At 43.3% G+C, this 274,129-nt stretch overlaps 7 protein-coding genes across 11 annotated transcripts; 5 read left to right on the forward strand and 2 right to left on the reverse strand.

Moving 5' to 3' along the window:
• Positions 1-1,241: 1,241 nt before the first annotated feature.
• Positions 1,242-41,115, forward strand: LOC106598932 (gelsolin). Of its 2 annotated transcripts, none has more exons than XM_014189959.3 (17): positions 1,242-1,413; positions 14,024-14,270; positions 24,245-24,399; positions 26,317-26,478; positions 26,851-27,000; positions 31,048-31,137; positions 31,450-31,582; positions 31,842-31,930; positions 32,245-32,460; positions 33,683-33,816; positions 34,681-34,771; positions 35,292-35,462; positions 35,616-35,790; positions 36,175-36,290; positions 36,490-36,567; positions 36,690-36,750; positions 40,489-41,115. In XM_014189959.3, the coding sequence occupies exons 2-17, from the start codon at positions 14,090-14,092 to the stop codon at positions 40,647-40,649; spliced, it is 2,163 nt and encodes a 720-aa protein (XP_014045434.1). In that variant the 5' UTR covers positions 1,242-1,413; positions 14,024-14,089; the 3' UTR covers positions 40,650-41,115. The 2 variants fall into 2 exon arrangements, with proteins under 2 accessions (XP_014045434.1, XP_014045433.1); XM_014189958.3 differs by having other exon boundaries at positions 1,247-1,413; positions 14,083-14,270.
• Positions 41,116-47,523: 6,408 nt separating this feature from the next.
• On the forward strand, positions 47,524-71,847 carry gp177 (Integral membrane protein GPR177). Of its 2 annotated transcripts, XM_014189701.3 has the most exons (13): positions 47,524-47,819; positions 50,454-50,726; positions 58,485-58,609; positions 58,818-58,979; positions 59,222-59,358; positions 62,107-62,275; positions 65,081-65,178; positions 65,286-65,349; positions 66,255-66,398; positions 67,399-67,482; positions 67,683-67,836; positions 69,594-69,691; positions 70,651-71,847. In XM_014189701.3, exons 1-12 carry the CDS (start codon positions 47,714-47,716, stop codon positions 69,641-69,643), a joined length of 1,566 nt encoding a protein of 521 aa, XP_014045176.1. In that variant the 5' UTR covers positions 47,524-47,713; the 3' UTR covers positions 69,644-69,691; positions 70,651-71,847.
• Positions 71,848-75,329: 3,482 nt separating this feature from the next.
• On the forward strand, positions 75,330-119,007 carry LOC106598933 (guanine nucleotide-binding protein G(I)/G(S)/G(O) subunit gamma-12). Its single transcript, XM_014189960.3, has 4 exons — positions 75,330-75,619; positions 114,914-114,940; positions 115,055-115,163; positions 116,279-119,007. Exons 3-4 carry the CDS (start codon positions 115,071-115,073, stop codon positions 116,402-116,404), a joined length of 219 nt encoding a protein of 72 aa, XP_014045435.1. The 5' UTR covers positions 75,330-75,619; positions 114,914-114,940; positions 115,055-115,070; the 3' UTR covers positions 116,405-119,007.
• A 5,374-nt stretch (positions 119,008-124,381) lies between these two features.
• On the reverse strand, positions 124,382-126,471 carry LOC106598934 (growth arrest and DNA damage-inducible protein GADD45 alpha). The gene is made up of 4 exons (XM_014189962.3): positions 126,221-126,471; positions 125,412-125,513; positions 124,915-125,131; positions 124,382-124,523 (listed from the first exon to the last, which is right to left on the reverse strand). The coding sequence occupies exons 1-4, from the start codon at positions 126,268-126,270 to the stop codon at positions 124,410-124,412; spliced, it is 483 nt and encodes a 160-aa protein (XP_014045437.1). The 5' UTR covers positions 126,271-126,471; the 3' UTR covers positions 124,382-124,409.
• An 84,334-nt stretch (positions 126,472-210,805) lies between these two features.
• On the forward strand, positions 210,806-220,622 carry LOC106598935 (diencephalon/mesencephalon homeobox protein 1-A). Its single transcript, XM_014189963.3, has 5 exons — positions 210,806-211,045; positions 216,323-216,488; positions 216,636-216,814; positions 217,103-217,481; positions 217,895-220,622. Exons 2-5 carry the CDS (start codon positions 216,335-216,337, stop codon positions 218,317-218,319), a joined length of 1,137 nt encoding a protein of 378 aa, XP_014045438.3. The 5' UTR covers positions 210,806-211,045; positions 216,323-216,334; the 3' UTR covers positions 218,320-220,622.
• Positions 220,623-239,367: 18,745 nt separating this feature from the next.
• Positions 239,368-241,488, forward strand: LOC106598937 (cytochrome b-c1 complex subunit 6, mitochondrial). Of its 2 annotated transcripts, none has more exons than XM_014189966.2 (4): positions 239,368-239,641; positions 240,581-240,640; positions 240,789-240,971; positions 241,105-241,488. In XM_014189966.2, the coding sequence occupies exons 1-4, from the start codon at positions 239,594-239,596 to the stop codon at positions 241,135-241,137; spliced, it is 324 nt and encodes a 107-aa protein (XP_014045441.1). In that variant the 5' UTR covers positions 239,368-239,593; the 3' UTR covers positions 241,138-241,488. The 2 variants fall into 2 exon arrangements, with proteins under 2 accessions (XP_014045441.1, XP_014045442.1); XM_014189967.3 differs by having other exon boundaries at positions 240,789-240,950.
• A 340-nt stretch (positions 241,489-241,828) lies between these two features.
• On the reverse strand, positions 241,829-255,510 carry pif1 (PIF1 5'-to-3' DNA helicase homolog (S. cerevisiae)). Of its 2 annotated transcripts, none has more exons than XM_082973292.1 (13): positions 255,397-255,510; positions 254,483-255,067; positions 254,111-254,240; positions 253,852-253,977; positions 253,418-253,571; positions 253,092-253,206; positions 252,700-252,806; positions 252,132-252,271; positions 248,600-248,706; positions 248,334-248,421; positions 247,807-247,952; positions 246,642-246,833; positions 241,829-244,051 (listed from the first exon to the last, which is right to left on the reverse strand). In XM_082973292.1, the coding sequence occupies exons 2-13, from the start codon at positions 255,047-255,049 to the stop codon at positions 243,773-243,775; spliced, it is 2,151 nt and encodes a 716-aa protein (XP_082829418.1). In that variant the 5' UTR covers positions 255,050-255,067; positions 255,397-255,510; the 3' UTR covers positions 241,829-243,772. The 2 variants fall into 2 exon arrangements, with proteins under 2 accessions (XP_082829418.1, XP_014045443.2); XM_014189968.3 differs by lacking the exon at positions 241,829-244,051 and adding an exon at positions 244,368-244,706.
• Between the last annotated feature and the right edge of the window lie 18,619 nt (positions 255,511-274,129).

Here is a 274,129-nt window from a genome sequence, read left to right on the forward strand (position 1 = left end):
TTGATGTACAGTTTTCTACAACCTCTCCCTCAATGTCAGCAAAACAAAGGAGCTGGTTGTGGACTACAGGAAATGGCCCTCATTCACATCGACGGGGCTGTAGTGGAACGGGTCGAGAGCTTCAAGTTCCTTGGTGTCCACATCATTAAGAATCTATCATGGTCCAAACCCCCTAAGCACAGTCGTGAAGAGAACACGACAACGCCCCTTCCCCGTCAGGAGGCTGAAAAGATTTGACATGGGCTCTCAGATCCTCAAAACGTTATACGGCTGCACCATTGAGAGCATCTTGACTGGCTGCATCACCTCTTGGTATGGCAACTAACGGCTTGTCATCTGACCACACGGCGCTACAGAGGGTAGTGCTCTACAGAGGGTAGTGCTCTACAGAGGGTAGTGCTCTACAGAGGGTAGTGCTCAACAGAGGGTAGTGCTCTACAGAGGGTAGTGCTCTACAGAGGGTAGTGCTCTACAGAGGGTAGTGCTCAACAGAGGGTAGTGCTCAACAGAGGGTAGTGCTCTACAGAGGGTAGTGCTCTACAGAGGGTAGTGCTCTACAGAGGGTAGTGCTCAACAGAGGGTAGTGCTCTACAGAGGGTAGTGCTCTACAGAGGGTAGTGCTCTACAGAGGGTAGTGTGAATTGCCCAGTACATCACTGGGGCCGAGATCCCTGCCATCCACGACCTCTATACTGTATGTGTCAGGGGAAGGCCCTAAAAATGATCAAAGACTTCAGTCACCCAAATCATTGCCTGTTCTCTCTGTTACCACACGGCAAGCGGTACCGATGCACCAAGTCTGGAACCAACAGGACCATGAACAGCTTCTACCCCCAAGCCATAATAAGACTGCTAAATAGTTAGTTCAGGTAGCTATTTGGTTAACTATTTAACTATCTGCATTGACACCGCTTTTTCGCCAACTTTTTTGACTCATCAAATATGCTGCTACTACACTTTACTATCTGTCCCTTTATTCCTACTTATATGCACGTCTACCTCATTTACCTCGTACTCCTTGTACATCGAATCGGTACTGGTACCGCGTGTATATAGCCAAGTTATGGTCACTCATTGTGTATCTATTATTACTTGTATTATTATGTTTTACTTTTCTATTATTTTCTTTCTCTCTGCATTGTTGAGAACAGCCCGTAAGTAACCGTTTCACTGTTAGGCCACACCTGTTGTTCACGAACATGACGAATTCCACTTCATTCGATTTTCTATACAGCTCTTTTTTTCATTTCTTTGATTGTCGACCAATCAATGCGTTGCTTCAATGCCAAACCCATAAGGCTGAACACCCCACAAGCAATGAACAGGCGTTTTAAGAAGCTGTATTCGCGTCCACATCTGTTTCTGCTCACTTAGCACCCATTCTCTCATTTTTCGTTACACATCTGTCAAACCGTGAGTTACTTTTTGATATTAATTAATTTTGTATTATAATTTGGTGCACTTTGATTCTTTGTTGCAATGCATTTTATTACAAAGTAGCGAGACTTGTTTGAACCTCCAATGGTCTCTATGTAAACTTTATTACGCCTAAACTTTTATCGAGCTTTGTCTAAATTATCGTGCGCAATTGTAGACACTGTTGAAGTTAGGATTTAATTATTCCAAAATTTGCGCAAAGTTACAAATTATTTAATATCCAGATGTGTGTGACCGACTGTGAATTCGGTCTATTCCTGTTTTAAATTTGAACAGAGATCGACTGAAACATTATCTCTTCAACTCTTTACGCAGTTGACTAATAGCCAAACAAATGCCTTTATTTTACCAGCTTTATCAATGAAGTGTAAATAGGCCTATCATATTGAGAGTTGTGCATGGGACAATTTATACTAATCGGCTTGATAACATTCCCCAGCACCATTTGGGGGCACAGACTAGTCTATTCTGTTATGTAACATTCCCTGCGAAGATGGAAAAATGTCACCATTGAGTTCGAAGTGCATCAGATTCATTATTATATGCATCAAATGATGTCAATTATTTATTTTATAGACCTATACTAGTACACTAGATGAGTTATTTATATATATATATATATATATATATATATATATATATACCTAGATGTCTGGTTAGACTGTAAACTCTCCTTCCAGACTCACATCAAACATCTCCAATCCAAAGTTAAATCTAGAATTGGCTTCCTATATCGCAACAAAGCATCCTTCACTCATGCTGCCAAACATACCCTCGTAAAACTGACCATCCTACCGATCCTCGACTTCGGCGATGTCATTTACAAAATAGCCTCCAATACCCTACTCAATAAACTGGATGCAGTCTATCACAGTGCCATCTGTTTTGTCACCAAAGCCTCATATACTACCCACCATTGCGACCTGTACGCTCTCGTTGGTTGGCCCTCGCTTCATACTCGTCGCCAAACCCACTGGCTACAGGTCATCTACAAGTCTCTGCTAGGTAAAGCCCCGCCTTATCTCAGCTCACTGGTCACCATAGCAGCACCCACCTGTAGTACGCGCTCCAGCAGGTATATCTCACTGGTCATCCCCAAAGCCAATTCTTCCTTTGGTCGCCTCTCCTTCCAGTTCTCTGCTGCCAATGACTGGAACGAACTACAAAAATCTCTGAAACTGGAAACACTTATCTCCCTCACTAGCTTTAAGCACCAGCTGTCAGAGCAGCTCACAGATTACTGTACCTGTACATAGCCCATCTATAATTTAGTCCAAACAACTACATTTACATTTACATTTAAGTCATTTAGCAGACGCTCTTATCCAGAGCGACTTACGAATTGGTGCATTCACCTTATAATATCCAGTGGAACAACCACTTTACAATAGTGCATCTAAATCTTTTAAGGGGGGGGTAGAAGGATTACTTTATCCTATCCCAGGTATTCCTTGAAGAGGTGGGGTTTCAGGTGTCTCCGGAAGGTGGTGATTGACTCCGCTGTCCAACTACCTCTTCTCCTACTGTATTTATTTATTTATTTTGCTCCTTTGCACCCCATTATTTCTATTTCTACTTTGCACTTTCTTCCACTGCAAATCTACCATTCCAGTGTTTTACTTGCTATATTGTATGTACTTCGCCACCATGGCCTTTTTTGCCTTTACCTCCCTTATCTCACCTCATTTGCTCACATTGTATAAAGACTTATTTTTCTACTGTATTATTGACTGTATGTTTGTTTTACTCCATGTGTAACTCTGTGTTGTTGTATGTGTCATACTGCTTTGCTTTATCTTGGCCAGGTCGCAATTGTAAATGAGAACTTGTTCTCAACTTGCCTACCTGGTTAAATAAAGGTGAAATAAAAATAAATAAATAAATAAAATATAGATGGGGCACTGTTTTAAAGCCTCCCGTCTCCATTTTGGCACTCCCCCACTGTTGTAAAAATGTACTGACTGTCACGGATGTCGTAGGAAGGAGCGGACCAAAGTGCAGCGTGTGTGTCGTTCCACATTTTATTTTCACTGTGAAACTATGCAATACATAAACTAAAGAACAAAAAACAACAAACCGTGACGCAGAGGTGAAACATACACTAACTCAGAAACAATCTCCCACAAACCCAGGTGGGAAAAACACCTACTTAAGTATGATCTCCGATTAGAGACAACGATGACCAGCTGCCTCTAATTGGAGATCATCCCAAACAAAAACCCAACATAGAAATACAAAACTAGAACATAACATAGAAAAACTAAACTAGAAAAAAAAAAAATGTCATGCCCTGACCTACTCTACCATAGAAAATAACAGCTTTCTATGGTCAGGACGTGACACTGACACCTTATTACAGACACCTTAATGCATACTTTTAAGTTATATTATGTGAGGTAAACATCAAAATAAAACATGAAAAGAAATATAAAAAACATTTTCCTTAAAGTATCATTTTTTTTCACTACAACAACAAAAATACTTAAAGATGCACTATGCAGAAATCACTCCGACATTTCCTGGTTGCTAAAAATTATAATAGTTTGCTTAAATTCAGTTTATGTGACAAAAGAAGCAAGTGTAGTGTAGAGAATCATTGTACCATCTAAACCGCTGTGAAGTATATTTTCCATAACCAAAAATATTGTCTTTGCAGTTATTGAAGCTGTGTACAAAACCTGAAAGTAAAAAATGCAAAAAACGAAATTTAAGAATGGGAAGCATAGAAATAGCACAAATAGAACAGAGCTACTGCTTCTTAGACTTGCTTTCAATGAGAATGGCAGATCTATAACATTTCTATTTCTATGTGAGTCTGGTTGGGGTTGCCCAAAAAGTTACATATTGCAGTTTTAAATACAGAATTCCATTCATTCCTATGCTCCTTCAGGGGAGTGTCAATATGACCAACTGGTGTCTGAAACATCTCTCATTGGCCAATACATATAGCATCAACAATCCAGCTTTTATACAGTGCAAAAATATCTAAAAACCTGTTTTTGCTTTGTCATTATGGGGTATTGTATGTAGATTGATGAGGGTGAAAAAACCGATTTAATCCAAGGCTGTAACGTAACAAATGTGGAAAAAGTCAAGGGAGTCTGAATACTTTCCGAATGCACCGTACATTATTATCCCCATGTGGAAATGAAAAGACAAGCGTATGTGTTTGTCTGTGTGAGAGAGAAAGGTATTTTCATATTTGGTCATAAATTTGTTTATCTTTTAATGTCACACACTGGATAGGTGCAGCGAAATGTGTTGTGTTACAGGGTCAGCCATAGTAGTACAGCACCCCTGGAGTAAATTAGGGTTAAGTGTCTTGTTGCAGGGTCAGCCATAGTACTACAGCACCCCTGGAGTAAATTAGGGTTAAGTGTCTTGTTGCAGGGTCAGCCATAGTACTACAGCACCCCTGGAGTAAATTAGGGTTAAGTGTCTTGCTGCAGGGTCAGCCATAGTAGTACAGCACCCCTGGAGTAAATTAGGGTTAAGTGTCTTGCTCAGGGCACATCAACAGGTTTTTCACCTTGTCGGCTCGGGTATTCGAAACAGCGAGCTTTCGGTTACTGGCCCAACGCGCTAACCGCTAGGCTGCCGTGTGGTGACAACCACATTTTACTTCAGTAGATATGATAACTAGCTCACCTAACACATTTACATCGTCCCAAGGGTGTGTTGTTGATTGAGTGCAAAGATAGATCCTCATCTATCTCAGTTAGAGCAGAACCAGAGAGCTAGTTAATTCACAGGCAGCACAGTTAGCTAAGGTTTGTAAGCTAATGAGTCACCCGCTGTTATCATACAATAATATCACTTTTGCTGATTTGTTATAGTAGTAGGCATCATTAGAAGCAGTGGTTTTAGAAGCAGTTGGCCAAGCTTCCTGACATCCAGGACCTATATACTAGGCGGTGTCAGAGGAAGGCCCAAAAAATTGTCAAAGACTCCAGTCACCCAGGTCATAGACTGTTCTCTCTGCTACCGCACGGTAAGCGCTACTGGATCGCCTAGGACCAAAAGGCTCCTTAACAGCTTCTACCCCCAGGCCATAAGACTGCTGAACAACTAATCAAATGGCCACCCAGACTATTTACATTGACCCCCCCGCCCTTTGTTTTTAAACTGCTGCTACTCGCTGTTTATTATCTATGTATAGTCACTTTACAAATGACCTGGACTAACCTGTACCCCTGCACATTGACTCAGTACTGGTAGACCCTGTATAAAGCCTTGTTGTTGTTATTTACATTTATTGTGTTGCTTTTTGATTGATTATATTTTTTTTACTTTAGTTTATTTAGTAAATACTTTATTAACTCTATTTCTTGAACTGCGTTGTTGGTTAAGGGCTTGTAAGTAAGCGTTTCACCTGTTGTATTTGGCTCATGTGACAAATAAAATTTGATTTGATTTGATTCAGAATTACTAGGCACATAAAATGTTATCCTTGCTTCTATTTTCAGTTTAATGTTCAATGTTAGTTTAACTATTTTTGATCTGTGCCAGTAGTCTGAAGTTATGTATAAGATATTTATTTTGTATTATCATTTGTTGCCGACCGGTTTGATCTTATGTAACAAAATTTGAATTTGGGTTTTTTACATTGGATAAAAGTGGAGACTCAGAACTAGAAAATGGTATATCATACACTACAGTTGAGGATCAATGGGAAAGTAATTCTGCTTTGACACTTGTAACCCCACTTTTGAGAAAATGGCCCTTGAATGTTTTGGTACACCTACTGGAGAGCTCCTCTTTGTCTACCCCCATTCAGGATCATTCCCACCCTCTTAAGCATTAGCCCCAATCATCTCTTTAAGGATTCACGTGATGCCATGTGCTATACAGAGTGAGTACAGTAGTGTACTAAATAACCATAGATTTCAAGACTAAAGGCTGGTTTATACTATATCTATTGACATGTCTGTAGACAGTTGTCGCAGTGACAACATCAACATTCTATTGTCGTCCGACATCAAACTTGTCGTTATGAAAAAGTATAAACACAAAAACGACAGGTTCATAAAATAGCTACCAGGTGTATTTTGACACTTAAAACCCATCCGTTTAAAAATGAATTTAGTATATGTCAATCTAGCAAACCAGGCAACTAAAAGCAACTTTCTAAACAATGTTTTGGTTTGTTTCTAGCTTGTTAGCTAGCTATCTAACGTTCAGCTCATGAAACATGGGGCCGACATGTTGTGTTTATAATTTTGTTCAGTATAGCTAGGTTAGGCTATAACTATAAATAATATTATTACACAGATCATACCTGTAATGTTAGCTAGCGAGCCAGCCAGCTAACGTTAGCTAGCTAGCTAACAGTATGCTTTAACTTGTAATGAAAATGACTTTCTGACAAAATTAGAAACATATCGGTCCTCCCGAGTGGTGCAGTGGTCTAAGGCTGTGCCACTAGAATTTCTGGGTTCGAGTCTAGGCTCTGTCGCAGCCGGCCGCGACCGGGAGACCCATGGGGTGGCACACAATTGGCCCAGCGTCGTCCGGGTTTGGGGAGGGTTTGGCCAGCAGGGATATCCTTGTCCCATCGTACACTAGCGACTCCTGTGGCGGGCCGGGCGCAGTGCACGCTGACACGGTCACCAGGTGCACAGTGTTTCCTCCAACACATTGGTGCGGCTGGCTTCCGGGTTAAGTGGGCATTGTGTCAAGAAGCAGTGCGGCTTGGTTGGGTCGTGTTTCGGAGGACGCACGGCTCTCGACCTTCGCCTCTCCCAAGTCCGTACGGGAGTTGCAGCGATGAGACAAGACTGTAACTACCAATTGGATACCACGAAAAAGGGGGTAAAAAGTAAAAAAACAAAAAACAATTAGAAATGTATAATATCTGAAAATGTAGCTAGCTAGACTCTCTTACCCGTATACATTGATGAACGCTTCTCCCTCTGTGTTGCGGATGCCATGGTTGCCCTTAGTTTGAAGATTTAATCCGGACACAGGTGTGTTATACAACAGACTTCTTCTGTATGTTCTCTTTTTGACTCCCTTCACATTATTTGCAATCAAACGGCAGATTTTTCTCCATCTCCTTAGCTATCATACTCTGCTTCCACCTGGCATTCCACTGATTTCAAAACTTGGCCCTCCAGAAAGTGGAACATTATCAACACTTATGCAGCTCTTCGTGGAATCTTTCAAAAAAGCCCAATTAGAAAGGATTACCTACACATACTGAGCAGGTCATGTTATAGACAGAAGTGTGCTACATGACAGACCTATCCAAACTCATCTATTGGCAAGTCCAGCCCATCCATTATCTCAGCCAATCATGGCTAGTGGGAAGGTTCCTCTCTTTTTCTGTGTCTAAACCAACTAGGCTCATAATTTAACAATTTTATTCATATTTACATTTGTTTGTTATTAAGGCACATGAAAGTTCACGTTCCAGAAGGTTTTTCTTCCCCCCCAAAAAACACATTTTGATAAAAAATAAATGTTTACGTTCAAATGCCTCTCCTGTGAAGTAGTGACGCACGACATACACCTAGTTTCCTGAAACGAGTCAAATTTATACACAAACAGAAGGTACAGTAGTTTTGAACCAATGTTTCATAGGCTACAGTCATAGGTTACATGACACATGGAGCTCTATTTTCGGCTGGCATTAAGGTGGCGCTAGTGTAAACGCATGTTAATTTGCAATTTCGTTATGTAAAAACAGCCGCAAAGGCATTTTCCAGCCCTAATGCTAGGTTCGGCAATTTAACTGTCTTATATCCGCTCGCTTGCGTTCAGATGGGAGGGGTGGAAATATTTTAGGTAAAAACATGATCCAAAGTGCTAATTTCAGGCAGCGCTGATAGGGATATTTAAGACCAACCAAAAGTTGGTTTTAGAGGTAACACAGTTGGTTATGGCATTCATTTCTACAGTGGAAACACAGCCTATCTAGACGAGACACACACTGCCCTAATGCGCATGGAACAAGAGAAGCCTAATGTGCTTTTGGTTCCTGTATACTTTTTATATTTAGAAACATAAAAAACAAATGTTTTTCCCATTTTGATAAATTTGGATAAAAACCAAGCATAGCCTCCCCTCCTCTCAATTAAGTCTTTTTTTGTCCTGCCCAATGCAATTGCGAAGTAGTCAAGACTGTCGATAAAGGGGTTGGCTTCTGAGACCGCCAATAAATCTTAAAATCTAGTTTCAGAGGAGTAAAACAGTGAGCTGATATTCCCTTTTTATCTATGCATCGTAGGCAAGTCCACATTATTTTAGCCATGCAGGACCCGTTTTGGACGTGCGTGAAACCCCCTCCATGATGTAGGCTACGTGTCCATGCCCATCATGAAATGAGAGATGAGAACCTTGTGTAATACCGGTGAACCTCGTATTTAGAAGTTATCTCTAACCTGTAACAATTGCTTGTTTTCAGTTTCATATGTTCAAACCCAAGACCTCCCTTAGGCCTACTATAACAAAGGCTGGTTCAACAGCAGTACTTGTCTTTTTATCCTGGTGGTTTTATGATATCATTACATTTTACATGTATTTATTGTTGTTGTTTAAAAAAAAACAGATTGCTTGTTTTTTGTTTTATTTCATTTCAACCAATCTTATTAGAATGATTCACCTTCCTGGTTTTATGGTGACAACGTCCATGGCGCGCTTGCAATGCAACTTCTGGAGATGTGTGACTGCGATCTGATCTGTAAAAGGGTTCTGATTATGCTCATTAAACAGGCCTATTGGGGAGCAGCATAACGGGGTGGACATTCTGCTTTTCTCTTTATGTTGGATCTTTGTCCAGTTTCTGTGAAAAGTTTGAATGTGCCGTAAAACCCTCCATAGTCTCCATTGTTTTAATATTATATGGCCACGGGGAGAAATTAAGTGTGACATAGTCTATTTAAAACAAGTTGTTGTTTTGTTTAGAATTTGATTAGAATTATTCGTTCTCTTTTTAGGCCATATTATAATGAATTTAGTCTTTCTTATTGACAATGTTTGGCATGTCCATTCTCAGCCATAATGTAATTTACACTAGGCCTAGCCCCTATATCAGTGGGGATGCCCCTAGAACAATGTGGACTGCAAATGGGTTCAAGTTAACCTATTTAGCAAAGATAGGTCTACATTTTGTTATTTCGTTTCTGTAAGCTATTTATCAAACTATAACGGACTAACATTGGAATTGGAGTTGATTCCAAGGCCATGCATAAATGGTTGGAAATACACAACTTGAAGCAACCACATATTTCGCCATGGAGCACATTCTGATTGGCCAGTGAGGGGCCAAGCCTCTGACAAGTGCACCGATAATTTCTGACACATCCCTGAACCCATAGCGCTATCGCCTGCGTTTATATTTATCATTGCGTTAGTTTTGTTAAAATAGAGCCCATAGGCTACATGTCACTAGCAAACCACTTTCTGATCTGAAAAAGATTATGCAATGCCCCTTGATAAGAGGTTATCTGTATTAGAGGCACAATAAACCTTATGGTGCTGAGGGTAGATTAAGGGCAGTGGGTTATCACTGCACTGTGATTTGTTTCAGGGTGTAATCAACCTCTCCCAATACTATCAATACACACCATGAAATTACTGAGAGGTTAGGTTTTTCTTTTTCTTTTGTATTTTACCCTCTTTTTCGATCTTGTCTCATCGCTGCCACTCCCCAACGCGCTCGGGAGAGGCGGAGGTGGAGTCATGCGTCCTCCAAAACATGACCTGCCTAACCGCGCTCCTTAACTCGGAAGCCAGCCTCATCAATGTGCTGGTGGAAACACCGTTCAACTGGCGACCGGTGTCAGCCTGCAGGCACCCAGCCCGCCACAAGGAGCCGCTAGAGCGTGATGAGCCAAGTAAAGCCACACTGGCCAAACCCTCCCCTAACCCAGACGACACTGGGCCAATTGTGCTCCGTCTTATGGGAATCCCGGCCACGGCCGGTTGCGGCACAGCCCGGGAAATGAACACGGGTTTGTATCAAAGCCTCTAGCACTGCATGTGATATAGTGCCTTAAACCGCTGCGCCACTCGGGAGGCCTGGTTAGGTTGTGTTTTCAAATCAAATCAAAGTTTATTTGTCACGTGCGCCGAATACAACAGGTGTAGACCTTACAGTGAAATACTTACTTACAGGCTCTAACCAATAGTGCAAAAAAGGTATTAGGTGAACAATAGGTAAGTATAGAAATAAAACAACAGGAAATAGACAGGCTATATACAGTAGCGAGGCTATAAAAGTAGCGAGGCTACATACAGACACTGGTTAGTCAGGCTGATTGAGGTAGTATGTACATGAATGTATAGTTAAAGTGACTATGCATATATGATCAACAGAGAGTAGCAGCAGCGTGAAAGAGGGGTTGGCGGGTGATGGGTGGCGGGTGGCGGGACACAATGCAGATAGCCCGGTTAGCCAATGTGCGGGAGCACTGGTTGGTTGGCCCAATTGAGGTAGTAAGTACATGAATGTATAGTTAAAGTGACTATGCATATATGATAAACAGAGAGTAGCAGCAGCGTAAAAAGAGGGGTTGGGAGGGTTGGGGGGGCACACAATACAAATCGTCCGGGTAGCCATTTGATTACCTGTTCAGGAGTCTTATGGCTTGGGGGTAAAAACTGTTGAGAAGCCTTTTTGTCCTAGACTTGGCACTCCGGTACCGCTTGCCATGCGGTAGTAGAGAGAACAGTCTATGACTGGGGTGGCTGGGGTCTTTTACAATTTTTAGGGCCTTCATCTGACACCGCCAGGTGTAGAGGTCCTGAATGGCAGGCAGCTTAGCCCCAGTGATGTACTGGGCCGTACGCACTACCCTCTCTAGTGCCTTGCGGTCAGAGGCCGAGCAATTGCCGTACCAGGCAGTGATGCAACCAGTCAGGACGCTCTCGATGTTGCAGCTGTAGAACCTTTTGAGGATCTCAGGACTCATGCCAAATCTTTTTAGTTTCCTGAGGGGGAATAGGCTTTGTCGTGCCCTCTTCATGACTGTTTTGGTGTGTTTGTACCATTCTAGTTTGTTGGTGATATGGACACCAAGGAACTTGAAGCTCTCAACCTGCTCCACTACAGCCCAGTTGATGAGAATGGGGGCGTGCTCGGTCCTCCTTTTCCTGTAGTCCAAAATCATCTCCTTAGTCTTGGTTACATTGAGGGATAGGTTGTTATTCTGGCACCACCCGGCCAGGTCTCTGACCTCCTCCCTATAGGCTGTCTTGTCATTGTCGGTGATCAGGCCTACCACTGTTGTGTTGTCTGCAAACTTAATGATGGTGTTGGAGTTGTGCCTGGCCATGCAGTCGTGGGTGAACAGGGAGTACAGGAGGGGACTGAGCACGCACCCCTGAGGAGCTCCAGTGTTGAGGATCAGCGTGGCAGATGTGTTGCTGCCTACCCTCACCACCTGGTCGTGGCCCATCAGGAAGTCCAGGATCCAGTTGCAGAGGGAGGTGTTTAGTCCCAGGATCCTTAGCTTAGTGATGAGCTTTGAGGGTACTATGGTGTTGAATGCTGAGTTGTAGTCAATGAATAGCATTCTCACTTAAGTGTTCCTATTGTCCAGGTGGGAAAGGGCAGTGTGGAGTGCAATAGAGATTGCATCATCTGTGGATCTGTTTGGGCGGTATGCAAATTAGAGTGGGTCTAGGGTTTCTGGGATAATGGTGTTGATTTGAGCCATTACTAACCTTTCAAAGCACTTCATGGCTACGGACGTGAGTGCTACGGGTCTGTAGTCATTTAGGCAGGTTGCCTTTGTGTTCTTGGGCACAGGGACTATGGTGGTCTGCTTGAAACATGTTGGTATTACAGACTCAATCAGGGACATGTGGAAAATGTCAGTGAAGACACCTGCCAGTTGGTCAGCACATGCCTGGAGCACACTTCCTGGTAATCTGTCTGGCCCTGCAGCCTTGTGTATGTTGACCTGTTTAAAGGTCTTACTCACGTCGGCTACGGAGAGCGTGATCACACAGTCGTCCGGAACAGCTGATGCTCTCATGCATGCCTCAGTGTTGCTTGCCTCGAAGCGAGCATAGAAGTGATTTAGCTCGTCTGGTAGGCTCGTGTCACTGGACAGCTCGCGGCTGTGCTTCCCTTTGTAGTCTGTAATAGTTTGCAAGCCCTGCCACATAAGATGAGCCACATTAGCTCAGTGCGAATGTTGCCTGTAATCCATGGCTTCTGGTTGGGGTATGTACGTGCAGTCACTGTTGGGACGACGTCCTCGATGCATTTATTGATAAAGCCAGTGACTTATGTGGTGTACTCCTCAATGCCATCGGAAGAATCCCGGAACATGTTCCAGTCTGTGATAGCAAAACAGTCCTGGAGTTTAGCATCTGCTTCATCTGACCACTTTTTTATAGACCGAGTCACTGGTGCTTCCTGCTTTCATTTTTGCTTGTAAGCGGGAATAAAGAGGATAGAGTTGTGGTCGGATTTACCAAATGGAGGGCGAGGGAGAGCTTTGTACGCGTCTCTGTGTGTGGAGTACAGGTGATCTAGATTTTTTTTCCCTCTGGTTGCACATTTAACATGTTGATGGAAATTTGGTAGAACTGATTTCAGTTTCCCTGCATTAAAGTCTCCGGTCACTAGGTGCGCCGCCTCTGGGTGAGTGGTTTCCTGTTTGCTTATTTCCTTATACAGCTGACTGAGTGCGGTCTTAGTGCCAGCATCTGTCTGTGGTGGTAAATAAACAGCCATGAAAAGTATAGCTGAAACCTCTCTAGGCAAGTAGTGTGGCCTGCAATTTATTACAATATACTCTACTTCAGGCAAGCAAAATCTAGAGACTTCCTTAGATTTTGTGCACTAGCTGTTGTTTACAAATATGCACAGACCCCCCCCCCCCCCCCCCCCCCCCCTCCCCAGCTGAATATCCATGTCGTCATTCAGCCACGATTCCGTGAAACATAGGATATTACAGTTTTTGATGTCCCGTTGGTAGGATATTCGTGATCGTACCTCGTCTAATTTATTGTCCAATGATTGCATGTTGGCGAGTAGTATTGATGGTAACAGCAGCTTTCCCACTCGCCTTCTCCGGTTCCTGACATGGCATCCGGCTCTTTGTCCTCTGTACCGGCGTCGCTTCCGTTTTATCATCTTGCACACAGTGTCTGAGTCAAGAGAATGGACAGGAATGAGAAAATGCTATATATTGGTTCTGCGTTTGTTTATTTAAAGCTGCAATATGGCACTTTTTGGAGTGACCAAATTCACTTAGAAATTTGGGTTATAGATCTGTCATTCTCATTGAAAGCAAGTCTAAGAAGCGTTAGATCTGTTCTATGTGCGCTATTTCTATGCTTCTCGTTCTTAAATTTAGTTTTTTGCGTCTTTTACTTTCGTTTTTTTTAAACAAGCTTCAAACAGCTGAAAATACAATATTTTGGGTTATGGAAAATATATTTCACAGCGGTTAGTACAATGATTTGCTACACTATACTTGCTTGTTATGTTACATGAACTGAAAGTAGGTGAACTATTAGAATTTTAGCAACCAAGAAATGGAGAGATTTCTGCATATTGAACCTTTAATAAGAGAAGTTGTAAAAGAAGAGAAGTTTATGACTTTTATGGTATGTCTGCCTCTTGAAGCTCCAGCTCTCTCTCTCTCTCTCTCTCTCTCTCTCTCTCTCTCTTTTTGTCTCTCTCAGAGCTGTCATGGTGTCACACAAGGAGTTTGTGACTGCAGGGAAGGAGAAAGGGCTGCAGGTGTGGCGTATAGAGAACATGGACCTGAAGCCTGTCCCCAAGGCCCTGCATGGCAACTTCTACACAGGAGATGCCTATCTGCTCCTCTACACAACTGCAGCTCCCTCCTACTACATACACATGTGGATGGGTAAGACTTGCACACACACACACACACACACACACACACACACACACACACCACACACACACACACACACACACACACACACACACACACACACACACACACACACACACACACACACACACACCCACCACACACACACACACACACACACCTACAGACAAACAGACTACACTAGACTCCTATAAGTAACCACTGATTGGACATGGACTGGATCTGAAAGATCTATGTAGTAGATTTCTTACTTTCGTCCAGTCATCTTAGATCAATGTTTACTTTGAGAAAGAGAGGGAGAGAAGAGCTACTTTTAAAGTGTTGGAACCGGTTCAGGGAACAGAACAGAAAACCGGAAAATAATAAAAATGTTCAAGCGAAAGAATCAGAACCAGGAACTAAAGTGAACTATACTGTTCCAGAACAGAACCATTATTTTAAAAGCATGGAAACCGTTTAATAACGTTATTTTACATCAGGGCAACAAAGTGCCTATGCAAAGCCCTCCCTCTGTCAATCAGAAACTTCTTCCAGCTTCTGCCTGCCAGCTGAGAATCTGTCTGCCAGCTTAACATCTGCTTGCCAGCTGAACATCTGCCTGCCGCCCCCTCCGAAGCTTAGCTGTAGCCTACTGACGTTATAAGCGTGATTCAGAAGATAGGGAGAGAGATTTTTAATTAGAGAACAATGGATAAACTTTTTACATTTACATTTTAGTCATTTAGCAGACGCTCTAATCCAGAGCAATTTACAGTAGTGAATGCATACATTTCATAAATTTTTTCTCCGTACTGGTCCCCCGTGGGAATCGAACCCACAACCCTGGCGTTGCAAACACCATGCTCTACCAGATAGATAGATAGGGATACTATAGTTATATGCTAGTTAGGGATACTATAGTTATCACATTTCACACTGGATTTATTAACTACAAAAAGGTAAGATGTGTTTTTAATTCTGGTGCTGCTCTGCACACACAAGCTTGTTTGCTAGCTAGCTTTTCTGGTCCAACGTTAAGCCAACTATGAAGTTGAAAGACGTTAAAAGTTCCTCTCTAGAAACCGCTCCTCCGTAGGTATAATTATGTAGGCCTAATTCAGATACTACATGTCATTACAAGATGCCAAGCGTTTCAAGCCAAGCCTCGTCCTCCACCCTCTCTCGCTCTCTCCCAACCTGCAAAATTTCAGTTGCATCTCACGCCTGACACTGATCTTTCCATCTCGCCTGTAAACAACTCACTGAGCTACAGCTTGCCTGCTCCATAGAAAGCTGCTCTATCCGTACTGCATGATTGGTTAAGTATTTTAACATTGAACGAAATGTAAAACAATTACGATTTCAGAGATTTTAAAAGAACAGAAAGGAACGATATAAACCGCTACTTTTTGGGGGCTTTGAACCGGCTCAGAAATGTATTTTGCTGGTTGGAACAGTGGAATAGAACAAACAAAATAATACATGCTATTTTGTTCCACGGTTTCTACCACAAAAGGCTGTGTGAATTTGCATGGTATAAATAATGTAGAAATACCTGTGGTAGCTGTGGTTAATCTACACATAGACCCTTATAGAAAACATTACTTTTGTCAGTGCGCATGTGTATAAATACCCTATACTGTAGCTATGGTCAAATATACACGTATTGTAGACACTGAATCTGCATATAACAAATATTGCTTAGCAGGAAATGTTCCTCTTTCTCAACACACATACGTGAGAAAGCATTTCCAATAATGCACATCACCCTGACACTGTATCTAAGTGTTGAGATAACAGGAGTGTTGAAACTCTTGTGTGAAATTAATTTGTGTAATTCTATTTCCCCTCTTGTTTTCCTGTCTTGTCTATTAGCTTGCTTCAATTGACAAAAAGATCTCTGGGCATGGTACATGCAAGTGCACATCTTCAAAGAAAGCCCACAAGTAATTTCTGTCTCTGTCTCTTTTTCCTTTCCTCCCTCTCTCTCTCTAGCTCTCTTTCCTTTCCTCTCTTTCTCTGTCTTTCTCTCTTCTTCCATCCAACTCTCCTATGTGCAGTTTGTCAGTTCGACTTTGGACAGACAAACCAGAGTGAACACAGTGTGCATGCTGCCGGCTCTCACACATAGCATACCAGTGCCTGTTAGTCATTACCCAGCCACATTAGAGAGGCCTGGGTCTGGACGGGTTTATGTGGTGCCTAGCTCTCCCTCTGATCGAGGCTTCAGTTCTTTGCTGTGGTGGCGGCCTTACTGATCTAACATTCTCTATCATTCCCGTTCGAGATCTGAGAGGGATCCACGCATAGTTGCAAACAACTCCACCCCGTTGTTTCAGTTTTTCAACCACATGTTGGAGCCCCCGGGCAAAACTCAAACCATATTTAGCTGTAGTAAAGAGAACTTTCCGGCTCTTGGTGGAGTTCTTGTTGAATCTGATCAAACCAGTTCTAAAATAAGCATTTATGTACATACAGTACCCAGTGAAAGTCTACACACTCCTTGAACAGTCATCACATTTTTTTATATAAAATAGGATTGTTTTTTCCTACCGTTTTACATTTTTTTTTATTATTTTTTACAAAAACATGTCTTGATTGTAAGTCTTCACACCCCAGAGTTAATACTTGGTGAAAGCACCTTTTGGTTTTTTTACAGCCATAAATCAAAGATTCTACCAACTTTGCACAACATATCCATTGTTTATGTAAACATTTCTCAGACTCAGTAAATTTGGCAAGGAATTATTGGACAGCCATATTCAAACCTTATATCTTGTTTTCAAACAGATTTAAGTCAGGACTGAGACCGTCTCATTCTGGAACACTCAACACCTATCGGAAAGCCATTCTAGTCTGTCTTTGGCATAAACATTTGTGTAATTGTTCCCCTGAAAAGCAAACTATCCCAGGGTTAGATATTCAGAAGATTGACGCATGGTTTCCTTTAACTTTTTATCTGGGCTCCTTTGTTTTTTTATTCTGACAAACTCCCCAGTCCCTGCCGGTGACAAGCATACTCATAACAGGATGCTGCGACCGCAATACTTAAAAATAGAGGATCAACATTGTATTCACTCCACATTAATGGCCTGAATGACAGAAAAAGAAAGCCTGTGTTTAAAAATCCCATCAAAATCATCCATTCTGTTTGCAACAAGGCCGTTAAGTCATACTGGAAGACAACATGGCAAAGATATATTTTAATGGCAGGCTTGGGTCAAATCCAATACAACACAACACAGAATGAAACCCTTGAAAATACAAAGTATTGTGGTGGCAGCATCATGTTATGGGTATGCTGCGATGTGTGGGGTTGGACCCAGGTGCAGAGAATGGACCAGACGCGGAATCAATGGTTTATTATATAATTAAATACTTTACTGAAAATAAGGATCACAGTAATATTGAGAAAAAAAAACTTACTCAGGCAACAGAGGCAACCGAAATCAAGCTTCTGCAAACAAGGACAGAAAACACATTTTTTTAAAGGAAAAATCATAAATGAAGTGATAAGCAACACCTGAGTAACAGAGAAAGTCTTTAGGACGGCATCTGCTGCCTGGAGGAACCATGACAGTACACCCCCAGAGCGGCTCCAGCTGCGAGCCCTGACGACCACCACGTAATCGGTTGAAGTCTCTTACCAGACCCGGATCCAGGATGTACCGGGCCGGCACCCACGCCCCCTCCTCGGGTCCGTAGCTCTCCCAGTCCACCAGGTACTGCAGGGTCCCTCAGACCCAGCGAGCCTCCAACAGACGTCAGACAGTGTAGGCCAGGTTGGCCATCCACAAGTTGAGGGGGCGGAGGAGCAGGTGAGGGGGAGAGAAGGGACTGGCTGGAGATCGGAGACATGGAAGGACAGACAGAACCTTATGGACCTGGGAAGCTGGAGATGATAGGTATCCAGGTTGATGCGACTCAGGATCTTGAAGGATCCTATGTAGCGAGGAGCGAGCTCCCACAAATTCACCTTTAAGGGAAGATCATGAGTGAACAGCCACACCCATTGACCCGGTCGGAGGAGCCAAAGTGGTCTTCGGTGCCAGTTTGCCTGATGGGCCCCAATATGAGACAATGTCCTGGGGAAGTCTGTAGTCGAAAGACATGACTAAATACTCATAGTGGCCACTAGGGGTGTTAAAGGAAGTTTTCCACTAATCTCCTTCCCTGATTCTCACCAGATTGTAAGCGTTGGTGAAGAATTGGGCCCATTGGGCCAACTCTAAGACAGCGGACATTCTTGATCATAATCCGGTTCAGCCCTCTAATCGATGCATGGACGCAGGCCTCCATCCTTACCCACAAAGAAGAAGCCTGCATCAGCTGGGGATGTAGAGAGTCTAATGAATCCTGCCTCCAGCGACTGCCGGATGTAATTGTCCAGGACTGGTGCTTCAAGGGTCAAGAGAGAGAGTACAGATGGCCCCGGGGAGGTGTGGAGCCAGGTTGGAGTTATGGCACAGTCGTATGAACGATGAGGGAGAAGGGTGGCCTGTAGCCTCTTACTGAAGGCCTCCCAGAGGTCGAAGTATTCGGGAGGGAGAGAGGAGAAGTCTTGGTCTTCAATGGATGCAGGAGGACATGGCTAGGCCCTTGGTGGGGGTCATAGACATTTAGTCTGGCAGTACTTACCCCAGTCTAGTAGGTGTCCCGTGGACCAGGAGAATCGTGGGTTATGTAGCACTAGCCAGTGGGTTCTCTGGAGCAGTGATCAAAAGAAAACTAAGAGTCTGAGTGGTTCACCCCAACCTGCAGTAGAATGGGCTTGGTCTGATATTCCACCTGGCCAGAGCCAATAGGGCGTCCATCAAGGGCTTGAATCTGCAGAGGGATGGGACATTTCACACAGGGGATCAATTAAGTTATCTGTGGACCCAGAGTCCACGAAGAGTTGAATCTGGTGTTGACGGTTTTCTCAGTGGAGGGCTGTGGGTAGTAACAGACAGTGACTGGGTAGCCGGGAGGTAACTGCACAGCTCATCAGGGTCTCCCCTTGTCCTGGCGAGCCCTGGTGTTTCCCGTCAGCTCTGGACATGTAGCACGGTGATGACCGCAACCTCCGCAGTAGAGGCAGCAGCCTTCACGCATGTGCCTGTCATGCTCCTGTGGGCTCAGACGTGTGTCCCAGCTGCATTGGCTCCTCAATGCTGGGTTCAGGTCGGGTGCTCAGATAGCCGGGATACTGGGGTGGTGTCAGCAGTTGTAAGGCCTGATTTCCAGCGTTATCAGGGACTCAAGGTCCTCTCCCAGTTCCCAGGCAGCCAGTTCATCCTTGATAGAGTTAGACGGACCCTGGTGGAAAGCGGTAACCAGTGCCTCAGTATTCCACCTACTCTCGGTGGCGAGGGTATGGAACTCAATGGTGAAGTCAGCCACTGGTCTGGCCCCCTGGCGGAGTCTGAACAGTCAGCTTGCTGCTTCCCATCTACCGACTGGGTGGTCAAAGACTCGACACAGCTCGGCAGCGAAGGCTAATATGGAGCTGCAGGATGGTGGCTGCTGGCCCACACGGCCGTTGCCCACACCAGGGCCCTGCCCGAGAGCAGAGAGATGATGTAGACGATCATGGCCTGATCGGTGTGAAACAAGGAGGACTGTAACTCGAACACCAGAGAGCACTGAGTGAGAAAACCCTTATATCCTCCTGGGTGGCCGTCATGCTGCTCAGGGGCTGGGATCTTGGGTTCCTGGAGGAACTACGGCAACGCCTGTAGCACTGGGCGATGAGACTTGGGCATTGACTCCTCCTGGGTTGGGGGTGTGCTGTGGACGGAAGGAATTGGTGATTGCCCGGAGGGTCTCGGAGATCTGGGAGAGTTGTTCATGCTGTCTTCACAACAGTGCTCCTCTGTGGGTTATGACCTCTTTCATCTGGTTGATCTCTGCTGGGTCCATGTTGGGCAGAAGCTTGCTGTGACGTGGTGGGGTTGGACCCAGGTGCAGAGACTGGACCGTACGAGGAATCAATGGTTTAGGATAACTGTAAATACTTGACTGAAAATAAGGTAACAGAAGGATAGCAGTAACACTGACAACCAACGAACACTAGACCTCTTACTCAGGCAACAAACACACAGGGCAACCAAAATCAAGCTTCTGCAAACAAGGACAGAAAATACACCTATTTTAAAAGGAAAATAATAATGAAATGATAAGCAACACCTGAGTAACAAAGATAGTCTCTAGGGCGGTCTACTGCCCTCTGGTGCCCGAAGGAACCATGACATATGCTTGTCACTGGCAGGGACTGGGGAGTTTGTTAGGATCAACATACATATGAATAGAGGAAAGCCCAAGTAAAATGGAAAACCCACCTCGGTCTTCTGAAAACCTAACCCTGGGATGGAGTTACAACTAGGCACAGACTGGTTGAATCACGTTATTTCAATGAAATTTCAACAACATTTTGTTGTGTTACAGCCTGAATTCAAAAGAGATTAAATTGATATGTTTTTGCCCCCATCTACACACAATAGCCAATAATGAAAAAGTGAAAATATGTTTTTAGAAATTTAAGCAAATTGATTGAAAATGAAATACAGAAAGATCTCATTTACATAAGTATTCACACTACTGAGTCAATAAATGTTAGAATCACCTTTGGCAGTGATTACACCTGTGAGTCTTTTTGGGTAAGTCTCTAAGAGCTTTGCACACCTGGATTGTACAATACTTGCACATTATTATTTTTTAAATTCTTCAAGTTGGTTGTTGATCATTGGTTGACAGCCATTTTCAAGTATTGCCATTACTAGGCCACTCAGGAACATTCAAGTCGTTGGTAAGCAAATTCATTGTATATGTGACCGACTACCTAGATTTGGTTTTATGTTGCAAAATAAGAAAGTGTTTTTTACATTGGATAAAAGTAGAGACTCAGAGCTACAAAATCATACACTGCAGTTGAGGAACAATGGGAAAATAATTCTGCTTTGAAAGTTTCTAAACTTGTAACCCCACTTTTGAATGTCCCCACTTTTGAATGTCTCTTGAATATACCTATTCAGCATCGTTCACACGCTCTTAAGCCTTAGCCCCACCCATCTCTTTAAGGATTCACATGTGAGAACATGTGCTAAACAGAGTAAGGTAGTGTAGTAAACAACCAAAGATTTCAAGACTAAAAGTCGTGAAAATAGTAACCTATAATAAGGAAAAAACTCCAGGTAAAAATACACTTTATCTAGTCTTTGGCCTATATCCTAATCTGACTTTGGTGCAGGTCATGTTGTTCTTCACATTACCATCTCTGGTAAACACACACTATATCAAATAAAATCAAAGTTTATTTGTCACATGCACAGGATACAGAAGGTGTAAACGGTACAGTGAAATGGTTTCTGGCATAGTAGCAGTATCAAAAATAGAAAGTGTTTAAATTATTAGATGATGCTTACCCAGACACACGTCTAAATTGATGGGTCATGTGAAAGAAATGTTATAACCACACCCCAGCCACATCTAGCTAAGTGGATGGGTCACTATTGTCTAGACATGTACACATGTTCATGAAATACAATAGAAGGCCGTAATCACCCCAGACACACCTGCCTAACTTGATGGGTCATGTAATCATCTGGCGAAGTGGAGTATCTTGTTTAGACATAAAGCTAGCTAGCTAAAATATGAACCATAATAATAATTCCAACCCATACAGTACAAACGGATTGTCATAGCTAGCCACCATGCATGAAATGCATTAATATGAATCTGCAGGTAGCTAAAGCTAACCAACTAGGTTCAATGTTATCTAGCTAACTAACATTAGGCTATAATTAGTATGGTAAATGGCTTTCTGAGATACAAATAATATTACACAGACTACACAGATCATACAAGTAACGTTAGCTAGCGAGCCAGCAAGCTAACGTTCGCTAGCTAGCTAACAATACTCTTTAACTTGCAATGAAAACGACTTTCTGACAAAATTAGATACGCATAATATCTGAAAATCTAGCTAGACTCTTACCCATATACATGGATGAACGCTTCACGGCAGACTGGAACCACAGGTTCCTGTCTTTTTCCGTGGCTAAACCAACTAGGCTTGTAATTTAACAATTGTATTCGTATTTACAGATGGCAGTTTGTTATTGGGGCACTTGAATGTTCACGTTTAAGAAGGCATTTCTGCAACAACATCAAAAAACGCAAAAGAATGAACAAAACGTTCAAATGTCTCTCCTGACCTCTGAATGCTCGGCTATGAAAAGTCAACTGACATTTACTCCTGAGGTGCTGACCTGTTGCCCCCTTTACAACCACTATGATTATTTTTTGACCCCGCTGGTCATCTGTGAAGATTTGAATATCTTGAAGAACGATCTGGCCTAAATGGCCATGTACTCTTATAATCTCCACCCGGCACAGCCAGAAGAGGACTGTTCTGGCACAGCCAGAAGAGGACCCTCAGAGCCTGCTTCCTCTTTAGGTTTCTTCCTAGGATCCTGCCTTTCTAGTGCGTTTTTCCTAGCCACTGTGCGTGCTTCTACATCTGCATTGCTTGCTGTTTGGGGTTTTAGGCTGGGTTTCTGTATAAGCACTTTGTGACATCTGCTGATGTAAAAAGGGCTTTATAAATACATTTGATTTGATTCCTGTGTAGTGACTAGCTTCCTGAAATGGGTTACATATTTGGCCTTGCGTTTTAGGTTATTTTCCTGCTGAAAGGAGAATTTGTCTCTTAGTGTCTGTTGGATAGCAGACTGAACCAGGATTTTCTCTAGAATTTTGCCTGCGCTTAGCTCTATTAGTTTATTTTTATCCTAAATAACTCCATAGTTCTTGCCGATGAAAAGCATACCCATAACATGATGCAGCCACCACCATGCTTGAAAATATGAACAGTGGTACTCAGTGATGTGTTGTATTGGATTTGGCCCAAAAAGAACTCTTTGTATTCAGGACTTTTTCAGGGCAGTTTTACTTTAGTGCCTTATTGCAAACAGAAAGCATGTTTTGGAATACTTTTATTCTGTACAGGCTTCCTTTTCACTCTGTCATTTAGGTTAGTATTGTTGATTAACTACAAGGTTGTTGATTCATCCTCAGTTTTCTCTTATCACAGCCATCAAACTCTGTAACTGTTTTAAAGTCACCATTGGCTGGTGAAATGGTGAAATCCCTGAGCGGTTTCCTTCCTCTCCGACAACTGATGCCTCTATCTTTGTAGTGACTGGGTGTATTGACACACCATTGTATGTGTGGGGTACATAGATGAGGTAGTCATTCAAAAATCATGTTCAACACTATTAATGCGCACAGAGTGTGTCCCTGCAACTTACTATGTGACTTGCTAAGCACATTTCTACTCCTGAACTTATTTAGGCTTGCCATAACAAAAGGGTTGAATACTTATTGAGTCAAGACATTTCAGCTTTTCATTTGTAATTCATTTATAAACATTTCTAAAAACATTATTCCACTTTCACATGATGCCATATTGTGTGTAGGCCAGTAACACAACATCTACATTTAATCAATTTTAAGTTCAGGCTGTAACACGTCAAAATGTGGAAAAAATCAAGGGGCGTGAATACTTTCTGAGAGTTGTGCAAAGTTGGTTGAATCTGATTCAAAATGATTCACAGCTGTAATGGCTGCCGAAGGTGCTTCCCCCAAGTTTTAACTCTGGGGTGTGAAGACATATGCAATCAAGACATGTTCGTTTTTTATTTTTTGCTTTGACTTTGAAAATGTGGAGTAGGCAGTGAAGATAAGTACGAAATAAGTCAAATTTAGTCCCTTTTTTCCCCATTTAATTTTAAGGCAGGAAAATGTGAAGACTGTGCAAGCGGCGTGTAGACTTTCACTAGTTAGCTTGGTGTACTGTAATTACAAAAGAAGTTGGCTATAACCAAAACAGGCAGTCACCTATACCATACTCAACAGTTTGAATAAAGGCTTGGAAAGGCAATACTTAACCGCTATTGGTCAAAACAAGTTTTAGCAATTTCTCTGTGGATGATTTCTAACTTTCTCTCCTCTCTTTCCTCCAGGGGATGAGTGTTCTCAGGATGAGAGAGGAGCGGCGGCCATCTTTGCCACCCAGCTGGATGACTTCCTGGGCGGAGGGCCGGTCCAGTTCAGAGAGGTCCAGAACAACGAGTCCATCACCTTCTTGGGCTACTTTAAGTCTGGCATCAAGTACAAGGTCAGCTTCTTCTGCTAACAGCTGAAAGATGTGGAGTGGGAAGTAATTCATTTTTTCTTCCAATTAAGCATCCACTAATGACACTTTGCACAAGAACAGTGGGTTAGTTCAGGGTTTCCCAAACTCGGTCCTGGGGCACCCTCTGGGTGCACATTTTGTTTTTTACCCTAGCACTACACAGCTGATTCAAATAACCAACTCATCATCAAGCTGTGATTATTTCAATCAGCTGTGTAGTGCCAGGGCAAAAATCTAAACGTGCACCTAGGGGGTAGGACCGAGTTTGGGAAACCCTGGGTTAGTTTATGGTAAGGAAGTGGTTTATTGTGCATTAGAAATGTACGGGTTTGTGTTGCATTAGAAAGGTAACAGTTAGGGCAAGAGGGGTTGGTCGTAGCGATCTGCAACATCTCTGTTACAATCGTTCCTGTTTGTGGCAATGCGTTAGGCAATAGGAAGGAATACTCTTTGGACATCCATTGACATACTCTATCAGTATAAGGTCAGAAGGATTAAGTCATTATTACTGATCCAAAAATAAGATATAGAAAATATTGAAAAACTGGATAAAACTGGATAGAAAAACTGGATACGGTTTGGACATCACTGGGATGTCACTAATGATTAAAGCACTGGTTTAATCATTAGCAACATCCCATAAACTTTGCAATGAAGTGAATGAGTCTGAAGTTCATAGACATTAGCATAGATTCCCCTTAGCCTTTGTCATGTTTACAACCAAACGTGTGACAGGCACTATAGTCACTGCAACCAGCATGTCAACGGCAGCCATTTTGAAATCCTTATAAATACAACAACTGTGGGGTTTGAGAGTTTTTCCCTTTGCTGTTTCTCTCACCATCTGTTTTATGTTTCCAGAAAAGCCTCAGACCTTGGTTTAGATGGCAGTAATTAACCCAGTTCTGTTTACATTTTGAAATGTCCGGTTTGTGGAAACTGTCTTCCTTTTATTTTAGAGTTACACACAGTGTCCTTGAGAGAGAAAAATAGAGAGAGGGAGGGAGCGAGAGGGAGAAAGAAAGAGATGTGGATTATGAGGGAGCAGAACGAAGAGGGGAAAGGGTAAGATGAGAGAGAGACTTTTGTCTTACTTTAATGAGATAACCTCAAAACACACACGCTGATAAAAAAGCATCTGGACATTGAGAGAGAGGGGAGAGGGTAAGAGAGAGGGTAAGAGAGAGAAAGAGGGAGGGTAAGAGAGAGGGTAAGAGAGAGAAAGAGGGAGGGTAAGAGAGAGGGTAAGAGGGAGAAAGAGGGAGGGGTGAGAAAAGAGGTAGAGGGGAACAGGGTACCAAGCTAGGGCTCATTATCTGAAACCTTCATTACCCTGTAGACATAAAACATTCTTTCCATGAGAATAAACATAGCTGCTTCTCTGCCATGGAAAGTTATCCTTCTTTCTCAGGAGAACTCTCTCCCTCAGAGTAGATCTGTTTCTCATTTGGGGAATTTTCATAATCACATAACGTGGGAACACACTTTGTATGCCCTTGAGAGGAAAAGCAGAACCGGGATTTGCCAACGTTTTTTCCCCAAACCAATGCACAAATTGTTTGAGTTAAATTGAAGTTTGGACAGTGATATCTATGGTTTGAAAACCGAAATCTGGTTTCGTATTCAGATCGGGCAATGTTGCCGCTATCACCATTTGTAATTTTTTTATCATGATTCAATATTTTCCTCTAACATCCATATGCATGTTTTTGTGTGGCGGCTTACCAGGAAGGGTCAGCTGACAGCACATTAAGGTAGAAATCTGTCTTGTCGAATAGGGAATAATGTAAGTTTTATGTAATACATTTCAAGCTGCAAGGTTTCAAACATTGCGCACCACCGAACAAGCGTCTGAGCTCATCTTTACTCTTTGACATTATTTGACCCCTCCTATCACAGCAAGGGGGCGTGGCTTCAGGCTTCCAGCACGTCGTGACCAATGACATGAGCGTGAAGCGTCTGTTGCACATCAAGGGGAGGCGGACCATCCGGGCCACGGAGGTGGTACTGTCCTGGGCCAGCTTCAACCAGGGAGACTGCTTCATCGTGGACCTGGGCAAGGTAAACCTCTACACTACAGTACAGGTGAAATGTAGATCTGGCCTGTGTATATGTAGGCTACAGTATTGGAAAACTGTAAGCTGGAATCAGGGCTACGAGCTAAGTAACATGAACACTTATAGGTGCAGTATCTCACATCTTAGTCATGTATTGACGCCAATGGAATATTTGAATAAAATGTCAAGCTATGCATCTTAAGTTAGGATTTTGCCCTACAAGCCTGAAGGGCTTTTGGCTAAGTAACATGAATGGAATATCAACACACGATTAGAGCCCGTAGTCACCGAACGGACAGTAATATCTGTACGTACGTGCTACCACTGGAAACATAAACCCTTTATTTCTTGTATTTCTTTTCTACCTCTTCTTCAGGATATCTACCAGTGGTGTGGCAGTGAGTGTAACCGCTTTGAGAGGCTGAAGGCCTCCCAGGTGGCCATTGACATCAGGGACAATGAGAGGAATGGCAGGGCCAAGCTCCACATGGTGGAGGATGGTGCTGAGCCACAGGAACTCACTGAGGTGAGGGATAGGGATACACACAAACATGCTTGCACACACACACGCACACACACACACACACACACACGCACACACACACACACACACACACATACACACACACACACATACACACACACACACACACACACACACACACACATACACACACACACACATACACACACACACACATACACACACACACACACACACATACACACACACACACACACACACACACACACACACACACACGCACACACACACACACACACGCACACACACACACACACACACACATACACACACACACACACACACACACACACACACACACACACACACACACACACACACACATACACACACGCGCACACGCACACACACACACACACACACACACACACGCACACACACACACACACACACACACACACACACATACACACACGCGCACACGCACACACACACACACACACACACACACACACACACACACACACACACACACACACACACACACACACACACACACACACACACACACACACACAGAGAAGCAAAATCAGAAGCACACACAGAAACTCTGTACAGACACACACCGTGGCAGCAGGTAGCCTAGTTGTTAGAGTGTTGTGCCAGTAATCGAAAGGTCGCTAGTTTGAAAATGTGAGAAATCTGTCGATGTACCCTTGAGCAAGGCACTTAACTCCAGGTTCGCCATTTATAATGTCTGACCCTGGCCGTGACCCCACTCTCCGACGGTGTCACAGGGAGCGTTAGGCAAAAAACACACTTCCAATTCACATGTGTATAATACACACTTGTGTGAAATAGGATTAATATAAGCACCCACCAAATCATTATTACACACACACACATCCACACACACACACACACACACTCACACACACACACACACACACACACACACACACACACACACACACACACACACACACACACACACACACACACACACATACACATGGTTGGTGCTGTTTAGAGCGAACTTTATTTTTTCTATGAGCATGGCCTTATTTCTATTACAGCATATTGGGTGACTTTCATTGATATTCCATTCATCCAGTTCAATGTAACGTCGATAGGTTTAGGCTACTACATGATACTGGAATTTTCCCTATACCCATCATGAGGTTGCTACAACCTAGCATACAAATGAAAGTTTATAACGTAGGTACACAGGTCGAGAGACATATTGGAGTAATCAAGGTGACAGACAGTGACACATTCACTGCACACTTTTGCTTCTAGCATTTGGCTGATCTAACGTCTAGCATCTGGCTGATCTAACGTCTAGCGTCTAGCATCTGGCTGATCTAACGTCTAGCGTCTAGCATCTGGCTGATCTAACGTCTAGCGTCTAGCATCTGGCTGATCTAACGTCTAGCGTCTAGCATCTGGCTGATCTAACGTCTAGCGTCTAGCATCTGGCTGATCTAACGTCTAGCGTCTAGCATCTGGCTGATCTAACGTCTAGCGTCTAGCATCTGGCTGATCTAACGTCTAGCGTCTAGCATCTGGCTGATCTAACGTCTAGCGTCTAGAATCTGGCTGATCTAACGTCTAGCATCTGGCTGATCTAACGTCTAGCGTCTAGCATCTGGCTGATCTAACGTCTAGCGTCTAGCATCTGGCTGATCTAACGTCTAGCGTCTAGCATCTGGCTGATCTAACGTCTAGCGTCTAGCATCTGGCTGATCTAACGTCTAGCGTCTAGCATCTGGCTGATCTAACGTCTAGCGTCTAGCATCTGGCTGATCTAACGTCTAGCGTCTAGCATCTGGCTGATCTAACGTCTAGCATCTAGCACCTGGCTGATATAACGTCTAGCATCTAGCATCTGGCTGATCTAGGGTGAAATCAGTAGTCCAAACTGTTCCATTTGAGTCAGGTTGTTGAAAGGCTAAATTAGATGCATTAGTGAAAGGTAAACTAAGAAGAATATATATATTTTTTTCCCGATACAACTCGCTCTCTCTCGCTCTCTTTCTCCCTCCCTCCCTCTCTCCCCTCTTTGTGATTTCTTTCAGCCAATGTCAATGTAAAATAGGGATATTGTAGCTGTCATAAGGGCATGACATCAGCAGAAGGCAAGGCAGGTTGACGTGCTCAGAGTGTAGATTAATTTACAGGTTTCCAATGGTGAAAGCGCCATTTCATACCAAATATACAAGTAGATTTACCAAATATACACGGCAATAGCCCAAAAGATATAGCCTCTGTATCATGCTTAACCTGTCCTATCTTAACGGACACTGGTAGAGTGCAAGACTGTTCAGCCTCCCCTTAAAAAGCCAAATGGAATCTGTCTAACAGGAGCTCAAGCAGGTAGGCCTACTACATAATATAAGCACTTGGCCCCCAGGACCAAAATTGTAATTGGCAATTACAACTAATAAACTGGTTCTACAATTATTTTTGTATTAAATGGAATATAGATTTTTCACATAGGGCCTGTGAATTTAAACGTGTGAAAGCAACAGCAAACATTTCAACAAGAGGAAAAAAAGCACTCCACTGGCAGGAGTTTGGAGAGCGTGAGTGACGAGAGTCTTTGCCATAGTAAGAATACATTTTAACAACAAATTCCAAATGCAAAGCTTCATAAGTAAATGATCAATTTCCGGAAATTGTTAGGCCTACATGCTAAAAGACCATTAGGTGTCAGGGCTTTCGGATGGATCGGACCAATACGCAGCGTGATCGTAATTCCACATCACCAAACAAGTTTTGGAGCTGCATATTTTTTTGCATTATGGCAATCCTCTCTCCCTCCAATTTGATGTTTGCGCTGCAACCGATCCTACAGAAAATCAGCAGTCTGTTCGCCAGTTCTCCCGACCTGTGTTGATTGACAGTTTGCTGGTGCAATCAGAGTGCCGAGGGTGTGTTTCACTAGCCAATCTGTTCAAATTTGGATGTTATTTTGTATTACAAGGGTGATGCCGCGGTTACTGTCTCTGGCTGCGTGAATAATCCACGGAGACTCTATGCCACAAAATGAGTGACAAAAAATTACAAAACCTGGCCAGATACTTTCAAGTCATCAGTCTCAATTCAAAATCAAGTCCCATGTCTAGGGGCTCCAAGTCCAAGTTATTTTATTTTCTATCAATTCGAGTCATCAAATTTGTAATTGATTCAGACTCAAGTCCAAGTCAAGTAACTCGAGTCCACAACTCTGCCTAATCCTAATTCTAACACTAATTCTAACCTTAACCCTAAACTCCCTAGAAATATCATTTGACCCCAGTTGTTCAAAATGTTGTTTGTTTACTATTCTTGTGGGGACTTCTGGTCCCCACAAGTATAGTTAAACACGTTCATACACACAAATCCAAATCAAATCAAATTTCTACAAGATGGCGCCGACAGAGATTGTCGCCTCACTTTGAGTCCTTAGGAAACTATGCAGTATTTCGTTTTTTTAGGTATTATTTCTTACATTGTTACCCCAGGAAATCTTAAGTCTTATTACATACAGCCGTGAAGAACTATTGGATATAAGTGTGACACACACACACATACACACACACACACACACACACACACACACACACACACACACACACACACACACACACACACACACACACACACACACACACACACACACACACACACACACACACACACAAGCAAATCACTCGTACTTACACACCTACTGTATCCAAATAACATTCAAATATTCCATCGTTGGACGTGACGATGATACCATATCATAAAATGGTGCTATACATTGATGAGGAGTTCCCTGGAAATTGAAATACCCCTCACCCACTAGCGGTTCCGTGGGAATATATATCGGCACAAAAGATTTGTGCCCTGTGTCCTTACTGTGCCAGCTCTGTGCCATAGCCTTTTGCAAAACTGGGCCCATCAAACAAGTGTGTGGCAATGGCTCTGAAAACAATGTAATGAGAGAGAGAAAGAAATAGAGTGAGAGAAAGTGAAAGAGGGTAAGAGAGAAAAATAAAAAGGAGAGACTGGTGTTGCTCAGTCTCTGAATGAAGCTAATCGTCCATTTTGGATCTGTCCTAGGCTCTGGGGCCCAAACCCAGTATCCCTCCTGGCACCCCTGATGATGAGAAGGTGGACACCTCCAACAGGAAGAAGGGGGCCCTCTATATGGTAACTGATGTTACTGCACCTTTGTTGTTCAACATCAGTATAATGATTTGTAATTGTTGTTCCTATCTCATTGTTCTCTTCTCTTGATAATGGTGTTGTCCATCTCAGTGCTCACACGTTGTTGATCTCTCAAGCTCATTCACATGCATTGGGAATCTAGGACGTTATGTGTTTAGTTGTTCATAACATTTTGCATATATTATTTAAGGATTCATTTGAGAAGAACAAATGATTTTTCAAGGGAGTACTGTCAATATATGTACAGTATAAATTGATGTATTTATTGATATCTCATCTTGGTGTATTTTGTAGATCTCCGATGCCTCTGGCTCTATGAAGTCGTCGGTGGTGGCCTCGTCCAGCCCCTTCAAACAGGCCATGCTGACCGCTGAGGAGTGCTACATCCTGGACAACGGAGTGGACAAGAACGTCTTCGTATGGAAAGGTAGACTAGTCCTCTCCACTGTTTTTAAATACTTCCCAGGATATCAAACGTTATCTATGCAACACATTTCTTACATAGAATGCAGTTCAAAGTGATTCATATATAAAAAACGTTTAAATTAAAAAAAGTATACTTCTACTGTGTAGGATTGTGCAAGATTCAGAATGAGAAGTCAAGTAAATGTTCACTAAATCCCTGTGCACAGAGTATTGTTGAGATGTGTAGATGATTAACCAACTCTATCTTACCTCCATCTTAGGACCCAAGGCCAATGCAGCCGAGCGTAAAGCAGCCATGTCAGCAGCCCAGCAGTTCATCAAAGAGAAGGGCTACTCCGATAAGACGCAGGTACGCTGATGGAATAATGTGAAGTAACATTTTTAAATGAGCATGGATGAAAACATTTCGACCGTTGCTAGGTCTTGCTCAGGCACTACTAGGCTATTTTAAAAATGTTGTTAGCTATGTCCACTTTTTTTTTAAAGTCACTTAAAATGTTGAACAATAATGAATTGAAAACAAATATTGTTAGTGAACTAGTCTCACATAAGCATACTTGTAAGTTGAAATGATCAATTGGCTATTGGAATGCATGTGAGAGGAAATCGAGGTTCATGGTAAACAACAGAACAACTGACTCTTACTTTTCTTTGGCCATGCAGATCCAGGTCCTACCAGCAGGAGGCGAGACCACTCTGTTCAAGCAGTTCTTCAGTGACTGGAAGGACAAGGATCAGACCACGGGCCCCAGTAAGGCCTACAGCATCGGCCGCATCGCCAAGGTGGAGCAAGTGCCCTTCGACGCCTCCACCCTCCACTCCAACAACAACATGGCCGCCCAGCACAACATGGTGGACGACGGCAAGGGCAAAGTCCAGGTAAAACACAACACTGGACTACAATGGAAATAACTTAGTCGGGGTTCTCATAGTCATTTTGCCCAGGGTCTGTCTGTTTATGTTTACAAAGACAACCATGTGCCACACTAAATTGGCTAGGGGACCAGATGTAGCTCACTGCCCGTATGTTTCAGACCGCTGAACTAAGTCTGTATAAAGTGACGCGGGAGGGCTAAAAAGAATCTAACGACGCAGTTTGCTGTTCTATGAGTGGTCTGAGACAGGCGTTAGATTCAGTAGCTGTTCTATGAGTGGTCTGAGACCGGCGTTAGATTCAGTAGCTGTTCTATGAGTGGTCTGAGACAGGCGTTAGATTCAGTAGCTGTTCTATGAGTGGTCTGAGACAGGCGTTAGATTCAGTAGCTGTTCTATGAGTGGTCTGAGACAGGCGTTAGATTCAGTAGCTGTTCTATGAGTGGTCTGAGGCAGGCGTTAGATTCAGTAGCTGTTCTATGAGTGGTCTGAGGCAGGCGTTAGATTCAGTAGCTGTTCTATGAGTGGTCTGAGACAGGCGTTAGATTCAGTAGCTGTTCTATGAGTGGTCTGAGACAGGCGTTAGATTCAGTAGCTGTTCTATGAGTGGTCTGAGACAGGCGTTAGATTCAGTAGCTGTTCTATGAGTGGTCTGAGGCAGGCGTTAGATTCAGTAGCTGTTCTATGAGTGGTCTGAGACAGGCGTTAGATTCAGTAGCTGTTCTATGAGTGGTCTGAGACAGGCGTTAGATTCAGTAGCTGTTCTATGAGTGGTCTGGGACAGGCGTTAGATTCAGTAGCTGTTCTATGAGTGGTCTGAGGCAGGCGTTAGATTCAGTAGCTGTTCTATGAGTGGTCTGAGGCAGGCGTTAGATTCAGTAGCTTTTATTGGCAGAGAGGTTTGGAACTCTCTTTCTTATAGGTCACCAGGCAGGCCAAAACTCCATCCCACCAAAACAGGCATACATTTCAGGCAATCTTTTGAAACAGCTTTTACACTTAAAGGGCATTATCATTATCATAAATTTCACAGTATTACTCCAACCTCATTGTGTGGAAATATATATAAAACACAGGGAAAAAAATCACGTTTTTGACTGCACTGGGCCTTTAAGATGCTTTTGGGAAAACTGGCCCTGGTAAATACAAGGTTTTGAAGCGTGCTGGGCACTTTTCAAACAAATCAGGGCAGCAACATACACGTGGAGAATTATACTATTGGTTTCAGATCTGGCGTGTTGAGGATGGTGATAAGGTGGCTGTGGATCCCTCCTCTTACGGCCAGTTCTACGGAGGAGACTGTTACCTCATCCTCTACAGCTACAGGCTGGGAGGCAGGGAGCAGCACATCATCTACACCTGGTCAGTAAAAATGACATCATCCACAACTATGCTGTAAACATGACATCATTTATTTACACCTAGACAGTTAAAATTACATCATATACTTTACACCTGGTCAGTACATATGACATCATCCACAACTATGCTATAAACATGACATCATTTATTTACACCTAGACAGTTCAAATGACATGCTCTACAAGGAAAGGGGATACCTAGTCAGTTATACACCTGAAATGTATATTCTGCATGTAATCCAACCCCTCTGAATCAGAGAGGTGCGCGGGGGGGGCTGCCATAATTGACATCCCTGTCTTCGGCATCCGGGGAACGACTGCCTTGCTCAAGGACAGAACGACAGATTTTTACCTTGTCAGCTTGGGGATTCGATCCAGCAACCTTGCGGTTACTGGCCCAATGCTCTAAACACTAGGCTACCACACCTTATCATCTACTGTGCATCTGCCACCTAGTCAGTGCAAATTACATCAAAACCAGACCATCATTAATAACAAATCACACCAACGGGGTATCTTACTTTACCCCAACCTGTTCTGGAATATTCTGAAACCCTTAGATGTGTTCTCTTAGTCTTAGTTCATAAAGAAGGATGTATCTGAAATTATCATGGCAAAACTGACTCAGTACTTGTAGTAGTGCATGTTCGATACCTGTAGAAAGGTCTCAATAAGATGGGCTTGACGTGTGTGTGTGTGTGTGTGTGTGTGTGTGTGTGTGTGTGTGTGTGTGTGTGTGTGTGTGTGTGTGTGTGTGTGTGTGTGTGTGTGTGTGTGTGTGTGTGTGTGTGTGTGTGTGTGTGTATGTGTGTGTGTGTGTGTGTGTGTGTGTGTGTATGTGTTAATCTGTATCTGTGTGTGACAGGCAGGGGCTGAAGTGCACCCAGGATGAGCTGGCAGCCTCTGCCTTCCTCACGGTGAAGCTGGATGACTCGATGGGAGGAGCCCCTGTTCAGGTGGGTCTCTATCCTCTCCATCTCCTCCCCATGTCCCCAACACTCACAGTCCGAAAGCACCTGAGCAATAGGTACGACGGTGTGAAATTTAGATTCGTAAGGTCACTGGACTAAGCACTATAAGTTAATAGGCCGAAGCCGTTGCATTTATCGTGCTTCATAAAGCCGATGGCATGATGTAGGATCTTTTGGCAAGGACAGCTGCTGCATTGGTGTCCAGTCTCTCACAAGTCATATTATTGAACCACGTGTGTATTTTGTCTTTATAGACTGAATAATTCTGTGGAAAGTTTTTTATACTGTCCAGCAGAGGGCAGTCACACTTTGTTTTACTTCCAGTGTGTGTACAATTTGAATGGTTACCATATTGACGCATAATGTTCCATCATGACAGTATATTATATTATAATAAGGAAAGCAATCTTTTACAAAAATTGTATTAAATCACAAGAATTACTTGTGACTTTAGAATGGGTTTTCTTCTACATAGTTATCATTGAGTGTCCATTTCCCCCTCCAGGTGCGTGTGACCCAGGGTCAGGAACCCCCCCACCTGATGAGCCTGTTCCAGGGCAAGCCCATGATGGTCCATAATGGAGGGACGTCCCGTAAAGGAGGACAGTCGGGTACTGGCAGCACCCGCCTCTTCCACATTCGTCAATCCTCCACCCGCGCTACACGAGCTGTAGAGGTGAGTTCTCAGTGTGTGTGTGTGTATGTGTGTCAAAGTGGGACCACACTGTGCCTGTGTGTGTGATTGCTTGAGGAAGATTAAGTGTCTAACAATTCTTAGCCTAAACCATCAAAATGACTGAAGCACCTCTCTGTCTCCTCTCTCTCTCAGGTAGAGCCCTCTGCTTCCTTCCTGAACACCAATGACGTGTTTGTGCTGAAATCTCCCACCGCCATGTTTGTGTGGAGGGGGGTGGGTGCCAGCGAGGAGGAAATGGCCGCCGCCAAGCACGTGGTGGGTTTCCTGGGTGGCAGTGGCAGTAATGTGTCCGAGGGCAAGGAGCCAGGTAAGGATTCCATCTGGTGTTACAGGTTTATTGTATAAAGTGGGGTGCATCTTAATATTATTAATTTGGCTGGATCTCAATAGTATGACGTGGGGTGCATCTCAATAGTCCAATGTGGCTTCCTCTTCTTGTCTTATCCTTCATCTACAGCCTGAAATCACAGGATATGGGAAAGCAACTTGGTGGTCGCTTCCTTTAATGTATTTGATTGCCTATCTACTTTTTTTCAGATCAGTGTTGATGAAAGAAAGGTTACATGGAGAGGAAACAACTTTAGACAATTGAAATGTGCGAAACATCACACATCCTGACATATCACAACAAAACTCTATATAGTGCCAAATAACCAACGAGACTAATCCATTCTGGTCTTTTCTGTCCTAGCTGGGTTCTGGTCTGCCCTGGGAGGGAAGAAGGAGTACCAGACTTCCAAGAGTCTGCAGAACATGGTCAAACCTCCACGCCTGTTTGGCTGCTCCAACAAGACCGGATGCCTCAGTGTAAGTGATGGATTGTTGTTGAGTGTGTCTAACGTAACTAACTCTCTTGGATAGATATATTCTCAATTCATCCCCAATGGGAAATTCAGTGTCACTCAGGAGGAGAGAAAAAGGCATAGGTAATACAAAGTACAATGCAAAAGTCAAATGTGCCCATGTTCCAAAGTGCTGTAACATATTGTAATCCTCCAATCATCAGGTGGAAGAGGTTCCTGGAGACTTCCAACAGACTGACCTGGCCACTGATGATGTCATGTTGCTGGACACCTGGGACCAAGTGAGTGAAGCTCCCCCATCCATATCATGATTCACAAGCGTGTTCATCTTCTGCTCTAAAAAAAACAATGCAGAGTGAATCTGAAAGTCTATAAGCTAACAGCATTTCTGAACTCCCGCCAGATCTTCCTCTGGATCGGCAATGACGCAAATGCGGAAGAGAGAACTGGAGCACCCAAAATAGGTAGGACAAACACGCAGGGAAACAAACTTCCACAATGGCCCCTATTCCAGGACCAAGACTGGGGCCACAACTGATTGAACATGAGCTCTAACTCTATCTATATAATCAAACGAGGACCTTTATATACAGTACCAGTCAAAAGTTTGGACACACATACTCATTCAAGGGTTTTTCTTTATTTTACTGTTTTCTACATTGTAGAATAACAGTAAATATATAAACACTATGAAATAACACATATGGAATCATGTAGTAACCAAAAAAGTGTTAAACAAATCAAAATCTATTTTAGATTTTTCAAAGTTGCCACCCTTTGCCTTGATGACAGCTTTGAACACTCTTGGCATTCTCTCAACCAGCTTCACCTGGAATGCTTTTCCAACAGTCTTGAAGGAGTTCCCACATATGGTGAGCACTTGACAGTGTCACCAGCAAAGCAGCCCCACACCATCACACCTCCTCCTCCATGCTTCACAGTGGGAACCACACATGCAGAGATCATCCGTTCACCTACTCTGTGTCTCACAAAGACACGGCGGTTGGAACCAAAAATCACAAATTTGGACTCATCCGACCAAAGGACAGATTTCCACCGGTCTAATGTCCATTGCTCATGTTTCTTGGCCCAAGCAAGTCTCTTATTATTATTGGTGTCCTTTAGTAGTGATTTCTTTGCAGCAATTCAACTGTGAAGGCCTGATTCATGGAGTCTCCTCTGAACAGTTGATGTTGAGATATGTCTGTTACTTGAACTCTGTGAAGCATTTATTTGGGCTGCAATTTCTGAGGCTGGTAACACTAATGAACTTATCATCTGCAGCAGATGTAACTCTGGGTCATGAGAGCCAGTTTCATCATAGCGCTTGATGGTTTTTGTGACTGCACTTGAAGAAACCTTCGAAGTTCTTGAAATGTTCCGTATTGACTGACCTTCATGTCTTAAAGTAATGATGGACTGTCATTTCTCTTTGCTTATTTGAGCTGCTCTTGCCATAATATGGACTTGGTCTTTTACCAAATAGGGTTATCTTCTGTATACCACCCCTACCTTGTCACAACACACCTGATTGGTTCAAACGCATTAAGAAGGAAAGTAATTCCACAAATTAACTTTTAACACGGAACATCTGTTAATTGAAATGCATTCCAGGTTACTACCTCACGAAGTTGGTTGAGAGAATGCCAAGAGTGTGCAAAGCTGTCATCAAGGCAAAGGGTGGCTACTTTGAATAATCTCAAATATAAAATATATTTTGATTTGTTTAACACTTTTTTGGTTACTGCATGATTCCATATGTGTAATTTCATAGTTTTGATGTCTTCACTATTATTCTACAATGTAGATAAGGTGGAAATTATAGGCAATTAGCAAGACACCCCCAATAAAGGAGTGGTCCTGCAGGTGGTGACCACAGACCACTTCTCAGTTCCTATGCTTCCTGGCTGATGTTTTGGTCACTTTTGAATGCTGGCGGTGCTTTCACTCTAGTGGTAGCATGAGACGGAGTCTACAACCCACACAAGTGGCTCAGGTAGTGCAGCTCATCCAGGATGGCACATCAATGCGAGCTGTGGCAAGAAGGTTTTCTGTGTCTGTCAGCGTAGTGTCCAGAGCATGGAGGCGCTACCAGGAGACAGGCCAGTACATCAGGAGACGTGGAGGAGGCCGTAGGAGGGCAACAACCCAGCTGCAGGACCGCTACCTCCGCCTTTGTGCAAGGAGGAGCAGGAGAAGCACTGCCAGAGCCCTGCAAAATGACCTCCAGCATGCCACAAATGTGCATGTGTCTGCTCAAATGGTCAGAAACAGACTCCATGAGGGTGGTATGAGGGCCCGACGTCCACAGGTGAGGGTTGTGCTTACAGCCCAACACCGTGCAGGACGTTTGGCATTTGCCAGAGAACACCAAGATTGGCAAATTCGCCACTGGCACCCTGTGCTCTTCACAGATGAAAGCAGGTTCACACTGAGCACGTGACAGACGTGACAGAGTCTGGAGACGCCGTGGAGAACATTCTGCTGCCTGCAACATCCTCCAGCATGACCGGTTTGGCGGTGGGTCAGTCATGGTGTGGGGTGGTATTTCTTTGGGGGGCCGCACAGCCCTCCATGTGCTCGCCAGAGGGAGCCTGACTGCCATTAGGTACCGAGATGAGATCCTCAGACCCCTTGTGAGACCATATGCTGGTGCGGTTGGCCCTGGGTTCCTCCTAATGCAAGACAATGCTAGACCTCATGTGGCTGGAGTGTGTCAGCAGTTCCTGCAAGAGGAAGGCATTGATGCTATGGACTGGCCCGCCCGTTCCCCAGACCTGAATCCAATTGAGCACATCTGGGACATCATGTCTTGCTCCATTCACCAACGCCACGTTGCACCACAGACTGTCCAGGAGTTGGCGGATGCTTTAGTCCAGGTCTGGGAGGAGATCCCTCAGGAGACCATCCGCCACCTCATCAGGAGCATGCCCAGGCATTGTAGGGAGGTCATAGAGGCACGTGGAGGCCACACACACTACTGAGCCTCATTTTGACTTGTTTTAAGGACATTACATCAAAGTTGGATGAGCCTGTAGTGTGGTTTTCCACTTTAATTTTGAGTGTGACTCCAAATCCAGACCTCCATGGGTTGATAAATTGGATTTCCATTGATTATTTTTGTGTGATTTTGTTGTCAGCACATTCAACTATGTAAAGAAAAAAGTATTTAATAAGATTATTTCTTTCATTCAGATCTAGGATGTGTTGTTTAAGTGTTCCCTTTATTTTTTTGAGCAGTATATATATATATATATATATATATATATATATACACACTACCATTCAAAAGTTTGGGGTCAATTAGAAATGTCCTTGTTTTTGAAAGAAAAGCACGTTTTTCATCCATTAAAATAACATCAAATTGATCAGAAATACAGTGTAGACATTGTTAATGTTGTAAATGACTATTGTAGCTGGAAACGGCTGATTTTTTATGGAATATCTATATAGGCGTACAGAGGCCCATTATCAGCAACCATCACTCCTGTGTTCCAATGGCACGTTGTATTAGCTAATCCAAGTTGATCATTTTAAAAGGCTAATTTATGATTAGAAAACCCTTTTTCTTTGCAACTAGAAGGCCAGCATCTGCCTAGAACCCACAAATGCTGACGCTCCAGATACTCAACTAGTCTAAAGAAGGCCAGTTTTATAGCTCCTTTAATCAGTACAACAGTTTTCAGCTGTACTAACATAATTGCAAAAGGGTTTTCTAATGATCAATTAGCCTTTTGGATTAGCTAACACAACGTGCCATTGGAAGACAGGAGTGATTGTTGCTGATAATGGGCCTCTGTACGCCTATGTAGATATTTCATAAAAAATCTGCTGTTTCCAGCTACAATAGTCATTTACAACATTAACAATGTCTGCACTGTATTTCTGATCGATTTGATGTTATTTTAGTGGACAAAAAATGTGCTTTTCTTTCAAAAACAAGGAAATTTCGAAGTGGCCCAAAACTTTCGAATGGTAGAATGTTGTATTCTCCCTCAGACTCACCACTATATACAGTTGAACCATTGGTTTCAGCTATGGTTTAAGCCTCACTTTCTGTGGCCTTCAGAAAAATATTTTATGGTTCAAACCATATATTGTAGGGGTGCCTTTGGTAACACAATGTAACCGTTCTCTATTTGTGATCTCTCAATATACAGCGAATAATGTAAATCTCATTCTCTCTCTCCCTCCCTCTCTAGCTAAGGACTATGTGGACTCAGACCCCTCTGGACGCAGAGGGCTGTCCATCACCACCATCAAACAGGGGGCTGAACCCCCAACCTTCACTGGCTGGTTCCAGGCGTGGGACCCAAAAATGTGGGAAACAGACCCTCTGAAGACAATCCATGCTCGCTTCTAAATGCCAAACTCCACCCCCTTACCTATCTGGCACTTACACATATGCATGTCATTCCCCCGCCCCACTCTTTGGATCAGAGTACCAGTATAACACCCTGGACTGCTATTTTACTCTAGTTTTTTTTATTCCATAATGTTGTCGCTTTTAGACTCATACGAAACATTTACCTAGCATGCCTTTTTTATCTGCTGTTGGAGCAAAGAAAAACCTTATCTTTGGGAGCCTGTTTACTCCAGTAGTCTATTGAATCCAACGGGTATTTTGTTATACTTTGTGAAGTCATGATATGTGATTACCAGTGAGACTTAGGTCTCATTTGAAGCATGCTGCATTTTAACAGGATATCTCTGCCGGAGAAATATGTCTGCTCTTTTTTTTACATTACTTTTGATGATTCTGAAATGGTATTATGGATGGCTTTTTCAATAAATTCCTAGTATTTCTATAGAAACTCTAGAAATGACAACACGTTGGTAGCCTACATTTTCTATGTTGACAGGTGGCCACATGGATAGGAACGACAGCAGACCAAGGTATCATACTTTTAACATCAGCACAACCTCTTCCATGTAACATTTATCTTTCTTCTGAAGTTAGTCAAATAGTGGAAAAAACTGAGAACAGAAAGCCGTATTACTTCAACAACGGAAGACTCCCTCAAGAGGATGTTATCTTTTTACACACCACCTGGCTAGGTTGTCTTCCTTCTTCCCACCTTTAGATCTACAGTGGCAGTCAATGATGAATATAAACCCTGGATTGCTAATGCTATGTATTGTTTTTTATTTAACCCTTATTTTACCAGGTAAGTTGACTGAGAACACATTCTCATTTACAGCAACAACCTGGGGAATAGTTACAGGGGAGAAATGAGCCAATTGTAAGCTGAGGATGGTGGATAGGTGGCCGTGATGGTATGAAGGCCAGATTGGGAATTTAGCCAGGACATCAGGGTTAACACCCCTACAATAACTGCCTTGGGATCTTTAGTGACCAAAGAGAATCAGGACACCCATTTAACATCCCATCTGAAAGATAGCACCCTACACAGGACAATGTCCCCAATCACTGCCCTGCAGCATTGGGATTTTTGGGGGGGGACCAGAAGAAAGGGTGATCCCTGCTGGCCCTCCAACACCACTTCCAACAACATCTGGTCTCCCAACCAGGACCAACCCTGCTTAGCTTCAGAAGAAAGCCAGCAGTGGGATGCAGGGTGGTATGCTGCTGGCTTTGAAGCCATCGGTCGGCCATACTGGTACTCCCCAGAAGAAGCAGGCCTCAATAGGAATGAATGGAATTCTACAGTATTTCAATTACATTTATCAAGGTAAAAATTACATGTAAACAAAAAAATATGGGGGACAGTAACAAAATTATATTTATTTTTAGCTCAGGTAATATAATTTAATGGTATGCATTAAAATGTCTATAATAGAATACATGTGGCAAAAACAAATTTAGACATTACTAAATGCATTTTTATAGCTTACAAAATATATTATTCCAAATATGGGGGAGTGCCAAGATGGAGGTGCGGTGGCTTCAAAACAGCGCCCTCTGTTGGTCATCTAGTGTATATATAAATCATTGATGGCAGTGCCGCATGGTGTGATTGACATGTGCCCTTCAACAAACTGCTCATCAGACAGTCTTGTGGGAGCTTTGATGGACAGCTCTTTCCAGCCACCAGGGGCATAGGCACGGGTGGGCACGATGGGCCTGGGTGGGCGCAGGCCCACCCACTGGGGAGCCAGGCCCACCAAAATAGTTTTTTTAATGCTCTACTTGTCAGTGTTCCAAATGGGACATTATTTGTATTTTTACCTAAGCACAGTACTTGACTTGGGCAGGAGTTCACCGGAACTGAGTATCGGCACCTCAAATGTTCTTCTGCTTGAGTTCCTGCGCCTCCTATAGATTATTACCACAAAAGTATTATTAAGGAGTTCCTGCACCTAAATATAAACGGTACCGGCACCCAAAATGAGTACCGGCACCTATTTCAGTCCAAGTCAAGCACTGGTCTAAACATGCATACACCATCAGATATAATTCATAGAAAGCAGTAGGGAGGGGGTGGGAAAATGAAAGGGATACACACAGTTTATTAGGTTCAGCCATCTTGTTCCGGATCGGACCCCTCTTTCCCTCCAGAACAATCTGAATTATTTGGGGCATGGATTTTACAAGTCGGAAAACGTTGTTGGATGTTGGTCCGTGCTGACGTAATGGCATCATGTAGTTTCTGCAGATTGGACATTGGTACACCACCAGCCTGTACCGATGAAACCAGGCAGGTTGGGGCCATGGACTAATGTAAAATCCTGACTCTGCCATCAGCAACTGGGATTCGTTGGACCAAGCGATGTTTGTCCACTCCTCAATTGTCCAGTGTTGCTGATTGCTTGCGCACTAGCGCTGATTCTTCTTAACTGATAGGAGTGTAAGTCATCTGCTGCAACAGCCCATTGATGACAAGGACAAACAAGTTGTGCTTTCCAAGATGCACACCACTCTGTTTCTTTGCCTCTGTGTAAATTACAGTACATTTTAGCAGACACTCTTATGCAGAGCAACTTACCGTAGTGAGTGCATACATTTTTCATACTGGTCCCCTTTGGGAATCGAATCCACAACTCTGGCATTGCAAGTGTCATGCTCTACCAACTGAGCCACACAGGACAATCTGCACTGTTCATTAGATTCTTCATATACAATTTCACAACTGATAATATTCTTACTAATCAGACTATTGTCAAGGTAATCTTGTCTTTAGGCTAATGTATGTGTGAAATGAGTTTTGATATAGTTTAGGTGTTGTTTAGATGGGCCATTAGCTGCACAGGCCTGACGTAGAGAAAAAAAAATAACTGCTTATAACACATTCTGTTTGTGATATTAAGATTCTAACAATGATAGTGTGTTAGATTTATTTATGAAAAGTCAAGGACGGGGGGACATAACTTTTAAAATGGCAGAGTAATTTAAAAAGTACATGTGTTTTAACTCAATATGACGCTCTTGGCTCTCCTATGGTTACATTTGTGGCTGTCTAGCCTACTATCTCCTGGTCACTGAGCCTAGCTTACTATCTCCTGGTCGTTGAGCCTAGCCTACTATCTCCTGATCACTGAGCCTAGCCTACTATCTCCTGGTCACTGAGCCTAGCCTACTATCTCCTGGTCGTTGAGCCTAGCCTACTATCTCCTGGTTACTGAGCCTAGCCTACTATCTCCTGGTCGTTGAGCCTAGCCTACTATCTCCTGGTTACTGAGCCTATCCTACTATCTCCTGGTCACTGAGCCAGTGAGAGGTTGCCAAGCCTATTGTGATTATTACTGTTATATCAGGGCATTGTATTCTAGTCTCATAGTCTATTAATTACAGGCCTATGGTTTATTATATGTAAGTCTATGTGAGTCGCATGTTAAATGTAAGAGTCATGGATTTACCTAGGCCTACAAGACAATTTGGTCTGTAATGTGAAATCATATGTTAGATGATTTGTTGTGTGCAATAAATTACAGTAGGGCATAGGGTAGGCTATGCTTATATGATAACTTTATGATGATTTGAGTGCCCAAATTTTGGCCCACTTAAATGTTTGCTGGTCCTGCCATCAGCGAATTTCTGACTGCCAATCTTCGGAGGTCAAACTGGGTGGTTTTTTCCTCTTGGCTCAAAAAAAATGTCATGACAGCTTCTCAGGCTATACATTAGCTTTCACCGATGGACAGGCCCGCAGGGACTTTAACAGAAACTGAGAAAGGTTTTTATAGAGAAACAAGAGATGAAAGCTTTCTGTATTTCTGCAGGAGATTACTAGGCCTATGTGAGTGATTGACCCATGGCAGGCCCATGTAGGCAAGACATTCAGGAGGGCCTTTAAATAGGCTGAAAGCTTCTGGTTAGGCCACCTACACCAAAGTATGTGTTATTGTAGGCTTTTAATCTTAGGTACGTCCAGTGGTTGATTTGTAAATCGGGAGGTGCCGGAACAAAAAGTGAGCCGTGAGAGGAGGTGACCTGCAGGTGACCTGGAGAGTTCTGAGGTTTTGAGGTCCAGGAACGCATGAGAGAAAAGTGGAATAGAGCCATAGAGTAGAGGCACTTACAGAAGTTGTACACATGGGGAATATTTTTAGTATCCTAAGGTCCCGGAAAAATGAAACTTTTTTCTAAATACATTTCATGCAATTCTACATAATTTTACATGATTTGAGACCGGCAGAATCTTTTTTAATACCGCACAAATAAATGATCTCAATGGCAGGCTACTTTGACACTGAGTTCAATAAAAACGACCTTGTCTTGAATCCATCAATAGCCTAGGTGTAGGTGTGTGGAGACAATTATATTGTAGGCTACAATATGAGGAGGAAATTATAGTCCTAAAAAGCTTCCAGTTCGAGACTCACCCAATGACACTCAGCTCACTCACTGGTGATGGTTGATGGGCTCATGCCAAAAGCTTATCTCAATTTTTGGAAGTTGATCAAATATTTTGGTAGCCTACAGCATAGAATCTTCTCTTTTCACCAGGAGCCATTTGCTTTCCAACCTGTGTTTTCCCTCGATTGTATTTGAAATATTGCTAAAGGCCTGTTTTGTCTGTCTGCATGCTGTTTTTTCACTGACAGATTTGCCTCGCGTTCCCAGACTGTGGGCTATTCCTTGTTATTGGGCTACAATCCCCAGCTAGCCTATTTGTAAAAATAAGCCATTTATCCTCTGTGGCTAAATTATATGCCTTATGGTGTTGTAGGCTATTCTGAATAATTTAATTTATTTCTGAACAGACAGCAGTAATTATATACATTTTGCAAATGTATTTAAATGTATCTGTGGTGCTGCAGTTCCTTCAGAACCCTTCGCACGATTCTAGAAGGAAATAAATGATGAAGTGCAACGCTGGAGAGATGAGTGTTGCAGGCTCATGTCTATTAGAGCAGAGAGGGAGAGAGATCATATAAAGGTAATTTCATTCTAGTTATGTGATAGATACTGGCACGCTTCTCACACAGCGACGGCCACATGTTGGTTTCAAACATAGGTTACAATGTTTTGTAAATCATGAACCCGGGCTGGCCCAACCCGGAATCAAAAAACCTTTGTGAAAAAGTAGATTTTCAGCATGGGCCTAAAGAGGTGATTAAGCCCGCGTTGAAAATCTACTTTTTCACGTTTTTTTGTGTAGGCAGGATAATTAACGAACGAAGAGGGAACTCAAATAAACTTTACATTTACATCATTTAGCAGACTTACAAATTGGTGCATTCACCTTGTGATATCCAGTGTAACAACCACTTTACAATAGTACATCTATATCTTTTTTTTTGGGGGGGGGGGGGGTGTTTATCCTATCCCAGGTATTCCTTAAAGAGGTGGGGTTTCAGGTGTCTACGGAAGGTGGTGATTGACCGCGTTGTCCTGGCGTCGTGAGGGAGCTTGTTCCACCATTGGGGTGCCAGAGCAGCGAACAGTTTTGACTGGGCTGAGCGGGAATTGTGCTTCCGCAGAGGTAGGGTGGCCAGCAGGCCAGAGGTGGATGAACGCAGTGCCCTTGTTTGGGTGTAGGGCCTGATCAGAGCCTGAAGGTACGGAGGTGCCGTTCCCCTCACAGCTCCGTAGGCAAGCACCATGGTCTTGTAGCAGATGCGAGCTTCAACTGGAAGCCAGTGGAGTGTGCGGAGGAGCGGGGTGACGTGAGAGAACTTGGGAAGGTTGAACACCAGACGGGCTGCGGCGTTCTGGATGAGTTGTAGGGGTTTAATGGCACAGGCTGGGAGCCCCACCAACAGGGAGTTGCAGTAATCCAGACAGGAGATGACAAGTGCCTGGATTAGGACCTGCGCCGCTTCCTGTGTAAGGCAGGGACGTACTCTGCGAATGTTGTATAGCATGAACCTACAGGATCGGGTCACCACCTTGATGTTAGTTACTTTGATCGCTTTTGTTAAAATTTTTACATAGCAAAAGGTGAAAATATTTTTTTATGCCAGGAGAGGTACCGGATCCGGCCAAATAGGTTCCGGAACAAAACAGTCCAAAATGGAGAGGTGCCAGTCCTGTTCTGGCAGGATCAAATTAAGCCCTGGGTACGTCACCATAATATATCAGAATGACATCTATCCTAGGTTTCCTACTACAGTAGCTAGGACTCCTTCTGACCTCACAAAATCCATAGCACACCAAAAAAACATTGCTATCCTTGCACCCAGGAGTATCTTGGATTTATGTACAGAATAATACGAAATGCTCTGAGACCAGGTTGTGCACCCTTGTCACTGTGAGCGGGGCTCTCACTGTAGCCTATATTTTTACTTGACTAGGCTTCTCTTTTCACCAAGTAAAGTGGCACGGGGACACAGTAAATTATTCTGCCTTACCGCCTGCGCCCGTGCCAGATACACCCACTCATAGCGCGCGCGCTGCAGCTCGTCTCCCTCCAGTACTGTATAAAAAATGCATAGACTGTCTTAGGCACATACAGAGATGGGATCACACTACAAAACTGTATAGTGTGCATAGACTTTAATATTTGCATAAAGGGCTTACTTTGCATTCAATTAAATTGCATGAAATATCTTCATCCTACAGTATGTATTAATACATTTCATTTAGGAAACATTTTATATAAGCTTAAACGTCACACATTAAGGCTATTGATATTTATGAACTAATATAGTTTTTAACATTTCCAAAGAAGGGAAGAATCAAGTTAAGATCAGAACACTTTTCAAGCTTTACTGAAAACATTCCTTTGCATAGCCCTGGCACAATGGGGGCTATAATTATTCGGGCATTTAGTGACTCGGTAACCTGTATTATGAACCTCTATTGCAATGCGGCGGCGCTCCACAGATCCTTCAGTGTAGTGTTCGGCAGCGATAGGCAGGGGTGCTGTTCCGTCATGTGATTCTGCTTTAGTCCTTCGAAGTTGAAAGGCAAGCAAGTCAGTGCGGGGCTAGCCTTCCTCAATCTTGGTTGCTGGAGTACTAGCTAGATGCGGTGACTTTCTTCTCGATTTCTCACTCGTGATTTTTCTTCAACTTTTTAAGATGGCCGGAGCAATTATTGAAAACATGAGCACCAAAAAGTTGGTGATCGTAGGAGTGATTCTGCTTTTATTCCAAGCGTTTGCTTTTATGGTCGGAGGCTTGATTGGTAAGCATGGTTTTTCCAATTGTATTCCTTTATGTTGCAACCTTTGGCTTTGTTATGCGATATACGCGGTTGAATAACCACGATTTATAGATCGAATATTTTATGTATCAAATAATGAAAACAACTTAGTTCTTTAGACAATATAATTTTACAGAACATGGTAATATTTTAAATCACTGCTATGTTTTGTTATAAAATGGAACAGAATGGCGACTGTAGGGCTTGCCTTTAAGTTTTGCCTATGTAACTTTAACAATGTAGCCTTTAACGAAGTTTTGAACTCTTCAAAGTTAAGAAAAATAGAAAGTATTGGCCTCTAACTCAATCGTTTCCTCTTTATTGACGTTGCAAGGTTTAATGTGGTCTTGAAACTTTTGCCATTAATACACACAACTTTCCTATTTCAGAAAACTCGTTACTTTATAATAAGTTAATCCACTTAATTGGCATATGAGTTTGTTTTTCCAATAAGAATAACCTCTATTCCTGTAAAACACCATAGGAATTGGTGTGTATCTTTAACTTCACTTTGATTCAGTACAGAATGTTTGCTCTCCTCCTTCCCCTCATTTAAGTCTGTCTCCGTGGCCCCAGGCAGGCACCATCTCTTTCTTTTCCCCCCTTGCATCCCTCTCAAATCCCAAACCTCTCTTAGCGTTGCATATTTCCTCCTCTCCTGCTGGTTCCATTTGCATGGCTCTACTCCCCACTGACACACACACAGCTGTCAAAACTGTGTTCTGCCTCAAGTACTACATCAGAGTTGCTGTCAGCTTTTTTCCCATGTGCCTACACACTCACACAGATACTCCTACACAAGCTCAGTGTCACACTAGTTGAGGCCTGTTACAGATTCCTATCTCTAGTTTCCCCCCAAACTAACTTTCTCCATTCAGTCAGTCTCTTCTCCAGAGCTGGATGGCTACTGATATAAAATGAGCTTGTTTGGGACGCTCCTGCCTTAGATAGTTTTAATGAAGCCTGATGCTTTTGTATTTGCTCGGTGGCCGGGGCCAGCCAGGGTAATTGAGTAGAAAGGCGTTCGTCTCTGACACGGCATGAGGTCACTGGGCAGAAAGGCGGACACACTGGGGTAGAAACTGGAGGAGTGGTGTGCCCGGAATCTTAGGGTCCCAGGATAATTGAACTCTGAGGGGTTCCGTAGAGCTGGTTTAATTCAATTTGGTGTGTGTGTGAGTAGTCCTTTGTGAGGTGACACTGGCACACCTAGTTAAGAAGACACACATACACACACACACACACACACACACATACACACACACACACACACAGAGATAGTTGATGGCCTGATTAGTTTTATGAAGTGGGTGCCAAAGGCCTAGCCTCAAGGGTGCTTTTATGCTGTGGTATGTTTTTTCAGTTACTCTATTGAGAGTAAATAAATTGGCTCGACATCAGCTGGTAATGGCACAGACCAGGGCCTCGCAATGGGACATGTTTCCTTGTTTTAGCTGTTTTCGTCTGTGGACAAATCATTAAAGGTGTATGATATTTGAGCACGTAAGTAACTAATGTGAAAGATTGGATTGTTGTAGGTGTCTCAAATGACTTCCATTTGAGCTAATCATTGATTATAGTGGCATGATGTATTCCTAGCAGGGAGTTGTTAATTATCCCTGAATTTAGGAGGATATATTGATGAAGGGAAAAGTCACTCATGCTTTTTTGGCCGTGGCTGTCGTCTTTCTCTAGCCCTGAGGGCATGGACCTTGTTCTTACATATTACCAATACATTACAGTATTGTGTGCTGGGGCATTTCCCGACAGCTAGCTTCAAAGCGATTGGGCCTTGCTACAGGGTGTTCTGTCAACATGGTTAGAAATAATTGGCACTTTGTTAAAGCAGGATTTGGCTAGGTTTGATCTAAAACGCAACTTCTTCATTTTTTGGGTGATATTCTATTTGACTGTTTTTGACAATAAACAAAAACCATAGAAAAATGTCTTCATGTATGTCTACTTTGTTGAGCTTGATAGCTGTCTGACACATCTTAAACTCCAGAACAAAGCTTTGATTATGAGTTTGGAAATTGATTGTTTTCAACTTAGCCTAACTATGAATTCACTGAAAATATACACACTTTGTGTGTCACATACACGTTATATATTTTTTAAATTTAACCTTTATTTAAATAGGCAAGCCAGTTAAGAACAAATTCTTATTTACAATGACGGACGACGCTGGGCCAGTTGTGCGCCGCCCTATGGGACTCCCGATCATGGCCGGATGTGATCGTCTGGATTCAAACCAGGGACTGTAGTGACGCCCATTGCACTGAGATGCAGTGCCTTAGACCGCTGCGCCACTCGGGAACCAATGGACGTGAAAATTCCACATGATTCAGCATAATAATATAAGGTTACACATAGAGCATTGAAATAAGAACCGCAACAAAATTGTGGAACGATGTGGTCAGCAACCAAAAATTACCATTTAAATCCCCCAAATACTATTTACTGCTAATTTCATCAAATATAGATTTTTTTTTTTTTCTACACGGAAGGTGACAGATGAATAGGACTACTTATGTACCTAGAGTATCTACCAAGGTAACTGGGCAGTAACCTAGCAAGCAGTTACCCAGGCTAAAGTCTGTTTTCCTCTCCCTGTAGCTCCCAGCCCCACCACAGCAGTCCACTACCTGGCTACCAAATGTGTGGACACGGACAAACATCACCAGAGCACCAAATGGTTCATGCCCTGGGGCCCTAACCAGTGTGACAAGATCCGGGACTTTGACGAGGCCATGGCCAAGAAGATCGAGGCCAACAACATTGTATTTGCCGTCCATATCCCCCTGCCCAACAAAGAGATGAGCCCCTGGTTCCAGTTTATGCTGGTCATCCTACAGTTTGACATTGTCTTCAAGATGTACAACCAGATAGGTGAGCAACACTTCTTGTTAGATTTCAATATGGCTGCCGTTCATTGTGTGTCGATTGTGTTATTTCAGGAGTCTGTGACATTTTTACCTTGTTGATCTTTGTCTGTCTTTTTTTGTGTGATGTCATGTCTCCATCTTGTGTGTTTTTGTTGTCCGTCTGTCTGTTGTCTATCTTTCCGTTTGGTTTGTCTGTTGTATCATGACTCATGAGGACTCACCAGTCCAAGCAGCTCTATGACCACTGAAGTATGTGTCCTTTGTCTTCTACACTCTCTGTGGATCCAATTCTAAAGTATTCATGTGTCTATAGATGCTGTTGATATTAGTGTCCCTCTACGTCACCTCGGGCTGTTGGCTGCTTTTGTCCTGCCTATTGTGTTGAACGCATGAGGCCCCTGAGGAATGTTTCTCTCCTCTTAGTGGATTGGATTTATCTCACGCTGAGAGGAAGGCCTGACAATGACTGATGTGCTGCTGGTTCTCCCTAGTGATACAAGCCTCAGGGATCCATGTCAGAGGCTTATAGTCTCTATAGAACAGGTAGTTGGGGAAACTAAAACTGTGGTGGGCTGTCTCAATTTGGAAGCTGATAGCTTTGCAATTCCCTAATATGAAGTGGAATAACACTCTGCTGGGCAAATTTGTCACATTTTCTCCTGGATATCCCCAAGACGAATTGTAACATAGTATACGGCACGTCCCTCAGTGAGGGTTGGGGAAGAGTGTCTCACTCTCCATTGTAGAGGTCAATGTAAAATTAGAAAACAAACACAAAAGCCCTGAAATATTGAGTCATTTTCAGCAGCAGGTGTTAGATTTTTTTAATTTAACCTTTATTTAACTAGGCAACAAATTCTTATTTTACAATGATGGCCTACCCCGGCCAAACCCTCCCCTACCGACGCTGGGCCAATTGTGCGCCGCCCTGATCTGATGAAGGCTAGTTTTTCCCCATCCCTTTACTCATCATAGCAGACATCCTGCTCCTTCCTGTATCCTCTTAACCTTCCTTTACGTTCAGACCAGGAATGTTTGACCACATCCTTATCCGAACATGGTATCAGTCAGATCTGTGCCCAATTCCAACTGGAACCCAATGCACTTCCTGTATGCCTATTACAATATGGTACTATACACATGGGAAAAGGTCACCATCGTTCTTACATCAATCCAGTCTGTTCTCACAGATCTACCTGAAAATCCTAGGTGTAGGGATGAGGGTTTGATTTGGAAGTGTGCATAGTTCTCACATTCAGAAAATGATTCAAACATGGCAACCCTCTTCTGGCCTGGGATTAAGGGAAAGGTAATATGGATTTGGGCTTGCTTCTCCCTTTGACTTCTTAACACTATATCTCTTAGTGTGTGGTTGGAAAGGAAGGGGCGACACTGACTGGGCAGATCGGCGCTTGGCACTGTGCCAGGTCTGGGGCTGTGAAAGAAGGGATTAGAGGGATAACAAAGAGGACTAATGAAGGGGGATCGGTGGGCCGGGCCGGCCTGGGAAAGTGATCAGAACACAGACTCTTTTAAGCTCCAGGAGGCCTTGGGATGGAGGGAGGCAGAGCCCAACTTCTTATTATGTTGTGTAACAGATTTCTATCTGGCCTAGCAGCGGTTGTACATCAACTACGTTCAGCCGCGGGCCATTTTATTTTTCTTGAGTGGGTGGTCAGGGGGCTGGAACATAATTACAAATCATTTATTGACTGCAAGAAGCCCAAACAGATATAATATTTGACTAAAACATAATAATTTCAAACCTTGCTTACATTTGTATACGATCACAAATATCTCTTATGCGTGCGAATACTTTGGAACAGATTTTCAAAATTAAAATCAAACAGAGCTGATTTGCTGGCGTTATGTCCAACAATAAAAAAAAAATATATATATTTTTTGTTCAGAGAACATGGGGATGCCAAATGAAATCACCTGCGGGCCAAATTCAGCCTGCGGGTCTTCAGTTGGGGAACCCTGTTGTACAGCAGGGCACGAGGCACTCTGTAACATCCTCCTCTCACCAAAGATATGTTGTGAAAGTACGCTTGATTTTATTTTATTTAACCGTTATTAAACTAGGCAAGTCAGTTAAGAACATTCTTATTTATAATGATGGCCTTCCAAAAGGCCTCCTGCGGGGACGGGGGCTGGGATTATATAGGACAAAACACACATCACAACAAGAGACACCACTACATAAAGAGAAACCTAAGAAAACAACATGGTAACAGCACAAAACATGGTATAAACATGATTGGGCACAGACAACAGCACAAAGGGAAAGAAGGTAGAGACAACAATTCATCACGCGAAGCAGCCACAACTCTCATTAAGAGTGTCCATGATTGAGTCTTTGAATAAAGCGATTGAGATAAAACTGTTCAGTTTGAGTGTTTGTTGCTGCTTGTTCCAGTCGCTAGCTGCAGCGACCTGAAAAGACGAGCGACCCAGGGATGTGTGTGCTTTGGGGACCTTTAACAGAATGTGACTGGCAGAACGGGTGTTTGTATGTGGAGGATGAGGGCTGCAGTAGATATCTCAGATGGGGAGATTAGTGAAGCTGCATTTTACGACAATAAAACTTAAATTCTGAGTAAGGTTTATACAGTTTTTTTCTCATATAAACTATGGTCATGTTTCAGTGTGTACTCATCAATGTGTCTTCATAATAAAAATAAGTTAATGTCCCAAGCATGAAATTATTGTTGTTGTTTACAGCTTGCGCTGCCAGATTAGTCTGATTCACCACCCCGTCCCACAATTCCACCCAACCAGATGCTGTGGAATGGGACTGTTATCCACCCCACTCTGAGACACTGGGGCTGGGTAGACTACCTCTGATCATCTGCCAGCAGTGTTAATGTGCCTGGCCCCGGGCCCTGAGGCAAGGGCCTAATGATCACCCTGATGTCAACAGCTGTCTATGACCGAGCTGCAGAGAAGAGCTAGACAACCGGCATGGAAATGTCAAGCAGCTGCATATCAATCGACGTATTCAACTTCAGTGCTGAAACGTGTAGCTGTAGTGTCACTGATCGCAAATCCAATCCAGGTTGTCTTTGCAACTCAAGATCATATTAGCTCACTGAGCTCTAGGTCTCTTTTTGGTCTAAACAGAGGTCAGATAGTCTCAGCCAGGAATACTCTTCATGCAAGGGTAGTGTTAACAGTATAGCTTCCGTCCCTCTCCTTGCCCCTACCTGGGCTCGAACCAGGGACCCTCTGCACACATAGACAACAGTCACCCTTGAAGCATCATTACACATCACTCCACAAAAGCCGTGGCCCTTGCAGAGCAAGGTAAACAACTACTTCAAGGTCTCGGAGCGAGTGACGTCACCGATTGAAACGCTATTAGTGGGTACCCCGCTAGCCATTTCACCACATCGGTTACAGTAGCTCTGCAAACAACCTATGTTACATTAATAAGGTGTGGAGTGCTAATTTGATCAAGGAAAATGAGTTTCAGCAGTCTATTGACAGCGCTCTAGGTTGAGGAGTTCCAGCAGTCTATTGACAGCGCTCTAGGTTGAGGAGTTCCAGCAGTCTATTGACAGAGCTCTAGGTTGAGGAGTTCCAGCAGTCTATTGACAGCGCTCTAGGTTGAGGAGTTCCAGCAGTCTATTGACAGAGTTCTAGGTTGAGGAGTTCCAGCAGTCTATTGACAGCGCTCTAGGTTGAAGAGTTCCAGCAGTCTATTGACAGAGTTCTAGGTTGAGGAGTTCCAGCAGTCTATTGACAGCGCTCTAGGTTGAAGAGTTCCAGCAGTCTATTGACAGAGCTCTAGGTTGAGGAGTTCCAGCAGTCTATTGACAGAGTTCTAGGTTGAGGAGTTCCAGCAGTCTATTGACAGAGCTCTAGGTTGAGGAGTTCCAGCAGTCTATTGACAGAGTTCTAGGTTGAGGAGTTCCAGCAGTCTATTGACAGAGCTCTAGGTTGAGGAGTTCCAGCAGTCTATTGACAGAGCTCTAGGTTGAGGAGTTCCAGCAGTCTATTGACAGAGCTCTAGGTTGAGGAGTTGCAGCAGTCTATTGACAGCGCTCTAGGTTGAGGAGTTGCAGCAGTCTATTGACAGCGCTCTAGGTTGAAGAGTTCCAGCAGTCTATTGACAGCGCTCTAGGTTGAGGAGTTCTAGCAGTCTATTGACAGCGCTCTAGGTTGAGGAGTTCTAGCAGTCTATTGACAGAGCTCTAGGTTGAAGAGTTCCAGCAGTCTATTGACAGCGCTCTAGGTTGAGGAGTTCCAGCAGTCTATTGACAGCGCTCTAGGTTATTACTTTCTCACGGCATCTAAATCTCTCTGGCTGACTGGGAAGCAAAGAAGCAGAGCTCTGTCTGACAAAATGGCCTCTGTCTATAACTCAACCAGAACCACTTTCTTTAGAATGTACCACGCCAAAGGGTTAGACAGTACCACGCCAAAGGTAAGGGGATTCTACTCCTCAGTCATATGACTATTGCGGAATGCGTAAAGAAGCCCCACCAACAGCACCTTGCCCACTTGGTGTTATAAAGCTGGTCCCTGAGAAGAATTGGCCCCCTTTCTTCCCACCCCACTCTACCCTGGCTACAATCACCCCTGGCAGGGGTCCAGCAATAACACAGCTGTTGAGAAGGCTTAGTCACTGGGGCAATGGCCGCTGGACTGGGGTGGAATGTTTGTGTGCGTTAAGCTGACATTCAGGATCTTTGGCAGTGTTCGCTTGAGAGGGGAGGGAAAGAGGGGTTTGGGGAGACAGAGGAGAGAGGACTGCCAATAACCCCCCCCCCTTTCCTCTCTTCTCCCGGTCAGGCCACCGGGTTACTTTCGGTGCTCTCCAGCTTGTTTCATAACCGCACAAGAATCTGTTTGGACGGAGGAAGTACAGAACACTTTGCCTTTGCAATGTGATCTAAAGCCTGTCAGTGTGATTTCATGTCCTTTTTTCAGGAGCGGAGTAGGCTACATCCAGCTATTTACATGTTTTACACAATATGCATTATCAACTTGATCGTACAAACTTTGTCAGTATTTGAAACATAAGCAGGACACAAACAGGTAATCTAGCCGATTTCATGTTATTCTTCGCTGCTGAGGTATATGCAGCTATTAACTCTCTCCACGATATCAGTATACCCTCGTAAAACTGACTATTCTACCTATCTTTGACTTCGCCGATGTAAATTACAAAATAGCCTCCAACACTCTACTCAGCAAACTAGATGTAGTCTATCACAGTGCCATCCGTTTCGTCACCAAAGCCCCGTATACTACCCACCACTGCGACCTGTACGCTCTCGTTGGTTGGCCCTCACTACATATTCGTTGCCAAACCCACTGGCTCCAGGTCATCTATAAGTCTTTGCTAGGTAAAGCCCTGCCTTATCTCAGCTCACTGGTCACCATAGCAACACCCACCTGTCTTTAAAAGCACACCCAACTACCTCATCCCCATATTATTACTTACCACCATATTTATTGCCTACCTCCCTACTCTTCTACATTTGCACACACTGTACATAGTTTTTTCTATTTTTTTCTTCTATTGTGTTATTGACTGTAGTTTGTTTGTGTAACTCTGTGGTTTTTGTCCCACTGCTTTGCTTTGTCTTGGCCAGGTCACAGTTGTAAATTAGAACTTGTTCTCAACTGGCCTACCTGGTGGAATGTTTTTAAAATAAAAATAAAAAGTCACCGGTTGACTCAAAACTAACTTGCCCATTGTCAGATTATTATTTTTTAAATCTATCTGGATACATGCCCGGCTGCCTAGAACGTTCGGCTGCAGAGTTGGAACGCAGCAAGACAATTAGCAATTGAATGTTATTTTTTTTCATCATCATTGCAAACATTGGCTAAGCTGTGCAGGACAGGCAGTCAAGTAGTGTTATTTTTCAGCAACTGCAATATACATGACAGACAGACCGAGAAGGTTGTAGGCTGAAGGCTACAACCTTCTCGGTCTGTCTGTCGTCATGTATATTGCAGTTGCTGAAAAATAATATATATATATATTTTGGAATGTTCGTTCAAATCGCCTTGGGGTTTTTATTTCAGCTGTTCAGAAATATAATGCAGAGACAGGCTACATCATGATTCAGAAGAGGTTGTATGGCCACTGCATTGTCAATCTGATGTCTGCATTTATTGTGATGCGGAATTAAGGGAATTCATACTTCTTGCGCTTCACATTGAAGAGCTGTTGTGAAGGAAGTTGTGAGTTTGTGTTTATACAGGGCCTCCCACCCCCACCAACTGTCAACCAATCATGTCAATGCGGAGCTGTACGGAGCCCTCCGCATTGTTAGAACATTTGAGGAGCACGGCAATGTGGTACAGAGCTCGCCCTTTGGTGGTGACGCAATTGCGTCACACCTTCTGTACGGAGCCTCCGGTTCACATAGCTTAGTTTAGACTGGCACTCATTGTCTTTAATGGTTGTTGATGCATACACCTTGGGAAATTATAACATTTTATTCACACTAAGTGAAAGACGTGTCAGGTGATTGGACAGCCTTAAAATTACTCAGTGTTGCTATTATCAGATCTTATGTTTAGCAGAGATATGCGTTATTTTCTTAGCTCCAGACGTTGCTCCCCCTCTGGCCTCTCCCTACCCCTTATCATGACTCCAGTTCCATTGCATTACATTGGGTCATTCCACATAGCTATATGCTGCCTGAGGCAAATGCTCGACGGTGTACGACTCTAACCAAATACTCTGTCGCAAACGCAAATATGCCTCGCAACGCTATACAGTTTTGGAAACATTTGTCATTTTTCTATAAGCGAGAAAAATCTATTCTAATACAAAATATGCACTTACTGTACCCAGTTTAGTAAAGTTGCATCCGGCTGTATTTTGAGAAACTCGTGCTATCTAGACGGAAATGTGGAATGGTTCAATGGAAATGCGAGCTTAAGGTTAGAGGATGTGTCCTACCTCGGCTGGAGGCCTTGTGTGAAAACAGCCGAACTCCGTAAAGTAAGTGTATCTTTTGTATTTTAAAAATTATTTCTCGCTGGTATGAAAGTTCAAATCCAAATAGTTTCCAAAACCGTATCGCAAGGATTATTAACTTTTCTAAACTTTAAAACAGTGTCTCGATTTGAAGTTCACATGGAGCCAGCTGCAATCCATATGTTCAGTTGATAAGCCAAGACGGGGACCACTGTAAACCCCCTTGGATAATTGAGAGCTAGCCTCTTACCAAAATTCCATGACTGTCTGTCTGTCACCAGAGACTTATTTCATCCCAGTCATCGCTGGTTTACACAGATATATTGATGTCAAATCTACAAATTTAAATTGAGCAGGTGTAAATAGAGAATTTGATTAACTAGTAGAAACAGGAGGAAGGGAAGCCTACTAAGGTACACAATAGTACATTTTGGTAGACAGAAGGTGCTCTTTGGTAAAAGGGGTGAATTGGTCATCAAAAAGAAAGGAGAACCAAGGCACTCTTCATATAATTAATTAAAATGCCTTTATTTGTATGGCATGTTCAATAGAAACAAGGTTTTACAAATCTGGCGCGTTTCGGCTGCGTCGGATTTGATTCATTGCATTAAGAGAATTTGATTAATTGCAAATTCCCCCTTCAATGCTGATCTTGCTTGTTCAGACCTGCATAGATCAAAAACAGGATAGATATGTCATTGTAATGAAGTCGCCATAACTGGTATCTATGTGAAGTTTGGTAGTTGGTATATTTGTGAACCTTTTGAACATTCAGATCACCCTAAAGTGGGATATGTTGGCGTTTTCCCCCTACAGAGGATGGAGCGCTGGCCACCATCAACGTGGGTTTGGCCTACAGAGATGACATGCTCAGTGAGTGGACAGAGATGGCCCACTCCATAGAGCAGAGGAAGCTCAGCTGCAACTTCACCACCACCAAGGTAAACAATTCCAGTCCTCAATATCTGTTGTGCAACTGGCTTTTGCTTAATTTTGCCACCTGATTGCTCACACTTGATTTTTCAGGTCTTAATCAGTCTCTCGAAGTCTCATCGTTTCAGCTCAACAGATTTATTTTTGTGTAAAAGAAAATATCCATATAAGTTGTTGTCCATTCGGATATCTCTTACCATTTATCTTGTCCTGCAGACGTATGAGAACGAGGGGCGCTACTATGAGTGTGACCTGCTGCCCTTCATGGAGCTGGGCAACGTGGCCCACAAGTACTACCTCCTCAACATCCGCCTGCCTGTCAGCGAACGCAAGAAGATCAACATGGGCATCGGCGAGATCAAGGACATCCGTCTGGCGGTGAGCATTCTCTACCGCACATCTCTTCCAGATCGCCCCGTCTCCTCTCGGTTGGGAGAGACTAATATATCCTTGATTATCAAATATTCTTTACTATGTAGTCTTCATACGGCCGAAGTGTGAAAATACTTTGGTTAGTTTTTTCGATTTTGTCCAAACTGATGGTCAAAATGGCCAAACGAGATGTTAGAATGAACTTTGTGAAAGACTGTGGCTGACGGTTTCATTTCCTATCCTATCAGGGTATCCATCAGAACGGCGGTTTCACCAAGGTGTGGTTCGCCATGAAGACCTTCCTCACACCCAGCATCCTCATCATCATGGTGTGGTACTGGAGACGCATCACCCTGATGACACGACCCCCTGTGCTGTTGGAAAAGTAAGGTGGCCATATTGTTTTTTGGACTGTAAACGGGATGTTTCTTTGTTGTTTATTCAAATTTGGCGTGAAAATAGAGTTCAGTTGTCCATTGACATTGGTTGCATTGTGTGTGAATTGTGTGTGAATTGAGAATTGCTCTCTAATCCAAAATGCATGGATATCTTTGTCCTCGCGATACACAAGTCAAACCGTCAGCCAGGGTAAAACCCAGTAACCCCAGTGGATACCAGTTAGGCCTGGTGCTTATGGTAACATTAGTACAGGAAGAGACATGTCATTAGATTAACTATGGATGAACTGTGCATCTAGGTCAGATCTCAGTGCGCAGTGTCCTGGGTCCGTATTCACAAAGCATCTCAGAGTAGGATTGCTGATCTAGGATCAGCTCCCCCTTGTGCATGCATTCGTAATAATCTAAAAGGCTAAACTGATCCTAGAGCTGCAGTTGGGCAGCTACACTGTTAAATAAAAATCAGTACCAAATGTAGCTTTTTCAAGCAAAAATGAGAACTAACACCAGATTGAAATGATTTACCAATGTAATGTTGAAGGATACCCTGTGCAGAGAGCTAAACGGTCAGTTTACCCCCTGCAGTGAGGGGAGAGTGTATCAGTATGTCGCTGCGTTCAACACCACTGGAACATTCGTCAAGGCGGAAAGCGTGTAACAGTCTTTCAGCACTCAACTAGCACTTCCACCTCAATGTTTCCTCGCTCTCTCCATCTTGTCCTTGGTCTTCGGCTCAGAGCCCTCGTTCCCAAATGACTGCAGAGTTCTCAGGAAATGGCCCTCAAACTCTATTTGTGGAGAGGACAATTTATTTCATGCTGTAAAAGCTTTGGTGAAGCCGTCATGCTATTCCTTAGATGTGTCGAGATGGAAATCTTTTTATTTCTAAAGCTAATAAGAGAGATGTAATGGGGAAATGCCTCTCATAGGTACTTAGGCTCCCTGCTGTCGCTCTGATGGTGGGATTTGTGGGAACTGGGCCAAGGTTACGTTATTGTCTATGTAAGAAAAGTCAGTTGACACAATGCGCAAGGCGGTTGACACCGGATTTGTTTAAAGCACTTGAATGTTTGTGCGGTGTCCACCATGCCTCAGGATATGGTTCTCTTTCCAAACCGAAAGTACATTAATGCCATTGTCAGTAGTTAACTGTTAATTGCTGGTGAACTACTTGGCAAGGTTTCCTGGAAGAATATAGAACACATGTATCAATGGCAGCAGTACACACTGACTAAGACTATGCCTGAAGTCTGTTTCCACTAAAGCAATTTCTGATTCTATTGGGTTAGTACTTTTATTTCCCCAGGATGTACTGTAGGTTGATGCCTCTTATCTGGCTCTCTAAACAGGATGTACTGTAGGTTGATGCCTCTTATCTGGCTCTCTAAACAGGATGTACTGTAGGTTGATGCCTCTTATCTGGCTCTCTAAACAGGATGTACTGTAGGTTGATGCCTCTTATCTGGCTCTCTAAACAGGATGTACTGTAGGTTGATGCCTCTTATCTGGCTCTCTAAACAGGATGTACTGTAGGTTGATGCCTCTTATCTGGCTCTCTAAACAGGATGTACTGTAGGTTGATGCCTCTTATCTGGCTCTCTAAACAGGATGTACTGTAGGTTGATGCCTCTTATCTGGCTCTCTAAACAGGATGTACTGTAGGTTGATGCCTCTTATCTGGCTCTCTAAACAGGATGTACTGTAGGTTGATGCCTCTTATCTGGCTCTCTAAACAGGATGTACTGTAGGTTGATGCCTCTTATCTGGCTCTCTAAACAGGATGTACTGTAGGTTGATGCCTCTTATCTGGCTCTCTAAACAGGATGTACTGTAGGTTGATGCCTCTTATCTGGCTCTCTAAACAGGATGTACTGTAGGTTGATGACTCTTATCTGGCTCTCTAAACAGGATGTACTGTAGGTTGATGCCTCTTATCTGGCTCTCTTACTAGTTATGTAACTAACTCTGCAGCTTGTTTAGTTAAAGTGCTCTTTATACACACCTCTCTCCCGACTGTATATTCGCCGAGTGCAGGACATTCCCTGCATTACCAGCCCAATGTGGTCTCACACTGTTCACTCGGTAGAACATGCCGGAACAGTTCTCGCTGCCGACTCTTCTGGAATGTGATTAATGTTTTTAGAGTCAATTGCAAACCGTCATCCACACACACACAATACTCCCACCTCTCAGCCCGCACTGCACCCTTCCTTCTCCCTGCAATATACCCACCTCTATCCCTCACTCGCACCCCTCCCTTCCTCCTGTCCTCTTTGCAATTATCCTTTCATCTTTTCCCAGCATGCAGGGACTTGCAGCCATTGAACAGAGAAGCGTTATTAGGTTGATATTTATTTCTTTATTTTACCAGCAGTGATTTATCAATGCCGGCAATGTGGTACAGTGGCTGGGGAGGTGGACTATGGAGTCTCCCCAGTGGAGTCTCCCCTATGTCTGACCCCATGTTATGATTTCTCCGGTTACATTTCCGTCCGATTTTTAGTGGCTATGTTGAGTTGAAAGAACATGTGTTAAATTATCTGAACCCAACCATTTAACAATTCTGCTGAATTATAAGAAAGTAATGTCCATAGTAATTTATATTGATTGTGAGCATTATGTTAATGCAGTATGCTATTACTGACGATTATTGATATTTCTATTTATGTTGATGATCATGATGGTGGTGATGATAATGATTTTGATAATGATCCAGTTGATGATGTGTCCTCCAGGGTGATCTTTGCCCTGGGCTTGTGCATGACCTTCATCAACATCCCGGTGGAGTGGTTCTCTGTGGGGTTCAACTGGACCTGGATGCTGCTGTTTGGGGACATCCGGCAGGGCATCTTCTACGCCATGCTGCTCTCCTTCTGGATCATCTTCTGTGGAGAGCACCTCATGGTCTGTCTCTTCACCTTCTCACTGACTTGGTATCCATTGAGCCAATGACTTGGTATCCATTGACCAAAATCCGTAGAGCGGAAGCTCTCCGTTTTAGCGTGGTTGACATTAAAAGGTCATTTCCAGTTGAGCTGACATATGTAGCATTTACCGTGAATCCGGTCTAGGCGAACGTGGTAACATTGCCTTTCAAATGAAATCAAATGTATTTATAAAACCCGTTTTTTCATCAGCAGATGTCACAAAGTGCTTATACAGAAACCCGTCCTAAAACCCCAAACATCAAGCAATGCAGATGTAGAAGCACGGTGGCTAGGAAAAACTCCCTAGAAAGGCAGGAACCTAGGAAGAAATCTAGAGATGACCAGGCTCTGAGAGGTGGCCAGTCCTCCTCTGGCTGTGCTGGTGGAGATTACAGTATAAGAGTACATGGCCATTAAGGCCAGATTGTTCTTCAAGATGTTCAAATGGTCATAGATAACCATCAGGGTCAAATAAACTGAACAAAAATATAAAGTGCTGGTTTCATGATCTGAAATCAAAGATCCCAGAAATGTTCCATATGCACAAAAAGCTTATTTCTTTCAAATGTTGTGTAGAAATTTGTTTACATTACTGTTAGTGAGCCTTTCTACTTTAAGACAATCCATTCACCTGACAGGTGTGGCATATCAAGAAGCTGATTAAACTGCATGATCATTACACAGGTGGGCCTTGTGCTGGGGGCAATAAAAGTCCACCCTAAAATGTGCAGTTTTGTCACTAAAGACAATGCCAAAGGAGTCTCTAGTTTTGAGGGAGCGTGCAATTGGCATGTTGACTGCAGGAATGTCCACCAGAGCTGTTGCCAGAGAATTGAATGTTAATTTCTCTACCATGATTAAATCAATCAAATTGATTTATAAAGCCCTTTTTACATCAGAAAGCTGCCTCCAATGTTGTTTTAGAGAATTTGGCACTATGTCCAACTGGTCTCACAACTACAGACCGTGTGTATGGCGGCGTGTGGGCGAGCGGTTTGAATTAGTATCCATGGACTTATTATGACTTTGTATCCATAGTCCTTAAACCTTTTTTATGCTGCTTAATGTCTTGCTATGTTAAATAAATGTTATAGAAGGATATTGTGCCCTTTGTGGTATACACCAAATTAGAATGGTTAGCTGTATGGCCATTGTAGATTTGTTTCATTTACATACATACAGTGTCTTCACAAAGTGTTCATACCCCTTGACTTATTCAAAATGTTGTTACAGCCTGAATTCGAATATTTTGCTAATTTATTGAAAGTAAAATACAGACATCTAATTTACATAAGTATTCACACCCTTGAGTCAATTCTTTGTAGAAGCACCTTTGGCAGTGATTACAGCTGTGAGTCTTTCTGGGTAAGTCTAAGAGCTTTGCACATCTGGATTTTGCAACCTTTGCCCATTTTATTATTATAAAAATTCTTCAAGCTCTGTCAAGTTGGTTGTTGATCATCGCTAGACTATTTTCAGGTCTTGCCATAGATTTTCATGTAGATTAAAGTCAAAACTGTAGCTTGGCCACTTAGGAACATCCACTGTCTTCTTGGTAAGTAACTCCAGTGTAGTTTTGGCCTTGTGTTTTAGGTTATTGTTCTGCTGAAAGGTGCATTCATCTCCCAGTGTCTGGAGGAAAGCCAACTGAACCAGGTTTTCCTCCAGGATTTTGCCCGTGCTTACCTCCATTCCCTTTCTTTTTAATCCTGAAAAACTCCCCAGTCCTGAAAGATTACAAGCATCGACAACATGAGTCAGCCACCACTATGCTTGAAATATTGGAAGTGGTACTCAGTAATGTGTTGTATTGGATTTGCGCCAACATTAACACTTTGTATTCAGGACATAAAGTGAATTGCTCTGCCACATTTTTTACAGTATTACTTTAGTGCCTTGTTGCAAACAGGATGCATGTTTTGGAATATATATTTTTTTTTGCAGGCTTCCTTTTAACTCTGTCAATCAGGTTAGTATTGTGGAGTAACTTCTATGTTGTTGATCCAGCCTCTGTTTTCTCCTGTCACAGCCATTCAACTATGTAACTGTAAAGTCACCATTGGCATCATGGTGGAATCCCTGAGCAGGTTCCTTTCTCTCCGGCAACTGAGTTAGGAAGGAGGTCGATCTTTGTAGTGACTGGGTGTATTGATAAACCATCCAAAGTGTAATTAATAACTTCACTATATTCAAAGGGATATTCAATGTCTACATTTGTTTTGCCTCATCTACCAATAGCTGCCATTCTTTGCGAGGCATTGGAAAATCTCTGGTCTTTGTGGTTGAATCTGTGTTTGAATTTCACTGCTCAACTGAGGGACCTTACAGATATTTGTGTGTATGGGGTACAGAGATTAGGTAGTTATTCAAAAATCATGTTCAATGCTATTGTTGCACACTTATTATGTGACTTGTTAAGCCATGACAAAGGTGCTGAATACTTATTGACTCAAGTCATTTCGGCTTTACATTTTTTTATTAATTTGTTTTAAAATTCTAAAACCATAATTCCACTTTCACATTGTGGGGTATTGTGTGTGTGTGTGTGTGTGTGTGTGTGTGTGTGTAGGCCAGTGACAAAATCTAAAAGTAATTCATTTTAAATTTAGGCTGTAACACAACAAAATGTGGAAAAAGTCCAGGGGTGTGAATCCTTTCTGAAGGCGTTGTAGATACATGGTTTAGTTTAGACTAGAATACTGCTGTTTTCTAAATCTTTTATTATTTCATCCCTCCTCTCTTGTATTTCTGTTCTGTGTCCCACCTTTATCATTACCCTCAGGACCAGATGGAGAGGAACCATTTCTCAAACTACTGGAAGCAGGTGGGACCCATTGTCTTCGGCTCCTTCTGCCTGTTTATCTTCGACATGTGTGAGAGGTGAGGCTGAAACACACACTTCGTCACACTGTCAAAATAAAACTTGTTTAGAGGTTACCACCACAATTCTGCAGGGACCATTTCTGAAATATTTTTTTTCCCACCAGGGGTGTCCAATTGAAGAACCCTTTCTACAGTATTTGGGCTTCCGACGTGGGGACTGAGTTGGCTGTATTCTTTTAGATTACTATGATCACTTCTTACCTTAAAAAGTTGACGGACGAAGGGAGAGTAAACTAGGGATGAAGTCTGAAAATAATGTGTCCATGTTATTGTACTGTATATTCCAATTTAAGCTCCCAGTGTATCCTAGTATTAGTATTTCTCTGATCTCTCTCATTTCATTGCAACATAGGGCCAGATTGTATATCAATATTTGACAGAGACATACTAACATTAATCAGAGCACTTCTCCTCCATCAGTCACAGGCTGTCCCTGAGGTCCTCTCCACTGTTCTGTGCTGCAGTGAGGAATAATTCAGTGTTGCTGGCAGTGCCTACTCCTGCCTTGGGCCATCTCTCTTCTGGGTCTCCCCTCTGCCCGCTCTCTCTCTCTGTGTGGGTGTCGAGGAGAGCTGCAGTGGGGAACCCACAGGCCTAGGTGATGCACGATTCATCAGTCTAACCCCCCCCAATCAAAAACTAGTGGCAGCAAGAGTCTCTTGGTTCGTCTCTCGCTCTCCTTCACTCTTACTTTCTCCCTCTTGCATTCCCTCTTTCTCTCTCTCCTTCTCTTTCTTGCTCACTCTCCAGTCTAGTGGGAGAAAAAAGGCCTGTGAAAAGACAGCAATCTCTATCAAGCCTAGAAGTAGACCATGGCATATTCACTAGCTTTTAGAACCTTTCATTCGAAAGAGGTTTCCATTTTTTATATTTAGTGTTCCTAGAAGTAAGCGTGCTATGGGTTTCTATCAGTCTGTTGGAAAATGTATGTTGAGCTAAGACTGTTACGGTTGGCCCTATTTCTCTGTTACAGTTGGAGTCTAGCCTTTTCAGTTTGAGTAATATTGTAACTATTTATTAAGCTTTTTTAGCATCACCATGCTAGTTCCCTCCTTGACTAAGGTTGATAACAGATGGCGTTCATCATTGTGGCGGGGATCTGTGCCTGTCTCTACTTCCTCTTCCTGTGCTTCATGGTGTTCCAAGTGTTCCGCAACATCAGTGGGAAGAGGTCCTCCTTGCCCGCCATGTCCAAGGCCAGACGCCTGCACTATGAGGTCTGTGTGTGTGTTTGAGTATACATTTGTGCACCTAAAATTGTGTTTTCATACAGTACCAGTCAAAAGTTTGGACACATCTACTCAGTCAATTGCTTTTCTTTATTTTTACTATTTTCTACATTATAGAATAATAGTGAAGACATCAAAACTATGAAGTAACACATATGGAATCATGTAGTATGCTTGTCCAACAGTCTTGAAGGAGTTCCCACATGCAGAGCACTTGTTGGCTGCTTTTCCTTCACTCTGCGGTCCAACTCATCCCAAACGATCTCAATTGGGTTGAGGTCGGGTGATTGTGGAGGTCAGGTCATCTGATACAGTTCTCCTTCTTGGTCAAATAGCCCTTACACAGCCTGGAGGTGTGTTGGGTCATTGTCCTGTTGAAAAACAAATGATAGTCCCACTAAGCACAAACCAGATGGGATGGCCGTATCGCTGCAGAATGCTGTGGTAGCCATGCTGGTTAAGTGTGCCTTGAATTCGAAATAAATCACTGACGGTGTCACCAGCAAAGCACCGCCACACCACCACCTCCAAGCTTCACGGTGGGAACCACACATGCAGAGATCATCTGTTCACCTACTCTATGTCTCACAAAGAGACGGCAGTTGGAACCAAAAATCTAAAATTTGGACTCCTCAGACCAAAGGACAGATTTCCACCGGTCTAATGTCCATTGCTCAAGTTTCTTGGCCCAAGAAAGTTTCTTCTTCTTATTGGTGGCCTTTTGTTGTGGTTTCTTTGCAGCAATTTGACTATGAAGGTCTGATTCATGCAGTCTCCTGAGGAAACAGTTGATGTTGAAAAGTGTCTGTTACTTGAACCTGAAGCATTTATTTGGGCTGCAATTTCTGAGGCGGGTAACTAATGAACTTATCCTCTGCAGCAGAGGTAACTCTGTCTTCCTTTTCTGTGGCGGTCCTCATGAGAGCCAGTTTCTTCCTCTCTCAGGGGATCATCTTCATGGATAGTAACTGTAATGTTCCTCTCTCAGGGCCTTATCTTCCGGTTCAAGTTCCTCATGTTGGTCACTCTGACCTGTGCTGCAATGACTGTCATCTTCTTCATCATTAGTCAGGTGAGTTATGTCTGTGTGTTTGACTGCAGGGGTATCCCAGAATCCTCTGGAGTGGATTAGATATTTAAGCATGTTCATTAGGGCACTCCGTAGCTAAATGTTTTGCACTGGAAAAATGAAAACAATTTTCTTATTGGACAGGGTTTTGTAGTGTTTTTGCTTAAATTTCGTACCTATTGAACACAACCCATATTGTCTAGGTGAACGAGGGCCACTGGCAGTGGGGAGACTACACGGTGCAGGTGAACAGTGCCTTCTTCACGGGAATCTACGGCATGTGGAACCTCTACGTGTTCGCCATCATGTTCCTGTATGCTCCCTCACACAAACGCTACGGAGACGAGCAGTCCAGCGGTGAGTCCAACTAACAGCTGCCTCTAATGGTCAACTGTGTCAGTAGGTCAAAAAGGAAGTCACATTTTATTTAAGTGTATCATAATAGTCTTGATATACTTTACTGTACAGAAAAAAATTATAACACGCAACTGTCTCTCCTTTTGTGATGGTTAAGGTCAAATATCTTGAAAAATTATCTTACATTTTTATCTTGAAATGTTATCTTAAATTTAAATAGAATTTTGAAATGTATCTCGAAATAAGTTGACCAATGACTTTAGATAATTTAGCTTGGTAAGCAAAACATATTTAAAAAAAACGTATCACTCAATGTAAGATATTTAGGCTTGCTTCGATTTCCCTTTTTGCATTGCAGTTTCAACAGACAGCGTAATAAAGTATACTATCTTTCTTGAATCAGAAGGCATGAAATGAAAGGAAAATTGGATCTACAAAAGATGTTCAGGAGAAAAAAGTTAAATGGAAGCTGTCTTAAAAAGTTAACACATTGTGGCGGATTCAGACAAAAAATACAATACCCCATAATGACAGTGAAAACAACATGTTAGAAATTTGTGCAAATGTATAAAAAATGAAATACAAGCTCTAATTTACATAAATATTCACACCCTTTGAGCCAATATATGTTAGAATCACATTTAGCAGCAGTTACATCTGTGATTCTTTCTGGGTAAGTCTAAGAGCTTTGCACACCAGGATTGTATAATATTTGCCCATTTTATTATTTTCTAAATTCTTCAAGCTCTGTCAAGTTGGTTGTTGATCATTGCTAGACAACCATGTTCAAGTCTTGCCATAGATTTTCAAGGAGATTAAAGTCAACTGTAACTAGGCCACTCTGGAACATTCACTGTCTTCTTGGTAAGCAATTCCAGTATAGATTTGGCCTTGTGTTTTAGGTTATTGTCCTGCTGAAAGGTGAATTCATCTCCCAATGTCTGGTGGAAAGCAGGCAACCATGTTTTCCTCTAGGATTTTGCCTGTGCTTATTTTTATTTTTTTATTTAACCAGGTAAGCCAGTTGAGAACAAGTTCTCATTTACAACTGCGACCTGGCCAAGATAAAGCAAAGCAGTGCGACCAAAAACAACACAGAGTTACACATAAACAAACATAGTCAATAACACAATAGAAAAATATATGTACAGTGTGTGCAAATGTAGAAGATTAGGGAGGTAAGGCAATAAATAGGCAGTTACAGGGTTTAGCTACATTCCATTTAAAAAAAATATATATATATCCTGAAAAACTCCCCAGTCGTTAACGATTAGAAGTATACCCATAACATGATGCAGCCATCACTGTGCTTGAAAATGTGGAGAGTGTTACTCCATATTGTGGTGTATTGGATTTTCCCCAAACACAACACTTTGTATTCAGGACAAAAAGTGAATTGCTTTGCCACATTTTTTGCAGTATTACTTTAGTTCCTTTTTGCAAACAGGGTGCATGTTTTGGAAAAAGTATTATTCTGTACAGGCTTCCTTATTTTCACTCTGTCAATTAGGTTAGTATTGTGGAGTAACTACAATGTTGTTGACCAATCCTCAGTTTTCTCTTATCACAGCCATTAAACTCATGGTGAATTCCCTGAGCGGTTTCCTTCCTCTCCGGTAACTGAGTTAGGAAGGACGACTGTATCTTTGTAGTGAATGGGTGTATTGATACACCATCTAGAGTGTAATTAATAATGCCACCATGCTCAAAGGGATATTAAATGTCTGCTTTTTTAATTTATACCCATCTACCAATAGGTGCCATTCTTTGCGAGGCATCGGGATACCTCCCTGGTCTTTGTGGTTGAATCTGTGTTTGAAATTCACTGCTCAACTGAGGAACCTTACAGATAATTGTAAGTGTGGGTACAGAGATGAGGTAGTCATTCAAAAATAATATATTTGCACACAGTGAGTCAATGCAACTTATTATGTGACTTGTTAAGCACATTTTTACTCCTCAACTTATTTAGACTTGCCATAAAAGGAGTTAAATACTTATTGACTCGATACATTTCAGCTATTGATTTTGTATGTATTTTATTAAATTTCAAATACATAATTCCACTTTGACATTATGGTATATTGTGTGTAGACCCGTGACAAAAGATCTCAATTTAATCCATTTTAAATTCCGGCTGTTATAACAAAATGTGGAAAAAGTCAAGGGGTGTGAATACTTTCTGAAGGCACTGTTTATATTTGTTTGGGGGGGGAACTCAATCATGTTCTCAACCTAGTGTTGAGAGTAAGAATAGTAGAGTACATCAGGTACAATTTCGAAATTTGGTTGTGCCTCAGCAGTTTTTCTCTGTCAGTCACTGACAGTCACTCAATTAGCTATGTCAGCTAACAATTTTTAGATTGCCAGCTATCTAAACTTCTAGTATTCATGGCCAAATACCAACCGGGGACGATACACAGGGCATGTTCCCAGAGGCCCTAGTAATTCTCACTCATATCTTATTAAGATGGCATAAGTCATGACAAAATATGTAGAATTGCAGGGAATTTGTTTTAAAACCGCAAAAATGTATCTTCATCCCATGGCAAAATGTGTACAATAGCAGGAAATTCACTTTAAAACGACCAATTTTTCACCACTGTCAAGATGGGGGACACTAAAATGTTGTGAGCTGAGGGACCCGCCCAACCAAATTTCGCTTAGGGCCCCCAAAAGGCTGCAGCCGGCCCTGCTCCTCCCTGTTTCAGTTTTGTTTTCTTCCATTTGTTGCCTAATGATCTCAAAGCAGATGACCCAGATGTACTGCTGTCTGTGTTTACTATACTGACGTGTGTGTTGGTCTCTGTGCAGGAGACGCAGGAGCCAGTGGCGAGGACATCCAGCTGACCACCACCATCACCCACGTGGACGGACCCACCGAGATCTACAAGATGACGGGCAAGGAGGCCCAAGAGTAGACCCCCCTCCCCTGGACATCAAACCACCTACAAACACCCCTCCCTAAAACCGTGACTGTGCTTCCTTTAACCCTATTACCCATGTGCCCCGCATTGTCCCAAAAGTTCAAAAGCAACTTTATCTGTAGCCCTTTAGTCCTTTCATTTCATTGCAGACATGTGGCCAGATTGTATATTCATTTTTGACATTTGATAGAGTCTGTTAACTATCAGTGTTTGTAATGTTGTTGTTGTTGAACAACTGTACTCTTATGAAGTCCAGGTTGTGAAAATCTGCTTTGACATGGAGTGGAAGGATGTAGAACACCATCTGCTGGTCATAAGAGGTAGTTGGGGAGGGAAAAAAAACACTCCAGGTTGATGTTGTCTTCACAAATCTAGGATCAGCATTCCATCCCTCAAATCCTAAACAAACCCATTAGGGGTAAAGTGCAAATCTGAAATTAGATCAGTGTCCAGTGGCAACGGCATAGGAAAAACATTGGGGGCTTTCAAGGCACTATATTGTGGCGTAACTGGTTGCCTCACTGAAGACAACATTACTTTGCTCTTTAGAGAGAACTACATGTGGATGACTGCTGTTTTTGGCACTCTGCCTCTGCAGTTTTAGATTGAAACAACCAGTAAGTGTATGTCAATGCCTCATGGTACAAGGTCCAAGATGACCACTTTCTGAAGATCTGTCAAAAGAAAGCATATCTCTGCAAGTTGTCAGTAATATCTTTGTCTTTTTTGTCACTTCTGTCCGCACTCACGTTCAGCTGTACACATCCATGGAACTTTCTAGACTACTGTGTTCTCTTATCTATCACTCTCCCAAGTGGGGGGATAATACCTTTTTGTATTGTGGGGGAAAAAATTACAAACCACAGGGCCTTTTTGGGAAACACCAAGTTCATTATGTTACGATGTAGATATATATTATATATATTTTATAAAGTGCTTATTTTCAACTGTATGAAAGATTTGCATATGCTGTATCACTTACTGTCTGTTGGCAAAAAAATTATTGAGATTCGAAGATGACTATGACGTGGTAGTGTAGTAGTTTTGTGCTTTTTATGCTAAATTAAATAAAAAGTTTACTTTATGCCTAGTTTTGGAATATTTTCAAAGTACACTGCTCAAAAAAATAAAGGGAACACTAAAATAACACATCCTAGATCTGAATGAATGAAATAATCTTATTAAATACTTTTTTCTTTACATAGTTGAATGTGCTGACAACAAAATCACACAAAAATAATCAATGGAAATCCAATTTATCAACCCATGGAGGTCTGGATTTGGAGTCGCACTCAAAATTAAAGTGGAAAACCACACTACAGGCTGATCCAACTTTGATGTAATGTCCTTAAAACAAGTCAAAATGAGGCTCAGTAGTGTGTGTGGCCTCCACGTGCCTGTATGACCTCCCTACAACGCCTGGGCTTGTTCCTGATGAGGTGGCGGATGGTCTCCTGAGGGATCTCCTCTCAGACCTGGACTAAAGCATCCGCCAACTCCTGGACAGTCTGTGGTGCAACGTGGCGTTGGTGGATGGAGCTAGACATGATGTCCCAGATGTGCTCAATTGGATTCAGGTCTGGGGAACGGGCGGGCCAGTCCATAGCATCAATGCCTTCCTCTTGCAGGAACTGCTGACACACTCCAGCCACATGAGGTCTAGCATTGTCTTGCATTAGGAGGAACCCAGGGCCAACTGCACCAGCATATGGTCTCACAAGGGGTCTGAGGATCTCATCTCGGTACCTAATGGCAGTCAGGCTACCTCTGGCGAGCACATGGAGGGCTGTGCGGCCCCCCAAAGAAATGCCACCCCACACCATGACTGACCCACCGCCAAACCGGTCATGCTGGAGGATGTTGCAGGCAGCAGAACGTTCTCCAGGGCGTCTCCAGACTCTGTCACGTCTGTCACGTGCTCAGTGTGAACCTGCTTTCATCTGTGAAGAGCACAGGGCGCCAGTAGCAAATTTGCCAATCTTGGTGTTCTCTGGCAAATGCCAAACGTCCTAAAAATGCCAAATGCTCCCCCACCTGTGGACGTCGGGCCCTCATACCACCCTCATGGAGTCTGTTTCTGACCGTTTGAGCAGACACATGCACATATGTGGCCTGCTGGAGGTCATTTTGCAGGGCTCTGGCAGTGCTCCTCCTGCTCCTCCTTGCACAAAGGCGGAGGTAGCGGTCCTGCTGCTGGGTTGTTGCCCTCCTACAGCCTCCTCCACGTCTCCTGATGTACTGGCCTGTCTCCTGGTAGCGCCTCCATGCTCTGGACACTACGCTGACAGACACAGCAAACCTTCTTGCCACAGCTCGCATTGATGTGCCATCCTGGATGAGCTGCACTACCTGAGCCACTTGTGTGGGTTGTAGACTCCGTCTCATGCTACCACTAGAGTGAAAGCACCGCCAGCATTCAAAAGTGACCAAAACATCAGCCAGGAAGCATAGGAACTGAGAAGTGGTCTGTGGTCACCACCTGCAGGACCACTCCTTTATTGGGGGTGTCTTGCCAATTGCCTATAATTTCCACCTGTTGTCTTTTCCATTTGCACAACAGCATGTGACATTTATTGTCAATCAGTGTTGCTTCCTAAGTGGACAGTTTGATTTCACAGAAGTGTGATTGACTTGGAGTTACATTGTGGTGTTTAAGTGTTCCCTTTATTTTTTTGAGCAGTGTATATTCACAAGTTGTTGTAGGGAATTTCCTTGTGGTCTAAGAAATGCAACTTAACTAGCATTTCTATTGTAGGCTAATTGTTTGTTTTATGTGCTTACTGTTATCCAGGCTGTATCACATCCGGCCATGATTGGGAGTCCCATAGGGCGGCGCACAATTGGCCCAGCGTCGTCTGGGTTTGGCCGTCGTAAATAAGAATTTGTTCTTAACTGACTTGCCTAGTTAAATAAAGGTTAAATAAATAAACAAATTAGGCAGTACTGAACTAATTTGCAAAGAAATGGCAAGTTTACTGAACATTTTTCTGTTCCCAAATAAATGGAAGTCATTCCTCTTTTGCTTGCAGGAGTTAATCTTCTCCCTTAGCAGCTTTGTGAGCTTAAAGTTGTTTTCTTTCTTCATCTTCAACTTCTGTGTTGACAATGTGTTGCTACAATATTAGAGAATTGAAATTCACGTAGAACGGAGGGACTAGTAGTGCTTACAGGCTTCTTGTCCTTTCCTTAGTTCCCTCAGTGCTCCATCGAAGCAGCTAGTTCCTCCAGCCTTCTTCCCGCCTGTAGCCGTGGACAGGCTGGTAAAGGACAGTTCTTTCTCTGATTCCTTGGTCTCCCGTTCAAGGAGCATAGTGTTTCCACCGGTGGTCAGCGCCTCATAACTGATGGGCTGCTGCTGTGGGGCCTTAGCCAGTACCATGCCCTTCTGAGGGTCCACAGAGTTCACTGACAGCTGTCTGTGGGAGATGGAGGTGTTTTCTCTGTGTTGGAGAGGTTTAGAAAATACCACAGTCGACTGCAGTTTTAAAACTGCAATCTTTTTTGTAAGGGTGTGACTGAAACAGGTACCACATTCACCATTCATGTATACAGTGGATATGTACAAATTAATGTGATATTTGAGTCTCTCTCTCACTAACTGCAGTTAATACTGCACTCTGACTTCAATATTTTTTCATAAGGGCATCTTTGGTCACCTTTGCATGGGTCAAACAGAAGCACCCTAATGATTGCTTGACAATCGAGCCTCCCACAATTGTATATTTTTTTATTTAACTTTTATTTAATTAGGCAAGTCGGTTAATAACATTCTTATTTACAATGATGGCCTACCCTGGTCAAACCCTAACCCGGACGTCACTAAGGCCAATTGTGCGCAGCCCAATGGGACTCCCAATTATGGTCGGTTGTGATACAGCCTGGAATGCAGGCGGCTGAAAGTTGTAGCTGGTAAGGAGCAAGTGCAGAAAATTCCAGCCGATACTTCATGACCTTGGATCACATGGTTGTTGCAAAGTTCATGCAGCCGACATGTAGGTGCAAATCGGATAGTTTGTATGCCCATAATGGCTCAGACTTTGAAAGGAAGTGACCATCTTGACAAAAAACGAGCTCATTGCCTTTGGATGGTAAGTTGAAACCACTGAATATCGCCATCGGACGGCCTTTGGGCTAACATGAAGTATAGCCTAGTACAGGGTTCCCCAAGTTGTTTTATTGTTTGACATAATAGACAAAAAAAACATCAGGAAATCATCTCCAAGAGATTTTAAGTTAAGAAATATGTTCGCAAGTATTCCCACTCATAATAGAGATAAACGTGATCGTATCATGATGTAATCAAGGTTTGAAATGATTGTTTTAGTCAAACATATCTGTTTGGGCTCCTTGCGGTCAATTTGCCGTCTACAAATGTTCTTGTAATTATGTTCCGGTGCCCCGCCAAATCTGCTCAAGAAAAAATCGGCCCGCGGATGCCTAGTACATATTGTATTGAAACGCTTTGCGCAGAGAGAGGGCGCCTGGGAGGCACCAATAAATAAAGGAGCAGGGACTGCAAAACAACAAATTCTCAAAACACCCGCTAGTGTTCCCACTGTTCTGTGACTCCACTTCTCTATCCGGCTGCGATCGTTCGTTTTCGTCACGAAGCGGAGGAGGGAGTGTAGCCTAGTCATACGGGCAAGTAGGTGGAGAAAATAAAATAATAAACGATATTTACGATAAGCGACAGCCAACACCGTGAGAAAGTGAAAGTGGCATCAGTCGGCAGTCCCAAAGACCGTCGTTTGATCTGCTTTTCATAGCTGTCAACTGTTATTGAGTGAGGTCTCCTCCTAGTTGTTGACGGATACAGTAGGCGACACGGGGAGACCAGCCTGTATTGCCCTCGCCAGGTAAGTGTGTCGTGTCAGTGTACATTGGAAGTCATAAGGGTTAATCAATAGGCCTATAAAACACATTCTCTGTTTTAGCTCTTCAAAAAACGTTCAGAAAGATAACTTGCCATTACAATGTATTTATTTGTAGGATACTCCTGTGGCACCCAGATCGATAACATAAAATATTGACATTGTTACCAATTTTACTTACATTGGGACAGAACGTGGCACATTAGTAGCGTGCGTAATAGGCTATGCGCGTAACATAAGTGCATTATGTAGTTATTACCGTGATAATTGCATGCTATGCCTTTGGGTGTCGACGGTAATCGCCCTTCTGACCAAGAAGGAATTGTAATACGCCTATTATGAAACAGATGGAAGGAAGCACAACGTACAGTGGCAGTATTTCCATTCGTGTAGGCTACTTATCGTCAGTCCTTCCAGAGACTGGTCGACTTGTTCGGGCTACCTGTTTATATCAAACCTTCTCCATACATCTACATCTGTGAATATTATTTTAATACCACCTTTAATGGAAACCTATCTGAATAAAATATTGTTATCCACATGCATGCAGTAGATCATCAAATATGGCAATACTGTAGTAAACAGTTACAAAGTGAGGATGTTCTATTGCTACTATTTCAATGAGAAGTCTAGCAACCATTAGGCTACATGGCATATGACAGCACTATGGCCGGATTCCACATTTTTATCCCGATAGAAGAAAGTGCATGATTGCATGTTCTTGGCTCCTGAAGGTCAGCTTGACCCACCTGTGTCTTCAGCTCTGTCCAATGTGTAACTTATTGTAGCCAGTGGCACCTACTGGCCGCTATGAGATGAGGTGTGCGATTTGCATAAATACCTGAAGCGAAACGTTCAGGGAAAGAGTGTTGGTTCCACCCCGGAGCGCAAGGAACAGTACACATTCCCTGTTCACTCCATGGGAGTATCTCAAATGGTTTTGCTCGCCTCCTCCGTCCTCTCCACCTTTTGAAAAATGTCAAAGGCAATTCAACCCACTGGTTGAATCAATGTTGTTCCCACATAATTTCAAAAACATTACGTTGAACCAACATTGAATAGATGTTGAATTGACGTCTGTGCCCAGTGGGAAATGGCTTATATGAAATGAGAACCACCTCCTCCACTTGCGTGTCATCAGGCAAATGGAGTTTACAGGTGTGGAATCCCAAAATATATGTGTAAAGTGGTAAAAGTAGTGTAGCTAGTTGTGCAAGACATTTTCTAGATAAAAGGATAAGTAGCGTATCATTTTTAAATGTTTGCATGCTTTTCTCCTTTGAGAAAACAACAGCTGATTCAAAGGGGGTGTTGCGGATTGTTAAACCCTTCTGCCTAGACGCTGCGAGGATACTCTTGCGCATCCTCTGCCGAAGTAGGTTTTCGAGGAGGGGAGCAGACTCCTTCGTTCGCATACAAACACATTTACTCTTCTCGACCACTTATTGGCTTCCGGGTCACGGAGGAGATGAGGACGGAGAAGTCGAAGTCTAAAGTTTGTTGAACTTTTGTGACGTGTTCGACGCAGTTGGAGGGAAGTGTTGCATGCTGTTGGGAGAAGCGGCTTTGACAGCGTGCTATGGTTGTGGAGGCCAGGAAAGAGCATGGCTTGCCAACTTCAAAGTGAGCTTGGGAGAAGCCTTTCACTGCCCTGACTGTGTTATTGAGTTCCTTACATTAGGTAGGCAGGGTTTGGTATTTTGTTTAGTCCACCCTAGCAAATGAGCTGGTATTTCAGGCAAAATATTTGGGGATGCCTTGGCGGGCTGACAATTTTTTTTTAATGTTTGTTGGTCTACAGTACATGTTTATTTGGTCACCACTTTCCTAGATACCGCCACAGCTGGCTTTACTTAGGAGGGAACTATTTAGTTGGAGAGCAGAAGCAAGTCTTATTCATCCACGTGTGTGTTTTGTATGCTCATTATTAAGTGTTTTATCATCTAAATAAGTGTTTCATCATGAGTGTGCTGTCTTACAACGAGTGTGAATACTTGTGATTATTTCTTGCCCTGCTGCGAACTCATTGTGTGTCTTCTAATAGCCCCAGCCAGTGCGTGTTCTTCTGTGGTGTACTGTGACTCACAATTTTATAAACTTTTGTATTGCTCTGCGATTGTTAATAAACCTTGGCACTTTGGAACTCTGCTTATGTCATTTATTTAGCAGACCTGTGCTAAATGTCCCGAGGACCTCCTCTCGTGTGGCGTAGTACAGTTCACATTGTGATCATCAACAAGAGCGCTGACTGAGAGAGTGATGATGCAGCAGAATTACACCAGCTAGGGAGGCCCAGCCAGGGAGGCCCAGCCAGGGAGGCCCAGCCAGGGACCCAGCCAAGGAGGCCCAGCCAGGGAGGCTCTAGGTCAAGGCGTTTATACACAGACAATAAGCCGCCCTGTGTTCTGTCGCCCCATCACAGAGTGAACACAGGCATTGATTAGACCAACTCATTAGTACCCTTACTTACTCTCATCAAAGCCTCACTCTACGACGCCCATTAAAATGAAAGGCTGTCTTGTCAAAACATGTGTGGTTTTGTCATAAGGCTCCCCGGCCTGTTTCTTGGAATATCGGTACAGTTACCGCTAAAACAAAACATTATTATATGAATTGTCATTGTAATAATTTCCGGTAACTTCCAATTTCATCTTCTTATGACGACATAAACCATCAGTTTTTGTTCTAGCTTTTATTTTAAAACTGTACATTTCCATTTGACATTTTAGTTATTTAGCAGATGGTCTCAAATCTAATTTTATTGACCACATACACATGGTTAGTAGATGTTATTACGAGTGTAGCGTAATGCTTGTGCTTCTAGGTCCAAAAGTGCAGCAATATCTAACATGTAATCTAATAATTCCACAACAACTACCTAATACACACAAATCTAAGTAAAGGAATGGAATAAGAATATATACATATAAATATATGGATGAGCAACGACAGAGCGGCATAGGCAAGATGCAATAGATGGTATAAAATATAGTATATACATATGAGATGAGTGATGCAAGATATGTAAACATTATTAAAGTGGCATTATTAAAGGGACTAGTGATCCATTTATTAAAGTGGCCAATGATTTCAAGTCTCTATGTAGGCAGCAGCCTCTGTTAGTTATGGCTGTTTAACAGTCTGATGGCCTTGAGATAAAAGCTGTTTTTCAGTCTCTCCCAGCTTTGATGCACCTGTACTGACCTCACCTTCTGGATGGTAGTGGGATGAACAGGCAGTAGCTTGGGTGGTTGTTGTCCTTGATGATCTATTTGGCCTTCCTGTGACATCGGGTGCTGTAGGTGTCCTGGAGGGCAGGTAGTTTGCCCCCGGTGATGCGTTGGGCAGACCGCACCATCCTCTGGAGAGCTTTGCGGTTGTGGGCGGTGCAGTTGCCGTACCAGGCGGTGATACAGCCTGACAGGATGCTCTCAATTGTGCATCTGTAAAAGTTTGTGAGGGTTTTAGGTGACAAGCCAAATTTCTTCAGCCTCCTGAGAATGAAGAGGCGCTGTTGTGACTTCTTCACCATACTGTCTGTGTGGGTGGACCATTTCAGTTTGTCCGTGATGTGTATGCCGAGGAACTTATAACTTTCCACTTTCTCCACTGCTGTCCCGTCGATGTGGAAAGGGGGGTGCTCCCTCTGCTGTTTCCTGAAGTCCACGATCATCTCCTTTGTTTTGTTGACGTTGACTGAGAGGTTGTTTTCCTGACACCACACTCCGAGTGCCCTCACCTCCTCCCTGTAGGCTGTCTCGTCGTTGTTGGTGATCAAGCTCACTACTGTTGTTTCGTCTGCAAACTTGATGATTGAGTTGGAGGCGTGCATGGCCACACAGTCATGGGTGAACAGAGAGTACAGGAGGGGGCAGAGCACGCACCCTTGTGGGGCCCCAGTGTTGAGGATCAGCGAAGTGGAGGTGTTGTTTTCTACCTTCACCATCTGGGGGCGACCCGTCAGGAATCCAGAGTGACTTACAGTTTGTGCATTCATCTTAACATGATGTTTAATTTGGAAACTATTAGTAGTTGAAACTGTAGTAGTTTCAATTTAGACTATTCCTTCTGTCTTCCTTCCTCCATTTTTGGGCCAATATAATAATAAGAAATCGTGGGAAGCTGTACATTCTTCACAGCAATAAACCTACAGGGTACTCACACAGTTTGACTTTTGAGTCAACGGTCTGTTTGGATACACAGGTGAAGCCAACTTGTAATGATTTCAGAAGCAAGTGTCTTCTTTGAAAGAGAAGGCTGCAGAACTTGCTCGGTAGCTGTGGCTACAGTCTTGAATAAACTCAGGTTTGTATATGAGGAATGAAGAGCTTAGACGCAATGCAATCTTTGCTTGTGAGTTTCTGTGTGTTCTACTTGTGAGGTTTCAAGTCATTCTTGTTGATACACTTTAATACCAACTGTCTTGCCAGTGATTAAAATATGTGCGAACACACACGCACACGCCCACACGCGCACACACACAGTCACTCACTTCCTCTGTTTCCTCTAGTTCATGTTTATGTGGGTGATTGAATAACCTTCTCAGTAATGAACTCAGAGGATATGACTGCTCACTCCACAGCCTAATGAAATTGATCAACTGGTGTCCCCAAGACAATATCATAATACACTAATACAACATAAAACATAATTGTTGACATAATGTGGAAATTAGCTCTTTACCATAGCACACAAATTGCATTGACAAAACAGTGCAACATCAATAACACTTTGTCATCTTCACTAGCACTTCACTAGTCTAAAATGGGGTCTGATTTGAGTTTAAAAATGAATCCCAAAAACAATCCCAATAAATAAAAAAATAGAGTATAACTGTGTAATAATATTTTTTACAATGTAGTTTTCTAGTAAATACCTGGTAATTTCTGTACTTAAAATAAAGTGACACCGAACAAAAATGACTTTATTAGTGCCGGCAAATCCAGAGTCATGTTTTGTCCTGTTGTTTGTGGTGGTTGGTTCAGCCGTATGTTTTGGAAAGTTTGTCCACTTGACCCAAGAACATACACTGAACAAAAATATAAATGCAACATGTAAAGTGTTGGTCCCATGTTTCATGAGCTGAAATAAAAGATCCCAGAAATGTTCAATACACACAAAAAGCTTATTTCTCAAAAATTTTATGCACAAAATTTGTTTACGTGTTACTGTTATTGAGCATTTCTCCTTTGCCAAGATAATCCATCCACTTGACAGGGTTGGCATATCAAGAAGCTGATTAAACAGCATGATCATTACACAGGTGCACCTTGTGCTGGGGACAATAAAAGGCCACTTTAAAATGTGCAGATTAATCACACAGCATAATGCCAGAGATGTCTCAAGTTTTGAGGGAGCGTGCAATTGGCTGCTGACTGCAGGAATGTCCACCAGAACTGTTGTCAGACAACTGAATGTTCATTCCTCTACCATAAGCAGCCTCTAACGTCGTTTTAGAGAATTTGAGAGTACATCAAACCGACTTCCCAACCGCAGACCATGTGTATGGCATTGTTAGGGTCAGCGGTTTGCTGATGTCAACGTTGTAAACAGAGTGCCCATGGTGGCAGGGGGGTTATGGTATGGGAAGGCATAAGCTACAGACAACGAACACAATTACATTTTATCGATTGGCAGTTTGAATGCACAAAAATACTGTGACGAGATCCTGAGGCCCAATGTGAGGCCCATTTTCTTTTAAAGGTATCTGTGACCAACAGATGCATATCTGTATCCCCAGTCATGTGAAATCCATAGATTAGGACCTAATGAATTTATTGCAATTGGCTGATTTCCTCATATGAACTGTAACTCGTTAAAATCTTTGAAATTGTTGCACGCTGCGTTTGTATTTTTGTTCAGTATCGATTAACCAACAGGAGTTTTAACATTACCGATGTACAGTAGCCACACCCAAAACTGATGATTCAGCGATAGCTTTGCCTTAGGTATCATGTGATGAATTTATGCTTTTAATTGTATAACTGGAAAAAACAATGCCCAAAGAGGGTGATATTTAACAGACAAAATTGGGCTATGACAACCTTTGTGCCCTGGGAGTTGATTCTTCCTAAAAAATACAACTTTTTTAAAATAAAGAACTAGATATTACTTCATAGGAAATGACGTATAATAGATAAACATCTGTGCCTCTCTGCTTTCCTGCACGAAGTGTGTCTGTTAGGACCGATATTTTAATCTGATTTGAATGGGGATCAAATGTGTGCTTCAATCATTTAATGGTTGTCGTAGCAACTATCTGAGATGGAAGCGGACTTCCACCTAATTTGTGTAGTCATAAACTCTGGCGGTGTATAACGTTGTGTCTCGCCCTTACAAACCCTGTGTGACATGCTAGTGTAAAGTCTTCCTTTCCAGCCATTTCTCTCTCTACCTCTATCTCAATCAGCTACATGGTAAATACTCTGTTTTGGTCATGCATCCTGGATGCTCATTCAATCTCTTTGTTGTACTGCTGTAGTGAAAAAACTCCCATTCAGATGAAGTGGAAAGGAATGTGTATGTCTGTGGATAAGATAGATGGATAGATAGATAGTCATTGTATTCTTGAGGAGTCAAGTGGTTTAACCAGCCTACAGATCCTCATTCTCTCTCAGGTTATCGAGGGTCAATCTCCAAACTTTTCCAGATTTTCCAATCAACCTTAAAACATTCCTAGATTTCCCCATATGACAAGCAGAATTCCAACTAAAATCCCCTTCAAAAGGAATTCTAAGGTGTCCGTTAGTAAGGGGGATGGCAGGAAGAGAGGATGGATGAGAAGACAACAAAGAAGGGAGGGATATGACAATGGTTTATTTTTGGATGCAGGCAGCATTGTGCCGCATGCCGTTGTCGTGACCACATGAGTTGTTACCATGTAGAAGCTGTCATATGCAGAGACCTCTTCAGTGGACGAGCTTTATCTTCCACCTGGTGCTCTCTCTCTGTCTCTCTCTTTCATACACACGCATTCGCATACACGCACACGCACACACACACTTGTGTTCTTATGGTGAATCAATTGTTTTCTCATGAATTTACACATGCACTGATGCACACCTAGCTGATATGATTGAATTTAAGTCAGTTTATGGGAAGCTCAAATCCAGCCCTAGGCACTCATAGCCTGGCCTTTTGAATCCATCCCAGTGAGGTTAGCAACTGTTGATACTGAGGGTGATGCCAATGATAACTGATTGCTTGTCCAAACCCAGGGAGGGTGTAAATCATACTCTCTTAGAAAAAAGGTGCTATTTAGAACCTTTAAGGTTTTTCAGCTGTCCCCATAGAATAACCCTTTTAAGAACCACTTTTGGTTGCCGGTAGAACTCTTTTGGTTTCAGGTAGAACACGTTCTACAGAGGGTTCTACCTGGAACCAAAAGTGTTCTACCAGAAATCAAAAAGGGTTCTCCAGCCAAATAACTTTTGGAACCCTTTTTTTCTAAGAGTGTTATAATACAGTACTACAGATATTAATTTGAGCTATTTTGTTACAGCAGGAAAATAATCCTACAGCAACAAGAAATGTGAATCATAATGTGGATTATAATTAATGTAAAGTTTTGTAGAAGTTGATACAGTTTTACTTAGGGCAAATCAAGTCTGGAAATTACAAACTTTAGAAGCCTTTTTAAAACTCAATTACACTACAAGTTTGCACTTCCTGTTATGCAGGAAAATTCTCAGCAACAAAGGTGATCAAATTAAAATCCTACATATGTATTGAACTGCTTTTGCTCACTTCGTTAGCCTATAGACTTAGATATCCAATTAAAAGATACAGTAAGCACTGAAAACACAGCCAGGTTGGCCTATCCATTTAGAAAGACAAAGTGGTTCATGAGGACATAACAGTATTATCTCTGACAGCATTATCTCTGACACCATACATGTTGTGGCATTGTTAGAGGACTAGTAGTAGCTGAGAGTGGAGAGGGTGGCTGTTTGACATGATATAGTACAATAACTGTAAGCTATGTATGGCAGTGTTTCTATAGTAGTGATTTGGAACCACTGAGGCTGATACAGTGAATCCAATCCAAACCAGGGAGCTCAGGAAGTGTGATGTTTATTCCCTAAAGGGAGAACCAGTCTGAGGGTGGGATAAAATATTGCTTTTTAATTTGAGGCTCCTATCGTAACTGTTGAGTCTCTCCTCAGATGAGCGGCTCAGGCTAATGTCAAGCTAACGTTAACTTCCGTTGTTGATATGAAGCTCTGGCCTCGGTCACTCTGTTCTAATGCTTTGTCTTCCTATCGGAAGACTAGGGCCGGGATTCAATTCAAGGCACGTTATAGAGTAGCGCATTGCTCTTGACTTTTAAAGGTAATTTACGTTTGAGCTGACATTTAGCGTTTACCGTTAATGCGATCTCCACGAACTTCCGGGTCGCAAATCCTGGCCTAGTAGTACTAGTAATTGTTTGAATCATAGACATGCAGTGAACAAATGTAATGTAATGTACTGTATGTGTGTTATGCTAAGTATATTAAATGTGTGTGCAATACAACGTGTTACTCGTTATATGAAATTATTTAAAGAGCCACTGCCTTTAAAAAGCAAACAATCCCTTTGAAAACGGCCTATGTGGCATTGATGTGTGTCAGAAACATTTATTCTAGTCAAAATTGGCTACAAAGTGTAAATAGGATCATTTTTGTCATAAAGTCAGGCTCATCCAAAACGGAGTTTTGAACATCCGTGTGTCACAACGGGTAAATTAAGGTTGGGTTTTGATTTGACGATGCCCATTTGCCCACTAACATGGGATGAACAGCTGCGGTGATTGCTCTTAAAACAATAGCATATACAGTGAGACAGTTTACATGAAACATATATATATATATATTTTTTGACAAACATCAACCAAACGTGGAATCGGTCAGGAAACACACCACCAAGACTGAAATCATGTGCCAATCGGCGTGTTCAGTGGCTCTTTAATATGTTTGAAATTAGATACCAAAGACAGATTGACGCTTACTATTATTAACTATAGTCGTAACTGATGAAAATGCAGAGAACACGTTTGTGTGTAGGCTACTGTACGTGCACAGAGCTCATAATGGTATTCCCCCCCCCCCAAAATAAAGAAGAATCCAATATTCTGCTGTCCCCTGCTGCTGATATATATGGTGGGAATGCAGGCATTATCACAACTTGGATTTTCCTGTTGAAACCAAACGTCTGAAAACATTAGATAGAAAAAACATATTATATTTCAGAAATTCCAATCAGAGGGCTAGCTAGGGGTTATTTATGTCTCTGTTGGGTAGCTAGGTTGCTAGGGGTTGTTTCTGACGCTGTTGGGGGTAGCTAGGTTGCTAGGGGTTATTTATGTCTCTGTCAGGAGTAGCTAGGTTGCTAGGGGTTGTTTCTGTCTCTGTTGGGGGTAGCTAGGTTGCTAGGGGTTATTTATGTCTCTGTCAGGAGTAGCTAGATTGCTAGGGGTTGTTTCTGTCTCTGTTGGGGGCAGCTAGGTTGCTAGGGGTTATTTATGTCTCTGTCAGGAGTAGCTAGGTTGCTAGGGGTTGTTTCTGTCTGTGTCAGGAGTAGCTAGGTTGCTAGGAGTTGTTCCTGTCTCTGTCAGGAGTAGCTAGGTTGCTAGGGGTTGTTTCTGTCTGTGTCAGGAGTAGCTAGGTTGCTAGGGGTTGTTTCTGTCTCTGTCAGGAGTAGCTAGGTTGCTAGGGGTTGTTTCGGTCTCTGTCAGGAGTAGCTAGGTTGCTAGGGGTTGTTTCTGTCTCTGTCAGGAGTAGCTAGGTTGCTAGGGGTTGTTTCTAACCCCGTTTGGGGGTAGCTAGGTTGCTAGGGGTTGTTTCTGTCTCTGTCAGGAGTAGCTAGGTTGCTAGGTGTTGTTTCTGTCTCTGTCAGGAGTAGCTAGGTTGCTAGGGGTTGTTTCTGTCTGTGTCAGGAGTAGCTAGGTTGCTAGGGGTTGTTTCTGTCTCTGTCAGGAGTAGCTAGGTTGCTAGGGGTTGTTTCTGTCTCTGTCAGGAGTAGCTAGGTTGCTAGGGGTTGTTTCTGTCTCTGTCAGGAGTAGCTAGGTTGCTAGGGGTTGTTTCTGACTCTGTTGGGGGTAGCTAGGTTGCTAGGGGTTGTTTCTGACTCTGTTGGGGGTAGCTAGGTTGCTAGGGGTTGTTTCTGACTCTGTTGGGGGTAGCTAGGTTGCTAGGGGTTGTTTCTGACTCTGTTGGGGGTAGCTAGGTTGCTAGGGGTTGTTTCTGACTCTGTTGGGGGTAGCTAGGTTGCTAGGGGTTGTTTCTGACTCTGTTGGGGGTAGCTAGGTTGCTAGGGGGTGTTTCTGTCTCTGTGCTCCTCATGGAAAAGCTGTATTTTTACTGTGGAATTTTGTTGCTGAAACTTTTCTTATATTTGTTGTGGCTGTACTGTTAGATTATAAAATAATGTCTCGGATTATAAAATAATGTTTCGTTTCCATGGTTTTGTCAGTGACATTTCATCCCTGTTTACAGCCCTTGAAAGGGCCACTTACACAAAGTTATTAATTCCTTAAACATTGTCCTGACATGAAATTAACTTAGGAGAAACATAGGTAATAATGAAATGACAATTTTCTTAAAATTACCAGAAATTGGCGCACGTTTGTTTAGGTTGGAGTTGGCATGGCATATGGAAGAAAAAAAGGGCTCAAATAAGTAGCAATTCCTCTTTATGGACGCTAAGTGGCGCACTAGACTACATTCCCAGCTCTCACATTGTCTTTGCTCAGGCGGTCTAAAACTTTCCTGAGGCAGAGCATACACTTGTATCCTGCTTTTAATGGGCTACTTACAAACAGTAACAAATCCAAATATTGAAATACATACATCACTCTGATATTGTGCGTATGTGAGGGTTTGCCACCTTGGCAGAGTGGTGTCATCTCATATTGCAGTATGTATTGTGGTACATGTGGTTTAAAGAATGTAAATATACTTAAGTCGCAACCTTAGACTAAATACTGAAGTAAATACTTGAATGAGCAAAAGTTTCCAACACCCCCATTCCTGAAACAAGGCTGCTTTGTTTGGTAGAGGACAAAGTTAGGGTAATGTGCGTTAGCTAGTACAATGCACTCGGTCAGTAGGGTAATAGGGTCCTCACTTGCAGGTGCAATTATAGTTCTGCATTAGCTACAGATTGAAGGAGAACTTTCCTGCAATACAGGATATTTTAAACTTGTAGTGTATTTGAGGTTTAAAAAGGCTTCTGAAGTCTGTAATTTACACTTTGACATTTCAGACCTCTTAAATAAAGGTTAAATAAAACAATAAAAAAGTAAATAATCCTTTACGAAAAATGTATCATCCCCTACAAAAATGTCCATTAATTATAATCCACATAATAATTCAAATTTCCTGTTGCTGCAGGATTATTTTCCTGCTGTAGAAAACTGGCTCAAATTAAAATACTACATCTGTAATGACTCAGTCAGGATGAGAAGAGATGCATTGTGGAATTCCTTAACCCCACGTCACGGCTTAATATGGAGACAGAGACGAGGGGCCTTACTACAAGGTCCAGGTGTCCTGACAATGACCCCCCCCCCCCCCTTTCTGCCAGCTTGGCTTTGCCAGGTGGGCTAACTACAACCTTTAGTGAGTAGACTTATCCACAGCCCATTGATATTGTTTTCTCTTCCGTTGTATATCTCCTCGTGTGTGTGTGTGTGTGTGTGTGTGTGTGTGTGTGTGTGTGTGTGTGTGTGTGTGTGTGTGTGTGTGTGTGTGTGTGTGTGTGTGTGTGTGTGTGTGTGTGTGTGTGTGTGTGTCTCTATGTGTGCGTGTGTCTGTATGCAAACAACAATTGGGTCGCTGAGGTAAAGGTACCCTGTCTGTGTCTAGCGGGTGGCCTGGCCCCATTGAAGTATCCTCTAGCAGCTCCACAGAGTGTGTGGAGGGTTTATAGTGTCATACGTGTGTGTGTTTTTTTTGCAGAGGATTCCCCAAGCTCCTAGAGATATGTGTCTCGCTTATTGATCCCACTATGCTGTCAACAGCTTTGATAACAGCTCTGTGGGTTGCCGGGGGACCAAATGACGTTTCATTTACTCTAATAACAGACGTGCACATTGAACAGTAGGCCAATAGCTTTGTGTTTTACTTGAGAAAACACTGGCAGGTGTTGTTGTCTATTTTAGAACTATATCGCCAATGATAACGTTCACGTGGAATGTGTTAGGCTTCTGTAATTTTCCATAAAACTCCTGCCAGGGCGACACAGGAAGACACACCTTTCATAAAGACGCCAACTCTCTCTTACCTGCACCAATATTAATATTGACCCTGACCTATACTCTACAGCATTTCATAACCATACTGCAATTATATGGGTTATTTCCCCCGAGCTCCACCAGCCCACGTCAACTTCCTGCCGCACGGGTAAAGGGGAAAAGTCTAAACGGAATCCTTGGGATGTCCCAACTCTGACATCACATCAAATTTTAAATGGTTAAGGTTAGGGTTGAGGTTATGGTTGAGGTTAGAGTAGGGGTTCGGGTTAAGGTTAGGGTTGAGGTTGAGGTTAGAGTAAGAGTACGGGTTAAGGTTAGGGTTGAGGTTAGAGTAAGGGTACGGGTTAAGGTTAGGGTTGAGGTTGAGGTTAGAGTAAGGTTAGGGTTATGGTTGAGGTTAGAGTAAGGGTACGGGTTAAGGTTAGGGTTAAGGTTAGGTTTGAGGTTAGAGTAAGGGTATGGGTTAAGGTTAGGGTAAGGGTACAGGTTAAGGTTAGGGTTGAGGTTAGAGTAAGGGTACGGGTTAAGGTTAGGGTTGAGGTTAGAGTAAGGGTACGGGTTAAGGTTAGGGTTGAGGTTGAGGTTAGAGTAAGGTTAGGGTTAAGGTTATGGTTGAGGTTAGAGTAAGGGTACGGGTTAAGGTTAGGGTTAAGGTTAGGTTTGAGGTTAGAGTAAGAGTATGGGTTAAGGTTAGGGTTGAGGTTGAGGTTAGAGTAAGGGTACGGGTTAAGGTTAGGGTTGAGGTTGAGGTTAGAGTAAGGTTAGGGTTAAGGTTATGGTTGAGGTTAGAGTAAGGGTACGGGTCAAGGTTAGGGTTTAGAATAGGGACGTCCCAAGGATTCAAGATAGCACTAATCCAGGTAAAGGTAGATGTTATACAATAGATATGACTTCCTCTTGGTGGAGCCGATCAGGAAGAAGTGGTATTAATAATAACAATGACAATGCATGTTTTATAGCTCACATTCAAAAACAAAGGAAGCTCAAGGTGCTCCCGAGTGGAGCACCGGTCTAAGGCATTGCATCTCAGTGCAAGAGGCGTCATTACAGTCCCTGGTTCGAATCCAGGCTGTATCACATCCGGCCGTGATTGGGAGTCCCATAGGGCGGCGCACAATTGGTCCAGCGTTGTCTGGGTTTGGCCGGTGTAGGCCGTCATTGTAAATAAGAATTTGTTCTTAACTGACTTGCCTAGTTAAATAAAGGTTAAATAAATAAAAAATAAATAAAAAGTGCATGAAACACAGTCAAGTTGATAAAAGCATGAGCGATGAAAGTGATCGATGGGGCTGTAGTGGAGCGGGTCGAGAGCTTCAAGTTCCTTGATGTCCACATCATGGTCCAAACACACCAACACAGTCGTGAAGAGGGCACAACAATGCCTCTTCCCCCTCAGGAGGCTGAAAAGATTTGGGGTCCTCAGATCCTCCAAAAGTGAGTAGGCCTCTTGACTGGCTGCATCACCTCTTGGAATGGCAACTGCTTGGCATCCAACCGCAATGCGCTACAGAGGGTAATGCATACAGCCCAGAACATCACCGAGCTCCCTGCCATCCAGGACCTCTATACCAGGCGGTGTCAGCGGAAGGCCCTAAAAATGGTAAAAGACTAGCCACCCAAGTCATTGCCTGTTCTCTCTGCTACCACACGGCAAGCGGTACCGATGCACCAAGTCTGGAACCAACAGGACCCTGAACAGGTTCTACCCCCAAGCCATAAGACTGATAAATAGATAGTTAAATAGTTAATCAAATCGCTACCCGGACTATCTGCATTTACCCTTTTTTCACAAACTTTTTGGACTCATCACATACGCTGCTGCTACTATTTACTGTCACTTTATTCCTAGTTATATGTGCATACTGTGTCTACTTCAACTACCTTGTACCCCTGTACATCGACTCTGTACTGGTACCCCTTGTATATAGCCAAGTTATCATTACTCATTGTGTATCTATTATTATTTGTATTATTTCGTGTTTTATGTTCTATTATTTCTCTATTTTCTTATTCTCTGCATTGTTGGGAAGGGCCGTAAATAAGCGTTTCACTGTTAGTCCACAGCTGTTGTTTACGAAGCATGTGACTAATAACATTTTATTTGATACAATAACGAGAGGAAATAGAAGTGTTTCTTGTGTTTCCAAATGGCATCTTCTGTAATCTGTTAACTGTTGTCTTTTTGTGGAGCTCAGGCTTCAGAATGCTCAGAACTGATGTCGGTTTGATGGATTATCTAATTTCTTTAGAGTCCTCAGGGAAGTTGGCTGGCAACCCAAACAAAGGGAGAGATTGTGGGTAATTTGTGGGTCCTTGTTCAGTCTTTGGATCATTTTTAGTGTCTGTGTGGTGAGAAATTAACTGGAAAACTATGGAGGAGGGTTGTGTGTATGTGTGTGTGTGTGTGTGTGTGTGTGTGTGTGTGTGTGTGTGTGTGTGTGTGTGTGTGTGTGTGTGTGTGTGTGTGTGTGTGTGTGTGTGTGTGTGTGTGTGTGTGTGTGAGAGCAGTGACACCACCCTTTATGCTCTCTCGCTCCTTGGGCCCCAAACTTTTTGTCTCTTGTTCCACTGTGTTGAAGAGGCACACACAGGTGTCAGAGAGATGCACAGACACACTCTTTGTCCAATTCATCCTACACCAAACTCAGGTGCTGCATTCACATTCAAAGTGCACAAAACTTTGCATCTCATTTCACAGTCTACAAATCCAGAACAAATTCCAAGAAAACGTACAGTATTATATAGAGCCATGACTGCATGGAACTCCCACCCATCAAAGATTGCTCAAGGCTCAAGTGAACAGCAAACCTGGTTTAAAAAGAGATATACGCGTCTCCCTTATTTCACCAAAATATTGTGTGTACGTACCGATTTGACGTTTTGCATTTATGTAGTTCTGTCCTTGAGCTGTTCTATCAATGTTCAGTATTATGTCCTGTTTCATGTTTGGTGTGGACCCCAGGAAGAGTAGCTGCTACTTTCGCAACAGCTAATGGGGATCCTAATAAAATACCCAGAATGTACAGCTTAATGGAATCCATTCTGCTGCTTTAACTTTTTTGTTAAAGAGAAAGTGCGATAGTAATCTAGCTCTTTGTGTTGGCCACTTGTGTGAGTAGACACTCACTCAATCTCATTTTCTGTAAAGGTCGCAACCTTTAACTTAACTGAAAAACAAAACTGGCAACACATTGTTATGGTAGTGTGAATGGGCCAGCCTAGACCCTGACCCTGACCCAGACCCAGACCCAGACCCATGTATCTGTGCAGAGAAAATAAGACACGAGAGAAAATCTGAAGGAAGGGGATGTAAAGAGGGGTATAGGATAATTGACAGATATGACCTCAGTTTGACCCTGCGGTATCCGTCCCCAGTCCCTTGGATCCCTGACGTCTCAGACAGATGGAGTTACTGCAGGAGGAGGAAGAGGAGCCGGATACAGACCCACACAACCATTAATCTGGGCCCCTGGGCTCTACCTACCCTACCCCACAGCTTACTGGCTGCTTACCTGTGTGTGTCTCTCTGTCTGTGTCTGGTTTAGAGAATAAACTATATGGATTCTTTAGGGCCGATGCTGATTTTTGGGGGTCAAGGAGGCCAATGGCCAATATTTTAGGCCGATATTCAATATCATTAAATTAGGAAATGTTGATGACAAAATTTCCCAGAGACAGCCATGTATGCTTTAATGCATGAATTTTTAAATCAAACAATACATTTGACCAACCTAACTACATAACAACATAATGGTAATAATTTTATTTGAATGGTAACTCTCTTGATAAACTGGGACTATTAAAATGGCACAGGCCTACTCACAATACAGGTGAATGCATATTCAATAGGAGTGTGTGCGCACATTGAGTTATTGAGCTTGTTTGGGCTGATCAGTGGAGTCAATGGTGCTACAGATGACAAACAATCTGTTTTCCTTCCATGTGGGACTGATATTAACCTACTGATCAACAACATTTGCATAAAAGCATCACTCCAGAATGTCAGACCTAAATGGAAAGACATCATATAGGCACTGCTGTTAGTTTGAGAATATAAAATAACATACAGTACCAGTCAAAAGTTTGGACACAGCAACTCATTCAAGGGTTTTTCTTAATTTTCGACACTTTTCTACATTGTAGAATAACACGGGAACCAAACCGGCTTCGCGCGTGCGCCATCGTGCATACATTTATTTTGTTCTCCCACACCAAACGCGATCACAAAACGCAGGGTAAAATATCAAAAGAAACTATTACTGCCACTGACCTCGTTCGTCTTTCAGTCACCCACGTGGGTATAACCAATGAAGAGATGGCACGTGGGTACCTGCTTCTATAAACCAATGAGGAGATGGGAGAGGCAGGACTTGCAGCGCAATCTGTGTCACAAATAGAACTGACTTCTATTTTAGCCTTTGGCAACGCAGACGCTCGTTGGCACCTGCGAGCAGTGTGGGTGCTATAATTTAATAAATAGATTTGTAAATAAATTTTACAATGCTCACACACGCGACACGAGCGGTGTAGTCAGCCTGTTATGGACGTGCCGGCTATGAGCCTATGTCAATCTACTATCCCCCATGGTAGAAAAGTTTACCTATTCTATTGGTCAGCTTGTCAAGAAAGAAACGGTCCAAACAGACCCCTTGGACGATAGATCTCAAATTCATACAACAGTAGGCCAAGGCTACATTGGAAAAAAAGAATGTTAAAAAGCAATGAATCTGACGCATCGGATCAGAACTTCGTTTAGTGTAAAATGTTGATATGCTATAATTTCTTAACATTATTAGTGCAGTAGGCTATGCGCGAGTGTGCATTTGCCTACCAGACAATGAAAGACATTTTAAAGCCAATAGAATCTGAGAGAAATAGACTACTGGTTTCAATGACATATGGAAGTCTTTATAAAATAATTGCCTCCACGGATATGTAGTAAAACATGTTGTAAAACGTTCAGGTTTCAAATAATTAAGTAGCTATATGTTTTCAAAATGCATACTGCCTCCAGCTCATTTCAAAGTGGTGTGTGACATGCTGATGAAGCCTGCCTTCTGTTGATAATGCATTTGAATGGTGAATGGTAAGTGCGCTTCAATTAGCAGTTGAGAAATACAAATAATAGCTCTTTTTAATCGTCGCCCCAATTTTTTTTAACACACAATTGCATTTAGAATTGTTGCGCAATGATTGGTCATATAAAAGTGATATGATAGATTTTCCGCGCAAAGGCTCTGTATCTGTATGCTGTACATGTGTGATAAATAAGATACATAACGAATATGCACACAAGCCAATTTAATTCCACAAAATTATGCAAATGAACCCATAGATGAATAGCATGACCGGTCAAATGTAGTTCCATCAACTGGTATTTACATCAATGAATATGCTAAAAAGCATTATTTTGCGATGGATTTGTTTTCTTCTCCTGGACAATTGGCCGGTGCCAATTTTGTTTATCAGCTTTTAAAACATTTTAATGGCCAAAAGGCGGCTATTGCCAGCTAATGGAAACCCTGGTCTGCCCCTACGTGTCTGGTTGGCTGTGTTTGGCTGTGTCTGGCTGGCTGGCTGTACACTGATGGATCTACAGCTGAACCAGGGGTGAGAGAGGGGTCAAGGATTTACCGCTGATGCAAGAGAGGGAAAGCATGGTGTTTTCTCCACCTGTCCCTCTTTCTTTGTCTAGCTCATGCTTTTCGTCTCTCTTTCTCTTTCTTTACCACTGTCTCGTGTCTGAAAAGCAAAACCACACGTGTTGTTGTAGGTAATTCCTTCCCCTGTGGCTCTTATCCACCTCAATGTCTGAAGAACTAAACCACACGTGTTGTTGTAGGTAATTCCTTCCCCTGTGGCTCTTATCCACCTCAATGTCTGAAGAACTAAACCACACGTGTTGTTGTAGGTAATGAATTCCTCTGTGGCTCTTATCCTCCACCTCGATGTCTGAAAAATAAAGTCATGAATGACTGGGCTTTCTATAATTCTGTAAGATCTGTGGGATTTTGAGCAGGTGATACATTATTTGGAACTTTGTGTGAAGTCCCTAACACCTTGATCACACCTATAGGGTCATTGCGCAAAATAGTATGCAGCATCATCTGGATATGTGTGCAAAAAAAAAGATATTTCTGTCAAGCCGTCTACGCATACAATTTGATGCATACGTTTGATAAATCCAACATATGCACCACTGAACGCACTGCAACTGCTTCTGCAACGCAATGCTGCAAGGCAAACGTAGCGTTCCATTGGAAAATAATGTACTTCTGGTGTACCAAAATGTAAACACTGTCGGTGTGATCGAGGCGTAACGGCTTGATGTCTTGGCTCATTGGTTGGCAGTCCTATAGGCCTACTCCTGGGCTGGGTTTCCCAAAACCATTGTAGCACTAAGACCATCTTAATTCCATTGAAACTAAATGAAAGATGATCTTAGTGCTATGATGCGTTTGATGAAACCCAGCCCTGTTCTGCTACATTCTTCTCCTTTCTGTTTTCCCTTCGTCAGATTTTATTGGGTTGGAGTCTCATGACCTGACCCTGCCCATTCCCGCTCTCAGATTCAAACAGTCCTTGTCCTTGAACCAGTCATAAAATCTTACAATATTGAACATGCCCTTTAGCATAGCAGCTGTGTGGTACCATACCGTTTGAATTAATACAAACACAATGACGACAGGATATTGCATCAATACTTTTTTGATCACCAATTAATTTGTCCTGTTTCATTGCCCTGTTTCATAGAGTTATGGAAAATTATTGTTTACAGAGGTGAGGTTTGTTACTGAATCACTTTTTATTGTGTGTTTAGTGGCCCAGCGGTGTGCTTAGTGCTTGTCTATTGTTCTTTTAATGTTTGTCATGATTGTGCTTGGCAGAGGTTGCAGCTGAAGTTGTCTTATAAAAAGTCATGTGGATAGGTTACACTTTCCCTTTCTCTCTCTCTCTCTGTCTTCTCTCTCTCTCTCTCTCTGTCTTCTCTCTCTTTCTCTCTCTCTGTCTTCTCTCTCTGTACTAAAGGGAAAATAAATAAACATAAATATGGGTTGTATTTACAATGGTGTTTGTTCTTCACTGGTTGCCCATTTCTTGTGGCAACAGGTCACAAATCTTGCTACTGTGATGGCCCAAAAGATATGGGAGTTGGATTTGTTTTCGAATTCTTAGTGGGTCTGTGTAATCTGAGGCAAATATGTGTCTCTAATATGGTCATACATTTGGCAGGAGGTTAGGAAGTGCAGCTCAGTTTCCACCTCATTTTGTGTCTTCTCTTGAGAGCCAGGTCTGGCTACGGAGGCCTCTCTCAATAGCAAGGCTATGATCACTGAGTCTGTACATAGCCAAAGCTTTCCTTAATTCTGGGTCAGTCACAGTGGTCAGGTATTCTGTCAGTCACAGTGGTCAGGTATTCTGTCAGCCACAGTGGTCAGGTATTCTTTCAGCCACAGTGGTCAGGTATTCTGTCAGCCACAGTGGTCAGGTATTCTGTCAGCCACAGTGGTCAGGTATTCTGTCAGCCACAGTGGTCAGGTATTCTGTCAGTCACAGTGGTCAGGTATTCTGTCAGTCACAGTGGTCAGGTATTCTGTCAGCCACAGTGGTCAGGTATTCTGTCAGTCACAGTGGTCAGGTATTCTGTCAGCCACAGTGGTCAGGTATTCTGTCAGTCACAGTGGTCAGGTATTCTGTCAGTCACAGTGGTCAGGTATTCTGTCAGCCACAGTGGTCAGGTATTCTGTCAGCCACAGTGGTCAGGTATTCTATCAGCCACAGTGGTCAGGTATTCTGTCAGTCACAGTGGTCAGGTATTCTGTCAGTCACAGTGGTCAGGTATTCTGTCAGTCACAGTGGTCAGGTATTCTGTCAGCCACAGTGGTCAGGTATTCTCTCTCTCTCTCTCCCTCTTAATGGTTGAATTGTTCCTTTTTAAACCTATGCTAAAATGATAATGCACAAGATGCCGTGGTATATCATGAATATGGCTGGGGGAATGTGGCTGGTGTTGTGTTGTCAGGTAGAATGTTGTCACTGCTTGAATGTTCCTTGGCCACTCAGAAAGCAGGAGCAAGCTATCAAAGACCCATATGGTGTGCTGATGTGCATTTAAGTCTCCTACTGTATTCTTGTCTGTGTTCTCCTCCCCTCTCAAACCTGTTCCACCTTTCTACCAAACCGACTTCCTCTATGACGCTCCCTTTGTTGTCCTCTGCTTGGTGACGTGCTTATGCCATTATTCCTGTCCCTACTGCCTCGCTCTGTCTCACTCCTAGTCCTGCCCCGGATGGATGGAAGAGGATGAAGAGGGCGGAATATAGGGTGCACCGTGGACCTTTAGCCTTATAAACGCTCTCTCTGGAAACAGTAACGCAGTAATGTATTCGAAGCTGTTCTAGCTCTGGGAGGTGAGAGAAAGAATACTTTGTTTATTGTTCCATACAGGCAGGGTTCTGTTAGGGCGAGAGATGGAGATGCATCATGAATAACAGTATTCAGTAGAGGGGAGGCGAGAGCAAGAGGATACAATAGCTTTAAGTTTGATGGTGCTACTGTTGCTGTAACAGATTTGGGCACGGGGCCTATGGCAACACGCACCCAGCTGCAGAGCATGCTTCCCCCCTCCGTTTCTAACGCTCCCTCTCTCTTTCTCTGATTCTCTCGCTTAATATCTTCACTCTTATACACATTTTAACAGTGTCTCTAGTCTATTTCATTATCTCTTTCAACCCTCACTTTCTCAGTCCTCTCAACTTTCCCTATTTTCACACAAAACCCCCATCCACCACATCCAAGACCATTTACAGATCAACTCTTTCCTCTGAGCCCCAGGTATATAGGCCTAGTTCTGTATATGCCTAGTTCTCACAACAATGCCATTTGCTATCCAAAGGGCTGAGGCACTGCCTGTGCTACTCGGCCGCCTTGGCTCCTGCATGTCACCCCCTTGCGTCTGCGGTGACGTCTGAGGGATATTATCTTCCATAAGCCTCTGTTTGTTTTGGGACGCCTAGTGGCTGATAATGGCCCCATTACTGGAGAATAAGGGCTCCTGTGCAGTTCGCTGGAAGACCCACTGTCTACAATCTGGATCCTACCCAGCTGGCAACTCTCCCTGCTCACTGCTCCCTGCTCACTGCTCCCTGCTTCCTGCTCCCTGCTTACTCCAAGGTAGCCACTGGCCAGGTTATTTTTAGGACCTGCTGCATGGGGCTGTTAGTGCTCATGATGTCATCACGTTGGCTGGGTTTTGTATCAGTGTTTCACAGTGTAATAGGACACTTGACGTGCTGTGTGTGAAGCTGTGGGATGTGTCTGAAGATTTGGTGTTCTGAAGAGACTTTACAGTCATGTCCTAGGTTTCTGTATAATCTAGGCCTAATCCATGGTGCCTAGCCCGTTCTCTAGAAAGACTGAGCAACTCAGATGACAGTTGCACCAATAAAAATAGACAGTAAAATCCCATTTCCAATGTCATTCTCTTTCTTTCTTTCGCTCTCTCTCTCACTCTCTCTCTTCCTTCCTTCTCTCTCTCTCTCTTTCTCTCTCTCCTTCTCTCTCCTTCTCACTCTCTATCTCCTTGTCTCTCTCTCTCTCCTTGTTATTGCAGTCTTGTGATGTGGGACAGGTGCCTGAATTCCCCTTCACTTAGATCACGGAGAAGAAACTGTCAGTTGACACAAGCTATTTATAACTAAATTCCATGAGTGGTTCAATAGGAACATTCTGTACTGTTTACCCTGAATGCTGAAGCAGAATTCTAGTTAAATGATTCAATGGCCCAAAAGTCCCCTCCTCCACAGTCTGGGAAAACGATCCTGCCTGGAAATGTAGTTCTTCTAGTAGGTCAGGTCAACACTGTGTGTACAGTCTTGAGTGCCCTGTTAGAATATTTTAAACAATGCATCCTTCCTCTTTTCTTGAAGAAATCACTTGTTGGAACGCTGAAACGGTGGAAACTGTTTGCATTTATCAGATGCTTCGGCTTACATCAAGTAAAAAAGGACTAACATGTTTATTTTATGAACAGGGCCTGGACTTGTTTTTTTTTCGTGGTGTCCAATTTGTTAGTTACAGTCTTGTCTCATCGGTGCAACTCCTGTACGGACTTGGGAGAGGCGAAGGTCGAGAGCCATGCGTCCTCCGAAACACGACCCAGCCAAGCCGCACTGCTTCTTGACACAATGCCCGCTTAACCTGGAAGCCAGTCGCACAAATGTGTCAGAGGAAACACCGTACACCTGGTGACCGTGTCAGCGTGCATGCGCCTGGCCCACCACAGGAGTTGCTAGAGCGCGATGGGACAAGGACATCCCAGTCGGCCAAACCCTCCCCTAACCCAGACGCAGCTGGGCCAGTTGTGCGCCGCCCTATGGGTCTCCCGGTCGCGGCCGGCTGAGACAGAGCCTGGACTCAAACCAGGATCTCTAGGGGCACAGCTAGACCACTGCACCACTCGGGAGGCCTCAGGGCCTGGACTTGTTACTCTGCATGTAGTCAGAGTAGCAGTGTGTGAGGTGGAATGGGCAGAGTCCAGTCTGTTACTGTTTATGCATGGCTAAGTCATGAGTCAGACTGCATTCAGCTTAATCCACACGTACTACATATCCCTGTATTATCACATGCTATCTCTTCAAGTCAGTCCGTCCGTCAGACTCCAAACACATCCTGTGCTCTTCAACTCTGTACCTGCCTAGCCCACTACTGCTGGATGTACAGCACGGTATTGTACTCACACAATCATGGGTTGCTGCTATCATTGCATGCGAGAACATCAAAACCTAGTTTTATCATGTTGAATATGAAGCAAGAACAAGATAAGTTTGGATTGACTCCTAATGCGTTTTATGAAACCGGGTGCCGGCCCCTTCCTGCATTAGCCTATGAGACATTCTCATGCCAAACATGTAGAATGCAGACATTGCTGAATGTAGAAATTATTTAGGCTAGGATTCTACCTCTACAGGAAACCTCTATGGCTGCTCTGTCAGTATAGAATCAACATGGGTAGGAGAGAAGGTTAGAAATGAGACTATAGTAATTACATGGGAATTTGGGGATTTGTGGATTCCTCAGAAATGAGTGTAGAGTGTAGAGGCGACTGTCTAGACAGAGCTGTGCTGTGCTGCTGAAGCAGAGCTTACAGAGTGAAACCTGTAAAAGCAACAGGACCGTTTTCAATAAAGCCTGTGTGTGTGCATGTACTGCATGTCTGAAGGTATGTGTGGACAAGGGAATGACTGTATGTTTACAGTACTGGAAAAGTGTAGTTTGTGTGAGAACTTGTCCATTCCTTTTGTGATTATTCTGAAGAAGGCCATTGAAGGCCGAAACGTCAGTCTTTTAAATGTATCTAATAAAACGATGCAATTTTAATGGTGAGCGAGCGTTGATGAGCAAACAGGTCTTAAAACCTGGAGACTTGTGTTGCTGGTAATATAATATAGATAACATAAAGACTTAAAGGGATACTTCAGGCATGCTAGCAGATACTCATAGACTTCCAGTCATTGTGCCAACACTAGTTAGCATTGGCTCACTTAACTACCTCTATAACTTCCTTCATACTGGACACAGAGACATAAAAATAGTATCCACAAGTTAATCTGACACCGGGGAAGTAGATAAAGGGCCGTATTGCTAAAATGCCGAAGTATACCTTTAGGGTCAGGAGGCTAACATAGTCTTGGTGTGGTTAGACCCAGGGATGGACATAGTGATTTGGAGGCAGCTTCATTAAATAGTACCCGCAAAACACCAGTCTCAACGTCAACAGTGAAGAGGCGACTCCGGGATGCTGGTCTTCTAGGCAGAGTTCCTCTGTCCAGTGTCTGTGTTCTTTTGCCCATCTTAATCTTTTCTTTTTATTGGCCACTCTGAGATATGTATTTTTCTTTGCAACACTGCCTAGAAGGCCAGCGTCCCGGAGTCGCCTCTTCAATGTTGACGTTGAGACTGGTGTTTTGCTTTACACCAGAAACTGGGAGAGGAATTCACCTTTCAGCAGGACAATAACCTACAACATAAGGCCACATCTACACGGGAGTTTCTTACCAAGAAGACAGTGAATGTTTTTGAGTGGCCAAGTTAAAGTTTTGACTTAAATCTGCTTGAATATCTATGGCAAAACTAGCCGTCTAGCCATGATCCCCAACACATTGACAGAGCTTGAAAAATTTTGAAAAGAATAATGGGCAAATATTGCACAATCCAGGTGTGCAAAGCTTTTATAGACTTACCCAAGAAGACTCACATCTGTAATCGATGCCAAATGTGTATTGACTCAGGGAGCTGAATACTTATGCAATGGCTATATTTTGTAGTTATACATTTTTCTTCCACTTTGACAGTGCATTTTGAGTAGATTGTTGACAAAAAATTACAACTCAATTTTAATCCCACTTTGTAACACAATAAAATGTGAAGAAATCCAAGTGGTCTGAATACTTTTGCAAGGCACTGTATATTGTGAAAAAAACTATGACTCATTTTCTTATCCAATGCATTCAGATATGAAAATACAGAATGGGCACTGGCTACAAATCAAGCAAAACTAGTAGAAATGTCATAATGAATAGAACACTTTGTAATTACCTAATTTCGTTGAGACTGGTGTTTTGTGGGTACTATTTAATGAAGCTGCCAGTTGAGGACATGTGAGGTATCTGTTTCTTAAACTAGACACTCTAATGTACTTGTCCTCTTGCTCAGTTGTGCACCGGGGCCTCCCACTCCTTTTTCTATTCTGGTGAGAGCCAGTTTGCGCAGTTCTATGAAGGGTGTAGTACACACCTTTGTACAAGATCTTGAGTTTCTTGGCAATTTCTCCATTGGAACAGCCTTCATTTCTCAGAACAAGAATAGAATGACGAGTTTCAGAAGCAAGGTATTGTTTCTGGCCATTTTGAGCCTGTAATCGAACCTACAAATGCTGATGCTCCAGATACTCAACTAGTCTAAAGAAGGCCAGTTTTATTGCTTCTTTAATCAGTACAACAGTTTTCAGCTGTGCTAACATAATTGCAAAAGGGTTTTCTAATGATCAATTAGCCTTTCCAAATGATAAACTTGGATTAGCTAACACAACGTGCCATTGGAACACATGAGTGTTAGTTGCTGATAATGGGCCTCTGTACGCCTATGTAGATATTCCATAAATAATCTGCAGTTTCCAGCTACAATAGTAATTTACAACATTAAAAATGTCTACACTGTATTTCTGATCAATTTGAAGGTATTTTAATGGACCAAAAATGTGCTTTTCTTTCAAAAACAAGGACATTTCTAAGTGACCCATAACTTTTGAACGGTAGTGTATATGTATATATTTGCTGCTTATTGGACCCTATGATCGCTCGGCTACACAGCTGATGCCTGCTGGACTGTTCATTAACACGATACTTCATTTTGTTTATCTGTCGGCCCCAGCCTCGAACTCAGGCCTTGTGTGTAGCTAACTGACCCTCTCTGCCCATTCATTGCCATTTACCCGTTCTGTTGTCTTAGCTGTTTACCCGTTGTTGTTGTCTTAGCCCTCCCAATCAACACCTGTGATTGCTTTATGCCTCCCTCTAATGTCAATATGCCTTGTATACTGTTGTTTAGGGTAGCTCTCATTGTTTTGTTTTACTGCGGAGCCCCTAGTCCCGCTCTACATGCCTCGGTTAGCTCCCTTGCCCCACCCCCAACACATGCGGAGACCGCACCTAGCTTAACTGGTGCTTCCAGAGATGCAGCCTCTCTCATCGTCACCCAATGCCTAGGTTTACCTACACTGTACTCGCACCCTACCATGCCCTTGTCTGTGCATTATGCCCTGAATCTATCCTACCACGCCCAGAAGTCTGCTCCTTTTACTCTCTGTTTCGAACGCACTAGACGACCAGTTCTTATAGCCTTTAGCCGTACCCTTATCCTACTCCTCCTCTGTTCCTCTGGTGATGTAGAGGTTAACCCAGACCCTGTGTGTCCCTAGGCGCTCTTATTTGTTGACTTCTGTAACCGGAAAGCCTTGTGTTCATGCATGTTAAAATCAGAAGCCTCCTTCCTAAGTTGGCTTTATTCACTGCTTTAGCACCCTCCGCCAACCCTGATGTCCTAGCCGTGTCTGAATCCTGGCCTAGGAAGGCCACCAATTCTGAAATTTCCATCCCCAATTACAACATTTTCCGTCAAGATAGAACTGCTAAAGGGGGCGGAGTTGCAATCTACTGCAGCGATAGCCTGCAAAGTTCTGTCATACTTTCCAGGTCTATGCCCAAACAGTTCGAGCTTCTGATTTAAAAAATGAATCTCTCCAGAAATAAGTCTCTCACTGTTTCCGCTTGTTATAGACCCCCCTCAGCTCCCAGCTGTGCCCTGGACACCATATGTGAATTGATTGCCCCCCATCTATCGTCAGAGTTCGTACTGTTAGGTGACCTAAACTGGGATATGCTTAAACAACCCGGCCATCCTACAATCTAAGCTAGATGCCTTCAATCTCACACAAATGATCAAGGAACCTACCAGGTACAACCTCAAATCCGTAAACATGGACACCCTCATAGATATCATCCTGACCAACTTGCCCTCTAAATACACCTCTGCTGTTTTCAACCAGGATCTCAGCGATCACTGCCTCATTGCCTGCGTCCGTTATGGGTTCGCGGTCAAACGACCACCCCTCATCACTGTCAAACACTCCCTAAAACACTTCTGCGAGCCTTTCTAATCGACCTGGCCTGGGTATCCTTGGACCAGCACAAAAACATCTTGTGGCGCACTGCACTAGCTTTGAATAGTCCCCGCGATATGCAACTTTTCAGGGAAGTCCGGAACCAATATACACAGTCAGTTAGGAAAGCAAAGGCTAGCTTTTTCAAACAGAAATTTGCATCCTGCAGCACTAATTCCAAAAGGTTTTGGGACACTGCACTGAGGCTAGGAAACATTGTCACCAGCGATAAATCCACAATAATCGAGAATTTCAATAAGCATTTCTCTACGGTTGGCCACGCTTTTCACCTGGCTACGCCAACCCTGGCCAACAGCTCTGCACCCCCTGCAGCAACTGGCCCAAGCCCCCCCCCTCCCTGCTTCTCCTTCACCCAAATTCAGACAGCTGATGCCCTGAAAGAGCTGCAGAATCTGGATCCCTACAAATCAGCTGGGCTAGACAATCTGGACCCTCTCTTCCTAAATGTCGCAACCCCTATTACTAGTCTGTTCAACCTCTCTTTCGTATCGTCTGAGATTCCTAAAGATTGGAAAGTGGCCACGGTCATCCCCCTCTTCAAAGGGGGAGACACTCTAGACCCAAACTGTTACAGACCTATATCCATCCTGCCCTGTCTTTCTAAAGTCTTTGAAAGCCAAGTGAACAAACAGATCACCGACCATCTCGAATCCCACCGTACCTTCTCCGCTATGCAATCCAGTTTCTGAGCTGGTCATGGGTGCACCTCAGCCACGCTCAAGGTCCTAAACGATATCATAACCACCGTCGATAAAAAACAGTACTGTACAGCCGCCTTCATCGACCTGGCAAAGGCTTTCGACTCTGTCAATCACCACATTCTTTTCGGCAGACTCAACAGCCTTGGTTTCTCAAATGACTGCCTCGCCTGGTTCACCAACTACTTCTCAGATGCAGTTCAGTTTGTCAAATCGGAGGGCCTATTGTCCGGACCTCTGGCAGTCTTTATGGGGGTGCCACAGGGTTCAATTCTCGGGCCGACTCTTTTCTCTGTATATATCAATGATATCGCTCTTGCGGCGGGTGATTCTTTGATCCACCTCTAAGCAGATGACACCATTCTGTATACATCTGGCCCTTCTTTGGACACTGTGTTAACAAACCTCCAAACGAGCTTCAATGCCATACAACACTCCTTCCATGGCCTCCAACTGCTCTTAAACGCTAGTAAAACTAAATGCATGCTCTTCAACCGATCGCTGCCCGCAGCCGCCCGCCCGCCTAGCATCACTACTCTGGACGGTTCTGACAACTATAAATACCTAGGTGTCTGGCTAGACTGTAAACTCCTTCCAGACTCATATTAAGCATCTCAAATCCAACATTTTATCTACAATCGGCTTCCTATTTCGCAACAAAGCCTCCTTCACTCATGCTGCTAAGCATACCCTCGTAAAACTTACTATCCTGCCGATCATTGACTTTGGCGATGCCATTTACAAAATAGCCTCCAACACTCTACTCAGCAAATTGGATGCAGTCTATCACAGTGCCATCCGTTTTGTCACCAAAGCCCCATATTGCAACCTGTTTGCTCTCGTTGGCTGGTCCTCGTGACATATTCGCAGCCAAACCCACTGGCACCAGGTCATCTATAAGTCTTTGCTAGGTAAAGCTCTGCCTTATCTCAGCTCACTGGTCACCATAGTAACACCCACCCGTAGCACGCGCTCCAGCAGGTATATTTCACTTGTCATCCACAAAGCCAACGCTTAATTTGGCCGCCTTTCCTTCCAGTTCTCTGCTGAAAATGACTGGAACGAATTGCAAAAATCACTGAAGTTGGAGACTTATATCTCCCTCACTAACTTCAAGCATCGGCTGTCAGAGCAGCGATCGGTATAGCTGTACACAGCCCATCTGTAAATAGCCCATCCAACCTACTACCTACCTCATCCTCATTTTTGTTTTTTGTTTTTTTTCTGCTCTTTTGCACATCAGTATTTCTACTTGCACATCCTTATCTGCACATCTATCACTCCAGTGATAATTGCTAAATTGTAATTACTTCGCCACTATGGCCCATTTATTGCCTTACCTCCTTAATTAATTTGCACACACTGTATACAGATTTTCTATTGTGTTATTGACTGTACATTTTTTTATCCCATGTGTAACTCTGTGTTGTTGTTTTTGTCGCACTGCTTTGCTTTATCTTGGCCAGGTTGCAGTTGTTAATGAGAACTTGTTCTCAACTGACCTACCTGGTTAAATAAAGGTGAAATAAAATATACACTACCGGTCAAAAGTTTTAGAACACCTACTCATTCAAGGGTTTTTCTATATTTTTACTATTTTCATTGTAGAATAAAAGTGAACACATCAAAACTATGAAATAACACATATTAAATCATGTAGTAACCAAAAAAGTGTTAAACAAATCAAAATATACTTTATATTAGAGATTCTTCAAATAGCCACCCTTTGCCGTGATGACAGCTTTGAACTCTGTTGGCATTCTCTCAACCAGCTTCACCTGGAATGCTTTTCCTACAGTCTTGAAGGAGTTCCCACATATGCTGAGCACTTGTTGGCTGCTTTTCCTTCACTCTGCGGTCGGACTCATCCCAAACCATCACAATTTGGTTGAGGTCGGGGGATTGTGGAGGCCAGGTCATCTGATGCAGCACTCCATCACTCTCCTTCTTGGTCAAATAGCCCTTACACAGCCTGGAGGTGTGTTGGGTCATTGTCCTGTGGAAAAACAAATGATAGTCCCACTAAGCCCAAACCAAATAGGATGGTGTATTGCTTCAGAATGCTGCAAGTCTCTTCTTCTTATTGATGTCCTTTAGTAGTGGTTTCTTTGCAGCAATTCGACCATAAAGGCCTGATTCACGCAGTTTCCTCTGAACAGTTGATGTTGAGATGTGTCTGTTACTTGAACTCTGTGAAGCATTTATTTGGGCTGCAATTTCTGAGGCTGGTAACTCTAATGAACGTATCCTCTGCAGCAGAGGTAACTCTGCGTCTTCCTTTCCTGTGGCGGTCCTCATGAGAGCCAGATTCATCATAGCGCTTGATGGTTTTTTTGACTGCACTTGAAGAAACTTTCAAAGTTCTTGAAATGTTCCGGATTGACTGACCTTCATGTCTTAAAGTAATGATGGACTGATTGGCTCAAACGCATTAAGAAAGAAAGATATTCCACAAATTAACTTTTAAGAAGGCACACCAATTAATTTAAATGCATTCCAGGTGCATGCAACTCATGAAGCTGGTTGCGAGAATGCCAAGAGTGTGCAACGCTGTCATCAAGGCAAAGAGTGGCTATTTGGAGAATCTCAAATATAAAACATATTTTGATTTGTTTAACACTTTTTTGGTAACTACATGATTCCGTATGTGTTATTTCATAGTTTTGATTATTCTACAATGTAGAAAATAGTAAAAATAAAGGAAAACCCTTGAATGAGCAGGTGTTCTAAAACTTTTGACCGGTAGTGTATATATATATATATATATATACACACTACAGTGCATTTGGAAAGTATTCAGTCCACTTGACTTTTTCCACATTTCCATTCATCAATCTACATTTACATTTACATTTACATTTACGTCATTTAGCAGACGCTCTTATCCAGAGCGACTTACAAATCTACACACAATACCCCATAATGACAAAGCAAAAACAGGTTTTTGACATTTTTGCTAGTTTATTAAAAATAAAAAACGGAAATATCACATTTACGTAAGTATTCAGACCCTTTACTCAGTACTTTGTTGAAGCACCTTTGGCAATGATTACAGCCTCGAGTCTTCTTGGGTATGATGCTACAAGCTTGGCACACCTGTATTTGGGGAGTTTCTCCCATTCTTCTCTGCAGATCCTCTGAAGCTCTGTCAGGTTGGATGGGGAGTGTCGGTGCACAGATATTTTCAGGTCTCTCCAGGAATGTTAGATCAGTTTCGAGTCTGGGCTCTGGCTGGGCCACTCAAGAACATTCAGAGACTTGTCCCGAAGCTACTCCTGCATTGTCTTGGCTGTGTGCTTAGGGTCATTGTCCTGTTGGAAGGTGAACCTTCGCCCCAGTCTGAGGCCCTGAGCGCTCTGGAGCAGGTTCACCGTAGGGATGGTGCCAGGTTTCCTCCAGACGTGACGCTTGGCATTCAGGCAAAAGCGTTCAATCTTGGTTTCATCAGACCAGATAATCTTGTTCCTCATGCTCTGAGAGTCCTTTAGTGGCCTTTTGGCAAACTCCAAGCGGGCTGTCGTTGCTTTTACTGAGGAGTGGCTTCTGTCTGGCCACTCTACCATAATGGCCTGATTGGTGGAGTGCTTCAGAGATGGTTGTGCTTCTGGAAGGTTCTCCCATCTCTACAGAGGAACTCCTGAGCTCTGTCAGAGTGACCATCGGGTTCTTGGTCACCTCCCTGACCAAGGCCCTTCTCCCCCGATTGCTCAGTTTGGCCTGGTGGCCAGCTCTAGGAAGAGTCTTGGTGGTTCCAAACTTCTTCCATTTAAGAATGATGGAAGCCACTGTGTTCTTGTCGACCTTCAATGCTGCAGAAATGTGTTGGTGCCCTTCCCCAGATCTGTGCCTCGACACAATCATGTCTCGGAGCTCTAAGGAGAATTCCTTCGACCTCATGGCTTGGTTTCTTGGTTTTTGCTCTGACATGCACTGTCAACTGTGGGACTTTATATAGAGAGGTGTGTGCCTTTCCAAATCATGTCCAATCACTTGAATTTACCACAGGTGGACTCCAATAAAGTTGTGGAAACATCTCAAGGATGATCAATGGAAACAGGATGCACCTGAGCTCAATTTCGAGTGTCATATCAAAGGGTCCGAAAACTTATGTAAATAAGTTATTTCTGTTGTTTATTTATTATAAATTAGCAAAAAATATATATATATGTTTTAACTTCGTCATTATGGGGTATTGTGTGTAGATTGATGAGGGAAAAAATAATTGTATCAATTTTAGAATAAGGCTGTAACATAACAAAATGTTGAAAAGGTGAAGGGGTCTGAATACTTTCTGAATGCACTGTGCATATATATATATAATACTGTGGAATTACTCGTACACCTTTTCTTGGAAATGCCCTATTCATTTCTAGTCTTTTGTTGGCTCAATACCGGGTTATTAAGACAAGTCTCGTAGAGCAAAACGGAGAACACCATCATGTTCGTGAAAATCTTGTCTTTCCATACTAGTGTGTAGGTCAAACGGTTCTGACACTACGACACCTCCTGGTCTGACAAACACAGCTGTAGCTTAGCCACCTTCCACCGCAGATGCGGAAAGATGACATCGGCAGATGCTGTGGATTGAGATATAGCCCATGCAAAAAAAAACATATCTCTAACTGAAACAGACGGATTTTGATGGGGGCATTAAGCGGATAATATATTTTTTATTTTTACTTAACGATTAATTAGCATTCAACTCTCCAGTCTGACACCAATGCCGACACCAGACTGGGTGGGGTGACCCTAGCTAAGTTATCTTTGTAACCATGCCCTCTTCTTTGAGTGGTTTGCTTTTATCACTCTCCTCTTACCCCAGAACTGAAGTGACATATCTCTCACCCCTGTAGCTTTCTCCCGTGAAGTCAATTACCTACTACTGGAACAGCTCAGATAAGCACCATGGTTTATAAAGTTACTGAAAACTCACACACTGAGTTGTCTCTATGATGTCATGTTTGTAGTTTCAACATCCACTGACTACTGTTTGAGTTGTCTAAACTGTCTGATTATCCTAGGTTACAAAATATATTTGACAGAAAGACTGGACCAATGCAGTCCCTACCAATGTGCATGACAGCAGTTGCTTGCCAATCTATCTAGAACCCTAAATGGTTATTCGGCTGTCCCCATCGGAGAACCCTTTAAAGAACTGTTTTTGTTTCTAGGTAGAACTATTTTGGGCTCATATAGAACTCTTACCACAGAGGGTTCTACATGGAACCTAAAATGGTTCTTTCTACCAAGGTTATTTTTTTAACCTTTTTTTTAACTAGGCAACTCAGTTAAGAACAAATTCTTATTTTCAATGACGGCCTAGGAACAGTGGGTTGTTCAGGGGCAGAACGACTGCGTTGTTGAGGGGCAGAATGACAGCTTTGTACCTTGTCGACTTGGGGATTCGAACTTGCAACCTTTCGGTTACTAGTCCAACGCTCTAATCACTAGGCTACCCTGCCGCCCCACGGATGGGGGACAACCGAAGAACCCTTTTGGAACCATTTTTTTCTAAGAGTGTAAAGGCTGAACAAGTCTGAGCAGCTTTTCTGGTGGGATTGGAATGATGTCATCCTCTCTAGTTCTTCAGTGCCTCAATGTTTCTCACACATTAGCAAACACAAGCTACCACCATCAGCAGCTTCTATGTTTCTCTCTCACCGACTCATAAAGTTATCCTACTTTACTCAGCAAAACCAATGGCATCTTTGTTATGGGGGTTCGATTTACTGGATAACCAAGTGAACACAACCGAGTGTTTACTGTAAACAGGAAGTCACCAGCAGGGCTGATATTCAATTAGCCACAATATGGGTCTTGTAGTAGAAAATTGTTTGATTTTATTCACAGACTCAGATGGAAAGTGCTGATACTGGCAAAAGAGCACGGCTCCAGCAGTGTGAACAGCTACTTTTAGCTTTCACCCTGCAGACAAGTAACTCCTGCAGTGGCCTGACTATATCACATTAATTAACACAGACCCTATTCATAGAAAACTCTATTATTTCTAGTGACTCACAAAGGGCTCTCCAGCATTGTGCTTTGAATGTCATGTTAATTAATAGTGTGTGGGTGAGTGTGTGTAAGGTACAATACAGTAGTGGGCCTGCTCTATTCAATACTGTTGGTGGTCCTGTTGAGGTTGACATGTGAGGGCTGGAGAGTGGTGGCGAGGGGCGATGGGGTGGGCTATGTTATGGGGTGGTCTCTCTCTTTGATCCTAGGTGGTAGAACTACTGTATGGTGGCTGTGTGGCCCCACGCCTTGGGTTTACTGCAGGGGGATGGGGGTGCCCTCCCAAAGTCAATTCGGATGGTGTTGGTGATGGTTGGCATCAGATCAGAGGGCTTGCTAGCCTGACTCACTTGGTTTGGGCTGTTTAAAAAATCACTAATGTTGAGCGGGTCAGAAAACTCCCTTTCACTTCAGACTGGTTGAACTGGTCTTTCGAACCATAGCCACAGAAAGGTTTCTATGGTTCGGGGGCGACAGTTAATACAGGCCTACCATCAGTGTACTCTCTTCCTTCTGCTAGAAACAGCAGAACACATTAGCTCCTCAGGCCTACCTTTCCTTCTTTCCAAGAAGAATAAATAAATATCCGGTTGCTGTTTACTGCTCCCAGGAGGGATCTTTACTTTAGTCCGTGATACCCTAACAACGTTCTCTATCACGTTGATTGTAAAGTTCAGCTTGATTTATTTTGATTGTGGCACATCATCATGGTGCGAAGCTGGAATATTACGCACATCTTTACTCTTTATGAAGTTAAGAGAGAATCAAGGAAGCTGGAGGAATGTATTCTTTACGAGGAAGAGCTAGTGATGTATTACCATAAGATGTAAAAAGGGCTTTATAAATACATTTGATTGATTGATTGATTGATTTGATTGACAAATCAGTTTTCTGATTTACACATTGTCTTTTATTCATTCTATTGTTATGGTTCACTTGGAAAGTTATCATGTTTCTGTTCTGTCTGAGGATGATGTTACGTCCTTTTTTTCCTCAGGTCATTGACTGTTCAGCTCTGTTAGTTTGACTCCTTGTGTTAGTTTAACACCAGGAACTGACCCACCAAAGGCTGACATGGTGGCAAATGGGTGGGGCTTTTCTCAGAACCCTTGGCTAGAAGTGTCTCTGGAAGAGTTTTTTTAAACATATTTGCATTGGGGGTTTTTGGTTTCAGGTTGATTTGGCTTGACTGGAATGCAGGGTAGGCAGAGATTGCACTTGTGACACAGAATTTTCCTCTGGTCACATTGTACCGAGGAAGCTAAATCAAGAAAGTCTTTGAAAGTATCTGACTTATGTATTTGACCCAGGTCGAAACGAAAGTCTTTGAAAGTATCTGACATATGTATTTTACCCAGGTCTAAATGCAGCAACAAAGCTTTCCAGCTCCATCATTGTCCAGCTATGCTTTGCTCTGGAACGTTGTGCTTTAATCAGTCATCCCAAAGCAAAGGCCAGGAAATGAGAGTCTTCCCTCCTTCCTGGACACAAAGAGAAATACAGTGGACTCCTGTCGTAGCATCAAAGACTTTAGAAGGAATCTGTGTTGGGCACAGGGGTCAAACAAAATTACCCATTCACTCTAATGGAGGAGCAGGATCATTTGAATCCTAGCTCTGGTCCTGTACACACTGCACACTTCTCTAATGGAGGAGCAGGATCATTTGAATCCTAGCTCTGGTCCTGTACACACTGCACACTTCTCTAATGGAGGAGCAGGATCATTTGAATCCTAGCTCTGGTCCTGTGCATAATGCACACTTCTCTAATGGAGGAGCAGGATCATTTGAATCCTAGCTCTGGTCCTGTACACACTGCACACTTCTCTAATGGAGGAGCAGGATCATTTGAATCCTAGCTCTGGTCCTGTACATACTGCACACTTCTCTAATGGAGGAGCAGGATCATTTGAATCCTAGCTCTGGTCCTGTACACACTGCACACTTCTCTAATGGAGGAGCAGGATCATTTGAATCCTAGCTCTGGTCCTGTGCATACTGCACACTTCTCTAATGGAGGAGCAGGATCATTTGAATCCTAGCTCTGGTCCTGTACACACTGCACACTTCTCTAATGGAGGAGCAGGATCATTTGAATCCTAGCTCTGGTCCTGTGCATAATGCACACTTCTCTAATGGAGGAGCAGGATCATTTGAATCCTAGCTCTGGTCCTGTACATACTGCACACTTCTCTAATGGAGGAGCAGGATCATTTGAATCCTAGCTCTGGTCCTGTGCACACTGCACACTTCTGTATTTTGATCATTAAGTTGTGTGTAATTACATTCATATTCTTTACTGATATTACACAATATTTCTTACATTTCACTCTGCTTTAATTCCTCTGCAGTGTGCATGAACATAGGACTTTTAACACTGGCTGCTGATCGGCTTACTTGAAGATTTAATAAGGCCTACCTTATTGTGGGCCTCGTTGTTGCACATGTGGTGTTTCTGTTTATTACACAATATGTTCTGAGAAAAAGTGCTCAAAGCTTCCTGTCTCTTGTCTCTTGCAGTAAAAAATGAAGTGTGTATATGTGTGTGAGAGGAAGGGAGAGGGGGGAGAGGGAGTGAAAAAGACACCGAAACCAGAGATCCCAGGAAGCAGAGGAGAGGATGTGTCCAGGCAGGTTCCCATTATCCCTGTAAATGATTACCAGGAAGTGGAATTAGAGCTCAGAGGGAATGACTCCTCTAACTGACTGTGAACTTTACCCCACTTTACCCCACTTTACTCTACTCTCAGGACTCTACTCTCAGGACTCTACTCTCAGGACTCTACTCTCAGGACTCTATTCTCAGGACTCTACTCTCCGCTCTACGTTGGTGCAGTTAAACTATATTTGCGTATTTTTTTACCTTTTCGGCTGGGGATTCAAATCAGAGACCTTTCGGTTACTGGCCCAACACTTTTAACCGCTAGGCTACCTGCCATCCTCTCTTATATACAGCCTGATTTTGTAGAAGTTGCTCTAGGCATGGATGTGCGTGTATGTGTGTCTTAACTGTGTTTAATACTGACTCAAGTATCTCAATAAGGTGCAACTAACTGCAGTCCGCAATTTGGGGTGTTCCTACGTGTGGGCATTCCTGCAGAATGCCCCCCCTCCCCCCTTCAAGCATCCCATTAGTGCCTTCATGAACCCCCCCAGCATTCCATTGGTTTCTACATGAACCCCCCCCCCGAGCACCCCATTGGTTCCTGTATGAATGCTTTCCCCCCCCCCCCCCACCTGATGTATACCAGAGTCCTCCTAAGGACTAGCTGGCTAAGCACAGAGTGTCCTTCGCTCCCGCCTGCTGAACACCTGCCCCTGCCGTTGTTAACAGAATTTCGGGAAAACAGTGCCCTTCTATGAGGTTCTTCTGTGAGGCATCCAAGGTTATTGTGGTGCATTAACGCCACATACTGTACTGGAGCGCCCCGGCCTCCCGCCTGTCCGAACTTAAACATTTACCAATAGAAATATAAAGAGGGGTTCCTGCAGATACAGGAATGCCCCGAATTGCGCAATTGCACCGTTCTCGAGCATCTTGTGACTTTGTGCATGATGAGGAAAACCTTCTGATGTCACTTAAGGGGAAAGGTCTGTGTGTGAATGGAGGAAGTGTGTGAACTTCCTCCGTTACTACATGAATCATGTACTAACCAAAAAAGTTTTAACAAATCAAAATATATTTAAGATTTTAGACTCTTCAAAGTAGCCACCCTTTGCCTTGATGACAGCTTTGCACACTCTTGGCATTTTCTCAACCAGCTTCACCTGGAATGCTTTTCCAACAGTCTTGAAGGAGTTCCCACATATGCTGAGCAATTGTTGGCTGCTTTTCCTTCACTCTGCGGTCCAACTCATCCCAAACCATCTCAATTGGACAATGACCCAACACTCCATCACTCTCCTTCTTGGTCAAATAGCCCTTACACAGCCTGGAGGTGTGTTGGGTCATTGTCCTGTTGAAAAACAAATGATAGTCCCACTAAGCGCAAAGCTGATGGGATGGCGTATTGCTGCAGAATGCTGTGGTAGCCATGCTGGTTAAGTGTGCCTTGAATTCTAAATAAATCACAGACAGTGTCACCAGCAAAGCACCCCCACACCATCACACCTCCTACTCCATGCCTCACGGTGGGAACCACACATGCGGAGAGCATCCGTTCACCTACTCTGTGTCTCACAAAGACACAGCGGTTGGAACCAAAAAATTTGGACTCATCAGACCAAAGGACAGATTTCCACCAGTCTAATGCTCGTGTTTCTTGGTCCAAGCAAGTCTCTTCTTCTTACTGGTGTCCTTTAGTAGTGGTTTCTTTGCAGCAATTCGACCATGAAGGCCTGATTCACGCAGTCTCCTCTGAACAGTTGATGTTGAGATGGGTCTGTTACTTGAACTCTGTGAAGCATTTATTTGGGCTGCCTGTGGCGGTCCTCATGAGAGCCAGGTTCAACATAGTGCTTGATGGTTTTTGCGACTGCATTTAAAGAAACTTTCAAAGTTCTTGAAATGTTGACTGACCTTCATGTCTTAAAGTAATGATGGACTGTCATTTTTCTTTGCCTATTTGAGCTGTTCTTGCCATAATATGGACTTTGTCTTTTACCAAATAGCGCAATCTTCTGTATACCACCCCTACCTTGTCACTGTCACGCCCTGGCCATAGAGAGGGTTTTTGTTCTCTATTTTGGTTAGGCCAGTGTGTGACTAGGGTGGGCATTCTATGTCCTTTTTTCTATGTTTTGGTATTTCTTTGGGTATGGTTCTCAATCAGGGACAGCTGTCTATCGTTGTCTCTGATTGGGAACCATACTTAGGTAGCATTTTCCCACAGGGTTGGTGTGGGTAGTTGTTTTCTGTTTGGTGTGTTCACCTGACAGAGCTGTTGCGTTTTGTTCCACTTTGTTTTTTGTTTCAGTGTTCAGTTATAATAAACATCATGAACACGTACCACGCTGCACTTTGGTCTACTCCTTCTTCCACAGACGAATGTTACAGTCACAACACAATTGATTTGCTCAAATGCATTAAGGAAAGAAATTTCACAAATGAACTTTTCACAAGACACACCTGTTAATTGAAATGCATTCCAGGTGACTACCTCATGAAGCTGGTTGAGAGAAAAAAAACTTGAATGAGTAGGTGTCCAAACAATTACTGGTACTGTATATAAAAATATATATATTACCCTTGTTGCAAATCGCTACCAGCTGCACTGCCTCTTAAAGTATACATGCCTCCAATAAAACATATGGTTATATCAAGCAAAAACACAATGGAGAACTGATTGAATCACACTTTCTTGACACAACAGCAACGTTCCATTATTTGTTTACTGTACATTCCCTTCGCAGACATATGAATGGTTTGTTATGACATACTGCGCCATGATTTGTCAAGAGGCTTGCAAAGTGGCCTAACTGCTTCTCATGCGTCAAAGATGGGTTGGTCTTTACTGTCAGATGGCAGGATGTATGTCTGGGGAAAGATTGAGGGGGGGAATGTTCTGTCCCAATACCTGTTCTAAAGTGAGTGGTCATGCTTTTAATGCAATGATTGCCGGTTGTTTAAAAAAAACGTTTTTTTTCTTTCAGATTTCATAAGATTAGATATTTGACGAGGTAAGTGCTGTCAAATTATCTATAAAAAGGCTATCTATATTTTTGCCATATCTGTTGTGTTTCATGACATATTCTATAATATTAGCTTTTCTCTTGTGCACTTCCTCCATACAGTGGTGTGGAGGCCAAGATGTCATCGAAGATGCCAAGCTCTAACAACGTAACTCAGGCCAGAAGGACAGTACAACAGCTAAAGATAGAGGCCAGTATTGAGAGGATAAAGGTACGGCATGCTGAAAATAGAAAGGAGTGCTGAGTAACAAAGTAGATTTTACTGGTCCTTACCTAAATGTCTCCCTAAATGCACATCATCTTGCTACTACGGATAGCCCAATGATCTGTTGTTAGTGTGTGTCTGTGTACAGTATACATGTGTATGGATGCTTGTGAGTGTGCGTTAGGCTTGGGCGGTATCCAGATTGTCATACCTTCATACCGACCTTGTGCCATACCGGAATATTCGGTAATACTGGCACTGAATACAAGGGCTGCTTTTTCCTCTGTAATCCGAAGGTTAGCAATGCTAACAAGTACATGTAAAATCACATAAAGAATGCTAACTAAATGCTAACAAGCGGTGCAAACATTTTCTACGGTCTCTGACCGAAAGTATTTGCACGACAGACATCCCAGCTCATAAAGTTATACAAGTAACAAACAAATGCAACCACAGTTTGCTGCATGCAGAAAACAAATATTAGACAGGAAGGCTCTTGATCCAGGAGGGATATCTCAGCTGTTACCAAACAAAGCTTGATTTTGGAAGAAGCTAACCACTTGCTAGATATAGATAGCTAACTAGCTACTAAATTAGCAAACCAAATGCACAACTGCAGAGCATTTAGAACATTTTAGACAGTTAACTTATTAATTATAAGATATCTAACTGGCAAACATTTAGTTGTGAATTCCATACTATAACGAGATCACCTGATGCGTGCTGCACAGCAATGAGTGACTCACAAGGCTCTGGTCTCTCATTGTTGTGTGCTTGTATACAAACACCACTTGACCGGTAGTAAGCTTCATAATGAAAAATTATTTGATAGGTGAAATGAAGAACACAATCTTCTTTATCTCCTAGCGTATTGCACAAGTTGACTGCGGGTATTTACTTAAAAAGTAGCGACAAATATACAAATTTAGTAAAAAAAAAAAGTACTAATAAATAGTTTCAACGGTATTGAAAAACCATCCTATGGCTATTTCCAAATACCTCGCTACATGGTATATATGGTATACAGCCCATCCTAGTGTGCATACCGTACATGTATGTGTGTGAGCATAGAGACTCCTCTTGCCCACACACTCATGCACACTCTCTTATATCACCTGTAGGTATCCAAGGCCTCAGCGGACCTCATGCACTACTGTGGCGAACATGCCAAGTACGACCCTCTGCTCATGGGCATCCCTGCCTCAGAGAACCCCTTCAAGGACAAAAAGCCTTGCGCTATATTGTAATGACCCCTTTATGTATCTGTTGGCTTTTTAATGTTCCTGTATATCTTTTTTTTTCTACTCATCCACCCATCATGCCTTAAAGCCTATAACCTTACCCTTTAATGAAAATGTTGTATTTTATCACTCACGTGGAACATACTTACAGACATAACATACAGTGCATTGATACAGTACATCGTTCAAATATACCTTGGGACACTGACTGTTAATGTGTGTCTGATTTAGCTCAGTGGATTTTGTTTCCGACCATCCCTTTAACAAGTCTGTTTTAATCGTATCTTCTGTCATTTGTATTATAATGACCTAATTTAATATATTTCAGGCTTTGGAGTCATGGTTGGGACATGTGGCTGTATTTTCTTCTTCCCATTGACTCATCATTGACCCGTGCCGCGTTCACGTGCTAGTCGGAACTAGGAATCTCAGACATGTTTGACTTGCTAACTGGTTGAACAGGACATGTGTATAACTACAACCAGTTAGCAAGTCAAACATGTCAGAGTAACCTAGTTCCGACTAGAATATGAACGCAGCTTCATGCTGTTTATTAATAACTTCCTGGTTCAACAGGATGGCATCTGGACTGTCAGTGAGCAATGGAGGAAGTAGACCCAGGGACAAATATTTTCTAAAATAGACATCATCAGAGCCCTCAGCCTTCTATTAATGTAAAGAGCATAAGTTTTTGATTAGTGCTAAGGATATTTTAACTCAATGCCAATTGTCGGATGGGAAACTGCAGTGTACAGCTAAGACAGGTCATTCACAACCTCAGTATACAGCACTCCACCCAGCCATTTAAACCAGGTGTTACATAACAGAACACTGTGAGCCAAGTCGCCTTAACATATTTACGATAGTGATCATGTAATCAATGTATAGGTTGGTATTTTAAAGAGGGGGTTCAGGTACAAGTATTCTGTTGGGAGAGACCATAGGAGGTGCACCAGCTTGGCACATGGGTTGTTATTAATGGTGTAGTAAATTATTTTCACTCCAACTATGTGCACTATACCATGTATTTGAGCAGGCTGGTGGGGAAAAACTAATTCTGATTGGCTGGGCCTGGCACCCCAGTGGGTCGGCCTGACTTCGAAGTGGGTGGGCCTATGCCGTCCCAGGCCCACACATGGCCTCGCCCTTGCCCAGTCATATGAAATCCATAGAATAGGGCTTAATGAATTTATTCATATTGACTGATGTACTTGTATGAACTGTAACTCAACAAAATCTTAGAAATTGTTGCATGTTGCGTTTATAATTTTGTTCATTATAGTATATGATATGTTACGTTTGGTATGGTTACATAAGATAGAAAGTTAGTTAAGGCAAAAACAAAAGGAGGTTGGTTGGTTGGTTGGGATGGGTGTATAATGCGAATGCAACACAAAGGTTGCATGCTTGAATCTCGTCACGGACAAATCTAGCATTTTAGCAACTTGGCAACTACTTACTACTTTTTTGCTATTTTACAACTACTTAGCATGTTAGCTAGCCCTTCCCCTAACCCTTTTAGCTAACCCTTCCCCTAACCCAATCCTTAACCCTTTTAGCCCAACTCCTAACCTTAACCCTAACCTTAACCCCTAACCCCTAGAGCTAACGTTAGCCAGCTAGCTAATGTTAGCCACCTAACCAACGTTAGCCACAACAAATTGGAATTCGTAAGATATCATACAAAGCTGATGATGGACATCCACAAATGAACACATATCATACGAAACGTAACATATCATACTAAATGGAGTGTCTCAATTTACAAACAGATTTATACGAAATGCTCTGAGACCACGTTGATTTGAGGCTGACCCCAATGGCCTGTGATAGTACTAAGTATCCTATTTGGGGGGGCAGGACCAAGTTTGGGAAACCCTGTCCTATTGAACAGTAAAAAAATAGAATGTCCTGTATGCCCTGTCGGTTAGCTGTTGGGAGCATGTCTCGATAAAACGAACCAGCTGTATCGATGTGGTTAGCACAGATAGGCTGGAAAGTATAATTATGTTTGCATACACAAAGCCTTACAAGTGTTTGCATTGTGGTGTGAAGATTTTTTTTATTTATTCATTAAATGAAATGGATCTTTCTATGCTGATTTCCTGTGATTTCTAACTGAATCGTGCCATCGTCTTGTCACTAGCAGAAGAGAAAAGAAAATGTCTGATTGTATACACCTGGTGCTACTGTTTGTAATGTTTTTGTTAGCCTCCCTCCAAAAGGTACTTCATTCATCATAAAGGTCTTGAAATCAGAGACAGGGAGACCCAGTAATCCATGATGAATTCTTGAGCAATGACAATTGTATCTCGACTACTTTTCTCTCTGACAGTGTATCTCTCTAATATGCTAGATCAGGTTACTGTTACTTTGTGACATCACCAGACAATTCTGATTCAACCAGCATACCAGCAATGGCCTTTATATACCTTTGTGAGACTCTTACGTGACCTTTCCCTGACCCTCTGTGAAGACAGTGTGAACCTGGTGGATTAAAGACATCTGTATGTGGTTTTGTTCATTATAACAAGTAATGGAGCCTTTGTTTCTCTCTCTGCTGCAGTACAGTCTTTCCTGTTGTTATTAAACATGGATTTATAATTGCACCTTGTCTCCTCTGCTTCTTTGAAGTCTTTCTTTTTGTTACTTTCTCACTTTAAGATGCCAGTCTTTTTTCATTGTTAGTCTGATGGTGGATAGTATGGTCCGGTGTGGTTCAGTTGGTAGATCATGGCGCTAGCAAAGCCAGGGTTGTGGTTTGAGGGACCACTGCGAAAAAGCACGAAAAATGTATACACTGTATAAGAGCGTCTACTAAATGACAAAAATGTAATTATACTACCACGTGCAAGAATCCATTGTGCCCATTATGTTAAGACAATCTAACAATGAATTGAAACATATTATTAAAATGCAACATTCAATATCACTCATATCTGAAGGGAATAATTAACAAATACAGATCTTAATTTGAGGCAGTTTGCTACAGCAGGAAAATAATCCTGCAGTTACAGGTTATGTGGATTATAATTAATGGACATTTTTGTAGCGGTTGATACATTTTTGGTAAGGGAAAATCAAGTCTCAAATTTCAAAGTGGAAATTACTAGCTAAAATACACTACAAGTTTTGCATTGGAGGAAAGTTCTCCAGCAACAAGATCCTACATCTGTACAAAGGGGATGCAGACCAAGCTCAACAGTTTGGTTCAACTCCAGCCATGTGGCCTAAAGAAAGCTACTGTGAGTTATCTGTAGCCTAGCCTTGTTTCCTCTCATTACGTGGGGTCCAGCGAACATGTGTTTATACCTCACCATGGTGAGACTAGAATAGGCCTCGGCCCACGGCCGTCTGGGCCAATGAACTGGAGAGAGCTAAAAATAGAAGGTGCTGAAACCCTGGTTTCCACTTATCGAGAGAGGAGGCGCTATTTTGAGGATTTGTCAGTCTCAAGCTTGTTCCCCTTTATTTTCTGACCTTGTCTTCAGGCAGCTGGTGGGTAAAAAAAAAATCAGTATGAGGAAAATGTTGGATAGTAACCAAAGAGACATCTTGTAACGAGTACGCTGAGAGTCGGGAAGCAAGTTCAGGGAGGGAGTGTTTAAATAAATAAATGAAACAATAAACAGGTAATAGAAACAACGCACCGACATGAAAACAGAGTCAATGACACCTGAGGAAAGAACCAAGGGGAGTGACAGATATAGGGAAGATAATCAAGGAGGTGATGGATCCAGGTGAGTGTCATGAGGTGCGCGAGACGATGGTGACAGGTGTGCAGGATAATCAGCAGCCTGATGACCTAGAGGCCGGAGAGGGAGTATACATGACACATCTTAGCTATTGTTCTCTCTTGCACATGGTTCATCTCTGCAGCTGGGAAAGCCACAGTATGTACAGTCTTACTGTGGATGCCATTAGGCGCCGTGTCCTGCAGAAGCCTGGCTGCCCAGTGTATTGATATCGGTGCAAAGCAGGCGTATTGGACGTGAAGCACACAGTGTAATCCTGGTAAGCACAATGTCATTGTGTTCCAGGGCGAGCCTGGTGGGCACATTGCTAAGGCCTGGCAGGCCCACTGACCGCGTGCCTCCCTTGGTGAAAGCCTGGCAGTCACATTGTCAGTGTGTTGGAATGTGCTGATGTGGGGGAGACAGGGAGGGAGGGGGGCAGCGTTGAACCCATCCCAGCACAGTCCTCTGCACTGTTGGCGGTCCCACCCCCGCACAGTCCCTCGGTTAGGCCGAGCCACTCATTCACCCCCATTCAGCAGTGCAGTGGACCATGCCAAACCATGACATCTGATCAACTGTCTGCTACCCCGAGTGTTCCCTCAGGATGTTGTTACACTGTTGTTACACAATTTATTCAGCAATTGTATTTGACTTGTTATTTTCTGTAGTTATATACACTGTTATTCTACAGTATTTATTGTATTATTAGTGTAATCTGTTGAGTGTAACATGTTGAGTGTAATCTGTTGAGTGTAACATGTTGAGTGTAACATGTTGAGTGTAATCTGTTGAGTGTAACATGTTGAGTGTAACATGTTGAGTGTAATCTGGCCTTCGCTTCATAATCGTCGCCAAACACATTGGCTCCAGGTCATCTACAAGACCCTGCTAGGTAAAGTCCCCCCTTATCTCCGCTCACTGGTCACCATAGCAGCACCCACCTGTAGCACGCGCTCCAGCAGGTATATCTCTCTGGTCACCCCTAAAGCCAACTCCTCCTTTGGTCGTCTCTCCTTCCAGTTCTCTGCTGCCAATGACTGGAACGAACTACAAAAATCTCTGAAACTGGAAACACTTATCTCCCTCACTAGCTTTAAGCACCAGCTGTCAGAGCAGCTCACAGATCACTGCACCTGTACATAGCCCATCTATAATTTAGCCCAAACTACTACCTCTTCCCCTACTGTATTTATTTATTTTATTTATTTTGCTCCTTTGCACCATATTATTTATATTTTATCTCTGAACTTTCTTCAAACTACAAATCTACCATTCCAGTGTTTTTCTTGCTATACTTTATTTATTTTGCCACCATGGCATTTTTTTGCCTTTACCTCCCTTATCTCACATCATTTGCTCACATTGTATATAGTCTTATTTTTTTCTTTTTTTTTCTTCTACTGCATCATTGATTGTATGTTGTTTTACTCCATGTGTAACTCTGTGTTTTTGTATGTTGTCGAACTGCTTTGCTTTATCTTGGCCAGGTCGCAATTGTAAATGAGAACTTGTTCTCAACTTGCCTACCTGGTTAAATAAAGGTGAAATAAAAAAAAATAAAAAAAAATCTGTTGAGTGTAATCTGTTGAGTGTAACATGTTGAGTGTAATCTGTTGAGTGTAATCTGTTGAGTGTAACATGTTGAGTGTAATCTGTTGAGTGTAACATGTTGAGTGTAATCTGTTGAGTGTAATCTGTTGAGTGTAATCTGTTGAGTGTAACATGTTGAGTGTAATCTGTTGAGTGTAACATGTTGAGTGTAATCTGTTGAGTGTAACATGTTGAGTGTAATCTGTTGAGTGTAACATGTTGAGTGTAATCTGTTGAGTGTAACATGTTGAGTGTAATCTGTTGAGTGTAATCTGTTGAGTGTAATCTGTTGAGTGTAACATGTTGAGTGTAACATGTTGAGTGTAACGTGTTGAGTGTAATCTGTTGAGTGTAATCTGTTGAGTGTAACATGTTGAGTGTAACATGTTGAGTGTAATCTGTTGAGTGTAATCTGTTGAGTGTAATCTGTTGAGTGACCTGTATTACATTGAGTGAAAAATATGATTCAGATTATTTTGATGACCTGAGTATTTATTGTCCTATACAACCTTCTAAAACCCCCTATACAACTTTTGCGTATGTCGATGGTAATAACCGGAATACTCAGGGATACCCAAGGAGCCGGTTGGGTAGTTACTAAGGGCTGGACTCCTCCAGTACCAACATAAACCTTACATCACACATCCCCTACTTTTATCTAACCTTTCCCCCCAACACCACCAACACAATACCACATGACATCAGTGTCACACCCTCAACTGGTCGTCACACACCTTAGTTACGACATGGTAACCTTTAACACAGTGCTGTTGGGAGGGTCTACCCAGTCCTGCGTTATTAATATGTAATATACATTATTATTGATGAAAATATCATAGAATCCATGTAAATTATTTGCAGTCAGAGTAAGAAAATATGAAAAACGATTTAAAAAACACAAATAAAAATATTAGCAATATTGGAGTTGTTAATCATTAAACACATTCTAGAAGATTCTTAAAGCCATCTACAATGAGCTGAGAGCAATAGCTCATTCTCCTCATGTCGGATGGTCACTCAGAAACGTTGTTTTCCTGTGCAAAGGTGACAAGCTCTTGTGATCATGACTAACCAGGGGAAAGCCTGCCTTGCATCAGTTCTGACATCATCCACACCCAGCGCCAGTGTCACCTGTGAGCATGTAGAGGAAGGAATGGGGAGAGCGGGTTATACAACCTACACGCACGGCAGTGTCTACCTTACACAACTCTCCAAGGGCGTAAAGTCATGCGCTCTCTACAGCACCTTCCGTGCGAAACGCTAATAAACAGCAATCGGCTCAAACAGCCTCCTCGCAAGCAGCATGTGTTTGATAACTTGGGGCATAGTTTACGCTATAACCTCACTCAGCAGAGGTTTTGTAATATGTTTGTTATTTGACGCAATTGATATGTACTATGTTCCCCCTGGATATGCTCTATTAGTTAAAGCAGTGAAGTGTTTCTGTTTCCATTCTACCTTTATTCACCTGAGCACTCACTATTGTCTTGTTCAGTAGATAGTTCTGCATGCAAGTGAACAATCAAAGCATGTGTGTACTACGCAGAAACCTGGATTGTCAAATGTGCACGTGAGCACTGTGTGTGCACTTTGCACACGTGCAGTACTTTTCCTAGCGAGGCAGCAGGTAGGTGTGAGGCATTCAAAGAGGTATGCAGGAAGGGCTCTCAGCTTAACCGTGAGCTGAATTCAGGACGGTGAAAAAGGGAAGGCATATGGATGAATGAGCACGATCATGCTGACAAAGCGTGGTGGGTCTATTGTCACCTGGCACGAGGATGTCACTGAGTGCATCGAGCCCAGTGTGACCTCAATGATCGCATGTGATTCCCTATACAAGTGTTGTGGGGTCAAAGTTCAACTAGCTTTGTTACATTTCCAGAAATGTTTAAAAAATGAATGAGAAGGACCATCGAGTTCTGGCTCCAAAAATATGTTTTATTGACCACAATAATACATTTGTGCTTTTGCAGAGAATTTCATATAGATAATGGTAAAAAATTGCTAATATAAATACATTTAAATATCATAAGAAATAACTTAACTGTAAAAAAAGAACTTTTCACTTGAGTAAAAAACAGTTGGCATTGGAAACACTGACTGAATGCATAGTATCTTGAATATTCATTAGATATTTAGCCCTTCCCTTTTTAAATAATTACAAAACAAAAGTAATGACAACATCAACAGTGTGAATAAAAAATGAAATTGCAAAAGTCCAGTGTTTCTACAAGTGCTCTGTTTCTGCAGAGAGACGACATGGTCCTCTTAACAACAGTGCCTATTTTTGTTGCTATCCCTCTTTAAAGTCCCCACAAGGTGAAGTGCTCTGCCATACATGATTTTATCCATCTGTACAGTGTGTCCATCTTCTGTTAAAAAGCAAAGACGTCGGTTTCGGTCTCGTGACCGAACATAAAATGTGCCTCATCTCGCCTCGACTGCCATAGCCGAGAGTTTAACTCCACCAGCCCAGTGGAAATCCATCCTCTTTTGTATCTCATCTAGATGGCTGGGTCTGATCTTTTTTTCTTCTCAAAATGCCTTATTTTGTGGTCGTTTATCTTCTTTTTCCTCCATCAGGAATTTCCCCAGGGTAGTGTGTCCATCAGGGATTACACTTCTCCTGTTCAGAGAGAGTACTTTGCAGGCCTTGCTGTTGGGGGGGGGGGGGGGGGGTCCCTTCAGCGCTCTGGGAGGTTAATGATGGGCACCCACTGGTCCATGCAACGGCTCTCCCTGCAGAAGCGGTTCACTTTGCTCAGGGCTGGGTCTTTCCAGGACGAGGAGTGTGGGCTCTGCAAAGACAAGAGAAAAAGAGAGAATGAGTCAATAGTGGCACAAGGATCCAAATGCCTGGTTTTATGACCTGTAGGCCTAACATGACAATGGAATAGATAGAAACCTGGGGGTTTCAAGACTATGAGAAATTAAGTTATTTGCCTAAATGAAAATCCCACAAGTGGCAAGTCTAGATGTCAAGACTGAGTGGTGTGCTACAGGACTCAAGGAGTGAGTAATTACTGGGTGTGGGCATGTTCTGACAAGTTCCGAGCATGAGTGTCTCAAGTGCATCAGTAAAATAAAATAAACGTTGGAGACATTTTTAGCACCCTGGTCTGTTTGAAAGTCACTTTGAAGTCTACATGTAACATATTTTAGTGTATATTAGTGGAAATGGTTACTTACTGTGACCAGGACACAGTGCAGGTCCATGGGCTCTCCCCCTTGTTTCCCTCCCCCTCCAAGGATCTCTGCCAGACGCCGGGTGTTGTTCACTCGCAGGATGTTGATGTCATTCTCACAGCAGAATGCCTGGATCAGGGTGAAGTGGATCTGAAGGGCCACGTCCTTTACATCCTCGTCATCCGTAGCCAGGATGCACAGAACCACATTATCTGGATCTCTGTTGAAGAAAGTAACAGACCTTTGGTTAGTAACGCAGTAATAGTGCATGAATTATTATATATTTTTTTAACTAGACAAGTCTGTTAAGAACAAATTCTTATTTACAATGACGGCCTAGCGGGGAACAGTGGGTTAACTGCCTTGTTCAGTTACTGGCCCAATGCTCTAACCACTAGACAACCTGCCGCCAAATTGCAGACATTCTAAAACAGGCATGCATAGACAAAAACTACATCATTGCAACTTTAATTGATTTGAATGAAGCGAAGCCTACTTACACATTCAATGATTTAGCTGCTTCATAGACCCCTACTGTTATGCATCCTTGGGGTAATGCTGATGAGAGAACCTCTTCCAAGGCTTTTGTCACTGTATCCATCCTACAACAGCGAAAGGAACGAATTGTTAGAACTAACATCAAATTCACATCAACTTTCACATATTCATGGCCAAAGCTCAACTTCTTGAAAAGGAGGCCATGCCAGGGCTAATATATCAGCCTGGTAAATTACAGCCAAAAGCAGGCGCCGGCTTTGGTATACTAGCATTAGCTAGCTAGCTACTGTAGGTAGCTACTTACCTTGTGCTAGTTGCGAGTAAAATGACTGATTTGCAAGTTGAAACTCTGAAATCGCGTTTGATTTTCGGTGCATGTCACTCCATAATTGACTTAATATTATTGTATTATGAGTACATTGATAGTCAAATACACTGAAGCTTTTAGTTAATGTCAAAAGTGTGCTTCCCTAAAATGACCTGACACCGGCATTACAGTAGGCTAAACTGCAGTGTTTCGTGAGCTAAACAGAAAAGCTGGCGTTAGCTAGTTACATATTCGGATACTGCATAAAGCTCAACCAAGCCAAGCTACTGTTACCTAGCTAGTTAACAAAGTAAACCATATCAACGTTTAGGTAAAGTTAACTGTAGTTCAATATCTGAATAAAATTACATAGAAGTTTTGCGCATTATTTTTCGTAAATTGAATTCATGCATGGCTTGATGGCCAAGTTAAGTGACAGTCACTCACTCACAAATTGTGCTGACAACATTGGCAAATGCGAAAGCGTTTAAAAGTATAGTTTACCTTTCTGTAGAATATTCCCCACTTAGTTCCTCAAATGTCATCTTGCACATAAAATCCAAATAGAAACAATTATATTGCTTGCTGATATATCACTTTTTGTGCTAGCGACTTTTTGACACCATACTCCGTTTATCGTTCGCTGTTGAAAATGAAGTAACTCGTCTGCTGTACAGCCAGATATTATTGGCAATCATTTCGGGTCATGTCAAACATTTGCATACTTAAGATCATTGGCCACATGCTAATTTACCAAGACCGTTCTGAATAGGGAATGGCTGTAAAATGAGTAGCAACCACCGGTAGCAACCGTAATGAGATAATCTGATTGGAAGACGATTTTAGAGAGGCGTGGTCTGCCTCCAGCTGTTACATGAACTGTACCTGAGATGGTGTAAGCATGTTATGAAGCCAGTCAAAATGTGAAGGGTTATTTAGTTATTCAAGATACACGAAAGAAGTCTTGAAAAAGTTAGCTTGATTGCAAATGCTTTATTGCATTCCTATCTGTCAGTGTTTATTTGTGCATTTGGAAACAGAACACAAGACAGCATGTAGCAGCCTAATTGTGCTATATCTGGTCTGTGAACATTTGCTTCAGTAACCTACAGATGATATGCCCACATACACAAACACGTATAGTAAGTATTATCCAAAGGCTGTGAAGAACATGACACACGATGAAAAGTAAGGAGTAGTATCAAGAGGCTACTCTGTATGCTAAACATCATAGGAGGACGTGTGTCAAGAAGTCAAGTTCATCAACCAGAAGAAACAAATATTTTAGCAATTGTATTATAGAAAATTGAAATGGTCTACATCTGAGGATATGTTGACCCGTATTTTGCTAGGAAAATTTTGCAAACTCACCTGTCATGAGAAGGAGCCGGGTGTGAAGATATAGCAACGAGATGCAACCCGTTTCTGATTGGACAGTCGGCAGAGCTTGCGGAACAGCGACATCTGGAGGAGAGAGTATACTACTAAATATTTGCGCGAGACGGGTGAGAATCGTGTGAGGTATATGCTACTAATACAATGCATGCAATCTATTATGCCAATTGTATCTGTTTCAAACCCCGCTCTTTTGCTTCTATATAGTCATTTTTACACATTTGTATTTTTGTCATCGGAATTTGACAGCCTATTTGATGTCAATGCATACCTGGGTGAATGAGTTCAGGTGGTATCAAATTTCATTTCATTGCCCCCAAGGAAGCTCAGAGGGCTGAACAGTACTTGAGACCAGGTGAGTTAAACATTTCATGGTTATTTATGGGACTGTAGTATCACCTGGTGTACAAAGTAATATAATGAAAACAGGGCTGCCAAATTTTGAAAAAATCTTGGAGGGAGACTTGTTATGTTTTAAAGCAAATGTATAGCAATTTTAGGTATTTTGACATGGCTTCAAAATTCAACAACTTACCATTAGATTTTGGGTGGTTTGACACTTTATTCAAACAGTAGTGAAATGAGATATGGAAAATGAGAGAAACAGTGGGAAGATTGGAAGCAGGGATTGAGCCCTGTTCTCAGGTGGAAAGTTGTATGCAGCACATGCAGGGGAGTGTTACCACGACACCAAGGCTCTGCACAGGACATTTTAATGTTAATGGTTGATGGCAGTGGGTAATCAAATCATAGATTGCAGTCTGCTTGTTCATAGACTGCTTTCAAGGTAATGACACAAACATTTTGTATTTTGGGTGAACTCTCTCTTTAAAATAGGGCTGAAAGAAAATCCTGCTTGTTCTCCAGGAAGGTTGACCACCGCTGAACTATGTTTCCCAGGTGATGGGTGTTTGAAAATGTTCTTGTTGTTATAACAATTCATTTTTCATAACCACCGGACCTTCAAGAAAAATAGAATGAAATCAGTATTCAGGTGGTTTATGTCTACTAGTTGAAGATCCATGACATCATCTTACGCTACATAGACAAAATATGATGTGTTTATAAGCTGTGAGTCCCCCTACCATCTCTGCCTAGCATGTACACAATACTAAAATGTCAACAATTATATTTCATTCCTGGAGCATTTAATATCCAATGCTTATTTGTATGACTTATTCAAAACTGTCCATGAATGGCTACAAAAATACATAACGTCAAATAATTCCTTTTCGGACACGGGTAAGCATATCAGATTTCAAATATGGGGATTACACTGGCAAAATTGGGAAGAAGTGGAATAATACAATAAGTGTGTGGAATATCAGTAGTGTTGTTCCTGACGAGCACCCTAATCAACCTATATTTTAGTCCATTGTTACAAATAAGAATTGTTCCACTGATCAGACTAAATCAAGTAAATAGATTATAAAATAACCTGTGGACAAGATGACATAAATCTGCCTGTACACCCTAAACAAATTATTTTTATATTAATTGTCCCCCATTTAGATTGAAATTTACACTTTTGGGTTCACCATCTGTTTGACAAAATTATTGTCATAGTTACAAATCAGGTCACCCTACCTAACTTCCTTGCTAAAACATAATGTAGGTCTTTCTGCCTGCTGCTTTTGCGTTGTCACAGCCTAAATGACAATCAACAAACGAGGGGTATAATGCTAAATGTTGATTAAATCGACTTCAAAAGGCTGCATTCTGCAATAGGGACAGGAGTAACAGCAACCTCATTTTGTTGACAACATTGTACATAAAACAGCACTACGGTGCTGCTCTTCTTACATGCTGACCACACCGCTCGCGTTGCGTGCAAAATAAATGTACACATAGATTTTATTCAATAATTTCATCTAAACTGCCAGCGCGCGTCAACGAGAGTCTGCGTAGCCAGGCGCTAAAATAGAACTTGATTCTATTTTTGACTCTTGATGCACTGCAAGTCCCGCCTCACCCGTCTCCTCATTGGTTTTTAGGAGCATGTACCCACACGGGTGATTGAAAGATGAACTGAGGTCCACACTCCAGTCAGTGGTGGTAATGCACCTTAAAGTTGGTTGCCCACTGACATACCAAGTCCACAGAAGACTACTACCTTTTTTTAACTAGGCAAATCAGTTAAGAACACATTGTTTTTTTACAACAACAGCCTACTGGTAAACAGTGGTTTAACTGCCTTGTTCAGGGGCAGAATGACAGAGTTTTACTTTGTCTGCTCAGGGATTTGATCCAGCAACCTTTCAGTTACTGGCCCAACACTCTAACCACTAGGCTGCTGCTGCCTCTGCTGCTGTTGGCTCTGCTGCTGCTGGCTCTGCTGCTGCTGGCTCTGCTGCTGCTGGCTCTGCTGCTGCTGGCTCGCTCTGCTGCTAAAGGAGAAATAAAATAGGGTTCCCCTTTTATCTGTGGATTAAATGTCAGAGTAGAGAACACACGATTTTGTGTGACTCAAAATGGGTGAAAATTCTACAAAGATCCAGAAAAAACGGACCTTGTGCATTTCAGGTAAAATAACAACCCAATGTTTGTATCTCAGGACAAATTAACTAGCAAAGTGTCCATGAATGTTTCATGTGTTTCTACCTGTCCCCAAATGAATATAGTTTGTTCAGAGTTCGTTTTGATATTTCAACCTGCTGTCTTGGATCGCCTGGTGTGGATGTACAAAATCAACATGCGCGCAATGGCGCAAGAGGACGCAGGCGCGTGCCCGGTCTAGACAGCAGGTTACAGTTATATCAACTCAAGAGAACGTTGTGTGTGTATATATATATACTGCTCAAAAAAATAAAGGGAACACTTAAACAACACATCCTAGATCTGAATGAAAGAAATAATCTTATTAAATACTTTTTTCTTTACATAGTTGAATGTGCTGACAACAAAATCACACAAAAAGAATCAATGGAAATCCAATTTATCAACCCATGGAGGTCTGGATTTGGAGTCACACTCAAAATTAAAGTGGAAAACCACACTACAGGCTGATCCAACTTTGATGTAATGTCCTTAAAACAAGTCAAAATGAGGCTCAGTAGTGTGTGTGGCCTCCACGTGCCTGTATGACCTCCCTACAACGCCTGGGCATGCTCCTGATGAGGTGGCGGATGGTCTCCTGAGGGATCTCCTCCCAGACCTGGACTAAAGCATCCGCCAACTCCTGGACAGTCTGTGGTGCAACGTGGCGTTGGTGGATGGAGCAAGACATGATGTCCCAGATGTGCTCAATTGGATTCAGGTCTGGGGAACGGGCGGGCCAGTCCATAGCATCAATGCCTTCCTCTTGCAGGAACTGCTGACACACTCCAGCCACATGAGGTCTAGCATTGTCTTGCATTAGGAGGAACCCAGGGCCAACTGCACCAGCATATGGTCTCATAAGGGGTCTGAGGATCTCATCTCGGTACCTAATGGCAGTCAGGCTACCTCTGGCGAGCACATGGAGGGCTGTGCGGCCCCCCAAAGAAATGCCACCCCACACCATGACTGACCCACCGCCAAACCGGTCATGCTGGAGGATGTTGCAGACAGCAGAACGTTCTCCACGGCGTCTCCAGACTCTGTCACGTCTGTCACATGTGCTCAGTGTGAACCTGCTTTCATCTGTGAAGAGCACAGGGCGCCAGTGGCGAATTTGCCAATCTTGGTGTTCTCTGGCAAATGCCAAACGTCCTGCACGGTGTTGGGCTGTAAGCACAACCCCCACCTGTGGACGTCGGGCCCTCATACCACCCTCATGGAGTCTGTTTCTGACCGTTTGAGCAGACACATGCACATATGTGGCCTGCTGGAGGTCATTTTGCAGGGCTCTGGCAGTGCTCCTCCTGCTCCTCCTTGCACAAAGGCGGAGGTAGCGGTCCTGCTGCTGGGTTGTTGCCCTCCTACGGCCTCCTCCACGTCTCCTGATGTACTGGCCTGTCTCCTGGTAGCGCCTCCATGCTCTGGACACTACGCTGACAGACACAGCAAACCTTCTTGCCACAGCTCGCATTGATGTGCCATCCTGGATGAGCTGCACTACCTGAGCCACTTGTGTGGGTTGTAGACTCCGTCTCATGCTACCACTAGAGTGAAAGCACCGCCAGCATTCAAAAGTGACCAAAACATCAGCCAGGAAGCATAGGAACTGAGAACTGGTCTGTGGTCCCCACCTGCAGAACCACTCCTTCATTGGGGGTGTCTTGCTAATTGCCTATCATTTCCACCTGTTGTCTATTCCATTTGCACAACAGCATGTGAAATTTATTGTCAATCAGTGTTGCTTCCTAAGTGGACAGTTTGATTTCACAAAAGTGTGATTGACTTGGAGTTACATTGTGTTGTTTAAGTGTTCCCTTTATTTTTTTGAGCAGTGTATATTCATCTCCACTCTAGTCTTGAGGAGCGTTTCTTTAAAACACGCATCCAATCTTCTTGATCCTTTACATAACTAGACCAATCATATGCTTCAATGTGCCGCGGTTCACAGTGCTGTGGCAAGACAGGACAATGATGGAGCTTCGTGATGTTCAATATCAGGCGAAGATGCTCCGATTTCAAAACGATTTGGAGCACAGTTGAAAAGTGAATGCGCTGACTATAAAATTGACTAATCAGAAAAACAAAAGCAGTACTTTTCAATGTGTGAGGTATAAGACGTGTGCCTTGAGAGCGTGAGAAGAGGGTGAAAAGCCTGTGTCTCACGGACAATGCATGAGTTGGCAGCTCTGTGATAGCTTTGAGTTTTTGATTTAGTATTTAAATGTCTTGTCTTGTAGCGTCCTTTTTTATACACTAGAGGGAGCTAGAGCATCATTGATCAGAGAGCAGCAGCACTAAACTCAGTCCCTGAAAACAACGTGGATCAAATCAAATCAAATTGTATTTGTCACATGTGCCTTACAGCGAAATGCTTACTTACAAGCCCTAACCAACAATGCAGTTACAAAAATAAAACATAAAAAAAATAAGAATAAGAAATAAAAGTAACAAATAATTGAAGAGCAGCAGTAAAATAACAATAGTGAGGCTATATACAGGGTGTACCGGTACAGAGTCAATGTGCGTGGGCACCGGTTAGTCGAGGTAATTGAGGTAATATGCACATGTAGGTAGAATTATTAAAGTCTCTTGGACCTAGGCTTGTGGGCTCTGGTACAGCTTGCGATGCGGTAGCAGAGAGAACAGTCTATGACTAGGGTGGCTGGAGTCTTTGACAATTTTTAGGGCCTTCCTCTTACACCGCCTGGTATAGAGGTCCTGGATGGCAGGAAGCTTGGCCCCAGTGATGTACTGGGACGTACGCACTACCCTCTGTAGTGCCTTGCGGCCGGAGGTCGAGCCGTTGCCATACCAGGCAGTGATGCAACCAGTCAGGATACTGACTTTTTTTCAGTCTCCTGAGGGGGAATAGGTTTTGTCGTGGTGTCTTGGTGTGCTTGGACCATGTTATTTTGTTGGTGATGTAGACACCAAGGAACTCTCAACCTGCTCTACTACAGCCCCGTCGATGAGAATGGGGGCGTGCTCGGTCCTCCTCTTCCTGTAGTCTTGGTCTTTTGAAGCCATTCCTTTTTCTCAGAGAATATTCAGCTTTACCACTTCAAGCCTAACTATACTTTCATTTCTGTGGTAATTTGGTTACACATTTACACATTACTATTGTAATTTTTTATTATTAAAACAAATACATTATTTGGAAATGATGAAATCATTACCAGTAGACTGTGTAGGTGAATAGTACTATACCTATAAAAATATTTTTTATAATAAAACATTTTCTAATACTGCCCCAATGGAAATTTGATATTTTCTATTGTTAAAATGAAAACCCTTGAGTCATGTGTATACAGTATATTATGTATACTATTGTGGGATATTAAGCAGCCCTTACTTTACATGGGAAATGCATACAATAAAAATATGAGAGTACGTCATATGAATGTAATTACTGAAGGGAACCCTTGCATGCTATATCAAACTAAAAGCTATTATGAGTCTAATGAACCTCAGGGAGTTTTTGTAATGGGCAAAAGCTCAAAGCTCCGCTTTAAGCAGGGAGCTGTAGTAGCTACAGTACCCATGAGGGGCCAGCGGCCCCATTCTTACTTTAGTCTCTCCTCCAGCCCGCAGCCTGGAACAAGGGCAAGGTAAAAACTGTGGCCTGGAGCCTACACCACTTTACACCAGAGAGAGGGAGAATAATATACTTCCACACAAGACCATCAGATGATAAATCATGCCATTGTACAGCACGACCACCACCACTTCTGCCTTAACTTGCGTTATATTAATGGTACAGATGTAGGATCGTCATTTGAGACAGTTTGCTACAGCAGGAAAATAATCCTGCAGCAATAGGAAATGTGAATTATTATGTGGATTATAATTAATGGACATTTTTGTTGGGGTTGATATATTTTTTGTAAGGGACAATGACGTCTGAAATGTCAAAGTGTAAATTACAAACTTCAGAAGCCTTTTTAAACCTCAAATACACTACAAATTTTACAAGTCCTGTATTGCATTTAAGTTTGCCTGTCTCGTGGTGATCAAATTAAGATCCTACATCTGTAGGTCCTGGAATTCAGGTAAGTTCGCCTGTCTCATGGTGATCAAATTAAGATACTGCATCTGTAGGCTAACACTACTGAAAATGTTATGCAAGGGATATCATAGAAATAGAGACAATGATTTAAATAAATTAAAATAAAGACACTTTTTTAACTATTAGCTGAGGAATGACATAGAAAGAAATGTAAAGGCAAATACAAAAATAAAACAAATATTTTTCAAATCTACAGTAGCCTGCACAAAACAAATGAAAGGTGACATGCTAAATGTATACTTTATGAGCACATTAATAAATATACCTACATAAAGATGAACAAATATAATAACGATTAATTCAGGTCTTAATCAATAAAAATATAAGCTTGTATATTGTTATATATATATATGTGTCTAAAAACTACCTCAACATAAGTTTATCAAGTATGGCATTAAGAATAATCAAATGACTTTAAACACTGTAACTCCATTCACTCCATTGAGCATGATGTGAAAGTTGAAGAGAAAAGGTCTCGGGGACACCCATGATAAATGCATCAGGTGCTGACACCGCTATCGAAAACACATAAAATACCTTTGTTTTGTCGCAATAATCCTAATCTGTTTGGTGATGGGGGAACATTAAAACAATAAGTGAGAGGAGGGGGGAAACAGAAAAGAATGGGACCGCCAGCTCAGCGATGATAAATGTGGTCTCGGCATTAGAGAGGCCATGTACAACATTTCTTTCCAATGTCCTGATTGCTCAATTAATTCCATAGCTGGTTCTTTTGCAGTCCCCTTTAATGTGTAAACAGTCATATTTCCTCCCAGATTAGTATAGATACAGGTTCACAGTCTGCTCTGCTTAAAGGTATTTGGGAGTCATTATGCCACAATGGGCCCATGTATCATCTCAGGTTTTTCCTCCACCACTTCAAACCCTCTTCTCATTCCCAGCTCCTGGCTCTTTGGTAAGGGGGGGCCCGGCCTGGGCCCTCTCTGTGTGTGTGTGCGTGTGTGTGTGAGGTTGGAGAGTGGGTTGTGTGAGGTTGGTGTGTGTGTGTGTATGCTTGGTGTGTGTGAGGTTGGTGTGTGTGTGTGTATGCTTGGTGTGTGTGAGGTTGGTGTGTGTGTGTGTATGCTTGGTGTGTGTGAGGTTGGTGTGTGTGTGTGTATGCTTGGTGTGTGTGAGGTTGGTGTGTGTGTGTGTATGCTTGGTGTGTGTGAGGTTGGTGTGTGTGTGTGTATGCTTGGTGTGTGTGAGGTTAGAGTGTGTGTGTGTGTATGCTTGGTGTGTGTGAGGTTAGAGTGTGTGTGTGTATGCTTGGTGTGTGTGAGGTTGGTGTGTGTGTGTGTATGCTTGGTGTGTGTGAGGTTAGAGTGTGTGGGCTTCTCTCCCACTGATGTATTAGCTGGCATATGCAGGCGACGAATTACCAGGCGAAGGTAGTCAATTATCCACTTTGAAAAAACGAGTGACTGGGCGCACCGGTGGCCCCAGGGCCCCTTTTCCAATTCAGGGAATGATTTCCCGAAGAGTGGGAGAGGAGAGGAAGGAGCCTATGAGGAGGAGGAAGAGGAAGAAGGAGCCTGTGAGGAGGAGGAAGAGGAGGAAGGAGGGAAAACAAACGACCCATGTCCTCTACCCCACTTTTTTCACCCCTCTTTCTCTCCACTCAAATCCAGACCACAGGAAGCTGTGTGAAAATGCTAAATGCTATTATCGCCCCTTAAGAATACATAGACCTTCACGTATGATGGATGTGTATGGGATTTAGAATGACCTCTTGTCAAACAGCAGGCATTTCTCCCTCTTACCTGGCTCTCTCTTTTTCCTACCTTTTCGTTTTACCAAAATCAGGCCCCTAGTTGATCTGGTCTAGCTATTAAAGTGGAATATCTGAGCAGTCACACACACACACACACACACACACACACACACACACACACACACACACACACACACACACACACACACACACACACACACACACACACACACACACTGTCCCTCGCCACCTTGTCGTGTACATTTTTGGTAGGCCACTGATTTCTCTAACCTCTTTTTGGAGGAGAGAGGGATGAATGGAGGAGAGAGGGATGGATGGAGGGGAGAGGTATGGATGGAGGGGAGAGGGATGGATGGAGGGGAGGGGTATGGATGGAGGAGAGAGGGATGGATGGAGGGGAGAGGTATGGATGGAGGGGAGGGGTATGGATGGAGGGGTATGGATGGTGGGGTATGGATGGAGGGGAGGGGTATGGATGGAGGGGAGGGGTATGGATGGAGGAGAGAGGGATGGATGGAGGGGAGGGGTATGGATGGAGGAGAGAGGGATGGATGGAGGGGAGGGGTATGGATGGAGGGGAGGGGTATGGATGGAGGGGAGGGGTATGGATGGAGAAGATAGGGATGGGTGGAGGGGAGGGGTATGGATGGAGGGGAGGGGAGGGATATGGATGGAGGAGAGAGGGATGGATGGAGGGGTATGGGTGGAGGGGAGGGGTATGGATGGAGGAGAGAGGGATGGATGGAGGGGAGGGGTATGGATGGAGGGGAGGGGTATGGATGGAGGAGAGAGGGTTGGTTGGAGGGGTATGGATGGAGGGGAGGGGTATGGATGGAAGGGTATGGATGGAGGAGAGAGGGTTGGATGGAGGGGTATGGGTGGAGGGGAGGGGTATGGATGGAGAGGTATGGATGGAGGAGAGAGGGATGGATGGAGGGGAGGGGTATGGGTATGGGTGTAGGGGAGGAGTATGGGTGGAGGAGAGAGGGATGGATGGAGGGGAGGGGTATGGGTGTAGGGGAGGGGTATGGGTGGAGGAGAGAGGGATGTATGGAGGGGAGGGGTATGGGTGGAGGAGAGAGGGATGGATGGAGGGGAGGGGTATGGGTGGAGGGGAGAGGGATGGATGGAGGGGAGGGGTATGGATGGAGGAGAGAGGTATGGGTGGAGGGGAGGGATATGGGTGGAGGAGAGAGGGATGGATGGAGGGAGGGGTATGGATGGAGGGGAGGGGTATGGGGTACTCTGACCAGACCCCTTTGGACGTTTGCCGGCGCCCTGCTGCTGACTGACATGGGTGACACTTAGAGAAATTAGATCATTAGCTGGAATTACAAGGGGGTTTTGATAGCTGGGTAATGGGTTTTAGTGATGGAATTTAGCATAGAGCGCCACAAGGGACAGATAGTATACACAGGCAGACAGGCCATTTAATGACGTGAGAGAAGGGCCCAGTGTGGAGGAGGAGAGAGGGGACAGAGATCAGGATAGAGAGAAGCGAGAAGGAGAGTAAGATCTGGGACTGTGTTTGTGAGAGTTTAAGGAAGGGGGGAAATAATCGTCAGTACTGAGCTCCATATCAGAAGAAGAGGAAATGTGAGGGACTTTCCAAGATGGATAACTGCGCTCATTTTCAGATCCCCGGTCTGTAAAATACATTTAGTTTGTATGTGTTATGGTCAAATGTGCACACCACGGGAAATAGGCATATTCAGACGCACAGCAAATTGTTTGTAGTTTTATAAGTAGCTAACTACAGTACAGAATACCATTGAGGTTCTCTTGTCCGAAATTCACCAAAAGTATATCACTTTTTTGATAAGGTATGACTTCCCTTATCAATTGCATTATAATGGAATGAGACAGATGGACAATTTTAATTAGTAGGACATTCAAAGAAACTAAACTACTTTAAGAGAAAATAACTTAAGCCCAGAGTTGGCCAACACAGCCAAGTCTTAGAGGTTTAAGTATTAAAATGTAAGATTTACAAATGGAAACAGGTAATAACAAAAGATTCTTCAATTATAAGAGAAGATGCAGCCATAAGCCTGGCCAGAATTGCAAGTGAGTCTAAAAGAGTGGCAGATAAAATACTAAAAGAAAAGAGACTGGTATCCAGGGTTTAAGATGCATACAAACTGTCAGTTGGTATGGATATTAGTCGGGTAACACTTTATTTCAACTACAGTCAAATAGACTACAGTTGTATAATGCACAACCATATAACTAGCCATGAAAGTTAAAATCAAACTTACTTTAAATGTCATTAAGTATGTTTACTATTGAGCATACCACCCTGCATCTTGCTGCTGGCTTGCTTCTGAAGCTAAGTAGGGTTGGTCCTGGTCAGTCCTTGGATGGGAGACCAGATGGTGCTGGAAGTGGTGTTGGAGGGCCAGTAGGAGGCACTCTTTCCTCTGGTCTAAAAAAATATCCCAATGCCCCAGGGCTGTGATTGGGGACACTGCCCTGTGTAGGGTGCCGTCTTTCAGATGGGATGTTAAACGGGTGTCCTGACTCTCTGAGGTCATTCAAGATCCCATTGCACTTATCATAAGAGTAGGGGTGTTAACCCTGGTGTCCTGGCTAAATTCCCAATCTGGCCCTCATACCATCATGGCCACCTTATCATCCCCAGCTTACAATTGGCTCATTCATCCCTCTCCCTTGAAACGAGAGAATGAGGACTGACCCTGGTCCACAGTGGATCTGTTCCTAAATTGTATCATATGTATGTGTAACAGCCATAGCACTAATCATTATGAAGTATTGGAAGGTTTTTGAAAGTGTTATGCGTTACAAACAGCTTCAAGTCAAATTTAGGCACTGAAAAACTGACATAATACTTGTATACCACCTACTCTACACAGCAGGGCATTACCTTGCTTCCCTTCTCTACCTCTCTTATTCCTGTAAAGTAAATACCTGAGCATTACAGATCTGAGAAATCCAGCAGAGTCCCTGTCCATATTCCCGAAAACATCTGAAACCCTCATCAAAGAGTATGTTAAATAATCCCACAGTACCCATATTTGCACATAATGGCGTTTCCACCGACATTTCCCACATAATACATTTTACAGACACAAACAGATCCCACCATGTCGAACGAACAAATGATCTGTTGGCATTAATAAAATTACACCGAAACTTCCTGTTTCCAGCATAGCTGTTGTGATTTGTTTTAATACGATATGACTTCACTCACATAAAAACTGTGGTTGGAAATGTGATTTATGACTGACATATGTGATTGTGCCACATAGCTATCTTAAGATGAATGCACTAACTGTAAGTCGCTCTGGATAGTGTAAATTAGTCAAATGCAAAATACACAAACCCATGGTTGGTACACTGTTTTCCTACCAGACCAGGGGAGGCAGTCATTTTTATTTATTTATTTATTTATTTCACCTTTACTTAACCAGGTAGGTCAGTTGAGAAAAAGTTCTCATTCACAACTGCAACCTGGCCAAGATAAAGCAAAGCAGTGCGACAAAAACAACAACACAGAGTTACACATGGGAGAAACAAATGTACAGTCAATAACACAATGGAAAAATATATGTACAGTGTGTGCAAATGTAGTAAGATTAGTGAGGTAAAGGCCATAGTGGTGAAATAATTACAATTTAGCATTAACACTGGAGTGATAGATGTGCAGATGATGATGTGCAAGTAGAGATACTGGGGTGTAAAAGAGCAAGAAAAATAAATAACAATATGGGGATGAGGTAGTTGGGGGGGCTATTTACAGATTGTCTGTGTACAGGTACAGTAATCCGTAAGCTGCTTTGACAGCTGATGCTTAAAGTTAGTGAGGGAGATATAAGTCTCTAGCTTCAGTGATTTTTGCAATTCGTTCCAGTCATTGGCAGCAGAGAACTGGAAGGAAAGGCGGCCAAAGGAGGTGTTGGCTTTGGGGATGACCAGTGGAATATGGCACCCAGGTGGATCTGGGTTCTACTGCAGATATACTTCCTGCCCAGCTTTAACTTGACCTTTAACCAATGGGAGGAGAGGGAGGATTCCGATGGGGCATTTGGACTAGATAGTCTACCCATATGTCTCTAAGACAAAGCTCTTGGGTTTGCGGCCATGATTATGTCCACATTAAATTGACAAATGCTAGATAATATATGTTCCCAATACATGGTCTTTCATGCAGTATGTTTCCAACCTATCTCAGCTGTAGCCTAATTTCCTATTATGCAACGAGTGGTTTGGAATTGCCATTGTTCATCTGTCCTGCCCATACTACACAACACACACATTGCCAGTACGTTCATGAAAAATGCCATTGTTACCTAGCAATGTGCTACTACTACTACTACTACAACTATGTAGACAGATCCACTACCCAGCCATGCAATTTATAAACTTTAGATCTCTACTGTGTTCCTTAGTAATGAAGGTGTCGGGACAAGACAGACAGGCAGCTTTTCTCAGTCAGTCGAAATCATGAATAAGCATAATTTTTATTGATATTTACAAAGAAATGTCAATAGAAAAACAGGTAAAAAGAAATGAAATGCAGCTAGTTTGCTGTCTTTCCAGAATCAGTCTGAAGTGATTGTGTTAACTGTGTAATAGGCAAGCTAGCAATGTGGGTAAGGCTTCCATAGCAACCTGAAAAGTTTTGGAACTATCAACCAGCACTTGGGCAGTTTTGCTTTACATGGCAGTCAATACTAATAGAACTAACAACCAGAGAACGCCTAAAATTGCACTTGACAACCATTGTTAGTGAATGTACAATCACATTTTGATGAAGAATTGGGAAAGAATATTGCTTTTTAATGCTGGTAACCCTTTGTATAAAAGCAATAATACACTTAGGTCCATGTGTTATGAGATTTTTATCATGGCTGTGGTGGTCAATGAACATGTTACAGCCATGATAAAAATGTCATAACACATGGCCTCTCATGTATTATTGCTTAAGTATTTGCATCTATGACTTTGTTTCAGCAATATCCACTTCAACTCAAACTATTGTAGACTCAAACTGGAATGAAATCCTGTTGAGTATGTAGCCTACTATTCTACTGCAAACCATAAATCTGGTGTCCAAAAGACACCAGAACTAAACAAATCAAAACAAATACATATTTTGTCAGCCTTGTGGTCTTTTTGGAGTTCTCATCCCACGTAGCTGCTGGACCTACCATCAACAAGTCGACCAAGTGTCACATCATAACAAATTAGGCAGACAGGGCAACAGGGGGGGAGATTGCTACATTCATCATGGAATAAATAGATAAATAGATAATGTCATCAAAGCTGAGAAGCCCCCTCTGCTCATGTGGGTCTATGGATGGAACAGCTATATGCTAACACATCTATTACAGCTTGTCACGCTCTGACCTAGGAGAGCTGTGTTTTCTCTGTTTAGCTAGGCCAGGGTGTGATAGAATGCCCACCCACCTATGTTTTGTTTTCTATGATTTGGCCAGGTATGGTTTCCAATCAGAGGCAGGTGTCTATCGTTGTCTCTGATTGGAAGCCATACTTAGGCAGCCTGTTTTTCCTTAGTTTTTTGTGGGTAGTTGCTTTCTGTTTTGTTGTAAGTACCTGACGGAGCTGTCGGCTGTCATTTTTGTTATATTTGTAAAGTGTTAATTTTTGGCATTAAAATACAAGATGAACATATTCCACGCTGCACCTTGGTCTACTCACTTTGATGCCTGTGACACAGCTACGCTAAATTGTGTATCAAGGCAACATAGGAAACTACAGGTAACTGCTTGGCAAGGTCATTTTGTTGGGTTACGAGATATTTTATTTAGATATAGCAGAGGTATGTTACTTTGACTCTTCACACTTATTTTGAGTGGACTGGTTCAATCAGGTGTCACGGTTGTTGTTGGTAGAAATGGACCAAAACGCAGCAGGTACGTGAATGCTCATCTTGATTTTTAATTATCTTCAAAAATGAACATACAAAATAACAAAACCGAAAAAACGAACCTACTAACAAACAGTCTGGCAAAGCAAAGCTCAACACAGAACAATCACCCACCAATCACACACAAACACACCCTAATATATGGGACTCTCAATCAAAGGCAGATAGACAACACCTGCCTTCAACTGAGAGTCCCAACCCCAATTAACCAAACATAGAAACACACACACCAGACTAACCATAGAATACAAACACATAGACCATCAACCAAAAACACGGAAATACTAAATCAAACACCCTTTACACAAACACACCACCCCGAACCACATAAAACAAATACCCTCTGCCACGTCCTGACCAAACTACAAAAACAATTAACCTTATACTGGCCAGGACGTGACAGTACCCCCCCCCTTAAAGGTGCTACCCCAGAAGCACCTTAACAAAAAATAACCCCAAGCAACACCAAAAAAAATTCCCCTTTTCTAAAGGGAGGGAAGGGAGGGTGGCTGCCGTCAACGACGGCACTGTGCTACACCCCCCCTCCCCAACCCACCTATTTCTGGAGGTGGCTCCGGCTCAGGCCGTTCCAGGCTGTCGGGGCAGTCTGGCAGCTCGGGACAGTCTGGGCAGTCTGGCAGCTCGGGACAGTCTGGCAACTTGGGGCAGTCTGGCAACTCGGGGCAGTCTGGCAACTCGGGGCAGTCTGGGCAGTCTGGCAACTTGGGGCAGTCTGGGCAGTCTGGCCACTTGGGGCAGTCTGGGCAGTCTGGCCACTTGGGGCAGTCTGGGCAGTCTGGCCACTCCGGCAGTTCGGGGCAGTCTGGCCACTCCGGCAGTTCGGCGCAGTCTGGCCACTCCGGCAGTTCGGCGCAGTCTGGCCACTCCGGCAGTTCGGCGCAGTCTGGCCACTCCGGCAGTTCGGCGCAGTCTGGCCACTCCGGCAGTTCGGCGCAGTCTGACCTCTCTGGCGACTGTTGACTGGCGGGCAGCTCTGGTGATGACTGTTGACTGGCGGGCAGCTCTGGTGACGACTGTTGACTGGCGGGCAGCTCTGGTGACGACTGTTGACTGGCGGGCAGCTCTGGTGACGACTGTTGACTGGCGGGCAGCTCTGGTGACGACTGTTGACTGGCGGGCAGCTCTGGTGACGACTGTTGACTGGCGGGCAGCTCTGGTGACGACTGTTGACTGGCGGGCAGCTCTGGTGACGACTGTTGACTGGCGTGGCTGGGTTGACGCACTTGTAGCCTGGTGCGTGGTGCTGGTACTGGGCTTACCAGATTATGTACACGCACCTCCAGGCTAGTGCAGGGAGCGGGAACAGGACGAGTCGGACTGGGTTGACGCACTTCCGGGTCCGCACGAGAGACAGGAGCTGGAAACCCAGGGCTATGGAGGCGCACAGTCGGTCTCGATCTTACCTCCTGCACAACCCGTCTTGGCTGGATGGAACTAGTAGCCCTGTACGAGCGGGGTGTTCGTACATGGCAGACTGGGCTGTGCAGGGGCCTGATGGTAGCCGTGCGTAGAGCGGGAGTTGGGTAGCCTGGTCCTCGGAGGCGTACCGGCGACCAGATGCGCTGCGCAGGCATCCTCCTACCAGGCTGGATGCCCGCTCTAGCACGGCACCTGCGAGGGGCTGGAATAACGCGCACCGGACTGTGCGTGCGTATGGGTGAGATAGTGCGCTCCTCAGCGAAACATAGCGCTCTCCACCCCATACACTCCTCCATATAACCACGGGTAGCTGGCTTCCGGCTCTTCTTACGCCTAGCCAAACTACCCGTGTGCCCCCCCAAAAAATGTTCTTGGGGGTGCCTCTCGTGCTTCTCCTTCAGCGCGTCCATGGCCTCGTACCACCGCCTCTCTGCCTTGGCTGCCTCAATTTCCCACTGCGGGCGTCGATAATCCCCAGCCTGGTGCCAAGGTCCGGCCCCGTCCAGAACTTCCTCCCAGGTCCATTTCTCCCACCAGTCCAACTCGAATTCCCTCTGCTCCTTCTTCTGCTGCTTGGTCCATAGTTGGTGGTGGGTGATTCTGTCACGGTTGTTGTTGGTAGAAATGGACCAAAACGCAGCAGGTACGTGAATGCTCATCTTGATTTTTAATTATCTTCAAAAATGAACATACAAAATAACAAAACCGAAAAAACGAACAACTAACAAACAGTCTGGCAAAGCAAAGCTCAACACAGAACAATCACCCACCAATCACACACACAAACACACCCTAATATATGGGACTCTCAATCAAAGGCAGATAGACAACACCTGCCTTCAACTGAGAGTCCCAACCCCAATTAACCAAACATAGAAACACACACACCAGACTAACCATAGAATACAAACACATAGACCATCAACCAAAAACCCGGAAATACTAAATCAAACACCCTTTACACAAACACACCACTCCGAACCACATAAAACAAATACCCTCTGCCACGTCCTGACCAAACTACAAAAACAATTAACCTTATACTGGCCAGGACGTGACATCAGGTCACTTTTGGGTTATTTAATTTCTGAATTAATGTTCTACTGTGGTATTGCTTAATTTACCATTCATCTTTAACTATGATTAAGTTGGTGTTCCTTTTGTACAACCGATGCAAATCTCTCTGTATCTCTCATCGGAGTTTTACAATCGAGAACTGTAGAATGGTTCGGTCCTTTTCCTCTGAACCTGTTGCGTCAGCCATTATAAATGTTCTATGTTCCGACCGACCTGAACAGGGTTAGCTGTATTTTTCTTCTCTGCTAATTTTGTGATTAGAAGTGTGTAAATATCGCTCTATATCCACAACAAACGAAGGTAATATGTTCCTTGTCATCTTAAAAAACCTCTTACATCTAGACGTTCCGCTAGCGGAACACCTGCTCCAATATCCAATGATAGGCGTGGCGCGAATTACAAATTCCTCAAATACAAAAACTTCAATTTTTCAAACATATGACTATTTCACAGCATTTTAAAGATAAGACTCTCCTTTATCTAACCACACTGTCCGATTTCAAAAAGGCTTTACAACGAAAGCAAAACATTAGATTATGTCAGCAGAGTACCAAGCCAGAAATAATCAGACACCCATTTTTCAAGCTAGCATATAATGTCACAAAATCCCAGAAGACAGCTAAATGCAGCACTAACCTTTGATGATCTTCATCAGATGACAACCCTAGGACATTATGTTATACAATACATGCATGTTTTGTTCAATCAAGTTCATATTTATATCAAAAAACAGCTTTTTACATTAGCATGTGACGTTCAGAACTAGCATACCCCCTGCAAACTTCCGGCGAATTCACTAAGAATTTACTAAATTACTCACGATAAACGTTCACAAAAAGCATAACAATTATTTTAAGAATTATAGATACAGAACTCCTCTATGCACTCGATATGTCCGATTTTAAAATAGCTTTTTGGTGAAAGCACATTTTGCAATATTCTAAGTACATAGCCCAGGCATCACGGGCTAGCTATTTAGACACCCGGCAAGTTTAGCACTCACCAATATCAGGTTTACTATTATAAAAGTTTGATTACCTTTTGTTGTCTTCGTCAGAATGCACTCCCAGGACTGCTACTTCAATAACAAATGTTGGTTTGGTCCAAAATAATCCATCGTTATATCCGAATAGCGGCGTTTTGTTCGTGCGTCCCAGACACTATCTGAAATGGTAAATCAGGGTCGTGCGCATGGCGCAATTCGTGACAAAAAAAATCTAAATATTCCATTACCGTACTTCGAAGCATGTCAACCGCTGTTTAAAATCCATTTTTATGCCATTTTTCTCGTAAAAAAGCGATAATATTCCGACCGGGAATCTCCTTTTAGCTAAACAGAGGAAAGTAAACAAAGCTTTCGGTCGACGCGGGCACGAGCCTGAGTCTCACAGTACTGTAACCAGCCACTACCCAAACGCGCTACTTTTTTTCAGCCAGAGCTTGCAAAGCCACGATTCAGCTTTTTACCGCCTTCTGAGACCCTATGGCAGCCGTAGGAAGTGTCACGGGACAGCTAAGATCCTCACTCTTCAATAAACAGAGACAAGAAGAACGACACCTTGTCAGACAGGCCACTTCCTGCCTGAAACCTTGTCAGGTTTTTGCCTGCCAAATGAGTTCTGTTATACTCATAGACACCATTCAAACAGTTTTAGAAACTTTAGGGTGTTTTCTATCCATATGTAATAAGTATATGCATATTCTAGTTACTGGGTAGGAGTGGTAACCAGATTAAATCGGGTACGTTTTTTATCCAGCCGTGAAAATACTGCCCCCTAGCCATAACAGGTTAATGTATGCATGGACTCAAGTCTGTTTGTTTAGAATGTTATTTTTGTATGGGAACGTTCACCAACAACGGTGTTAGGATTCGCTCGCAACACCACATACACCATCTAAACACACCCGCCCCGCACAAAAATGCACAAACCCTTCTCCACACAACCCTTCAGCAGCATACCAAACCTTTTATGCCGCACATATCATTCATTACACCGATATCCGCCCAACACACACACACACACACATACACACACTTCCCACTCCCAGTGCAGTGCTGATAGATTACTGATTGCTGCGGTGAGAAGGAAGATTTATTATTGTTTATCCAGCACTCGATGGTCACCTGCGGCATAGAGACCTGGGCCCAGATTCACAAACCTTATATATTTTTTACTCGTTTTTCTCCCCAATTTCATGGTATCCAATTGGTAGTTACAGTCTTGTCCCATCGCTGCAACTCCCGTACGGACTCGGGAGAGGCGACGGTCGAGAGCCGTGCGTCCTCCGAAACACAACCCAGCCAAGCCACACTGCTTCTTGACACAGTGCCCGCTTAACCCGGAAGCCAGCCGCACCAATGTGTCGGAGGAAGCACCTGGCGACCGTGTCAGCGTGCATTGCGCCCAGCCTGCCACAGGAGTCGCTACTGCGCGATGGGACAAGAACATCTCTGCCAGCCAAACCCTCCCCTAACCCGGACGACGCTGGGCCAATTTTGCGCCAACCCATGGGTCACCCGGTTGCGGACGGCTGCGACAGCGCCGGGACTCGAACCAGGATATCTAGTGGCACAGCTAGCACTGCGATGCAGTGGCTTAGACCACTGCACAAAACCTTAAGAAGAAATGTCTTTCTTTTTTTGTTGTTTAAGAAGTGTTTTGTGAATTCTTGTCCCAAAACAGACTACTACAGTGAGATGCAGCCATGCACAGCTGTCTTGCCAAACAAATAGGCCTTTAGACCTGCTTCAAACATAGAAAACCATGCCACTCATGAGTACAGCAACACATTGTGATGTGACATAATACACTTATTTTTACAACTTTTTCTCCCCAATTGGTAGTTACAGTCTTGTCACATCGCTGCAACTCCCGTACAGACTCAGCGAAGGTCAAGAATCATACGTCCTCTGAAACACGACCCAACCAAGCCGCACTGCTTCTTGACACAATCCCCACTTAACCCGGTAAGCCAGCCACACCAATGTGTCGGAGGAAATACCGTACACCTGGCGACCGTGTCAGCGTGCATGCGCCCAGCACGCCACAGGAGTCGCTAGAGCATGATGGGACAAGGACATCCCTTCCAGCCAAACCCTCCCCTAACCTGGACGACGCTGGGCCAATTGTGCACCGCCCCATGGGACTCCTGGTCACAGTCAGCTGTGACAGAGCCTGGACTCGAACCAGGATCTCTAGTGGCACAGCTAGCAACTGCGATGCAGTGCCGTAGACCACTGCGCCACTCGGGAGGCCCAGTGTAATATACTTCTGTGGATCAGAACCCACGTAATGCTGCCTACCATAAACACGTACAGTTCCATTTACAACCAATAGGCTACCAAGACAACCATCTTTTCTATGATGAAACATACCAATATGTAGCTATACCCAGTGGCATCATTTGGGTTCTTTTATTTAACTAGGCAAGTCAGTTAAGAACAAATTCTTATTAACAATGACTGCCTACACTGGCCAAACCTGGACGATACTGGGCCAATTGTGCACCACCCTACTGGACTCCCAATCACAGCCAGTTATGATACAGCCTGGATTTGAACCAGGGTGTCTGTAGTGACTCCTCAAGCACTGAGATGCAGTGCCTTAGATGCAGTGCCACTCGGGAGCCCTTGAATTGGAATTATATTGAAATTGTATAAAAATCAAGCAGCTAGATTGTTTCTTAACTTTTTTAGAAGAGTTGCAGCCTCCTTGATTCTCTGTGAAACTGCCTGAGTAATCAATCATTTCATTCTCCCGGAAATCTTCTTGTAAAATGCCCCTTGACTGCTTGTTGGATTAGTTGAGCTTTCCTCGGGTGTAGCATGCTTCTTCTGTGCTGACTGAACACGTTTTCCAAAGTGGAAAATGAGTTCTCACATATAGCTGTGGACGCCCCACTCATGAGCCCTGTGATTTAATTTAGAATATTGTGTGATGTGTATGTGGCATTGTATTGGGGCTAAACACCGGAGAGTATATTCCATCATAGACAGAGAAAGCCTACTGTCCCCCTCCCCTCTTGACTTTATCTCATCCAATGCCCCCCTCAGTGGTTACTGGTTTGAAACAAGGAACTCAGTGATGTGCACAATCGCTGACAATACATGTGATTTCTTGCCAGCTGCCCATCATTAGCAAGTGTTGACACCGATGTTCCCATAGCACTTCAAACTTGTTTTTCTTTCCACAGTTAAGTGCATTTCAAATGCTATTCGCTTGATGTGTGCCTAGCCAATCCTTTGATACTATCAATAGCATGCGTCCTGTTAGAATACCCAACTTGGGTTAACGCCTTGTCTGCGTTAGCACTGGAACCAACACAGAACTTTCGACATGGGAAACAAAATGCTGCTTCTGCAGTAACCGAGTATTCCACCAACTCTCTTCCTACGAACCAGTTGCTATTACATTAATGTTTTTGGACAGAAAATCTGAGGCTATGATTCTAGGCTAACCTGGGCTGGCTCCTCTGTTCCAAGATCATCAGGAACAGAGGTGGAGGGGGCTGTGGAGCCATTATCCTGGCGGGGCTTGTGGAAGGTTGGGTAGACTCTGCATGCGGAGTTAGCTGGAGCTCGGCAGCATCATCGATGCTGGGCTTGGCGACGGACTCAGTGGTTTTCTCTCCTCCTTTTGGCTTTATTTGGGTAATTTGGCAAAGCCAATGTTTTACATCGATTGTGGCAGTGGCAGATTAGCTGGTTTGAGCTAAATAGGCTAAGGCTAATAAAACAAATGCTTTTCACAGCTGGCTAAGAAGCAAACTAAACTCTGGAGAGGTGGGGCGTGAGGCAGAGTTGAGTGAAGCAGCTTCAACGGTAAAATTGACCTCGCCCTCTTCCAATTATAATGTGGGGTGGTCAAAATAATGAAAAACGATCTACCAAATCTATTAATTTTAAGATGTTGATTACTTCTCCTTGGCATTAGCCTGTCATTCACCCGATGATAAGACAAAAAAAACACATTTTTTTTACTAACGTATGATGGGGTCCCTGGTTTTCCGGAGAGGGGTTCCCTGGTCAGTGGTCTAAACTAAAGTCTGGCTTGAGTCTATCTATTTGTGTATAGTCTGTGATAATATTGGGCCTATGCCCATCAGCGAGGGTGTGTATGTAACAGATGTCAGGTCATGGCACCAGTGTAACAGCTGGGATTGTACAACTCTTTTGAGTTGTGTTTTTAAAGAAAGGACTGTCCAGCCATCCCAGTTGATTGGTGTTTATTATGACAATAGACACAAGGAAGCACATTAGATGTTCAGGACAACAGTATATTGATGGCTGCAGATCTGTAGCGTGCATGTCCATATCAGACTGGGTATTTTGTAATCAAATGTCATAACAATGACAAACATTTTACAAAATACAATAAATCTAAGTACCTGACGATAGACACAAGGAAGCACATTAGATGTGCAGGACAACAGTATATTGATGGCTGTATATTCGTGATTTGTCTGTCATGGAAATAACTGAATTAGCAGGGAGCTACTGTGACCGTTACAATTAGAGCATGCAAGCTAACTCATCTCTTACAGAAATAACAAACACTAAGCACATCCCAGGATGCCTCCAAAAGCTAACAGATACCGTGCATATACAGTATATATATCAGGACATGTACAGTCGTGGCCAAAGGTTTTGAGAATGACACAAATATGAATTTTCCAAAGTCTGCTGCCTCAGTTTGTATGACGGCAATTTGCATATACTCCAGAATGTTATGAAGAGTGATCAGATGAATTGCAATTAATTGCAAAGTCCCTCTTTACCATGCAAATGAACTGAATCCCCAAAAACATTTCCACTGCATTTCAGCCCTGCCACAAAAGGACCAGCTGACATCACGTCAGTGATTCTCTCGTTAACACAGGTGTGAGTGTTGACGAGGACAAGGCTGGAGATCACTCTGTCATGCTGATTGAGTTCGAATAACAGACTGGAAGCTTCAAAAGGAAGGTGGTGCTTGGAATCATTGTTCTTCCTCTGTCAACCATGGTTACCTGCAAGGAAACACATGACATCATCATTGCTTTGCACAAAAGGGGCTTCACAGGCAAGGATATTGCTGCCAGTAAGATTGCACCTAAATCAACCATTTATCGGATCATCAAGAACTTCAAGGAGAGCGGTTAAATTATTGTGAAGAAGGCTTCAGGGCGCCCAAGAAAGTCCAGCAAGCGCAGCAAAGAAGCCACTTCTCTCCAGGAAAAACATCAGGGACAGACTGATATTTTGCAAAAGGTACAGGGATTGGACTGCTGAGGACAGGGTTAGAGTCATTTTCTCTGATGAATCCACTTTCCGATTGTTTGGGGCATCCGGAAAAAATCTTGTTCGGAGAGAAGACAAGGTGAGCGCTACCATCAGTCCTGTGTCATGCCAACAGTAAAGCATCCTGAGACCATTCATGTGTGGGGTTGCTTCTCAGCCAAGGGAGTGGGCTCACTCACAATTTTGCCTAAGAACACAGCCATGAATAAAGAATCGTACCAATACATCCTCAGAAAGCAACTTCTTCCAACCATCCAGGAACAGTTTGGTGACGAGCAATGCCTTTTCCAGCATGATGGAGCACCTTGCCATAAGGCAAAAGTGATAACTAAGTGGCTCGGGGAACAAAACATCAATATTTTGGGTCCATGGCCAGGAAACTCCCCAGACCTTAATCCCATTAAGAACTTTTGGTCAATCCTCAAGAGGCGGGTGGACAAACAAAAACCCACAAATTCTGACAAACTCCAAGCATTGATTATGCAAGAATGGGCTACCATCAGTCAGGATTTGGCCCAGAAGTTAATTGACAGCATGCCAGTGCGGATTGCAGAGGTCTTGAAAAAGAAGGGTCAACACTGCAAATATTGACTCTTTGCATCAACTTCATGTAATTGTCAATAAAAGCCTTTGACACTTATGAAATGCTTGTAATTATACTTCAGTATTCCATAGTAACAGCTGACAATAATATCTAAAGACAGTGAAGCAGCAAACTTTGTGGAAATTAATATTTGTGTCATTCTCAAAACTTTTGGCCACGACTGTACATAGTGAACTTGTATACAGGCGGCAGGTAGCCTAGTGGTTAGAGTGTTGGGCATTGGACTAGTAACCGAAAGGTTGCTAGATCGAATCCCAAAACGGACAAAGTAAGAATCTGCCTTTCTGCCCCTGAACAAGGCTGTTAACCCACTGTTCCTAGGCTGTCATTGTAAATAAGAATTTGTTCTTAACTGACTTGCCAAGTTAAATAAAGATTTAAACAATACATTGTAAATTAGAAACTGGGTGGTTTAAACCCTGAATGCTGATTGACTGACAGCTGTGGTACAGTGGGGAGAACAAGTATTTCATATACTGCTGATTTTGCAGGTTTTCCTACTTACAAAGCATGTAGAGGTCTGTAATTTTTATCATAGGTACACTTCAAGTGTGAGAGACGGAATCTAAAACAAAAATCCAGAAAATCACATTGTATGATTTTTAAGTAATTAATTTGCATTTTATTGCATGACATAAGTATTTGATACATCAGAATAGCAGAACTTAATATTTGGTACAGAAACCTTTGTTTGCAATTACAGAGATCATACGTTTCCTGTAGTTCATGAGCAGGTTTGCACACACTGCAGCAGGGATTTTGGCCCACTCCTCCATACAAATCCTTCAGGTTTCGGGGCTGTCGCTGGGCAATATGGACTTTCAGCTCCCTTCAAAGATTTTCTGTTGGGTTCAGGTCTGGAGACTGGCTAGGCCACTCCAGGACCTTGAGATGCTTCTTACCGAGCCACTCCTTAGTTGCCCTGGCTGTGTGTTTCGGGTCATTGTCATGCTGGAAGACCCAGCCACGACCCATCTTCAATGCTCTTACTGAGGGAAGGAGGTTGTTGGCCAAGATCTTGTGATACATGGCCCCATCCATCCTCCCCTCAGTATGGTGCAGTTGTCCTGTCCCCTTTATAGAAAAGCATCGCCAAAGAATGATGTTTCCACCTCCATGCTTCACGGTTGGGACGGTGTTCTTGGTTGTACTCATCCTTCTTATTCCTCCAAACACGGCGAGTGGAGTTTAGACCAAAAAGCTCTATTTTTGTCTCATCAGACCACATGACCTTCTCCCATTCCTCCTCTGGATCATCCAGACGGTCATTGGGAAACTTCAGAGGGGCCTGGACATGCGCTGGCTTGAGCAGGGGGACCTTGCGTGCGCTGCAGGATTTTAATCCATTGCGGCGTAGTGTGTTACTAATGGTTTTCTTTGAGACTGTGGTCCCAGCTCTCTTCAGGTCATTGACCAGGTCCTGCCGTGTAGTTCTGGGCTGATCCCTCACCTTCCTCATGATCATTGATGCCCCACAAGGTCAGATCTTGCATGGAGCCTCAGACCAAGGGTGATTGACCGTCATCTTGAACTTCTTCCATTTTCTAATAATTGCGCCAGCAGTTGTTGCCTTCTCACCAAGCTGCTTGCCTATTGTCCTGTAGCCCATCCCAGCCTTGTGCAGGTCTACAATTTTATCCCTGATGTCCTTACACAGCTCTCTGGTCTTGGCCATTGTGGAGAGGTTGGAGTCTGTTTGATTGAGTGTGTGGACAGGTATCTTTTATACAGGTATCGAGTTCAAACAGGTTTAGTTAATACAAGTAATGAGTGGAGAACAGGAGGGCTTCTTAAAGAAAAACTAACAGGTCTGTTTGAGCCGGAATTCTTACTGGTTGGTAGGTGATCAAATACTTATGTCATGCAATAAAATGCAAATTAATTACTTAAAAATCATACAATGTGATTTTCTGGATTTTTGTTTTAGATTCCGTCTCTCACAGTTGAAGTGTACCTATGATAAAAATTAGACCTCTACATGCTTTGTAAGTAGGAAACACTGCCGATTTTGCAGGTTATCAAATACTTGTTCTCCCCACTGTATATCAGACTGTATACCACAGGTATGAAAAAACATTTATTTTTACTGCTCTTATTACATTGGTAACCAGTTTATAATAGCAATAATAGCAATAAGGACCATTGGGGGTTTGTGGTATATAGCTAATAAGGGCTGTATCCAGGCACGCTGCGTTGCGTCGTGCATAATAACAGCCCTTAGTCATGGTTTATTGGCCATATACCACACCCCGTGTCTTATTGCTTAATTATACAACTGGTGGTTTGGAATTCCCCATTGTTAGAGCCTATCCTGCCAATGATATATGAGACAACGCACTACCACTACTTTTACAACTACTAGCCTAAGCACCTGTAACTTGTCATGTATGGATGATTTTAAAGTTACTTTTGATTTGTTTTATCCACTAACATTTGAAGAACTGTGCCAACAAGAAGAGGAGGAGGATATGAAAGAAATGAAACAAGATGAAGAGCAAGTGGACCAGTAACCTGAGCCTAGTGTTAACATTAGACATGCAGAAATTAGGGACCACGTCACAACCATGATAAAAATGTCATAACACATGGCCTCTCGTGTATTATTGCTTAAATAGAATACAGTATTTCAGAACATGACCTGCCGCTTGCATGTCGATACAGACTGGTACGTCGCGATCTCCTCCTATCTGCAAGCATGACCAATGACCTTATTGACATGTAAATTCAACCAACCAATAGGAATACATAAACATCGAATACATATTTCTGCAAGGTCTATGTGTGTGTGTGTGTGTGTGTGTGTGTGTGTGTGCTCTTGTGTTTCCCTCTCCTTTTGTAAAATGCCACAGATACTCCCTTTTGGTAACCTTCCCATGGTTCAGTAGCTGTGCTCAGTGAGAGAGAGAGAGTGCTAGGGAGAAAAGAAAGAAAGAGAGAGGGACGAGAGGGTGAAAACGAGAGGGACAGGCAATCATTTATTTTTTTGCGGGCGGCTGGGAGGCGTGCAGATGAAACCCCATTTTCCTCTGATTAAGTCCTCCGAAAATATTCAATTTGTCAGTGCCATTGCCGTGGCGGCAGGCCCCGCCCCGCGCAGCCAGCCGACTGTGTCTGTTAGTGCTGTGATTTACATCGGTCACTGACAACATCATCTCACCCGCTCATGGCCTTCTTCACCCCTACCAGGCTACCCCCACCCCCGTCTACCAGGCTACCCCCCTCACCCCCCCTTACATAAGCATCCATACCTCTTCCACTCCCCTCATTTCATCCCGTCTGTGGCGCTCAGCACCCCCCAACAGCCTATTTCTGTGTGATCTGCCCTCATTGCAAGGTTGACTGCTACCAAAGAGAAGAGAGAGTAAAGGGACCTGTCCCGACTCTGTCATAGTCATTTTCAATGTCATAAATTTATATTTCCGATCTCTCCATTTTCTTCTCTCTCTCCCCCACTCCAACCTTAGCCACTCTCCCCTGCTCTCTACCCCCACCCCATCAGGGTATTTGTCGTTTCTCCCTCCCTCTCTCGCTTCTTCTCCTAGGCTACACACCTATTGCCCATTATCCAGTCTCGCTTTGACTTGCTTTCACCAATATAGAATGCAATTTCCCCCGGCAGCCTTTCTGATGAGAACCAAATGAAAGATCATTAATATTTTGCATAAAAAAAATAGAATTGCGTGCGTCGCCCAATTTTTTTGATATCGTTTTTTTCTCATTCCCGTGCTTATCTCGAGGTAAAGTGTTCCATCACATGTTATGGCGCACGGAGGTCGTATATGTGCAGTCTTGTTCAATAAAGATCTGCCACCCCACGCGCACCACCTAAAAAAACAGATTGTAATACGGTCTCCCCATTCAGTCCCTTAAAATGGATTTAAAGTCCAAATGGAGACAGCGGTTAAATGGGCCTCTCCGGTTTTGTCAGGGCAGGGAAGATCGAGTGGAGACGTTGGCGCTTTGCCAGACCCGGACAGACTTTCTGAACGTTTGATAAAAAAGAATGAAAAATCGAATGTATGAGCTGGCATGGTTCCAGAGGAGTGTCACACTCTGTCTTGCTCAATCTGTCTGACTACAGAAGAGATGGTAAGTCCCAACTCCCATAGACACTGTCTTTCATGGCAAATACTCGACTCTGGTTTAGGTAGGCCAAGAACACATATATAGGCAGGTAGAATGGCTGAGATTCCAACACTTGGATTCCAAGACTTGTTTTTTGTTGCTAGGCCATTGTCATCAAATGAGAGCCGTTTATCACGTTTAGTGCATGGATGACAGGTTTGTCCATACACTGTAAAAAAAATTCAGTTGTCTTTATGGAAACTTACTGGCAACAAGATACTGTAAAAAAAGGTACAATGTGTTACCGTAAATACCCCCCAGAAATTGGTTTTAACAGTACATACACTATAATGGACTGTTAAACCAAAGTTTATTTGGAATTTATGGTGACATACTGTACCTTTATTTACAGTAATTTACAGGTAACTGGCTGCCAGTTAGTTATCGCCAAAACAACAGGATTATTTTTACTGTGTAACTTCCCATAATGGGATGCCAGGTTATCGAGTTGTCAGACACATTTTCCACAAAGAGATAATAAACTAAATTTAGGGGTGCAAGTCAGTAACTTCTTGATTCCTAAAATACTCAGAACATTTGAACTGTTTGAAATCAATTCCGATTTCATTTGGGAGGAAAAACGTAATTAAAAACTTTGATTGCTTCTGTGCGGAAGCCAATATTGTCACACTGGGTTAAACTTGATTTCTAGTCTGAGTCAAAGGGCTCTCCAGAGGGTGGTGCTGCGATCAGCCCAACACATCACTGGGGGTAAACTGCCTGCCCTCCAGGATGTCTACAGCAAAACAGTATTCAAAAGAGTATAGAGTATTCAGACCCCTTGACTTTTTCTGCAATTTGTTACATTACAGCCTTATTCTGAAATTGACAAAATCATTTTTCCCCTCATCAATCTACACACAATACCCCATAATTAGGCTGTAACGTAACAAAATGTGGAAAAAGTCAAGGGGTCTGAATACTTTCCTGTTGTTTTGTTGTTTATATATATTCCGGACTCTGACATTGCTCATTCTGATATTTCTTCATTTCGGTCATTACATTTTGGGGGGGATTTGTGTGTTTTGTTTTGTATTGTTAGGTGTTTCACTACATCTGCAATAACATCTGCCAAATATGTGTAAGAGACCAATCAAATTTGATTAGATTTTATTTGAGTTACTGCCTGTTATTTCTACTCTGCTCATTAAGCTTGAGTAGAAATGGTAGTTATAAATGGCCCCCATTTCCCCAACAACTCTTTTCTCCATTGTGGATCGTTTGTCGCCCCAGGGTGGGGAGGGGGAGTACTGTTGGGATATAGGTATGGGAGGCGTTGGGGGTAGGCACTGCGAGCTGTTAGTCCCAGAGGACAGCTAGCTAGCCATATGACGACATGGAGAGATGACATGGAGACAAGACAAGAGACGCACTTCTAGATAGTCTGGCTCTCTGTCCTACTCACCATCAGAGAACACTGTCCTCACCCATGTCATACTGTGTGGGAGTGTTTGAGTAGCGAGAGAGTGGTAGTACGTGGAGAGTTTGTTGAGAAGTTGAGAACACAGTATAGGTTGAGAACAGCACAGTATAGATGGGTTGGCTGACAATGTCACGAAAAGGATGCGCGCACATTGATGTGGCCAGAAGGCGTGCGTTGTTATGATTCTGAACAGTCAGATAGCTAGCAGCAATGACGAGAAGCTGCCTTGTGGGGAATTGTAGGTGGCTCGTTTCAGCTGGTTGCATCTTGATAGCATGTCTTGTTTTGAGGTGTTTTGACTGTTGTCAGGTCTATGCTAATATGGCTAAAATCCTCTAGATAGCTAAGGAAAAACTGTAACGATGTATTTGAGAGACAACAAGTGCTCATTGTGCAAATGTATTTATGTTTTCAATAAACATTTGGAGACTAAATATAGTTTACATGTTGTCAACAGTCTAAGCCAATCCAGTCTGTTCTGCCCCATAGTTGCGCACACCTCGGTTTTATTGCTAAACAACCAACCCGTCTATAGGTTGAGCTGCAGGCTGTTGAGGTCTTTTCTACTGAAGTTTACACTTTTTAGTTGAAGAACTTTAACATGCACTTTAGCAGTCAGTCTGTGTATTTGTTTTTATACCTCCAAAAGTGGAGTTTGAACCCACCAATAACCTTCCTCGCCACTTACATCGATCTACTGCCCTTCTTTAAGTTGTGGCGCTCCGTTAGAGTGCATATCCCCTCCCACCCCCCCACCATAGACCCTCATTCTAAATATTAATGACTGTCAATAGGCTGTGTCTGGTCTCCCCTCTCCCTGTGGGCAGCCTGGCTGGTGATCTAGCCCAGTCATTAAGCACAGCACAGCATGTGAACAAACATCCCTAATCACAGCCTCTTAAAGACTCCTAATGAGTCTGATCTAATTAGCCTACCCAAAGTCAATCTTTTCTCTCGCCAATCTGTTTGCCTAATTTGTCTGTTATAGATTAGTGGATGAAGGGGGAAGCATAGGCAGGGGGTGTTTGTGTGTGTGTGTTTGTCACTTCATTGGTCATTTGTCTGCCATTGATGCGAATGGAAAACAGACTGAGCTTTCCTTGTGTCACTTGCCTTAAACCTGTGGTCTCTGGGTTAACACCTTCCAGATTCATCACCAACCATCTACTGTAGTACTGTCCCTCAGAATAATGTGCAAATCTAGTATGTATGTATCTAACCGCTGACTCTGTAAGCAATAATCGGCATTCTGAGCCATGATGCATCACAACGAAATATCCCTCTTTTGGCCATCCAGTCGATTAGAGGCCTTCTCAGCATGTCCTCGCCACCGGCTAAAACCCATTTCTATAATCACTGTATCCCCCCCTCTGTCTCAAAGTTTACCCCTGAGAGAGCTCAGGCTCAGGCTCTAAACCACAAACCCTTCACTTAAATCTGATAAGAGTCCTGGTGCTATTGTGAGGCGATTTTCCCCTCGGAAGTCCGTCCATGGTCCTTCCACTGTACTTCCCGACCGGCATGGATTGTCTGCAATAAACTCCAATCCTCCTTAAAAAGAGAGTAAAGAAGAAAAAAAGAAAAAGCCAAGAGGATCATGGGACGAGTAGGCCAGAGGGAGGGAAGGGGATCCATTCGACGGAGGGGAAAGTGGACTTAGCAACTTAGCCCCCCCCTTTCCTTTCAGACTGCACTTCCTCCCCTGGCCACCGGGCAGTGCTGCAGCAGTGCGGTCCTGAGGTACTTAGGAGCGAGCGTTGCCGTGAACGACGGGCTGATCCATTTGTTTGTTATCTCAATCTGGGATTTGGAGAGATACAAAGCTGATTAGGCAACAAAAGCATATGGGGAGTTAAAGGACACTTAAGTAATGGGTTTTGACAGCCTCTTTTGGCACGGCAGAAATCTCATCCTCTTTCTCTCTCTCTCTCTCTCTGCTCTAAATATGGTTGTTATTCTTTTTCTCCGCCAGCCACGGCAAGGAAGGCAGGGTTAGGACTAGGAGGATTGAAAGATATTTAGGGGGAGTTGTTCTGGAGAAGTGTATATAAAACAATTGCAATAAAAAGTAGCACATCTCTGACTGAAGACTGCCCTGCAGTTTGAGCCTGCATTCAAACTTATATCTCTCTTACTTCTGTCCAGGTTGTAGGTATTTTGTATTTGTATTTATTAGGGATCCCCATTAGCTGTTGATAATGCAGCAGATACTCTTCCTGGGGTCCAAACACAACAAGGCTCTTACATCACACACAAATAGTTGGGCTCCTGAGTGGCACAGCGGTCTGAGGCACTGCATCTCAATGCAAAAGGCGTCACTACAGTCCCTGGTTTGAATCCAGGCTGAATCACATCTGGCCGTGATTGGGAGTCCCATGGGGCGGTGCACAATTGGCCCAGAGTCTTCCAGGTTTGACCGGGGTAGGCCGTCATTGTAAATAAGAATTTGTTCTTAACTGACTTGCCTAGTAAGATAAAACAGTACATAACATTATAGCACCACTGCATATGTACAATTCAAAACGAAGGCAAAGATAACTGAACTAAATGACTACTGCCCCGTAGCACTCACTTCTGTCATCATGAAGTGCTTTGAGAGACCACCCTAGACCCACTTCAGTTTGCATACCGCCCTAACAGGTCCACAGACGATGCAATCGCCATCACACTGCACACTGCCTATCCCATCTGGAAAAGAGGAATACCTATGTAAGAACGCTGTTCATTGACTACAGCTCAGCATTCAACACCATAGTACCATCCAAGCTCATCATCAAGCTGGAGGCCCTGGGCCTCAACCCCACCCTGTGCAGTTGGGTTCTGGACTTCCTAACGGGCCGCCCCCAGGTGGTGAGGGTAGGAAACAACATCTCCACCTCGCTGACCCTCAACACTGGGTCCCCACAAGGGTGCGTGCTCAGCCCCCTCCTGTACTCCCTGTTCAACCACGACTGTGTGGCCATGCACGCCTCCAACTCAATCATCAAGTTTGCAGACGACACAACAGTAGTGGGCTTGATTACCAACAACGACTAGACAGCCTACAGGGAGGAGGTGAGGGCCCTCGGAGTGTGGTGTCAGGAAAACAACCTCACACTCAACATCAACAAAACAAAGGAGACGATCGTGGACTTCAGGAAATAGCAGAGGGAGCACCCCCCTATCCACATCGAAGGGACAGCAGTGGAGAAAGTGGAAAGTTTTAAGTTCCTCTGCGTACACATCAATGACAAACTGAAATGGTCCACCCACAGTGTGTGGTGGAGCTGAAGAAAGGCGGGAGCTAAAAGTCAAGATTTAGACCTTTATCCGGTCGAGCTGCTTGACCAAGGCCTCCCTCCTAACAGTAAGCCTGGATTAATGATACTCTTCCTCTTCAGCCTGAATAAATTTGGCTTGTCACCCAAAACCCTGATTAACTTTTACAGATCCACAATCAAGAGCATCCTGTCAGGCTCCGCCCTCAACCGCAAGGCTCTCCAGAGGGTAGTGAGGTCTGCACAATGCATCACCGGGGGCAAACTACCTGCCCTCCAGGACACCTACAGCACCCGATGTCACAGGAAGGAAAAAAAGATCATCAAGGACAACAACCACCCGAGCCACTGCCTGTTCACCCCGCTATCATCCAGAAGATGAGGTCAGTACAGGTGCATGAAAGCTGGGACCGAGAGACTGAAAAACAGCTTTTATCTCAAGGCCATCAGACTGCTAAACAGCAATCACTAACTTAGAGAGGCTGCTGCCTACATTGAGACCCAATCACTGGACACTTTAATAAATGGATCACTAGTCACTTTAAACAATGCCACTTTAATAATGTTTACATATCTTGCATTACTCATACCATATGTATATACTGTATTTTATACCATCTATTGCACCTTGCCTATGCCGCTCGGCTGTCGCTCATCCATATATTAATATGTACATATTCTCATTCACCCCTTTTAGATCTGTGTGTATTAGGTAGTTCATTGGGGAATTTTTTTGATATTACTGCGATGTCAGATCTAGAAGCACAAGCATTTTGCTACACTTGCATTAAGATCTGCTAACCATGTGTATGTGACCAGTAAAATTGTATTTGATTTGAAGAGACCCCTTGTGGCATGCCTTGTGGGGTATGCATGGGTATCTGAGCTGTGTGCAAGGAGAGATTGAGTACTGCTGCTCTGTTCTGGCCCAACTGTTATTTGCCTCTGTCCTTCTTAGTGGCACTTGACCGCATGACTGGGCAGTGGTCCAGGTGCGACAAAACTAGGGCCAGTAGGACTTGTTTTGTTGATGGCAATGTCAAGAAAGCAGAGCAGCACTTTATTACGGGCAGACCTCTCCCCATCTTAGCAACAGTTGTATCAATATGTTTTGACCATGACAGTTTACAATCCAGGATAACTCCAAGCAGTTTAGTCCCCACAACGTGCTCATTTTCCACATTATTCATTACAAGATTTATTTGAGGTTTAGTGTTTAGTTAACAGTTTGTCCCAAATGCAATGCTTTTAGTTTTTGAAATATTTAGTACTAGTTTATTACTTTCCGCCCATTCTAAAACTAATTGCAGCTCTTTGTTAAGTGTTGCAATAATTTGACTTGCTGTGGTATAATGCTAAGTCATCAGCATACATAATCACACACAGACTTTACTCAGTGCCAGTGGCAGGTCATTAGTAAAGACTGGAAAATGTAAGGGGCCTAGACAACTACCTGGATTATATTGGAGAGGCTTCCATTAAAGAACACCCTCTGTGTTCTGTTAGACAGGTAACTCTCCATCCACGATATAGCAGGGGGTGTAAAGCCATAACACATACGTTTTTCCAAAGTCAGTTGTTCATTTGTTTACAGTGAAATAGCATTATATCTGGTCAAAGACCATTTTTCCAAAAGTTGAATAAGGGTTGGTAGCAGGCTGATTGGTCGGCTGTTTGAGCCAGTAAAGGGGGCTTTACTATTCTTAGGTAGCGGAATGACTTTTGCTTCCCTCCAGGCCTGAGTGCACACACTTTCTAGTAGGCTTAGATTGAAGAGATGGAAATGAATCTACTTAAAAAAAGGATATACAATGCATAATAAATGACCTGATAGAACAGCTGTTTTTAATTCATTAATGACATTGCATGTGTCACTTCTAACCTCTCCCAGGAAATCATTATTACAGTGTGATAATATTCAAACTACACACTGGTTGAATGAATATTGTCTCCACGTCATTCCAATGAAATTGGAGTAGACGTTGAATTGACGTCTTTGCCCAGCGGGTATGCTCCATCCCTTCATGTACTAAATTGAAAACAAAGAGCGTTAAACACTTCCTTGGTTTGCCAAATGAAGAGCTTATTGGTGATTCCTGCAATAATAAAGCTCCATACACTGTAAGTGGCTTGGCAAGGCAAAGTGCAGAAAAACACATTTATTTGTCTTCTTATAGCTTTGGTGTGTGTGTGTGTGTGTGTGTGTGTGTGTGTGTGTGTGTGTGTGTGTGTGTGTGTGTGTGTGTGTGTGTGTGTGTGTGTGTGTGTGTGTGTGTGTGTGTGTGTGTGTGTGTGGTGTGTGTGTGTGTGTGTGTGTGTGTGTGTGTGTGTGTACTATCCTAGGTGTGGTGGATGGATGTGTCACGGTTGTCGTAGAGAGGAGCGGACCAAAGTGCAGCATGTGTGTCGTTCCACATTTTATTTATACTGTGAAACTATGCAATACATAAATAAACTGAATGACAACAAACAACAAACCGTGACGCAGAGGTGAAACATACACAACTCAAAATGAATCTCCCACAAACCCAGGTGGGACAAACACCAACTTAAATATGACCTCCAATTAGAGACAACGATGACCAGCTGCCTCTAATTGGAGATCATCCCAAACACAGCCCAACATAGAAATACAAAACTAGAACAACCCAACATAGAAATACAAAACTAGAACATAACAACATAGAAAAACTAAACTAGAAAACCCCCCTGTCACGCCCTGAGCTACTCTACCATAGAAAATAACAGCTTACTATGGTCAGGACGTGACAGGATGGATGTATAGATGGATGGAGCGGTGAATGAATGGATGGAGGGATGGATGAATAGATTAATAGATGTAGAGGAAGAGTATCATTAATCCAAGTTTACTGTTAGGAGGGAGGCCTTGGTCAAACAGCTCGACCGGGCTGGGGTTTAGGCCTCAGAGAAAGGCCTAAATCTTGACTTCTAGCTCCCGCCTTTCTTCAGCTGAACTTGTATGCTCTTTTCTAAAGGATTGCAGAAACAAACAAAGCCCCCCAACTTGTCACCAACACATACACATACACAAACACAGCACAGCACAAAAACACTAGCCTTGCTCCTCTCTTTCTCTCATTTTCCTCCAATTTCTCTCTCTCTCTCTCTCTCTCTCTCTCTCTCTCTCTCTCTCTTCTCTCTCTTCTCTCTCTTTCTCTCTTTCTCTCTTTCTCTCTTTCTCTCTCTCTCACACACACAAAACACAGACCTACATTCATACCTCACAAAGGATTTGGGGAGATAGAAATTGTATATCTCAATTTAACTAAATAAACAAGAGCAGAGTTTAGAGAGACTTCATTTGAGAAATTACAGACTTCCATTCCATGCTAATGTTGAAGAAATCCGTTAAAATATGTGAAATCCAATAAATGTGTAATTTTCATGTAAACCACTACCATGTGGACAAACCCTTCAAATTTGTGGATTTGGCTAATAAAAAATTAAAAGTTATTTATTTATTTCACTTTTATTTATCCAGGTAGGCAAGTTGAGAACAAGTTCTCATTTACAATTGCGACCTGGCCAAGATAAAGCAAAGCAGTTCGACACATACAACAACACAGAGTTACACATGGAGTAAAACAAACTTACAGTCAATAATACAGTAGAAAAATAAGTCTATATACAATGTGAGCAAATGAGGTAAGATAAGGGAGGTAAATGCAAAAAAGTCCATGGTGGCAAAGTAAATACAGTATAGCAAGTAAAACACTGGAATGGTAGATTTGTAGTGGAAGATGTCAGCCACACCCATTGCTGCCAGGTGTATAAAATCCAGCACACCGCCATGCAATCTCCATAGACAAACATTGGCAGTAGAACGGCCCATACTGCTGAGCTCAGTGACTTTCAACGTGGCACCGTCATGGGATGCCGCATTTCCAATAAGTCAGTTTGTCAAATTTCTGCCCTGCTAGAGCTGCCCCGGTCAACTGTAAGTTCTGTTATTGTGAAGTGGAAACCTCTAGGAGCAACAACGGCTCAACCACGAAGTGGTAGGCCACAAATGCGCACAGAACGGGACTGCCGAGTGCTTAAGTGTGTAGCGCGTAAAAATCGTCTGTCCTCGGTTGCAACACTCACTACCGAATTCTGAACTGTTCGTCGTGAGCTTCATGAAATGGGTTTCCATGGCCGAGCAGCTGCACACAAGCCTAAAATCACAATGCGTAATGCCAAGCGTCGGCTGGGGTGGTGTAAAGCTCGCCGCCATTGGACTCTGGAGCAGTGGAAACACGCAGTCCGACGGACGATTCTGAGTTTGGCAGATGCCAGGAGAACGTTACCTGCCCCAATGCATAGTGCCAACAGTAAAGTTTGGTGGAGGAGGAATAATGGTCTGGGGCTGTTTTTCCTGCTTTGAGCAAGCCCCTTAGTTCCAGTGAAGGGAAATCTTAACGCTACAGCATACAATGACATTCTAGACTATTCTGTGCTTCCAACTTTGTGGTAACAGTTTGGGTAAGGCCCTTTCCTATTTCAGCATGACAATGCCGCTGCGCACAAAGCGAGGTCCATACAGAAATGGTTTATCAAGATCGGTGTGGAAGAACTTGACTGGCCTGCACAGAGCCCTGACGTCAACCCTATCGAACATCTTTGGGTTGAATTGGAACGCCGACTGCGAGCCAGGCCTAATCGCCCAACATCAGTGCCCGACCTCACTAATGCTCTTGTGGCTGAATGGAAGCAAGACCCCACAGAAATGTTCCGACATCTATTGGAAAGCCTTTCCGGAAGAATGGAGGCTGTTATAGCAGCAAAAGGGGAGACCAACTCCACATTAATGCCCATTATTTTGGAATGAGATGTTCGACGAGCAAGTGTCCACATACTATATTACATTCTATTAATGATAACATTAACTCAAGTATTTGTTTACTGTTTAGTGTGATTGAGTTGAGAAGTGAAATAATCACCATTAATAGATTTCAGACAGAAGACATTATTTCATCAGGCTGTGGTACACACTTAGGCCTTGTAAATAACAAGTGAAATTGCAACAGCTTCAATAACCAACTACTCAGAATGATCGCCCCTGTTTATGAATACAAATTGAATTTCCATGGCGCCCTTGTAGCAGTCATGGCTGGTATGATTTATTCCTTAATGAATATTTTCCCGTTCAACTCGGGAACATGGGAAACCATTTTCCTGCTAAATGAGACCCAGCTTTACAGCCAAGTAGTTTTGTCACAATGTTTGACACACCAGCATTCTTAGGGACATGATATTTCCTTGTTTTGGATTCAACAAAGCGGTCCACATTGCAAGTAAATGACAATTTGAGATACTCAAAAGGAGTGTAGAACAAACTACTTGAACTGTATGCCAACATGTATTTCCAAACATAGAAAACCTTAGACTTTAGTCAATCTAAACAGCCGACTGTAAATGCAACCCACATTATCTAACTTGTTTATAGCACAACTTTCAATACGACACTTTTCCTCTGCCGTTATTCTTAAGTATCAGGTTGTACAGGACGAGAAACAGGAAGAGAGACAGGACGAGAGAGAGGAAGAGAGACAGGAGGATAGATAGGAAGAGAGACAGGGGATAGATAGGGGGAAAGACAGGAGTAGAAACAGGAAGAGAGACAGGAGGAGAGACAAGGATAGACAGGAGTAGAGAATAGGGGGAGATAGCTGAAGAGTTCTGAGGCAACTAAGCTACATCACTGACTGGCTAATAGAGATACCAAGGCTAGATCATTTACCAGCTAATGTTATACAGATACCAAAGCTAGATAATTTACAGGCTAATGTTATACAGATAATGTGCAATTGATCAGAGGCCTGCTAAATAATGCAGAGCCAGGCATGGGTCACGAAGAGTATTTAAATGGTATTGATAAACTAATCGGCCAAGGTGTATAATGTATTCAGTCACAAAGCTCCCCGCTACTGATCAAACAGTATGCTTAAACTGGAAGAGCTCAGAGTTTGAAACAAAATAAAACACACAACGAGACAGAAGAATGGTTGGATGAGACAGGAGGAGAGGGAGTGACTGGTGAGGGGTTTGAGGGAAAGAAAGGAGAGCGCGAGGGTTAGACGAAGGGCTGTGCTGTCCATCCCTCCCCTGCATCGCCAGGGAATAACCGAAGGTGTAAAGTTGTTAACGAGCTCATCCACAGTGATGTCATACGGAGAGGAGGTCCATCAGGTGAATGAGACGTGTGGCTCTGTAGCCCACATCCTAAGGTGCATTGTGGGAGGACACAGAAACTTTGGGGAGATAGATGACTAACGGACACATCCTTATTCACTCACAGGTGGCTGGGAAAAGGAGAGGCATAGTTAAGAAGAATTAAAAATGTCTACACATTGTTATCACTCCTCAGTAAGACTAACATGCCAATTACATCTCCTGTGTGTACCATTTGGTATGCATTTCTGTGTTTTGTGTATAATGACTACTTATCTACAATGTAATAACTGGAATTCTAAACTGGGTGGTTTAAGCCCTGAATGCTGATTGGCTGACAACCAAGGTATATCAGACCATATACCAAGGGTATGACAAAACATGTATTTTTACTGCTCTAATTACTTTGGTAACCAGTTTATAATAGCAATAAGGCTCCGTGTGTTTGGTGGTTTATTGCCAATATACCACGGCTAAGGGCTGTATCCAGGCACTCCGCGTTGAGTCGTGCATAAGAACAGCCCTTAGCCATGGTATATTGGCCATATACCACACCTCCTCGGGCCTTATTGCTTAAATAGCCCTTTTCATATAGGTTCCATAGGAATGCCATGACAATGGAATCTCTAAGCGAAATGTTCATAGAATATGAAGGGGATGTGATTTACATAGTTCATACCTTCCTTCTGTGGAGATGAATTGTGATAAGGATGATGAGATAAACATATTTATTTCAAAGTAGAGATTAGAAAAAGAGCAATGAAATAACATGTTACATCAACAAATGTTTCTGGTCCACATCAAATAACAACATTTATGTTGTCGAGGATATAATCAGGAATTATCAGGGATTGAAGCAGTCTGAATGACAAGTCCACCAAAACAACTTGAAAGATACCCATCTTATTGTTATTATGAAGAAACTTAGGAGTAAATCTGTTATGATCATGATGATGATCAGTGTCAAATAAAGAAGAAAAACATGTTTCTCTGACCAGTGATATGGTTGTAGCCAGTCCAAGGCCTTAGATGTTTAGTCCGGATTGTTGAGGGAGGGTTTAGAGGGATTATAAAGCAGCAGGAGAAAAACACTGTCTAATGCTGAAACGGAGACCCTGGCATATGCACAACAACTTTAGAATAATATCATACATGTCCTACTTGAATAACAGAATGATACAAGAATAATACATGACAAGACTATCAATATTATTGTCGCTCTAAAATACTTCCATATCAGATGCCTAAACAAAAAAAAAACGACATGTACTTGAACAAAGCTACTTTATACAGTACTATTAGTACTTATCCAAATTATTTGGATACATTTAAAGTTCCATGAGTTCCTCCATCTTTCATCTTAGAATATACCGATGGATAATGGGTTTGTTTATATTTAATTTTCCGATATTCTAATATCCATTTTATTAGTACTGCCTATTTGAGCCCTCCCATCTTAGCCTGTGATGTTCCCTCTTTGCATGATAAAGAGATTTCCAGTGCAAATATCAGCCTTGAGAATATTTATGTGGACCATATTTATTCATATGTGCAATATATGAGAGCAGAAAATTCTACTTTAAGGTCTGGTGGAAAAATAAATAAAAGTCCAAATAAATAGCTACAGTATTAAAGTTAAAGTTAACTATTTTAACTATTTTGACTTTTGATATTGATACAGTACTTGTGGGAGGGCTGGTATGGCCTCCAAATGAATAACAGTAGACCTAATGCCATTTGGGTGCTTAGGAGTGTGTCCAATACTTTAAGTAATAGCGTTAATGGCGAATTTGAAGGAGATTGATTTGAACATCAAACAGGACCTTAAAGGGAGCACTTCCTTCATGGCCGTGGGTTTTAGAAGTTCTGAATTCACTTCCTCTCTGAAGGAAAGAAATCATCTTTTGGTGGCTCGGCTCAGCTCCAACCAGAAAAGCCTATACTGGGAATGGGGGAGGGAGGATTGTTAGGGTAAGGCCCAGAAGAGAGAGAGTGCCCAGTAAGTAAGGTTATTGGAAAATAATTAGCCTAGCCCTGAAATCAGCAGGGATATTAAGCCCACTGGACCCAAATGCTCGCCCGGCCTTTTTTCTACAGCTAATTAAATCTGAGAAGAACCAATTAATAAGGTTTCTTCATATAGCAACTGGTGCAAATGCAATAGATGCCTTTTATTGAATTGCAGAAACTACATATTTTTTTTGGAGTGCACGGTAAATACAGAGTTTATGTAGTCATGAGAAGAAAGCTACACCAGTGTTTAAACGACACACTCAGGTGTCAATATAGGGGAGAAGCTCTTTGGTGATGTGAGTGATACTGAACAAGTAGGTTTTCTTAGTGATCTGAAAGGAATTGGGTTCCCCTAAATGATCTGTTAGTTTCAGAGGTTGTCAGTGATAGATTTAGATGGAAGGGGGGATATTCTTCCCAGTCATGTTGTGACATGGCAGTGTCTTGTGATGAGAATCAGGAGCTTGAAGAAGTGAGATAGGTGGAAAAGCCAGATCCACTGTTTTGTCAGGTCCGGTTGTTGAGGGGCAGTTGACAGATCCTGCAGCATGTAGGCCTACTGTGTCCCCAGAAATGAATGAGGATACTGGTTGAATCAACATCATACAGACTCATGGTGCTTTTGACCATCTGCCTAGTGAATGGAGTTGGTCTCTCAGTGTAGAATCATAGGGGTTCCAGGTTGTCCCTTGGTTTGTTCAAGTCCCATACTTCCCTCAGGAGAAAATGACCTGACTGCAGAGCAGTGAATTGGATGGTTTGAGTTTTTTTTACTGTTTTCCGGTTATCTCAGAGTTGAGGGTTTCTGTAGTTGGGGAAGTTTTCTGGAAAAGAAATAGAAAAAAGTATAAAAGTTAGGAACATGCTGGAAAATAGATAGTCACTACTATGTGAGTTTTTTCAATGTTAGTGTCTTGTTGGGGGAGGTTTTATGATATAGGGGTTAAGTTTCTGTCTCCTGGCCACATGTGCATCCAACACGGTCCTCAAATGCTGGTTTCTCACATAAACACACACATTCATTCAGATTATAGGCCCTGTAACGAGGCCTAGGACCCATAGACAAAGAGAGTGCAACAATATCCGTAGGCTAGTTCTGGGTTTCATAACACTGTGGATACTGAATATCAGTTTTCTGTCATCTCTCCCCTTCCTTCTCCTCCTTCTCCTTCTCCTTCTCCTTCTCCTTCTCCTTCTCCTTCTCCTTCTCCTTCTCCAGAATTCTGTACTGTTTAAATCCCCCTCAATACCATTGAGTTGTTCTGCACTATTCAAATCCGCTTCAATACCATTGAGTTGTTCTGCACTATTCAAATCCGCCTTAATACCATTGAGTTGTTCTGCACTATTCAAATCCGCCTTAATACCATTGAGTTGTTCTGCACTATTCAAATCCGCTTCAATACCATTGAGTTGTTCTGCACTATTCAAATCCGCCTTAATACCATTGAGTTGTTCTGCACTATTCAAATCCGCTTCAATACCATTGAGTTGTTCTGCACTATTCAAATCCGCCTTAATACCATTGAGTTGTTGTGCACTATTCAAATCCGCTTCAATACCATTGAGTTGTTCTGCACTATTCAAATCCGCCTTAATACCATTGAGTTGTTCTGCACTATTCAAATCCGCCTTAATACCATTGAGTTGTTCTGCACTATTCAAATCCGCTTCAATACCATTGAGTTGTTCTGCACTATTCAAATCCGCCTTAATACCATTGAGTTGTTCTGCACTATTCAAATCCGCTTCAATACCATTGAGTTGTTCTGCACTATTCAAATCCGCCTTAATACCATTGAGTTGTTCTGCACTATTCAAATCCGCTTCAATACCATTGAGTTGTTCTGCACTATTCAAATCCGCCTTAATACCATTGAGTTGTTCTGCACTATTCAAATCCGCTTCAATACCATTGAGTTGTTCTGCACTATTCAAATCCGCCTTAATACCATTGAGTTGTTCTGCACTATTCAAATCCGCCTTAATACCATTGAGTTGTTCTGCACTATTCAAATCCGCTTCAATACCATTGAGTTGTTCTGCACTGCACTGTTCAAATCCCCCTCAATACCATTGAGTTGTTCTGCACTGTACTGTTCAAATCCCCCTCAATACCATTGAGTTGTTCTGCACTATTCAAATCCGCTTCAATACCATTGAGTTGTTCTGTACTGTTCAAATCCCTTCCCCAATACCATTGAGTTGTTCCTATCCCCATAGAGATGAATATAGAACCTGGTCCCCACTCTCCCACTCAGTGAACGCCATCCCCAGGGTGACCAAATGTCCTCTCGCTTGTCAGCCCGGCAGCAGCTGCTACCTATACCCAGGTCTGGGGCTGCTCAGGAAATCTAGCCCCAGGCTATGAGGGAGCTGCGCAGGCCTCAGCTCCTAATCACCCCCTCCCAAGACAGCACTCATCAAGACAGCAGCTCCAAGAAATCAATCTTCCTCTGACAGTTCATTTAGACTGAATTCATTTGGAATTAGAGGCCATTACGACAATTGGAAGGCATGGATATTCCCTCAACAAGGGCTGTTATCCCTTCTTCTCTGAGAAGGAAAAGGAGAGAGAGAGAAGCCTTTGACTGGGTAAGGTGTTTTCCAGCGCTGCTCAGGGGGCTGAGGTCGGGATTGGATATCAGTTGAACAAAGTCATCACTGCTCTCAATCATGCAAAATGAACCAATAGGGTTGTCAAGAGCCGAAAGGGTTGCATGAGAGTTGTATGAGGGTTGTATGAGGGTTTTATAAGAGTTGTATAAGAGTTGTATGAGGGTTGTATACGAGTTGTATGACGGTTGTATGACGGTTGTATGAGGGTTGTATGAGAGTTGTATGAGGGTTGTAGGAGAATTGTATTAGGGTTATATAAGAGCTGAAGTCTGTACTTGATGTTGTATACATAATTCAATAAGACTTGATGTGAACGTATAAAGTTTGCAGGTTCAAAATATGCATTTAACATAAGAACCAATACATGGTTCAAAACAAATACAAAAATAGAAGTATAGTGTTTGTTTTTTACTGCTACAGATGATTGACTAAATCAGACTTTAAACTGGGCCTTTTGCATGTTACTGTAAGGGCTGTCGTCGTAAGAAAACCAAGATGCAGCGGAGGATGTGTATTCATTTGAAAGATTTAATCAAATTAACCACTATAAACAAAATACTCGACAGAAACGACAGCAAACAGTCCTGTCTGGTCCTACATGAACAAAACAGAAAACACTAGACAGAAACAATCACCCACAAAAACCCAAAGGAAAAACAGGCTACTTATGTGTGACTCCCAATCAGCAACAACACTCTACAGCTGTGCCTGATTGGAAGCCACACGGCCAAAATCAACGAAACAAACAAACCTAGAAAAAAGAACATAGAACGCCCACCCAATGTAACACCCTGGCCTAACCAAAATAAAGAACAAAAACCCCTCTCTATGGCCAGGGCGTTACAGTTACTCTATAGAGTGGAGGAACAGGAGTTCTCCTGCTGGGGCAGATGACCCCAGAGTTTGCTTGAGGTTCACGACCTGTGACCTGCTGGTTTGATCCTTTACTGCCCGAGACAACTAAACTCCATGGAGACACCACTCTGAAAAGATAAACATCAGCTTCCCACTCAGGCTTTCAAACCACTACGCACGCACGCACACACACACAAACACGCACGTGCGCACACGCACACACACATACACACATGCGCGCACACACACATGCGCACACACGCTCACACACACACACACACACACACACACACACACACCACACACACACACACACACACACACACACACACACACACACACATACACACACATACACACACACACACACACACATAGCTTAATCTTTCAGCAAGGCCGGTCCAGGGACTCCCCCATGCCTGTGAATGGAATGGAATGGGGTGGGGTGTGGTGGGGTATGGTGGGGTGGGGTGTGGAGTGGTGTGGTGTGGTGTGGTGGGGTGTGGAGTGTCTGAATATCTCACCCACCATATTTCATTCTGGACCAAAATGAAAAAGCCCTGGATATCTGAGCAGTTAGGCTGCTGTGGATATTAGGGATCGGGTTGGCTGTTCCTAATTCATGTAGATCCTCCTCTTCTCTCACCATGGAGTCTGCTGCTCCCCCCACTTCTCAGGTGAGCAATCTTTCCAGGTCGGTAAAAAGGGAATGGGACCATACTTAAAGTGATTATAAATATTTCTCAAAAAAGTTAAAGGATTAGAAGATAAAATCCCCAAAATTTGAAGGAAAACTGTATTTATGATACATTTTGTCCACACTTTTTTCAGAAAAGAGTCAAATTACAAATGTTAATTATTTTCTCCAAATCAGGAACATAACGCGCTACTTCTAGTGACTGGCAACATTGCTGACTAGGTGAACGAGAGTACGGGAGAATTTCAATTGGATACTCCTTGCGTCCTTCTCAATACCCATTGAAGGAGACGGTCAGAGGGGAGGGACCTCTGGCTTTCTCATCCAACGGGTTTAGAGAAGGAGGCGAGGAGAGAGGACAGGAGGAGTATGCAATTGAGATTCTCCCTCTGAGAACCCTTCTCCTGTTGAGCTGTGAGAGCACAGTCAATATTAACACTAACACACTCCTGTGGAAATACCTCAGAGACTTACAGGGGCAAGAGCAGGAGGAGGAGGTGTAGACACAGACAGTTTCATAAGGAAAGAGGTAAATGCTAGGCCACTCATCATACACACACCCCAACCCCCACCCCCATACACACTCGGATCCCAAAACACTTCCAACCCTCTGATGACATGCTCCTTCAACACCTGCCCAATATTCCCAAAGACTATTACAGCCAGGGCTTCAGCTGACAGCTTGCCCCCCCCCCCCCCCCCCCCCCCAACTGATGATAACCAACATGCATGTTCCCGGCCGCTTTTACAAACACCATTCCGTCATAAAATAGATTAAAATAACAACATTATCATATCAACCACATAAAAAAATACTCAGTATTTTCAATGTTGACTGGTTCTTGTTCCTATAGCTATGCTTAGTGTTCACTTTACCTAACTGCATCTGAGGGAAAAGGATGTGTGAACATTTGAGTAACTGATGGGAGCAGCTGATAAAAGCACATCAGGTCCTGCTATCTGTTGAGAATGATCATATTACAAATACATGTTAAAGCTCAGAGTAGACAGATGTTTTCAGGCAGAATGTTCCATCCATATGAGAAATATTGCAGTGATTTCAATGATGCACTCTGGTTTCAGTGCAGGTAGGTAGGGGTGAGTGTGTGCACGAGTGTGTGTCTTTGTGAACGTGAGAGAGAGAGAGAGAGAGAAAGAGAGGGGGCAGAAAGAGCAAGAGCCAGGGCAAAAGGAAGTTCATTCTACCTATTTGTAGTCGGAGTGCAACATTTTGGCCCAGCCCGATAATAGAGTCAACACAGATTTAGGGTCTGAATGGTGTGTATGAGGAATGTAAAATAGTGTCAAATAAAAACAAAACCACAAACTACACTTTACGTCGATATTGAATTTGTGGAATATAAAAATAAATAACAGTACATAATCCTGTACTATGCAAGAAACAAAATATATTGTGTAAACATATATACTAATTTGGCTTTCGATTTGCCTACAAAAATATGTTAGTGCACAAGGCCACTGGCAACAAGACTTACAATGTTACCTGGCCTAACAAACTATGCAATAAGGTTTATAAGCACTTTATAAGCCTTCAAATAAGGTGTAACCCACATCCCTCTAAAACTCACCTTCCTCTCTCTGTATCTTCCTTTCTCTACCTCTCTTTCCCTCCCTCCCTCCCTCCCTCCCTCCCTCCCTCCCTCCCTCCCTCCCTCCCTCCCTCCCTCCCTCCCTCCCTCCCTCCCTCCCTCCCTCCCTCCCTCCCTCCCTCCCTCCCTCCCTCCCTCCCTCCCTCCCACTGTCTGCACCTTTGCCCTCACTCCCAGACCTCTTGGCAGTCCTGTTGACTTTGCCAGTTTGTTGAGTGCAGTGATGTTTTTACTCCACTGAGCCTCTTAAAGGAGTCCCCTCCCGCATGAACACTGACGCAGAGCGAAAACACACACGGTTACGAACACACAGAGCCCGTAGGGCCTGAGAGCATGTGTGGTCAAGTGTACTGGAGAGTCTGCATGGGTTGAACAAAGCAAAGCACAGACAAGCTCAACCAGCCATGGCCAGATCACCACACAGAGATAGATCAACGCTCTCATTCTAACAGTCATCGCAGCGTGTCTAAAAGACCAGGCTGGACTTTGCCAGATCGTTGGTTTATGATGATCTGATGTGTGGTAGAGCCATGAGTGGTTTTTATTTAAAAAAGGATGATACTGCCAGTGTCAGTGAGTGAACGCATAGCCTGCATGTCCAGTATGGATCCCACACTGGATTTGAGTCTAAACTGTTGCTAAAATCCCACATTTCCCAACATTTCCCAAAACGAATCCAGCGATTAGCTGGTAAACACCAACTCTATCGCTCTTAATCTTCAAATCTTGTTTGTCTAGAGAGAGCGATATCATGATGCCACTGGAAAGTCAATAAAGCTATACCTTTTCATATCCAAGGGGTTTCGATACTCAAATCAAATCAAATCAAATTGTATTTGTCACATGAGCCGAATACAACAAGCCCTTAACCAACAATGCTTTAAGAAGTTGTTTTTTAAATTATTTTATTTTTTAAATAAGTAAAAAATAGATAAGTAAAACATTATTAATAAAACTAACAAATAATTAAACAGCAGCAGTAAAATAACAATAGCGAGGCTATATACAGGGGGTACCGGTACATAATCAATGTACGGGGGCACCGGTTAGTCGAGGTAATTGAGGTAATATGTACATGTAGGTAGAGTTAAAGTGACTATGCATAGATAATAAACAGAGAGTAGCAGCAGCGTAAAATAAGGGTCTGGGCAGCCATTTGATTAGCTGTTCAGGAGTCTTATGGCTTGGGGGTAGAAGGTTTTGGACCTAGACTTGGCGCTCCGATACTTCTTGCCGTGAGGTAGCAGAGAGAACAGTCCATGACTAGGGTGACTGGAGTCTTTGACAATTTTTAGGGCCTTCCTCTTACACCGCTTGGTATAGAGGTCCTGGATGGCAGGAAGCTTGGCCCCAGTGATGTACTGGGCCGTTTGCACTACTCACTGTAGTGCCTTGCGGTCGGAGACCGAGCAGTTACCAAACCAGGCAGTGATGCAACCAGTCAGGATGCTCTCGATGGTGCAGCTGTAGAACCTTTTGAGGATCTGAGGATCCATGCCAAATCTTTTCAGTCTCCTGAGTGTGTTTGGACCATGATAGTTTGTCGGTCATGTGGACACCAAGGAACTTGAAGCTCTCAACCTGCTCCACTACAGCCCCGTCGATGAGAATGGGGGTGTGCTCGGTCCTCCTTTTCCTGTAGTCCACAATCATCTCCTTTGTCTTGATCACGTTGAGGGAGAGGTTGTTGTCCTGGCACCACACGGCCAGATCTCTGACCGCCTCCCTATAGGCTGTCTCATCGTTGTTGGTGATCAGGCCTACCATTGTTGTGTCATCTCCAAACTTGATGATGGTGTTGGAGTCGTGCCTGGCCGTGCAGTCATGAGTGAACAGGGAGTACAGGAGGGGACTGAGCACACACCCCTGAGGGGCCCCTGTGTTGAGGATTAGTGTGGTAGATGTGCTGTTACCTACCCTTACTATAGTTTTCGAAGGGTTTCTCAGTACATTCACTCCCCCCGCCCCCACACCCAAGTCAATTTGAGTTCCCCCACACCCCCCCTTCACAAGCAACGTAATGATGATACTTGGCTTGTCATACACATGAAGGATGTTTTCTGAGTCATACCTTTCCCCTGGAAGATAGAATTCATATCCACATGCAGGTGTTAAGCTTGGGTTTTGTAGGTGGTGGAACTACACCAGCTTGTTGCCTTTCCATAACCATTACTCATAGAAACCTTCACAAATCACAGTCTGTTTTATCCCATTCTAAGATAGTGGAACTACCGTTCAATTGAACCCTTGGTCGTGTTACCTAGTCTAACTCCCACTGCAGACACTTTGGAGAGAAAGGTGTCAGGGAAAAGAGGGGAGGAGGTGAGAGAGGAACAGAGGGAAGGGTTCTCCACTGTGAGGAATGGAGGGAAGGGTTCTCCACTGAGAGGAATGGAGGGAAGGGTTCTCCACTGTGAGGAATGGAGGGAAGGGTTCTCCACTGTGAGGAATGGAGGGAAGGGTTCTCCACTGAGAGGAATGGAGGGAAGGGTTCTCCACTGTGAGGAATGGAGGGAAGGGTTCTCCACTGTGAGGAATGGAGGGAAGGGTTCTCCACTGTGAGGAATGGAGGGAAGGGTTCTCCACTGTGAGGAATGGAGGGAAGGGTTCTCCACTGAGAGGAATGGAGGGAAGGGTTCTCCACTGAGAGGAATGGAGGGAAGGGTTCTCCACTGAGAGGAATGTAGGGAAGGGTTCTCCACTGTGAGGAATGGAGGGAAGGGTTCTCCACTGTGAGGAATGGAGGGAAGGGTTCTCCACTGTGAGGAATGGAGGGAAGGGTTCTCCACTGAGAGGAATGGAGGGAAGGGTTCTCCACTGAGAGGAATGGAGGGAAGGGTTCTCCACTGAGAGGACAGAAGAGTATAAAACTCTGGGAACAGTGTGGAACCCGGTGGCCTCCAAACCGTAAAATAATTTCAATTAACAAGGAACTGGGGGATTGGGGGTTAATCTGTCCCCAGAGAGAGTAAATCAGAGAACAAATAAAGGGGGAGAGGGAGACTGGGGTGAGTAAGACTTGGGGATAGGATGGGTGGGGAGAGGGAGACTGGGGACTGGGGAGAGGGAGACTGGGGACTGGGGAGAGGGAGACTGGGGACTGGGGAGAGGGAGACTGGGGATATGGTGGCAGATCATATCTGTTGGCAATAACATTTAAATATGATAAATTGCTACAGAAATTAAACTGTTCTATTACACTTCAACAAATTACAGAGCAAAGAGGGGATGGTTACAGAACTGACATACAGTATAATACTTCATTAAATATGTTATTTCAGCCTCCTGAGTGGTGCAGTGGTCTAAGGCACTGCATCACAGTGCTAGCTGTGCCACTAGAGATCCTGGTTTGAGTCCAGGCTCTCTGCGACTGGGGTGGCGCACAATTGTCCCAGCGCTGTCCAGCTTAGGGGAGGGTTTGGCCGGCCGGGATGTCCTAGTCCCATCATCCTATAGCGACTCCTGTGGTGAGCCAGGTGCATGCACACTGACATGGTCACCAGGTGTACTGTGTTTCCTTCAATATATTGGTGCGGCTGGCTTCTGGGTTAAGCGGTTTGGCTGGGTCGTTTTTCAGAGGATGCATGGCTCTTAACCTTTGCCTCTTCCAAATCCGTATGGGAGTTGCAGCGATGGGACAAGACTGTAACTACCAATTGGGGAGAAAAAGGGGTAAAAAAAACCAACATTATTTCAGATCTGTTCATTTGGATTTTCAGTATACGATTTTACACCAGTTGAGTAACCATAAAGGATATCAAATGATATGATATGACATGATACCGATCCCCTCCAGCACTGAGGAGGTTAGCAGGGATTAAAACAACACAAAATGGAAGATAAACCCACAATTTAGCCCCGCCCGGGGAATGCCTTAATTGGTTTTCAATTTATTGGAGGATTTGGGCGGGTACGGGTTAGTGTTATTTGAAAGCCATGATCCCTCCTCCTCTCTTAAACCCCTCCTTCTACTACCTCCCAAGACTTAGACACACTCACCATTATGATGGAAATGGAAAACACACATCACAAAAAAGAGGGAATGTTCCTGACATTTTTTGGAGGGTTCCACAGGGCTGCATTGTGGCCCCCCTTTTATTGAAAGTCTATAGAGACTGCTGGGTAATAGAGCAGTAGAGGATTAGGATCAATTTGGATGATGATTATTGAGCCGAGCTGATAGCGGCTAAAATATCCCTTCCTCCCTTCTCATCCCTCCTTCGCACTAGCAGGGCCTGTGGACGCAGGAGCGATAATCTGGATAGGCTAATCAGGGTTTGGGGGCTATCCCCTCTCACTCAGCCCCAGAGCCCTTAGCTCCGGATCACCATAATAAGGAGCAGAGGGGTGAGGGGCTGATACAGGGATAGGGCTGCCATGGGGAGCCAGTGATATGTTTTAGGTTGGAGTTTGGGTGGGCGGTGGAGGGGGTCAAATCCTCACCTCTGGGAATCCAAAGATTGGGAAATCCAAAGGTTATGGAGAGGGATTGGTAGAGGAGGAATGGAGGTGGTGGCAGAAGGGCTTATAGGGCAGAGTACGAAGAAGAAGGCCTCTTCCGTATGATAAATGACTGAGGAGGAAGCTAGTGTGGAGATCTATAGACTGTAAAGTACTCAGCTAGGAGTCGAGAGGAGCAGGTCCAAACCTAGAGCCCTTTCCTGCAGTCAAATGACCAAATCGCCCTCTGGTGGCCTCATGGGTGGAATGTTATTAATACTGTTCATCATTTCATAATTAATAAACGCCGAACATCCGGTGTTTCAAATGGTTTAGTTATATTTCAGTCTTCTGTGATGTATATAAAGTGTAATATTAGGATGCAAACTAAAAATGGAATACATTTCAACTCTATATCTGACATTGTACAGGTGTCTTTTTTTTTAAGCCCATAACCATGTGTGTGAGGTGTATACTTTTGCTTCAAAAAGTATACACTTGCTTGTTTAAGACTACCAAGAATCACTCTGTGTGACCCTGATTTAGCCCACTGCAGTACATTTTTTAAGTAGATCAACCAATACTCTTAAATGAACCTCCTCCTCCAATAAAAAAACACCTTCAGGAATCAAACCCACCATGTGATTGGCTTACAGAAATCCTCTTCTGACCAAGGCGCTTTCCATGAGCCAATTAAATGCCAGCTCGGGATCAGTCTTGATTCCTATTCGCCAGCCAAAGGTGGATCAACTCCTCAACCCCGGCATCATGAACCCACTCCCCTTCGTCGCCCCCCTTCACCATTCACCCACGCTGCCCAAATTCAGCACCCCAGTCCTTTCACCGCCCCTTTAATTCAGTCACTTTGAAGTCCCCCCAGCTGTGGCAGGGAAGGCACTCAATCAATTACGAATGAAATAATCTCTTTACGATATTCCAAGGTTTTCTTTAAGTGGAGGCAAAATGCGGGGAGAGATTACTGAACGCAAATCAGTTTTTAGCTGCATCTAAAGTGACAGGAGGAGAATCAGCGCAGGCAATGCTGGGAAATAAAAAAATAAAAAAGATTATGTCTGACTGTGTCACCGCAAAATCCCTAACCTGATCCGAGGCGAGAGAGGTGGAAATGGATTATTCCAAGCCACATTTATTAAAAGGACCAGGGTTATTCAAAGGGGTTTGCCTGCCGAAGAGAAAACACTCACACATAGCAAAACATCTGTGTAACCTATATTTGTGTGACATATCTGTGGAAGAACACAGGGCAAAAACAAAGAGAGGCATCTGGTCACACTTTGAATCCAACTTTACTCACTGTCACACATATATCCTGTATCTCCATCTCACGTTCACACATATATCCTGTATCTCCATCTCACTGTCACACATATATCCTGTATCTCCATCTCTCACTGTCACACATATATCCTGTATCTCCATCTCTCACTGTCACACATATATCCTGTATCTCTATCTCACTGTCACACAAATATCCTGTATCTCTATCTCACTGTCACACATATATCCTGTATCTCCATCTCTCACTGTCACACATATATCCTGTATCTCTATCTCACTGTCACACATATATCCTGTATCTCCATCTCACTGTCACACATATATCCTGTATCTCCATCTCTCACTGTCACACATATATCCTGTATCTCCATCTCTCACTGTCACACATATATCTTGTATCTCTATCTCACTGTCACACATATATCCTGTATCTCCATCTCACTGTCACACATATATCCTGTATCTCCATCTCTCACTGTCACACATATATCCTGTATATCCATCTCTCACTGTCACACATATATCCTGTATCTCCATCTCACTGTCACACATATATCCTGTATCTCCATCTCTCACTGTCACACATATATCCTGTATCTCCATCTCTCACTGTCACACATATATCCTGTATCTCCATCTCTCACTGTCACACATATATCCTGTATCTCCATCTCTCACTGTCACACATATATCCTGTATCTCCATCTCTCACTGTCACACATATATCCTGTATCTCCATCTCTCACTGTCACACATATATCCTGTATCTCTATCTCTCACTGTCACACATATATCCTGTATCTCCGTCTCTCACTGTCACACATATATCCTGTATCTCTATCTCTCACTGTCACACATATATCCTGTATCTCCATCTCTCACTGTCACACATATATCCTGTCTCTCTATCTCTCACAGTCACACATATATCCTGTCTCTCTATCTCTCACTGTCACACATATATCCTGTATCTCCATCTCTCATTGTCACACATATATCCTGTATCTCCATCTCTCACTGTCACACATATGTCCTGTATCTCCATCTCTCACTGTCACACATATTTCCTGTCGCTCCATCTCTCACTGTCATACATATATCCTGTCTCTCAATCTCTAACTGTCATACATATATCCTGTCTGTCCATCTCTAACTGTCATACATATATCCTGTCTGTCCATCTCTAACTGTCATACATATATCCTGTCTGTCCATCTCTAACTGTCATACACGCACACATACAGTACACATGCATCCAATCCATACCTATTCAATCACACTCTTGTTATGTCTCTCTCTCACACGCATGCACACACACACACACACACACACACACACGGCAGGCGGGCATGCTGTGCCCTGAAGTGGCAGTAAATAGGAGCTCAGGGAAGTACATTATGACACTAATCAGCCTTCGTGCTGCATTTCCCCCGAACCCCTCCGACTGAGCCTCGGCTGCCTCACATCTCATTGAGAGGGAGAACGAGGAAGGGAGTGGTGAGGAGGTGGAGGGGCATGGCCAACCACGTTTAACAGTGGGGGCACTGCCACCAACCGTGACCGCAACAAGGAGCGGCTATTGTCGGGATGCAACAGGTGTGACACCAAAAAAGGTTACAGTGAGGTTGACACAAAAAGAGATAGAGAGAAGTAGACATAAAGAGATAAAGAAGTGGTAACTCAGCCTCGATGGTGTGGTAACTCAGCCTCGATGGTGTGATAACTCATCCTCAATGGTGTGGTAACTCAGCCCTCGATGGCACGGCAACTCACCCTCAATGCTATGGTAACTCATCCTCGATGGTGTGGTAACTCATCCTCGATGGTGCGGTAACTCAGCCTCGATGGTGTGGTAACTCATCCTCGATGGTGTGATCACTATCTTGAGACCACATAAATGCAATCTGGGTCTGGTCCTTGGGTCTCTGGATTTTGGAATCAATTATGTTGGTGTGGGCCTTGTTTTCTTACATTTCTCCCCAAGGTCTCAATAATACACAGTTTCTCGGTAGGTCTGTGTCGAGGGCTCCTGTCATTCCTTCATCTCCGACGTAGAGTGATCAGAGAGATCATTAGTGACCTATTCAGTAAACCCAGCACTATCGGGTATCCCTCATCACATAGCAAACCATGGCCTCATTGGCATTGGGTCTCTCCGGGCTCCGGCCTCCACTCAGGCCGTATTAGTCTTCACCTCCCTGGCCTGAAGCCCTTATTTCCTCTTGACCGTTGTTTCTGCTGCTGCAAGCTCAACCATCACTCCACATTGATCGGCCCTTCATCCCCAAAGTCCTTCCTGTATACCTGGCTAATGCTGCCTCGCGCCCTCTTCATCCAGATTGAGAAATCAATAACAGAACCAAGTGGGTGGGGTCAGGGGTCGACTAGGTCCTTGACAAGTGTGTCGGGGGAGGGAGGTGTGTATGTGGGTGAAAAGGGAAAGGAATGGCCGAGGCTCTCTGCCAACCGACAGTTTTGTCAGGGATAACATTTACGACCATTGATGAGGCTAAGGTTGTGTGGGTGTGTGTCCTACCCATGCTAGATTATGGAGGGATAATTCATAGATCGGCAGTTAATGGTGCTCTCGACCGGCTAGATGTTCTTTACCATTCGGCCATCAGACTTGCCACCAATGCTCCTTATAGGACACATCACTGCACTCTATAACTCCTCTGTAAACTGGTCAGCTCTGTATACCCATCGCAAGACCCACTGGTTGATGCTTATTTATAAAAACCCTCTTAGGCCTCACTCCTCCCTATCTGAGATATCTACTGCAGCCCTCATCCTCCACATACAACACCCGTTCTGCCAGTCACATTCTGTTAAAGGTCCCCAAAGCGCACACATCCGTGGGTCGCTCGTCTTTTCAGGTCGCTGCAGCTAGCGACTGGAACAAGCTGCAACAAACACTCAAACTGAACAGTTTTATCTCAATCTCTTCATTCAAAGACTCAATCATGGACACTCTTACTGACAGTTGTGGCTGCTTTGTGTGATGTAGTGTTGTATCCACTTTCTTGCCCTTTGTGCTGTTGTCTGTGCCCAATAATGTTTGTACCATGTTTTGTGCTGCTACCATGTTGTGCTGCTGCCATGCTGTGTTTCTACCATGTTGTTGTTATGTTGTGTTGCTACCATGCTGTGTTGTCATGTGTTGCTGCCATGCTATGTTGTTGTCTTAGGTCTCTCTTTACGTGGTGTTGTGTTGTCTCTCCTGTTGTGATGTGTGTTTTGTCCTATATTTACAGTGAGGGAAAAAAGTATTTGATCCCCTGCTGATTTTGTACGTTTGCCGACTGACAAAGAAATGATCAGTCTTTAATTTTAATGGTAGGTTTATTTGAACAGTGAGAAACAGAATAACAAAAAAATAACAAAAAAATCCTGGAAAAACGCATGTCAAAAATGTTATAAATTGATTTGCATTTTAATGAGGGAAATAAGTATTTGACCCCCTCTCAATCAGAAAGATTTCTGGCTCCCAGGTGTCTTTTATACAGGTAACGAGCTGAGATTAGGAGCACACTCTTAAAGGGAGTGTTCCTAATCTCAGTTTGTTACCTGTATAAAAGACACCTGTCCACAGAAGCAATCAATCAATCAGATTCCAAACTCTCCACCATGGCCAAGACCAAAGAGCTCTCCAAGGATGTCAGGGACAAGATTGTAGACCTACACAAGGCTGGAATGGGCTACAAGGCCATCGCCAAGCAGCTTGGTGAGAAGGTGACAACAGTTGGTGCGATTATTCGCAAATGGAAGAAACACAAAAGATCTGTCAATCTCCCTCGGCCTGGGGCTCCATGCAAGATCTCACCTCGTGGAGTTGCAATGATCATGAGAACGGTGAGGAATCAGCCCAGAACTACACGGGAGGATCTTGTCAATGATCTCAAGGCAGCTGGGACCATAGTCACCAAGAAAACAATTGGTAACACACTACACCGTGAAGGACTGAAATCCTGCAGCGCCCACAAGGTCCCCCTGCTCAAGAAAGCACATTTTTTTATTTATTTTATTTAACCTTTATTTAACCAGGGAGGGCTCATTCAGATTTAAAATCTATTTTTCAAGAGCATCCTGGCCAAGATAGGCAGCACCAAGTCATTACAAAAATGACAGACAAACAGCATGAAAAACTACAAGTAATCTAGTAAAAACCATAGAATTCACAAGAGTATAACAAAATCAAAAACAGCAAATTAAAAACATTGACAGGTCAGGGAATCAGTCTCAAGATCATTCATCAGTGATTTAAAAATACCAATCGGGACAAGTTCTTACAGTTTAAAAGTATTTTGTAAGGCATTCCAAGACGATGGCGCAGAGTACATAAAATCCCTTTTACCAAATTCAGTTCGGACATTTGATTTGATATAAATTAGCATTTTAATGAGGGAAATGAGTATTTGACCCCTCTGCAAAACATGATTATTTAACCAGGAAGGGCTCATTGAGACATGCCCGTCTGAAGTTTGCCAATGAACATCTGAATGATTCAGAGGACAACTGGGTGAAAGTGTTGTGGTCAGATGAGACCAAAACGGAGCTCTTTGGCATCAACTCAACTCACCGTGTTTGGAGGAGGAGGAATGCTGCCTATGACCCCAAGAACACCATCCCCACCGTCAAACATGGAGGTGGAAACATTATGCTTTGGGGGTGTTTTTCTGCTAAGGGGACAGGACAACTTCACCGCATCAAAGGGACGATGGACAGGGCCATGTACCGTCAAATCTTGGGTGAAAACCTCCTTCCCTCAGCCAGGGCATTGAAAATGGGTCGTGGATGGGTATTCCAGCATGACAATGACCCAAAACACACGGCCAAGGCAACAACGAAGTGGCTCAAGAAGAAGCACATTAAGGTCCTGGAGTGGCCTAGCCAGTCTCCAGACCTTAATCCCATAGAAAATCTGTGGAGGGAGCTGAATGTTCGAGTTGCCAAACGTCAGCCTCGAAACCTTAATGACTTGGAGAAGATCTGCAAAGAGGAGTGGGACAAAATCCCTCCTGAGATGTGTGCAAACCTGGTGGCCAACTACAAGACACGTCTGACCTCTGTGATTGCCAACAAGGGTTTTGCCACCAAGTACTAAGTCATGTTTTGCAGAGGGGTCAAATACTTATTTCCCTCATTAAAATGCAAATCAATTTATATTATTTTTGACATGCGTTTTTCTGGATTTTTTTGTTGTTATTCTGTCTCTCACTGTTCAAATAAACCTACCATTAAAATTATAGACTGATCATTTCTTTGTCAGTGGGCAAATGCACAAAATCAGCAGGGGATCAAATACTTTTTTCCCTCACTGTATATTGTCATTATTTTATTGTTTTTTAATCCCAATGGCCCCCTAATCCCCGCAAGAGGACTTTTGCCTTTTGGTAGGCCGTCATTGTAAATAAGAAATTGTTCTTAACTGACTTGCCTAGTTAAATAAAGGTTAAATAAAATAAATAAATAAAAGAGGCTATGTGTGATGAGGCTAAGGTTGTGTGGGGTGTGTGTTGTAGAGGCTATCTGTGATGAGGCTAAGGTTGTGTGGGTGTGTGTTGTAGAGGCTATCTGTGATGAGGCTAAGGTTGTGTGGGTGTGTGTTGTAGAGGCTATCTGTTGAGGAACCAGTGTGTGTTACTATGTGATTAGTAAGGGAACACCTGGTAGAAGGAGAGCAGTCGTCTGATCAGCAACGTTATATCCAATGAGGGAAATGTGTCAGGTAAAGACTCTACAACGGACCAAACTTTTCCCTCCATTTGACATGCCCTGGATTTCAGTATTCTGAAAAGTATACTGTCAAAGAGAAAAACAGGTAATTGGTCAATTGGTCCACCCATCCATCCATAATCCATCCATAAATCAATCAAAACCATCCATAATCCATCCATCCATCCATAATCCATCCACCCAGCCATCATCCATCCATAATCCCTAATTCATCCATCCTGTCACGTCCTGGCCAGTATATAAGGTTAATTGTTTTGTAGTTTGGTCAGGGCGTGGCAGGGGGTATTTGTTTTCTGTGGTTCGGGGTGGTGTGTTTGTGTAAAGGGTGTTTAATTTAGTAATTCCGGGTTTTGGTTTATGTTTAGTAATTCTATGGTTAGTCTAGGTTGTGTGTTTCTATGTTTGGTTGATTGGGGTTGGGACTCTCAGTTGAAGGCAGGTGTTGTCTATCTGCCTTTGATTGAGAGTTCCATATATTAGGGTGTGTTTGTATGTGTGATTTGTGGGTGATTGTTCTGTGTTTCGCCTTGTGCCTTACCAGACTGTTTTTGTTGATCGTTCGTGTTTTTGTTATTTTGTATGTTCGTTTTGAAAGATAATTAAAAAGCAAGATGAGCATTCACGTACCTGCTGCGTTTTGGTCCTCATTCACCGACAACAGCCGTGACAGAATCACCCACCACCAAAGGACCAAGCAGCAGAGGAAGGAGCAGACGGAGTTCGAGTTGGACTGGCGGGAGAAGTGGACTTGGGAGGAAGTTCTGGACGGGGCCGGACCCTGGCATCAGGCTGGGGATTATCGACGCCCGCAGGGGGAAATTGAGGCAGCCAAGGCAGAGAGGCGGTGGTACGAGGCCAAGTACGCGCTGAAGGAGAAGCACGAGAGGCACCCCCAAGAAAATTTTGGGGGGGGGCACACGGGTAGTTTGGCTAGGCGTAAGAAGAGCCGGAAGCCAGCTACTCGTGGTTATATGGAGGAGCGTATGGGGTGGAGAGCGCTATGTTTCGCTGAGGAGCGCACTATCTCACCCATACGCACGCACAGTCCGGTGCGCGTTATTCCAGCCCCTCGCAGGTGCCGTGCTAGAGCGGGCATCCAGCCTGGTAGGAGGATGCCTGCGCAGCGCATCTGGTCGCCGGTACGCCTCCGAGGACCAGGCTACCCAACTCCCGCTCTACGCACGGCTACCATCAGGCCCCTGCACAGCCCAGTCTGCCCTGTACGAGCACCCCGCTCGTACAGGGCTACTAGTTCCATCCAGCCAAGGCGGGTTGTGCAGGAGGTAAGATCTAGACCGGCTGTGCGCCTCCATAGCCCTGGGTTTCCAGCTCCTGTCTCTCGTGCGGACCCGGAAGTGCGTCAACCCAGTCCGACTCGTCCTGTTCCCGCTCCCCGCACTAGCCTGGAGGTGCGTGTACATAATCTGGTAAGCCCAGTACCAGCACCACGCACCAGGCTACAAGTGCGTCAACCCTGCCTCGCCAGTCAACAGTCTTCATCAGAGCTGCCCGCCAGTCAACAGTCATCATCAGAGCTGCCCGCCAGTCAACAGTCATCATCAGAGCTGCCCGCCAGTCAACAGTCATCATCAGAGCTGCCCGCCAGTCAACAGTCATCGTCAGAGCTGCCCGTCAGTCAACAGTCATCATCAGAGCTGCCCGCCAGTCAACAGTCATCGTCAGAGCTGCCCGCCAGTCAACAGTCATCGTCAGAGCTGCCCGCCAGTCAACAGTCATCGTCAGAGCTGCCCGCCAGTCAACAGTCATCGTCAGAGCTGCCCGCCAGTCAACAGTCATCGTCAGAGCTGCCCGCCAGTCAACAGTCATCGTCAGAGCTGCCCGCCAGTCAACAGTCATCGTCAGAGCTGCCCGCCAGTCAACAGTCATCGTCAGAGCTGCCCGCCAGTCAACAGTCATCGTCAGAGCTGCCCGCCAGTCAACAGTCATCGTCAGAGCTGCCCGCCAGTCAACAGTCATCGTCAGAGCTGCCCGCCAGTCAACAGTCATCGTCAGAGCTGCCCGCCAGTCAACAGTCATCGTCAGAGCTGCCCGCCAGTCAACAGTCATCGTCAGAGCTGCCCGCCAGTCAACAGTCATCGTCAGAGCTGCCCGCCAGTCAACAGTCATCGTCAGAGCTGCCCGCCAGTCAACAGTCGTCAGAGCTGCCCGCCAGTCAACAGTCGCCAGAGAGGTCAGACTGCGCTGAACTGCCGGAGTGGCCAGACTGCGCTGAACTGCCGGAGTGGCCAGACTGCGCTGAACTGCCGGAGTGGCCAGACTGCGCTGAACTGCCGGAGTGGCCAGACTGCGCTGAACTGCCGGAGTGGCCAGACTGCGCTGAACTGCCGGAGTGGCCAGACTGCGCTGAACTGCCGGAGTGGCCAGACTGCGCTGAACTGCCGGAGTGGCCAGACTGCGCTGAACTGCCGGAGTGGCCAGACTGCGCTGAACTGCCGGAGTGGCCAGACTGCGCTGAACTGCCGGAGTGGCCAGACTGCGCTGAACTGCCGGAGTGGCCAGACTGCGCTGAACTGCCGGAGTGGCCAGACTGCGCTGAACTGCCGGAGTGGCCAGACTGCCCTGAACTGCCGGAGTGGCCAGACTGCCCTGAACTGCCGGAGTGGCCAGACTGCCCTGAACTGCCGGAGTGGCCAGACTGCCCTGAACTGCCGGAGTGGCCAGACTGCCCTGAACTGCCGGAGTGGCCAGACTGCCCTGAACTGCCGGAGTGGCCAGACTGCCCTGAACTGCCGGAGTGGCCAGACTGCCCTGAACTGCCGGAGTGGCCAGACTGCCCTGAACTGCCGGAGTGGCCAGACTGCCCTGAACTGCCGGAGTGGCCAGACTGCCCTGAACTGCCGGAGTGGCCAGACTGCCCTGAACTGCCGGAGTGGCCAGACTGCCCTGAACTGCCGGAGTGGCCAGACTGCCCTGAACTGCCGGAGTGGCCAGACTGCCCAGACTGTCCCGAATTGCCAGACTGCCCAGACTGTCCCGAATTGCCAGACTGCCCAGACTGTCCCGAATTGCCAGACTGCCCAGACTGTCCCGAATTGCCAGACTGCCCAGACTGTCCCGAATTGCCAGACTGCCCCGACTGCCCCCCGGCGAAGCCAGAGTGGCCCGACTGCCCCCCGGCGAAGCCAGAGTGGCCCGACAGCCTGGAACGGCCGGAGCCAGAGCCACCTCCAGAAATAGGTGGGTTGGGGAGGGGGGGTGTAGCACAGTGCCGTCGTTGACGGCAGCCACCCTCCCTTCCCTCCCTTTAGAAAAGGGGACTTTTTGTTGGTGTTGCTTGGGGTTATTTTTTGTTAAGGTGCTTCTGGGGTAGCACCTTTAAGGGGGGGGTACTGTCACGTCCTGGCCAGTATATAAGGTTAATTGTTTTGTAGTTTGGTCAGGGCGTGGCAGGGGGTATTTGTTTTCTGTGGTTCGGGGTGGTGTGTTTGTGTAAAGGGTGTTTAATTTAGTAATTCCGGGTTTTGGTTTATGTTTAGTAATTCTATGGTTAGTCTAGGTTGTGTGTTTCTATGTTTGGTTGATTGGGGTTGGGACTCTCAGTTGAAGGCAGGTGTTGTCTATCTGCCTTTGATTGAGAGTTCCATATATTAGGGTGTGTTTGTATGTGTGATTTGTGGGTGATTGTTCTGTGTTTCGCCTTGTGCCTTACCAGACTGTTTTTGTTGATCGTTCGTGTTTTTGTTATTTTGTATGTTCGTTTTGAAAGATAATTAAAAAGCAAGATGAGCATTCACGTACCTGCTGCGTTTTGGTCCATTTCTACCGACAACAGCCGTGACACATCCAGCCATCATCCATCCATAATCCATCCATCCATAATCCATCCATAAATCAATCAAAACCATCCATAATCCATCCATCCATAAATCAATCAAAACCATCCATAGTCCATTGATCCATAATCCACCCATCCATAATCCATCCATCCAGCCATCATCCATCCATAATCCATCCATCCATAATCCATAATTCATCCATCCAGCCATCATCCATCCATCCATAATCCATCCAGCCATCATCCATCCATAATCCATCCATCCATAATCCATAATCCATAATCCATCCATAATCCATCCATAAATCAATCCATCCATCCATAATCCATCCCTCCAGCCATCATCCATCCATAATCTATCCATCCATCCATTCATATGCACTAACCTCCAGTTCCCTCTGTAGTAGTAGTGTTACTATGTAAAGCTGTAACCACACAGCTCTGCCGACAGCTCTCCTGAGATTGCAGCAATTAGCACTTAGCGATCTCCCGCTGCTGCTCAATTTGGCTGCTCATTTCCCACTGTTTAATTCCAAATCAATTCACTGTAATCTCCCCAGTCCTGCTCAATCACCAGGCTTTTCTATTCAGGAATCAGCTCAGTTTGGGAGTGTGTGTGCGTGCGCGTGTGCGGATAAGGGTGAGTGTTAATAGCCACAGCTAAATGACTGCCATCTTCATGATGCGAGTAATTATCACTGATGTACTCCCACAGAGAGAGAGAGAGAGAGGAGGGGGGAGAAGGTGAGGAGGGGTTCTCCCCTCTTAACATAATGACATGATCATGGAGTGGGGAAACCCTACACATGTAACTCACTCATGAAAGAACAGGGACACATACAGTTAAATTGAGAGACAATTCCACCATCTATGAATATGAAGTGAAACTTCATGATAAAATCATCAAATCAAATGTATTTATATAGCCCTTGTTACATCAGCTGATATGTCAAAGTGCTGTACAGAAACCCAGCCTAAAACCCCAAACAGCAAGCAATGCAGGTGTAGAAGCACGGTGGCTAGGAAAAACTCCCTAGAAAGGCCAAAACCTAGGAAGAAACCTAGAGAGGAACCAGGCTATGAGGGGTGGCCAGTCCTCTTCTGGCTGTGCCGGGTGGAGATTATAACAGAACATGGCCAAGATGTTCAAATGTTCATAAATGACCAGCATGGTCAAATAATAATAATCACAGAAGTTGTTGAGGGTGCAACAAGTCAGCACCTCGAGTAAATGTCAGTTGGCTTTTCATAGCCGATCATTGAGAGTATCTCTACCACTCCTGCTGTCTCTAGAGAGTTGAAAACAGCAGGTCTGGGACAGGTAGCACGTCCGGTGAACAGGTCAGGGTTCCATAGCCGCAGGCAGAACAGCTGAAACTGGAGCAGCAGCACGGCCAGGTGGACTGGGGACAGCAAGGAGTCATCATGTCAGGTAGTCCTGAGGCATGGTCCTAAGGCTCAGGTCCTCCGAGAGAGAGAAAGAAAGAAAGAAAGAAAGAAAGAAAGAAAGAAAGAAAGAAAGAAAGAAAGAAAGAAAGAAAGAAAGAAAGAAAGAAAGAGAGAAAGAGAGAAAGAGAGAATTAGAGAGAGCATACTTAAATTCACACAGGACACCGGATAAGACAGGAGAAATACTCCAGATATAACAGACTGACCCTAGCCCCCGACACATAAACTACTGCAGCATAAATACTGGCGGCTGAGACAGGAGGGGTCAGGAGACACTGTGGCCCCATCCGATGATACCGCCGGACAGGGCCAAACAGGAAGGAAATAACCCCACCCACTTTGCCAAAGCACAGCCCCCACACCACTAGAGGGATACCTTCTACCACCAAGGCCGAGTATAGCCCACAAAGATCTCTGCCACGGCACAACCCAAGGGGGGGGCGCCAACCCAGACAGGAAGACCACGTCAGTGACTCAACCCACTCAAGTGACGCACCCCTCCTAGGGACGGCATGGAAGAACACCAATAAGCCAGTGACTCAGCCCCTGCAACAGGGTTCGAGGCAGAGAATCCCAGTGGAGAGAGGGGAACCGGCCAGGCAGAGACAGCAAGGGTGGTTCGTTGCTCCAGTGCCTTTCCATTCACCTGGGCCAGACTACACTCAATCATAGGACCCACTGAAGAGATCAGTCTTCAGTAAAGACTTAAAGGTTGAGACCGAGTCTGCATCTCTCACATGGGTAGGCAGACCATTCCATAAAAATGGAGCTCTATAGGAGAAAGCCCTGCCTCCAGCTGTTTGCTTAGAAATTCTAGGGACAATTAGGAGGCCTGCGTCTTGTGACCGTAGCGTACGTGTAGGTATGTACGGCAGGACCAAATCGGAAAGATCGGTAGGAGCAAGCCCATGTAATGCTTTGTAGGTTAGTAGTAAAACCTTGAAATCAGCCCTTGCCTTAACAGGAAGCCACTGTAGGGAGGCTAGCACTGGAGTAATATGATCACATTTTTTGGTTCTAGTCAGGATTCTAGCAGCCGTATTCAGCACTAACTGAAGTTTATTTAGTGCTTTATCCGGGTAGCCGGAAAGTAGAGCATTGCAGTAGTCCAACTTAGAAGTAACAAAAGCATGGATGAATTTTTCTGCATCATTTGTGGACAGAAAGTTTCTGATTTTTGCAATGTTACGTAGATGGAAAAATGCTGCTCTTGAAACAGTCTTGATATGTTCTTCAAAAGAGAGATGAGGGTCCAGAGTAACGCTGAGGTCCTTCACAGTTTTATTTGAGACGACTGTACAACCATCAAGATTAATTGTCAGATTCAACAGAAGATCTCTTTGTTTCTTGGGACCTAGAACAAGCATCTTTGTTTTGTCTGAGTTTAAAAGTAGAAAGTTTGCAGCCATCCACTTCCTTATGTCTGAAACAGGTTTCTAGCGAGGGCAATTTTGGTGCTTCACCATGTTTCATTGAAATTTACAGCTATGTGTCATCCGCGTAGCAGTGAAATTTAACATTATGTTTTTGAATGACATCCCCAAGGGGTAAAATATATAGTGAAAACAATAGTGGTCCTAAAACGGAACCTTGAGGAACACCGAAATATACAGTTGATTTGTCAGAGGACAAACCATTCACAGAGACAAACTGATATCTCTCCGACAGATAAGATCTAAACCAGGCCAGAACTTGTCCGTGTAGACCAACTTGGGTTTCCAATCTCTCCAAAAGAATGTGGTGATCGATGGTATCAAAAGCAGCACTAAGATCTAGGAGCACGAGGACAGATGCAGAGCCTCGGTCTGACATCATTAAAAGGTAATTTACCACCTTCACAAGTGCAGTCTCAGTGCTATGATGGGGTCTAAAACCAGACCGAAGCGTTTCGTATACATTGTTTATCTTCAGGAAGGCAGTGAGTTGCTGCGCAACAGCTTTTTCTAAAGTTTTTGAGAGGACTGGAAGATTCGATATAGGCCCATAGTTTTTTATATTTTCTGGGCAAAGGTTTGGCTTTTTCAAGAGAGGCTTTATTATTGCCACTTTTAGTGAGTTTGGTACACATCCGGTGGATAGAGAGCCGTTTATTATGTTCAACATAGGAGGGCCAAGCACAGGAAGCAGCTCTTTCAGTAGTTTAGTTGGAATAGGGTCCAATATGCAGCTTGAAGGTTTAGAGGCCATGATTATTTTCATCATTGTGTCAAGAGATATAGTTCTAAAACACTTTAGTGTCTCCCTTGATCCTAGGTCCTGGCAGAATTGTGCAGACTCAGGACAACGGAGCTTTGGAGGAATACGCAGATTTAAAGAGGAGTCCGTAATTTGCTTTCTAATGATCATGATCTTTCCCTCAAAGAAGTTCATGAATTTATTACTGCTGAAGTGAAAGCCATCCTCTCTTGGGGAATGCTGCTTTTTAGTTAGCTTTGTGACAGTATCAAAAATACATTTCAAATTGTTCTTATTTTCCTCAATTAAGTTGGAAAAATAGGATGATCGAGCAGCAGTGAGGGCTCTTCGATACTGCACGGTACTGTCTTTCCGGGCTATTCGGAAGACTTCCAGTTTGGTGTGGCGCCATTTCCGTTCCAAGCTTGCTTCAGAGCTCGTGTATTTTCTGTATACCAGGGAGCTAGTTTCTTATGACAAATGTTTTTAGTTTTTAGGGGTGCAACTGCATCTAGGGTATTGCGCAAAGTTAACCTCTCTGGGCTAGGTGGGACGTTTGCGTCCCCCCCTAGTCAACAGCCAGTGGAATCCCGTGGCGCGATATTCAAATACCTTAGAAACGCTATTACTTCAATTTCTCAAACATATGACTATTTTACACTATTTTAAAGACAAGACTCTCCTTTATCTAACCACACTGTCCGATTTCAAAAAGGCTTTACAATGAAAGCAAAACATTAGATTATGTCAGCAGAGTACCCAGCCAGAAATAATCAGACACCCATTTTTCAAGCTAGCATATAATGTCACAAAAACCAAAATCACAGCTAAATGCAGCACTAACCTTTGATGATCTTCATCAGATGACACTCCTAGGACATTATGTTATACAATACATGCATGTTTTGTTCAATGAAGTTCATATTTATATCAAAAACCAGCTTTTTACATTAGCATGTGACTAGCATGTGACTAGCATTCCCACCGAACACTTCCGGTGAATTTACTAAATTACTCACGATAAACGTTCACAAAAAACATAACAATTATTTTAAGAATTATAGATACAGAACTCCTTTATGCAATCGCTGTGTCCGATTTTAAAATAGCTTTTCGGTGAAAGCACATTTTGCAATATTCTGAGTAGATAGCCCGGCCATCACAGGCTAGCTATTTTGACACCCACCAAGTTTGGTACTCACCAAACTCAGATTTACAATAAGAAAAATTGGATTACCTTTGCTGTTCTTCGTCAGAATACACTCCCAGGACTTCTACTTAAACAACAAATGTTGGTTTGGTTCCAAATAATCCATAGGTATATCCAAATAGCGGCGTTTTGTTCGTGCGTTCAAGACACTATCCGAAGGGTAAAGAAGGGTGACGCGCCCGGCGAGTTTCGTGACAAAAAAATTCAAAATATTCCATTACCGTACTTCGAAGCATGTCAAACCCTGTTTAAAATAAATTTTTATGCGATTTTTCTCGTAAAAAAGCGATAATATTCCAACCGGGAGTCGTTGTTTTCGTTCAAAGACAGAGAAAGTAAAATGGACTCTTCACTTGCACGCGCGCGCCCGTCTCATTGTTCTCAGATCGACCACTTACCAAATGCGCTACTGTTTTTCAGCCAGAGACTGGAGAGTCATCATTCTGGCGCCTTCTGAGAGCCTATGGGAACCTTAGAAAATGTCACGTTACAGCAGAGATCCTTTGTTTTGGATAGAGATGACAAAGAAGGCCAAGAAATGGTCAGAGAGGGCGCTTCCTGTTTGGAATCTTCTCAGGTTTTGGCCTGCCATATGAGTTCTGTTATACTCACAGACACCATTCAAACAGTTTTAGAAACTTTAGGGTGTTTTCTATCCAAATCAAACAATTATATGCATATTCTAGTTACTGGGCTGGAGTAGTAACCAGATTAAATCGGGTACGTTTTTTATCCGGCCGTGCAAATACTGCCCCCTATCCCCAACAGGTTATATTGAGTTCCTCAGTTAGGTTGTTAACTGATTTTTGTCCTCTGATGTCCTTGGGTAAGCAGAGGGAGTCTGGAAGGGCATCAAGGAATCTTTGGGTTGTCTGAGAATTTATAGCACGACTTTTGATGCTCCTTGGTTGGGATCTGAGCAGATTATTTGTTGTGATTGCAAACGTAATAAAATGGTGGTCCGATAGTCCAGGATTATGAGGAAAAACATTAAGATCCACAACATTTATTCCACGGGACAAAACTAGGTCCAGAGTATGACTGTGGCAGTAAGTAGGTCCAGAGACATGTTGGACAAAACCCACTGAGTCGATGATGGCTCCGAAAGCCTTTTGGAGTGGGTCTGTGGACTTTTTCATGTGAGAAAAACAGAAAAAAAAAGATTAAAAAAATGTATGAAATGAAATGTATGAAATGTATGCATTCACTACTGTAAGTCGCTCTGGATAAGAGCGTCTGCTAAATGACTAAAATGTAAAAAATGTAAAAATGTAATATTGAAGTCACCAAAAATTTGAATATTATCTGCTGTGACTACAATGTCCGATAGGAATTCAGGGAACTCAGTGAGGAATGCTGTATATGGCCCAGGAGGCCTGTAAACAGTAGCTATAAAAAGTGATTGAGTAGGCTGCATAGATTTCATGACTAGAAGCTCAAAAGACGAAAACGTTGTTGTTTTTAGTAATAGTGATAGTAATAGTGATAGTAAAATAATCATTCCATAACTCTTAATTAATAGGCTAAAATAATTAATAGGCTAAAAACTGGTTTTACCAATATATTATTTTCATGACTTCTATGTTTATTCAGAAAACTCAGAATACCTTTTTGAAGCAGGTGTGTGTGCTACAGAGGTGGTGCATGTGCTACAGTAACGATGGAAGGGAGTGGGGCTGGGGAGAATCCATTTGCAATTTAAATGGAAATTGAATGACCCCATGGTGGCAGTGAATTAGCCTGCTGATCAATTGATCATGTCAAGGATAAATAGGTCAACAAACATGTCCATTAGCTCTGTACCTCCTCCTCCTACCCTGACCCTAACCCTCCCTGCTGGGGAAGAATGCTGGGGGATCAGTGCATACGCATGCTTTCACACTCACACACACACACACACACACACACACACACACACACACACACACACACACACACACACACACACACACACACACACACACACACACACACACACACACACACACACACACACTGTCTACCCCCACTCCCCGCTGAGACGGACCTGCCCACCTCTTTACACGGGCAGTTGGGCCCAGCAAGACTCCTTTGAGAGGTGTTGGAGAGGGATGCCAGAGGAGGGAGTGAGGAGGCCTCAGAGACACTACAGAACAAGTGAGGAGGTTCCCAGAGCACAGCCAAGTGGAACCAGACCTGCTGCCAGGTCTCACCCAATCTGCCCCCCAAAAAAGAGGCATCTGGGAGAGGATGAGGTGTGTGTGTGTGTCTTGGAGTTCCAGGGAACCCATGGGTATTGTTAATTGGTATGGAAGATGGGTTTGATGCTCAGTAATTGTGGGCAACTGCCATGACGACATATGTCTTAGAGTTTGTTAAAAAGGGGGACTCTGGGGTCTATTGTGACAGTCTATTGGACTAAATGTAAGTTCCAATGCTGCACAAATTCAAGCATGACATTTATAAAAGAAGACGAAAGCACTGGGATCTACAGTGCCTTCAGAAAGTATTCACACCCGTTGACTTTTTCCTAATGTTGTTGTGTTACAGCCTGAATGTTTTATTTATTAAATTGAGATTTTATATTACTGGCCTACACACAATACCCCATAATGTCAAAGCTTTTTTCGAAATGTTATACAAAATGTTATACATTAAAAAAATAATGAAAAACTGAAAGGTCTTGAGTCAATAAGAATTCAAACCCTTTGTTATGGCAAGCCTAAATAATTTCAGTAATACAAATGTGCTTAATAAGCCAAATAAAAAGTTCCATGGACTCACTCTGTGTACAATAATAGTGTTCAACATGATTTGGGAATTTCTACCTCATCTCTGTACCCATACATACATAATTATCTGTAAGGTCATTCAGTCAAGCAGTGAATTTCAAACACAGATTCAACCACAAAGACCAGGCAGGGCAAAGAAGGGCACCAATTAGTAGATGGGTAAAAAAAAGCAGACATTGAATATTCCTTTGAGCATGGTAATAATGCTTTGGATGGGGTGGCAGGTAGCCTAGTGGTTAGAGCATAGGGCCAATAAACTAAAGGTTGCTGGATCGAATCCCCGAGCTGACAAGGTAAAAAAAAATCTGTAGTTCTGCCCCTGAACAAGGCAGTTAACCCTCTGTTCCCCAGGTGCTGTGGATGTTGATTACAGCAGCCCCCTGTACTGCTCTGATTCAGAGAGGTTGGGTTAAATGTGGAAGACACATTTCAGTTAACTAGGTACCCCCAGTCACAACAAAGATACAGGTGTCTGTTCTAACTCAATTGCTGGAGAGGAAGGAAAATGCTCAGGGATTTCACCATGGTGATTTTAAAACAGTTACAGAGTTCAATTGCTGTGATAGGAGAACACTGAGGATAGGTCAACAAAATTGTAATTACTCCACAATACTAACTTAATTGACAGAGTGAAAAGAAGGAATCCTGTATAGAATAAAAATATTCCAAAACATGCATCCTGTTTGCAATAAGGCACTAAAGTACTGTGGCAAAACAATTACTTTTTGTCCTGAATACAAAGTGTTATGTTTGGGGCAAATCCAATGCAACACATTACTGAGAACCACTCTTGCATCATGTTATGGGTATGCTTGTAATTGTTAAGGACTGGGGAGTTTTTCAGGATAAAAAATAAACAAATTGTCAAAATCCTAGAGGAAAACCTGGTTCAGTCTGCTTTCCACCAGACACTGGGAGATGAATTGAGAGCAGCTCACAGATCACTGCACCTGTACATAGCCCATCTATAATTTAGCCCAAACTACTACCTCTTCCCTACTGTATTTATTTATTTATTTAATTTATTTTGCTCCTTTGCGCCATATTATTTATATTTTAACTTTGAACTTCGAATAACAAATCTACCATTCCAGTGTTTTACTTGCTATACTGTATTTACTCTGCCATCATGGCCTTTTTTGCCTTTACCTCCCTTATCTTACATCATTTGCTCACATTGTATATAGTCTTATTTTTCTACTGTATCATTGATTGTATGTTGTTTTACTCCATGTGTAACTCTGTGTTTTTGTATGTTGTCGAACTGCTTTGCTTTATCTTGGCCAGGTCGCAATTGTAAATGAGAACTTGTTCTCAACTTGCCTACCTGGTTAAATAAAGGTGAAATAAAAAAAAATAAAAAAACTTCACCTGTCAGCAGGACAATAACCTAAAGTACAAGGCCATATCTACACTGGAGTTGCTTACCAGGAAGACAGTGAATGTTCCTGAGTGGAGGAGTTTTGACTTAAATCTACTTGAAAATGGCAAGACCTGAAAATGGTTGTCTAGCAATGATCAACAGCCAATTTAACAGAGCTTGAATAATTTTGAAAATAATAATGGGCCAATGTTGCACAGTGTCACGGCTTTCTGAAGGATCGGACCAAAACGCAGCGTGTTCATAGTTCCACATCTTTTTATTAATCGTGAAACTAAATGCAATACACCAACCACTTTAAATAACAAAACAACAAAAGCTCGTAACGCAGAGCAGGCAAACACTACTCAAAAATTAACAACCCACAAAATACAAAAGGAAAACCCCCTACATAAATATTATCTCCAATTAGAGACAACTAGAACTGGCTGCCTCTAATTGGAGATCATCCCAATAACCCCCAACATAGAAATAGAAATCTAGAAACCCAACATAGAAACAGAAAGCAAGAAAACCACCCAAAACACCCCCTGTCACGCCCTGACCACTCCACTATAGAAAATTACCCCTTACAAGGGTCAGGACGTGACAGTACCCCCCCCCCACCCCAAAGGTGCAGACCCCGACTGCACCCCAAACAAAACCCAACAAAAACAACCCCAAACACAAAGGGAGGGTAGGGAGGGTGAAAAAGTCTATGGCAGCTCTTGTGCTACACCCAGAACCTTCCTCTCCCTCCGATCCTCCAGCAACGGAGGTGGCTCCGGCTGAGGGCGTAACCCCCATTCCGCCCACAGATCCCTCCGCTTCATGTACCACCGACCTGTGGATCATTAGAGGAATCGGACTGTAGAGCAATAGCGGAGGCTCTGCGCTGCGGACCGCGGCTGGAGGTTCCGACCTACAGGCCGCCACTGGAGGATCTGGGCTAGAGGCCGCCGCTGGAGGCTCTGGGCTGCAGACCTCGGCCGTTGAAGTCTCCGGTGCTGCAGACCGCCGTTGACGGCTCTGGGCTGCAGACCGCCGCTGAAGGCTCTGGGCTGCAGACCGCCGCCGGAGGCTCCGGGCGGCAGACCGCCTCCGGAGGCTCCGGGCGGCAGACCGCCTCCGGAGGCTCCGGGCTTGCGGACCGCCTCCGGAGGCTCCGGACTAGCGGAGCGTCGCTGGAGGCTCCGGGCTGCAGACCGCCGCCGGAGGCTCCGGGCTGCAGACCGCCGCCGGAGGCTCCGGACTGGGGAGCGTCGCCGGAGGCTCCGGACTGGGGAGCATCGCCGGAGGCTCCAGACTGGGAGGCCTAGCTGGAGGCTCCGGACTGGGGAGCGTCGCTGGAGGCTCCGGACTGGGGAGCGTCGCTGGAGGCTCCGGACTGGGGAGCGTCGCTGGAGGCTCCGGACTGGAGAGCGTCGCTGAAGGCTCCGGACTGGAGGAGCGTCGCTGGAGGCTCCGGACTGGAGGAGCGTCGCTGGAGGCTCCGGACTGGAGGAGCGTCGCTGGAGGCTCCGGACTGGAGGAGCAGTCACTGGAGGTCTGGTGCGTGGAACTCGCCTAGGTGGCGCTAGACTGGTGACGCGCACCTCAGAACCAGTGCAGGGAGCAGGAACAGGACACTCCGGACTGGGCATGCGCACTGGAGGTCTGATGCGTGGAACTGCCCTAGGTGGCGCCAGACTGGTAGCACACACCTCAGGGCGAGTGCGGGGAGGAGGCACAGGACGTACCGGATGATGGAGGCGAACTGGAGACCGGGCATGCTGAGCAGGCCTACTCCTTCCTGGCTCAATGACCATCTTCGCCCTACACCGGTGAGGAGCTTGCACCGACCGCACCGGGCTGTGAGTTCGTATGGGCTATATAGTGCGCATCACACCGTAACCCATTGCTCGCTCCTCAGCACGCACACTCCGCAGTGCCCTTAACGCCAGTACCTCTCTCTGGAATCTTGCGTCGAGCTCCGCGCTTGACTCCCTGACTGGCTCCGGTTTACTCCACGGCTCTCTCCGATAAGCACGGGAAGTGAGATCAGGGCTCCCCCCTGACATCGACAAACTCCCCGTATGCCCCCCCCCAAAAAATTTTAGGGGCTGCCTCTCCACCTTGCCTCTTGGAGGATATAGCGCCTCATAGTATCGTCGCTCCCTCTTTGCTTCTTCTATTTCCTCCCTCGGGCGACGATACTCCCCAGCCTGGCTCCAGGGTCCTCTCCCATCCAGGATTTACTCCCAAGTCCATGACTCCAGATACTTCCTCCCACGCTGCTTGGTCCTTTTTTGGTGGGTTGTTCTGTCACGGCTTTCTGAAGGATCGGACCAAAACGCAGCGTGTTCATAGTTCCACATCTTTTTATTAATCGTGAAACTAAATGCAATACACCAACCACTTTAAATAACAAAACAACAAAAGCCGTAACGCAGAGCAGGCAAACACTACTCAAAAATTAACAACCCACAAAATACAAAAGGAAAACCCCCTACATAAATATGATCTCCAATTAGAGACAACTAGAACCGGCTGCCTCTAATTGGAGATCATCCCAATAACCCCCAACATAGAAATACAAATCTAGAAACCCACATTGAAACAGAAAGCAAGAAAACCACCCAAAACAGCCCCTGTCACGCCCTAACCACTCTACTATAGAAAATGACCCCTGACAAGGGTCAGGACGTGATACACAGTCCAGGTGTGGAAAGCTCTCACAGCTGTAATCACTTATTATTGACTCAGGGGTGTGAATACTTACACTACCATTCAAAGTTTGTGGTCTCTTAGAAATGTCCTTGTTTCTGAAAGAAAAGCTTTTTTTTTTGTCCATAACATAAAATTGATCAGAAATACAGTGTAGACATTGTTAATGTTGTAAATGACTATTGTAGCTGGAAATGGCTGATTTTATTATGGAATATCTACATAGGTGTACAGAGGCCCATTATCAGCAACCATCACTCCTGTGTTCCAATGGCACATTGTGTTAGCTAATCCAAGTTTATCATTTGAAAAGGCTAATTGATCATTAGAAAACCCTTTTGCAATTATTTTATCACAGCTGAAAACTGTTGTCCTGATCAAAGAAGCAATAAAACTGGCCTTCTTTAGAGTAGTTGAGTATCTGGAGCATCAGCATTTGTGGGTTCGATTACAGGCTCAAAATGGCCAGAAACAAATAACTTTCTTCTGAAACTCGTCAGTCTATTCTTGTTCTGAGAAATGAAGGCCATTCCATGCGAGAAATTGCCAAGAAACTGAAGTTCTGGTACAACGCTGTGTACTACTCCCTTCACAGAACAGCGCAAACTGGCTCTAACCAGAATAGAAAGAGGAGTGGGAGGCCCCGGTGCACAGCTGAGCAAGAGGACAAGTACATTAGAGTGCCTAGTTTGAGAAACAGACGCCTCACATGTCCTCAACTGACAGCTTATTTAAATAGTACGCGCAAAACACCAGTTTCAACGTCAACAGTGAAGAGGCGACTTCGGGATGCTGGCCTTCTAGGCAGAGTTCCTCTGTCCAGTGTCTGTGTTCTTTTGCCCATCTTAATCTTTTCTTTTTATTGGCCAGTCTGAGATATGGCTTTTTCTTTGCAACTCTGCCTAGAATGCCAGCATCCCGGAGTCGCCTCTTCACTGTTGACATTGAGACTAATCTGTTTATCCATTTTGGATTCAAGCTGTAACACAAGAAAATGTTAAATAGATCAAGGGGTATGAATACTTTCTGAAAGCACTGTATTTAAATATTTAATTTCCACCCCAGAACAAGCTTCAGTCCTCCTCACCAGCTTTAAAAAATGAAGTACATTTAGTGCAAATCAAAATATCGAATTTAACACCATTAAAATCCACAATTAACTAAGCAAAGAGCAGTTTAATTAACATATTTTCTCCTACCAGTCACCGTTGCTTAGTTCTTTTATCAGTCAGATTTCAATGTTCTATGAGAACTCTTGGGCCGGTCAATCTCTTAACATAATTTACCCTAATGGGAAACTGATAAAGACTTTCTTTGGCTTGATAGGGTTTCAAAAGATCTTGATTACCACAATATGGCAGAAGTCTGCATCAATAGCTCTAGGAGGAAAAGCACCACTGCAAAACAAAAACAATCAATGGATGCAATTGGGCTCAACAGATAAGTTAAGGGTCTGAGGAACTTTTAACCTGTATCTTTGAAAGTTGGTCCCCGAGTTCCTTATTTTGGGTTCTTTTGCTAAATCTCACCAGCTCCAGGTGGCCTTTTTCAGGTACCTGCTCAGCTAATGGTGTGGCAGGTAGCCTAGCGATTAGAGCGTTATAATATAGTGCATACTTTACTTTTACAAAGATCCTACTTCTGAAGCAGAATATTACCCTCAGCCTTTAAGGGCAAGGACATACAGTACCAGTCAAAAGTTTGGACACACCAACTAATTTAACAGTTGTTCTTTATTTTTACTACTTTCTACATTGTAGAATTAGTGAAGACATCAAAACTATGAAATAACACATATGGAATCATGTAGTCACCAAAAAAGTATTAAACAAATCAAAATATATTTTAGATTAGTGATTCTTCAAAGTAGCCACCCTTTGCCTTTACGACAGCTTTGCACAATCTTGGCATTCTCTCAACCAGCATCATGAAGAATGCTTTTCCAACCGTATTGAAGGTGTTCCCACATATGCTGAGCACTTGTTGTCTGCTTCTCCTTCAATCTGCAGTCCAACTCATCCCAAACCATTTCAATTGGGTTGAGGTTGGGTGATTCTGGAGGCCAGGTAATCTGATGCAGCATCATCACTCTCCTTCTTGGTAAAATAGCCCTTACACAGCCTGGAGGTGTGTTTTGGGTCATTGTGCTGTTATAACAAATGTCCCACTAAGCGCAAACCAGATAGGATTGCGTATCGCTGCCGAATGCTGTGGTAGCCTTGCTGGTTAAGTATGCCTTGAATTCTAAATAAATCACAGACAGTGCCACCAGCAAAGCACCCCCACACCATCACACCTCCTTCTCCATGCTTCACAGTGGGAACCACACATGCAGAGATCATCCGTTCACCTCCTCTGTGTCTCACAAAGACACGGCGGTTGGAACCAAAAATCTCTAATTTGGACTCATCAGACCAAAGGACAGATTTCCACTGGTCTAATGTCCATTGCTTGTGTTTCTTGGCCCAAGCAAATCAATTATTCTTACTGGTGTCCTTTAGTAGTGGTTTCTTTGCAGCAATTCGACCATGAAGGCCTGATTCACGCAGTCTCCTCTGAACAGTTGATGTTGAGATGTGTCTGTTACTTGAACTCTGTGAAGCATTTATTTGGGCTGCAATCTGCGGTGCAGTTAACTCTAATGAACTCATCCTCTCCAGCAGAGGTAACTCTGGGTCTTCCTTTCCTGTGGTGGTCCTCATGAGAGCCAGTTTCATCATAGAGTTTGATGGTTTTTGCGAATGCACTTGACAAAATGTTCCTGATTGACTGACCTTCATGTCTTAAAGTAATGATGGACTGTCCTTTCTCTTTGCTTATTTGAGTTGTTCTTTCCATAATATGGACTTTGTCTTTTACCAAATAAGGTTATCTTCTGTATACCACCTCTACCACCCCTACAACACAACTGATTGGCTCAAATGCATTAAGAAGGAATGAAATTCCACAAATTAACTTTTAACAAGGCACACCTGTTAATTGAAATGCATTCCAGGTGACTACCTCATGAAGCTGGTTAAGAGAATGCCAAGAGTGTGCAAAGCTGTCATCAAGGCAAAGGGTGGTTACTTTGAAGAATCTAAAATCTAAAATATATTTTGATTTTATTTAATACTTTTTTGGTGACTACATGATTCCATATGTGTTATTTCATAGTTTTGATGTCTTCACTATTATTCTACAATGTAGAACATTTTTAAAATGAAGAAAAACTCTGGAATGAGTAGGTGTGTCCAAACTTTTGACTGGTACTGTATATAGATAAGAATTTGTTCTTAACTGACTTGCCTAGTTAAATAAAGGCTAAATAAAATAAATTAAAAATAAAAAGGCATTTGAGAATTATAATATCTTGGATACTGTGCTCTTTGGATTGCATGTCAAGTTCTATACTATACATTATTCTGCTACCACTACAAGTTCTTCAGGATTGGTGCCAAAACCTTGTATCCCTACAGAGCTAGCTTCTGAAGCTTACCTTTACAGAGTCTGACCTGACCACTGTCATAGCACACCCGTAACACAGCTATGACAGTTTTACGAGTCACGTATTAGGCCATGGTGTCTAAAACACAGTGAATGAAACAAGAAACGAAAGCCACAATCCAGAAAATGACGAGACAGTAGGTTAACACAGGATGAGGTTTTTACTCGATACAAGGCAAATAGCTTTTAAAAGGGCCATTTGTAAAACAAGGAGTTTAAACCCAGATTATAGGACAACAATAACACAATCCCTTATGTTCATTCCCATAATACGCTGTGAAGAAGAGGATTTATACTTATTGTGGCAATGCAGAGCATCAGGCAGCCTCACTGGGAAACATTTGCTCCTAAGGCCAGGTTTAATCCCTGTGTGGCGAGAAGCTGTAATTTGATGAGCCAAAATGGCAGAAGTATTAACACTTACCACTAAGGGAAAAAAGTAATTAAATCCACCACTCTATGTCTGGTTGGGTTGTTGATGATGCCATTGTGACTCTTCTCAACATCCCCCTAAGAGTTGGATTGCATTGGATTGGCTTAATTGGCTCTAATGGCTAAATTGTCCTCGCTTCTCGCTTCATTAGCTTAGCGTTAGCTCTGTTTAAGTGGGAAGACAGTCAAAGGGAGACGGTAATTGTTTGAGTGTTAATGAAGGCATCACAAGGAAAGCTTCTAAATGTAACTCTTCTAGAAACGTACAATGCTGCTAAGGTCTGCTGAAATGTCCCATCGTCAAGTGTATTTTTACCTTGTAAGCTTTCGTCAGATGTCTTCCTCAATATAATTTTAAAGCTGACAGTTTAGCCAAATCAACTGCATCTGAGGTTTTAACCAAATGAATGCACTGTGACTACCTGTATTTAGGTCATAACCAGAGTGATGAATTGTGTGAACAACAGGTGGGCTGAACAGTATGAACACAGGAGTCCCAGACGAAACACCTAAGTGTTTGTTTTGTCTATATAAGCTACTAGTCAAAACAAAACCCACTTTGCTACGTACGAAAGTTGCATCAAGTACAATACACAGAAATGGTCTATTCAACACTACGACAATTATTGTATATTTTCATGTTGATCTTCTTGCTAGATCTCCTTCAAGATATCTAGCCTACCTGGTTAAATACAGGTTTTTTAAAAACTAAGCCTACATTCTGAGTGCAGAATGATCCGTCCCTTCCCTAAATTGCCTCACTATATAGTGCAACAGGTAATACCAACTAGACGACACCCTATCCTCCATAGCCCTCACTAAACCCTCCCACACGAGCTTCCATTCTCTAACCCAGATTACGGGGTTGATATTCCAAAGAGGAGCAGATACAAAGGGATTTGGGAAAGTAAAGACAGATGTTTTAGGCGATCGACAGGGAGGGATTTTGCCTCAGGGGAGCAGAGGGCTTTGGTGGGAATTGTCATCGTCAGGCAGATTGGCCCTTATACTGAACCCATCCCTTTAAATGGGGGAGGAATTTTGGACAAATTAAGATCACAGCCTTATCTGGCTATGCATATTAGCAGAGTGGGGATGAGGGCAGACCTAGCATTAATTCCCTATTTATTTATTTATTTAACCAGGCAAGTCAGTTAAGAACACATTTTTATTTACAATGACGGTCTACCACGGCCAAACCCTAACCTGGGCGACGCTGGGTCAATTGTGTGCCACCCTATGGGACTCCCAATCACGGGCAGTTGTGATACATTCTGGAATTGAACCAGGGTCTGTAGTAATGCCTCTAACGCTGAGACGCAGTGCCTTAGACCGCTGTGCCACTTGGGAGCTCAAACATATATATAGGGTGGATATATGGCATTGTCTTCTGTCAGATGGCATCATTCTAACGTGACACGCAGTTGCCAGGAGCCATCAGTGCAGACGGACGTCGCGCTATCTGACGTTAGACAATGGGACATATGGTAGATCATGTCAATTCATCCACTGTCTGTTATTGGGCCAAAGGTATGTAACAGAACCTGATCTAATTAAGCCCCCATATGGGTACTAAATAAATATGCATAATCTTATATTTACTGATATGTTATAATGGGCTCTAAAAGGCTGTTGTAGGTTCAACTCTTTCTGCACTGGTCAGAACATACTGTTTCTATCCAACCCAATAACATAAACCCTCAGTACTGCAGTTGGCTGCTCAAAATGTCTACATTACCTTACATTACCTTACATGGAGGCCACATATTAATAGGTCCTCTGTCTGGGGATGCTGGTATTCCCACCCTGTAGCCCACCACCCACCTCCCTGCTGCCTTCCCATCATAAGCTGCTGATTCAGTACTAATCACCCAGTCAGTGATGAGGTGGAGTCCTGAGCTCTCCAATCATCCTCCTTACTGAGCCCTCTCATTCTATAGAACTAACTGGGAGTATAAAGGCTACAGCAGCTGAAATGACCTAAAAAGAAGCCATTGTTTTACATTGACTAGATATTGCTGACATTTCCAACACTTTTGGTGACTCTGAAGTGAATACTTTTAACACTAACAGGGAGGCCCCTTTGTGTTGTGACAGTGCATAGGAACCCACGTAATTCAAACTCATAACGGCTCGCACACTTTGTGTCAGAAATAATGTTGACTCAAAATGACATACCCAGGCTGTGAGTACATACTGGAAACAGCTTTCTTGACCCTGTGGGAGAGCCAGGCTCATTTTAGTGCCTATATAACCTGATACAGAAAAATGCAACCACCTCTCAAGAGCAATGCAAACTGTAAATGACAATAAGCATGCAATAACTTTATTTTGTGGTTACCAGGGGGCAATTTCATAACTGATGACAAAAGCTTGTCAGTAATGGTTAGTTTCTCCAGGAAATTCATTCCTTTGGGTCTTAGCTCCCTGTTCAACCCCAGAGTGTGTGAGATTTTTTACCCCTCTCTGTTTTTTTTGCCCCTTTTCTTTTTTCGAAGAGAAGGTGGATTATGGCAGAGGGGCTTTTGTTTAGATAAAGCGAGGGATTAGGAAGAGATTTGCCCCCATAAAGTTGTGGGCTTGATGGGCCTTTTATCCCTCCATGTTGCTAAAGCTGTGTTGCCTCTGGATTAGGACTTTACAATGGGGCCCCTTGTGCTGAGAGATCCGGGCCAGAGAGAGAGAGAGACAGAGAGAGAGAGGGAGAGAGAGAGAGAGTGAGAAGGGCGAGAGAGAAGAAGGAGAGGGTGAGGAGAAAAGAGAGAGAGAGAGAAAAAAAATGGGGTAAAAGGTACAAATAGAAAGAACCGAGGGTAGAGAATGGGGTGAGACAGAAGGATAGAGAGACAAGGGTGAAAATAAGTGAGGGTGAGAAAAAAGAGAAAGGGATTGAGTGGAGAGAGAAAGAGGGGGAACTATACAGCTTCTAGAGAGAACTGACAGGTTGAAAACTTTTAGTGGGGGATTTGCTGAGGAGATCCTGAGATCTTGTCACCAATAAAAGGATATCACCAGGGTTCGGAGGAGTGGCGTTGACCATAAAACGAAAAGTGGAGGTGTTCTTTAACGCAGGTATCTAATTTGGGAAATAAGGGAGTAAATACATGGGGTTAAGATGGTTTGCTAATAACGTGTTTAAGAGATAGCTCCTGGCAAATTGCTTTGTTATTCTTGTCAAAAAAGGTCTCGTGGAAGTAGTCGATTGTAAACTACACATGAAAATGATGAATTGCTCTGGGATGAACAGATGGTAAAATGCCCTTGAATGGAGCCGCGGAGGCTAAAGCTGGCTGGATTGCAGACCTAATGTATTCATGAAGTTGCAGAAACATCATTAGGACTATTAATTAGCTATTAGCGAGCAGTATTCACTGTCAGTAATACATTTTTTCCCTCTTCTGTTTTTCTCCCAAATAAAAAAAAGTAGCGTACTATTTCATTCGTTTTCATGTAAATAGAATTGCAGGCAATCATCCAATATGGAAATAAAGTTCCCATACCCGCGCCATTATCAACGTTTTATAGGCTGCCATCATAATATAATATAATATAAATGTTTTCAATTGGCGAAACACTTACATGACTAGACATAATATGGAGATCAATTAATATGACATAGGCAATTGATACGTGTATAGACGATTAGGGCTAAAAGCAACTCACATCAAAATGATTTGCATGATGTAAAGGCGAGAGTAAGATCAATCGTAAACTCAAGGGTTTAAAATAACAGGTGACAGTCCGCCAAAAACCCAGGATGAACCTTGGGATAGCTCCAGTCCCAGGACCGTGGGGTTATAATTCGGAGAGGTGAGGACACTTGGCAGGGATCGAGAGGTATTCTTATCGGGAAGCTCTTGTGACACTTGGGCGTTTAAACCTTTCAGATGCGCCGGACAGTAGTCGCACTAAGCCCAGCGCAAAGCAGCTTTGGAGAAGAGGCGCTGAGAAGAACGCGTTCTCGCTTTAATTGCTTTAGAAACGGTCCTCACAAAGAGACACTGCCCAGATTTACCTCCCGTTTAAGTTCTTATTTCCATTGGTTCACAAGTTAATCCTCTTTCTTTCTCAGACCTCAAGAAGAAACCGAGTGATAGACGAAGGCAACAGAAACCAGACAGGGACAAGAGTTTGTTTGCGGGGCAGATTGACAGTTTAGCAGAACTTTTTACAGTTAAAATGACTATACCATAACTGTAATAGTCTATGTATGGACGGTATATATCTGCAAAGGCAGATATATACAAAGACATAACATAATAATCATAATTATTATTATTAATAATAATGGTTAAAACATAAATAAAAAAGGTTATTATTGTTGTGGTGATTGAATGTTATAACGTTGGAATTACATTAATTTCAATCAGGCTCATTTAGCCAAGTAGCCGATGCATCATTTAGTTAACTAAGTAAATAGTTCTGAATTGGACTAATACAGTCAAAAGCTTCACTTTGACATTTGTACAAAACCGAGCACATAATTGACCCCCAAAATAGCCTAATTTAAAGCAAAGATTAGGACCAACTTCTAAGCGTGCAACTTCAGAATCAGAATTCTGTATTTGGACCATAAGGAGCAAAAACAGACCTACACCACCAAATTGGAATATAAACAATATGTAACCCTTATATTACCTATTGTCTAAAGATCATGTGTAAAAACATAAAACTACGTTAAACCTATTTTCTTGGAAAATCGTAATTCTGTTTACTGCACAAATGTGCTATTGGTACCAGTTTCTTTAACTTTGATATACAAAAACTAAAAAACGCATTAGGATTCATCCCATGCAAAATCATATTTCATGTGGTTTAGTTTCAGACGGCAGATATTGACAACAGTGCCTTAATTGGAATAGTAATTGTATAACATTGTTTACAATGTGTAATTCGTGCGTAATGTCTACCCGTCTTTGGGTACCTGCAAAATACCCCTCTCCTCTCTCTCTCTCTCTCTCTCTCTCTCTCTCACTCCCCCACACACACACACACACACACACACACACACACACACACACACACACACACACACACCCTCTCTCTCTCTCTCTCTCTCTCTCTCGGACAGAAGTATGTTTCCCAAAGAAAGTTGCAGAACAGTCTATACTATACTAGTCCAAACATATTCATGTTTTGAGTGCCATACATATTTCAAAGGGGGCATGTGTTATATAGAGGGTGAAAATGCAATATTCTCTATTCCATAGGATATTTGTTTGCAATTCAAATTTCTGTGGTTGAGAAACATGGTCAGAGATAAAACTCCGGTTAGGATTTTGTCCCTGGCGCGCTTTCCCAAAGAATCTTTTATAAAATATGCAAGCTTTACGTTAAAAGGCCTACTTTGCGCTGCCCTTAATTCCCACCTAAACGGTTTTGCTCCGGGAGAAGAGATCTTCTCTACGACCCCTTCAAGAAGAGAAGGGCATTATTGTTTTAATCCTCTTACCCGCAGTCATTTGAAGACAGGGGTTTTTGGAGGCTGAGATGGCGTCTTGTCTTCCCTATCCTAGCCCAAATCCTTCAAGGCCGGGAGAGATTCTAAAGGCACTAGCCTGGCATCTATTAGCGATCTCTCCAAAAGTCTTTGCACCGGCGCGCTCTCCTCCAATGGCACGAGGAAAGCCGAAATGCAAATAAAACCAACGTATGAGGTTTTCCAAAACCCAAAACCGTATGAGGTTTTCCAAAACCCAAAGAGGTCCATGTACATCACTAATGCCAAAGTGTTCTGAGGAATTTACATTTCATTGCACACGAAAAAAGACATTCAGAAATATTTTATAAAAAAAAACACAAAATCATTTTAGACCCTGCAACGGCAATGTCTGTCACTGGCCATAGGAAACATTGAAGTTACCACACTGAAGTTAAAACTGGCTTCTTTGTCCATTTATAAATCAATATAAGTAATTATTATAAAATTATCAAAAATATTAGAAAATAAGTATTGAATATTGTTTTATATTTTTAAAGATAATTGAACAGCGTTTAATAAATTCTGGAAATGTCATCCATCTCCCAATTAGGGGCTACTCAATTCACTGATCCAATATCCCTCAAAGGCAAGAAAAATCTAAGTATACTTGTTTTTAAGTCTTGCTTTCCAGAATTGAAAGGAGTTGATACTCTTCTTAATCCATAAACTGACTGAATGTTTATCAATCCAAACGCAAATGCGAAACAAATATATGTTGACTGCATATGGGAATCTGCAGAAGTTATATTCTAAAGTTGATGATTTCGAAAATAGGTATGGTCATTGGCCAAACGTCCGCTACTAATGGTGGAGAAAGAGCCTCTTTATTTGATTGACAGCTTCAAGGACCACTAGAAAGCTTACATGACCTCACAGAGCACGCTTTAAAATCCCTCTTCAGCTCATGGCCCAGTAGATGGCAGCTTCCTATGTTGAGCGCGAGACGCACAGGATTCAGACACGCGTAAAGTAGCAGAGCACGCGTTTCACACAGAACTGTATGGACTTGCAGTCGTTCGTTCCCAATCGCACGAAGAGCACGAGAAAGGTGGACATTATAAACAAGGAGCCATAGCAATAATTTGAATCTTAAGAAAATCACTTCAGAATCGGGATACACTTCCAAGCAGCACAACATCCAAAGGCAACTCGGCTGACTAAGCAAGAGGTAAGAACTTTTAGGACATCTCTGGGACTGGGTCAACCAACCTGTCAATGCTGTTAATAATAGTGTTGATACACATGTGGTGGAACAATATTTACATTATTGGTGCACACTTCATGCGTATAATAAACCTAATGGTAATTGCACGATATGATATTATGTTTTACAAGACGTTGTCGATCAAATATCGAGCGAGCATTTACAGTATAGCGAGTACAGTAAAATTATATTTTGGCTGCAGATGTAAAGGCAAGACTTGACATAAGTAATAAAGTAGGCCTATTGAATTGGATAAGATTCAAGTACATTTTTATATAATTAAAATGAGGACATCCAAAAATGGTATATTAGAAAATAAATCAAATGAATATGTAGATATGCAGTGTTTTGTGGAAGTACTTCAGTCATTTCCATCTGGGAATTATGACGCAAGAATTTGTTGAGCGCGTGAGGATTTCATGGCCTGGTATTGTAACTTTTATAGGCGGAACAGCTACATTTCATGTCATTTCCCTTTCATAATTATTAACAACCAGAAAAATAAAGTACATTTTCAACCCTCAGATTTATTGGTTCAAATTGAATAAACCCCAAAAAAGGTATGTTTTATTTTATATTTCGTTTAGTAGGGAGTCGCCATAGAGACTGGTGTCTCTTTTAAAGGAGCCCTGCATATACCATTTCATGGAACTATAAAATCAAATACAATATCAAATAAGTCAAATACAAAAAACAACACAAATTGCACAGACCCTTGCCATTGTGTCAATATGAAATTGCAATGAAATGGTTGTAATAGTAAATGAAGGAATAGTTTGTCAGGACTAGGGGTTTAGGCTACGTTGTTAACCCGTGTTGCCTCCGCCTCCTCACGTGAAATTCTCTAATCAAACACTTTTCTCGCGGCTATGGACAGTCTGGAATACAAAATATGACTCTGACACCCCAAAGGGCAGATTGTCGCTTGCCATACACGAGTCGCCTCGGGCCGAAGGGTTTTTAGCAATAACATTTTTCCTAATTTAGTCAGATCAAAGGGTTGCAATGTACATGCCAATTTTCATAATGCTGTTTTAATAAGCGAAGCTTTGAACAGTGCTGCCTGGGGCACTCTAAAACATACAGCCCGGAGAAGGGATAGGCATATGAATAGACAACAATGGCAGCTAGACAGAATAAGTAGGCTTGTGTGATAAATATGGTAGGCCTATCATAACAGTACAAGGATCAATAACAATACAATGCATGAAAAACGTGAAAGTACAAAATAAGAATTAGTATGAGTAAGTAGCCTCGTTCTCTTTCTCTCTACTCACGCACGTGCACACGGACGCACACACACGCGCGCACGCTGTTGAACAGCACTGTATGTCCGTCGGTGTCAGCGTTGATGATAAATGGAGAGCCTCGCAGTCGAAACCTATTTGCACTTCCATTAGACGGGGAGCCAAATGGGGATCAACATGCATATTTTACCCACGGAGAAGCCATACATCTCAGCCAAAACGTTGCCCCTCGGGGCAATGGGATAAGAGACCGCGAGAGAGGGGAGGGAGGAAAGTGGACCCATTCAACTCAAATACTTGGAGGACCAAAGTAAATGTTTAGCGAAGGACCGTCCTTCTGTCCAGGCGAATTAACCTATTCCCTCTTGCCCTGTGATCACATTCATCAGGCACTGCAGTGTAATAGGTTGGGAATAGGCACTGCGGGCGTCATTCACACACAGCTCCCTCATGCACACACAGTTCCCTCATTCACACACACAGAACACGGACAGCAGCTTCATGGTGTTATAGGTCTGATTTTATTGCTCAGATTATGAGTTGTTACAAAAAACTTTCATAATGCAAAAGGGGGAAAAAGGCAAATTCCTATTTATTTGGATGGAGTGTTTAATTCATTCATTTGATTTAATTGTTAATAAAAACACATTTTAATTTATTTTATTTTTCGGAGTCAATGCTGAGACCAACGTCTCCTTTCCTCCAGATGAGCCCTGTTTAGCACAACAATGCACATCAAAAAACAATATACACATTAAACTACACATCCACATCCACATTCAAATACACGTTATTATAAACAACAATACATGAAAAGCAAAACACAATGATAAAAGCAGATACAGTCTTTAGTGATGGTGCAATGGCCTAATAGAGAGCTCTATCTGAACGCAATCAAATATTGAAATAAACGTTGTAATAATACAATTGTCAAAATCATTCATAATATAATATCGATAGGCCTAACATTATAAAATAACAATAATAGAAAATAACAGTTTACCAGGCCTATTACATTGTTGTGTAGGTTACAACTATATCATTTAAGGTCTTACTATATCATAAATGAACATGATTAAGGGATTTAGTGACATTGGATTACGTATTGTCAAGGGTAATGAAGTCAATGAACTTCAAGTAAAGGCTTACTTCTCAAGCATGTTAGCAATTACAGTTAATATTCAATTAAATACATCAATTTGATCCTTATCACAGACTGCATTAAGTGCAGCGTCACTTTTTTTTATTGAATTGCGTGTGGATAACTGAAATTCTTGACTGAATTTGAATTATCACAGCCTCCTTAGCCTTGGGCAAGACTTGAGGCAGTTCATAATGTTGTATAATATTCTTATGTACAATTTAATATGTATAAATTGACTATAATAAATATGAGTCCCAATGCGCTCTTATATCAAGCTTATCTTCGAGCTTGTGGTGATAGAATCAAGATACAGTCAAAGAGCAATTGAGCACCATGATATTTCGAAAACGACTAACTATTTGAATGACTTGAATAGGCCGACCTACATTTTCAATCAGCCGAATAACGCATGGACCTATACCTTTTTTGGTTTAATTTAAATCAAAACATTCATATTATAAATATTCTTTGCCCCCAGTAACCCATAGTGAACTTCCCCAAATCAAATCAAATCGTATTTGTCACATGCGCCGAATACAACCTTACCGTGAAATGCCTACTTTCAAGCTCTTAACCAACAATGCAGTTAAGAAAAATATGAGTTAAGAAAATATTTACTAAATGAACTAAAGTTAAAAAAGTAACACAATAAAATAACTATAACGAGGCTAATAGCTGGAGTCTTTAGCAATTTTTAGTGCCTTCCTCTGACACCACCTGGTATAGTGGTCCTGGATGGCAGGAAGCTTGGCCCCAGTGATGAACTGGGCAATACGCACTACCCTCTATAGTGCCTTGCGGTCGGAGGCCGAGCAGTTACCATACCAGGCAGTGATGCAACCAGTCAGGATGCTCTCTGGTGCAGCTGTAGAACTTTTTGAGGATCTTAGTATTCTGTATCGCAGATCCTGAACTGGCCAATGAAAATACACCTGAAGGAGCACAGACACCAGTGAAGATGAAAACATTAGAGGCTACATCCCAGGCCTAGCATGTCAAAATGCTATAGTGAGGCAATTTAAGACTTTAGGAACCCTCTCCCGCTTCCAAATCTCCTGATACCTGCCATGCATGGGAATATTTATATATTTTCTGTCTGTTATAATCATAACCGCTCGAGCCTCGAAGATGTCCCTTCTTGTCAAAGACCTCGACACTAACATGTATCTAATCGTGTCCTGAAGCATTTCATTTTATCTATGGAAATCTTAAAGGGGCAAATAATAACCTACAAAAATGCAGGATGAGATATTTGGCCTCGGAGACCTTACATATAACCCGCTGGCCACAGACGTCAATTCAACGTATATTCACATTTACATTTACATTTAAGTCATTTAGCAGACGCTCTTATCCAGAGCGACTTACAAATATTCCACGTTGGTTCAACATAATTTCATTGAAATGACGTGGAAACTGCGTTGATTCAACCAGTGAGCCCAGTGGGAAGGCTTTGATTCCTTTGCTGTAAAGTTGTTCTGTCCAATAACATGAAGGATATACTTTTAATTAGACTTATTATAAAACACATTTTTTTAACCTTAATTTAACTAGGCAAGTCAGTTAAGAACAACATCTTATTTACAATGACGGCCTAGGAACAGTGGGTTAACTGCCTTGTTCAGGGGCAGAACGACAGATTTTTACCTTGTCAGCTCGGGATTCGATCTAGCAACCTTTCGGTTACTGGCCCAACGCTCTAGGCTACGTGCCATGAGAAAAGTGTTTGATCAGCGAATTCCACGTAAGGAGGCAGAGGCAACACAGGTTAACAACGTAGCCTAAATAGAAACCAACATGGTCCAACAAATAGTAGGCCTAGTTAAAAAATAACTAAAGTGGCTGCTAAAATTCATAGGCTAACCGAATGAGATAATTCAGTAGGCCTAGCTAAAGCATTGGTATTGACAGAAGGTATTGAATAGCCTATCATTACCGTTCAATATAATACATTTTCGTAATTTAGCAGACGCTCTTAATCAGAGCGATTTACAGTAGTGAGTGCATGCATACATTTTCTTACTTGCATGTACTGGTCCCCCGTGGGAATAAAACCCACAACCCTGGCATTGCAAGTGCCATGCTCTACCAACTGAGCCACACGGGACCTCTGTGCTTTCAGGTTGCCATCCCGGCGTGGAACAAATCTTCTTATACCATTTCCAAAGCGTTTCATCAACGCAATGATCTCTCAGCGCTTTCAAAGGGGATTTGCGCCTTTGCTGCGATCACAGGGAAAGTAAGTAAATAAAATCCTTCATAAGGCATCCGTTACGCTTTATTACGTGAACGAGTGATAATTACGCCCTACCCCAATTAAAATAATCGTGTATAATTAATGGCTTGAACCAAGCGATAATTGGATATTATTAATGGTTAACGTTTTTGTCCAGATATTAAAATGTATTGCCCCTGAGCCATACGTCTACCTTGACGAAATGAAATGGGTCTGTATGCGATTCAAATGACCACGTCGTTGGCTATTACAAGCACCACACGACTCTGATAACTTTAACATGAACAAATTAAATCATGGTTCGTCAAGGATTAACCAACCTTGCTTGCACAGATAAACACAAAGGTCTGCAAAACTGCAACTTTATATGAGGTGATCAAATTATGAAATGCAATATGCATAAACTGCAAGTGCACCACTGTCTACACACAACATACAAAATATCCTGAACTGTCAGATCATAAACAAACAGTGAATTTAGACCGTTCATTACGCGCGTATCTAAAATGGGGACGTTTACGCATGCAACAATAGCCTATCAAACTCTCCGGACAGATAGCCAGATGAAAACATTCTAGCAAATGCTAACATGATCTACGCTTGTTTTCCAACAGGTAGCGGCCGTTATGCAGCACTATGGAGTGAACGGCTACTCTCTCCACGCGATGAACTCCCTGAGCGCAATGTACAACCTGCACCAGCAGGCCGCGCAACAGGCGCAGCATGCGCCAGACTACCGACCTTCAGTGCACGCGCTCACCCTCGCGGAGAGACTGGCTGGTAATTGAGTCCAACAAACACACTTTTACACACACTAGGCATCACCTTTGATGATCACCTTCTGACATATCCCCCTATAGGATAGGGTACCATGCAATTCATTAAACTTGCCGTGTTTCTTCTCTTCCAACGGCTGCACATTTCAAGACATCATTCTGGAGGCTCGCTACGGGTCCCAGCACCGCAAACAGCGCCGGAGCCGCACCGCGTTCACCGCACAGCAGCTCGAGGCACTGGAGAAGACCTTTCAGAAGACCCACTACCCCGACGTTGTGATGCGCGAGCGCCTGGCCATGTGCACTAACCTCCCCGAGGCCCGCGTGCAGGTAACTAATTAATTAACATTCAGAATGCATGGTACCTGTAGATTGAAATACAAACAACATTGATTATTGTACCTGAATTATAATTTCATGAAATGTATTTACCACTGGGTAAACATTCCAGAAAAAAATTACTTTAGTAATTTGCAATACTTCTTTGCTTTTCTTAAAGATGAACAGTAGGCAGGCCTACACCAATGTAACACACATACATCCACAACCATTTGGCTTAATCTCTTGCACCCTGAGTATGCTTCTGACTGTCTCCCAATATGGCAACCTTTCAAACAGGTGTGGTTCAAGAACCGCCGGGCCAAATTCCGCAAGAAGCAGCGTAGCCTGCAGAAGGAGCAGCTCCAGAAACAGAAGGAGGCCAACCGAGAGGGAGGTGACGAGGAGGAGGCTCCCACCACCATCACTCCAGAGAACCAGCTCCCCCCATCCTCTTCCTCCTTGGAGGTTGAGGGTCCGCCCCGTCTGTTGGTGTCGGAAATTAGCGTGGAGTTGAACGTGACCTCGGCGGAGCAGTCAGGCAGCGAGTCGGCCACAGAGGACAATGCCACCGATAAGGAGGAGGAGTCTAATCCACAGAGGGAGGAGTTAAAGAGTGAAAGGGTGATGACGCCCGGAAACGTCTCTCCACCCTGCAAACGACTTGGCCCCAAACCTGGTAAAGGACAAGCTCTTATGACTGGCACTGGTACAGCTCTAATATACTGTAGCTGGGGGGGCATTAGAAAACAGACAGTCAATCAGAGCATTCCTTTAGGATAGTCAATAAAGAGTAAACATATGAAATGCTCACGTAGCCTAAATAGAAACCAACATGGTCCAACAAATAGTAGGCCTAGTTAAAAATAACTAAAGTGGCTGCTAAAATTCATAGGCTAACCGAATGAGATAATTCAGTAGGCCTAGCTAAAGCATTGGTATTGACATCAGTTCATTTCTGTCATACTGGCAAATGAAGAAGTGGCACAACAGCTTTGCTGGTTCTTTGTTAGTTCTACATTTGTCTGCCTCCCTGCCCACCAGTAAAACTTAGTTTAATGTTATTGACTCATGCTTTTTCCCCTTACCCAGAATCCCCTATGGTCTCCCGGTCTGTGACGCCCTCGTCCAGTGGTGTCAGCGGTGGGATCTCCCAGAGCCACTCCTACTCCTCCTCCCCGCTCAGCCTCTTCTGCCTGCAGGAGCAGTTCCGCCAGCACATGGCTGCCACCAACAACATGGCACTCTACCCTTCCTTCGACATGGGCACCCCCCCATCTCTGCCCTACCTGGGCATGAATGTCAACATGTCTCCGGCGCAGCTGGGCTCCCTGCCCTGCCAATCCTACTACCAGTCCCTGTCCCACCACGCAGCGCAGCAGGTGTGGAACAGTCCCCTGCTCCAGGCCTCCGGAGGGCTCCCCAGCCAAAACAGCAAGACCACCAGCATCGAGAACCTCCGGATGCGGGCCAAGCAGCATGCGGCCTCCCTGGGACTGGACACGCTGCCTAACTAAGCCCCAGGATCTTAGTGTGACCTAGCCGGGAGATCGGTACTACATCCCACCCATCCCTTGTGTGTAACCTCCGTAGCCCTATAGGAACCATAGCCTCCAGCAGATGGTTTCGGGGCATTAGTAGCCAGAGTTCTGAAAAACAAAATGGCAAATCACCCTGGACCGAGTTCTCTCCTGCTTCTTGCTTTATCAGTTGCCTACCTTCTGGGATTGCACAGGCTATACACAGGATCTCTAAAGCAGAGAAAATACACTTCATATGTATTTAACTGTCTAGTGTTGCACTTTGTGATAAAGACTTTGCAATGTAATGTTTACAGATAAAATATGAATTTAGGCAGTTAAGGGAATTTGGGTCTTCAAGGGGGGAAATACATTTGTGCCAGCATTGGTGGCATTGAGAGACTATTTGTACCGTGGGGCCATTACCATTTCAATTAGGTCATGTAGGTACATAGCACATTCTAAAAAAGCAAGCACATACATAAATATAAACTCAAGCCATGTTCTCCTCAATTTCCTAATTAGAAGTGACTAATTTATCAGTTTAATGCCCAGTATTAAATCATGTTGTACAGAGACTGGCTTGGTAATGAGAAAATAATTTCAGTGACTAAATGTGCAAAGCTTTTAATTACATTTTGCCCTGGGCAGAGGGGAGGGGAGCATATGCAATTATGAACATGCATACTATTTATGATTCCCTAATATCCAAAGCTCTGAGCAGAAAAAATGCCACCAAGGCAAACAAATGATTAGTGTCAAAACTCAATGTGTCCTGCTGCACAAACAAGATAATGTAATACAACACAAGGAGATGCACACATGGAGGAATTAACCTGCATATTTCATGTTTACACCTCTTTTCACCATTTACCCCTTCTGATGTAACTTGGTAATAGCATCCCTCCACAAACTGAATAGGGGGCCTTTAGGGTTTGGGGTTGGGGGGGGTGTTGTAAGTCTCCAGTACTTTCTGTTGTACTGTGGCCAATCTTTAAACTCTTGTCAATTATGCACCTGTGATTCTCTCTGTGCTGGGGTCCCATCAAGTCCATCCACTCCGATAATGTAAATAATTGTAATATGTAAATTAAGAAGAAAAATAAGTCTATCTATTAATGTTTACTGATAAGGCAAATGTAAAGGTGTTCATATGTTGTTAATTGATCATAAACTGTCCAAGTTGGCGATTCCTATAGTTGTCAGTTGTACAATAGTATTTAAACGGGTCACGCCTTTCCATTACCTTCTATTCCCGGGACCACTGAAGCTATACTGTCTGGTAGTCTACATATGAGCTCCATTACCTTCTATTCCCGGGACTACTGAAGCTATACTGTCTGGTAGTCTACATATGAGTTCCATTACCTTCTATTCCCGGGACTACTGAAGCTATACTGTCTGGTAGTCTACATATGAGTTCCATTACCTTCTATTCCCGGGACTACTGAAGCTATACTGTCTGGTAGTCTACATATGAGTTCCATTACCTTCTATTCCCGGGACTACTGAAGCTATACTGTCTGGTAGTCTACATATGAGTTCCATTACCTTCTATTCCCGGGACTACTGAAGCTATACTGTCTGGTAGTCTACATATGAGTTCCATTACCTTCTATTCCTGGGACTACTGAAGCTATACTGTCTGGTAGTCTACATATGAGTTCCATTACCTTCTATTCCTCTGACTACTGAAGCTATACTGTCTGGTAGTCTACATATGAGTTCCATTACCTTCTATTCCTGGGACTACTGAAGCTATACTGTCTGGTAGTCTACATATGAGTTCCATTACCTTCTATTCCTGGGACTACTGAAGCTATACTGTCTGGTAGTCTACATATGAGTTCCATTACCTTCTATTCCTGGGACTACTGAAGCTATACTATCTGGTAGTCTACATATGAGTTCCATTACCTTCTATTCCCGGGACTACTGAAGCTATACTATCTGGTAGTCTACATATGAGTTCCATTACCTTCTATTCCCGGGACTACTGAAGCTATACTGTCTGGTAGTCTACATATGAGTTCCATTACCTTCTATTCCCGGGACTACTGAAGCTATACTATCTGGTAGTCTACATATGAGTTCCATTACCTTCTATTCCCGGGACTACTGAAGCTATACTGTCTGGTAGTCTACATATGAGTTCCATTACCTTCTATTCCCGGGACTACTGAAGCTATACTGTCTGGTAGTCTACATATGAGTTCCATTACCTTCTATTCCCGGGACTACTGAAGCTATACTGTCTGGTAGTCTACATATGAGTTCCATTACCTTCTATTCCCGGGACTACTGAAGCTATACTGTCTGGTAGTCTACATATGAGTTCCATTACCTTCTATTCCCGGGACTACTGAAGCTATACTGTCTGGTAGTCTACATATGAGTTCCATTACCTTCTATTCCTGGGACTACTGAAGCTATACTGTCTGGTAGTCTACATATGAGTTCCATTACCTTCTATTCCCGGGACTACTGAAGCTATACTGTCTGGTAGTCTACATATGAGTTCCATTACCTTCTATTCCCGGGACTACTGAAGCTATACTGTCTGGTAGTCTACATATGAGTTCCATTACCTTCTATTCCTGGGACTACTGAAGCTATACTGTCTGGTAGTCTACATATGAGTTCCATTACCTTCTATTCCCGGGACTACTGAAGCTATACTGTCTGGTAGTCTACATATGAGTTCCATTACCTTCTATTCCCGGGACTACTGAAGCTATACTGTCTGGTAGTCTACATATGAGTTCCATTACCTTCTATTCCCGGGACTACTGAAGCTATACTGTCTGGTAGTCTACATATGAGTTCCATTACCTTCTATTCCCGGGACTACTGAAGCTATACTGTCTGGTAGTCTACATATGAGTTCCATTACCTTCTATTCCCGGGACTACTGAAGCTATACTGTCTGGTAGTCTACATATGAGTTCCATTACCTTCTATTCCTGGGACTACTGAAGCTATACTGTCTGGTAGTCTACATATGAGTTCCATTGTGGCTGTGATCATAAAAGTTCTACTGTTTCCCTCCAGCCTGTCATACTAACTGGTCCAGTGGTAGATTTAAAATGTTGGAGAGAATAATCTGGAAACCACAGGCATTATCATTTTTTCTCTGTTAACAATGTAAGTTTGAAAAGTGATGTTGTAAAATAAATCCTAAATAAAGCAATGCTTGGTCTTTACATACTGTAGCTTCCTTCTCTCGGTTTTTGTTCTCACATGCCAAAGCTAGCCACTGCTAAGGATTTACAAACAGTCTTCTTCCAGGGGAGGAAGGAGTGCAGTGTGGAGGAAGGGAATTCACTTTTAGAGGAAGAGAGAGAATGTGAGAAACGAGGGGGAAAAGGAAGGTGACAGGGACAACAAGAGGGAAAGACAGGCAATATACAGAATGGTAACACCTTACTTGACACCCAATGTCATAACACGTTAGGACACGGTCATAACCTGTCATATTATGGTCATAACACTGTCATGACCCATACATTTACACGTGTTGTGACATATATTGCGTTATTTTATGGCTGGTTATGACACCTACATAAGAGTGTCAAAACCCACATTTATTCAAATGAGTTTCTTTCCCTGCCAAGAAGTTTCCTTTCGTTTGAAAGTTTGTTTTTTAAATCAGTTGTTGTAATGAATTCTTGTAGAAAATAGACTTCATGACACTGTCATGACGCATTATGACCATCATAATCATATAAGCCAGATAGGCCTATCACCTACATGCCCTTGTATCAGTCATCAGTCAAAAAGAGGGTGTCTTGTCCTGCTCCTGAAACCCATTCCTGCATCCAGCCCAGTCATCAGCAGCAGAGCATTGGGCTAGGTGCATGTCTGACCTCAATGTGTGTGCAATTACAATGATAATTGAATAAGGTAAATAAAAAATAAAAATAAAAATATATATATAACATAAAAATACTGTTGACACATAGGCTATGGTGTAATGGAATGTTTTGCCTTGTGTGGTAGGTTTTATGGGGTTTTACACTCTTATGTAGGTGTCATAACCAGTCATAAAATAACACAATATATGTCACAACAGATCTAAATATATGTGTCAAAGTTATGACCATATTATAACAGGTTATGACAAGTTATGTCAGTTGTTATGACATATTATGACACGGTTGACTGTGTCATAATGTGTTATGACGCTGGGTGTTAAGGAACGTGTTGCCCCAAAAATATATATTAAACAGGAACAGGTCAGTGAGAGAGAGAGAAGAAGGTAATCAGGAGAAATAAAAAGCACAGGGGACATAAGCCATCCCCGATGAATAAGCAGCCTATTATCCTGAAGAATGGCGGCCCGGGGCGGTGATTATGCTGCTATTATATCTTAAACAGCGTGGTTTGTCAAAATGCACAAGACCCCCCCCCCCCTCTCTCTCACACACACACCTTCCCCCCTCTGATAGCGTTCTAGGTTAGTATCGCTGCCATCCCCACCAACACCATGTGACCTGCCTCCTTGCTCTTCCCACTAAACTGCATGTTGATTGCCTGGCTGTGACATTGTTCAACTGCTAATTGATTTGTCCTCATTAGATATATCCTCCCTAACGGTGTAAATACAAAAAAAATGCAATCTGTTATGGATAAACACTTCCTCAAAAGCGGATACATGGGATAACAACCCAGATTAGCATAGTGTTAATGTGAATGTAACAATTTACCTCAACCTTGCTGTATTTTATTACATTGTAGGTGTCCTATTTAAAGGGCATCCTTGCTATAACACAGATATGCCTCTCGATATGTAAAGCTGAATGTCCTTGTTATTCCGGGTAGCAATTTTCCCCTGGGATTTTGAACCAGCAAACTATGACAACACTACTAAGTGGTCTTTATCCAACCCCCAAACACATCAATGTAGGGACACACAGATACACACACCAGTGCCTGAGGGCCCAACGGGGACTGATGTAGTGTAGATTGTAATGCCGCAGGGTCAAGCGTGTTCAGCCTTGATGCAGGATAAGGTGCTATTCTCTATATGATTCAGAGGAAAGTCTGCACAACGGCCAAATATCCTACCTCCCAATCCCCAAAAACTCTCTCGACATCAAGCTAGCTGGAATAAGCCTTATACCTGTATACCTCACCGGATCATTTAGTTGAGATAAATCAGTAAGAACATGACCCTTATCTAGCCAAATACTGCTTCACTGGGTAAAGATCTGAATCTGGAGCCCTAAAGGAGGGTCAAATCCCAAAAGATAAACCTGACGATGTGGGCATACTGTAGTGTAGATGTAGCTGAACTTGCAGATTGCTGAACTCTCAGGAAAAGAGATGTTTGTCCAAAACGTTGTGAGGAAAGATGCACCCTGATCTTTTAATTCGTCTGGAGCCCTCCTGCACAAAAATCACAGTGTACCATTCAATCAAGGTTTTTTTCTCTCCCGCCTCCATGGTTAAAGGTTTTAACCCTGCCAAGAATGAAAAGAGCCACCGTAAGAAACCCGGCCCATTGAGGTGTAACAGGCTCTGCCAGAATATGATTCGGATCCTGTTTCCAGCATTCTTTTAGCCCGCTGGCATCGCAATTTCGCCACATATTCTCCGAGCTGTCAACCCAGGGAAATCCCTCTAATAGCACATTGCCCAGATACACATTAAAATGCTCCTGGAAACCACCGGGAGCTTAGTGACACACATACACTTCTGATGTTCAACAGGCTTTTAAACATTGAAGTATTGAAAGTTTGAAGACTACCAATCCTTGTACTATTTCAAATTGCATGCAAGACCATGCTCTGAATAAATGTATTGTTGTTCTACATTTTTGTTGAAAAAAAGAAATAGTTCTGGACAAAAAGAAAGGAAAAGGATACAAGAGGACAAAGGGGAGGAGTCCTGGCCAGAAGAGGACAAAGGGGAGGAGTCCTAGCCACAAGAGGACAAAGGCGAGGAGTCCTGGCCAGAAGAGGACAAAGGGGAGGAGTCCTGGCCAGAAGAGGACAAAGGGGAGGAGTCCTGGCCAGAAGAGGACAAAGGGGAGGAGTGATGGCCACAAGAGGACAAAGGCGAGGAGTGATGGCCACAAGAGGACAAAGGGGAGGAGTCCTGGCCAGAAGAGGACAAAGGGGAGGAGTCCTGGCCAGAAGAGGACAAAGGGGAGGAGTGATGGCCACAAGAGGACAAAGGCGAGGAGTGATGGCCACAAGAGGACAAAGGGGAGGAGTGATGGCCACAAGAGGACAAAGGGGAGGAGTGATGGCCACAAGAGGACAAAGGGGAGGAGTCCTGGCCAGAAGAGGACAAAGGGGAGGAGTGATGGCCACAAGAGGACAAAGGGGAGGAGTGATGGCCACAAGAGGACAAAGGGGAGGAGTGATGGCCACAAGAGGACAAAGGGGAGGAGTGATGGCCACAAGAGGACAAAGGGGAGGAGTCCTGGCCAGAAGAGGACAAAGGGGAGGAGTCCTGGCCAGAAGAGGACAAAGGGGAGGAGTGATGGCCACAAGAGGACAAAGGGGAGGAGTGATGGCCACAAGAGGACAAAGGGGAGGAGTGATGGCCACAAGAGGACAAAGGGGAGGAGTCCTGGCCAGAAGAGGACAAAGGGGAGGAGTCCTGGCCACAAGAGGACAAAGGGGAGGAGTCCTGGCCACAAGAGGACAAAGGGGAGGAGTGATGGCCAGAAGAGGACAAAGGGGAGGAGTCCTGGCCAGAAGAGGTAAAGGGGAGGAGTCCTGGCCAGAAGAGGACAAAGGGGAGGAGTCCTGGCCAGAAGAGGTAAAGGGGAGGAGTGATGGCCAGAAGAGGACAAAGGGGAGGAGTCCTGGCCACAAGAGGACAAAGGGGAGGAGTCCTGGCCACAAGAGGACAAAGGGGAGGAGTCCTGGCCACAAGAGGACAAAGGGGAGGAGTCCTGGCCAGAAGAGGACAAAGGGGAGGAGTCCTGGCCAGAAGAGGACAAAGGGGAGGAGTCCTGGCCAGAAGAGGTAAAGGGGAGGAGTGATGGCCACAAGAGGACAACAGGTGGTTGACACTCTTCTTTAGTTCCACTTCATCTCCCATTCTATTGTTGGCCATTTTAAACACTCAGCCTGCCATCTCCTCAAGGATAATCCTCTTAGAGGAAGAAAAGAAAACAGCAATGTGAGTTGGGAGCAGTGCATCGCCTGTCCCTGGCCTGGTTGAGACACTGTGCCAGGCACGAATAGTTACACATCACAATATTCCATACTATGTTGAGATGATTTTACATCCCAAGTTTGTTTACTATTTGTTTATGTAAAGTCAGTTGATGACCAAAATGTTTGTAAAACATTTAGAAGTACAGAGCAGTATTAGGAAGCCTCACCAGCCCATCCCAAGTTTTGTCAATGTAACACCATTTACTGTAGAGCCTATGTCAAGTCAGTTGATACCTAATAAAGTTTTTAAAGCAACTGAAATAGTGTAGTGCTGATCGGGAGGCCATGCTGTGTCGTGTTTGAGCCCTGTGGCGGGTTGGTTTCCTGCTGGGCCCACTCTTCACAGTGTGTCTGGGACAAAGACCCCCACTGGTGCACTCCTCTCACTCACAGCGGACTGGGCCAGCCGTCTGATCCTCGCCTGTGGGCCTTAACACCCAGCAGAAGTTCCTATATGAACACATAGGCCTTGGGGCAGGATCACATATCTATCATTACCTTTCAGGGGGGTTTCCTTTTGTCCTGACATCCCTTCTGATGGTTGTATAAAGTAAAAGGGAGTAAACATAGCTGTGTATGTAGTCACCAACACAGTAGGCCTATGTCTCAAAGGCTTCTGCTCGTTCAGCCCAAACTGCTATTATGTCGTATGCTGATATCACACCACAACATAAATGGACCATCTTGTAGGGTCACACAAAAGTCCCACTACACTCATTCGCTTATCTTGGCTTACTCTCAATCTTCCTCATCTGCTCCCTCCCTCTATCCCTGCCATTGGCTAATTCAATAAGGAACAACCTAATACAAAGAGAAGAGAGGAGTAAGTCATTCCTAATAGTCTCTCGTCTCCTGAGCGTTAAAACATGTAAATGAATGTAAAACCCATAGGAAACATATTTACAATACCTTTAGGTAATCACAAGATGCGGCCGCGGTGTCCTGGGCCCGCCGACTGAAGCAGTCAATACAGAAATAGTTTTTATGTGTTATTAATTCCCTTTGCATTTGCAGATACATCCTCTGTTTTCATGCTAATACAGTAATCACTCACAATCACACAGTGAAATGATCTGCACTCATCTGTGGAATAAAAAGACCAAGGGGAAAACGAGGTGAGACATACCATTTTAGCATCTCTCTTTCGTCCTTAATGTTCATCTGGAAGACGCCGAGCAAACAGCCTCTCTTCTCGCTTGGTGGCGACAGGGGCGCCGCTTAATAGCAGCGCGAAGTCGATGACACTCGGCGGCTCCCGCTCGTTAGCCGCGTCCACACCGCTTTCATGCTGCATTGCCCAGTTGGTACAACAACAGAGAGGGTCATCAGTGGTGTGATGGGAGGAGAGGTACTATACCCTTGCATTCACGTTAGATCTGAGAAAAAATACATTGTAGGCTGCCTTTAAGTGGCATTAAACAGTACATTGAAAAAATGCAACCGTTGTAACGACAGGCCTAGAGATTCTCAGAGAGCCAAATATGACAATGATTATTTGAGTGTTCATTATGAAAATGTTTAGAATCTGAATGAAAGTCATGATGGTATTACATTTAAAAGAAAGAGTTCCAACGACATCAGAAAATGATAAAATAGTGACGGTCACTATGGGACCACATCAGCCAGACTTGAATTGTTTTATTTCAACCTCAGTGACTGGGCATAATGATCTATAAACAAATAAACATTCTGTTTATTTGACAGGGCAATGTTTCGAGTGTAGGTTGAGTTTATCCTCAAAATAATTTAAAGCTAATCTATGGGTCTAGTAACTTCGAGCCATATTTTTAATAGAGAGCTCTGACTTGTATAATTGTCTAATACTGACACCTAGAGGCCAAAGGTAGCACTGCATACAAATGCATAAATCCATTGAAAAATGACTGTTAAAACAGTAGTATATTATACACTGCTCAACAAAAATAAAGGGAACACTTAAACAACACAATGTAACTCCAAGTCAATCACACTTCTGTGAAATCAAACTGTCCACTTAGGAAGCAGCACTAATTGACAATAAATTGCACATGCTGTTGTGCAAATGGAATAGACAACAGGTGGAAATTATAGGCAATTAGCAAGACACCCCCAATAAAGGAGTGGTTCTGCAGGTGGGGACCACAGACCACTTCTCAGTTCCTATGCTTCCTGGCTGATGTTTTGGTCACTTTTGAATGCTGGCGGTGCTTTCACTCTAGTGGTAGCATGAGACGGAGTCTACAACCCACACAAGTGGCTCAGGTAGTGCAGCTCATCCAGGATGGCACATCAATGTGAGCTGTGGCAAGAAGGTTTGCTGTGTCTGTCAGCGTAGTGTCCAGAGCATGGAGGCGCTACCAGGAGACAGGCCAGTACATCAGGAGACGTGGAGGAGGCCGTAGGAGGGCAACAACCCAGCAGCAGGACCGCTACCTCAGCCTTTGTGCAAGGAGGAGCAGGAGAAGCACTGCCAGAGCCCTGCAAAATGACCTCCAGCAGGCCACAAATGTGTATGTTTCTGCTCAAACGGTCAGAAACAGACTCCATGAGGGTGGTATGAGGGCCCGACGTCCACAGGTGGGGGTTGTGCTTACAGCCCAACACCGTGCAGGACGTTTGGCATTTGCCAGAGAACACCAAGATTGGCAAATTCGCCACTGGTGCCCTGTGCTCTTCACAGATGAATGCAGGTTCACACTGAGCACGTGACAGACGTGACAGAGTCTGGAGACGCTGTGGAGAACGTTCTGCTGCCTGCAACATCCTCCAGCATGACCGGTTTGGCGGTGGGTCGGTCATGGTGTGGGGTGGCATTTCTTTGGGGGGCCGCACAGCCCTCCATGTGCTCGCCAGAGGTAGCCTGACTGCCATTAGGTACCGAGATGAGATCCTCAGACCCCTTGTGAGACCATATGCTGGTGCGGTTGGCCCTGGGTTCCTCCTAATGCAAGACAATGCTAGACCTCATGTGGCTGGAGTGTGTCAGCAGTTCCTGCAAGAGGAAGGCATTGATGCTATGGACTGGCCCGCCCGTTCCCCAGACCTGAATCCAATTGAGCACATCTGGGACATCATGTCTCGCTCCATCCACCAACGCCACGTTGCACCACAGATTGTCCAGGAGTTGGCAGATGCTTTAGTCCAGGTCTGGGAGGAGATCCCTCAGGAGACCATCCGCCACCTCATCAGGAGCATGCCCAGGCGTTGTAGGGAGGTCATACAGGCACGTGGAGGCAACACACACTACTGAGCCTCATTTTGACTTGTTTTAAGGACATTACATCAAAGTTGGATCAGCCTGTAGTGTGGTTTTCCACTTTAATTTTGAGTGTGACTCCAAATCCAGACCTCCATGGGTTGATAAATTGGATTTCCATTGATTATTTTTGTGTTATTTTGTTGTCAGCACATTCAACTATGTAAAGAAAAAAGTATTTAATAAGATTATTTCTTTCATTCAGATCTAGGATGTGTTGTTTAAGTGTTCCCTTTATTTTTTTGAGCAGTATATAATCTTTTAATCAATGTTTTTACGTTGTGGTGATTCACATGAACACATGAATACGAAAAGTCAATGAGACATGTCTGGTTAAATCATGTCGCTCCCGAATGGATCAATAAGGTTGTACTGAAGTGAATCCATGTCCATCAGTTCTAGTTCAACCTCTGCAGCTTGCACATGTAGATGGGCCCAAAGTTAGTGGTGAGGTGGGGCAGGACCAGCTGTCCCAGGTGGAGGTCTGGGGCCAATTGGAAGGTGTCCTTAAATAGGCGTGTGAGGAGTCGAAGGTCGGCTACCTGCAGGCTGATGCCATGTTCCTCCCGGGCCAGGTGCATGGCCTGCTCCACCATGCACTGGTTCTGCAGCTGGGACAGGGAGCAGGTGGAGTAGACGACCTCTACCCCTGGACGAACTGCCTTGATACCAGGTGGAAGAGGATCAGGGAGAGAGATATGTGATCAAGTATTATCAGATATCATAGGATCAAAATAGGATTGCTGAGATACAAAACGACCATACATTTTAGCACACTCTTACCCAGAGTGACTTACAGTTAGACCATACATACTGTAGATAACATTAAAAGATAGACTCTTCAGAAAGTATTCACATATTGTTGTTACAAATTGGGATGAAAATTGATTTGTCAAAAAACATTTTTACATAATATAAAAATACTAATGTCAAAGTGAAAGAAAAATTCTATTTTTTTTTAAAGATTTATGAAAAATAAAACACAAATATATCTTGATTAGATAAGTATTCAATCCCCAGACAATACATGTTAGAATCACCTTTGGCAGCGATTACAGCTGTGAGTCTTTCTGGGTAAGCCTCTAAGAGAATTGCATGACTGGGTTGTACAATATTTGCCCATTACCCTTTTTTAAGTTCTTCAAGCTCTGTTAATTTGATTGTTGATCATTGCTAGACAGCCATTTTCACGTCTTGGCATAGATTTTCAAGACGATTTAAATCAAAATTCAGACTGTAACACAACAAAATGTGGAAAAGTCAAGGGGTGTGAATACTTTCTGAAGGCACTGTACATAAATACAATCATAAACATATTTAGAAATTAGGAAAAATCCCAGAAGATATTGCAAATTTAATTTCTTTTAAAGATAACATCATAACAACAGATAACTCCTAACACTTACAGGAGGAGTTCTGTCTGCAGCAGAGGCAGCCTCCCCTTCGTCCTGGCCCTCTTGAAGATGTTGTTCTCCACCAGCTTCACCTGGAATGCTTTTCCTACAGTCTTGAAGGAGTTACCACATATGCTGAGCACTTGTTGGCTGCTTTTCATTCACTCTGCGGTCCAACTCATCCCAAACCATCTCAATTGGGTTGAATACGGGGGATTATGGAGGCCAGGTCATCTGATGCAGCACTCCATCACTCTCCTTCTTGGTCAAAAAGCAGCTTACACAGCTTGGAGGTGTGTTGGGTCATTGTCCTGTTGAAAAAAACAAATGATAGTCCCACTAAGCGCAAATCTGATGGGATGGCGTATCGCTGCAGAATGCTGTGGTAGCCATGATGGATGGTTAAGTGTGCCTTGAAAAAAAGTGGGTAAAACATTATGTAAACATTAAAGTGACCAGTGTTCAATGACTATGCATATAGTGCAAAGCAGTCTAAAGTGCAGGGTAGAGTACCGGGTGGTAACCTGCTAGTGACTTAGGTTCAGAGCAGGGTACTGGGCGGAGGCCGGCTAGTGGTAACAGTCTGATGGCTTGGAGATAGAAGCTGTTTCCCGTTTCTTAGTCTGTCCGAGCTTTGATGCACTTCTACTGTCTCCTCCTAGATCAATAATGGGCAACTTTGATGGGGGTGGGGCCCACAAAAAAAATGGAAGTCATCATGATGGACCACAGTGCCTTGTGGTTCTGCATACCCACAAGCCACTGCGGCAATTTGACCATGTTTACTACAAGTTTAGATAGCTGACCGCTAGACTAACTTACAAATCTACAAAAGGTGCAATTTATACATTTGGTTGTGCTTCAGCAGTCAATTAGCACAATTTTTAATATATATTATTCTAACAGTAAGTTGAGAAGCCAACTGAGTTCCACACAAAATAAAATTGTCGGCAGTTGCCCATCCCAGTTCTAGACGGTAGAGGGGTGAGGAGTCTTATGGCCATGGCTATGTTGGCTTTAGGTCCTTGATCTTCTTGTCTTTCCTGTGACACTGGGTGCTGCAGATGTCCTGGAGGGCAGGCAGTGTGCCCCTAATGAGGCCTTGTGCTGAACGCACCACCCTCTGGAGAGCCCTGTGGTTGCAGCCTGAGGTTGAAGAGGCACTGTTGCGGCTTCTCCACACTGTGTTTGAAGGGACCATTTCAGTTCGTCAGTGATGTGCACGGCGAGGAACTTGAAGCTTTTGACCCCCCGTTGATGTAAATGAGGGCGTGCTCTGTCTGCCTTCTCCTGTTGTCCACAATCAGCTCCTTCGTGTTGTTGACGTTGAGGGAGAGGCTGTTTTCCTGGCATCACTCCACCAGGCAGGGGCGCCGCCAGGGATGTTGGGCCCCATGAAAAGATATCACATTGGGCCCCACCACCACAGGCCACACCAACCCGGCGCAATTGCTGTAACTACACACCTCCAGAACCCAATCGACCCATTCAAAGCTTTAAATATCTCTACCTTTGCAGGCTTGCGACTCTCTTGTAGTTCAATATATACTGTACGATATTTACTGACAATGAGCTGTGAAAATTTAACACTGTGCAGACATGCATGCAACATTCTGCATACAGTGGAATTCACTATTTGATGCAAGACTGATACCCTCTATAAGAAATGTACTAAAGGTCATATTTTACAGTAAAATGTAATTTTAATGCTAAAATTCTTGAATGGAAAATTCTCTTAACATTAATGAATAACTTAAAATAAATATAACTGAAATATACATTAACCTCTTCAATTAAAATAAATGTACATGATCATCTATAGAATGATATAACAACCAAATAATAAAATCAGCAGCAGATTTTTGAACTAAGTATACATACAAACTAGAAAATAAGCAGCTGTAAAAATGGAAATGAAAAGGCCTGATGGTGGCGCTAGAGGAAAGGGCAAGAGGTCACCAAATCAATAGGTTTCTTCCACTTGGGGTCTTGATTGTGCACAACAAATTTTATGGCAATCTAGCCATTACTTTGAGATATATCTTGTTCTCAGTCTGTTCTCAGTCTTGTTCTCAGCCTGTGGGCATCATGTGTGTAGTGATCCAATATCCATAGCCATGCCATTTAACAGTTATCACTGGCCCTTGCTCAGCCTTACTCACCAAGAGCCCAGCGCCGAGCCTTCTTGCTAGAAATATCACTGATCAAGTATTCGAAGTCCAGCTTTCTAGCTAACTGACTTTCATTGGACAGCATGGCAAGACTGCAAAGCCTGTCCTGGGACATAGTGGACCTCAAATAGTTTTTCAGTTTTATCTTACTGAAAGCTCTCTCGCCACCAGCAACAGTCACAGGCAGTGTGCAAAATATACATAAAGCAATGCACACTTCTTCAAAAATGCTTTGCAGCTGCATCTTACAAATTGCATTCAGGAGACCAAGAGGGGACAAGTTGGGGGGGAAAGTGGCAGCAAATACAGTGTTCAGGTGTCTTACTTCATGTTGAAACTCAGGTGTAAGATCTCTGATCTCTGGAATACTTCATGATCAGTGGTTGGCACACAGAAGGGACTTCATCCTCACTAATCTGCCCAACTTTCAGAACAGCAGAAAATCATTCTACAATTTTTGCAGTGGTGTGGAACCTCGTGTCCAAGTCACTTATGATGTTGTCCATAGCAGTAAAAACACTGTGTTCCAAAACCCCGTCGCTGCGCTGTCCTGTCTTGAGGTCTCATCAAGGAATCAGAGGCTCTCTGGATGTTTACTTTTTGCCAAAAGCAAGAAAAGAAAAATAAACCGTTAGTTTTATTAGCACTATGTAAATAAAATATTATATTAATGATGATAGGTTAATTATTTAATTTAGATATTTTTTTTGCATAATGTTCTAATAATATTTTGGGGCCCATGTCAGTCACAGGCCCTTAGAATAGTCCTAACTCCCCCCCCCCCCATACGGCGCCACTGTCACCAGGGCCCTCACCTCCTCCCTGTAGACTGTCTCGTCATTGTTGGTAATCAGGCCTACCACTTTTGTGTAGTCAGCAAACTTGATGATTGAGTTGGGGCAATGCAATCGTGGGTGAACAGGGAGTACAGGAGGGTGCTGTTCACGCACCCTTGTGGGGCCCCCATGTTGAGGATCAGCGTGGCGGGGGTGTTGTTGCCTACCTTCACGACCTAGGGTCTGCCTGCCAGGACCCAGTTGCACAGGGAGGGGTTCAGACCCAGAGCCCTGAGCTTAGTGATGAGCTTGGAGGGCACTTAGAACCATACAGATTGGCATCAAATAATATCACAATACAGGAGATACGTAGCTACAGTAAATTGTGCTGATGAAACAGACTGAAGCCCAGATTTCATCATTTTCTTCTTGTGTCTGTAACAGAAGTGTTGCAAATCTCACCTGGAAGGATGGAATCTGGAGATGTCTTCACTGGGGGGGGGGGGGGGGGGCACTTGATATTGGTGCTGGGGTGAGGAGGAGCCATATCTTGACTGGCACCAACAGACTTGAGTGATGAAGGGTTGTCGTGGGAAGGAAATCAAGCCGCCTGCAGTCTCTCCAAAGCTCCTTCTCCAACTGGCTGTCTGACAAAGTCTCTACATCCCTGGGAATGCAGGTCTGCGATGACGGCATGTTGAAAGATTACAAAAGATTTGGAGGCGTTGAGTACATGGAGTTATTGAAGTGTTTGTTTTATGCTCCGTAATTTATTTTTTGGGGGGAGGGGGGATTTCCACCCAGCCAATTAGGTAAGGTACATGATTTACCAATCAATGCTAAGGTTCTATGGGCTGTGTTCAGAAAGGCAGCCCATTCTGATCTTTTTTTCACCTTTTTGTTCCAATCAGATTAGTTCTGAAAAAGATATAATGTGAAAAGATCCGATGTAATTGGTCAAAAGAACAATTAGTGGAGAAAAAGATCAGAATTGGGCTGTATGTGTAAATGCAGCCTATGCAGTATGTATCTATTTTAGATCTGCATGAGTGCTGGGGGGAGAGACTAGGAACCAATTTGGAACTATTGGAATTTGGGGAAAAATATTTCTGAATGATCCACGATGCAACACAAGCCCTGAGTGCACCTTCTGCCCAGGTTATAGATGTACTATTGTAAAGTGGTTGTTCCACTGGATATCATAAGGTGAATGCACCCACCAATTTGTAAGTCGCTCTGGATAAGAGCGTCTGCTAAATGACGTAAATGTAAATGTGCGGCAAATCAACCATAACTAGGGAGTCACATTTTTATTTTTGACATTTTTTATTTCACCTTTATTTAACCAGGTAGGCTAGTTGAGAACAAGTTCTCATTTACAACTGCGACCTGGCCAAGATAAAGCACAGCAGTTCGACACATACAACAACACAGAGTTACACGTGAAATAAACAAACATACAGTCAATAACACAGTAGAAAAAAGAAAAATCTACATACAGTGAGTGCAAATGAGGTAAGATAAGGGAGGTAAGGCAATTAATAGATCATAGTGGCGAAGTAATTACAATATAGCAATTAGACACTGGAATGGTAGATGTGCAGAAGATGAATGTGCAAGTAGAGACACTGGGGTGCAAAGGAGCAAGATAAATAAATAAATACAGTATGGGGATGTGGTAGTTGGATGGGCTGTTTACAGATGGGCTATGTACAGGTGCAGTGATCTGTGAGCTGCTCTGACAGCTGGTGCTTAAAGCTAATGAGGGAGATACAGTGGGGGGGAAGTATTTGATCCCCTGCTGATTTTGTACGTTTGCCCAGTTACAAAGAAATGATCAGTCTATAATTTTAATGGTAGGTTTATTTGAACAGTGAGAGACAGAATAACAACAACAAAAAATCCAGAAAAACGCGTCAAAAATGTTATAAAATGATTTGCATTTTAATGAGGGAAATAAGTATTTGACCCCTCTGCAAAACATGACTTAGTACTTGGTGGCAAAACCCTTGTTGGCAATCACAGAGGTCAGACATTTCTTGTAATTGGCCACCAGGTTTGCACACATCTCAGGAGGGATTTTGTCCCACTCCTCTTTGCAGATATTCTCCAAGTTATTAAGGTTTCGAGGCTGACGTTTGGCAACTAGAACCTTCAGCTCCATCCACAGATTTTCTATGGGATTAAGGTCTGGAGACTGGCTAGGCTACTCCAGGCACTTAATGTGCTTCTTCTTGAGCCACTCCTTTGTTGCCTTGGACGTGTGTTTTGGGTCATTGTCATGCTGGAATACCCATCCACGACCCATTTTCAATGCCCTGGCTGAGGGAAGGAGGTTCTCACCCATGATTTGACGGTACATGGCCCCGTCCATCGTCCCTTTGATGCGGTGAAGTTGTCCTGTCCCCTTAGCAGAAAAACACCGCCAAAGCATAATGTTTCCACCTCCATGTTTGACGGTGGAGATGGTGTTCTTGGGGTCATAGGCAGCATTCCTCCTCCTCCAAACACGGCGAGTTGAGTTGATGTCAAAGAGCTCCATTTTGGTCTCATCTGATCACAACACTTTCACCAGTTGTCCTCTGAGTCATTCAGATGTTCATTGGCAAACTTCAGATGGGCATGTATATGTGCTTTCTTGAGCAGGGGGACCTTGCGGGCACTGCAGGATTTCAGTCCTTCACGGCGTAGTGTGTTACCAATTGTTTTCTTGGTGACTATGGTCCCAGCTGCCTTGAGATCATTGACAAGATCCTCCCGTGGAGTTCTGGGCTGATTCCTCACCGTTCTCATGATCCTTGCAACTCCACGAAGTGAGATCTTGCATGGAGCCCCAGGCCGAGGGATATTGACAGTTTTTTTGTGTTTCTTCCATTTGAGAATAATCGCACCAAATGTTGTCACCTTCTCACCAAGCTGCTTGGCGATGGTCTTGTAGCCCATTCCAGCCTTGTGAAGGTCTACAATCTTGTCCCTGACATCCTTGGAGAGCTCTTTGGTCTTGACCATGGTGGAGTTTCGAATCTGATTGATTGATTGCTTCTGTGGACAGGTGTCTTTTTTACAGGTAACAAGCTGCGGTTAGGAGCACTCCCTTTAAGAGTGTATTCACGGATGCCAAGGGAAGACAGGCTTCCCCCAAAAAATGAGCAAGAAAAATTTCCATAATATTTTGTAGCTTTTTTTTTTTGTCTCTGTGTTTCATCATTTTCCTTCAATTCGCAAGAGGCTGAATGTATCGCTCAGGAGAAAGAATCCAAGCGAGCAAAACAGAGCCACGCTCTACGTGTAGGTCATCCATCTGATGCTGTCTGGTCCAAACGAGTATGACATAGTTGCCGCCCGTAGAATTGAAGGCAAGGGAAGCCAGTGAGCATTTGGCCTCCCTTGGTCAAAAAAGCATAAAAAATGTGCCAATAAGCATTGCGCTAATCAGAGCGAGCTCAACTGTGAATTGTCCGGGCGCACCAAAAAAAAAAGTGTAAAGGGAAGCCAGCTTGGATTTTGGCGTCACTCCTATCAAATCCCATTGAGAGTATACGTCATTGACAAAACTTTAATTGTTGCATCTTGTTGTGTTGTTTTCCTCCGGTGGCTAGTTAGCTAAAATTGGCCCTTTCCTAAATTAGCCATGGATGGAAATAGGGATTTGGCCAATGATTATAACGGCGATTCTGATCCAACCATTAATTCATACATTGTTGTGCCCCTGGCCTGAGAGAATGGAAGTTCAATATGTAGCTAGATGTAGAAGGCTAATGTTAACTAGCAAATGTTTCCCATGAATTGAAGTTAGGCTAGTGAGCAAGCATTTTATAGCCAGGTAGCCTAGGACAATAAAAAATAAAAGCATGTACTATGTATGACAGAACCTGAAAGAGAGGAGGATGGCATTGGCATTTCTCTACAAGTAGGGTGACTCAACAAGTTTTTCTACTTGCACGAACGCACACACACACACATGCAGAATTCAGAACCATGGCCAGCCACATCATATTTAGCTTACATTGATTGTGCTAAATTGCTTTTGGTGTCTTTTAGTTGTCACTGTGTTAGACTAAGCAGAGGTGATTTGATGAAGTTTACTATATCTGCTTAATCTGACCACTTTTTTATTGATCTAGTCACTGGTGCTTCCTGCTTTAATTTTTGCTTGTGAGCAGGAATTAAGATAGAATTATGGTCAGATTTGCCAAATGGAGGGTGAGGGAGTGCTTTGTAAGTCTCTGTGTGTGGAATATAGGTGGTCCAGAGTTCTTTTCCCTCTGGTTGCACATTTAACATGCAGATAGAAATTTGGTAAAAACAGATTTAAGTTTCCCTGCATTAAAGTCCCCGACTAGGAGCGCCGCCTCTGGGTGAGTGTTTTCTTGTTTGCTTATGGCGGAATACAGCTGATTCAATGCCATCTTAGTGCCAGCCTCTGACTGTGGTGGTATGTAAACAGCTACAAAGACTCTCTTGGCAGGTAGTGTGGTCTACAGCTTATCATGAGAAACTCTACCACAGGTGAGCAATAGCTCGAGACTTCCTTAGATATCGTGCACCAGCTGTTGTTTACAAAAATACATAGACCACCGCCCCTCATATTACCAGACGCCCCTGTTCTATCCTGCCGATACATCGTATAACCAGCCAGCTGTATGTAGATGTTGTCGTCGTTCAGCCACGACTCCGTGAAGCATAAGATGTTAGTTTTTAATGTCCCGTTGGTAGTTTAATCTTTTGCGTTACTCGTCAATTTTATTGTACAAAGATTGCACGTTTGCAAGCAGAATGGAGGGAAGTGGGGGTTTATTCGATCGCCTGAGAATTCTCAGAAGGTAGCCGGACCTTCGGCCACTCTTTACGCAGATCATGGGGATCGGGGCCTGTTCCCGAGGAAGCAGCATATCTTTCGCGTCGGGCTCGTCAGAGTCTTGAAAGGAAAAAGAGGATTCTGCTAGTCCATGTTGAGTAATCGCAGTCCTGATGTCTAGACACATAGGTTGCAATATGGCTTCCCCAATGATTTTACCCACACACCGCTACTGTTTCCTCGACAACTACTCAGAACTGCTCTGCCCTTACTTCTGCAGAAGCCTTATCAACTTAAATGCCGCATGGCCGATGCAGATGTTGGAATGGCAATGCAGCCAAATAATGCAGATCCTTTAATGTTAAGTTTAAAGCCAATTTATGCTTGATCTCCAAATTGTGTGATGCAAATGCGGAGCCTCTGGCGGCATGCAGAGGTCAAATTGAGCTCCATTCCGCATCGCTGTGCGCCTCTGCAATTCTGTAGCAATGCGGAGGGATCCATAAACTGTAGCTCTATATAGCTCCGCATTGACATGATTGGCTGAGAGAAGGCGACGGCGGGAGGTCCTGTATATTAACAAACTCACTTCCTTGACAACAGCTCTGCACTGCTCCCCGAAGCGCAAGAAGTATGAATGTCATGATTTATGCAGAGGCCGTGTCACCGTAAATGCTGTACAGCCATTGCAGACGGCGGATTGACCATGTAGTGCCTTTTAGATAGTGGGCACTAGATTTGCACCGCGTTCAGCCAAGGGTGTGCAACATCCCAAATTGTCCAAAAACAGAAAATGGTGGTGGATTTTTTTTATTTATTAAGACAGTACACATTTTCACTTTTTTGGGGGTTTTCGGCGGCTCGCCATTAAAATATAGTTAAGGGAATTATGCCTTTGCAACCTGAATGGAGGATGGTTTAGGGTGGCGCATAATTAGCCCAGCGTCTTCCGGGTTTAGCCATCATTGTAAATAAGAATTTGTTCTTAACTGACTTGTCTAGTTAAATAAAGGTAAAAAATAAAAAAAATGGTTTATGTCCAAGCCGGTCCACAGGGGACACGAGTGTATTACAGAGAATGCACATAAATCCTAGAAGACAGTGCAGATCCAGGACCCATACTATCGGCAGCCTAGGCTAATTTAGAGACTAACTTGTTAACATCCTTGTTGCTAGTAAATAAGCAGTTCTCACTCTGTTGCCTCCATCACCGGGGATGATATTAAAATATGAAGGTATACAATTGTGCGTGAAAAAAAGACCCTCCTCACACAAAGTGAACGGGTGCTATTTTTTTCGTGAACTTGTTTGTGTATTTTTTGTTGTTGCTTAAACTAGTCTACACGTTATAGGTACAATTTTGCTTTCGCGCGATTCCGTCAGACACCGTGGATTTTAAATTGTTCTAAACAATATTCTCGTGTCCATGAACGCCGCCATGTTGGTGTACGACACTGTTTCCAGTCCGTCTTGCCATCGGGCAGAATATATCAGAACATTGGTTCCCCCAGCGCATCAGATGGGAGGATCCCATACCAATATTATGGAGATGGTTGGAGGGCTGCCATCTAGTGAACGAAAAGAAACATTCTTCCGGCGAACTTTCTAGCTAGCTATTTCCTGCGTGTGACCTAACACGTCCTCCATATCAAAGCTGGTGATCTAACGTTAGGTCGTGTGTCTTCTGCCGGTGTTGTCCTTTCCAATTAAAGGACTAAAATTATGGTTTTCGAAAACAAAATGATAATGAATGGGGAGCCTGATGATGAGGTATTGTACAATATCAAAACCTTCCTATTGCAATGTAGTTTTCTCTGCTAATCCTACCATTGTATCAAGTTATGCAACCCGAATGCTATTCGCTAGCTAGGTAACGTTAGCTGCATACAGTAACTTGGTAAAGGTATTACTAGCCAGGCGTGCGTCCTTGGCAGCTAGCTCTGGACATCCCTCGTTGAATTAACATGGAAGATTGAGATTGGTGTAACGTCGCAAATGGATGCCATGCATCTCTTTGAGTTACTGTATTATAACCAACATATTTATCACAAATAAGTTATTTATTTATTATTGTTTCATATGAGATGGACTGTAGATTTATATTTATTGTCATGATCACACATCCCATGGGTTGTGTTGCTGGGTCCTTTGTCATTTACACCTGTATTTTATATTTAGAAACAAACTAGTTTTAGTTAGTTACATTATCAACCTAGGTATGACAACTAGCTTTAGATCATTTGAATAAATCAAGTTGATGAGTTAGCATTATATATATATAATGCTAAGGGGTAGCTATTGAACCTATAACCTAATACTATTCTTTGCTTTTACAATAGATCAACTCAAATTCACTTCCTATAGATCTCATTCAGAAAGTTAATCCTGTAAGATGGAACCTTGTTGTGTACAACAGGAATGGCTTTTGTAGATTTTTTTTTTTATACCTTTATTTAACTAGGCAAGTCAGTTAAGAACACATTCTTATTTACGATGACGGCCTAGGAACAGTGGGCTAACTGCCTTGTTCAGGGGCAGCATGACAGATTTGTGTCTTGTCGGCTCGGGGATTCAAACTTGCAACCTTTCGGTTACTAGCCCAACGCTCTAACCACTAGGCTATGCTGCCGAATTAATAATTGAGTCATCTTTGTTAAATGTTTACATGCAAGGTGTATGTTGCACCCCACTAACGTTGTCACTGAATAGGAGGAAGAGACACCGGCAGAAGAAGAAGGAGAGGAGGAGGAGGAAGAGGAAGACATGGTGGTAAGACAGTTGAATTTACATTTACCATACTTCCTTTGAATAATATTTGAATATGAACACACACATTAAGATTCCCTGACTCTTTTTCTATTCATTGAGAGGTACTGTTTTTTGATGAGTCATCTGCAGCTGTGTTTGTCTCTCCCAGGATCCCTTAGAAACAATACGGGCAAAGTGTGAGGCGTCAGAGCACTGCACCCACACAAGGGAGAGGCTGGAGGCCTGCACGGCCCGAGTGGGCTCAAGATCACACACTGAGGAGGAATGCACAGAGGAACTCTTCGACTTCCTACATGCACGGGACCACTGTGTACGTGTTTTTAGGCACCCTGTGAGCACACACACTACTGCATGCAGGAAAATGTCAAGCTGACATGTGATCAATGTATTTTTTGGGGGGTAGTAATCTATAAATGACTATACATTATCATATTGAACTAATTATTTCTCCTTTTTTCTCACAGGTAGCGCACAAGCTCTTCCACAACGTCAAATGAACATCTCCATTCTCTGTCAATTCCAGTAGTTTATTGCATCTGTGGAATCTGTTTTAAATACTACAGATGTGCAGTGTCAGGGAAGGCTTGAGACCAGAGCCTGTGTTCTACCCATGATTGTTAATCAATTAGATCTTGTTAATAGTTTTTTTCTGGACAAAATATAGTTCTGTATACACCAGCAACCTGAGCCATTACACATATGTACATTTTAGACTGTATATGGCCAACCTGCTGCTTGTATTGGTGATAGATGCAAACTTCTCAGATCTTTGTAGCCAGTGAATGAAGACTGGCCAGGTGACTAACCCCTCAGGAGTTATACTGCATTAAAATTCCAAACACTGCAAACCTTGTGTCCCCTCTACTTCTTCAAACCATAAGTTTATACATGAATGTGTTGGTCCAGAGAAGAGGAGTGTGGTTTCCCTACGTCGCCATCTATGGGCCAGAGTGACGACTAGTGTCAGAACTAGTTGGGAAAACTCTACAAGCAATTACTTCCTGTGGTGAAGACTGACCACAGTCTGGGAGTGTGGCATCCTCCATAAAGTATTTGCTGGAAGTTTTCACATTTGAGTCTGTTAGTTTCGAACACCTCTGGTTCTTGTAAGCACTGGCTTGCAGAGGTTGCATGATACTGGAAACCTGGCTAATGATTCAGTCAGTGCTTGGTTTGACTACACTTTTTATTTCACCTTTATTTAACCAGGTAGGCAAGTTGAGAACAAGTTCTCATTTACAACTGCGACCTGGCCAAGATAAAGCAAAGCTGTTCGACACATACAACACAGAGTTACACATGGAGTAAACAAACAGTCAATAATACAGTAGAAATAGTCTATATTCAGTGTGTGCAAATGAGGTAGGTTAAGGGAGGTAAGGCAATAAATAGGCCATGGTGGCAAAGTAATTACAATATAGCAATGAAACACTGGAATGGTAGATGTGCAGAAGATGAATGTGCAAGTAGAGATACTGGGGTGCAAAGGAGCAAGATAAATCCAATCTGGGGATGAGGTAGTTGGATGGGCTATTTACAGATGGGCTGTGTACAGGTGCAGTGATCTGTGAGCTGCTCTGACAGCTGGTGCTTAAAGCTAGTGAGGGAGATTTGAGTCTCCAGCTTTGAGTCTCCAGTCTCCAGCAGTGATTTTTGCAGTTCGTTCCAGTCATTGGCAGCAGAGAACTGGAAGGAAATGCAGCCAAAGGAAGAATTGGCTTTTGGGGGTGACCAGTGAGATATACCTGCTGGAGCGCGTGCTACGGGTGGGTGCTGCTGTGGTGAACAGTGAGCTGAGATAAGGCGGGGCTTTACCTAGCAGAGACTTGTAGATGACCTGGAGCCAGTGGGTTTGGCGACGAGTATGAAGCGAGGGCCAGCCAACGAGAGCGTACAGGTCGCAGTGGTGGGTAGTATATGGGGCTTTGGTGACAAAACAGATGGTACTGTGATAGACTGCATCCAATTTGTTGAGTAGAGTGTTGGAGGCTATTTCGTAAATGACATCGCCGAAGTCGAGGATCGGTAGGATGGTCAGTTTTACAAGGGTATGTTTGGCAGCATGAGTGAAAGATGCTTTGTTGCAAAATAGGAAGCAGATTCTAGATTTAATTTGACATTGGAGATGCTTAATGTGAGTCTGGAAGGAGAGTTTACAGTCTAACCAGACACCTAGGTATTTGGAGTTGTCCACATATTCTAAGTCAGAACCGTCCAGTGTAGTGATGCTGGACGGGCGGGCAGGTGTGGGCAGTGATCAGTTGAAGAGCATGCATTTAGTTTTACTTGCATTTAAGAGCAGTTGGAGGCCACGGAAGGAGAGTTGTATGGCATTGAAGCTCATCTGGAGGTTAGTTAACAGTGTCCAAAGAAGGGCCAGAGGTATACAGAATGGCGTCGTCTGCGTAGAGGTGGATCAGAGAATCACCAGCAGCAAGAGCAACATCATTGATGTATACAGAGAAGCGAGTCGGCCCAAGAATTGAACCCTGTGGCACCCCCATAGAGACTGCCAGAGGTCCGGACAACAGGCCCTCTGATTTGACACACTGAACTCTATCAGAGAAGTAGTTGGTGAACCAGGCGAGGCAATCATTTGAGAAACCAAGGCTGTTGAGTCTGCCAATAAGAATGTGGTGATTGACAGAGTCGAAAGCCTTGGCCAAGTCGATGAATACGGCTGCAAAGTAATGTCTCTTATCAACGGCGGTTATGACCACAATCAATTCACATATGGTGTCCAGGGCACAGCTGGGTGGCTGAGGGTGGTCTATAGCAAGTGGCAACGGTGAGAGACTTGTTTCTGGAAAGGTGGATTTTTAAAAGTAGAAGCTCAAATTGTTTGGGTACAGACCTGACCTATTAAACCACATTGAAGCAATCAAGGAGCCCCAAGTCATCTTTGAAATCAAACAATGTTTCTTGGTACTATGAGTATGTAAGCCCGAGAATGTGATGCTCTAAATACCTCAATCCAATGTCTTTTTGGTTTATGACCTTACAATATAGGCCAAGCCTTGAAATGAAACTGGTCATAGTTACTGTACAAAGTCTACTGGGGAAAAATAAACATGCAATGACTTTACCGAGTTCATATATGAAGGAAATCAGTCAATTTAAGTAAATTAGGCCCTAATTTATGGATTTCACGACTGGGCAGGGGCACAGCCATGGGAGGGCATAGGTCCACCCACTGGGGTATGAAGCCCAGTCAATCAGAATGAGTTTTTCCCTTAAAAAGGGCTTTATTACAGACAGAAATAGTCCACAGTTATCAGCTGTCCGGTGGCTGGTCTCAGACGATCCCCCAGGTGAAGATTCCGTGGAGGTCCTGGGCTGGCATGGTTCCACAAGGTCTGCAGTTGTGAGGCCAGTTGGACATACTGCCAAATTCTCTATAATGACATGTGGCTGATGGTAGAGAAATTAACATTAAATTCTGGCAACAGTTATGGTGGACATTCCTGCAGTCAGCATGCCAATTGCACACTCCCTCAAACTGAGACATCTGTGGCATTGTGTTCTGTGACAAAACTGCACATTTTAGAGTGGCCTTATTGTCCCCAGCACAAGGTGCACCTGTGTAATGATCATGCAGTTTAATCAGTTTTTGATGTGCCACACCTGCCAGGCGGTTGGATTATCTTGGCAAAAAAGAAATGCTTACTAACAGGTATGTAAACAAATTTGTGCACCAAATCTGGGAGAAAAGCTTTTTGTACATATGGAACATTTCTGGGATCTTTTATTTTAGCTCGTGAAACCAACACTTCACATGATGCGTTTATACTTTTCAGTATAGTTCTACTAAAACTTTATTTGCTTAAAATCAAGACAATAAATAACAGGTATATAAAAATAAAACAAAAGTTGAAAAGTACAAAAGTTCATGATGTGTATACCCTTTAAAAAAGTAGACAGCACGAGATGATCACTTGAAAGATGGAAATCAAACCACAAATCAAATGTTAAATTAAAATAGTTTGCACGGTTTGGATTGTTGAGGGGTTCCTTCTCACCAACGGTTCTCCTTGTTACTTTTGCCCACAAACTCATTCATTGAAGCCTGCAGAGATACAGAGTGTTATACAAGCCCTTTGCTTTGGACATACACACCCACACAGCTGTGGACGGCCACATCCAACAAAGATCATCATTGCCAGACCTAGCCCTTAGGCCAAATCTCTGGAAAAAATTGCACCTCTTGACACAGGGTGGCAGTACATAGTAGGATAACATTAAAGTGCAACTAAACTGCTAAGGTCACCAGTCCCGTCCCCCCTCCCCCCCAAAAAAGAGAAAAAAGGCAATTCTCATTGCTTCAAAGAATTTGTATTTTTCCACAATGTACAGGGCCTTCAGAAAATATTCACACCCCTTGACTTTTTCCACAATGGTGTCACAGCCTGAATTTAAAATTGATTAAATATATTTTGTCACTGGCCTAAACACACACAATGTCAAAGTGGAATTGTGTTGACATTTCTACAAATTAATTAAGAAAAGCAGAAATGTCTTGAGTCAATAAGTATTCAACCCTTTTGTTATGGCAAGCCTAAATCATTTGAGTAAAAATGTGCTTAACAAGTCACATGGACTCACTGTGTGCAATAGTGTTTAAAATTATATTTGAATGACTACTTCATCTCTGTATCCCACACATACAGATAACTAAGGTTCCTCAGTCAAGCAATGCATTTCAAACATACTCAGCCACAAAGACCAGGGAAAGAATGGCACCCATTGAATATCCCTAAGATGAATATCTAAAAGTTGAAAATGTGTGGGCGGCGGCAGAGAGAAAATAAATGGTGCAGTTTGAGGCCATGTGGCGGAGAGTGATGCGGGTGGGTCTGGGCAGGCGTGATGTAGTTGATGTTGTAGCTTGTATGCATGTTTTGTCACACATCCTTTGAGCATGCTGAAGACATTAATTACACTTTGGATGGTGTATAGACATACCCAGTTACTACAAAGAGTTTCTTACTAACATAGTTGCCGGAGAGGAAGGAAACCACTCAGGGATTTCACCATAAGGCCAATGGTGACTTTAAAACAGAGTTTAATGGTTGTAACAGGAGAAAACTGAGGCTGGATCAACAACATTGTAGTTACACCACTATACTAACCTAATTGCCAAGTGAAATTGTAGTAAGCCTGCACAGAATAAAAATATAGTTTTAAATGCATTCTGCTTGCAACAAGACATTAAAGTAATACTGCAAAAAATGTGGCAAAGCAATTAACTTTGTCCTGAATACAACACATTTCTGATTACCACTCCATATCGTCAAGCATAGTGGTAGCTGTATAATGTTATGGACTGGGGAGTTTCAGGATAACATTTTTTAAAAAGCACAGGCAAAATCCTGGTTTAGTCTGCTTTCCACTAGTGACTAGACAATGGGAGAATAATTCACCTTTTAGCAGGACAATAACCGAAAAACACATGGCCAAATCTACACTGGAGTTGCTTACCAAGAACACAGTGAATGTTCATGAGTGGCCGAGTTAGTCTTGACTTAAATCTGTGTGAATATCTATGGCAAGCCCTGAAAATGGTTGTCCAGCAATAATTAACAACCAATTTGACTGAACTTGAAACATAAAAATAGGCAAATATTGTACAATCCAGGTGTGCAAAGCTCTTAGACTTACCCAGAAAGACTCACAGTTGTAATCACTGCCAAAGGTGCTTCTACAAAGTATTGATTCAGGGGTGTGAATACTTATGTAAATTAGATTTGTATTTCATTTTTCTAAATGTTTTATGTTTTCACTGTTATTTTGGGGTATTGTGTATTGATAGATTTCTCTCACCTATTTAATCCATGTTGAATTCAGGCTGTGCCTACAAAATGTGGAACAAGTCACTGTAGGTCTATAAGCCCTTTGACCTATTCTGGGTCCTTGTTAGATAACCCCTACGAGGACCCAGACTGGGTCAAAGAACATTAGGCCCTATGGTCAATACAAATGAAGCACACAGCCAGAAACTCACCTGCAACAGTAGCCTCTCTTTCCTCAGCTTGCTGTAGAAGTGCAGCACATCGGGGTCGGCACGGACCACGTGGGGGTCAAAGTCCATGACCCTTAGCCCCTCCAGGCTCTTGGCCCGAGACAGCGCCACATAGGCCTGGCCCCTCTCAAACACCCGCGCCAGGGAGATCTCCACACAGTCCAGCGTCATGCCCTGACACACAGTGGGTAAGAGACATGCCCCAAATACAGTGGGTAAGAGACATGCCCCAAATACAGATGCGTAAGAGACATGCCCCAAATACAGATGCATGGACATAGACAGAATGCGGTAGACAATCATACAGACAGGAAGACCTATTCAATACACGTGATGTGAAATCAGTCAGCCTGACATGTAGTGAAAACTAGCTTTGTTTGGATAGCTGCAGAAAAACAATGATTCATAGGGAATGAATCATATGAACACAGAATCTAGACATGTTGCTTAGAGCTGCACATCTTTGATGCTAATATAAGCTGCAATTATCACAAGGTTATGATCCTGTGACACTCTGTTCACGCCATCGGATTCTACCGCTGCCTCTCCGTCGAGAGGAGGGGAAACCAAACATTGATGACGCCGACAGTGACCAATGAACTCAATTACCCAGAGGGCTCTGCTTATCCATCTAGCCAATCACACGGACACATTTCAGAGTAATGAGATCCAATTCTCAGGTTAGAGGGGGGGGGTGGTGGTGGACTGAGTAATAACACCCAGGGCCCAACTCAGCTGATCTGTGACCAGCACTGTCTGGTAGTTTAGTGGCAAGACATGGGGTGACATAGGAGGGCGTGAGAATTGCTAATGGTCATCCATTGGAGGCTGTATTCCATTTCAGGGGCGCGTCGTCGCAGCCGAAGGGAGAGGATTGCGTTTTGGGAATGGGATCAAACATAGGACCATCACATTTGTCGTCGGAGAGAGAAGGCGTTATCAAATGATCCAAGATTATTGGACAGGAGAAAGCAGCAGTTGCACTGCATAACTTTAACCAAATCAATTGTATCAGGTCACCTCCAAGAGATGGAAGGATGCATTTTCTTTGTATTTGAATATGGCTCATATGTGGAATCCCTATTCCATTCTAGAGAGTTTAACCAAGCACACCATAGGGTCTTATATGGTCATTGCCACGCCTCACCTGGCTCTTGTGGATGGAGATGGCCCAGGCCAGTTTGAGTGGCAGCTGCTGGCGGCTCAGATAGAGCCCGCCTCCGGCCTTGAACATCCAGCGCTCTGGCTTCAACGCCTCAGTGGTGCCACACAGGAAACGCACACGTGGGAGCCCTGATGAGTCAGAAAGGACTCATGGACTGCTACTATACAGTATACTACTATACTATATAAATGCATAGCTAAAGCAGATAACCGCAATAAAAATGTAGGGTTATTAGGCATTAAAGCATACTTTTGGGTCACTATATTTGGATAGTCTGGATTTTCCATCTGTAGATGCTGTACAGCTAGTATGACCATCTGTTGATAAACAACTGCTTGATAAGGGTTAAGTTTAGGATAAGGGTTAAGATTACAGCAAGGGTTAGTAGATAGTTGAAATGTTACTGAGTCTGTAGAGCAAACAGTGTTAACCAAGACCTGAACCATATACTTCTTTAACCTCAATCCTACTGTTTATTGATGTGTAAGTGTACTGTATATTAAATCTACCTAGTTTTCCCGGCTGAAAGTCCACTACGACACCTCGAGCCCCGTTGACCAGGCCACGCTGGACATCCAGGTTCTTCGTTAGCATGACCTGGGGATAGGAATCAAATCAGTCGTCAGTGAGCGGTCATATCACAATGGAAAATAAAAATGACTTCAAAAAACACCATGCATCTGATCATCATTGATTCAAGCTAGCTCAACAGGTTAAAGATGCATTTGTCTCTTTTCAGCTGTGACCACTGAGGGAGTAGTCTCCATGCACTGACCTGAGCCCCCACTTTAAGCTGCAGCAGCCTGCTGACAGGACTCTGGCTGTCTATGGTCTTCACCAGTGCAGGGTCGCTGTCCACCGCCTCAAACACCCGCACTGACCCTGGAAGCAACAAGACCCCTTTAAAAATGTTGCACACAGTTCAAGTTATCAAGTTTCTACTTACATTTGTCCCAGAAGGCATTGGGCTTCACATCAGGGGGAGCATATGGAGACAAACTAAATCCACATGGATCCCAATGGGCTACATCAGTCATGGGCTGACAGCATCATTTCAATTAAGACCTAGACAACCAGGTGAGGGGAGTTTTACTAATTAGTGACTTTAGTCAACGGTACAAGTACAAGGGTGGAGTGAACAACTGCAGACAAATCGTCCCTCCGTGGAATAAGTTTGACATGTGCTCTACACCATGAGTTCCATCCTGTCTGACTGTGCAACATTAGCAGCAGCACAAAAAGCAGTAGTAAAATTACCCAACAACATTCTCAAATTATCACGTCAACATCAAGAATATGCTGACAAATAGTCAGCAGCAACGTCATTACCACCATCAGCCCCATGTTATGACAACCAAGGACAATGAAACCAGTTGGACAGAGTAGCCAACCTCTTCCCTGTATTGAAAAGGGCAATGACCGTAGCGATAAAGGACTGCTTGTACCGGTTAGTCTTGACAGTGGGGACTCTAAACTGGGAACAAGAGGGTAGGCCCTGCAACTCACAGTGTAGGTGGTGGGCACAGTCAGACAGGATGGAACTCACAGTGTAGAGCAGGGGGGAGTCAACCTACGAGGTCCGGAGCCTGCTGGTTCTGTTTAACCTGGTAATTGCACCCACCTGGTGTCCCAGGTCTAAATTTTTTAAGTGGAACTTCCAGGTCCAGAGTTGAGTTTGAAGTGTAGAGGGTGGACACAGTCAGACAAGATGGGAAGAGTGTAGGCACAGTCCTGCCTTCCTCACCACTTGTCTGTTGTACAGGTCAGACTACTCTGCGGGACTCCTGTGAGCTTACTTCCCACGTTCACCATTCTAGCTAGTGGACTTTTAGCTTTGATACTAAAGGTTGCCATACCAACAGATCAAAGAAAATGTTAAGACTCTTATAAATCGTACAGAGTCATCAAGGTCCTGTCAACTTGGAACTTTCCCAGTTTCCTGTGACAAAAAAAGCTGTTGCTTGTCCTTCTTACACAACATGCCAGTGTTATACAGAGCTCAATTTATTAGTCAATCATGGTGCCAAAATGATTGTAATTGGCTATCGTCTACCCTTTGGTGACTGGTCTGTAGTTATTAAAAACCTTTGAGTGGTTGTTCTTGGCAACATGGATCCCAGTAGACTGTTAATACGCAATTTAAAAAAAATAAGGTCTAATTGCTCAGCAGGAGAGGGGAAACCAGGTGACGATTGGCCAGTGCTGTGTGTCACAGCAGTGAGTCATTTCCTGACAGCTTACAGCCCCACCCAAAATATCCATTGATTTTTTTTTTTACTCCTGTTGTCAGGTGACGTGTCCAGGGCTTTTTCTGGGTTTGCAGTGTCTAAATGTGCCAACCACACTGCATTCATCAAAGGGAAGATTGTGTTCATGAGGCTGGTTTTTAAATGTAGAATTTATTCTAAAATCGTGTACATCAAAACTGAGATACAACTCAATGAAGACCTGTACCAGTTACCTGTCAGAATTAAAACCCATCTAATGCCAAAATATAAAATCCTTACTTTTGTCCTGCAACCCCACAAAAGCTTCCATACCATCCCAGGCCGAGCTTAAATTATTGGTACCACGTTGCTCAAATGTTGTCCTTGCACATCCGTTTAGCTCTCCTGATATCACATCACCACTTTTTGCAGCCTATTTAACTCAGTAATGGTTACCCTCTTCCTGTTTAATAGCTCACTGAGAGACATGCTAACAGAGGGCTTACTATTGGGGTACACCTTCGCAACCCTCTGCACAATATGACACCCAGGAGATCCCAGATCTGTAACCTAAAGTACATAGGCAGCAAACAGCTACAATATAGTATTTTACTTTGAGTCACAGACAGAGGACATGTTCAGTAGGGTCTCCTAACAAAAGCAGCACATGGATGTTGATTTTGTTTCAAGCAATTGGGGTAGAAATAGTTTTTACACCAAATGTTTTTTGTAAGTGACAACCCTACTTTCAATTTTCATCTCAGTAGGACTCCATGACCGTTGAAACCAGCACGACACACAGAGCACTCATGGTAGCTGCAGGCACACTCACCACAGGTTGCCCAGTAACAAGGGCAGCACAAGGCTGGGTTCACATAAATCAAAAACAAGACCATGTCCTTTCATTGGTTCTAGCTTACTTAATCATGGGGTGTGTCTACACTTGAGATGTGACAAATGTAAAATTTCACTTAACGTTTAAACTGCCATTTTTTTTCTTCAGAAAACGAACTGAATTTGTTTTAAACGACGTGAATTCAAAATTCTAATATGGTCGTGTTTGACCTCTAGAGGGCAATGCAGTTCAATTTACAGCAGTCCTGGGTAGCTATCAACTAGATGGCGCTCACCTTACTGCAGTCCCTCACCTTACTGCAGTCCCTCACCTTACTGCAGTCCCTCACCTTACTGCAGTACCTCACCTTACTGCAGTCCCTCACCTTACTGCAGTCCCTCACCTTACTGCAGTCCCTCACCTTACTCAGAAATAAAGGTATTAATGTCATTTCATGTTCTGTTGTGAGCCTCTCCTCATGTTCTCAGTATGTGGGACTTCATGTCCCACTTCTAATCAATGTGATGGCTCGTTGCAGTGAAGCATGACAGCGTGTTCATAGACATCCAACAATCTTAAAGACACGTGTTTGAGAGCTCGTACTTTGTACTTGCAGAGCAATCATTGTACAATTTCTCCATCTGGGCTGTCACGCTTTTAGATACGCCAAATATTTTTGCCTTTATGATGATCGGGACCTGTTAATGGAAGTTGTGATAACTGCAGTGATCTAAATTTGTTTAAATTATTATTTTTAAGTTTTACTACCCCAAATTCCTGAAATGGCCTGCTAATTGTGTTAGCACCCAAAAACACCTTTGGAAGAGAGACCCTCAAGGTCCTGTGCGGTCATGAGGCAGCCTTTTTGGGGCCCTAAGCTAAATTGTTGCCCCCCCACCTAGCGAGCAAAACATTTGTGGTCTCCACTGCTCTTGACAACAAAGATTAATCTAAATAATTTCCTGCAATTCTAAAACATTTTGCCATAACTTACACCATGTTTACATATCTGAGTGAGTGACTAAAAGTCAGTGGCTTATTTATAAAATGCTTTGGTCTGGGGCCTCCTAGTGTTCATGGGGCCCTAAGCGGTCGCTTCAGTCACTTAGAGGCTTGGACCGGCCCTGTCAGGAGCTGACTCAAGCCTGAGACACACAATGGCCAATTGTCACTTGCCTCAAGGCAACGGTTTGTCTCACAACAATGGAAGAACTGTGGGGGATAAGCCTTTAAAATGATAAAAAATTAAAGAAAAACCACCAAACCTGGCAGCTGCTGGAGCTTGTTGTCGTTAGTGAGCTCTACGTCGTCCTTGTGAGTGCAAAGCCTGGTTGCCAGGATACCATCCCGCTCAATCTTGTGATAGGCGCTCTTCATCAACTTGGCAGTGAATTCCTCTGTGACTCTGTAGGATTTAATGATGGACATTGACAATACAATGACTTAGAATATTGCATGATTAGGATTACATTTTATTTTACTAAATGGCTCAAACTCTATATGGTATACTGTAGAACTGGCATTTTGTCATGAGACCATGGATATCAGTTGTTTGGTGGCACACTGGGTGCTTCTCAACAGTCTATAAAGTGGCTCTCTCCTCTCGTTCCAAGTCACATTTTGTGAAAGCATGTCTTTTACCAATCTTGCATTTCATGAAACAAGGAGAGGAAGCTGCTTCAGAGAACTGGATAGGTGAAAGCATGTATTTTACCAATCTTACATTTCATGAAACGAGGAAGCTGCTTCAGACTATTGAGATACACCCATTGAAAAGGCCCAGAACAGCCATCCAATATGGCTGCCTATTGTCCATTGCTCAGATTACTGTACCTGCCCACCCTCACTGCCTGCAGGAGGGAGATGAAAGACTGGTCAGTCTGTCTGCGCACCTCAGTCAGCTCCATGTTCAGATGGATGCACTTCCGCCAGCTTCTAGACTAGAGGTCAACAAGAGGTCAACATTGTCAATGTATGGTGCGCTCTTCATCATATCAGGTATCATCTTAGACACTGACTTGAAATACTGTATAAGTTAGAAAACTCAAAGGTTTACCCCAAATCTGTCAGTGATATTAGTAATGCATTAATTATTCACATGTTGTACGCAAGCTTCTGTGTTAGAATCCAACATGGCTAGACTGACATGTTGTAATGAGAAACGCTCAAGGTGGGAGTCAGTGGAGCATTAACATGACGTCACCATTATCACCAGGCTTTCTGACCTGGAAGCAGAATGCGGCCTTGTCCTTTCCCTTGGAGACCGGGGGCAGCTGGAGAAAGTCCCCACACACTATCAGTTGGATTCCTCCAAACGGCTCTGTGGACCTCCTCAGAGACCTGGAGCAACGACATGTCATTAGAAGAAATCATAGCAGAATTATACGCAATGAACTCAAATAGCAACACGTCAGTTGATACGTGTACATAATTCTTTAAATTGTGTATTGAGTCAATGGGACTGGCATTTCTGAAGATAGGATTCAGCCCATAAACGTAATTACATAATACAATACTAAATTCTATAGGGTGCGAGTGGTGATTCTAGTACCTGGCTATGGCCTCCAGCTTGTCGAAAAACTGGGCCTCAACCATGGAGATCTCGTCGATGATGAGGTGGCGACAGCTAGTCCAGTGCTGCAGGACCCCGGGCCTCTGGGCCAGCTCTATACACTGCTCCAGAGGGGCTGAGCCTGACCCGATACCTGAGACAGAGACAAAAATGAGGTAAGACAAGGTTAAAGAGAATTTGGAAAAGGTGGGAAGGAGACAAGGAAATAGGGAAGGTGAAAGAAGATAGCGAGATGAGGGTGTTCAGCCAACCCTCCACTAAAGGCCCACAGTACAGTTCTGGTAACCGGCAGTAAACCATTTTGTAAAGCTAACTACGGGGGCTATCACAATGTGTCAATTGAAACAACTGTTAGAGTTGAGACTGCCATTTCAAGAGACAGCTCACTCCTATTCAGTGGTGTGGTGACTAACCAGCAAAGTTGTGTAGCGTGGTCCCCCCGATGTGACACGCCGCCACGCCCGTGCTGGCCGTGGCGTAGGTGCTTTTAGGCGGCAGCGAGCCCACAATCCTCTTCAACAGGAAGGACTTCCCTGTGCCTGAACAAAAAGACAGAACACAGTCTTGAATAGCCCAAAACACTATGTGGGGGCCCTGAATATATGAGTCATTGTATGAATCAAACTCATACAATGAAAGTAATGACTTCAGCTTCGAATGGAAGGTAGCTACCTGCACTGCCGGTGAAGAAAACATTCTTCCCACTCAACACAGCACTGAGGACAGCGGCTTGTTCTTTGTTCAACTTGCGTGCTGTTGGTAGAGACAGGGTGGGCTTTTTGCTTGGGTGGAGTGCCTTCAACTGAAAACGGAGCATAATAATAATAATAAAAATCTATTCAACGACTACTTCAAGGACTATCCTAACAGCTAACAAAAGATTGGTTTGATGTCCAACACCATGTCTAACAAAACCAAATCAGTGATAAACAGACTAGGCTGAATGGCATGCAATGCATTCCCACTACCAGGGTTGTTAAGTGCAAACCAGGTTGAATAACAGCTTGGGGAGCAATGACCAAGTCACTGAGGATATGAACTCACTGGGCTAGAGTCACAGTCCGTCCTTGGTCTCTTAACCTGCTCTCCCTGTGGTCCTCCAGTCATCTTATTACCAGTCCTCACTACCAGACCTCTAGAGAGCACTGGTGCGTTCACTTTGCTCCTCAGCTCATTGGCCTTCTGTATATCCTTCTGCTGTAATGGGCTGATGGTCTCGAAGCTGCGGGGCAGACAGGCTTTCAGCTTCTCTCGGTCTGTCACAGGTTTGCTAGTCTGCCAGGCCTGGTGTTTGATACTCAAGGTCTTCAGGAAAATGTTTAGTAGGTGGGGCGGGCAGTCAGAGATGAGCACTTGGATGTTTTCTGGGAGCAGTTTGACGGTGCACTTGCCATCCTTGACAAACCTGGTAAAAAGCTGGAACTCTTTGAGCGTGTAACTTTGGGGCACTTTACCGTCGTGCACGCGCAGGATTATCTCCTGGAACTCGTTGCGACCGAGAAGAACAGCTGCCTTCCGGATGACTTGGCGTTTGGTGGCCTGGCCAGACGAGTTCAGGCGCTCCACCACGACACTGCACTGGAACTGGGCACCGTCGTCCCCTTCGAACATTGTTACAATGTGCGCGCTCTAATGTTAGAAAAGGTAAAGTCACATGAAACAAACAATGAACACTGATCAAACGAATCGCACATTTTACACCAGCTAGATAACGTAATCAACTGGACCCTAAATGCCACGGCTGTTTTGTAAATGATTTAATCAACACACGTCTGCAAGTAAATCAATATTTGGCTACCTACTGGCTATCTGGGTTTTGATTGAAAACAAATAGTGGCTCCTTTGGCTAGAGATACATGATACAAAACATTAAAATATACTTTAAACGTACGTGCATGAAAGACAGATTAACAAACACACAAGGTCGCTGCAGAATTCTATGTAGTAATTTGATTTACCTCTTTGAAGAAAAATGTAGCTAGCGCAAAGACTGATGTCTTGCGTTGTAGTTCGCGTGCTTTCTAAAGTAAAATGCCGTTTTCAAAACTGTCTGTGTGTAATATAAACCAATGGCAGCGCAACATATTTTGACCAATAAAAGAAGGGTCCTTTAAAGGATTAACCAATGAAAGACTCCTAATGCCATGTGACGTAAGTGACCCCGCCCATACATTTGCCATACTGACCAATTGCTGCGATTGTGGAGCCATACTTCATGTATTTTAGTATTTGCGAAGCGTTCATTTTGGAGACACCTCGGCCCACCGACTAAAACCGGGTAGACAGTGGTCCATTCGTTTGGTTTTAAAAATTCCAATCATGATTTCCAAGAAAAAACATGTATGGTTATGTTTCTGGACGATGCTTTGTTTAAATGTGAGTCGGTACAGATTATTTTCTCGATTTGAATTTGACGTTCCCCCTTCACCGGTTTTCAGCAATATCAATCAACGCACATAATCCGTTTGCTCAGCATATTTCTAATCTGCATATCTCTATCTCTTTACAGTCGTGTTCTGTAACATAAATCTGTTGTGCCTTGTTCTAGAGAAAATGTGTTTATAAACATTAAAAAAAACAATAGGCCTATGCTATGTCTCCAAGAGAGATGACAATCCCTCTGCAAAACGGCAGTATAGCTAAACACCAGAGAGAGTGTGCAGGCTTTTGTTCCAGCCCAACCACAATTGGTTGGCGCTCTAAATGTAGAACAATAGAAATGCAGAAAAAAATGTTGTTTGCAAAACATATTATTTATACATTTTATTTTACGATCAAAATACTTTGCACAATTTTGGCTATTAAATGATCAGTCAGTGGGCCTATTGCATTTTATTGTAAAGTATCCTACACTTTTTCATGTCATTCTTCTGAAGTGCCCCTTAGTTTTTTTCTCTCCAATTTTGCTTCAATATTGGCCTATGTTGCAGTACTGCGTGATCGAACTGTATGGATAAAAGTTGAATTCTGTATGACAGAGAGGGCCATCTGAATTGTATTTAAATGACCGGATCTCAACTGAGAGTTTTTTTTTTTTTACCTTAATGACCTTGACAAGAAGGAACCCATGGACTTTTCCATGCCTGTGCTGGAAAAAGAAGGGTGGGGGTGTATGTTTCATGATTAACGACTCCTGGTGTGATAACATACAGGAACTCAAGTCCTTTTGTTCACCCGACCTAGAATGCCTCACAATCAAATGCCGACCGTATTATCTCCCAAGATAATTCTCTTTAATTATAGTCACAGCCGTGTATATCCCCCCTCAAACCGATGCCACAACAGCCCTCAAGGAACTTCACTGGACTTTATGCAAACTGGAAACCATATATCCTAAGGCTGCATTTATTGTAGTTGGGGATTTTAACAAAGCAAATTTGACGAAAAGGTTTCCTAAATTCTATCAGCATATTGACTGAAACACTTGACAGCTGTTACTCCAACTTTCAGGATGCATACAAGGCCCTCCCACGCCCTCCTTTCGGCAAATCTGACCACGACCACATTTTGCTCCTCCCTTCCTATAGGCAGAAACTCAAACAGGATGTACCCGTGCTAAAGTCTATTAAACGCTGGTCTGACCAGTCGGAATCCACGCTTCAAGATTGTTTTGATCAAGGAGAGCCCACAGTCCTTGGCCCGCTACCAAGGACTGTGGGTTCTCCTTCTCCGTGGCCGACGTAAGTAAGACATTGAAACGCCTATATACACAGACTTGAAATCATTGGCCACTTTAATATATGGAACGCTAGTCACTTTAATAATGTCACTTTAATAATGTTTACATATCTTCCATTACTCATCTCATATGTAAACTCAGCAAAAAAAGAAACATCCTCACTGTCAACTGCGATTATCTTCAGCAAACTTAACGTGGGTAAATATTTGTATGAACATAACAAGATTCAACAACTAAAAGTAACAGTCAGTGTCTCGTGTGGCCACCAGCTGCATTAAGTATGGACTGCACCAAATTTGCCAGTTCTTGCTGTGAGATGTTACCCCACTCTTCCACCCAGGCACCTGCAAGTTCCCAGACATTTCTGGGGGGAATGGCCCTAGCCCTCACCCTCCGATCCAACAGGTCCCAGACGTGCTCAATGGGATTGAGATCTGGGCTCTTCCCTGGCCATGGCAGAACACTGACATTCCTGTTTTGCAGGAAATCATGTTTTTCAGAGTCAGTGTCCTAAGTTTTCATAACTGTGAGCTTAATTGCTTACCGTGTGTAGGGTGTTAGTGTCTTAATGACCGTTCCAACAGGTGCATGTTCATTAATTGTTAATGGTTCATTGAACAAGCATGGGAAACAGTGTTTAAACCCTTTACAATGAAGCTCTGTGAAGTTATTTGGATTTTTACGAATTATCTTTGAAAGACAAGGTCCTGAAAAAGGGACGTTTCTTTTTTTACTGAGTTTATATACTGTATTCTATACTATTCTACTGTATCTTAGTCTATGCCTCTCTGACATTGCTCATCCATATATTTATATATTCTTAATTCCATTCCTTTCTTAGATTTGTGTATATTGGGTATATGTTGTGAAATTGTTAGATATTACTTGTTAGATATTCCTGCACTGTCAGAACTAGAAGCACAAGCATTTCGCTACACCCACAATAACATCAGCTAAACGCATGTATGTGACCAATAACATGTGATTTGATTTGCTGCATACAACAGCGAGAGCTCCCTGTCCTTTCTGTTCTCATCACTTAGTGGAAGCTTCACTTCCATAAGCAGCATCAACACTCTATCATATGTCTGGCCAATCAGATCATTGGCCAGGTCCTTGATAAGGCAAATATTCAAATTATAAAACATATGGGGTTCCCTTCATCTCCCCCACAGAGCTCCCAGTGATCTCAGAAAGGCACACTGATCAGTGATGAGGTGCTGGCCACCAGGAACACTACACTCCTTCTAGGGGAGTCCTGTAGAAGCCTGCAGCCTGCAACACACACCAACTGTCCTCTACCAGCCTCTGTCATCACAGAATATTCAAAAGATGATGTTTTGAACTGTTTCATCCTTTTTTGTCTTTATTTTTCAGGCTCACTGAGTTGCTCAGGCAGATGAGAAACTCCTGCACTCAAAACAGGAATGATTTCCATTTATTTAGGAAGAGAAAAATGAAAATGTAAACCTTTGTAATTTCTTTGGTAATGTAATTTTGTTTTCCTTGAAACTGTCTAATAACCTCTGATTTCTCTGTTCCTCATCATCATCCACTAATGTTGCATAGGTTACTAGGCCCTCTGCATGTCTGACACAATGCCCTGTCCTTCCACTGTTATGTATGTCCCCCCTACAACACCGTAGTAGCAAAACTGCAGTAAATAGAACATCAATGTGAATAGGCTATTCAATAGCCGAACGTACACCTGAACGCCTTTTCTTTTTTAACATTCCCATCCACCATAACATCCAATAATCCGGTAGGCTACGCTATTTTCACATTTTGATGGTGCACAAAATACTGTCAGGAAATTACCAAATAAGTTATAAGCACAACTTCCCTGATTACTTTGTTGCTCATTTGTTGCTCAGCATCCATGTTTGATACGTCCACCTGTCCTCCCACAATTATATTTATGACCACTCAGCTCATATGGAAGCAGGCCATTCATCAGTTCTACATACCTGTGCTTTCCGTAAACCACAATGCCCGGGTGATTATCAGTGTTTGGGCATTGGACAGGGGCCATGAATTGTGACAGCCTAGGTATTGACAGACGATGATTCTGGGAAATCACCCTCTCTTCCCCCTCCTCCCACACATATTTCCCACCCATTCCGCACCCCAGCTGTTTACTGTACAGCTCATTATGAATGTCTTTAGGGAACCTGAGGGGAAAGGGAGTGAAAGAGATGGATAGAGCAAAACAGGAAGCGATGAGGAGGGAGGAAGAAGAGAGGAAGAAGAAATTGGGAGAGTGGAAGACAAAATCCAGTTAGGAGAGAGAAGAGATAAGGGTACCGGTATTGATTTCACTTTTGCCATTTGGAACCGGTTAGGTTCTATAAAATGACTGTAGTGAATTACAATGGTATTGGTTATGGCAGGGGTTCCCAACATTTTCCCCCAGGGAGCCCTATTTCACATTTGATCAATTTCACATCATTTTTTGGTAAAAATAATTCAGGGTGCCCATAATGAAAATACCAGGAACCTCTGCACTGCTAGTGCATGAGTTATTAGCCCATTAAATTCCCACTGGTGCCTGGGTCACATGGATAGCTAGGTATGTGTTGTAGACTGCATCCAACCCAGAAGGGGAAAGGCTTTGTTGTGGTAGTAACACAAGACTGTATGTCATGATATTAGGTAACATGAAAAATCATGACCTGGCTAATGTTAATCGTGTAATGTTAATGAACATAACAACAATGTACATCAAACGCCACAACATTTAAGTAGCTTTATTTAATAGCCTATACAACCAGTGGGAGCACTTTGTATTTTCTCAGAATATATCCTCCCAAATACCAGTATGCATTTATTTACCCATGACACAATTTGAGAGTCACAAATCCATAGTTAATCATCTGAATCATTAAACATTGTCACAAGACTCAAGATACCATATTAACGACACACACAACAGCCCATTAGTTACCTTGCTATGACACGTAATGGACAGTGTTTATTTGCCTAGGGAGAATATGATCTAACATGGGGACAGTGTGACTGTGTCTTCATCCTAAATGACACCCTTTTCCCTATATAGTGCACTACTTTTAACCATGCCCCATAAGGCTCTGGTCAAAAGTAGTGTACTAGTATATAGGGAATAGGGTGTCATTGGGGACACAGCCTGTGACTGTACTGCAAAGTTTATGTGTAAACACTTGGGACAACCTAATGGCTTTTCAGTATCCATATAACTTGAAGAGTAGACATTTAAATCCTTTGCCCTCCTTCAACCATAATACATTTCTGTTGCCAAGAACATCCTCTTTAGCCTCCCGAGTGGCGCAGCGGTCTACGGTCACTCCATTTGCAGTGCTTGAGGCGTCACTACAGACCCGGGTTCGATCCCAGGCTGTGCCACAGCATAGCTGCGACTGGGAGACCCCTGAGGCGACGCAAAATTGGCCCAGCGTCGCCCGGGTTAGGGGAGGGTTTGGCCGGGTGGGATTTCCTTGTCCCATCGCGCTATAGCAACTCCTTGTGGCGGGCCGGGCGCCTGCAAGCTGACCTTGGTCGCCAACTGGACTGTGTTTCCTCCGACACGTCGGTGCGGCTGGCTTCCGGGTTAAGCGAGCAGTGTGTCAAGAAGCAGTGCGGCTTGGCAGGGTAGTGTTTTGGAGGACGCATGGCTCTCGACCTTCGCTTCTCCCGAGTCCGTAGGGGAGTTGCAGCAATGGGACAAGACTGTAACTACCAATTGGATATCACAAAAAAGGGGTAAAAGTACAATAAAAAAGAACATCCTCTTTATTTGACATCAACAAGAATTCAGGTCAGGAAGTTTCTCAACCCAGAAGCCGTACTGGAAATGTACTTAATGTGTGAGAGAAGAGAAGCTGCACAAATAAGCCTGGGCTAATTTTTGTAGCTGGATTCGGAGGGACCTTTAATGGATTTCCTGCTCATGAGTTGAAAGTGATTTACCTCATTCAATTAAATGGCCAATTTGCTCTTTCCTTTTGCAATGGCAATGTGCATTAGTGTCTGTTTCATTAAGAGCAGTGTTTTTATTTCGGTGGCTTAGCTTCCCTTTCAGAATACAGCAAGAGTGAGTCTTGAGGCTGCGATACAAAAACTCAATTCCCATTTTGCCCCCAGACTAGCCACATGCTCATCAATTACAGGAAAGGCTGCTGACGTACTTACATTTCCTAGTTTTATAAATCCAACATGAACAGATAATGACTACATGGTTTAACCACTGGTGAAAGGCATTTTGGTGTGATTGTAGTGGGGTAATATGTATTATATACAGTATATCTCACATGCAACCCATAATAAGACTATGCATTTACTATGATCGAAGTCTATTAAACTGAATATCTCCATAAAGATGATTAAAATACGCATATACTATAGCTGAGTTACAGTAATAGAAAAGCCAAGAAAGGCTTGCCCACTGACAAAGAAATGATCAGTCTATAATTTTAATGGTAGGTTTATTTGAACAGTGAGAGACAGAATAACAACAAAGAAATCCAGAAAAACGCATGTCAAAAATGTTATAAATTGATTTGCATTTTAATGAGAGAAATAAGTATTTGACCCCTCTGCAAAACATGACTTAGTACTTGGTGGCAAAACCCTTGTTGGCAATCACAGAGGTCAGACGTTTTTTGTAGTTGGCCACCAGGTTTGCACACATCTCAGGAGGGATTTTGTCCCACTCCTCTTTGCAGATCTTCTCCAAGTCATTAAGGTTTCGAGGCTGACGTTTGGCAACTCGAACCTTCAGCTCCCTCCACAGATTTTCTATGGGATTAAGGTCTGGAGACTGGCTAGGCCACTCCAGGACCTTAATGTGCTTCTTCTTGAGCCACTCCTTTGTTGCCTTGGCCGTGTGTTTTGGGTCATTGTCATGCTGGAATACCCATCCACGACCCATTTTCAATGCCCTGGCTGAGGGAAGGAGGTTCTCACCCAAGATTTGACGGTACATGGCCCCGTCCATCATCCCTTTGATGCGGTGAAGTTGTCCTGTCCCCTTAGCAGAAAAACACCCCCAAAGCATATTGTTTCCACCTCCATGTTTGACGGTGGGGATGGTGTTCTTGGGGTCATATGCAGCATTCCTCCTCCTCCAAACACGGCGAGTTGAGTTGATGCCAAAGAGTTCCATTTTGGTCTCATCTGACCACAACACTTTCACCCAGTTGTCCTCTGAATCATTCAGATGTTCATTGGCAAACTTCAGACGGGCATGTATATGTGCTTTCTTGAGCAGGGGGACCTTGCGGGCGCTGCAGGATTTCAGTCCTTCACGGTGTAGTGTGTTACCAATTGTTTTCTTGGTGACTATGGTCCCAGCTGCCTTGAGATCATTGACAAGATCCTCCCACGAGGTGAGATCTTGCATGGAGTCCCAGGCCGAGGGAGATTGACAGTTCTTTTGTGTTTCTTGTCACCTTCTCACCAAGCTGCTTGGTGATGGCCTTGTAGCCCATTCCAGCCTTGTGTAGGTCTACAATCTTGTCCCTGACATCCTTGGAGAGCTCTTTGGTCTTGGCCATGGTGGAGAGTTAGGAATCTGATTGATTCATTGCTTCTGTGGACAGGTGTCTTTTATACAGGTAACAAACTGAGATTAGGAGCACTCCCTTTAAGAGTGTGCTCCTAATCTCAGCTCGTTACCTGTATAAAAGACACCTGGGAGCCAGAAATCCTTCTGATTGAGAGGGGGTCAAATACTTATTTCCCTCATTAAAATGCAAATCAATTGATAACATTTTTGACATGCGCTTTTCTGGATTTCTTTGTTGTTATTTTGTCTCTCACTGTTCAAATAAACCTACCATTAAAATTATAGACTGATCATTTCTTTGTCAGTGGGCAAACGTACAAAATCAGCAGGGGATCAAATACTTTTTCCCCTCACTGTAGTGTATATAAAACAAAGGAAATCATATGACTGCACTGGGCCTTTAAAGCTTTAGAGACCAGGCAGGTTGACATCATTTAAATCATTGTTTAATCTGAGTTCTTCGAGTGATTGTGTGGCTCTTTATCAGCCTTGATTGACTTGTGATGAAGCAGCAGTGCATAACCGGTTTCATTAGTTGACATTTATTGGGATGACTCATGTACTGGAGGCAGCTCTGCAAGATAGTCATTAGCTGGAACAGCCACAAAGTCATAAAATCTGATTTTAAACCGAATCCTAACCTTAACCACACTGCTAACTTTTTGCCTAACACTAATCTTAAATTAAGACCAAAAATATAGTTTTTGTTTTCATGAATTTTAACGATATATAGCCAATTATGATTTTGCAGGTGGCCCATCTAGTGGAAACTGCTCAGTTCTGTGGCAAGACTCATGACAATAAATGTCAACCTGCATGACAAGATAGGCACAAAGCGAAGCCTGGACAATATTGAATTCTGTACACCATTTGCATGTTGAAATGAGGTTCATATAAAAGCTTGCTTAGCCATTCAAATGGGATGGCTTCCTCAACGATGTCTGATGAAGACGGTTGTGAACAGAAATTGTCCTTGCATTCTGAATGCAATCTATAATTTAATGGAGAGAGTAGTGCACCGTCTGTCCACATTCAGTATTTCACAGAGCTTCTTCCATTTGTATTCACCATCACCAGTTGCTTAAGAACAAACCACTCTCCTTTCAATGATGAATGGAAAAAGGGGACTTCGAGATGTGACTCAGCCCTCATATCCAAACAGCAGATTGTCTTTAGATAGAGGAGGAGCTGTAGGCATCTGTTTGTTTTGAGGAGAGAGCGCCTCTACAGACATGTGCCCTGCAGAGCCCCTCACATCTACCAAAGGTTAACGCTCACTGTACTCTCCATTCAATCTAGAAGGGGGCTTTCTGCAAACACTGTACAGGCTTGTTCAGAGTGAGAATGAGAGAGAAATGAGGAGGAAGGAATAAACAGGAATGAAGAAGATTATATTTCCTCACACCTTCACATGAGAGATAATGCTAGAAAAGGGAATAGCAAAAATAATCAATCAATATATTTCATTCATTTATTCCCACATGAAAAAATACTAGTTTACCATGTAATACTAAAGTACTTACTATAGAATTATTTTGTAAACTGTAATTTACTGTAGAATACTATACTACACTGTAGTACTCCTCGATCATGTGTAGTATTTAATGTAGAAATGTGTAGAATACTGTAGTAAACACTACAGTATTATCTGCAAAAAACACTGGAGAAAATACTGCAGTAATGTCCACAAAAACACGACAGTCTGGAAGAACACCACCGTTTTACAGTAGTAAATACTACAGTATTTAATTTGAATATACAGTGACTTGCGAAAGTATTCATCTCCTTTGGCATTTTTCCTATTTTGTTGCCTTACAACCTGGAATTAAAATTGATTTTGGGGGGTATGTATCATTTGATTTTCACAACATGCCTACCACTTTGAAGATGCAAACTATTTTTGATTGTGAAACAAACAAGAAATTAGACAAAAAACACTGAAAACTTGAGCGTGCATAACTATTCACCCCCCCAAAGTCAATACTTTTGCAGCAATTACAGCTGCAAGTCTCTTGGGGTATGTCGCTATAAGCTTGGCACATTTGGCCACTGGGATTTTTGCCCATTCTTCAATGCAAAACTACTCCAGCTCCTTCAAGTTGGATGGGTTCCGCTGGTGTACAGCAATATTTAAGTCATACCACAGATTCTCAATTGGATTGACGTCTGGGCTTTGACGAGGCCATTCCAAGACATTTAAATGTTTCCCCTTAAACCACTTGAGTGTTGCTTTAGTAGTATGCTTAGGGTCATTGTCCTGTTGGAAGGTGAACCTCCGTCCCTGTCTCAAATCTCCGGAAGACTGAAACAGGTTTCCCTCAAGAATTTCCCTGTATTTAACGCCATCCATCATTCCTTCAATTCTGACCAGTTTCCCAGTCCCTGCCAATGAAAAACACCCCCACAGCATGATGCTGCCACAACCATGCTTCCCTGTGGGGATGGTGTCCTCGGGGTGATGAGAGGTTTTGGGTTTGCGCGAGACATAGCATTTTCCTTGATGGCCAGAAAGCTCAATTTTAGTCTCATCTGACCAGAGTACCTTCTTCTATACATTTGGGGAGTCTCCCACATGCCTTTTGGCGAACACCAAACGTGTTTGCTTATTTCTTTCTTTAAGCAATAGCTTTTTTTCTGGCCACTCTTCCGTAAAGCCCAGCTCTGTGGAGTGTACGGATTAAAGTGGTCCTATGGACAGATACTCCAATCTCCGCTGTGGAGCTTTGCAGCTCCTTCAGGGTTATCTTTGGTCTCTTTGTTGCCTCTCTGATTAATGCCCTCCTTGCCTAGTCCGTGAGTTTTTGTGGGCGGCCCTCTCTTGGCATGTTTGTTGTGGTGCCATATTCTTTCAATTTTTTAATAATGGATTTAATGGTGCTCCTTGGGATGTTCAAAGTTTCAGATCTTTTTTTATAACCCAACCCTGATCTGTACTTCTCCCGAACTTTGTCCCTGACCTGTTTGGAGAGCTCCTTGGTCTTCATGGTGCCGCTTGCTTGGTGGTATTGCAGACTCTGGGGCCTTTCAGAACAGGTGTATATATACTGAGATCATGTGACAAATCATGTGACACTTAAATAAAGTCCACCTGTGTGCAACTAATTATGTGACTTCTGAAGGTAATTGGTTGCACCAGATCTTATTTAGGGGCTTCATAGCAAAGGGGGTGAATACATATGCACGCACCACTTAATTTTTTTTTTTTAAACTAGTTATTTTTTTCATTTCACTTCACCAATTTGTATATTTTGTGTATGTCCATTACATGAAATCCAAATAAAAATCAATTTAAATTACAGGTTGTAATGCAACAAAATAGGAAAATGCCAAGGGGATGAATACTTTTGCAAGGCACTGTACCCTGCCTATTCCCCTCCCCCATATCCCAAATGAGCCACTCGTAAGTGAGAAACTTACATGCCAAGTATAGGCCATATAATGTGTTCCCTACAGGTTAAAGAAAAGAGCAGGAGTGCTGAACTATCTGTCCCGGTTCCAGTCCCAGTCCCAGTCCCAGACCACCAGACGAGGTGCGGAGGGACCAAAGATCACACCTTCACCCAGAGCGAGCAGGCCACAGGGAGGCACCACCATTGACCTCTGAGTCTTGGGCTCCCTTATGTCTCTTCCTCCCCTCTACAGATCCCAACCCAGCACCAGCACTGATTCCCGGTTCATGTTTTTCCCAGGCCCACAGTCCCAGCAACAGACCGAGCTCCAACTCCTGGTTTTCCAGCACAATTTCCAACCTGGCGCCAACACCAACCCAGGTTTTCCCAGTCCCAACATCATCACCAACCATGGACTCTACACAGACCAACCACAACTGCCACCTCCATCCAGCAACTGCCAGCGCAGACCCCATCCCTTCCCCCAAAACAAAGACACAAACACACTATGAACCAGTAGATTTCATCAAGGAGAAATCCTCCACTTCTATGTCAAAGATAAAACAAAAACACTATAGTAAATACTACTGTAAAGTCCACAAAAACACTACAGTGATGTCCACAATAACACTACAGTAATGTCCACAAAAATACTAAAGCAAATATTACAGTAATGTCCACAAAAACACTACAGTAATGTCCACAAAAAACACTACAGTAAATATTACAGTAATGTCCACAAAAAAACAACAACAATAGATTACAAAGCAGGACAATACAATAGAGCGCAATACAATATGACTTGATTCATCCCCCTATTATAATGATAAAATTACAACGTGATACACATGACTCGTTTCAGAAAGGGCAGTGGGTACAAACAATACTATCAGAGAGACACAGTCTTTCACATTCATATTGGCATTATGCCAAATATTTCAAGACATGCTCTAGGTGAATAAGAACACAACAACCGACAATAAACATAAATATATCTCTTAAAATAATGACTCACTTTAAGTGCTAATACCATCTAAGCCCTAACCAGGTTTCAGGAAAGAAAGATGACACATTTCAGAGCCAAGTATCCAATTCAGTCATCCAGACAGTCAGTCAATACACAGACCATAAAAACTAATGCAAACAACAACCAACCATCAATTACTGACACCCATCTCACAATTAAATCTAATGGGAGAATAGAGAGAGAGAGAGAGAGAGAGAGAGAGAGAGAGAGAGAGAGAGAGAGAGAGAGAGAGAGAGAGAGAGAGAGAGAGAGAGAGAGAGAGAGAGAGAGACATCAAATGGAATATAACATTTGACATACCAATTAGGATCTGGCTAAAAGTACTTGAATCAGTTATATAACCCATTGTCCTTTGTGGTTGTTAGGTCTGGGGTCTGCTCACCAACCAAGAATTCACAAAACGGACAAACACCAAATCGAGACTCTGCATGCAGAATTCTGCAAAAATATCCTCTGTGTACAACGTAAAACACTAAATAATGCATGCAGAGCAGAATTAGGCCGATACCCGCTAATTATCAAAATCCAGAAAAGAGCCGTTAAATTCCACAACCACCTAAAAGGAAGCGATTCTCAAACCTTCCATAACAAAGCCATCACCTACAGAGAAATACTTTGTTCACAAACACAAACAGACCCCACAGAGCCCCAGGACAGCAACACAATTAGACCCAACCAAATCATGAGAAATCAAAAAGATAATTAATTGACACATTGGAAAGAATTAACAAAAAACAGAGCAAACTAGAATGCTATTTGGCCCTAAACAGAGGGTACACAGTGGCAGAATACCTGACCACTGTGAATGACCCAAAATTAAGGAAAGCTTTGACTATGTACAGACTCAGTGAGTATTGCCTTGCTATTGAGAAAGGCAGCCGAAGGCAGACCTGGCTCTCAAGAGAAGACAGGCTATGTGCACACTGCCCACAAAATGAGGTGGAAACTGAGATGCACTTCCTAACCTCCTGCCAAATGTTTGACCATATTAGAGACATATATTTCCCTCAGATTACACAGACCCACAAAGAATTAAAAAACAAATCACATTTTGATAAACTCCCATATCTATTGGGTGAAATACCACAGTGTGACATCACAGCAGCAAGATGTGTGACCTGTTGCCACAAGAAAAGGGCAACCATTGATGAACAAACACCATTGTAAATATAACCTATATTTATGTTTGTTTATTTTCCCTTTCGTACTTGAACTATTTTCACATCATTACAACACTGTATATAGGCATAATATGACATTTGAAATGCCTTTATTATTTTGGAACTTTTGTAAGTGTAATGTTTACTGTTCATTTTTAATAGTTTATTTCACTTTTGTTTATTGTCTATTTCACTTGCTTTGGCAATGTAAAGATACAGTCACGACTTCCGCCAAAGTCGGACCCTCTCCTTGTTCGGGCGGCGTTCTAGCCATTGCCGATCCACTTTTCATTTTCCATTTGTTTTGTCTTTGTCTTACACACCTGGTTTCATTTCCCCAATTACTTGTTCATTATTTAACCCTCTGTTCCCCCATGTTTGTTTGTAAGTAATTGTTTATTGTATTGCGGTCCGTATTGTGTGGCCTTGTATTTATATTACGTGTATTGTGTTTATATTGAGTAAATTGCTTTCTTTACTCATATCTGCTGTCCTGCGCCTGACTCATCTCACCAGCTACACACAGAAGCATTACACATACGTTTCCCATGCCAATAAAGCCCTTAAATTGAATTGAATTGAGAGAGAGAGAGAGAGAGAGAGAGAGCGAGAGCGAGAGAGATGGAGGGAGGGGATGAGAGAGAGAGAGAAAGAAAGAAAGAGAGAACTCACTCCACTCACTGCCTCCAAAGACACTGTCATGACGTTGCCCTCTTTGAGTACAGGGAGGACAGTTGACCCCCTCCCCCTTGCACCATCCCCCAACCTACCTCCCCCCACCCAGTCCCTGTGTGAAGGGGTTGTAAAATTCTAGAGGAGAATCTCCTACCACATGGCCCAGTTGAGACACAGAGGGGTTTCATAGAGAAACACAGGAAATTCTTCCAACTCACAGAATTGGGGAACCGAATGACATTTATGTTCTGGAGAAGGTATGGAAGATTGGTGAAGAATCCAGCTACGAACTGGTCCGCTTGGTACAATTTTGTGATACTCAGAAGAGACAATATAGCCATATTACCATAAAACTGTTTCTATAATAGCCTCAGCTATGGGACTTGCATCCAAATGGTTGTATAGAATGTATTAATAAGGATAAAGCTATTTGTGATACATTGAGATGCTGTGTACTGATGTTAATGTGATATAATGTATTTATGTTCAAAGATTAAATCAGTCATCGGCACGCCCCCAGGGACACGGACAGGACCAGGCGTCATTTGACAAGCCTGTTCTAGGTTCACCTATAAAACCCCCACCCTGATTTACATTGAGCAGACCAGGCCTCCACTCCATTGCGAGTTGGCCAATAGGTTTGACCATCCAATTCCTCTACTGAAAGTGAACTATACCACGTGGTTAACTTTTAGACTATCGATACCGACAGAATAAGAACAAGTCTTTGATATTAATTATTAGTCTGCAGCTAAGTAAATTATATCATTGAACGCGAAGACCAACGAAACATCCATTCTATGACGACATTAATGAATGTCGCTTTGTAAGATCCATTCTAACCGAGAGAGAGAGAGAGAGAGAGAGAGAGAGAACTCTCCAACAGAACGACTCTCCAACAAGGATCCCGACGACACACTGAGCATAAATATATATTGATTGCAATTGTTCTCGAATGAGTGAGCGTTCATGTGCAAAGGATTAGCATATCAATTGTTAATATTAATGAACTCTGTGTGCCTCCTCAGCTGACCTTTTATGACCCTTTGTTTAACAAGACATTCAGCCATGCCTGTTTAGCCCACTAGGGCACATTACTCTACCAATTCTTTGTGATGATAATTACTGTTTGTATGCTTCCTGTGAATTACTTAGTTTAGTAAATAAATGATTTTAAGACAATTGATATATGGATGACTTTAGTAAAGGCTGGATTCGTGCAGATACAACAATTTACGACGTTTGGAATGAGACTGGACGCGAGGTAAAATACACCATTTAAACCAGAAGATAATCGGCCTATACTATAATATATAATGTTATAATATAGGAAAGTTATATTAGGAAAATTATAACTTTGTAATCTGAATATTTTCCTTGGTGCCCCGATCTCCTAGTTAATTACAATTAAACGATTAATCAGTTTAATCGCGTGATAATAATTACAGGGAGTTAATTGATAAACATGTCTTCAGTTTAATGGTGCCCCAAAGACACGACAACACCAACCCAAACAACTAGAACAGGATTAGCTATCTTGTTTTATTAATGTTCCTGTGCCTTCTCCTAGTCAGGTACAGAGTATTACTCTGTGGGAGGATTACTGGAAGGCCTGACAAAGTCCAAAATACATTTTACTTGTAACAGTAAAGAAGCTTTTTTATTTACTTCCATTGTCCTCCTAGAATTGCTCAATCTCTCTACTTCAGTTTGCTCCTCATTTCATGCACCTTGGTTGGAGAGTGAGGTAGTGACAGTGCTCCCTTTGCAGTATTACTGGTAGACAGTAAAGCGATGACACAATGGTATTGATGAGGTCATGTTCAGGGGAGAGAGCAGAAGGCAGTGACTCCCAGCCAGGCCCTTATCCAGCCACCGAGAAGACTATGTCAGTGTCGCAAATGACACCCTATTCCCTAGTGCACTACTTTTGGCCAGAGAGCTCTATGGGCCCTGGTCAAAAGTAGTGCACCACAGTACTTTCAGAAAGTTTGCACACCCCTTGACTTTTTCCCACATTTTGTTGTGTGACAGCCTGAATATAAAATGTATTAAATGGACATTGTAGTTACTCCAAAATACTAACCTAAATGACAGAGTGAAAAGAAGGATATTCCAAAAAGGCACTAAAGTAATGGCAAAGGAATTCACATTTTGTCCTTAATACAACGTGTCTGCATCATGTTATGGATATGCTTGTCATTGGCAAGGACTGGGGACATTTTCAGGATAAAAATAAATGGAATGTAGCTAAGCACAGGCAAAATCCCAGAGGAAAAACATGGTTCAGTCTGCCTTCCAACAGACACTGGGAGATAAATTCACCTTTCAGCAGGAAAATAAACTAAAACACAAGGCCAAATCTACACTAGAGTTGCTTACCAAGGTGACATTGAATGTTCCTGAGTGGCCTAATTACAGTTTTGACTTAAATCTGCTAGAAAATCTATGGCAAGACTTTGAAATGACTGTCTAGCAATGATCAACAACCAACATGACAGACCTTGAAGAATAAAAAAAATACTAATGGGCAAATATCGTACAATGCAGGTGTACAAAGCTCTTAGTGACTTGCCCAAAAAGACCCACAGCTGTAATTGCTTTAAACGCTGCCAAAGTTGTTGCTCAGGGGGGGTGAATACTTATCTAATCACAATGTGTTTTTCATTAGTTTTAATTTCTTTAAAAAAATAATCTTCCACTTAAACATGACAGAGTAATTTGTGTAGATTGTTGACAAAAAAAATTACAATTAAATCCATTTTAACACAACTTTGTAACACAACAACATTTGTGAATATTTCTGAAGGCCCTACAATATATAGGGAATAGGGTGCCATGTGGGACTCACTAGCCTGTACTACCCTCTATCTGCTCTGCACTGATAAATGGAGGGGAGAGCTTCAACAGGAGCTCACATATGCTGCCTGGACCTGATTTGTTGGCCAGTGAACTTCACATTGATAAATGGGGCTCTGGGTAACAGTGGACCTTCGCTCGTTAATTTCTGCCTGACCACACACGACAGAGCAGTGACAGAGTCTCCAGTCAGCTAGCGGAGATCAGAGAGGAAGGCTGGAGAGGACTGAAGGAATTTCAGTCATCAGCCAATAGACAATGTGGGTGTGTGAAAGGTATTCATATAGGGGAAATCCAAAATAGTAAATACTGTACATGGTTATAGCACACATGTTGTCGAAAATCACGTCTTTTTTTTGCGAGAGAAGAAACATAAACAGATGTTTCAGCTTGATAACCAGTCCTGCGTAGGAGTATGTATAGCATCATAGGAGAGAGAAATCAGAGCAGGAAGGGCTGCAGATGTACAAGTGTGAATATCTATCTGAGCATCTGTCTTTTCATTGTTTGTCAACAATGTGTTCAGCTCCTGAGTGGCGCAGCGGTCTGAGGCACCGCAGGCTGTATATTTCGAATCCAGGCTGTATCTCAACTGGCTGTGATTGGGAGTCCCATAGAGCAGCACACAATTGGCCCAGCGTTGTCCGGGTTTGGCCGGTGTAGGCCGTCATTGTAAATAAGAATTTTTTCTTAACTGACTTGCCTAGTTAAACTACAAAATAATTAAATATATATGTTTCTCAATATGTACTGTTCTTGGAACATAATTTCACCACTTCTCTTTAAGTGATAATGCTGAGAAGCCGGTGTTTGGAGAATATATTGGCACAGGTGTTGTTAGCCCGAGACGAAGTCAAGGGCTGGCAAACCGTGCCAATATATCCTCCAAGCACAGGCTTCAAGGGCATTATCACTTTTATAAAACAGGTTACCAACATGTTCAAATAATGATTGACATATTTTAATTAAAAACGTTATTTTGATGAATTTGTTCATACTATTTCATCCTTCCACAAGATATAGTCTCGACACAAATCTAGGGTTGATACCCAAACCGGCTGGTCGTTAGTTCTTTCGGTTCGGTTGCCAGAGAAGCGACTCAGTCCTTCAGGCTTTTTGTTCTGTATTTATGGACTCAACCCAGTCATTTGTCCTAAATGTTCCATTGCCATACTGGCTGGCAACGTTCTTATCCCTTGCTTGCTAGCTAGCCAACTACGGCTAACTTACAGTCACGTCAATCAGTGCAGCCAGAATAACAACAGTAGCTGCATTTGCATTTGTTCAAGACGTTTTCTAGTGTCATTTATTTGGACACATCCATAACAATGAGCTAATGAGGCGCGATTTCGCCTGACATAGAAAATGTGCTCTCTCGTCAGGACACTGTTGATCAGAGGAGCTAGCCAACAACACAGCTAACACAATCACTTCAAACTTAAGCTGCAAAGACTGAAAACTAGCTGCACTTCGTTTAGGTTGACCTTTTTTGAATTTACATTTCTTTTTATATATCCATAAAAATGATGCCATCTGATTCATGATTTCAACTTGCTGAGAAAAGCTGCCTGCCCGTCTGTCTCATCCCGACATGTTCATTACTATGGGACAGCTGGAGATCAAATTTGAATATTGAAACAATGTTGCAAATGTCGGAGAGACGGACAGCAAGGTTTATACAAATCTCCTCTGTTGAAAACTAAATGTTAGTCTAAAAGAAATGTGAGATAATGTCTTGATGCTTTTTATGGTGGAGATCAAGTTTATATATTTGCCTGGCTGGGCTGATGAGACAGTGGATTGTGCAGTCAGACAGAACAGAGTAAATAGGCATTTTAATGTCATAGATTTAGCCAGTGGTATTTGTGGAATAGACACCAGCTGGAATGCGCTTTTACCCAATCAGCATTCAGGATTAGATCCACCCGTTGCATAATTATCTATACATCATACTGTATGAATGCCTTGGCAGAATGGCAGTGAACACTACAAGTACAGTATATTACAGTACAAATTAATTGACACACAGACAGTGCATTACACTGTACTAGTAATTCCTTGTCAACAGACAGACAGTACATAATAATTGAAAAAAGGACTAGGGCTAGGACGGACTATAAGCTAGTTTCAGGACTGTTGCTACCACCATGCACTGTAAACTAGGTTCAGGACTTGCTGCCACCATGAACTGACTGTAAGTTAAGTTCAGAACTGTTGCTGCCACCATGGAATGTAAGCTAGGTGCAGGACTATTGATGCCACCATGGACTGACTGTAAGCTAGGTTCAGGACTGTTGCTGCCACCATGGACTGACTGTAAGCTAGGTTCAGGACTGTTGCTGCCACCATGGACTGACTGTAAG

Source organism: Salmo salar, chromosome 03 (genome assembly GCF_965601325.2).
Source record: "Salmo salar chromosome 03, fSalSal1, whole genome shotgun sequence".
Lineage (NCBI taxonomy): Eukaryota > Metazoa > Chordata > Actinopteri > Salmoniformes > Salmonidae > Salmo > Salmo salar.

Coding starts and splice junctions, on each gene's coding strand:
- LOC106598933 (XM_014189960.3), top strand. CDS start 115,071: ATGTCATCGAAGATGCCAAGCTCTAACAACGTAACTCAGGCCAGAAGG. Junction 115,164..116,278: donor CCAGTATTGAGAGGATAAAG/GTACGGCATGCT, acceptor TATCACCTGTAG/GTATCCAAGGCCTCAGCGGA.
- gp177 (XM_014189701.3), top strand. CDS start 47,714: ATGGCCGGAGCAATTATTGAAAACATGAGCACCAAAAAGTTGGTGATC. Junction 59,359..62,106: donor CCCCCTGTGCTGTTGGAAAA/GTAAGGTGGCCA, acceptor TGTGTCCTCCAG/GGTGATCTTTGCCCTGGGCT. Junction 67,837..69,593: donor CGGAGACGAGCAGTCCAGCG/GTGAGTCCAACT, acceptor ATCTACCAATAG/GTGCCATTCTTTGCGAGGCA.
- LOC106598932 (XM_014189959.3), top strand. CDS start 14,090: ATGGTGTCACACAAGGAGTTTGTGACTGCAGGGAAGGAGAAAGGGCTG. Junction 34,772..35,291: donor TGGGAGGAGCCCCTGTTCAG/GTGGGTCTCTAT, acceptor TTCCCCCTCCAG/GTGCGTGTGACCCAGGGTCA. Junction 35,463..35,615: donor GCGCTACACGAGCTGTAGAG/GTGAGTTCTCAG, acceptor TCTCTCTCTCAG/GTAGAGCCCTCTGCTTCCTT.
- LOC106598935 (XM_014189963.3), top strand. CDS start 216,335: ATGCAGCACTATGGAGTGAACGGCTACTCTCTCCACGCGATGAACTCC. Junction 216,815..217,102: donor TCCCCGAGGCCCGCGTGCAG/GTAACTAATTAA, acceptor CCTTTCAAACAG/GTGTGGTTCAAGAACCGCCG. Junction 217,482..217,894: donor ACGACTTGGCCCCAAACCTG/GTAAAGGACAAG, acceptor CCCCTTACCCAG/AATCCCCTATGGTCTCCCGG.
- LOC106598937 (XM_014189966.2), top strand. CDS start 239,594: ATGGTTTTCGAAAACAAAATGATAATGAATGGGGAGCCTGATGATGAG. Junction 240,641..240,788: donor AGGAAGAGGAAGACATGGTG/GTAAGACAGTTG, acceptor TGTCTCTCCCAG/GATCCCTTAGAAACAATACG. Junction 240,972..241,104: donor TACGTGTTTTTAGGCACCCT/GTGAGCACACAC, acceptor TTTTTCTCACAG/GTAGCGCACAAGCTCTTCCA.
- LOC106598934 (XM_014189962.3), bottom strand. CDS start 126,270: ATGTGCAAGATGACATTTGAGGAACTAAGTGGGGAATATTCTACAGAA. Junction 125,514..126,220: donor GGGGAATATTCTACAGAAAG/GTAAACTATACT, acceptor TCGCTGTTGTAG/GATGGATACAGTGACAAAAG. Junction 125,132..125,411: donor GCAGCTAAATCATTGAATGT/GTAAGTAGGCTT, acceptor TTTCTTCAACAG/AGATCCAGATAATGTGGTTC.
- pif1 (XM_082973292.1), bottom strand. CDS start 255,049: ATGTTCGAAGGGGACGACGGTGCCCAGTTCCAGTGCAGTGTCGTGGTG. Junction 253,978..254,110: donor TTTCTTCACCGGCAGTGCAG/GTAGCTACCTTC, acceptor CTTTTTGTTCAG/GCACAGGGAAGTCCTTCCTG. Junction 248,422..248,599: donor AGCTTAAAGTGGGGGCTCAG/GTCAGTGCATGG, acceptor TCCTATCCCCAG/GTCATGCTAACGAAGAACCT.